The sequence below is a fragment of the Hemitrygon akajei genome, chromosome 8, assembly GCF_048418815.1.
Source record: "Hemitrygon akajei chromosome 8, sHemAka1.3, whole genome shotgun sequence".
NCBI lineage: Eukaryota > Metazoa > Chordata > Chondrichthyes > Myliobatiformes > Dasyatidae > Hemitrygon > Hemitrygon akajei.
Genome location: NC_133131.1, coordinates 27824741 through 28056786, shown reverse-complemented (window position 1 = coordinate 28056786; position 232046 = coordinate 27824741). Strand labels below are relative to the sequence as shown.

Sequence of the window (232046 nt, the reverse complement as noted above, 5' to 3'; positions counted from 1 at the left end):
GCCCCCCGCTTTGCACCGCATCCGGTGATGATCTTCATCCCATCCCACACCTCCTTCATGCTTTTTTTCTGCAGCTTTTGTTCTAGCTTCCTCCTATACTGCTCCTTTGCCCCCCTTATCTGTACTCTGAGTTCCTTCTGAACTCTTTTAAGCTCCAACCGATCACCATCTTTAAAGGCCCTCTTCTTCTGGTTTAGGAGGCCTTTGATGTGACTAGTGATCCAGGGCTTATTATTGGGATAGCAGCGAACAGTTCTAACAGGGACAACTGCATCCACACAAAAGTTAATATAGTCCGTTGTGCATTCAGTGACCTCCTCAACGCCCCCACAGAGCCCCCCTTGCAGTACATCCCAGTTAGTAGTACCGAAGCAGTCTCTCAGGGCCAGAACACAAAGACTATTTATAAAAGTCAACAGTGAACTTGTATCTACTGTGACGTTTTCTTCACATTGTTGACTTAGCAAAACTTTAATTTTATCACTCCACGAAATATTGTCTCCCAGATACTGCTTTCTTATCTTGTTAACTTTGATTCACGCAAAATGAAGTGTCAGGCTACTCTATTGCAGAATCTTGCACAGTGTAGCCAGTTCATCAAAGACATTACTTAAGACCTGTAAAGCTACTTTGTATGTGATGTTTATCAATTTCTTGTGACAGTTTTTAGCCACAGGGTCATTTGACTGATCTTCTTCAAAGTATATGATCAGTGTCACATAATTTTTTTATCATTGCCTGCAATGCAAAGTGTCTAGATGACCACCTGACTTCATTAAGTGGTCTGAAAGCAACAGCTTCATTTTCAGAGGCCTCTGTAATTTATTTAAATTCACATCTTTTAACTCTAATGACGGGTTCTGTTGCCTGAGCTTTTGTACACCATCCAAATGCGATTTACTTGCTAAATGACACTTCAAAAGGTCAAGTTTCCAAATATCATCCCACTTCTTTCCACTAGAAAATTCTCCAGCAACTTTTGCATCACGACAATATAAACAGGTAACTCCAGTTTCTGAATCATATGTAAATACTTCTCATAGCTGAACGTTCATGACCTCATGAGCTTTTGGTGTAGCAGTTTCTACTATTTTGATAAGCCATTCAACTTTAAACAAATTTGCAGTTCTTTTGCGCTTCAGGCCCTTCGCTTCTTTTGAATTCGACATAGTGAATCAATAATTTTTCTTCAATGAAAAGTTAGTAAGTTATCTACAGGATTTGAAACAGATCTTTGTAAACTTTATGATATGAACACTGTCCACCAAAGATGGCTGCCGCCGTGATGCAGCTGTACAAACTGGAACAGGAAAGGTGAAGTGACGTAAATTAATGACGTGCATTGTGGTATTTGAAAAACTGGCTAACTAGTTAACAGAAACATTTAGCTAAAAGATTATTTTCAATAAGTATCATCAGTAATTACTACATTATTTTAGGTAACTAACCTTTTGTGTGCACATTAATTTCCTTTGTACACTGGTTGAAAAACGTGTGCGCACGTGCACACGCGCACAGCTTAGAGGGAACATAGGTGGCAAGACCAAGTATGAAAGAAGCGCATAATATTGAACACATCTTTAAAAGAGTTTGGAGCTCTGTAGCACCAGTTGGTTCCCTTAAATACCACACCTTCTCTTGCACCAACATCAAACCAAATTTATCCATTTTCAGTAAGTCCCAATACTCATGAACTGTATTTATTTCACTATAAACAAATGTGTGACGTTACAGTCTTGAATACTTCCAATAGTTTCAAATCCATAAACTTACATGGGTATTGCTAATGTGGAATGCTAGTTTAACGGTGAGACAGATAGGTGGGGAGCTGTATGGATCGGGCCCGGTGAGGAGTAAGCCTCAAACAATGGTGTCACGTGTTTGCAGCTGCTCAGGAGAGTCACTGCTGAATGTGGTGTAGCGCGGTGTAAAGGCTGGTGTTAGTGCTGCTCTCCAGTGTTCACTCAGCAGAAGATAAGCTGTATTATGTTTAACTGCAGACAGCTGCAACATTCATGGACTTAGGGACTTGTACTATATATGTTGTTGTTTGTTGCTTGTATGTTTACTGCTAACTTATATGTGCTATGTGTGTCTTGTGTTGTATATGACTGTTGCACTGGAATGGCGCTGTTTGGGTATTCATATATGGTTGAATGATAATTAAACTTGACCTTTTACTTTATCTCACTCCACCCACCCTCAGAGTTATTTTGCCAAACACCAGTTAGAATATTTTCAGGAAATGAGTCCACGTGGCAACTTTGTATTGGCAGAAAGCCAGCTTAGTATTTTCAGTGTCAGAAAACACTGGCTGCTTTGATGGATATTTAACTGGAAGTTGTTATGTTTGTAAATCCAGTAACTAATCAAAAGGAAAAGACAGGAGCCAGGGATGCTCGTGTACTTGGTTTCTTCTTCAGTGAGGCACACACGTGATGTGGTGGTGCAATGACATACGCCATTCACGTGCTTCTTGTATAGAATCTACAATGAAGTATGTAAACAAACAAAGAACGCTTAATCAAACTATATATTTACAATATTACTTAAATATTAAATATATGATACTCCTCCCTACTTGGCTATAAACTCCAGCTCAATATAGAATGCACGTCCACTCACATATGTAACGTATCGCTCTCTAGTCATCTTATATACTGTATATACAGTATCCAATATAATGCAACTACTATATAGACATCTACAGTATAGTAAATTTTAAATTGTCTCATTCAGGCCTGAAGATTTAATTGCTGTGAAGAATTTTGTACTCTTGTGGGATAACGTCTTTCCTGACAAAGGCAGGTGGGGGTGGGGTCACTCTGCTTGGCAGGTGAGGCTTGTGGCTGTGAAACAATCTCAGGTTCTGGGGGCCTCCTCCGTGGTGGTTGTAGGAGTTGTGATCTCTGGACACCTTTCTTCTCTAACAGTTGACTCTGCTCTCCTCAAATGGTCGATCTGTTGTCTCTAGATGGCATCAGATGCAACCTCCAATGTGTAGGAGAGTGGTCCAATTCTGTTCTTAATCTTTCCCACTTTAGATCACCTCTGTAGTCTCTCGTCTGGACTGCAAGCCTAGGAGTGAAACATTGAACCTCCTTGTTTGAGGAGTCGTGAATTTGTCTCAGCTGTTTGTCCTGCCTACCCCTGAGTTTGAGTTTGAGGAGATCCAAGCTTAAGTGTAAGGGACAACCCAGGACCAACATAGCTGGTGAATTGTTGGTTGTGAAGTGTGCTGTATTGCAATATGCAAGGAGGAAAATGGTGAGCTTCTAATTCAGTGTCAGTGTAGTGTGTTCTGCTGGCATTGCTCACAGATGGTTCTTTAGACTCTGGACAAACCTTTTGTAGCTGGGCAGTAATATGTCTTAATCCGTTCATTTCAGGAGTAACTGAAACTGTTCCTCAACAAGCTGTGTTCCATTGTCACTGACTATGTGTTCTGGAACACCAGTCCTTGAGAAGAGACTTCTCAACACATCAGCAGTGTGCAAAGCTGTAGTAGAGGCTAGACTTCTGGCCTTCTGGCCACTTTATAGCTGCATCCACTGCTACCAAGAAATTTGTGCCCATGTAGGCCATTTTCAGTAACGGAGAGGCGCTTCTGTTGGCATCTTTGGGACTTATTGGCATCTGAAATGGTGTACAGCTGGCTGCTCAATGTGATGATCTATCTCAGGCTAATGTTTCAAGCCAATGCTTTCACTTTGACCTTACCTGAATGACTGGCATCTAGCTCCTCCAACACTTGAGCTCTCAGCTTGAACGGCAAAAAAACTCTCAATTGCCATATAAGGGACCCACAGCAAGGGCAAGTTCCTCCTGGCGCTGGTAAAATTGGTGGAACTGGAATTTCTGCTGCACATTTCAGCCAATTTGATGTGATACACAGTAATTGCTGGAGGAACTCAGCAGGCCAAGCAGCATTTATGGAAAAGAGTAAACAGTTGAAGTTTCAGGTCGAGACTCTTCATAAGCCATTTTGAGTTGCCATGTAGAACTGAGACAGTGTGGGATTTTTTTCTGGTTTCCCTTTGGATCATCTCTGCCATAACAGATTTTTGATTTGCTTTAGGGAAAGCACATCAAGAAGAGTGTCCTTTTGTAATCTTTTCAGGCATTTCCTTTTCCAACGGTGAACAGAACAACCCGTCAGCATTTCCATGATTAGTCGTCCTCTTGAATTCAAACTTATAATTGTGTCCTCCAAGAAACAAAGCCCATCTCTGCATTCATGCTGCTGCTGTTGGTGGAACACTTATCTGTGGATTGAAATTGGACACCAATGATTGACGATCAGTAATGAGGGTAAACTCTCTCCCACGCAAGTACACGCTCCGTTTATGTTTCCTACTTCGTTGCATTTTTTTTGCAAGAATTGCCTTTATACCTGCATTTGTCTGGCGTGTGTGAGCCCCTTCCGCAACGGTAACACAATTTGTTTGGCCAGGCAGGTATCTGTTTAGCCATTCCAATTTTGTTTCTGCTCACTTTTATTCCTGGCTGCAACTCAATTGCAACTCGGGCTGCTGTAACCACTGATACAGGAATTTCAACTGCTCTTTTAAATCTGACTTGTGAGTCAGTTAGTAGCCATTTTTGAATGTTTTCTTGTAAGATTCCACAAACTAAGTTATCTCTCAGTGCCTCATTAAGCACCGTGCCTCATTAATGGTCTGACCATTTTTTCAATTCAGTCATGTAAACCGAAGTAGACTCCCCTTCTTTTTCATTCTGCTTATGAAACCTAAAGCATTCTGCAATCAACAATGTTTCTGGTTTTAAAAGCTACTTAATTTGATCAGAATATAGCATCCACTTATCTGTTGTGGATTCAAATACATCTATCTTTCCAATGTAGCCAGCCATTTCTGCTTTTTATTTATTATCTTCCAGTATTCACTGTTTATGAACCTGCAAATTTTGTCCATCTTCTGCCTTTCCTTTTAAAAATTCAAATGTTTTTCTCAAGACGTACAAAAAAGCTGGATGAACTCAGCAGGTCGGGCAGCGTCTGTTGAAAGAAGCAGTCAATGTTTCAGGTCGAGACCCTTCGTCAGGATTAAAGGAGGAGGGGGCAGGGGCCCTATAAAGAAGGTGGGTGGAGGGTGGAAAACCAGTCAGAGGAAAGATCAAGGGGTGGGGGAGGGGATAGGTCAAACGTCTTTCTCTCTCCCTGCACTTCAACAGATACACAAGTAGTCGTCTTGGGTTCATTTCAAAACTCCCTTGACTCTATTGTTATGTTTGGTCTGAACAACAAATGAAGTTCTTAATCATGTTAGCATTTCAAAACTTCCTCGACTCCATTGTTATGTTTCTGTAAACTCCAGAAACTAATCAAAAGAAAAACACAGGAGACTGAGGTACTCAAACCACCCAATTTGCACCAAGAATTATTCCGCAGTCAAAGTACCTTAAATCACATTTCTTCCCCATTCTGATGTTTGGTCTGAACAACAACTGAACTTCTTGATCATGTCAGCATTACACATTGGGTTATTGCTCATTAGGTATTTGCACCAGTTCCATTCAACACAATCATTCCTCAGCACCTGATTGGAAAGCTGAGCCTGCTGGGCCTGAACACCTCCCTCTGCCACTGGATCCTAGACTTCCTGACTGGGAGACCTCAGTCAGTCCAGATTGGGAGCAGCATCTCCAACACCATCACACCGAGCATGGGGGCCCCCCAGGGCTGTGTGCTCAGTCCACTGCTGTTCACTCTGCTGACCCACGACTGTGCAGCAATACACAGCTCGAACCACATCATCAAATTCACCGATGACATGACCGTGGTGGGTCTCATCAGCCAGAACGACAAGTCAGCTTACAGAGAGGAGGTACAGCAGCTAACAGACTGGTGCAGAGCTAACAACCTGTCTCTGAATGTGAATAAAAGAGATGGTTGTTGACTTCAGGAGAGCACGGAGTGACCACTCTCTGCTGAACATTGATGGCTCCTCTGTTGAGATTTCTTGGTGTTCACCTGGTGGAGAATCTCACCTGGTCTCTCAACACCAGCTCCATAGCAAAGAAAACCCAGCAGCGTCTCTACTTTTTGCGAAGGCTGAGGAAAGTCCATCTCCCACCCCCCCATCCTCATCACATTCTAGAGGATGTATCGAGAGCATCCTGAGCAGCTGCATCACTGCCTGGTTTGGGAATTGCACCGTTTCGGATCGCAAGACCCTACACCAGATAGTGAGGTCAGCTGAGAAGATCATCGGGGTCTCTCTTCCCACTATTACAGACATTTACACCACACACTGCACTCGCAAAGCTAACAGTATTGTGAAGGACCCCACGCACCCCTCACACAAACTTTTCTCCCTCCTGCCATCTGGCAAAAGGTACCGAAGCATTTGGGCTCTCACAACCAGACTGTGCAATAGTTTCTTCTCCCAAGCCATCAGACTCCTGAATACTCAAGAGTCTAGACTGTCATCTACATAATTTATTATTATATTGTAATTTGTCCTCTACTGTGCCTATTGTCTTATTAATTATTATACTGCCCTGCACTGTATGTAGTCCTGTGCAGGTCTGTAGTCCAGTGCAGTTTTTATGTTGTTTTACGTAGTCTAGTGTAGCCTTGAGCTGTCTCACATAGTCTTGTGTAGTTTTGTGTTGTTTCATGTAGCACCAGGGTCCTGGAGAAACTCTGTTTCATTTTTACTGTGTACTGTACCAGCAGTTTATGGTTGACATGACAATACTGTAAACTTGACTTGACTAAAGACAGATGTAAAGGTGTACCTAATAACCACTGAGCTTATCTGGTCATATCCAACTATATCAAAATTTTCAGTCTAGAAATGTCAGTTACCATATCCCATAATCTCTCAAATGCAACGACTTCCTTTGGCATTTGATGTTTCAGTACCAAATTTGTAATCTTTGAGGTAATTGTGACAGTACCATGTCAGATGAGTCTTCGAAATATTGAGGAAAATAGGATGAATGCATGCAGGCTTATTCCCTTCGGGCTGGGTTACGACTAGAGCTAGAGATTGTAAGTTTAGAATGAAAAGTAAAATAGTTAAGGGGAACCTGAGGAAGAACTTCTTCACTCAAAGGGTGGTGTGAATGTGGATTGAGCTGTCAACAGAAGAGACAGATGAGGGTTCAATTGCAACATTTGACGGGTCTGGATACATCCGAGTGCAGGTGGATGGGTCTAGGCAGCTTAGATTGGCACAACCTTGATGGGACAAAGGACCTGTTTCTGTGCTGCAGTGCTCTCTGGCTCTATATGGGAGTACACTCAATTGTATGGGACATCTACTATGTTGTTGGATTGAAATAAGTTAGCAAGCATTTCTAAGCATCTAAGCCCATTCCACCAAAGTGAAGTTTTATTTTGAGCATGGAATACTGCATTTTCTATATTGGAATATGTTCCTCAAAACCAATAGCAATCATTCAAAGTAAAAATTAAACTTCAATTTTGTAATATTTATCAAATTACCCAATGTAAATTGTGCTATTTCAACTATCACATCTCAAATTCATTTTATACAGTACATGCTATTACTTAGTTTTGACAGATTCTCCCTTTATCTTTCCTTTTTAAAATTTCAAACTTAAAAAGTCTCATTTTAGCAAATTATCTACTCCAACCACTTAAGCAGTATAGTATGTTGGGTAATTGCGCATGCATTGTGCAGCATTACATGACTCACAGACCAGCAGAATGGAAGCATTACTGTTTATTTGTCAACTGTCTAAGCACAGTACAAAATTTTACCAGTCGTTCATGTGATAGTGCTTCAACATAAAAACTATACCAATCTTAAAGCAATATTGACACTTCACACTAATTTACGTCACAAATCTGTGATATAATCCTCGACTATCAACATACTTTTCTCTCATCAAAACTTTCACAAGTATTAAATTTTCAAGAAGTATAGAGAAAGTAATTACAGGTAACCCCTGCCTTAGGAGGGAATTGCATTCCTTGAAACCGGTCCACATTGTGATTTTCAGTAATGAGAAACTGCATCATTCACACATGCGTCAAGAATTGTCAAGTGGGGAAAATTATTTTTTTGAAAACATTCTTTCACAAATCCAAAGAAAGGATTTTATTTTATATCTCAAACTTTTGGATCATAATTTGTGAATTCTCAAAGGGCAGATTTCCATAACCAGCATGGCCATTATGAATGGTTATGGCAGTGTGACAGTCTTGGAAGTTTACTGAACCCAATTTAAAAATACATAGCAATCTCACATTTCCATTTTATTATCTTATAAGAAATTGCATAAGTTTATGTTCAATGTTACACATGCTTAATCATTTATTTACTTAGAGATGTCTGTGACAATCATTAAATGACTTGAACACTTTGAAGTGGCTGGAGCAAGTTTAATTTTTAATAACCAAAACTAAATAGATAAGGTAAGGGCTCAGTTTATTGGAAACTTAAATTAAAAAGGGTAACAAGATTAAAAGGCATTGCACCCGTGTTGAAATACAAAATTAAATGTCATCACCAGAAAAGTTACCTGTATTTTTCTCTCTACATACGCTATCTGATTTACTTTGCATTTCATGTTTGTATTGTAAGATTTCCAGCAGCTGCAATTGTATGATTTCAGGGTGTAAGCTAGTCTTCCAGAGAGGCACCAAATTTGGGCCTTAGATATATTACAAGTTCAGCCTTCAAAGACATACAGGATGAGTAAATTGTAAGATTGAGCAATCTGGTCATTCCCCGCCCCCCCATAGGGTCATGCAAGAATCTTGTTTTAAAACTGAATAAACTGTACTCAGTTCTTCCCTGAAGAGATTACTTTGCACACCATTCATTTTAAAATCATAACCTTCACAGCAGTAATGCTGATGGAGCAAGTATACAGTCGGTACTTGCAGTAAAGGTAATCTTGAAGGAGTTTATTATATTGATGAAGTAAATCTGGCAGTAATATCTTACAAGATAAAATGCAATCGAGAGAGTTATCTTAACCATAGATCATGTGATTGTTGGGAATAAATTGGATTAAAATAAAATATATCCTTTTTTAAATGAAACAAGCTTAATTAACTCACAACACCAATTCTGTGGGAACAGCGATCACAGCAGAATTTTGTATTCCCTCCTGGCTTGATAAAATAATAGAACCAGATAAACTGGCAAGGAATATGAGTAAAGAGAAAGTACTGGATAAGCTGTGGAGACTGACAAATAACTTGGATTCAGTAGTCTCTGTTATGGTGATGGTGATAATCTTCCAGTGTCTCCTGGATTCTGAAACAGTTACAGCAAACAAGAGAAAGTCTACAGATGCTGGAAATCCAGTTACAACAAATTGGAACCAGTAAATGCAGCACAACTATTCAATAGGTTGAAAGAAAATAAATTTTGTATTGTGGATACAAGTTGTTGAGAAGTGCTGGAATCTACTAACATCAATGTGGTTAACAATGGAAAATCATGAAGTCAGCAGAGTTCATGTAGTTTTTGAAAGGAAAATTATGTTGGTGGTGGGGATGGTAAGTGTTATGATTTTTGAGGTTATGTAATGTACTTAATGCCAAAAAATGGAGGGAAAACCAATGATTGCAGTATATCTAGGTTTTAAAAGGCAATAAAGTACCACATTAAAGGTTATTAAATGAAGTTTCATAGAAAGGAGGTAATATTTTAATGTATGAATGAAGGACATGAAAGACTATGATTAAACTATTCATCAGCTTGATTATTAATGATGAGCCATTGCCATATGAAGCACCTTGGTGACAAAATATGACAAAATATTCCAGAATTTCTGGGCAACAATAAGCTGTCCAAGTTCACTACCTCCCTGTCAACAAAGTCCACACTTAAGCATGAGCAATGTCTTGTAAGATTCGCCTGATCTTTATGCTGATCCTCAACTAAAAATGGTGTTAAATGTAAATCAGAACACAGATTAAATGTTGAACAAAGGAGGAAATTAATCCTTTCATAACAAACATAATTAAGCACATCTGGCTTCTGAATCATGTATCTAGTCTAGTGCAAAGATTGCATCTTGTAATTAAGTTGTATGAATATTTAATAAAATCTTTCAGTTTACCATTATGGATCCCACTTTCTACAGAAGTGGATGCATTTTTTTTTAAAGAATTACACATTACAGACATCATTGCATTAAACAATTGAAGGGATCAGTTCTTTACAAAATGAATTATAAATGCAGGATCTATAGATTTGCCATTTAGCAATGTAATAATTCAGCAAAACCTGTTTTACACCATTCTCAGTCACAGCCTCTTGCTTTATCAATAGTTAGGTTACACATTTATTCAACTCAGACATTCCAGCCACTGTATTTATTGTCTCTTTTAATAGTTACAGATGAACAGATTCACTCCATATACAATTACAAGTACAGTTTTTACAGCTTGTATTACAGTACATCACTGCCATATTTACAAAGCTCTTATGTACATTAAAAATTTCCAATTAATTCAGTGCAATGTCAATATTTTTTTACAAGAATTTACAAGATGTAATGTAGTTACTCAGATAATTTAATAAATTCTTCAGTTATTAATGATTTAATTTAATAAAAAAGAATATTTTTCAACCATTATATCTATAATAGACTTGTAAGAACACACAATACAGCAGTAGATTGCACTACTTGCCCTTATTTCAGGATTGTGACTGAGAGGATGGTTTAAAATACTCATTTCTCACACAATCAATCACTCAGGCATTTTAAATTCATGTATAACATAAAAAGAGGAACAATTGTGGAAACACAAATTAACACAAGATTGCTCATTTGTTCTTAACTATGTGCACCAATATGTTTACCAGAAATTTTAATACACTGAACTGTTTAATGTTAAGTGCACAAACTCTGCTGTGTAGATAAAGCAAGGTGTGATTTATTAGAATATCAAGCAATGAAATGGAGACTTTAACCATCAGTTTTGAAATAAGTTTGAAAACTGTGCAACACTGACTACGATGACAAAAATAAAGAGATAAATATTACATTACATTGTGTTTGCCAATGTTCCTCTTCCATTGAGCTTAATTAGTAGTCTCTATACAATTACACATATATTTAAGATCAAAGTAGCTATAGGATGTTGAAGTATATCAATAAAAATCACATTGGGTGGGAATTGCAATAACCTCTAAAGGCAAAACACTGTTCAATCATAGTACCTAACTCTAGAAATCAAATGCTGTTCCAGTTTCAAAGATAGCAAAATCGGTCAGCAAATCATCTGTTTCTGTGAACTAGGATTTGTTTGTGCCAAAAAAAACTTCTGCTTTAAAAAGCATTGATGTATACGGAGGCTTTGCAGCTCAAGTAATGACATCAAGTTAAAAGTCCACACAGGCATTAAAATAATATAAAATAACAATGTATTATATCCAAAATAATTGTAATGCAATGCAGGTTTAAACAAAACCAATGGTATTTAGCAATGCTGAAAATGCAGTGATATTTAAATGCAATACTATTGAACCTTCAAAATAAGGTTTCTTAAACTAAAGAAAAATAATATACAACTTAAAGGTAGTTAAGCATATATATTCACAATAAATATGAATTGTTAACAGGACAAAATATCTAGACCAGTGTAGCAACATGTGATCTACAAAACGTCTTTCTTGTTTTAAGGGTCACACAAATCAAAAGGAAGAGTGTGAAAAATTCAAGAAACAAATTAAACTTAGTATTACCTTTTTAAATTGTTTAAGTTGATGCTGTGTGATTCTTTGTTAGTTTTATGAAGAGTTCAATTGATCATGGCACTTGTTTTTTTTTAAAAGTTGAAATATGCATTCTCCAGAATTTTAATTATTAGCTTTCCTACCATTATATAACCATTAAAATACAAGCTGAAAGTTGTCAGGATGGCCGAGTGGTCTAAGGCGCCAGACTCAAGGAATGAAAGTCCTTCCGACAAAATACAAGCTGAAGTAGTTTAAAAAGGTAATAAATGTAACTATGTTTCATGAACTATTCACTCAAAGTTAAGGGAAAAGGTAGTCCACACAGTTATAACTCTGTTAGAATTAAAATGCTGTACCCCAAGTTTTAGTGCATTTAAATTTCTTTCTGGCATGCTACCATTCTGGTCTTGTCAACACAATGCATGAAACCCAAACAGTTTAAAGGAGGTAGCAGATCACATTGGCTACTGATGCAAGTTGCAAACAGCAACTAGTGAGAGAGAGAAAAAAAAAATCACAATTACCATCCGTTTTCAACAACTTTTACATGTTATTTTTGTGCTTCATGATCACAGAAGAATTTGCAGAAGCAGCATGTTTTCAGCAGAAAACCTGTCCAACCCTGAAATTCTAAACTTGGAGTGTTTTGTTACCAGTCTTTCAGCAAACATGTGGCATCTGGCTAATGGAAGAACACATTCATTGCAGAATACAGTATTTTTTATAGTCAGATTCAAAATCTTCATCCATACTACTAGTGTCTGCCATTTTCTTGCCTTCTGTCTTTGGCAGGAACTGTGCATAGTCCACACCTTGTTGTTCATAGAAAAGGATATAGGCAGAGTCAGTATCAATTTCATCAGGATGTACTTCCTGCAAGAAAAAAAAAGGGTCCTTTAATGGTATGTACAGCAGTGAAAGAAAGACGAAGTTAGACAAAATGAGGCACAAGATAGAAAAATATCCACTAAGTTGAGTCACTAATTAACCAAGGTTGTGGTCTCTGGAAGTGTAGGAAGGTGGAAATTAGATAATAGTCTGCAAAATGGCCTCACAACTGCCATTGTAATTAGGAAACAAAATGTATGTTTGAAAAAGAATGCATTCTAATGATAATAAAACTGGGGACAGCTCGACTGGTTCCCATTCGTTCCTGCATGTCAGTCCCTTGAAGGACAACTACCGTTAATTGAATAATGATATCACAAACCCTTGGATCCATGAATCACATCAAACCTCACTATGCACTTTTAATTTCCAAAAGGTACATTTAGATTTATTTTACTCATTAGTACTGCTGTCAAAACTAGCAACTATTGCCATTTCTTGAGACAATCTTCCATCCTTGGACTCACTTTACACCGCACGCTGTCGGAGCGGTGCTGCCAGGATAATCAAGGAAGTGACCCACCCAGCCAACACACTTTTTGTCCTTCTTCCCGCCGGGAAAAAGTTCAGGAGCTTGAAGATTCGTACAGCCAGATTGGGAACAGCTTCTTTCCAACTGTGATAAGACTGCTGAACAGATCCAGACCCGGATCTGGGCCGTACCTTCCAAATATCCGGACCTGACTTGCACTACCTTACGTTCCCTTTTCTATTTTCTAATTATGATTTATAATTTAAATTTTTATTATATTTACTTCTATTTGTACTCCGGGGAGCACGAAGGGCAAAATCAAATATCACTTTGATGATTGTACGCTCTAGTATCAATTGTTTGGTGACAATAAAGTAATTGAGGTGAGCTAATATACTTCACTGTTTTAAGCTTTAGCATTTAATTAAGCAATACAGAAACAATTCTCCTTCGTAAACTTACCTTGCAGCTACTATCATTGTAACAGTACCACTTTTCATTGGGGTTTTTGGCATACGTGACATAATGGCCTCCTCCCAAGATTCCTGAATGGCACTAATAAATAACAGTAAAGTATGTATTATTTTTGTTAGACAGAATTTAGATTATATAAATAAATATACTGTCCTAATTAATTATACACGTCACAAATACCATCTTGCAAAAAAACAACACTTGAAATATTTGGAAAAAGAAATGAATAAAACGAAGGCTATTTTGATACAGATACTTTTAGCCTGCTGCATCTCCATTCAGGCTTCTGGAATTTTGTGCAAAGGAATGTTCACTTTACTACACTGAAGGTAACACCAAAGAACTGAAATCACTGTAAGACCACAAGACAGAAGAAGAATTAGGCCATTCAGCCATCGAATCTGCTCTGCCATTCCATCATGGCAAAATTTAGATTCCCTCTCAACGCCATTATACTGTTTCCTCTCCATAACCCTTGACACCATGACTGCCCAAGAACCCATCAACCTCTGCTTTAAATATACTCAATGTCCTGGGTTCCTCAGGCATCAGTGGCAATTAATTCTACAGATTCACCCTTCTGGCTAAAAAAAAAAATTTCTTCAGATCCCTGGTCTAAATGGACATCCTGCTAAATGGCTGTGCCCTCTGATCCTATTCTAATCACATCTATTATATTTAGGCCTTTCAATATTTAATAGGTTTCAATGAGATCCACCCTCATTCTTCTAAACTCCAGTAAGTATAGGCCCAGAGTCAAACGCTCCTCATAGGTTAACCCTTTCATTCTCATGAACCTCCACTGGACCCTCTCTGATACAGCACATCTTTTCATAAATAAGCCATACTCATACACTTCTCTACACTATGTTCTATCTGTCACTTCTTTGCCATGAAGCTATCAACACCATCATCCAAATCATTGACATATAACTGAAAAGAAGTGGTCCCAATACCCCTGTGGAACACCATTAGTCACTAGCAGCCAACTAGAATAGGCCCCCTTTATTCCAACTCTTTCCCTCCTGCCAATCGGCCAATCTTCTAGTTATCATCTTTCTTGTACTACCATGGGCTCTTATTTTGTTCTGCAGCCCCATGTGTGGCACCTTGTCTGAGGCCTTCTGAAAATCCAAGTAAACATCCACTGACTCTTTGTCTGTCCTGCCTGTTAGTTCTTCAAAGAATCCAACAGATTAACAAGGATGAAATTCATTGAAAATTACCACGGCACAAGGTACCAATTATTCAGTGAAATAATTTTTTCAACTCCTCTCCAATCATTCTACGAGTTAAATCTATTCCTCCATTTAAAGACCTTTGATAAAGGAAACTAGCCTTTATAGTTATGTTTTTGAATTTCAATTTTAAACTTCTGGGAGTCTATGATACAAAAACACAGTCTGGAAATGCTCCTCATAATTCTAAATTTTTAACGCTAACAGCATCCATGCAAATCTCCTCTATTCCCTGATGAGAATTGTACAAAGTACTCTAGCTGTGGCATAAATGTTTAATACGGTTAAATCATGACAACCTTGCTCTTATCAATTACATAACTAATAAAAAGAAAATATCTCATCTCCCTACACCTGACCCAATTCTCTGAATGAACCATCACTTTCTCCCATCTTTAGCAGTGAATACCAGTTGAGGATTGTTGCAGAATCTTTTGATACTCTGGTCTGTTGTGCAGTCAGCCAATCCCCCTCTCCATACAAAAGTTTAAATTGTGGGTGATCATTTTCTGGAATGTCCTCTCCATATAACTGTCAGTTATCCAGTTCAGTTAGAGACTCCTTGTCACTACCTCTCATGGCTGTGTTCTATGTTCTAAGTCAGGGGTCACCAACCTTTTTTGCACCATGGACTGGTTTAATATTGACAATATTCTTGCAGACCAGCCGACGGTGGGGGGGGGGAAGGGGGGTGATCATGACCGGAATATTGGTGATAAGTCAACTATGCGTCACTTATAAGTGGCTAATACACTCAATTTCGTTTCTAAAAGGGTTTATCTGACAAATTTAATATTAAACACACAGCGCATATTTTCTTTGCATGAACACATAAAATCATTGCACCAGTGAGAGGACAAGGTAAGGGCCGGAGGTCCCTGTACCAGGGCCGGAGGTCCCTGTACCGGGGCCGCGGCTGTTGCAGTCCGGAGAGACAGACTGTCAAAAGTTTGGCTTGAGGGAGGACTTTCAGTAGATCACTGCGAAGTAGCTGCTCTGCTACTTACAAAACCCTGAGCCCGAATTAGGTCGTCTGCGGATATTTTAGCATCGGGTTCCCCACAAACATTCGGTGTGCTAAACAGGTTTAGAGGCGGCACCCATCTGCCTGTGCTCCAGGCCAGCAGCATTGGGCTGCATGAGGCGGCCGGTTACCCGAGGCCAACCAATAATCCTTGGTGCAAGGGTATCACTGCATTTAGGTGACTGATGACCTTGCGTGCATTCAAGTTCAATGGTGGGCATGACAGGGAATGAGGAAAGGTGCAGTTGACTCATATCGCCAAATCATATCGTTTCGTCGCGGCCCAGTGGTTAGGGACCACTGTTTTAAGTCACCCTCTCACCTTTGCTCACCAAATTCTCTTTCCTTATACTCAGAGGAAGCTGCACTTTGTTAAAATGTACGAAGTTTGAAAGGGTTTTGTACATTCGTATCCATTTAGCATAATTATCCAAAACACACTTAAGCTTGATTGAAATATGCCACATGGTTTTAAGACAGATGGTAACCATAGGCAAATCTGCTCTCTTCAGAAATTACTAAAACAGTGCAGCAGGGAAATGGTGAAAATGCTCACGAAGCCTCAGATAAAATGTCCTGAGTTATATACTGAAGGCATTTTCCTACAGTGACAAGGATAATATAATATTGATCACAAGCTATCTATAGGAACTGGAGTAGAGTAGAATCACTTTCCAATGAAAGTTGAACACTAATGTAGTACCTGAGATTTGACTGCCTGGATTGACAATACAGAAGAATGAAAATGAACTTTTGAAGCTTTTTAATTGCTGTGGAATTGATCAACAGGATGTGTTTGCTGTTGCTTAATTAAATTGAGGTTAAGTTTACTTGCAATGCAATTAAAATTTATAAGTTGTGAGTAAAAAAAAGTTGAAGCTAACTTTAAAATCCAATGCATTGCTTTTGAAAGGTATTGCGCCATGATTGACAGCCCTTGTATATTCATTGAAAATTATTTTATCATTTTGGAGAATGCTTCCTTATGTTATCTGACTAACATAATCTCTTAACCCAGATAACTGGGTGGACTATAAACTGTCATTCTTTTCTACTATGCAGAAGCCATCTGTTTCCTAGTGCATTGAAAGAGGAAATGCTGAACATCAGTTTTAAAAAAGGTAGCTTGAAGTCAGTCAAGTTTATTTTTATATTAGTGGTTTCTTCAGAAAGTGCATTTCATTAGCTCTATAGAAATTGAGGTGTGCCAGCATTCAACTTGATAGATTGATTAGTATCAATCAATGATATCAGTTTCAAAGTTCAGAACTTCGCAGATTCACAAGGAAATGGTTTAGATAAAATAAAAATAAAAAAGAAGCAAAGTTCACCATTTATAAATCTCACATTTATGTACTATATATTTCAATATTTGTGTAACAATGAGAAAACTTATTTGCTTTACTCCATGCAATAGATATAAAATTGCAGCACTTACTGAAATTGCATACAAGTTATATAGAGGGTTCGAAAGGTTTGGATCTCTTTGGTCATCTGAAGTTATATCTTCATTTGTGCGGTTTTCACACTCTCCATTACTAATACAACTCCCAAATCCATTCTGCTGTTTCTCGTGACACACTCCATTGACTAAAATCAATTCTGTATTCTGCGTTTTCACAACTTCCGGAATTATTCCCTCATTGCTCCCCTCAGAGCTCTTTGTCTTATCAGTGTCATCTACTAGTTGGTCCAAGTGGGCATTTCTAACATTCTTTATCTCCAATATTTGATCCACATTACAGTTACTCTCTTTGCTGTCATCCAGGTTTTCTTTACTGTTTGAAAGTTTGTTCTTCCCAAGTTGTGATAAACGTAGTAGTCCTCTGCTTTTTCCTTGTTTGGGACTGTTTGTAGGGCTGTTGTTTTTGCTTGATGAATTATTCTTATTTTTTCTTCTTGAAGGTGGAGATGCTGAAGTTGAAGACAAAAATTAAAGGTAAGCACTTGCATTGCAACAGAAAGTTTGTTCAGTTCAGCACCTGTGACTTGGAAAATAAATGCACCTCACTTTAATTGCAAGGCTAAATGAAGTTTTCTTTTAAACAGCTATTGATTTTTGTAGCAATTCTCAATTTTATTTATATCTAATTAATAGATGCTTAATTGAGAAACATGCAATTACAAACTAAATGGAACTTTAAATAATAAGCATTAATATAATAAAATCAAACAATATAGTAAATTATATCAAGCATCAAATACCTTTCACATTTAAAATGCCCAAGTTTACACCAGATTGTACTCCAAGACTGTCACCAGTTTCTGATCCCTGGGTATTCCTCAAATCTGATTTCCTCAGCTCCATTTGTGCAGTCTGCTGTTCAGTCTGCATTAAATCACGAGGTACCAAAAAAGCACCAGGGTCAAAACCTTCTCTGGGGAACTTAACAATCTTCTGTGATTTAATCCAGCGGCCATTAACAAACTGGAATCTTTTCAAGTGAATTATCTGTTAAGAAAATGCATTACACAGTTAGCACATAAAATGTTTTATTGGTGAATTATTTTGGACCAAATAACTTAAGATTTTTTAATATTATTTATCACATTAAATACAATAAAATTACCCATTTGCATTTACTGTCAAAACTTATTAATAATCATCTTAGGTAAACAATTTTTTTTGTCTCTCAGAACTCCCTTATTTTCTTGCATGTATCAGTCAGCAAAACAATAGTAAACTTCCATTACAGAAATCAAAGAATTTGAACAAAATAAGATTAGGAATAGTCAGCATGGCTTTGTCAAAGGTAGGTCGTGCCTTACATGCCTGATTGAATTTTTTGAGTATGTCACTAAACACAATGATGAAGGTAGAGCAGTAGATGTAGTGTATATGGATTTCAGCAAGGCATTTGACAATATACTCCACTGGAAGGCTTATTGAGAAAGTAAGGAGGCATGGGATCCAAGGGGAGCTTGCTTTGTGGATCCAGAATTGGTTTGGCCCAGAAGGCAAAGAGTGGTTGTAGATGAGTCATATTCTGCATGGAGGTCGATGACCAGTGGTGTGCCTCAAGGATCTGTTCTGGGACCCTTTCTCTTCGTGATTTTTATAAATGACCTTGATGAGGAAGTGAAGGGATGGGTTAGTAAATTTGCTGATGACACAAAGGTTTGGGGTGTTGTGGATAGTGTGGAGGGCTGTCAGAGGTTACAGCAGGTCATCGATAGGATGCAAAACTGGGTTGAGAAGTGGCAGATGGATTTCATTTTGGTAGGTCAAATACAATGGCAGAATATAGTATTAATGGTAAGACTCTCGGCAGTGTGGATGATCAGAGGGATCTTGGGGTCCGAATCCATAGGACACTTAAAGCAGCTGTGCAGGTTGATTCTGTGGTTAAGAAGGCATACGGTGCATAGGCCTTCATCAACTGTGGGATTGAGTTTAAGAGTGGAGAGGTAATGTTACAGCTTTATAGGACCCTGGTCAGAACCCACTTGGAGGACTATGCTCAGTTTTGGTCACCTTACTACAGGAAGATGTGGAAACTATAAGGGTGCAGAGGAGATTTACAAGGATGTTGCCTGGATTGGGGAGCATGCTTTATGAGAACAGGTTGAGTGAACTTGGACTTTTCTCCTTGGAGCAATGGAGGATGAGAGGTGACCTGATAGAGGTGTATAAGATGAGGAGAGACATTGATCTTGTGGATAGTCAGAGGCTTTTTCCCAGGGCTGAAATGGCTAACACGAGAGGGCACAGTTTTAAGCTGCTTGGAAGTAGGTACAGAGGAGATGTCAGGGGCAAGCTTTTTTTTTTAAAAAAAGCAGAGGATGGTGAGTGTGTGGACTGGGCTGCCAGCGACAGTGGTAGAGGTGGATATGTCAGGGTCTTCTAAGAGACTCCTGCGTAGGTACATGGAGCTTATAAAAATAGAGGGCAATGGGCAACCCTAGGTAATTTCTAAAGTAAAAAGGGCCTGTATTGTGCTGTAGGTTTTCTTCTAAAATTACTTTTACTTTTTAAATAAGGAGCAGTGAATGTTATTTAAGTCTGCGTGTGCTTGATAAAATTAAGAGCCTTTATTCTCAGTACCAATATTGGTGGAAGCCTCCAGAGATCAAGCTTCTTTGTTGCCAGGCGATGAGTTTTGCATTTGGAGCAATAATACAGCTCATCCTCCCCCAATTCCTCCTCACTGGTGAAACCCCGGAGGCAGCTGTCCAAATTAATAGGCTCTGCTTGTGCTCGTCGACTCTGCTCAACACTTTCATGTTCCTCACATATCTGACAATTTAAAACAATTAAAAATCATGATAAATCTTAGTCTTTACACAACATCGTTGCATAGTTGCCAGTTAGAAGTTTGTGTTAGCATATGCATTTACTGTGTGCTGTTGTCAGACTACTGGAATGGCAAAAAAAAATGAAATAACAACAAATTCTACAACTTGTTACACTGCTATGGAATGAATAAAATATTTACCCTCTCTTGTGATGTCTGATATCGAAGATGTAAAGCGGTCGGATCCCAGTCAATGGCTATGTAAGCATTCCCAACACAAGCTCTTTCATTGGAACATTCGATCTTGCACCCCCTGCAGAATCTGCAACAGCCAAAGTACAAGCATAGTTTAGACGAAGAAATATACTACTTATACTACTGGTTTAAAAAAAATCATGCACGTTAGGATAAGAATTTTAATACTTTCTGCATTTTCTATATTTTGAACAATAAAATACTTGATACTTTTTAAAATAAAGGTAGATTTGTTTTCATTTTCAGTATTTTATCTCTTGCATACAATGCCAGAGTGATGGCTGCCTGTAAGCAATTCAGTCTTGTTTTAAAGAGAACTTCGGTACACTGGTGCGCATCAGATTTCTGCTGCAGTTAGCATGGATCTTGCTAATGAGACAATGACCACATAAAACTGATAATTTAGCAACTGAGCAGCAAGGTTGATCTTATGAACCATATTCTCTGCTTTCACCACAATCATTTTACCAGTTATCATAAATTCCTGATAATTTTGCAAAAATTTTAAATTGTTTTAATTCTTACCTGTACCAGGAACACCATGAGCAAGAATTTCCATCTTTATGAACAACTCGAAGAGTGAATGGATACTGATAGCCCATACTGTCATCACTAGAAGAGAAATATAATGTTAATCTTTAAAGAAGCAAATGAAGCTTTATGAAGTAAATTGATTTAAAAATAATTGAAGCATAATCTTGAAAATCAATGGATAACAATTTCAAAAACCAATTTCTGCTCCTATGTCTTACTTATAGCTTAGCCAATTCTCTGGTTAGAAATATTGTCATTAACTTCAGAATATATGGCTATCAACTCAGACATTCCAAATCTTGGACTGCAATAAATAATTAGAGCTGTTCTGCCAACATTAAATGGGGACAAGAAGAATATATGCAGACCAAGACAGCAGGAAAATTTATAATTATAACACTGTTCTTTCAGTTTAGATTATACTTTCATGTATTTGAAGTTGACTTGAATGGACACCCTTTGATTCCTAAGTAAGAGTTTCCTTAACTTTGACAATGAGGAGTTTAATTGGATTGACAATCCAGTTTACTGCTAAACTGCAGAGATCTTGCCTAATATTGCAATGCTGCATATCTCTATGAAAATCAATGTAAATGGCAACAAAATTAGTAGAGGTTCAATTCTATCACCTTGATGCGTTAACTACCAATAATCCTCCCTCTTTTCAAGCCATTACAAAAGGCATTTGCATTGAATGGCAAGTCAATAGGTACCAGGCAAAATTCTGAATCTGGGAATTCCAAAGATTTCTCTTTTTTTTGGGATGAAGGTGAACAATGAGATGCAATCAATCTGATCAGAACACTGAGCTTAGGCCACAAAATGCCAAGTTTATTGTGGAAAAACAACTTAAAAAGTCAAGAATGATAGGAAACAGCTGGTCTGCTTGCTGGTTCTTAGAAACATGGTATTGATAAACAGATACCATAATGATAATATACATGCTTGTGCATGTGAGCATACAGAATTGTGCTGATTGTTGTATGAATAATATACATTACGTAAAAATGTGCCAAATCAAATTATTATAAACCTACAGTATCAAATGCAGACCAATTACAAGGGGATGAAGGTACTTAAATGTGTATTTAAAGGCACAGGTATACCTTTCTGAATTTATTAAAGAACATCCTTTTTCACAAATTTCATCGGAGATAGAAAGCGCATCGTGAAATAAAAATGAAATCAACTAATAAGAGATAGCGAAGATTCAACAAAAATAAAACTGTAAGATATAGGAGCAGAATCAGGCTATGTGATCCATTGGGTCAGCTCCACCACTTTATCACGGCTGATCCAATTTTTCTCTCAGCCCCAATCTCATACCTTTATCCCTTAATGTCTTGACCAATTAAGAATCTATTAACCTCTGCTTAAATTTAATATCTAAAAATCATGAACATAACATGCATTCCTCAGATTTTAACATAAATCCCCAAGATTTTAAAAACATTACTTCATTGCTGAATAATAACTTAATGTGTTGGTTATGGTGTAATTTTATTTATATGGTTACCCTGTAAGTCTGGCATTTTTAATGAAAATACTGAGCTAAGTAAGTGCTCCGTGAAATGGAAGAAATTGCCAGCACTTCAGGAGTTTGCATGAGTGGTTTAAAAAAAAACTGAATTCCTAGCATTGTGTAGTTATGTTCCTCCAAAAAGTCTTGTGTCTTCTCTTAAAAACCCCAGATTTTAGACTAGATGCAACATTTACTTTATGTGAAAAACCCATCATTTAATCCCCTGAAGAATGTCAGAAGAAATATCATTAGAAAAGTTTTTACTGTAGTTCATGTACACTATGTTGGAACTTAAATCAACTAGTAAAAAAAAGTACACTGAGGAGTAAAAATAAATATTACTTGCACTGACCAGTCTTGAGCATGGTTGCTTGCATCTTGCGGTGGCAAAGGACTGGCAAGCCGTGACACCTGTATCCATACAGAATCATAGAGGTCTTTCTTGCGTGTATGTATGGTGCAGGGTACAATAAGTGGCATACCAAACAAGCTGGGGCGATTTTTCTGGGAGGACAGAAAATACAGTTCTGTCCGCATCTGTATAAAAGATAAATAATAGAATGAGCCAGATTGTACACAAGATGTGCTGTTACAATGATATGTCATTGGGTATTAGGATATAGAAATGTACCTCTGATGATCAAGCAAAAGCAAAGAAAGGGAAAAAAAATAATCAATATTGCTAAATTTTTAGAGGGATGAAAACTAGAATCATACTGAACAATTCCCAGGTCCTCATTGGACAATCACAGTTTGACAAAGATAGATTCTGACTGATTCCTTTCTTCTAAATTCTGGGAATCAACTTCTCTCAGGAGGAATGCCATCAGAAGTTGTAGTAACTTCAGCATTTGGTGTTCCAATAGATAATTTATAGATGTTACAGGTCAACTATATCATTTTAATGATGAAATAAGACGATGATTGAATGAAAGTTGAGGTTAAGTGGTAGATTTAAATACCAAACTTACAAGAACCCAGCTTGAAAAGTCAGATCTCTAAAATTCACAAAAGATAGAATAACTCTTCAGTGCAGTAAGTAAACTGCTGAAAACTGAATGATTATTGGATTATTCTATATTCTTTATCACCCTCTGATATATAACATAGCTCTTATTCAAATGATGTTAAATGAGAAATCATGCTAAATCACTTCTTTAAATACACTGCAACACTTCAACAAGATTTACTGCATTGGTGAATAGATGAGCTTCATTTTACTATATTTGACAGTGCAGTTCATATTGATACACATGGAATACAGAATTGGTTTTGAGATTATAATACGGCTAATATTTATTTCAATTTTTAATGGTAATTTTGTTTTGAAGAAGTGCATTACCATTTTTCTGTGAACTGCAATGATGTATCCTATGAATGGATTATCATTAACCCCTGGCAAATGTCCATTAGGTAGTCCATTTGAGAGACTCTTCTCATTGTCAGCTGGCACCTCAGTACTAGGAATTCCATTCGGAATCAGATTTGGCTTCATTGGATTTGCATTTGAAGACTGGTTAAGCATCCCATTATTTAATGGCACCTGGGAGGAATCTTACAAATAGAAGAAAACAACACTTCAATAAATAATGCAAAATTATTTCAAAATATATTGCATTCAAATAGTTCCTTGTGTTATTTGTGCAACAGAGGGCAATCAAAACTGATTGTCTTACAAATTGTTCCAAATACTTTTCACTGCCTTCAGGAGTAACCAGCTTGACAAAATAATTATTGTGTATAGGAGAATAATCTTCAAATAGTTTGTGTGAAATTCTTAATTACCATTTTCACAGCAATATTGATCAACTTAATTAACAGGTTACTGGTTCAATTAGAACATACAAACAACAGTGAGAGGGGAACTTCATAGCACCACTTTAAGCCTATTAATATTACCAATCCATATTACCATAATACAGTTGCAAATTGACATCATTAGAAATTACACTAACTAATGCAAATGAATGAATTTTCCCATTTAATTAATAACAATGCTAATGCCTGCGACCTGTTAGTTCTTGTGGATTTGGGTCTGGTCAGGCATCTTTTATTTTTATTGGACATCATTGATTAATGAGGAAAATCTCACGACATCAGGTTAAATATGAGCATAGAAACTTTTTATTTCTGCATGCAAGCTGTCCTTTTCAACATCACTTGCAAGAGTACAAAACATAAATCAGATGGCTGATATTTTTCAGTATTTGCACTAATCCTAACAAATGTTTACTATCTACAATTTATCCATATTCACAACCATACTCATGCACATCTCAACGGACTATTACCTGTTTGTACAGGAGAAGTGGCTGAGGTTGGTGATCCTGGAACAGGGATCTCAAAAGCACAAAGGTAGCCATTTGCTGACAGGCGCACTTTCTGGTTATCCTGAGGAAAATTCTGATCAAAACAAAAATCATCATTTACTAGGTTGCAGCTTATTTTATATTTCTATTAATTAAAAGGATTGTAATTTTATTTTAGAAAAATCAGAAGCTGTGTATGTTCATCAAATATTACACCTGACCAATTTATGACTATTCTTCAGAATAGCTAGATTAAGTTTATGCCTTGAATTTCCCAAATTTTATTCTACATCAACTGAAGGCTTACATTCCATTAGCTGTTTGTTTTGAGAGGATTCCATTGAGAATTTAAATCTTAATTTCAACTCAATAAGCAGCAGAGTTTATGTAAGGAGCTGTTCAATGCACAGTTGTTTCTGAAACACAAAAAAGGATACTCACTTTTATATTGGAACCATGAACCTCTCCCAGCAAGATCTGCTCTGCTTTTAGTCCGCATAACTCACTTAATTGCTTTTTTAAACCAGTATATTTCTCATCCACATTCAATCGTAAACCATATCGGACTGGTGTTGAACCATCTAATTTGATAACTGAAAGAGAAAGTATCGACTTATCATACAAGCAAAACCTTCACCATTTTAGTTTTTAGCAACACAATCCAAGCATTACTAATCCTTTCCTTCAATAGAACTTTACTCAATCTTGAGGTCTGAAAAGAATCAAAATGTTCTTTATTAGAAGCTACGGAACATCTGAAGATATCTGTCCTTTAATGCTTTACTCAACATAAAACAGCAATTGTTTAGGTAACAATACAAAGTAATCATTGAGGATCAACCTAGTAAATAAATGGAAGTATCTTACAGAGTGTTCATCTTTTCAACATTTCTCTGTAACTTTCTGGTTTGCATCTGCATATCCACCAACCACTCATCCTTTGTTTCTTCCCTTACAACTTTAGTCAATCCTGAAACATGACACTGCTTCTCTTTCCTGCTGCCTCAATTCTCCAATCCCACTTCCACCGACTACTGTCTTAGGTTTGCTACACATCTCCAACAAAGCTGAAGGTTTCCATCCAGGTATGGTGTAACCTTTGGGATTCAATTCTGCATTCAGCAATTTCAGATACCTTTTTTTTTTCATACATCATAACTGTAATACAGTCAGCTTGTTTCCTCAAAATGCTGTCTGATCTGAGTATTTCCAGCAATCGCTCTGTTCTACCTTCACAAAAACAGTATGTTGTTTTCTTTCTTTTTCTAACTGCCCTCATTCATTTCCCTCTGCCTACTTTGCTTCAGACAGGTTAACTATGATTAACTAGAGAACACTGAAAACAATTGCATCACCCAGACAATCTTGATCACTATCCTATCATTCTTTTTGTTCTCTCTTCACTCATCCCCCTTTCTGCAGCTTAAAATGTACTTACTTTTACACTTTAGCAGCTGTGACGAAAGACAATAGATCTGAAACATGAATTCTCTCAACAGATGCTGCCTGTCTTAGTGAGGATCTCTAGCATTTCTTCTTTATATTCAAAATGATGCTTAATAAGGTGCTGTGTTTGGCATGACTTTTACCGCAGATGTCTTCAGACCATCTCTCAAAACGATTATGTGATGCAAAATGTCCTTCCTCTTTAGCTATTTATGTGCTTCAATTTCCAACATCAGACATTACTGCTTTACATTTCCATTTCACATGCTAAACACCTTTTAAAATTGGCAAATTGTCACCAAGGTCTTGTTACTAGGACAGCAAGCCCTTTACTGTTCACCTGTGCTATGCACTACATGCATTTTGAATTATACTTTATTAATTTATTTATGGTAATACTTTGACTTATGTTCTCTGTGTGATATATTTTTTTGTCAGTGCACCATGGAACATTATTTTGTTTGGTTGCAGATATGTACAGTCAGATGACAATAAATGTGGACTTCAACTTGTTTGTTTCTAATTATTTTGTACTAAGAAGCTACAGCAGCTTTACAAACACCACCTTGCAGGAAAACTGAGTAAACTGGTGAAACAAAGGTAATTATTTTATTAGCTTTTCAGTTTATAGGCATTGCTGGCAAGGCCTATATTGCTCATCCAAACTGGCCACCTCAATTCTTCAATCCCATTCTCATCACTGTCTTAGGCTTCGTATGTATCTCCAACAAAGAGGTTGTAACAACAAACCTGTTATTTCTAGGTGTAGAAAGCTATCCATTGGCAGAGGCAAAGACAAGAAATTGAATGGATCAAATCGAACACTGATGTGACCACACGTTTTGCATTTGACTTGTGATTTTAGCTGCCCATGAAAAAGGTCAACAACAATTGATTTATTTCTCCTCAAGTGATTTTCCCATGCCTGCAAGGGTAAGACAAGTGTGAGAGCAGAGTTTGCCATTAGCAACAAGATCATTAGGATCTCTTATAACTGTTAAAACATTCAGCTTTAAGGTATATACTGTGAATTAAAATGTTTTTCTCTTTAAAACAGAAGTTGGAAGAAACAAATTTACAAATAGTACAGTTAAAAATAAAGTACTTAAGAAGGATGCATTTACACTAATATACAATTCTTCAAGTTTCAAATGGCTGAAAACTGGAAAAGTTGTATTAATTAGCACGATAAGCAATTAAAATCCTGCCTGCTGATTATACACAGCAAGAAACATGGAATTATGATTCATATTTTCTAACATTTCTCACAATTAAATGCTCCACATGATTTTAAAACAGGATTCCAGTTGTTCTTACTGCAATTATTTCTGTGCAATAAACTGACATAATTTGTCAAATTATGAACATGGTCTAAATGCAACTCCAGTTTTCTCCCAGGTTCATCTGCCGATTAATGTCATGAAATTGGTATATTTCTGTATTTTCTCAAGGTACATTTTTTTCCTATTTTTTCTTGTCCAATTGATCAAAAGACAAATAAAAGATGCAAAATAAGACCCTTCCTGGTGATCAAAGGAGAGAAATAATAAAGTTCTGAAAATACAGAACAAACTGGCAATCTCCAGTTGTTAGGAATGTAAAATCCCAAAATCACTCCAAAGACCATTAAAAATCCAGAATATGCTTTGATTACAAAAATTTAGTATTTCAAATGTTTCAAAAAGAAACCTACTGACCTCTGCTGCAACCTCGAAATCTGGACGACCATCACTGTCCTTCAATTCTACGTAAGGCTTATCGTGAACTCTGTTGAGGTCTTCATGGAGACCATCCAACAAGAATGCTAGAAGCTCCTGAGAGTCCTGTTGCTGGAAACCATTAAATCTTGGAGCATATTTTGCTATTGTCCACTAAAATATACAAACAAATAAAATCCTTACGTTGATAAAAAGTAAACAAGTTTCTGCTGACAGTATTAATCCTTATTGTTCTCTCTTCTCTCCTACCCCTCCAAAAATTCCCTTTAGCATTAAAGCTTTATATTTAACCATCATTTTTCAGGTTTGCAAAAACAAAAGTCAAATCTGTAAATTAGATGACATTAATTCTAAAATTTTACCATTGCTACACATCCATCAGATTTCACATAATTAAGCCATAAAGAATTATGTAACAGAAATATTTAACACAGTACGAAACAGCAGCAAACACATCAAAAAACAATTATTCCAAATATGCCTCATTGATTCCATAAAAAAATTGCCAGTACCAACACCTCTGAATTCAATATGTATTGATTAAGTTACTAATACACGTAGGTTTTACTCCAATAAATATCTCATATTAATTTGGTGTCCTACCCTGAGTTTAAGTGGTGCTATATTTTTCTGAGTTCCACTCCACAACTCTTGGATAAGATCTCCATAACACTTGGCCATATGACCTTTCATTCCTAATGGATTAGCCCTGCATTAAATTACAAACACAAATTACTTACAACAAACCAAAGTTATCTAATGTTAGTGTCATGCAAAATTACACTGTAGACATTCAACTAAAAGTCAGGTGTCACTGGTTATTTCGGAGGCAATTACTCACTTTTGGTTGTAGTAACATTATCAATGTTGGGGACTCTCAAGAAGGCATTTTAAAAGGCTAATGTAATAATCCAAACAGACATATCACACAAAATTAATTTCAGAATACTGTTACACCTCACACTTCCCTTAACATGAGTATGTTGACATGTTACATTTTTTTTAAAAAAAGGAGCATGATTTGCACATTTGAGTTGTGCCATTCATTTAAAAATATGGATATAATGCAACAAATACAAGACAAGTGCTTTAGCCAAGCCCTTCTGTTGCATTATTACATCCAGTGAATCCCAGTTAAATGGGACATATTGGAACCAATACATTTTAGTTAATTAAGGCGGCTGCCCCAATTTGCCGTAGTTTCATGGAGATAGTTGAAAAGGCATAAAAAAGATAATATTAAATCTGACATATAAACTACAATTATATGTTTCCTTATGCCCAAAAACATTTCATTTTGAAAACAGCTGTTTGAAAATTGCATTCATTACTAGAAAGAATTAAAACTTGAGCATCATATGCATCCTAATTATCTTGCCACAATTTTATCATTTTAATTTTTGGGAATTCAATACAAAAGTGCAATCGCATTGTACATGCTTGATATTATAAACTCAAAAATACAAGAAAGCAATATAGTTGTATTGATTACAGCTTGGAGATATGCTGCATGCAGCAAATAGCGATAAACACAGTATAAGTTTATCATTTTAGTGTATAAGTAACAAGTTTTTCACTGCTTTCACTAATTCTGAGGGGAAAATTAGGTAGATCTTTTATCAGACCTGATGTACTTGTTCAAGTATTTTAATAAATGCAACTTAACCATTTAACTTAGCCCATCTTGTGGATTGAAAAGTTAATTCTGGAGCAGACCTTTTATCACCCTGGTTGTCTGCCTAACATGCCTAGCATTTTCTTTATTTTCTGTTTCTTCCAGCATGATCCGAGACAGATCCCATGCTGGAAATGAGTAGAGTCCAAGCAGTGCAAGATATCTGGTACAAGCAACCAGCTGCACTAACAAGAATGGCACTGACAGGCACTGAGTCTCTACACTACATCCACCTGCCCAGTTTTTAAGCTTGCCCCATGAAGTTTATATTCTCTGCGATTTGTTTTCTCTTCCCCATTCTGACAGTCTTCAATCTGAAATGCTAACACCTTCTCTTTGCACATACTGTACACTACCTCACCTTTGTGTTTCCTCCACTTTCTTCTTTTATTTCAGATGTTCCAAAATCTGCACTTTTAAAATTCTATTTATTTTATGTGGCATGACATATAATCAAATTAAGCAAAATGTAATTGTGCCTTTTAACTGAAGCGTGACCATGGAAACTTTGGAAATGTATTGTTTTGATTGCCTCCTCTGGAATAATGAAGACAAAGAAAATTTTAGACCATATAGTTAATTAACTGCACTGGAATAATGAGGGTACCTCAAATGCCAATCAAAAGGGGGGGAAGAAATGAGTAGGAGTGATGTCAAAGAAAATAACAATTATATAATAATTTGAAAAGTGGGTTTTAGTAATTGTTGATAAGCAGAAGGAAAATCGAATAGCTGCCATTCTGACTTGAACAAATGAGTCCTTAAGAATTTCAAACTTAATAAGTAATGTTATTAAGCATATGTGGACAATGTTAAAGAACATTGAATTGAATTGAAATATCAAAAGTCAACAAAATGGTTGATTGTTGTTATAATAGATTTAAGATGTGTGCTCATGAATTAATATTATTTTGAATTAATGGTACAAAACCAAATAAAAATAACGTTTAAATTAAATCCTTTAGTATTATTTTCAGCAATTAATCAGCTCTTAACAAACACATATTTGACAGCTCTTCTCCTAAGAGTTAGAAAGATTGTTAGTGCTGAAAATACTAATGAGAATATTTATATTTAGGCAAACTCAAACCAAAACTACCATGCAATAAAATAGTTGTTGATAGTTGTTCTTAATAAGCTGGTAAGGAAGGCGGGCTCTTTCGTGGGCAAAGTACTGGAGAGTTTAACATCGGTAGCTGAGCGAAGGGCGCTGAGTAGGCTACGGTCAATTATGGAAAACTCTGAACATCCTCTACATAGCACCATCCAGAGACAGAGAAGCAGTTTCAGCGACAGGTTACTATCGATGCAATGCTCCTCAGACAGGATGATGAGGTCAATACTCCCCAATGCCATTAGGCTTTACAATTCAACCGCCAGGACTTAAGAACTTTTTAAAAGCTATTATAATGCTTTTTGAGATAGTGATTTAGATGCATATCATATTTTTTACTGAGTTAAGTATTGTATGTAATTAGTTTTGCTACAACAAGTATATGGGACATTGGAAAAAAAGTTGAATTTCCCCATGGGGATGAATAAAGTATCTATCTATCTATCTATCTAGATAGTAGTTATACGATTAAAAAAAATCATGCAATCAATCATGAGTTTGGCAGGACCACAATATCAAAATTGCTGAATAGTATGAAGTAATTCAGTACAAATTATACCTCACATCATGGCTAAACCATAATCACTAAGCCACTCTAAATAATACTAACAAGTATTTACTTATGCTATACATGAATTGCTATCAATACCATTCTTAATAAAATTAAATTTAGGAAATCTGTTGAAAATTACTTTTAATTGAGGATTTGCAAATTAAGACTTCATAATATTAATTCAATAAAATCAAACTGTTTACAACATATCAGATCAGCTTAAATTTGATAATGAAATGCAAAGGAATAAATCAAATCTGTTGCAAAATCTTCCACAATTTTGAAATGATTTTTGATTATTAGCAGTTTCACTTTTAAACTAATGATACAGAAACAGTTTCTGTATTGTTGTATTAATCAAGAGTAGGGTTCAAATTAATTTTGAAATTGCAATGAACACAAGGAAACGAGTCTCATTTATATCAGTGAATTGAATTGAAATTCTTACCTGTTGAGTTCGTAAAGATGTCTTCCTGAGATGAAGTACCGAGTAAGTGGCTGTGTGTTACTGACACATTGGATGCTGGAATTCATAAAACACGTGTTTCCCAGGTTACTTAACCCTGTGGCACCTTTTTCAGTTGGAACTAGAACAAAAACATTAGTGAACCTAATTATGATGTACTTTATGAAGCTGGTAGCAACAAAAACAGGCATGGAAATTAGCAAATTAAAGATTGATTGTAAATAAACAATGGTACATTTAATGTTTGTCACTCAAGGTACTGTTAATTAATTCAGAGATGGTTAATACATGCCCTGACTTCTTCATCACCAAGTCTGGGTACATCCCAACTTCTCTAACAGTTCAACAGAAGTAGCAGTACAAAGGACGCATCCATTTTGAGTAACAATGGAAGATGCAGTTGATTATACACACTGGATGCACAGTGGGATGGAGACATCAACCTCTAAGAAGGGCTCTAATACTGACTGAGCCAGCTAATATCGGAATGAAAAACTATCAAGATTCAACTGCAGCTGTTTGGACTGAAAACCTACGTGAAGGGAAAATGCCACTTGGCCTTGTCAATCTACCCATCAGTCTATAAAGGGGGCGCAATCAACACATTGCACATGTGGACAAACCGTACTGCCTTTAACCTGAGCATTCCTTTTAAATGAGATACATTCCGGTCAGATACACTGTTCAAAAGTGGAATCATCATCATTAGGCATTGAGCAACAGGGCAGATTTATCATACATAATTCAATGCTTTGCAGTTGAACCCTATGTGGTGAACAATTAAACAGCTAACTAGAGAAGCATGTTCTATTAACAGCCCCATCCTCAGTGAAGGTAGAGCCCAGCATTGCATCTGCTTGATAATGTGGAGAATTGCCCAGGGATGTCCCATCCACAAAAATCAAGATAAATCCAGTCCAGTGAATAATGACCACTTATTCAAACATTAATAAAGTGTTGGATGGTGTCTTAGCCACCACGAACCTGCTTGCTAATTCTCAAATTGGCTTTCACCCAAAACTATCAGCTCCTTATCCAATTACAAACTTGATACAAGCAGACAAGAGGAGAGTGAGAACCCTGACATTAAGGCAGCATTTGATGGATTATAACAGTCAGAAGGGCCTAGTAAAACTGAAATCATAAAGAATCAAGGGGAAAACGCGTCTGAATGATTGTGCCAGTTGATGACCAATTAATTAAACTCTATGAATTTGTGACATCAACTCCGTAGGAGTGTCCCAGACCTGACCATCTTCAGTTTCTTTACCATCATCATTAGTCCATTATTAAATTCCAAGTAGAGATGTTTGCTGATGCCTACAATTCTCAGTTCCATCCATAAGTAATGAAGAAACCCATATCCATACAAACTTGATCAACATTCCAACGTGGATTAATTAAACGGCAGACAACGTTACCACACAAATGTCAGACATAATCACCTCCAACAAAATAGTGTTGAAGTTCTTTCATATAGGAGTATCACCTCTGAGGTACTCTCCTTATCAACATATTTTTAGTTGTTTTTGGGGTGACAGGGAAGAGTAAGGGCTCAGGTACAGTGCACTAGTGATCACTGAACAAATCATATAAATGTTGTACTTCTTGGGCAAGTTCAAGTCTAGGTATTATGTGAAGAACACCTTCTGAGCATCTACAACATCTCAGCAATATGACAGATTATTTGCCACTTGCCTGGCAGCTACAATGACACTCAAACAGGTTGACACCAGCATTGACAAGGAGTTCAATTTGACTGGCACTCTAGCTACCATTCTGAACATTCACTTACTTCAACAGCTGCACATTTATTACCATGCCAAGCCTTGTTTCTAATTTGTCAAACTCTATCACTTCCAGCATCTGGAAGGGAAAGGGCAGTGGGTATATAGAAATGTTACTGTCTGCAGTTTGAATCATACATCATTTTCAATTGGATATATCACAATTATTTTTATCATCAAATGTTTAAAATATTAAACATCTTGCACAAAAGGACTGGGATAGTACATTTACCACAGAACAATAGTAGTTCAAGATTGCTCCCTTCAGAGACATTTAAAGATTGCATTAAATGCTAACCTTGCCAATTTTAAGAATAGATTTCTATAACAACATCTTACATCAATGTAGCTATTCTCTATCAGCAGCCTAACAAGGACCATTCCAGTCAAATACTGAATATTTGATAGGGTAGTGGATGGCAAGGTGGGATTAATTTGTTAGCTTGTTTGTAAAAAGATGCATAAGTGATTAGATGAAGAAATGCAAAAATGTAAACACAAAAATAGAATTTAATTCATGGGGTGTAATACTTCACTGCACTGGGCAAGATTCCCAATAAAAATTTCAAGGAATCCAAAACATTACAAGTTAACCAAAGGAATCCTTCTGAATTCATTTCCTTGAGATATTTGAGAATTATGGGTCTTTCATATATATTAAGAAAATGGAATGCTTTTGTCAATCAGATGTTAGGGAATAAGCTTCACATATGATGAACAAGGGTTGTACATATTTCACAATCCAACTGAATAGGACATTTCCTCATCTATATGAACCCATTCTCACTGAACTGCACCTTTCTACATTTTAGAATAAATATTAGTGAAGGAGAAAAGTATAATTGTGGGGCCAACAGCAACAGTAAGTTTTATAGAAATCTAGGTATCCATATTTACAATATTTTAATCAAATATGTACCAAATATAACAATCTTCACATACAAGCAAGAAAAGATTAATGAGACATGCACAAACATCTTAAAGTAGTTTTTAAAGTGCATAATCCCATTCATCTTGTTCACATATCTGAAGTAACTGATGTGAAAAATCTTTGCTTGCATTTTAAAAGCTTTCAATTATGTCTAAAATAAATTATACAAGCTGCAAATTTGTTCATTAATGTTCCAGCAATTTCAATACACTGCTAAAATCAACTCCAGTTTGCACAATGACCCCACAATGTGGAATAAAAATTCACCTATACTTAAGAGCTAAAGTTCTATGTTTGTACCTACCCTTGTGTCTGTCCATTTTGCTACTGTTTGCAATGAATGACATCTCCTCCGGCCAACTCATATCTTTGTTGCGAACTATTATAAGAAATGCAGGATATCAGGCTGATAGTATTGTAACAAAGTTTGTACTTAGGTAACTGGAAAGTCACTAATGACAAAGTATTCTGAATTTAAGTTTTGCAATTCATTTCTAATCTCTCCTCTAAAGTCTAACCATGCATATAAAAAGAGAGGATTAACTCAATTCATGTTCCTTACTTTTTGATGTTTTACTGCTGCTGGGAAGAAGGAAGGAGAATTTAAAAATCTAGAATAACGGATCCTCTCAATTCTTTTATACTTGATGTGGGAAAGTACCTGGCCATCACTTAATGCAACTGCACAGTAACAAATCTGAGATCAGGAATGTATTGTTCTGGGAAAAATAGGCTTGAAGAGACACCCGCTTACCTACCACAACTTAGTTAACTGAAATTTAAGCCTGCTGCAGGCAGTTATTTTCAAAGCTTGATGTACACAAGGTTTTTATTGAAAATGTAAAAACAATTTAAATTTTCTTTGCTAAAATCACCAAATAATGGTGATTTAATTTGAAAACAAATTAGAAATAATTATATAAGCCTCAAATATTGCAACACTCTTCAGAATGTTTTAAATTCTGAACTCTGTCATATGAACTGTAACATAAAAATATTAGTCGTTTTAATATGTTAATTCTATCCAAACAATACAGATGTGACCATGTACTCAGCAACTTGGAAATAAATGATGTACTCTTCACTAATAAGCTATGGATAATAAATACTGCCTCATCAGTTTCGCCCATACCCAGAGAACAAATTCAAGCACATTTACAGTAATTGGGTTAATTATTCTTTTGAAAAAATATCAACAAATTAAAGGAAGTGATTTAGTATAGCCCTCAGCTATTTGGGTAACAGAATATTTTTGACTGTGAAAGAATGACCTGGTAATGAAACAGTATTTCCAACATATTAAAATGTATAACTGCAGACTGCCACTGATGATTAGATAGATTATAGATCACAAGTTTGGAAATATAATGTGGCTGAAGTTTCAAAGAAAAACTTGGTTTTTTGTTTTAAGGCAAAAATGCTAAAACCAGATTTCTGAGATGTACAGTGCAGTTGTTGTTTTTGATTTTGCAACTGTGGTTCCCAAACTTTCAATCACTGGGATGTTTACCTTATTTTATCTCAAGTCTTTTTAAAGTTATCTGACAAAGATGGTCTGCTAGAATTGGATAATAATTCCATTATTAAATCATACAAGAGTAGGATAGCTCAACGTGGATTAGATGTGTCTTCATGTTTATATACCAGGATCTTTCCAAATTACTGACTAGATGCGTTTTGTGACTTGGATCCAAGGGAGTTGAGTTTTATGTGAACCACAAAATTATTTTGACAGCTTCAACTGCACACTAACTTAAATTAAACATGAAAGATATGATTGCGTGACTGTGATTCAAAATGTATGTTCAACTAAGAAAACATGGGGGTAATTAAAAAAAAGATTGTGAACTCCATACAAAGGTGGTATAAAAAGAAAGCATTCAAATAACAACTCAATTTATTTCAGCCAATGTGTGGCCTATTTATGCAGGCATTTTGTTTCAGTGCATTGTTTAAATAAAAGATGAAAGGAGATCATAGACTAGTGAATGAAAAATAACTTTTGAACGTGTTGCTCTACTGCATGATTTATTCAACAGAGATAACAGGTTTAGCTTCTTTACGTTTTAGAGGACCTTGTTATATCATACCACATTTAAAAATAAAACAACTCCAGAAAGTCTCCCACAGTATCTCCTTTTTTACTTGGGGGGGTGTGAGGGGACCATTACTATTAAAAAAGAACAAATCTGTGGTTGGTATAGCACCATAGCAGAAGGACTTTATCTTACTCCACCACTCTAAGCAACAATCTCAACAGTGAGTGTGTAATGGAATGTAGTGTTTACAATCATCCTGATACTTTATTTGTGGACATGAATTGTGACACTAAACACGCAAGTACCAACTCATTTCTGACCCTTGTTGCAATATAATGTTACTTCATCCTATTAAGCATTTTATTCAGCTGGATTATTAAAACACAGTTACTCAAAAAATATTGAGCTTAGAATTTTATCAAGTCTTTTGTACGTATTCTGTTAAAGTTTCAGTGAGTAATTGATCTACCAAAGCAAACAAAACATGAAATACTACTTTAAATATCAATAACTAATGGTATTTTATAGAAATTATGCAAACATTTTAAAAATCATGGTAACTGGAAAACAAATGAGACTGGAGATCCATTTGTGAATTACTGTTTAACTCAATCCAATTAAGAATATATTTGGATTCTGAATTAACAATTATTTGATTTAATTTAAAAAATCTTTGTGTTGTTCTTGAAAAAGATTGCTTTTACCTTCAATCACCAAGTGTTGCTCATCTAGAATTTTTAAGTCTTCCAAAGTGTGATCCTCATCATCCAGTAGTGCAAGGTAGTTCTACAAAATAAAATTGTTCTGTAACATGATCATTCCAAAACAATGTAATCCTAAGGACCTAACATAACAAATATTAATTTACCTCACTGTTGTACAGCCACAATCGCATATCTTCCTCTTTTATTCGAAGCCGCCGGGATAAGTATTCGTGTATATCTTTTATTGTTTGCATTCGGCTAAAGCAGCCCGTGTATGCTAGTACTCGTTTCATTGGTGATGATGGCGAAGGTACATTTCCTAAATGCACAACAAGAATTTTAACGTGAAAGCATTCAAGGCATGATAAACCGATAATTTAACATGTTAATACCAGCCCAGCCTGTGCTAGAGAATTCTTTTGGTACTAATGGCAAGACATGGTAGACAAAAACATTTTTCCTGCACACATTTTGCCCTTCTCGGCTTTATTCCTTCTTCAGGTTTGAAAAGGATAAAAGCTCATTTAACTTCTAACAGCAAAAATCTGATTCAGGAAGGAAACATTGCAAAGCTTTCTCCTGCCTATACTTATTATGCTATTTTGCTTTTATTCTTTCAAAGTATTTTCAGTTATCAATCTTATACAAGTCACTGTCATTTGTTGCTGTTCATCAATAACCATATAACAATTACAGCACGGAAACAGGCCATCTCGGCCCTTCTAGTCTGTACCGAACGCTTACTCTCACCTAGTCCCACTGGCCCGCACTCAGCCCATAGCCCTCCATTCCTTTCCTGTCCATATACCTATCCAATTTTACTTTAAGTGACAATACCGAACCTGCCTCTACCACTTCTACTGGAAGCTCGCTCCACACAGCTACCACTCTCTGAATAAAGAAATTCCCCCTCGTGTTACCCTTAAACTTTTGCCCCCTAACTCTCAACTCATGTCCTCTTGTTTGAATCTCCCCTACTCTCAATGGAAAAAGCCTATCCACGTCAACTCTATTTATCCCCCTCATAATTTTAAGTACCTCTATCAAGTCCCCCCTCAACCTTCTACTCTCCAAAGAGTAAAGACCTAACTTGCTCAACCTTTCCCTGTAACTTAGGTGCTGAAACCCAGTGTTATGATACCAGCCCCCTCCTTTGTGAGAATTGCAAGAGCCCTAGAAAAGGGGGGTCAATGACCCAAAAGAGAGAGAGAGAGACAGGCTGAATGGACACAGGAAATGGAAAGACATTCCACTGGGACAAAAGCTGGTGACTGTGGCATTGTTCTCAGGAGACACCTGGGAACTGCAGACGTGCCAACTCGCAGGGACATTGTAAAGCCCTCGGGCAAAGTGGGCTGGTTGAGAGAGAGAGGTTGCATCACCTGCAACCTGATTGACACCTGAGATCCCGTGAGGCAGTATAAAGAAGGGTCTGAAAGAGGACGACCCTCAGACGCACCAAGGAGACACCAAGAAGCACGATAACGCTTCCCGTGGGAACGGGAAGCCATTTTGAAATAAGCCACGTGCGTTAAATTCCGAATGCGGGGTTTGTGGCTGGAACCAACGGAAGATCGCTTTTAACTAACAACGGGGAAGATCGCTCCCCTGATTCCACGGATGTTTCGGGCAAGTTTTTCCGTTTATCTCTCTCTCTCTCTCCAACACGTGAAACCAAAAGGGAAAAGCCTGCAGACTTCAGAGTGACTCTTTATATTTCCAATTGGACTCAGTATTATATACCCTAGACAACGAAAGAGCTTATTTCTGAGTGATTATTAATGTACCTGCGTTTTAGATTGAGTATTGACGCATGTTATCTGAATGTTTGTATTAACCTTAATTTTTGTGCCCCTTTATTAATAAAACTTTTGAAAATAGTAGCATCCGACTCAGCTGATCCATCTATCTTTGCTGGTAAGTTACCTGGTTACGGGGTTTTCGTAACACCAGGTAACATTCTAGTAAATCTTCTCTGTACTCTCTCTATTTTGTTGACATCTTTTCTATATTGTCCACAATACTCCAAATTTGGCCTTACCAATGCCTTGTACAATTTTAAACATTACATCCCAAGTCCTATACTCAATGCAAATTAATAGTTTATGATTCCTCATTTCCAAGCAATGAAAATTATAAAACCACCTATTTACATGTTCATAATTATATGTCTACTATATTGATTCCTTTCCATATAAAGACTGAGTAGAGGAATGATTTAATATAACAATTTCAATTCAATCAGAAAGCAACTGATTCAGTTATACTAAGATTCTGATTGCCTTGTAAAATCAACACTTTTACAAATTAGCTAATAAAAGTTTATATTACAAGAAATTACTTTCTCCACAAGGCAAATTTTACTAAAAAAGCTATTTAGGTATAGAATTTTATTACTGTACAGGTGTCCCCCGTTTTTCGAATGTTCGCTTTACGACACCTTGCTGTTACAAAAGACCTACATTAGTTACCTGTTTTTGCTAACAGAAGGTGTTTTTGCTGTTACGAAAAAGGCAGTGTGTGAAAAAAGGCAGCATGCTCGCCGAGCAGCCAAGCTCCTCCCCTGGAACTGCATTCTAGCCGGCACTGCTTAAACACAGATGTGAGCATCTGTGCTTCATGTCGATTTATTTTGTGTATCCGTTAGCAAGATGAGTTCTAAGGTATTGGAAAAGCCTAAAAGAGCGCGTAAGGGTGTTACACGTAGCGTAAAACTAGACATAATAAAGTGTTTTGATTGTGGTGAACGAAGTAAGAATATAGAGAGTTTGGCTAAGGGTTTGTGGAAGTTGATGAAGATGATGTTGAAGAGGTTTTGGCATCCCATGACCAAGAACTGACAGATGAAGAGCTGATGAAGAGGAAAGGATAACAATTGAAACCGAACGCAGTAGTGAACAGTAAGTGAAGTCGTCCAGGAACTGAACGTGAAGCAATTGCGTGAGATTTTCGCTGAGATTGATAACACTGCAATGACTGCAGAAAAGTATGACTTTAATTTTGAAAGGGTACGTAGGTTTATGGCATATTTGCAGGATGGTTTGAGTGCTTACAAAGAACCTTGACAACATTTCAGTTGCATCTGAAGCATCTGAGAGCAGGCAGACATAGAAGATGACCTGCCTGCCCTGATGGAAACTGACGACAATGAGATGACACCCCAGTGTCCCACCACCCCAACCTCCGATGACTCAGTCTAACACACCATCATCAGTGTGCTCACTGACTTCCTGATTCCGGTAAGTGAAACTACACTGTACATATATTATTTCTACTTTATATAGGCTGTGTATTTTTATGTGTTATTTGGTATGATTTGGCAGCTTCATAGCCTAACGGTTACTGGAAAGAGTGCTTCTGCCGAGATCGCATGTGCCGAGTGTTTTTGCTGCGAGCGCTTGCGTGAAATTTTTGCTACGGTTGTCAGTGCTGCAATGATTGCAGAAAAGTATTCCTGCTTTATATAGACTGTGTATTTATCAGATCATTCCTGCTTTTACTATATATTACTATTATTTTAGGTTTTATGTGTTATTTGGCATGATTTGGTAGGTTATTTTTTGGGTCTGCGAACGCTCACAAATTTTTCCCTTATAAATAAATGGTAATTGCTTCTTGACTTTACGACATTCCGGTTTACGAACCATTTCATGGGAACGCTCTACCTTTGGATAGCGGGGGAAGCCTGTACTTTAAAGTGTGATATTTGGACATTTCTCTAGACCTGAAAGAATTATTCAATTTTTAAATTTGAAAACAAAGCCAAATCAGTGCCTTTTAAACCCATTGCTCCTCTTCAGTATTCCTGAGGAATTAAGGTCAAACATGACTAAACAGCAAAATGGACCAGTAAATTATTGTGTTCTATCTTACAATACTTGTTCTTTATGTGGAAAGGGTCAAATCTCAATAGGATTATCACAGCACAGCACTAACAGAACACTCTTCCTCTAAGTACAGGCAAAACTACACATCCCTTAAAAAAATCAGACAAAATAATTATAGAATAGAATGACAAAGGCCAGTGTATGATGAAATTGTGCAGTAATAAAAAGAATAAATTAAATTTGTTAAATGTGCATGATTATCCATTTTTCATCAACTAATTAAATTTTCAAAATTAAAATTGCTTGAAAATTAACTCCTTGCAAAAGAACACAGTAAAGAATAACCATTTAATTTGCAAAGATTTGATAGCTAAATTACATCTTTAGGAAATTTATGAGCACATAAACTACCAAAAAAATATTGCAGAGGCTATTGCAATTAAAGCTATTGTATAAAGAAAAAAACATTTAAATCATAAATTAAAAAGGTATAGATGTAAGATTCCAGCAAGAAAGTGGATCAGTAAATTTAAGAACAATTTTATAAAAACATTGCAGGGTAAGAATCAGAAAGTTATCATTTGAGGTTTTTCCAAATGCTGCTCAGGGAAAGAAATTAGACATAAAATATTATATTTCATTCAAGAGGAAATGGAAGAAATATAAATAAATTCCAGGTTCTGCATGTTATCTCTCTGCATAATCAACCTAATTTTGGTAATTACCTGGTCGAATTTTATTTGGCACTAAAGTTATTCAGTGTATTAAATTGGATTACTGTGGCCAAAACATAAGTATTGCTAGACTATCATTTTCATGGTCTTCAATTAGTGAAGGAAATTGAAAGGATGACAGGAAAACTAAGAGTTTACAATTTCTACTATATTTTCCTGAAACAGCAGATCAAAATGGTCACAAGGTTTAAAAAAAATCTCAATGATAACTTTCAATGATAACTACTAACTTGATTTGTAAATGAAACAGGTGGATTTGGCACAAAGCAACTAGAAAACTAACAACTCCCATTCTTGCTGCAGTCTTACAATACCTCCACGATGAGGAAATGCTCTCAGGCTCATCATACCCATATTGACCCAGATGTTAGACTGTTGAGTACGTGTGGCTGGTTGTTGTCGCAAGAAAAGAAGGTAACGAGGAAACAACTCGAGCTCTGCTTGATTTGTTGTTGTATTTTTAATTACCTATAAGTAAAAAAAAAACAAAAATCCACAACTTCAGTTCTAATTGCAAGGTTCATGCTGCTTCACTGCTGCAAACAACAAATTTCACAATGTATGCTAGTGACGTTAATCCCGGTTCTGATTCTGCAACAGTGCTGCTATCATATGACATTGCTTAGACCATATATTGTAACATGATTTTCTATAATTTTACAAGATTTTAAATAATAAATGTCTGAGGAAATAAATTGGTGAAACTACATATAATTTGCTTCATAGAAAAACAGAGCAAAAAATGTGCACATTCTGAACTGCATACCAAATTATTCAAATCTTTGCAGACATCTTCAACAATGAACAAAATAGAGAGCAAAAATCTTGATAATTCGTTTATCACGATACAGTGTGGAATAGGCCCTTCTGGCCCTTTCAGCCAGCCACCCAGCAACCCCTAATTTAACCAGGATAATCAAATTCTACATTTTGAAATTGTATTAATTTTAAACATTCATATTTATTAAGTTTGTGCAGTATCCCAATATGGCTACCTTTTCCATATACGATTTCTCATCTCTTGTCTCACGGGAAATGACATGAGACAATGAATGAGATTAAAGTTAAAAATCATTCCTTGATTGGCTTAACCATTTTGTATAAAGATAGGGATTTAGAACAAACTTGCTTACTTTAGACCTCTCTAATCATTACCTCAGAAAAAGAAAAATATAAATCTAGGCATGCCATGTTGCATCATTACAAAACACTGGTTAGACTGGACTTGGGAGCATTGCCTGAAGTTCTGAACACCACAATACAGGAAGGACATGATTGAGTTAGTGCACAGAGGAGATTCAGGGGAATTTTACTTGAATTGGAGAATTTAGTTATGTTTTTCCCCAAATTCTACATGTACCACCTGACTTGCTGAATATTCTAGCACTTTGTTTTTATTTTAGGTTAATCCTTTGACAAGATTCAACTTTAAAAAGCACTGTATACAAGGTAAAGATAACTTACAGGTCTAGGTAGTGATAGGTTTGCCCCATACCAATGATACAATGCCCTCCACACAGGTTCTGGGACAACTTCATAGTCTTTTCCTTGAACCAAAGCTGGATTCCGTTTCAAGCGTCCACCCTCTAGTGTTAACGTAGGAGCCTTTAAAAATAAATAACTATTTTTATAACATGTTATAAAACATATATGAATCTTGTGGAAGATCTATGCTTCTAACAGTCCTTGCATCACTTTTCCTGGGTTATCTTTCAAGTGTTTGTGCATTTAACAAAGGAATTGCAGGAATAATGTACAAATCAGATCTTAGAAGTCTGCAAGTAATAATGGCACACAGAAAATGTACTAACTAGATTCTAAAACCAAATCAGGGTTACTTTCTATTTGGGTATTTGGAATTCTGGAATATTATTGAAGGTGACTGCTGGAAGTTATCAAACTCTGTGATGAAAAGCATATGGGATCAGAGACTCAAGTTGGACTATACACTTGTATAAAGTCTTGTAGCTTATTAAGAGGAAGGAAGTTTATGGTGGGAAAGAAAAAAATCGTGTTCAAAATTCCTGTAAGTTATTTGGAGGTAATTTCTCCTCACCTAGTATTGGAGGACCGACATGAAGCATGAATAATCACAAGTATTGCAAGGACTGTAACAGGCAGCACAGGAACGTATTTAGTGATGTGATGCTGAGTCACCTCATGCTCTGTCATCATGTATTCTGAACCTGACGGGGTAGTTCCACCCCAAGTCATCATATTGATGAGTAACAGTGTTAAAGCAGTTTGGATCCTTTGGGAACATATTACAGATGAAAGTATTGGAGCCATGACAGGCGGTTTGTTTCTATCATATGGATGGGAATGGATCCCAGAGAGAGCAGCTCAACTTAGGTATACAGCATTGGATAAGATGTGGTCATAAATTGTAGAGTAGGATGTGATGAAGATATTCATGAATTCCAGTTAAAATTGGGTTTAAATGTATTTTAAACTTCCCAAGTAACACATTTGATTTTAAAGGATTACTTAAACTCATTTTCATTATTTTCAAAAAGCTCTCCCCTCAAAAATCAGACAGACATTCGCAAAATGCTGGTGGAAGTCAGCAGACCAGGCACCATCGATGCTGCCTGGCCTGCTGAGTTCCTCCAACATTTTGCGTGTTGCTTGGATTTTCAGCTTCTGCAGATGTTCTCGTTTGCCCTGAAAATCAGATTCCAGTTTCAAAGTTTTGCTGGTCACAGACAATTCAAAGGTAATAAAAAGAGCAATGGATTATACTATTTCTGCAGAGTAATACACTGCACATATATCCAAATATTTCCTATTATAAAAGTATGATCCTACACAATAGATAAATGAAAATGTTGAGTAGCTTTTAACACACTTAAACATCCTATAAATAGAACATATCAGCTGTTTCTTCAATATTTAGATTCATTATATTTTGCACTGTACCCAGTGTTGAAAAACAATCAATAATAACTTTACATATATTCTTTCACTAATTAGTCACTAAAATTTCAATATAAGTTTTCAGAATGCAGAATTTGTAGCATGTTTATCACAGGAAACTTAATCATTTTCCATCTTTGAAAACTTTATATCCATACCTTTACAGATCCTTGCATTACAAGTGATAAGTTATCAATAGCTCCTGGCTTCTGTGGACCGAGTTGTCCTAAAATGTTCCCATTGGCACCCAGGAAGCATTGACCATTGTTGTCCAAACTGTTGTACTGTCTGGGAAAGCAAGCATCAGTGCCAGCTGGACTAGACTGATACAAGCCTGAAAAAAACCCAGAAAATATTCTTAAATTATCTTCATATAATAGTCAGGGTTTCTTGATAACTGTTAAAAACCTCAAATATAGTAGGAACAGCCTAATTAAATTGGATGGTTGGCGAATGAACTCCGAGAACTTGAGGCAGTTCACAGCATATGCTACTTGCCATAGGCCTGCAAGTATTTATTTCTTTTGATAAAGGCAAATGTGTCCTCTATATCATGCAGATTTGGTTTTATTGTTTGTACCTAGTGTTTCTCTCATTTGATATACTTGTATGCTGATAGAAGCTTTGATTAAATCCCATTCTTATTAAAGTTAAAAGACCAGAAAAGGTAAAAGCAGTTTACTTAAGGTTTACTGAATTACCCAATGAATGCATTGTGAGCAAAGAGTTTAAAAAAAAGCTGCTCTGAATATAACCTTATTTCAAACGTAAGTGAAAGATAAATGTCATATTTTCACCAGGATTATCCTGCAATCATGGCTCTTCAAGAGTTAGTGAATACATTTAGTTCATAAATATAAATACACACACACACAAACACACTGATTTGATATCAAATCTATTGAGAGCTAGTGTAAAATCACTCCATTTCGCAGCTGTCCTAATTTCACAAATAACTATCTTTCCTATTTTGAAAGCAATAATTTCCACTTATCATTTACCTGTAAACTCTCAAAATATGGTATTTGCTACTTCTTTTACTCCACTTTTCCCAGCAGACTTTCAAATCCTCTACCATGTTCAGTTGGGTCTAAGTAACCCTATCATCATGTGGACCCGATTAGGTTCATGAAAGCAATATTATCACTTGCTGTATTACTAGAATAGCGCTTGAATGCTTAATACGGTATTCAATATTTATGAAATGCATCTTAAATTAGTAATTTTTCAGTTGCTCAGTTTAAGAAACTTGATATAATCTTTTGACTTTACTATGATATGTGCAAGAAACAAGCTAAATGTTAAGCTTTCAACTATTATGCACAAACTTAAACTAAAGTTACCAGTGCCAGTGCTCTCAGATGCTTCAGATGCAATTGAAATGTTGTCAAAATATTTTTCATCTGGAGAAGTAAAGGAATTCTGTGTTCCAGGTTTGTCCTCACCCTGATCCACAACGTGCAATTGGTTTTGGCTTTTAACTAAATTCATTATTGAAGAGGGTTCTATTATGACAGGTCTTGTTTCCTAAAATAAAAGCAGGAAAAAAACATGAGAATTGAAAGGTGACAACCACATTTAACAACATCTCAAACCAACCTTTGCACAATCACCATGAACTCCAAGTTTCTTTTGACTCGTGCAGATTTTGCAACTAACAAGGATGCCAAAGGATTTTCAATTTCAATTCCTCTTTTAAAATAAGCTGCTTGAATTTCAAGGAGAACTTAAGGTGATTAGCCTAAAAAAAAGTATCTTGATAATCAGTTCCTATGAATAGAAACAGAAAATGCTGGTTCTGACAAAGTGTCTTTGAATCAAAACATTAACTGTTTCTCTTTACACGAGAAAATCTGCAGATGCTGGAAATTCATGCAACACACACAAAATGCTGGTGGATTTGGCCTGCTGCGTTCCACCAGCATTTTGTGTGTGTGTGTTACAACTGTTTCTCTTTCCATAGATGAAGCCCGACTTGTGAAATATATTCTACCCCCCCCCCCCCCCACAATAATAATAACCAGCATCTGTTGTTTTTTTCCAAAATCAAAATACGATAACTGCTGGAAATCTAAAATAATTTATACAGGTGTTTCAGTATTTAGAATATCTGGGCACAAACCTAGATTTTGTTCTCAACTTGGAACGCAAACAGCTTGCCATTGTACAAAACAAGCTCTGTTATTCTTGTAATGAAATCAGAAGTATTTTCTTTTACTCTTCCAGTGTACCAGCAATTACTTAAAAATGACAAAAGATTCTATAACTTGGTAGTTTAAATTGCTTATTAAATTATAAATCACAATGAATTTGATGAACAAAATAGTAACTAAAAGACGTTAAAAGAGAATGTCATGAATTTTTGAAGGGAGCATTAGAATCAATATTAGAGACAAACAGGTTGCAGATTAGAAAGCAATTTCTGAATCAATCACTCTTGGTGATTATACTGTTGTAACCGAGCATGACTAACTCTATGCATTATATAGTCACCTTTGACTGAATACAATTTTCCTTGACATTTCCTTGCTTTTACGAGGAGAAATTGCTTTAGTTTCTATTTCCTTTCCTCTTTAAACAATTTGTTTTCTGAATAAATTATACAATAGGCTGCTATGAATCATATGCCTTAATCGACTCCAACTCATTGGATGTCATACTGATGTCAATACAGATTGATTTTTGAGGTATATAGTGTCCTTAGTCTATTTGTTTTGCCAGAGGTTTTAAACCATTTTCAGATAATTGAAACGAACATCTCATAAATCAAGAAAATGTACTTGAAACAATTATTTGGTATATTTTATCAAAAATCTTAAGTACTTTCTCAATCCACCATTTGAGCTGAACACTTTAGGGACAAAACAACAAACTGCACAATATTCTATCCACCAAACCCTTACCCACTCACTTAACCTATCTATATTTCACTGCAGACTCTCTATTCTCTGCACAATTTGCCTTTCTATTCAAGTTAGTACCATCAGCAAATAAATATACTACCAGTCCCCTCTTCTAAATCATTATAGTTGTGGGCCCAGCATAGACCACTGCGACACTCCGACTGTCAACCAGAAAAACACTTATTTATCCACCTCTGCCTTGTATTGGTTAACCAATTCCTAATCTCTGTTAATATATTACCAACTCCATGCAACCTTACCTTATGGATAAATCTTATATGCGGCAACCTTAATGAATGCCTTCTGGAAATCCAAATATACAACATCCACCTGTTCTTCACTATCCATTACGCTTGTTATATCCTCAAAGAACTCCAATAATTTCATTAAAAAAGGACCTGCCCTTCCTGAATCCATGCTGTGCCTGTCTAATGGAGCCATTTGTTTTGCTATTACTTTCTTAATGATAACTTCAAGCATTTTCCCCCCGAACATAGATCATTTGCCTTTTACCTGTGTCCATTTTATTTTAAAACAGTGATGTGACATTTGCTGTCTTTCAATCCAACAGGAATTGCCCAGAGTCCAGAGAATTTTTGTAAATTATCACAAATGTCTCTACTATAACTTCTGCCTTTTCTTTTAGTTTCCGGGATAAATTGCATCAGAGCCAGGGGCTTGTCTAAATTGAGGTCCCCTAGTTTGCTTAGCACTATTTCTTTAGTGAGAGTGATTGCATCAATGTCCTTGCCTTCCATTATAGCTCTCTTTGGCATGTTATAGATATATCCTCCATTGTGATGACCAACACAAAATAATCATTCAATGCCTTAGGGATTTCTGCAGTACCCAATTTTGATACACCCCCACCCCCCCTTATCAACATCCAAGGGGCCAGTGTTCACTTTAGCCATTTATTGTTGCTTTATATATTTATAAATAAACATATTCATAATATATATGGTTGTCATAGTAGCATAGCAATTAGCGCAATGCTATTACAGCTTGGGGTGTTCTGGAGTTCAATTCCAGCGCTGTTCTGTAAAGAAAAATTCAATTATACTGTGATCACTCTTTCCAAGAGGATCCTTTACTGCAAGATTGTTAATTTACATGTGTCACTGCACAGGACCAGATCCAAGACAGCATTTTTCTTTGTAAAGCCCTGTCTCAAGACTGCGTCGACCAAATTGATTTGCCCAATCTATGTTCAGGTTAAAGTCCCCCATGACACCTGTCATCCTAGTCTTGCATTACAACCACATTACAATGTACTTCAAAAAGGAATATTTTGGTGTAAGTATCTTTTTTGTGGCCCTTTAGGTTAAATATAAATTTATTACTAATCTGATAAATTGTGATTGAATGGATCATTCCAACCAATTAAAACATTTGGACATTAACTACATTATGGGAAGAAAAGAACATGAAGACAAGAGACTGTAGATGCTGAAATATGGAGCAAAAAAAAAACTACTGGAGGAACTCAGAGGATTAAGCAATATATGTGGAGACAGAAGAATGTTGGCATTTAAAGTCAGAGTCCTGCATCAGGACAGAGTATAGAAGGAAGTAAGGGGGGAGAAAATGGACAAGTAGAGCCAGGTGAGGATAGGTGAGAACAGTAAGCTAAGGGAGCAGAAACCTACATGGAATGGCTCATGACAAACATGAATATAGCTTTTGACAATGTAACGGAATGGTTTCATTACAGCAAAAATGAGAGGATTTTTCAAATGTTTATTACAGTACCTTAGCTTGTAAAATGGGATAATTGAAATACTTTATCTCCAATAGATGAAGCAACAAGAAAAATAATCTGTGGTCAAATTGTAATGACAGTTCCATTAAATTTATCTGTAGGATACTTGTTGATCCCTGATGCTAATTTGGATAATGGAATACGAGTTTTAGAAGCCACAGCAAATATTAAAAGAGCAGACTGGTTAAAATACACGACTTCCACACTGATCAGTTAGAGATACTGAAATTCCAATTCCATATTGATATTACAAGAAAAAGGCTCCATAATTTTTTTCCAATCCTGATTAATGGTCTCAGCCTGAAACATTGACTATTTACTCTTTTCCATAGATGTTGCCTGGCCTGCTGAGTCCTTCCAACATTTTGTGTGTGCTGCTTGGATTTCCGGCATCTGCAGATTTTCTTTCCCATAAAATTTTATTTTGTTTCAATTGAAACTTAGTGAACAAATTTAAATAAAGGCAAAAAAATACTATTACATGCTTTTAAACATGCTAGCTTCCATAAAATAAGTATATTGCACCAGATAGTCCCTGGCTATGAGCAATCATCTCGATTTCACACTCTTTTCTTATTAGCTTGAGCAAAATTATTAACAGTAATGATAATTAGTTTGAAATACAGAGAAGACCACAGCTGGTATCAAACATTACAAGTCTGAATTTACATGTATTTGCTAAGGAAACTGTAACTAAGGAACATGGCAACAGGATAGTCATAGTTAACATCACTAACTTTTTCTGACATTCACTGACAGCGCTGCTAACAGATGTGTGACATCACCCTGCCTCTACATTTAAAAAAATATTTCTTTGGTTACAAAAATATGTTGGCCAAAGGTTTAACATTTAACAACTGACTTTTTGTAACTTGTAATTGTTATGTCTTGCACTTACTGCTGCCATAAAACAGCAAATTTCATGACATATATCAATGATAATAAACCCAATTCTGATGTGAAGAACTTTCGAACACAGCTCAAATATAAAAGTTTTCATTTTTCTGTTTATATTTAGATATAAACTTACATTCTTGAGGAGACATCAGAATGAAAACTGGAAAAGCCTTTTATATAACTAAAAACTATTCATTATTAAAGAAAAAATATTTAAAAGGTTGTGCAATGCTGTAGAATTTAAAACTAGACTTAGATGGTGCATCAGTCCTTTTCCTAGTAAAATGGGGGAAAAAAAACTTCACCTTTTTGCTGGTTCTCCTCACAGCTAATCAATCGATGCTGTTGTTTTAGGGACAGGATTCTTATAGAATTGGTGTCCAATATTTTATTTACCTGCTATGATGACATGGTTTCCCAGTTAGCCAAAGTGCCTTAAGATCCTGTTTAGTTAAGGTTGCTGACTATCAGGTATTTGAAAATATCCATCAATGAAAGCATCATACACAAGTAGCTTCTTGCATGGACCACACTAGTGATCTCCAGTCATGAATATGGCTTAAGGCATATATGTCAAACTCAAGGCCCGCGGGCCAAATCCGGCCCGCGGTGGAATTATCTTTGGCCCGCGAGATAATATCTAATTACTATTAAAGCTGGCCCCAGTAATCGAAGCGCCTATGGCGTATGATATGGCTAATGCTGAGTTTATTCAGGTACCAGGTTTTCAGGGTTTTTAGTGTTTATTCGGCAGTCTTCTTCATAAGAAACGGAATTTGTAAAGTGAAACACTTTGTAGTTATAGCAGAGACTGAGACACATGAGAGCAGGCTGAAAAAACGGAGGCAACGAAAGCTGCGTTCGCACGCGTCCGACTGATCCGGCCCGCATGAAGCTGCATTTTGCTCAATCCGGCCTGTGACCTAAAATGAGTTTAACACCCCTGGCTTAAGGTAACTGTTCATAGGCTCTCCTTTAGAAGTACAAATAGGACTGCAAATTAATTCCTTGGATTCATTAAGAATGAATAGTTGTTTATAAGTTTAAAAACTCCATATAAAAATGATTTAAAAAATATACTGCTTTGCACATAACAAAACAGTGTATCTGTGTTCACAACTTTGCACTACCGAAAAACATTACAGCTTGCTAATTACTCACGTATTTCACATATTCCTTCCACTGCTGCCACCACTGCACTGAAATCAAAAACCAATTATGTCCAGGTTGTAGACCATGTCTGTTTTCTCTTTCCAACCAACCACTAAAAAAAATAAATTCGGATAAATTAGCAAAAAGGATACGAATATAAGCAGGGATTTCTAAAACTAAACAGGACAAAATTACTCTTGATACTATTTCAACGATACCTTTAAAGGTGGCCCAAGATCAACTCCTTTAAGTAATAATACACAACATAATTTCAAGAATAGGTTTACTAATTAATGTGTTAATCTCATCACAAAGTTGCAATAAACAAATCTGGATTGGCCTGAGGAAAATAGAGTCGATGCCTCCGGCCAGACTCTTCTTCAGGACTGGGCCCGAAACATCAACTGTTAATTCATTTCCATAGATGCTGCCTGGCCTGCTGAGTTCCTCCAGCATTTTGTGTGTTTTGCTCTGGATTTTCAGCATCTGCAAAATCTCTTGTGTTTAAGACCTGTAGTTTATGTTCAGTATTTATTAATAACTTGGCCAATGGGATTTAAAAAAAATTCTTTCTTACTTCTCTTGTGATATTTGTATATCTGTGCACTCATAATGCTACTGTGATACTGTAATTTCCTTTGGGATCAATATAATATCTATCTAATTAAATTGAAGGAGATTGAGATGTACCAGGTAAATTAGACAAAATCGTCATTAATAAAAACAAAATACATCCAAAAGAAATATAACAAAGTTACTGAAACTTTGAAATTAAACAGAAAATATTGGAAAGATTGAGCACTTCAGATTACACATTCATCATTGGTCCCAGCAGATGGTAGGCCAAGAAGGGAAAAGTACATGTTGTAGACTGTACTTTTATGTTTATGCATAAAATTGAAACATGACATGCCACAGATAATCTGAAATGAGTTCAACTGTTCATAATATTTCCCATACCCAACAATCACTAAGTATATTGATAAGTTTAGAAATAAAAACACTCAATTTACTGAAATGTTACTTTCTTACCTCAAATAAAAATCTTAACTTGGATAAAGTATTAAGCTGACCTGTCTAGCTACTGATATTTTATTGGAATACACAACCTGATACATTGTTGGCTCCTGTCTGGCTTGGGTCAGGCAATCAGCTCCTAATGCAATGCTCACTTAGGTTTTACAGTCAATTGTGAGAAGTCTGGAGTTTTGATTCACTCACATGACGCACAACATAACTAAATTGGAGCTAATCCAGATGAAAACTATTGAGAACATTTGCTAAAAGAATAAAACTATTCATTAGTTTAGTATTTATAGATATTTGGAATGGGTTATTGGCTGCAGTCAATCATAACTGCAGGATTTGTATGTGTCCAGGACAAAGAAACACACAGGATAAATCACTGCAGACACTACCCACCCTGCAAACCGTCTTTTCTAAAAGCTTATTTCCAGAAAGCACTAGATGGCTCTTAAAACAAAAACTTCACACCATCTAAAAAGTCTCTTCCCCCAGGCAGTTAATCTGTTCAGCCGCTCTCGTTAGCCTCCTTCCCCCAACTCCACTGTACTGTAGATACTTATAAACCACTTTTTATAATGCTGCTTATATTGTAAATACATGCTGGTATTTATGTAATTATGCACATTTTATTCTACATTTGTATTTCTAACTTTAATTTTATATAATACTTTATTCTTTATAATTGCTGAATGTTGTTTTTGTTGCGCCAATATACCTCAGCAATTTCTTAATACATGTACCATAAATGAAAATGGCAAAGAAAGTTGATCCTTAATTTTTACGTTGGAGAAATAGAGACTTGCATTCAAGTGATCTAGTCTGCGATTTAACAAATTTTGAGATGTACAATAGATATGAATTCAAATTTTATACGAGTTCCCAAGAGTGGAACCAACTGAAAACTGCTGGGTGGTTCTTCTCATACAGACTAATTTTATACTGGAATGCGTTGCCAGCTGCTTTGGTGGTTGCTGACTATCTGGATATGATCAAGAGGGAGGTAGACCTAATTTTAACTGAAGCAGAGATCATACCACATAGAAAGCATGTGACTGTCCAGATAACAGAAACTTCATGCAATCACAAGAATATCAGGGAGAAAAATGCCATAAAAAATTCCCACTTTTTTGGCTCTGCATTTTTTGTCCTGCCTTGAAGTTTAGAGTCTTCTAAAAGTAAATGGGATGTGTTTAGTTAAGATGTTCCATGCAACAGTTTAGATGCTCCATAGAAAACAACTTACTTCCAGTGAATAACCTCCTACTATATGACAGCAATTCGCATTTTTATTAAGTTCAAAAAACAAACAGATGTTACAAGAGAAAGCACCTGATAATTTGTCCTTCTTCTTCTGGTGTTGCTGGTCTTAGACCAAGAACTATGTGACATATCTGTAGATGGAAGCAAAAAAAAAATCAGAATTATAATGAGACAGCTTATTTTCTTTGGGAGATAAATTCCCAGATGACTCTACAGAATAAGCATTAGCATACTGAGAAGTACAGATCAGCCCCAGTTGAAGGCAGGGTTCCATTTCTGAGAACTATTCACAATTGATCTCTCATACACTCATTCATACGTATAGGTGATAGACCAAGTTAGGCATTCATTACCTGAGAGGAAACCTATTTAGAGGAACAGTAAGGTTTTTAAGTGCTTTTCCAGAAATCCTTGATGTCAGAACAAGTAAACATAGTTCAGGTGGCTGATGTGATACTTGCTCTTACCTGACCAAAGCATATTAAAGAAACAGGTGCAACGAGCTGGAATTAATTGTCATATTATTTAAGCCACAACTAGAGTACTGTAAACAATTTATGTCACCCCATTACATGAATAATGTGATAGGGCTGAGTGAATGCAAAACAAATTTTTGAGGGAATAGCAGATTGAGGGTGTAGAATTTTACATCAATCAAGATAATTTATTTTCTAAGTAACATTATTTAATTGCTTTTGAACATGTTCGCTATTTCAATTGTTTTTGGAAAATAAAATCCAATGGGCAAAAAAAACCTCAACAATTTCTCATTACTATACTCATGGGAAAATTATCAATTAAATTATTTTGCACCATCCATATATCCACACCATGGTAGATATACCAAATTGATAAGATTGTCAGAACACAATTTCTAGCATTGAGTCTGAGCTTTGTCCAACACACAAGCGAATGTTACATTATATTGCGAGTCTTCCTTAAAAGAAATTTACTTTTCAATGCTTTTGTTTAAATAAAATGAAGCAGTGTGAGACACTATGCATGCACTAATCATGGACTATCTATCATATGCAGTTTCTGTAACAGTTAGTTAGTACAAGGATATTAGTTTACAAAAATCCACATTTTTCCCAAACATCTACTAACATTTTTAAAGAGGAGGTTTAATTAAGCACAAAATTTAATAAGAGAGGTGACCATTGATTATTCTGAACATTGCGTATCTAAACAGTTTTGCCCAATGGAAAGGAAAAAGTGCTAATTAATCACCGGCATCATTGTGACAATGCTGATAGCACAAGTCCAATAATATAGATAAAAATTCCTTTCACATAATTCATTTCCTGGGCTTATTCACAGAATAAATATCTACCAGTATTTAAATGGGAAACTGCAGCTTCTATCACTGGAGCTTGAAATTCTAACATGAAGTTATGTTAGTCATTATAATATGGCTCTCAGATAACATTTAAAGAGGCAATGTTGACTAACCAAAAGGACATATATTTTTTTTGTATACATTGTTCAGGAGAAAGCTAATACAAGTTAATGATGTAAGGAGACAACATACTGCAACCAACACTCACACTCTGCTTCTCATTACTATTTTTCCAATAAAAATGATAAAAAGGCTCAGGCACTGTGTGAACAAGATTATTGAACAACTATACTGAACAACTGGCCTTCAATTTATTTTTTCCCCTATTTGATCATTAGTTTAGTTTTCCACCAAGCTCAACGTGGTCAGTGGTTAACTTAATCGGGAAATACTGGACTAAATATTCTCTGGATTTAAAAGGATTCTTCATCTCTGGAAGATATTGTTCATCAGAAGGTAGGTGGGTGAGAAGTGGGGTACTTGTGGTGCATCAGGTGTAGACAATCCTTCAGTGCACCATCCATGGGGTCATTCATTACATGTCAATGTACTGTACATGTCAGAACATCATAAACAGACAGTCTGACATCTAACCTCTCAAGCCTAGACGGTGTACCTGCCCGAGTATTGAAGACCTGTTACTAATCACTGGCTGGAGTATTTACGAACATCTTCACCCTCTCACTTCAGCAGTCTGAGGTGCTACCTGCTCAAGCAGGCATTAAAAAATGTCATACCGTGCACAAGAAGAATATGGTAATCTGCCTCAATGACCATCATCCAGTAGCACTTACATCCACTGTGATGAAATGCTTCGAGATACTGGACATAAAGCACATCAGTGCCTGCCTGAGAAGTAACCTAGATCCTCTGCAATTTGCCTACCATTACATCAGGTCAACAGCAGATGCCAATCCTTTGGCTCTTCACTCATCTCTGGAACACCTGAACAATGAAGATGTATACATCAGGATACTCCTCCATGACTACAGATCAGTATTCAACACATCATTTCCTAGAAACTCAATACTGAGCGCCAAGACCTGGGTCTCCTTACACCCCATGCATCTGGATCCTCGATTCTAGGAATGAAAAAGGCCACAGAAAGTGGTGGATACAACCCAGTCCATCAGACCACTGAATACATTTACATGGAGCAATGCTACAAGAAAGCAGCATCATCATCAAAGACCCCCGACCATCTACACCACACCCTCTTCTCACAACTAACATTAGGTAGGAGGTACAGAAGTCTTGGGACCCACATTACCAGGTTCTGGAACAGCTATAACCCTCCAACCATCAGGTTCCTGAACTGGCATGAATAACTTCATTCACCACTATTCTGAACTGATTCCATGATCTACAGACTCACTTTCAAGGATTCTTTGCAATTTATGGTCTTAGTATTATTTTAATTTCCACAGTTTGTCTTTCTACACATTGATGATGTATAGTTTTACATAAAATTCTACTTTATTTCTTTTTTGCCTGTAAGTGCTTGCAAGTAAAGTAATCTCAAGGAAGGTAGTACAAGTTGAGTACACCTTATCTGAAATGCTTGGAGCCATTACTGATTCAGATTTTGGAATATATAATGGGATAGCCTGGGATTTCTGACTCTGAATTTATTTGCTACCAGTAAACAATTTTTGTCTTGCACTTGTTTATCACACATGTACTTAACAGTAAAAATATGACATACAAATCATAACATGAAAATACAATGTGCAGGGTAACAAAAGCCGCACAGAGACATTGGGAGAATACCTGAATCAGCTGTTAAGCAACAACAAACAATGGTAGGCTTTCAGACTCCCACCTACAATGTTGTGTTTTGATCAAAAGGCTACAGTACACCGTATATGCATTTTACTTTTTTAAAAAGTTTCATGTAAAGTATAAAACAATCAGCACTCTAGACTTGTACTGGTACTAGATCTTCATCAGTGACAATCTATACAAACTCAATGAATTTCTCTGCTTCTTTGTAATCAGTAGGCATTTTATCTTAAACATTTTTTAAAATCTTTAAAAATTTAATGCCTTGCCTTTTCTTAACTTTATGCAACCAGCCCGCTGAATATTCACAATTACCTTCAATTCGTTGTTATAGATATTTGCTTGTTTCATGATTAGCATATTAAGCAGCATATATTTCTCCGACGCTATTAAATCCATTCCTTCAATACCTGATCAAGATATTCATTTTTCGCTTTATGCAGTATTTTCTATTGTTCATTACCTTCTGTTCATTCCATGTGTGAGGTCATTTCTCAGAACTATGTGATGCGCAGAGACCTGCACATCTCCTGGAAACTTCCCAGTGCCAAATATTTTGGATTTTGGAGGTTTTTAGATTTTGGAAATTTGGAAAGGAGTGCTCAACCTGTATATGATACCATACATGTATTTTGATAATAAATTTACTTTGAACTTTGAGCCCACTCTGCCATTCAGTAGAACTGTAAGTGATCTGACATTCCTTAGTGGTTAGCATCAGGTACAGATCTCAAAATACATTTTAATCCAAGCCAATGAAGCTTTTTCTACACTTCTAGTATCAGTTAAGAACAGAGCAAATGTCTCAGGATAGGAAGAAAATATGGCATACACATTCTTCATGACTTCCTGCAGAGATAGATTGTACACACTGAAGACTGAGCTTCATCATTTAGTTCAGTACAACAATGGATTAGGCAGTGACCATCTAGAACAGGAGGAAGAAACAACTCAAACACACCTGAAAAGATAAACAAGGCAGTGGATAACATTTACACTAACCTGAAACAGGAGATTAAGAAATTCACTGGCCAGAGCACTTTTTACACCCCATATCTGGTAGTCTTCAAGTGTTAAGTGTCCCATCTGTCATGGAAATAGACCAAAGAAAGATAATCACAGATTAAAGTTACTAGGGATATACAGTATGTGTAGACAAAAATTAAAAACAAAGAAATCTTGATCACATTAAGTCTCAACTTTTTGTAATAAGCACATTTTGTTCTTTGAAAGGAACTCATTTTAACAACATTGGATTTTTGTAGGGGTTAATTATAATGAAGTTTCAATTCTTTTGTGTTACTCAACAGAAAAAGAAATGAAAAATAGGAAGAATATTGTTACAAAGCTACGGTGATGTTACCTTTTTAAACCAGTTTGCTATAATTTACATGTGCACCCATGAACATCACTGGATTTTATTCCATCCTTCTCTTAGCTCATCTGCTGTTGAAACACTTGCCTATACCTTTGTTACTTGAGAGGAAACTTTCTCACTCAGAGGGTCGTAAGAATGTGGAATGAGCAGCTAGAACCAGTGGTACATGTGAGCTCAATATCAACATTTAAGAATTTTGGATAGGAACAAGGATGGTAGAGTATGGAGGGGTATGGTCCCAGTGCAAGTTCATGGGAGCAGGCAGTTTAAATGGTTCTGCGTGGGCTAGACAGCTGAAGGACCTGTTTCTGTGCTGTACTTTTCTACGACTCTGTGTAGTCTTTCCAATGCATGCCTGGCTTGTCCATCTTATTCTTCAGAGCTGATGTCATTCTACATTTGGCTTGGTCCTAAGTCCTGGTCACATATCACTCCATGCTTAGTGGCCTAAGCTGATTTTAAAATTCTCATGTTTGCAAATTTATCCATAACTTACTGTTCTGTTTCCCTACAGTATCCTCCATCCCAATAATCTTCCAAAATATCCACATTTCTTCAATTCTGGAATTTAATTATTTCAGCCAAGACTTTAGAACTCTCTCCCTAAAACTAGGAAGGAAGTTTGAAGTTCCTTAGTGTCAACATCTCCCTAAAATTAGGATGGAAAGTTTGAAGTTCCTGAGTGTCAATATCTCTGAGGATCTATCCTGGGCCCGACATATTGATGCAATTGCAAAGGTGGTATAGCGGTGGCTATATTTCATTGGGAGCCTCTCCAGCATCAAAGACATTTTCTAAATCTAATGCTTCAAACAGGCTGTATCTGTCATTAAGGAGTCTAATGAGAAGTATATATATTTTTTTCCTTATTGCAATTTATAGCTTTTTAAAAAACATGTATTGCTGCCGCAAACACAACAAGTTTCACACCCCATGCTGGTAATATAAATACTGATTCTGACTCCCAATCTATAACAAACAAATGCACATTTTGCATTTGGATGAATGTATTTTGGACCAGTTGTAAGGTACTTCTGTTTGACAGCTCCAACAGTAGAGGCACATTATTATTCAACAACAAAAACCAGTAAACATGACCTAAAAGATTACCGTTCTTATGAACTTGATTGAATAAGTAAAATTGTATATAGTATAACTTAAATACAAAATCTATGATCTAGAAGAGTATACCTTGGTGGTATCATGTTTCTTTAAGATGTGATTTACAACGTCAGCAGTTCCCATATGAAGTTCCTGAAAAAAGTGGAAAAGAAATTGGTTAACACCAAGTTAGAAATAAAAAGCTTTAATGTATGTGCCAAATATAGGAATTTAAAAAAAGTATACAAGTTGTGCTCAAATTAAAAGGTGCAAGGATGAAACCACACCTGGGGTATTGTATACTTTTTAATCTCCTTATTTGAAGGAAAACTGTCAATGAATTGGAAGTAATCTAACTGATGGAAAGAGAATCAAGGGTCACTGTTTAAAAATAAGGAGTCTTCTTCTGAAGGTGAAATAGGTGTGAGGTGAAATATTTTAGCTCAAATGGTTTTGAGTACTTGGACCTTTCTTCCGCAAAAGGGCAGGGATTTTCTTTAATATTTTTAAAGGTAGAGGGAGATATGCTTATTAAACAAGAGCTTGAAAGGTTTTTTCAGGTGGATAGAAATGTCACATTGAAGATTAGCAAGGATCTTATTGAACAATAGAGTATTCTTGGGGAGCTAAATGACCTATCCTCTTAGAAGTATGTACGTTTGTGCCCACGTCATGTACCTTGATACTGCAAAGTCGAGGTTTGCCAGCATTAAAGGTAGAATAATATGGAAATCATCTGGTAAAGACCCAGTTCTTTTCCATGGGAAAAGATGAAGATTTTAAATTAATCACTTTGTTTTGCTTTTAATTAGTCGCGCTCATTTGTCCTTGGAATTTTTAAGTCCCTACAGTTTAAATAGTGCTCGTCTCATTCAACAAACAAGACCACCAGCAAAAAAAAAAGAGAATCAGACCATTACTATTACTTCTGTCTTAAGAGGGAAGACAATAGAAATACTTTGTGTGTAATTACAGTATCAATTGGTACACATACTTCCCTGGTTATTATTGGAACTTAAGGAACAGACTGTGAATGCTGTTTAAAATTATGGGAAGAAATACCCATAATTATGGCAAGAAATTCACAATGGATGCCTTAAACAGAATTCACATAATTGTGGGGATGAACCTTTTGAGAACGATCCCTAACTTTGTTGCTTTTGAATGAGAAGTGAAATAGGTAACTAAAATCATTCTATTTTCAGTACCCATGTTAAAATTTAAGCTGATTTCATTTAAAGACAATTTAAAAATCAATGAAAACATTACTTTTGTATGACTCAAAAGATTCTGCAGCTGCTGGAAACTTGAAAACACACATAGAACGCCTTTTGCATGATGCTATTCATGTTTTTGTGGCCAAGAAAACCTAGTTTATGAAGAACATCTGAAAGAAGCTTTGACTGTAATACAGAAAAGAATACATCTTTGCGCTTTTAGCAATTTAGCCCTTCTAGATTGCTCCTGTAACAAGCTCAATTGAGATGAGCAGCCAGCAATTACAATGGGAGATTGCAGGATCTGGACCAAATGGCATCACAGGTAGTGACGGTTCATAGCAATGATCAGACTCACTGGGCCAGTCAGAGTACAGCTTTGAGACACACATCTCAGTGATGAGCAGCAAAATACCTCACTCCATTCTGTGCAACACAAGTCCTCAAGAAAATCTTTCCACACCAGACTGTGGACTATTCTCATCCTGTAATCCAGGAAGCAGCCATTTGGTCCACCAGGTGAATGTCAATTCTCAGTGTCCCATCAGTTCCATTCTCCCTTTACTTATTTCCCTACAATTTAATCCAGTTAATATTATCTCTTAGTTAGATCAGTCAATTAATCAACATCCTTAGAATACAGAATAAAAGCAAAGAGTATTTATCTTCACGGAGAATGTGAAAATGACAGCAGCCAAGTTCAGGATTGTACCATGGAGCTGGAGTATTGAGGTAGCTGCCCCACAGATTCATACCAGGTTACCAATACAGTAGCACACAGCCCAAGTGTTTGTCTTTTTCTTAATATATAGTGCAGAGCATCTGTTAGTGCTAAGACCAGAATTCCAAGAGGGCTATAACAATTTGGCAAAGTAACACTAAGGAAGGCATCAGGGCATGGCACACAAATTAACAAAGAAAAAAAGATTCATCTAAAGGCAAACGGAAAATAAAAAGATGTTTTATTTTGGAAAGAATACATGCAAATGGATTTCTTTTCTGTCATGTAAATATATAAATTTAGTAAAAGTTTACAGCTTTCAGTTTTAATTAAGGAAACAGTGCAAATCAATACCATTACTCACAGGAATACTGTCAGTGCGGTTATCTTTCCAGACTTCCAGAAGTGCAACTATCATTGCTTCTAATTCAGTGCGAGACAAAACTCCATCTCGGTCAGTGTCAAATACCTTGAAACAAACTAATAAAACAAAGCACGATTCAAATTATTTTAATAAAAAACTAAAATAAAGAACAGGAAATTATATTTAAAGATTTATGTTTGAAAAACTTCAGTATTTAAAAAAAAACCTGATTAATGAAAATAACAATGTAAGTCATTGCCCTCAAGGAAACAGGAGGTTAGAAGGTTGTAGGATTGTTATTTTTAGTGAGTTCATCCAATGTTGTTTGTCTTTGAAGATATTACTGCTCTGAGAATATCATTTACAAGTTTATTTTACAGAAAAATTACTACATTGTTTACACAGAGTTCAAATTAAAGCATTTCAGCTATGGGCTAAAAAGAGGATAAACAATATCTTTCTAGGTATTATGCACACAAAAAAATCACATTAATTCTCTTCCAAAAGCACAAAATCTCTTTTAAATTACTATACTTTGTAAATGCCTCCATATTCAAAGCAGTTTCAAGCTAGAATTATGGGGTAGATTGGGATTCCATTTTGGAACCTGATTAAAATCTAGGACAGTCTTTGAACATTATCTGCAATTGAAATTTCTTTTTCTTTTTCAATCTTTTTATTTTCTGCAATTGAAATTTGTATTTTCTAGAGTACGGTCAATAGTTGGGTTAATTTTGAAGTGATTGACAGTGAATCCTGATTTTTTTTATTGGATTCAAGAAACTGGGAGCATTTAAACCTCATATGAACACGTTTACAAATTATGTGATCTTTTATAAAGAGGAAATACAGTATGTTTTGCTAAACATGCCAATCTGACACAATATTAACAATACTAATACTAATCTGACACACTTTATCCTTCCAAAAAATGCAGGACATTTAACACATAAAAATTTTCTTCAAGACATTATATAATAGTTTAATCAAGCCAAACTTACATTTTTGCCGTTCAGCAAGAGGTCCTCTACAGCAAGCAGAAAGCCCACAAGAAATTTCTTTGAAGTCTATATGATTATCACGATTTTCGTCAAAAGCACTGAATAAACCTGCAATGCAAATGGGCAATATAAATCACAAATGGATATTTGCTGTAATAACACCTTGCATAGCACACACTCTCATATTTTTCTTGTAGGAATAAGCTTTTATCAACATGCACTGTATCATCTGATCATCCATGGTAATTCACACATTCAACTCACATTGTTGATAACAGTGGATTCACTGGGACACATTGGAACCAGTACAAGTAAGTGGCTGCTCCAATTAGCAGAAATTCCACGGAAAGGTTTAAAAAGATAAATGAACAAAATCAGTGTAAGCACCAACTGCAGAGATAATGGACCACCTTCATACAATTCTTTCGACGATTACAACCTCCATATCTTGATTTTCACTGTAACATTCAAGATAGTTGTTGCTGCCTTTAAATTTTTTGTAGTTCCTAACTTGTAGAAATAGTGAAATAGTTTCATTTTCCTGGCCATTTTGACACCTCCAAGCCTGAATGCTTGAAACTATAGTGAGCAAAACAGCTCTGAATACTGCTTATTTCTTGTCAACTACCAGTGACAAAAATCACTGGATTTTGAACACAAACACACACAAATGATGCGATTTAAAAACTGTTTGCTATAAGCAGGGTAATGCCTAACAGCTACATAAGTGTATGCAACTGATGCTAGTTAGAACCTGTTCAGCAACAGTCTCCTACCCCAATTAAGTGACAGTTTCCCAAATAAATGAAAGGAATCCTGGCCATTGCTTCAATTAATTTCTGTTCTTTAAGGGTTGTCCCAAATAAGTGGCTGCCCTAATTAACTGATGGCCCAATTAACCAGAATCCATTGTACTTCCTTATCAAGTACAGGCAGTACCTATATAACACAAATGTTCTGTTCCCAAGAACAGTCTGTAAGCTGATTCCTCAGTAATCCAGAAGAATTTAGGGGCCACAACACCAGTGGCCTGGGTTCAATTTTGCTGCTGTAAGGGATTTTGTATGTTCTCCTGTTGACTGCGTGTTTCCTCTGGATGCTTCAGTTTCCTCCCACATTCCAAAGTGTACGGGTTGGTAGGTTAATTGGTCACATAGGTGTAATTGGACAGCATGGGTAGGGCTTGTTACCGTGCTTCATCTCCAAATAAAAAAAATCATTTGCCTTCTATAGCTACTCACATCATTTCACTTGTTTTAATTTTTTCATTTCATTGAATATTTACCTTAACACATCCCATAATTTATACTGATGGAATATATAATATATCCAGTCATTAATGAATGCTATAGAACATTATTATTAATATATTAAAATGTTTTAACAATGTATTGGAGAATTGGTGTAAAAGATAGATTTCCATCAAATCAGGTCATTCATAGTCCAAGGATTGCCTGTATCAAGTAAAACAAGATCAATATGGTCTTGCATTGGTTCCAGAGTTTAATCTAATTCACTTTAGATCTTGTGAGACAGTGAGCAATTTCAGGATGCCTCAGCACTAGTTGTGTTTGTAGGGAGTATTATGAGCAAATATTTGATGACTAATTACAAAAGTGGATCAGCAGCTACTTAGGTTGTGAGTAACAATTCTGACATTCTTACTACCTCTTTCAAAATAAAATATATATGCTTTTTCCTCGAATCAAGGCAAACAGTGTTTGTGGTCAATTAGTACAATTTCAGCAATGTGAATATCTTGTAGCTATTACAACCCCACACTGCATTTATGTAACTTTATAAATTATCCTAACAGGCATTTTAGAGGAACTTCAAACAAAATCTGAAACTACAGAAGGAAATTTCAGCCCAATAACCAACCTGAAGTAGATTCTAAGTAATGTTAGAAGATGCATGTTGGGGGTGGGGGGAAATTTCAAAATCTAAGGGTCCAAGGAGATGGTGCTGAAGCTGAAACAATTGAAGTGATGCAAGGCCAGATGCATTAGATAGTTGTCAAAATAGAACAGATTACATATATAGGGAAGAGCAGAGCCAAGGAGGGGAGATAGCCTCAAGATTCGGGGAAGTAGGTTTTGGAAATAGATGAAGAGGAACTGCTTTTCCCAGAGTGGTGAATCTGTGGAATTCTCTGCCCAATGAAGCAGTGAAGGCTACCTCAGTAAATATATTTAATACATGGTTGGATAGATTTTTGCATAGTAGGGGAATTAAGCATTATGGGGAAAAGGCAGATAGGTGGAGATGAGTCCATGGCCAGATCAATCATTATCTTACTGAATGGCAGAGCAGGCTCAACGGGCAGATTGTCTCCTAATGCTCCTCTTTCTTATGTTTGGAAAAGCAACGAGAATTTTTAAATCAAGTTAACTGGAGATGACCTAATTGGATGCAGTGGCAATAAGCACCAGGATAATGGGCTTAACAAATGTACAATAACATTACCAAAGCATCCACAACGAGGTTACAGACATGGAAGTAAGTAGTCCATGTGAGCTAATAAGTTGAGTGGCAAGTCATAAATGTAGAAGCTCCAGAGGAAATACTATGAGGTAGCTTAATCAAACTTAAATGGCAGCGATTTTCACCTGAGCAGACATCAATTTACCCTAAGCCCCATACTCGCTGAGTGACCTTTCCATTTTCACTGGTCTTTGGGTTTGAACTTCATAACCGAATGTCTGTTCTTTCAACATACTATAGCTCTACCCAAAGATAGCCAAATCTACCGTATTTGTTCTGTTCTCTGTCAAATAATTACCTTTCAACCTACATTGTCACGATATACTCACAGATTTTCTTTATGTCATTTCCCTTGGAGCCTTGTCCTGCACCAAAAGGCGGGTATTTTACACAAGAGAAACTACTTCAGTTGATGTAATTAATTTGCTGCAAAAAGCTTTGAGACAGCTACTATGAAAATGCCATATAAATTCAAGCACTTTCTTCTTTCCTGGCAATATCAGAGGGGGCAAACATATCAGTTTTTTTCCCCCACTGGATAGCTGGGAGGGTAATGTGATAGCTAGACTATTATAACTGAAATTAATTCTAATTCCCCTCTCCCTCAGTGAACAAATTCTATCTTGATGGGCCTAAACTTGTCTTATTCTTTCACCTTTTCTTAGAATTCAGTACTTCTATGGTCTGAAGACTAACTCCATCTTTTCCAGTGGGGATCAAATTGCAGTCTCCCAAACCCTGAAAGATGATCTTTATCCCAATCATCACTGCACCACTTTGTGATCTAAAGAGTAAACCTACACTTCTGAAAAATCATTATTTTCCTACTTTGAACTGTCCTAAGTACCTTCTGCCATTACATTTTATTTTCCCCAGCATCACAGGTTTCTTCATTGTCATTTGTTGTCCAGTTTCCTGTACACTTACCTTCAGCCACTCTTTTCTATTCTTTTCTCCCCCGCACACCTTGCCCCACCTGTCCCATCATTCTTTATCAAATATTCAGGTAGTGATAATAAACTAATAACTCACTATAATGAATGAATAATCAATTACAACTGTCAATTCAAATACATGCATATCTAATACCACAGTATCCAAATAGACAATAAAACTTAATTCACAGATTTAGGCTGGAGATTTCAAATGTTGATGTTTAATTTATATTTTCTCTCAGCTTCCATTACCTTCACTTAAAGATGGATGAACAGGTGGAGAAACTAAAGGAACAAATGTTTCCAAGTCAAAACGTCCTGTTCTTGACTGAGCCTTAAGCAGCCAGTACCGTTTCTCAAGATCAATTATATCAGATTCTTCCACTGTGAATTGAAACAAATACATTAGCAGATAAGATACTGCGATATTCTGATGAAAGACCATCAACTTACGTCAGTTTTGATTTGCCTCTTTTGCGGTGTTTGTTTTTTTAAACCTGGAAGTTATACTGTCAGATTTTTTTTTACTAATTGTTACAAAACTGTATATTATGAAACTGTCATCAAATACATCCTCAAAAATGTCAGCAGAAAACTTTATGAAAAGATCTGCACCATAGTTTATGCAACTTTATTTGCTCAATTCATCTGGCATTTCTTAAACTTATATAGGAATTAATGGTTAAAAATGTAGAAAGTATTTTTGTACAAATTTACTAAACTCATGAGAAATTAACATTTATTCTGAGTTTAACATGAAAGAAATGTGCCTAAATGATTCCAAGAGTGGAAAAAAAATGGTTACCGGACCAATAGAAATGTAGATGGATTAAGGTATTTTTGGCTGACCTTTAGAAGCCAAAGGCAATTATAGGGGATATTCTCCCATTGGGGGGTGCCAATGGTGGGGCAGATGAAATCAGAGCAAAGGAAATAAAGAAACTGTAGGTGCGGTGAGGAAGCATAGGTGCAGCACATAGGAACAAATTAGAGATGTATGGAACTCGACAACTATGAACAGTTTGCAGCATTGGGTAAGTGGATAGGAACAGACATCAAAGCCAATGAGGAGATATGCGGGCACGATGGGATAACACAGTAGACATTTTTGATTTTGAATAATTTTGTGGCGCACAGAAAGCAAGGGTTTCCGAGAATTGCAATGAAATCAGTGTCATGTGGAAGGTCAAAGACGTGTATGTGGGTTTCTCTAGCAGTATACATATGGCAGAGGTGGATGAAATAAGCAGATAGAATGCAATATTATAGATTCAGCTTGGAGCTTAAAATTTCGACCTTGTTTAGTATGGTTTAGCCAGAAATGTGACTGAGTTAAGAAATAGAAAATGATGGTGGTTCAGAATGAATTTGAAAACAGTTGTTTTAGCCAAAAGAATACCAACTCATCTTTGATCAGATCTTATAGTGGTCGCGTGGGGTTGAGGTTGATGGTGGAAAAATTAGTATGGCATACTTGGAAATGGATTTAATGACTGGGGAAGCAAATAAAGGCAGAAGAGGATTGAACTTTGGGGAACTCTCAGGTATTGTGAAATCAGAAGATGAACTAAAATAGGCAGGAATAATGAAGACAATTGTACTGAAATTGACAAAAAAATGATGTTCGTTCTGCCCAAAGACAAAACAAAATCTGAAGGCAGGCTAATAAGAATACAGGATAATGCATAATGGTCAAAGACACAGGATGCTATTTTGGCTAGAATTGCTTTTGTACCCTAACAAAGATTTATAGAGATTTAAGGGAATGTCAAGCATGGATTTGAAAAGGCAAAATTATCAAATTTTACCCGAATAGCTCCCAGCTTCCAAAATCCAAGAACAACAGTATACAACTGGCATTTGTGGTGTCAAAAGCAAGAAATTTGCAATCACTGCAAGAGAAATGATGATTGCCAGGAAAATGCAATGAAAGCTTTAAATCACAGTAAGGAATCAAAAATTCATGAGTTTGAACATGAAACAAGGCCAACACTCTTACCATGATCACCCTGCAGGGTGGTGTGGTCTGACAGAGAGGGAAAACCCCAACATAGCTGGAAGATTGCCACTAAAGAATGATTTGAAAAAGGGATGTAAAATGGTGACAAAAGACTGAAGTAAATGGAAGTGGATGTCTAGATACCTCAGTGACCAGTATTGTCTAAGACCAACTTAAATCATTTGAACACTTCGAAAGAAAATTTAATGCCAATTTCTATTGGACTTGAGCTATCATGGAGATTAATGGATTTCAAATATAGGCTATGCTGACTTCAACTGTACAGTACACTAAACAAACACACCAATATGAATTTATAACAAAATGAATTTGGCAGTTAGTTAATAGCTCTAATATCATTATACTCTACAGAAGTACTATAAATAAGAGTAATAACTTGCATGCTAGTAGAATAAAATCTTAAAAATCAATCATAATGCAAATGATTTGATGGATTTTTGATTTATGTATTTTATTATCACTACAAATATTAATTAATATTAACTTATGCACATTAGGTTAAAAATTTTAAATATCTAGATTATAAACATGAAAATCTGCAGATGCTGGCAATTCAAAGCAACACACACAAAAATGCTAGAGGAGCTCACAGATCAGGCAGCATCTATGGAGAAGAGGAAGCAGTCGACATTTCTGGCTAAGACTGTCAGGAGGATCTTTCACTCAATTACACCTTGTGAAAGGTAATAATTCAGATTCAATAGTGCCTAAGTCTTTGTGTAAGCAAGGTCATTGGTCAGTGCAGTAATCAGCCTTCAGTGCATTCACATCTGCACATCTAAAATGCCCTTCTGACTTTTAGTCTCAGAGTGGTTTATTAATATTGACAAACACAGTTGAAGCCAATCAACTAATAGTAAGTTGAATTTTGAATTTTTTTTTTAAAGTACTGGAAGCATAGCTCAATGTAGTAACATGTGATGTTGTTACCAACTGACAGAAGGTGACTAATCTATTTGGAACAAGTGTAAAAGAAGGAGATTAATGAGAAAAGGAAAGAGAAAGAAAATGAATAAAAGCTCAGCAGGCCAGGTCACATCTGTCAAGAGGGATACAAGTTGAGTTTTTAAAAAAAATCAACACCACTGTTTCATTTGGTTCCTGATGGTTTCCACATCACAGACATTTCATTTGTGCTCTCCAGCCATGTCTCTTCTATGCAGCTTATAAAATTGGTTATTTTTTTCCCCCACTTTCTTATAACTGGAATTGAAATTTAACTTCTCTCTTCAAAGATGATAACTGTACTGCAGGGTATTTTTTCCTTTGTGTGAAAATTAATAGGAATTACAATAGAAATACAATGGCTTTACCATTATGGTTCATGCAATGGAAATACAGTGGATTCCAGTTAATTGGGACACATTGGTACCAGTAAATTTTGGCCTGATTAAGCAGCCAAAATAGCTGGTTTCATGGAAATAATTAAAAATATATAATTAAAGGCCAACTACAGTTTAACCGAGTACATATTATGTATATAAATGAAATCCAGAATAATTTCAAACACTACCAATACTATAAAAATGTGTTTTAGTTCCTAATACTTATTTTTGGAGGAATTCATCCAGAGTGCGCTCTGCATTATTTTAATTGATGGTTAATGAAGGAAATCAGTGCAGACACCTAGTGCAGATAATGGACTGCCTTTATACAGTGTTTTTGACAACTGCATTCTTTATATCTTCATTTTTATTTTAACATTCAAGATGATTGTTGATTCCTTCAAATTCTTCATAGCTCCTAAATTGAAGTAGTGAAATTATTTCATTATTGCTTCCTACTGTTCCTGGCTCCAAGCCTAAAAGCTTGAAACCACAGGGAGTAAAACAGTTCTGAATTGTCTTACTGCTTATTTCTTGCCAACTATCAGTGACAAAAATCGCTGCTTTTTGGCCACAAGCACGTGCAACTGAGGCTATTTAAAAACTCTTTGCTCAAAGCATAGTGTAGTGTCTAACAGCCACACAAGTGCATATGATTGACACTAGATAGATACTGTTCAGCAACGGTCTCCTACCCCAATCAAGTGGCATAATGTCTCAAATAAATGAGGGAATCCTTGTAATTTTAATCGACTAGCTGTTGTTCTTTAGGAGTTGTCCCAAATAAGTGGCTGCCTTGATTAACTCATGGCCCAATTGACTGGAATCCACTGTATATCAGCCATGTAGATTTTGGACTCCAGATTTTGTTTAATATCATATACGACTTGCAGAAGTGGAATGATACAGAGTAAAGTGTGACTTTGGGGAGAAGGGAAATCACTATGACCTATGTATTCTATGATACTGTGCGAAATATGCTGAAAAAAAATTGAAATACATTTCTCTGTTTTGAGTCAGACAGCTATAGCATGATTGAGATTTTTTATTCTAAAATGTTTTAAAATGTAGCAAATTCTATTCTTCTCTTATGAGCAAATCTATAATGTTCCTTTGTACCAATAAATTCTGGCAATGCATGTCCCAGAACTTGTCATCTCACATAATTTGCTGCCATCTTGGAAATTCCCCAGACAGATATGTCATGTAGAAGTGTGGGTGGGGGAAAAGACAACAACTTGGGCTGAAATAACCCAGCCATTTTTATAGCTAGTTATGAAGCACATTGGGAAGCTTCATGAAATGCATCACTTTCAAAAAAAAAAATCACATGTGGCTCAAACAGCACACAAGAAGGTTGTGGACTTTGCCCAGAAGGTCAGTAATGCAATCAAAACAAACTACATCACAATCAGCGTTTCAGGACTGACATGCAACAATCCAAGGCAGACGGTGAGAGTGACCATGTACCACTGAAAATGCAAGCTGAAGGTTAAGCTTAGATGCTTAAAGAAGTCTAAGGATAATACCAAATTAGTCCTGGCTTGCTTGAAAGATCCAGACATGCAGGATGAAATACAATGTAGGAGTGAAGAACAGATTTGAAGCTCTTTCCACCAACCTAGTTTATCGCATAGCAAACTTAAAAGGGACACGCTATTGATACAAATCTGCACAATTAGTTATTCCTTTCTAGTGATAACCTACTGTAGTCCCTTTAGCTTTGACACCATTTTTGTCAAGCTCTTCAATCCATTTTGAGTTACACCAGAAAATGCTGGAAATATCCAGCACCAGGGATAGCAACTGTGATGCGATCTTTCATTTGAAAAAAAGAGAAATTAAAATCAACAAGCTCTAATCTACAAGCATGGAGATAAGGAAAGGTGGCAGGGAAATAGAAAGATATTAAATTTTAAGGATACACATACATACAAAAATGTTTTTCAGTAAATGCCACATGACAGCAGATTTGACTTATTCAGAAAGATATGAAAATGTTTGACATTTAAACATAATTCCATCACCAGCAACTTAAAGAAACAAAAAATAATGCAGAAGTGAATTTCCAAAATTCCCAAACTAAAACCTCAGTATTTTGTACAAAAGTACCTTAGTTTTCCACTTAAAATTTCAGTTTAAGAAAATGCCTATCTTGACATTTAGATTTAGTGCAGACCAGCACACCAAAGCAAGTGATAAACAATTTAAACTCTCCTTTTGAAACTGAATTTCAAAACAGGAATTCAGATTATTTCACCCGTAAGCCTATAACATACACTACACAAAAGCAAACAGGAATATTGTTCCAACAGTCATTCAGATTATAGTCCTTTTAAACTAAACATGATGCAATCTTCAAATAATAATGCACTTTATTTCACCAAAATGGTATTTCAAAAGCTAAAGTGAGTTTTCACTTATAATTTTCATTTTGTTTTTAATTTGAAACAATAGAATGCACTTAGTCTGAAATATGCTACTGGCAAAAACATAAATCATTCATGCTCCCATTTCTCCTGCAGGGAAAAAATAATTATTTCTAATCATTGCAATATAGAATTGATACTGCAATTGCTATACTCAACAATTTATATTTACATGGTATGCTTAAGAGAAGAAAAATGTCTTACAGGAATGCTATCAACCTAAAATTTCCTTAAGTGGATAGTGGAGTAGCTGACCAAAGATCTAGGCAATGTGATAGCTCCCAAAGAACATCTTGAAGGACATAAGTGGCATTTGAATTAATTTCAGAGCTTGGGGCTTCAAATTAAGGAGGAATAGTTATTAATTGTGAAATGATTAAATTCAGGGATAGTAAAGTCAGAATTGGGTAAGGGCAGATACGAGTCAATAGTTAATTTAAATTGCTATAGGGTACTTGATCCTTCAGCCTGAATGACCATTCAATGTGATCATTGTAAATTCTTCTTTCCGAACACATCTTCTGTACTATGTCATATCCTTTGTTTCCTTAAACATCCTAAAAGTTATTAATTGTTTTGATTGCAAAGACAAACTCTCCAGAGTACTAAACCATGTTGACAAGGAGGCGTACAGGAGTAAGACAGGTAAGAGTGCTGTTGAAACAACAACTTTGCACTCAACATCAGTAAGAACAAGAAACTGAATGTGCACTTCAGGAAGGAGAAGTCGAGGAACACACACCAGCACTCATCGAGGGATCAGCAGTGGAAAGGGTGAGCAAGTTTCTAGTTCCCAGGTGTCAACATCTCTGAAGATCAATCCTGGGCCCAACATATTCATGCAATTACACAGATGGCATGTCAGTGGCTATAGTTCATTAGGAGTTTGAGTAGATTTGGTGTGCCATCAAAGACTACTAAATTTCTATAGATGTACTGTTTATTGCATTCTGACTGGCTGCATCACCACCTGGCATGGAGTGGCCATTGTATAGAATTGGAAAAGATTGCAGAGGGTTGAAAACACAGCCAGCTCCATCACGGGCACTAGCGTTCCCAGCAGAGAGGACATTTTCAAAAGTCGATGCCTGAAAGCAGTGGCATCCATTATTAAGGACACCCATTGCCCAGGACATGCTGTCTTCTTATAACTGCCAGAGAGAAGGTACAGGAGCTTGAAGAGACACAGTCATTGTTTTAGGAACAGCTGCTTCCCCTCTGCCATCAGATTTCTGAATAGACTATGTACCAAACTATGAACACTACCTCATTATTTTTGTACTACTTATATATAAAAATTAAATATTTCTTGTTGTAATTTGTCATTTATGTATTGCACTGTACTGCTCACACAAAACAACAAATTTCAGGACATATGTCAGTGATATTAAACATGATTTTGAGAATTCTAGCACGTAAACCACATTCAGTTTTTCATCTTCCTTGAACCTGACAGTGGGGGGAACCACTGACCTGAAAGAAACCCTTGCCTGTCTCTCCACTGGTCAAGTGAAAATATGATTGAAAATTAAAGAAAATTACTCCATACCACAATCACTTTTCAAATTATAATTACAAATATACAAACTTAAATGAGTATATGTTTTTTTTAAAAAACAACTTAATCTGACTTTGAAAATCAAGTAGCAATTAACAATCTTTAGCCATGTTGTCACCATGGAATTGTTACTGTATGATCATTCCCTGGCCAAATTCCTCTTTTTCAAATTGCAGAATGTAAAACTATAGCTGGTACAAAAGGACATACTGTGAGAAACTCAAAATAAATAATAAAGGTATTAAAATCATGGCAAACATTAATGAACTGAGAATAAAGTACACAAAACATGAACTTAAGAATTGATCCGTATATATCACTGCACAAGTCAAATTAAAACAGGTGAATAAAACATCATGTCTCTTGAACACCAACTTCAACTTTAGTTCCTCTAAAAGCACAGTAAACTGTAGAATATCAAAAACACAACGCCTAATTTTGTGGCAGAGGGAACAAAACTACATAACTCTTAACTTCCGAATAAAGAATTCATGGCCTGGCTTTGCATTTAGTTGTCTATTAGTCAAAAAACAAATAAAATGAAATCCAATGAGAGTAGGATTAAAAATAATAGATTTCAAATATATTTACTACAATAAAATTTGAGCTGCTACGGCCTGACACCAACTTCAGGAAGTGGAAGTTGTACGTCAACGGTGGGCAAATGATTGAAGAGGATTTGGAGAAGCAAGGTCAGCTCAACATTGTGCTGTACTGATTTACGTTCTAAATGTAAAGGGAAATAAGTTGATTTTCTGACCACTGATGTGGTGACATCATCAGTACCATTTTGTCTTTATATAGCACTTTCAGTTGCCTTGAGTCAGGGCCACACAAAAATTCCAGTTTGGCCTGCTCTTAGATCTAATAGTCCTATCTACATGTCCAAATTTGAAACAACAAAAAATGAAATACACAAATTACATTATTTTAAATCTAATTTCCATTGCGCTTTTTCTTTTCTTTGGTGGAGCTATGCATTTCCCGATCTCCCATGGCTCCTTCCCTAACATTCACAATATTGACATTACATGACCTCCACCATTTCTCTACTAAGCCCACTTAGTCATTGTAGAATACTTAGTGCTCTGATCTAGTTTGCTTCTGTGGTTAACATTGACAATTAAACCAGTAACACTCAAGATTTATTCTTTTGGGTTTGCTAATTTCCAAAGACTTTTACATTCCACAATGTTTACCCCTCTCCCCCCAAAGCACATGACCTTTTCCTTGTGCAGATACTTTGTTTAGCTCTGCTAACAGATCTCTAAGCATAATTTTTTTTTTTACGAGCTGCAACAAGACTTCATCTATAGGAACATTTTCAACATCTCTAATTTGGAACTCCCCTTCACGCTTATGATGAACTCAAACTTTTTATAAAACTATCAAAATGCAAATATCAGAAATGGGCCCTTATGGCTTATGACATCCATGTCAATAGCTATGCCTGTCTATGCTAATCCAATTTGCCTGTGGTTTTAATTGTGTTTCCACTGCAGCCATATCCCTGCCTTCCTCCACTTCTCTAAGTTGTATTCAGAGCCATGTAATAGGCTGAGAAATCATTGTGTACAATACAGAAATGAATGCAAGTTGCTCCAAGCATTAACATTATCTTACATACTTCTGTATCTGTTTCAACTCCATTCAGCAAAGTAATCAGGCACATAAATAGCAAGTGCCATCTGTCTAAGACTGAGAAAAACATAAGTTTCTAAAGTCACACAATAAAATTATCAATTGTTCAATATTATTATTCATACACTTTATTCAAAAACTATTGGCTTTCATACATTGAAATTTCACATTCATTAATATGATATTTTAACTCAGGTTATATTGCAACCTGAAGTAAATTTCATACAAACATCTTGGACATAGTAGTTCTTGCCTGTCCAAATAATTATTCACCCACCTGCAGGCACTATTCTTTCAGGCAGGCAGCAGTACAGACAGACCATAATCCAATCCGCACGAGCAAACCTTGCCCAAGATTTATTCCCATACTCAAATAAAAGAGGATTTCAAAACTAGCTCAACAAGTCAGCATATTAAAGAGGACAATATATACAGTATTCAAATTATATATATTAAACCATTATCAGTTCTAGAGCAAATTGAAGCATTCCATCATGAGACTCAGAGGTTATGTGGAGTAAATCTACCTGCTCAGAGTACAGCTAAGATTTAAGAGGATAATCAGACAGGCTGATGATTACACAGCAATTTCTCTAATTGGCATGTAACATCAAAATCTGCTCCATCAATGTTAAGGAACAAGGAGGCTGTTAATCAGTCTTATACAACATAACAAAAAGAGAAAATTCTGTAAACATTTGGTAGATGAGGCAATAACTTTGAAAAGAATGCTTAATGTCAATGACCTTTTCATCAAAAGTCAAAAATGTCAGTGGCAATAAATTTCAAGTACAGAGCTTAGAGAAGCAAGGTGGGGATTTAAAAAAAACCATGAAGGATGACCTACCATACAGCGGAAGACTTCTCCGGTGTACTTTTAATAACATTTCCTTTTTATTCAGTTTTCTGGCACAGACTATTTGCACATACTGTCTCCTCTAACAAGTTACTTTGACTATATGACAATGTTACTGTTTCATGCCTTAAATTGAGCATCTTTACAAACTACCTCAAAAATTACAAATACTAGTAACACAGTTGAAATGTGGGAGGAACTCAGCAGGTCAGGCAGCCCATCAGATTAGAGGCTAAACAGTTGACGTTTTGGGCAGAGACCCTCCTTTGGAAAGGAAGGGGAGGATGACCGATTAAAAAAAGTGGAGGGCGGGAAAGGATGCTAACTAGGTGATAGGTGAAGCCAGGTGGGGCGGAAAGGTAAAAGGCTGGAGAGGAAGGAATCTGATAGGAGAGGAGAGTGAACCATAGGAGAAAGGGGAGGAGGAGGGAACTCCGGGGAGGTGACATGCAAGTAAGAAGATGTAAGGGGCTAAAGTGGAGAGTCGAAGGAGAGGGAGAGAATTTTTTTCAATAACTGGAATGAGAAATTGATATTCATGCCTTTAGGTTCGAGACTACCCAGATGGAAGATAAAGTGCTGCTTCTCCACCCTAAGGGTGGCCTCATCATAGCACAAGAGGAGGCCATGTACTGACATGTCAGAATCGGAATGTCAACTTGTCCACCTTAAGTTTCGCTTTGGCAGATGGAGCGGAGTTGCTTATCGAAACGGTTCCCCAATTTATGACAGGTCTCACCAAGGCAGGTCACATCAGGAGCACTAGCCACAAAAGACAATCCCAGCAGATTCACATATGAAATGTTGCTTCACCTGGAAGGACCATTTGGGGCTCTGAATGGAGATGAGGGAGGAGGTGAATGGGCAGGTTTTGGCTGTTTGCAGGGAGGAAGATTATGTGGAGGGGTAACTGGACAAGAGAATCACAGAAGGAACGATCCTATGGAAAGTGGAGGGGGAGGAGAAAGGTAAAGATATAGTTTGGTGGTAACATACTGTTGGATAAGGAGGAAGTTGCGGAAAATGATGTGTTGGATGTAGAGGCTCACGGGATGGTAGGTGAGGACAAGTGGAACTCTGTCACTGTACAAATACTAGGTCCTGCTCATCAATTAAAAAAACCATATCCAAAAACGGCTTGATTTTCCCTGCTAAGATAAGCATGTTTAGGCAACTAAGACTGAGGGAGTCTCTTGAGGAATACAGGATATAGGAGATAATTTAAAGTAAAGTAGGAGGACATAAAGCAGCTACGAAATCTTCTTGGCAAGCTAGGTTAAGGAGAATACCAAGACATTCATGATAAGGCGGGTAGCCAAGGAAACGGGGAAATTTGTGAATGAAGCCAGGCGATGTCCTAAATGAGTATTTCTCACCTACACTTATCAATAAGAACATGGAAACTAGTGAGTACAGAGGGGCGTATGTGGATCATCTGAAGCAAGTCAGTATTTAGAAGGAAATAGTGTTAGATGTTATGGGATACAAAAAGGTTGATATTTCCAGGACATTATAAGATCTATCCCAGATTACTAAGAGAAGCAAGGGAGGAGATAGCTGTGGTATGAACAGTTTTTATTTTAAAATCCGCTCTCTCCCCTCAATGTGCCCCCCAGTCTTCACTGATTACAAGTGTGGTGCCAGATAAGTAGAAGATCATTAGTGCTGTTTCTTTATTAAAGAAGGGCTGCAGGGATAAGTTACCTTGTAAGGCTGCAGAGAAAATACTGGACTAGAATTAAGAAATAGCAAATCATTCAATTTTACTTAAGGAATAATCAGGGTTGGATAGTAAATAACAACTTTGTAGGAAACATTGAGTTCTTTAAGAATAACATAAATCTTATTAAGTCTAAATGCCAGGTCTGAGAGCTGTCATACTGCAAAGTTTGTCAACCTTCCCAGTTGCTTGGAGAAGCTCCATGGTATCACATTACTAGTAGCTGTATCTATTTTGTATGTCTTCAGTCACAGATAGTCAAATTCCACGCTGGCCATACCAACTAGCTATACATAGATCAAATTGGGTGGATAACTTGCTTATGATTTCAAGTTACAAAAGGCATAATCACTCATGCATCCATTTCTGCAGGAACAGAATAAGAATCTAAATTTAGCCACACACCTATTCAACTTGCATAGTGGCATTAAGACTCCAGATCAAAATGATCAGATCCATCACATCCTCATGAAATGACCAAAAAGAGTGAAAGGAATGTGCAAATAACCATGTTTATGACAGGAGGCCCTAAAAGAGAGTGAATGACTGAGGAGTTCTTGGTTTGCATTGAAAAATACATGTATCAATACATTGATAATTATATATATTAATGTAATTTTTAGATTTTTAGACTTGTTAATGTCCTAGATTTATGAATTTATAACCAAATTCATTATGGATTACAATTACAAAATGCCAATTGCTGGGTAGAGTACAATCCTTTGTAGAATAACTTATCTTGTTCTTCAGTGTTTGGTATATCTGTGTCCCTTAGTTGTGTGCATTGACTAATTAAGCACATCACATTAACTGAGGTAACTGCAACTAAAAGCGGATTAATACCAGCTATGCTTCTCAGGTAAAGCAATTCTCACTTATCTGAAGGATTAAGTACAACCATAATTGGTGCACAAGTGTAACTGTATTGTCCCTAAGCTTAAGCACAGTAATATAATTCATAGTCTACAAACTGTAATTCAAGCTAATGAAATGTTAGTTCAGAAATAGGTTTTAAAAAATATTTTGAGTCTTCTAAATAAGAGCACTACGAATAAGTTTGTAAAATTACAAGTTAGACCATTGTTAGGATACAATATGCAGTAAATTAGATTCATTAGGACACAATGAGAAAGCTATATATCTCACAGGGGGGTACTATTAATAGTTTCATTCCAACTCGAAGGTCTTTAATAGTGAACATATCAAACAATTCATTTGATATAAAGTCCAATTGCTCTCTGTGACAAATAATACGACACAAGTCTTTAAATAGTAAGTATTAATGGAACACAATGTTTTGTTACTTGGAAAGGTGAATCTAAAAATCTTTGTTACAAAGGAAGAGGTTTATCACTCTTCATATTGATAAATGATAAAGTGGCTGTTTCTCCATAAATATCTTCAGAAAAGCAGCACAACGATGTATGAATATAAACACATGTAAGGATGTTGTTTATTATGAAGATCAGGAATAAATGGACACTCTCCTGATAAACTATCATTCTTTAAATTTATAAAATTATATCACTCTTCTTTCAAATTTCCAACTTTCACATTGTTTTGTATTTATTCTACTACTTTAAAAAAAAAGATGCATGCAGAATATTGCAGTGCAAAGTTCAAGATTCTCAAACAGAAAGTGTTTGTATTTTAAAAAATGCCTTTAAATTAAAGTCTTATATTGGTCCAAAATAACCAAGTGAACAGAATTATTTGGGAGACACCAAGGACAGTACAGATATTATTTAAATATTTCTGATTCCTGGCACTTCATATTAAATATGTTCTCACCTTCAAGGCAAAGCATTCAAAATCCTAACCTTTGTGAATCTACTTTGCTGCCTTCAAAACTCTTAAAACATGCACCTTGGGGTGACATCATTCTTCTACTTTCTTCAAGTATGCATTACAGTGCGAGTATAGTCTGTCCTTGTTCTACCTACAAAAATAGACTTCCTCATGTCTGTGATGAATTTCACTTGCCACATTTTGTCATATACTGCATTATTACCAATCTGTTTGTGGCCATGAGGTCAATTTCCATCACCTTCCTTATGCACTTCTAAGCATTAGATCTGCTACTGCTTTCCTCACTTTTAATCTCAAATTTGAGTCACATCCTCCTGAATCTCCAACATGAAGACTGCTTACTGTATAATGTACCCATAATCACAAGTGTTACATAACAAACATCAACAAATACTAACTTCAAAGTCTTCAAGCACAGAACAGCACCACACAGGAACATGCCAATGACGTGCCAAATTATTTGAAACAACCTTTTGAATATCTGATGAAATAATTTCCCTATAATTTAATCTCTTTCAAATCACATTTTCTTTAAAATACAATTTGTTGATGCATCATATGTGAAATTTTGCACAGCTATTGTATGTGTATCAATGCTTCATACCTCTTTTAAGGTTCTAATATACTTTTAAACATTTCAATGTATTTTTAATCTATTTAAATCAAAATCACTAATGTATGCCCAAAAGTTAGGAGATTTCAAAATATTCCAACAAGATTTCCGTCTCAAGATTAAATTAGAATCTTATGTGACTACCAAGCTTCCAGATTCTGTGTAGATGAAAAGACTAATTTTGTATAAAACAAACTTTCTTTGAGCAAATCAGATTATTAGTTATCCAATGTCACAAAATATAAATAGAGATGTAAAATCTTCCAAAAAACAGTTAAGATACTTATGTTTTATATTGAAATAATGATATTCAAATAATGTTGAAGAGATCACAAATGGGAAGCGAAAGTATTCAGGAGAAGTAGTGGGCAGTGCATCCACTTCTGATGTAATTGTAAGGGAAAGTTTACTGTTTTTTTCCATCAGTTAAGTTAATCCTGAGACACATTTACATTTGTGTCATGGGCAAATAGTAACACCCATTTCAATCATCTGCTTGTTGAGGTAAAAAGCAGAGAGAGAGAAAAAAAAGACTTAAAATAAAGCAAAAGCAAGCATGGATAAATAGATTCTTCACCAAAAACACGGGGACTGCCTGCAAAATTTAATAAGATTTCATCCAGCTGCACCTCAAACGCTAGTAGTAAATAACTAGGTTGTCAACAAATTTAATATCACTGATTCCAACTCAGTTTTAGAGAAAAAATACTTACAATGTGTGACTCCAGCCAGAGTTTGATAAAAGGTTGGGGTATCACTATCATCAGTAAGAGTGATACATACTCCCCCCGAAAGCAGCCAGCGAGCAAACGTGAATGCGTCCTTATTCTGAAGGAGCCAATTCTTGAATTTCTCATAATTTACCTTTTCTCCCTGAAATAAAATGAAAATATTAAATTGGAATTGTTTTCACACCAAGATCAACATATTCATACAGAGAACTGAAATTCAGAATTTAATCATAATTAAAATTAACACAAGTAACCCGAGTTATCACAGGGTCTGTGTTGAGTTTGTGAATATGGATAGCATTAATTCAATAGCAAAATAGTGGATCATCTGTATTTCAGTTTCAGAGACTGAAATATACACTGTCTCAACATTAAGCAAATACCAAATGTTTGAAGAAGTTTTAAAAATGTTTCTAAATGTTATTTTATATATCTGACATAATTTATGATCTCCACATTTGAGAGAGCACCTTCAGCAGCATGGTGAGAAAAAATTAGAAAAATAGAGTGGATACGGATATATATATATGCACACACACACACACACACTTAAAGGGTATTTGCCTATATACATACATATATACAAAAAAATGAGTAACAAATTCTGTATTTAAATGAAATAGAGAACGAATCAGAACACTACTAATACTACCACAGTATTATAAAACTGTTTAAGTTCCTAACCTATTGATAGAGGAATTCATGTGCATGGCATTCTTTTGACCGCAAATGAACAAAATCAGCACAGACACCCTGAGCAGATCATGGACTGCCTTCATATAATGCTGTCGACAATTCCATCTCCAAAATCTTCATTTTCATTTTAACATTTAAGATGATTGACGATACCTTCAAATTCTTTATAGTTTCTTAACTTCTAGTGAAATGGTTACATTTTCACTTCCGGTTGTTTCTGGCATCTCCAAGCCTGACTGCTTGAAATCGTCATGAGCAGATCTCTAAATGATCTTACTGTTTATTTTTCACCAACAATCAGTGACGAAAGTAGCTTTTTTTTGTTTTTTAAATATAAATATAAACATACGCAACTGCTGCTATTTAAAAACTATTCACTCAAAGCACGCTGTTGTGTCTAACGGCCATACATGTGCACACAACTGGCACTAATTATAAATGCTCTGCAACAGTTAAATGCCATAGTGTCCCAAGTAAGAGAAACCCAGCTATTTTCACAATTAGTTTTTATTCTTTATGAGTTGTCCCAAATAAGCAACTACACTGATGGTCCAATTAACTGAAATCCACTGTATTTAAAAATATGTGGGTTGTATGCTGACAGGAGATCCAGTGCTATTAAAGCAGTCATTGTTTTGGAAACCATTAGGTAATCAGAAAAAGTGCTGATCATCACAGAAGATATTTTGAGAAGAATGACCTCAACTATAATATAAACTTAGGTAGTGCATTAAAAAGTATAACATAAAATCTGAAAGCAAAGCAACTTGGAAACCAATAACCTTATTTTCCTAATCTGTTGGAAGCAATGAACATATTCCAAGAGGAATTTACCCCTAATGAGAAGTAGCCTCCAGCCTGATCATATGAACATTGATTTCTCGAGCTTCCGTTAATGCACCCACCCCCCCTTCCCCTATTTCCCTCTCTCACCTTATCACCTCCCTCTGGTGCTCCTCCTCTCTTTTCTTTCTTCCACTGTCTTTTGTCCTCTCTTATCAGACACCCCCTTGTCCAGCCCTGTATCTCTTTCACCAGTTAACTTCCCAGTGTTTTTCTTCACCCCTCCCCCCCACCGCTGGTTTCACCTATCAGCTTGTGGTTCTTCCTCCCCTCTCCCCACTTTCTTACTCTGTCTCCATCCTTTTTTTCCCCAGTCCTGATGAAGGATCTTGGCGTTCACTGCACTGTTATCCATAGATGCTGCCTGGCCTACTGCATTCCTCCAGCATTTTGTTGCTTGGATTTCCAGCATCTTCAGATGTTGTCTTATTTGTGAAGTAGATTTGCTTTTGGATTTGTAAGTACAACCTGATACACCTTCAGCAGGCAGAGGAACTGCACACACTTGGTCTCCATTACCAAGTCCACAAAGAGTCCAACTTGAAAGAGCAGACAGAAAATTGTTGCCAAAGCTTAAATCAGCAAGTTTGGGAATCACTTTACCCATGGGTTTAAGATGAGTGGTGTGATGAAAAACTCATTATATTTTGAAACACTTGGGGAAAACTGCAATCAACATACGGACCTTTTAAATGTATTCAGCCCCAAACCCTATGTTCACATAAATGATTATTACAACGAGGAATTTTGCTCAATGTAAATGAAAATTTTTATTTCTAAATCACATGCTCTGTTCCCTCCACCCCCACACAATATAGCCAAAAAAAAACAGGGAAAACTGTAAAGCATGAATAACTAAAAATTCAAAAATTGAAATGTCAGCAGTTCAAAAGTATTCACTTCCCCCCCACTCCACCCTTTGCTCAGTACTTAGTTGAACAATCTCTCGCAGCTATTACAGCCAGTATTTTTTTAGGATAAGTCTCCTGTAGCTTTGCACAGCGTGATGGAGCAAGATTTGACCATTCCTCCTTGCACAATTGCTCAAACTGTGCCAGGTTAGTTGAGGAGTGGCAGTGGATAGCAATCTTGAGGTCTTGCCAGAGATGCTTAATATGGTTAAGGTCAGGACTCTGACTGGGCCACTCAAGAAGTGTTCTTTTGTTTTCGTCCTGATTTGCTGTGTTGAGAACCTACTACACTGTTGGACCTTACAAAGGGAGGGGTATTTATTTTTATGAATTCATAGAAAACCAGAGATCCTTCAATTTTCTACAACAACAAATTGGGTGAGTTGGTAAGGTGTATAACTGCATTGCAACTGAGGAAAGTTAGCCTAGTAATTACAAAAGGGGATGAATACTTCTTCATCCTCACAATTTTAGTTTTAAAATTTCAGTAAATTTGTGATTAGGTTTTGATTTTTTTTCTTTTAACTTGGCATGATGCACAATACTTTGTAGATTAGCTAAAGAAATCCCATTTCTATACATTTTAAATTTAGAAAATGAGTCAGTAAAATGTGAGGTGGGGGCTGAATACTTTTTCAAGGCACTGTACAGAAGTGATTGTATGAAAGCAGACCATTATCTGCACTAGGTGCAGGAGCATAAAATTACACTGCACACTAGGTGCACTGTACATAAAATTAATTAAATTTCAGAGAATGCTTTAGATCTCTATCGACAGCTTTCTGTGCCATTTATAAATTTCAGAGTAATTTGAAGTGAGAACAGTTCACAAATAGCCTAAGCTCATTATAATTCAATTAATTTCTGTGATTCCAATAGCTTAAAAACTTAAGAACTGTCAGCAGGTTCACAATGTGATGTTAAATAACCCAGATGTGTAACTCAAAATTTGCAGTTAAGATTCAGGATGTAATGATACAATAAAAAATACCTTTGTTACAACAATAAAAATAGGGTAACCAAAAAATCATGTTGCTAGCTGTGCTCAGATTCCTTTATAGAGAATATTTTAATAATAATTCCTTTAAAACATAGGAGTCTTCTTTTTAAGTCAAAACAGCACAATAATCACATTAAATGTTAATTTCACTTTACATCCATCTTGTCCATTAATAGTAATTAATTTTCAGCTGTTCTTAAATATCTCAGCCTCAACTGGAAATAATACATAGTTCTGTAAAAAAGAAAGAGCTTGCGCACAGGTTTAATAACAAAATCATTTTGATCCAAATTTCTAATTTTTCAATGTATAGCCAGCAAATTTTAAATTTTAACAACAGAGGAATTAATCCAGTGTACACTGCTGTGTTCTTTTGACTGACTGTAAATGAATAAAATTAGCTCATGCACCTAAGTGCCAGATAATAGTCTGCTTTCTTACAATCCTCTGAATGACTGAATCTGCCAATTCTTTATTTTTATTGTCATATTCAAGATGATTGTTGATACGTTCAAATTGTTTGTAGTTCCTAACTTAAGTAGTGAAATAATTTCATTTTTAGTCCTGGCCATCTCTCACAACTATCAGTGACAAAAATCACTGCTTTTTGAGCACAATCACACGCAACTAATGCTATTTAAAAACTATTCACTCTAAGTACAGTGTAGAGTTTAACAGCCACACAAGTGCATGTGACTGATTCTAGTTTAAAACTTCAAGTCTCCTGCTCCAGTTAAGGGCATTTTGTCCCAAATAAACTGCTGCCCTGATTAACTGATTGCCTTATTAACTGGAATCCACTGTATATGCTTACTACAATGTATTTGAAAAGTGTCTGCCTAGATTTACATCATGAATTCTACAACTATAAAATTACGAACATTAAAATAAGCTGGTTTTCTACTCCGGTTCTGGTGACAAGTGTACCGGGATACCCATTTCAACAATGTAATATGGTTTCCTAGCTTTCAAGTAATTTTATGTAAATTTAAGAATACACGCATCAGCATCAAAGGGATTGTGGCTCCAAAGTAAATTACTTTGTTAATTATTTTGGAAGATTTTTCACTTAATGATGACATTGAAAGAAAGACATGTTGGAAAACTCTTGAGCAAGCTGTAATTCAAGTAATTGGGAAAGACTCAGATCTCTAGATAAGTTAGGGATCTGTGTTTTACTGAAAAAAGACACTATGCTGCAGAAGTGGATGTAATCAATCCCAGTGAATGCTAGGTTGAAGATAAATTTTATCTTCATTAAAAGTACATCTAATAATTTTATTATCAGCCCATCTATATTCCTTTGAACACCAGATTGTTAACTGATTCATCAGAAACTGGAGAAGGAGATGAATGTATGCTTACCCTCTGGCTTCTTGAATGAAAAAAAAAACACCTAGTATTTAGGTTAAGCATATCTGGAGATAGTAGGAATTCAAGGAAACGCATTTTGAAGTAATTCAGGTGAGGTTGGAAGCTGCTCATAATCAAATATCTGATTCACACTGCACCCAACTGACGCCTTTCATCTTCAACTGCGTGGATTTCAATGAGTTCTACTAACTATGAATGGATTGTCGAAACATTCTGCAATTAATTTAAGTTGTCACATAGTGCTTTGCCTTGTGAAGTAAAGGTGACCATTCTTGCACAGTGAGTGCAAGGGTAAGGGTTGATAATTTTAAGATCAAAAGGAATTATAGAAGCATTTACAGCCCTTGGTAATGCTGAGATTTAATTTCTTTATGTTCATACTGATGACAACTGTAAATTTTCATTCAGGGATCAGATTATTTTCTATTATTGTTTCTTCTCTGACAACAAAAGAAACAAATTCTCCCAAACCCTCCTGAGGGAAATCCCAATTATGTACATAGAAAAGAAAGTAGCCAAAGATAAAGAAAGAAATAAATCACAAAAAAACATTACTTCACTTTCACTTTCCTCTTTCACTTGTAAAAGCATATTAGGTAATATAGTATGACATTCTGAAATTTTGCAATTTCTTTATAAACTGTTGTATCCAAGTTTCTTAGTTCTTTGGAGTACTTTAGAAAAACCTTGAAATCTTTGGAAAAAAAAATTCCTACCGCAGTCATTATAGTTATTAAATATTTGAGATGGAAGACTTTACCCTTAATCATTTACAAATGGTCTGCATATTCTGCTACCTAAAACGTGCAGACCAGCTACCAACTCACTCCTCTATTTCAAGCTATAGTTTTACCATTAAGAGATTGGCAATCAATTCATTTGATAATGCTGCTGGTATTGATCACCAGTCTCAATAACTAACAAACTTATTTGGACCCAATTTTATTTAAATTCTTAAATAACAAATGGCATACTTTGCAAATATGATTTCAGTCATATTAAATTAATAATCAACTCTGATAAACCTTCTTCTAGGTGCTTTCGTGGCCTCTGACATTCTAAAGATGTGCTGGTAGATTACCCGACTACTGCAGATTTCCCCTTGGTATCGGTGAATGACAAAATAATCAAAAGGGAACATTGGTGTACACGTGGAAGAGAAGTTGTTGCAGGTAAATAAGATGAGGATGAATGAGACAGGGACTGATGGAATTGAACTGCTGCAAGTTGATGTGAACTCCATGGGCTAGATGGCCTTCATGTCATATTAAGTACATTTAATTTGTCAAAATTTAAATTGTGTTATAAAATATTAAACCAATTTTTGCATTATAAACTTATGTTTTCATAGTTCCATATTAACTTAATTAAACCACATTACTTATCAATGTGATGTCTATTTGCTGGTTTCTTTCAGTAATGTGTTAGTTTCTTCTGGTAACATAATTGTAAAGAAAATCAATGTGCAATCATTATCCCAGGTACTTTACATACAATATTCTGTCTGGCTTGCAGAAGTTCCCACAAAGATTGGCACTGTGTTTGGCAAAATTATTGAAATAAAGCTCCGGTCTAAAATAAACCTCAAACTGAGGAAAATTAGTAAGAATTCTTTATGGTATAAAACTATTAAATAATATTACATACATCACTGAACAATCCAGTTAAAAATATCACACTAACATAATTTCAAAACCAGACACTTGCGCTATGATTTCAATGTAACCAAAATGCCTCAGAAAGCCTCACACCAACAGAATCAGATAAGAAACTCATGAATCCTACTTTAATCAAATGTTTAAAGCTACAATACAAATGATTGCCAATGAAAATATTCACGTTAATGACGTAAAGCTATTACTTACCAAATGTGCCACCATTCTTTAAATAATCCGTTTTTTTACTTATTCAAAGAGAGATTATTTTTTATAATATCCAGCACACAGTCTTTTCACCCATCAGGGCACATACATATTACAAATTTACTCTACACAACAGAGGTAGAATCGATTATGAATTGCATTCTTTAATACGTGCACTGTCAAGGAATTTCTCCCTCTAAATCAGTCTGCAGTGATTAAATACACATGTGTGCGCACTTGTTGGGGGAAACCCCAATAGGAATCACACAAATAACTATGAAAGAGGAACCTAAAACATCCAATGAATGTGATTACAGCTGGCAATGCTCAAAATTCCTATTACGTAATCAGTTATTTTGTCAATCTTTGCTCCTCCCCAAATGTGATCTTAAAGGCAAAAGAGTGGTCAGAAGTATTGAGAGGAAAGTTTTTTTTTTATTCACACTGACTGACATCATCACATACACTGGCCAATACTAGTTTGCATAAGTAGGAACTACTTTGACATATAGTAAAACTTTAAATTCCTTTTTTTTGACAAAGCACACTTCAATTTAAAGCCAAAGAAAAATGTTGATAGAGCAAAAAAAAAATTATATTTTACAATGCACCCCTAATGTACCAAAAAGTGACAAGGCCGGTTCATGTAAGAGTTCTCAATCAAAATATGGCATTGGGTACATTTTATATTTGGGTGGATGATCAAGAACTTTAACGAAAGTCTATTTTCTTGAAGAACAAAAATGCCACAGAGGTGGGGAAATTTCAGAAGAGTTGGCCAGTTGAGGGGACAGTTGCCAAATATAAAAGTTGAACTCAGTTCAGACCTTTAGAACTGTGGGGAAATGAGAATAAAAAGTAAATTATTTCTTCACTTGCTCTGTGTACAAAACTGGACTCCAGAATTAGACCTTTTTTTAAAAAACCTTATTGTACCTCAATGAAGTGTGCAATGATTTGATCTGTATAAACAGTATGCAAGCCAAACTTCTCACTGTATCTTGGTACATGTGACAATAACAACCCTGTATCAATAGTCTTTACTGAAAAATGTCATAAAAAGATCCATTTGAGTTTATTTTTGACAACAATGGTATAGTATTATGTAAGCACTATTTACTACTTCTAAACATAGAGATTCACAAACATAAGATACCTTCACTTCTTGGGCAGACTAGAAAGATTTTAATGTCAGTTTACCTCCATAAAAGTGCCACTACTCCCTCTCCTATTTATAGAAGTTCTGAAAATAAGCATTTATTGCAGGTAAGAAAATGTAAGCAGTTGTGAGGATACAATGGAGTACTGTGTGCAGTTTTGGGCTCCTTATTTAAGAAAGGATGTGCTGACATTGGAAAGGGTTCAGAGAAGATTCACTAGAATGATTCCAGAAACGAGAGGGTTAAGATATGAGGAACATTTGACTGCTCTTGGACTGTACTCCCTGGAGTTTAGAAGAATGAGGGGGGACCTCATAGAAACATTTCGAATGTTGAAAGGCATGGACAGAGTGGATATGGCAAAGTTGTTTCCCATGGTGGGAGAGTCTAGTACGAGAGGACATGACTTAAGGATTGAAGGGTGCCCATTCAGAACAGAGATGCAAAGAAATTTTTTTAGTCAGAGGGTGGTGAATCTGTGGAATTTGTTACCATGGGCAACAGTGGAGGTCAAGTCATTGGGTGTATTTAAGGCAGAGACTGATAGGTATCTGAGTAGCCAGGGTATCAAAGGTTATGGTGAGAAGGCGGGGGAGTGGGACTAAATGGGAGAATGGATCAGCTCATGATAAAATCGTGGCGCAGACTCGATGGGCCGAATGACTGACTTCAGCTCCTTTGTCTTATGGTCTAATTTAGTGGTTTTATATTAAAACCAGATGATTGGAGAATACCTTGAACATTGTCCCTTCAGCTTTACTATAACAGATGGAAAAGTCAAATTGAGATATGGGCAAATCATTTGTGAAAACAAATGTGCATTATTTATAAGGTTCATTGTGCAAGCAGAAACAAAGACCAGAAAAAGCAGGTGCAAAATACAGGTAAAGACAACTACCGTCAGATTTTACGTTTTTCACCTCTTGCTTACCCAAACTAATTGCTCACCCATTTGTTGTTCGTTTCCATGCTTCACATTCCTCCAACTGTCCTGCCCATTCTTCCTTGAGTGTAAGTCAGTTCATCTATTTAAAATCTTCCATATTACCGTAGATTCCGGATTTTAAGCCGCTACTTTTTTCCCACATTTTGAACAGCTTTGAACTTTGCGGCCTATAATCCAGAGCGGCTAATGCATGGTTTTTTTTCATGCCGCCTCGTAAACATTTTGCCTCATAACAGTAGACCAATAAAATTGATGAGTAGTTCACAGAGGTCCAATGAAATTGTACGATAAATCAAGCGCACTTTCACAATTAAATTATTGTAAATCAGTCATTTGTACTCACCCTCATCAACATGGAAAACACTCGAAGCATTGTGCTGCCTTATGGCAGTTACTTAGTTTATAATATTTTCGCTTAGTAATTCATTTTCTAGTTAAAGTTAGAAGAGTTTTAACTATATTTGTTTTCTGTACTACATCGCGGGATGCTATGACGTCACACCCGGTTTCGCGGTGTCTTGTGGGAAAATGCCGGTTTGCGATGAAACGGGACGGAGGGAGGGAGCGCATTACGCGAGCGGCTTTGGATCTGAGCGAACGCTGCTTTTAAGTTAAAGGTGATCAATAACTTTTCCTGGTAGGCTGCAATATATATATTTTTTTTACCAGTCGTTAGGAGATATTGGAATGTTGTTCAGTAAAGAAGTATACGCAACGTATATTTAAAAGTAGCCGAGTTACGGGCCCGGTTCGAAAAAAAGCATTTGCAATATGTATTTGTTTTTGTTACCATATGGATTTAATTAAAAGTTAAAAAAATCCTCACGTGTAATATCTTTCTGTGTAAATATCTCATATTACAACGTGGGACACCTGCGGCCGAAAATCCGGTGCGGCCTAAAATCCGGTGCGGCCTAAAATCCAGTGCGGCCTTTACAATTAAAAAATTGATTTTATTTCTAAAATTAGAGCCAGCGGCTTCTAATCAGGTGCGCTCTGTAGTCCGGAATCTACGGTAATTACTTGCAATTCTTTCTCCTTCATTGCACATCCTACTTCCCCATCTTCTTTCTTATAAGCAGCTCATTGCTCACATTTTTTTCATAAAAGGGTCACAGGTAAAATATTAATTTGCAACTCCTTTGTTTTGTTTCTAATTTGAATTTTTGGATCAATTCACATGCAAAGCTTTAAAATGCCTACCTCCATAAAGCACTTTTTGACTCCAAGCTGAACCTCTCCATCACAAGCTCGTAACATTGTTTCCATCTCCTCTCGTACAACATAGCTCCCAGATTCATTAGCAAAGAGGTTAAAAATATCTGTAACACAAATATACAAATTAAAATGCTGTTCATAAAACATCTTCATTTTTGATGGAAGTGGTGGTTTATGTCATCATTTTCTCCCCCATCTACTTCGGCACCTTAAATCCAGACAGTAAAAATATCGATCAGAGGTAGAATGCAACAATCTCAGTGGATGCTTTTTTTCCGAGCAGTTAAATTCAGCTGAAGTTTCCTTGTACTTTCCTAAATATGTATTAAAATACCATATCATATCTATGTAATTTTAATAGATGATTTTGGTTACTATTAGTATTAAGAACAAAGTGACACTTTTATAATAAACAGGCTTTTATCTCTGTTATTTCTATTGTTTCTTCACCTGGAGGAGTCTCACTAAGGCCGCAAATAAAAGTGAGATGTACAGTATATGCTAACTATTCAGTATTCCAAAACAAAAGCTTATTAGAAAAAGTTTTCAATATAAATGACAGGCACTATTCAAAGAACTTAGATTATATAACTTCCTCATCTATCTCTGCATGAAAACAAAGATAGAAATATTGCTTCACAATTTAAATGATGATATTAATGACACTTCTGGAACATCACTGAGATCAATCCCAGATGATTTTGTGGAATTGTACAGCATGGAAGTAGTCCCTTAAGCTGAATTTATCATACAGACCAAAATGCCTACCTTAGCTAGTTGCATCTGCCTATCTTGAGGCCATATCCTTCTAAAGCTTTTTAAACTATGTGTCTGTCCAAACATCTTTTAAATGTGGTAATCTTTACAGACAGACATACTTTATTGATCCTGAGGGAAATTGGGTTTCGTTACAGCTGCACCAACCAAGAATGGTGTAGAAATATAGTAATATAAAACAATAAATAATTAAATAATAATAAGTTAATCATGCCAAGTGGAAATAAGTCCAGGACCAGCATATTGGCTCAGGGTGTCTGACACTCTGAGGGAGGAGTTGTAAAGTTTACAACCTCTGTGGTAATTTCCTCTGACAGATTTTTCCTTATATGCACCATCCCTGAATGGAAAACTTGTCCCTCAGGTTCCCTTTACACATTTCCCCTCCACCTTTTGACTGGGATAAAGAATGTGACCACTTATCTTAACTGTACCCCTTCTACATATTGCTCCTCTAATTTAAATCTGTCTTTTCCTACTTGACAATACAGTAAACAAATTATTTGCTCTAATAGTCTTAATAACAGGGTGTTCCATATTTCAGCAAAATGAAGAAATTTTATTTTATTACTTGTGAACATCCCTTTCCTCACAAGCTCCTTACACCAATTACCTAAGGAATACAACTTTTTAGCTCCGTCTAAATTTAAAGCAACAATACAATATCCTTCCTTGGTTTATTAGGAGAGGAATTAATGTATTTTGTTCTGAAATAAACACTGTTCTATGCACCAGAAAGTTAATGTAAGAAAAGAATTAATGGAAAGAGATTTAATAATATTGGGCAATTTTAACTATCTGAAAAACATTGAAATAAATAGAAAAGATCTTAACCTTAAGAGTGTTCAAGACATTTAATGGAGGGAGGATTTGGACTAGTAAATGAAAGCAGATTGCTTCTATTGACAATGGATTGATGATCTGAGCACTAGGTTCAGGGAGACAGGCAAAAGGAAATCAAGTAATTTTGATTCATAAGATTAGGATTTGGATTTGGTTACTACAATGATATAGTACAGATAAATCTGTTTTACTGGTGTTCAGATAATGGATATTCACCCTTGTTTAATTCACAAGTTACTACCCAAAAATCGGAATAAAATTTGTCCACATGAATGTGAAAAAAACTAAATAAATCACTAATTCTTTGACCTGTTTTTAGCTGCATGCACAGGTGATACACCTTTAAATAATGGAAATTCACAATACAGACCATTTTCCAGGAATGCAATTCCCTGTAATGTTGATGCATGTACTAGTCTTGAAATGCAGTATACCTAACACTGTCCTGACGAAGGGTCTTGGCCCAAAACGTCGACAGTACTTCTCCTTATAGATGCTGCCTGGCCTGCTGTGTTCCACCAGCATTTTGTGTGTGTTGTTTACCTAACATTAGTGTTTATTTATATATATTAAATACCTCTTTGAAAAGATAAAGAGAGGAGTCATACTCTTTGTGAAGTGTCGGCACAGACTCACAGAAATGAATGGCTTTCTCCTGCACTCCACTGTCATATAAACCTATAGTACTTGACGATCATTGAAGAGGAATAACTAAAATGTATCCATGGCTTTAAGAACCTGCAATTTTAACAACCACAGAAATCAGGCTAACTGGCCTATAATTTCCTGCCTTTTGCTTCTCTTCCTTCTTACAGACAGGAGTGACACGAGTGATTTTTCAGCCCCCTGGAACCATTCCTGATTCTAGTAATTCTTGAAAGATCATTACCAATGCTTCCACAATCTCTTCAGTTACCTCTTTCAGAGCCCTGGGTTTAGTCCATCCCGGTCCAGGTGACTTATGCACTTTCAGACCTATCAGCTTCCCGAGCACCATCTTCTTAGTAATGACAACCACAATCACTCTTCCCTCTGATTTTCTAGCACTCTTCTGGTAGTTCAATGCCCACTCTCACCTCTTTTACTCTTTATATATCTGAAAATACTTTTGGTAGCTTTTTTTAATATTATTACTAGCTTAGCATCCCTTATCCCACTATTGACTTTTTAGTTTGTCTTTATAAGCTTTCCAATCCCTTAGCTTCCTCTAAGCTAGATCCTGAACCACTGGGATTTCCAAATTGTTGAACCGTAGACTTTTAATGTACATCTATAATCTCAAGATGTAATGAAGAATAATTTTTGATAGAGGCATTATAAGTAAAATTAAAATAGCAGACAATCAATAATGGGAATAACAATATTAAAATAGAGCAAGCAAATTAAAAGGCAAAAGACAAGCAAATATCAAAATTAAATGGTTATTGCTTAATAATGAAACAAGTACATTTAGAAATGGCCATTCAGGGGTTAGGAAGGGAAATTGTAGGTTTACGAAAAGGTTAACAGTACTCAAAATGATTGATCTTATCCTGATGACAAGCACAACTGGCTGTTACAAGTCAAAAATGTCAGATTATCTGGTTTTAACTTAATCTTGTAACCTTCCAAAAACAATTCCAAAATTTTGCCATGTGATAGTGCATTCAGAATCAAAAGTGAAAAGGGCCAAATTGGGTAATTGGTGGAAGACGCAGAAATACAGAGATCTCATTGTGTAGTATTTTGGGCACAAAACCATATGAAGGATATTGCCTTTGCTATCTGTCACCTGAGACACACTGCAGCTTATTAACTTTCTAAATCAAGGAAGTAACTTAGAAAGTGGTTTGAAAAACAGCAAGGCTACAAATAAATTATTATTCAATAAGTGAATATCACCATTGGCAACAATAATTCAGCAAGCTCTTGAGACTGGCACAACTATGAAAGCACAACTAATCATAATGGCCTAACTTTTAACAGAGATTGTATAACAATAGCTTGCACTTCTTGACACTTAAAAAAACTAAGATTTGAAAGTATGTAGAAAAAAAGATTTCCTCTGGTGGTAGGAATTTAAAACAAGGAAGCACAATTGTAGAATTAGAACTGAACCATTTAAGAATAAAATCAAAAACATTTTTGTACTCGAGTGTGGTAGAAATCTTGATATCTTTGTGAGGATGGCCATGACAAATAGAATTTTAATAGACAAGGATATCCAAAAACATAAATAACTACATGGACTTGTGATTCAGATCGCCTAGGATAAAACCAAATGGCAAAACATACTCAAGAGATCACACTGGAATGACGCTTAAAACCAGTTAATACAGCGGCAGTTGTGGGTAAACCTTGAAATTGATTTCTTAAGAAAATTACTCATCATAAGGAGATGGACAAATTACAGGATTGTTATTTGAAGAAACAAAGTGAGGAGAAAAGGAAGTATGGTGAGCAAAATATCTGGATTTTTACATACTCTTTGAGAGGTTGGTCATGGCCAGAATGAACTCCTGCCTCAGCAAGAACCAGGATTCACTGCAATTTGCCTATCACCACAATAGGTTTATGGGAGATGCATTCTCAATGGCTCTTCATATGGCCTTAGATCACTTGGGCAATACAAACACCTAGTCAGGATGCTTTACATTGACTGTAGCTCAGAATTTAACACCATAATTCCCCGAGTCCTGATCAATAACCTACAGAACCTGGGCCTCTCTACCTCCCACTGCAATTGGATGCTCCACTTTCTAACCAGAAGACCACAATCTGTGCAGATTGATAATAATATCACTCCTCGCTGATGGTCAACACTGGCGCACCGCAAGGATGTGTCCTTAGCCTACTGCTCTACTCTCTCTATCCATGCCTGTACAACCACTGCTGGTAGAATCTCCGATGGTGTACAGGAGCGAGATATACCAGCTACTTGAGTTGTATTGCAGCAACAACCTTGCACTCAATGTCAGTAAGACCAAAGAGCAGCTTGTGGACTTCAGAAAGGGGAGGATGCAGAAACATGAACCAATCCTCAAAGGGATCAGAAGTGGGGATAGTGACCAATTTCAAGTTCCTAGGTGTCAAGATCTCTGAGGATCTAACCTGATCCCAACATAATCAATACAGTCACAAAGAAACAAGACAGTGACTATATTTCATTAAGAGTTTGAGGAGAATTTGTTTGTCACCTACAACACTTGAAAACCTCTACAGATGCACTGTGGAGAGCATTCTGACAGGCTGCATCACTGTCTGGTATTGGGAGCACAGGATTGAAAGTTACAGAAAGTTTTAAAATAAGTCAGCTCCATCTTGGGTACTAGCCTCTGTAGCATCCAAGACATCTTCAATAAGCGATGTAATCTGTTCTCATTGTTACCATCAGGGAAGAGATACAGACGCCTGAAGACACACACTCAGTGATTCAAAAACAGCTTCTTCCCCTCTGCCATATGATTCTTAAATGGACATTAAACCCATGAATACTACTTCACTTTGTTTATTATTTCTGTTTTTGTACTATATATTAATTTAACTATTTAATACATATATACTTACTATAATTGCTTTACTTATTTTTTTTCTTTTATCATGTATTGTACTGTATGGCTGCTGCTAAGTTAACAAATTACACGACATGCTGGTGATATTAAATCTGATTTTGAATACAAAGGTTAATAGATAAGATGTCAGGAGATCTCTTCAAAAAATCAAGGGGCAATGGAGACAAGAAAATTGATAAAAGTAAACATACTTAGCAATCAAGAAAAATAAACATATTATATTCAGAATATTAAAAAAATCAAAGCAGTTCAAACCATGCTCCCAGATTTTTATTCTTTCAAAACTACCGAAAGATAGACATGTTAGCAGAATAGGTAGGCAAATATTTTAAATGGAAAGCATGCTTTAAGCAAAAACAAAATCTGTATTTCTTACCATGAAACAGTGACTAAGCTTCAAATCACAATGCACAAAATGAAAATGGTGAATGCCACAAATGTTTCAGATGTCAAATAGCACCCCAGATAGTGACAAATCAACAGCCTCAATTTTAATGAAATGAAACCCCCCCCCCCGTCTGCACTCCCCAGACATGTTCCTATTGGCTATAATTTACCAGGTCTGAATCTGATTGGCAGATCTTGCTGGCCAATACCATTTTGGAAGTGAGTATCAAGCCTCAGAGCCTCAAATAACTCTAAAGAATGATGTTGACAGGTCAGGACAAGCCCTGTTCATATACCTCTTTTAACTGCAGGTATATTCATGCCTCAGCTTTATTATTCATCAAAGCTGCCTATTTTTTTTTAAAAACACATACAAAAACAAAGTGAAAAGCATCAAAATAAACTAACTTAAAATAAAGTCTAAAAGTGAAAGACAAAAGCATTACATCAATTAATAAACAACTTATTTCATTCTTTTGTTATTTTTCTCGCAGCAGTTCACCATTCAAAAAAATGATGCCAGGGCTACCTTAATCCATGATTCAAATTAATATTCCCTGGTGTTATGTTTTGGGGGATTCTAGCAAGGTCTAGATCACCTGCTGACTCAATGGATCCTAGCAGCAGACCACAGCTGACAAACTGCTGGTGGAGCCAGCAAGATTAGGATTTCTCCATTTATCCAAATGTCCTGAAACTTCCATGCAGTTGCATATAGGTTAACATTATAGATTTCTTGAAGAACTCTGGCAACACCTCTAAAATTGTAAGCTAGTCTTAACATTTTTATTCAATAACCATTCACCAGCATTGAGAAAGATCACTATTGCATACATTTTAAAATGCAGTGAATGAAAGACAATAAGGAGAGAAAAAGGAAGGTCTCTCATGCAAAACAGTTGAGACTGCATTTCAGAAAGGGATGAAGGAACAACACAATGAGACAGGGAACAAAGTGGAAAATTCTTGATTTCAGTCTTATTCAGGTTCCCTCCCTTACCTCCTTTTCCAGCATGCTGAATATTTATCATTGTTGCTTCTTTCTCATGAGTTCCAAGGAGAAAATTTCATTACATTTGCTGTGAGCTACCAGCCTGCTATCATTTGGTCTGTCTCCAGTTTCTTTATCTCCTCTTCAGGACTGTGGCACTGATTCTGACAAAGCCACCTTTTATGTTAGAGCTTTTAAGGGGTCTTCCACTATAGGGGACAGTGTACTCAAGAATACAAGCTCAGCTTTCCACAAATTGCTCCCTCGCTTTCTAACTCTCGCAAGGATTTGCTTGATCTTCACCATCCATTGCTTCAGATACTACACTCGTCGGGTCATTGCTCACAATCTCCGGCACTTTCAGCATGATGCCACTATCCAATGCACCCACCCCATCCCCCTCAGAATTCCTGTGGAATTGCTTCCATTAGATTGTTTTGATTTAACTACTCCTGTTCCTGTGGCATCTGTCTATCCGTACAACTAAATGAAGTGCATTACCTGCACTTACTTCTCTTTTTCCATATGTAAGCCCTCAACATTTCAAGTAATTTAATTGTACTTTTTTTTGAATTACATATACAATGTTTTTGGTGCTCCTTTAATAATGGTCTCCTTTGCACCAGAAATCAATGCAAATGGGATGATTGCAGTGCAGAAGAAACCTCATTCAAACATGATCAATCCTTTGTTAATTCTCTGGCTCACTTTCTTTCTACATCCCGTTCTCTGGCTCTTCTAACAAAACTCAACAGGAATTCAAGGAACAATGCTACAGCTTCTGACAAGGCTTGCTGCAGCCTTACAGATGGAATGCAATAAATTCAGAGTCAGCATTTCTATTTATGCTTAACTCACAGCTGATTGGTTGCTTGATTATTGTTCCACTAGCACTTTTTCACAGCCATGCCTTTTGACGTTTAGATTTCCCAACCCTTGCTCTTAATCTCAACTCTCCCACTTTTACCCATACTTTAAAAAAAATTAAGTTTTATCTCCAACTTTTTGTTTTAGTTCTAATGAAAAGGTATGGATTTGAAAGCCTTCCCTCACTTTTCCATAGTAGCTACGTTAGTTTTGAAGTGTTTCTAGCATGTTCTGGATTTACTTAACAAAAAACCCTTTTCGGCATTCAAGATTGAGAGAAGGTACTATATGAATAGAAGCTCTCCTGTATTTTCAAGGTAAAAGCATTAGAAGATTTAGATGTACAGTTAGACATAAGGGTTCAAATATACAATCCTCTGAAAATACAAGCAAAAATATATTTGAATATTAAAAACAAGAAGAGTCCAACAAAATTTCATATTTGGGTGAGAACTTAATTATAGGAAGCTTTTATTCCTAGGACAAGTTCCACTGAAATAGGGAATTAGCAAAAAGTTTTAATGAAGTTTTTATTTAAATGATAAATGCTTTTATAATGAGTGAATCGGGAATTTTTTTCACTTACCTGTGAAGTCAATGACAAGAGGTGATGAACTAAAAATACCACAAAGGCAATAAGCAAATGGATAGACGATACTTTTATTTAAATGGGATAAAACACCTCACTGTAGGTTAATTACACCAAAGATCACTGCATGCATCATTGAATGACATATGGAGCTAAAAATGATAAAAATATTTAATTGAAAAACACATACAAAAGGAATCCAGAGGCAAAAGGCCCTTTCTGGACATGATGAACCAACTGGCCTCCTACAATGCATTTCCACGATAAAAATGAGTTCTAATACTTCAATTGTGTGAATCACGCAAAAAGTAACAAATAGAGTAATGTGCTTCATTGGATATTTAACTGAATTAAAAGTTTTCTTTCACTGGGAAAGAATTGGATATCTTTTTGCTCTACCTACACAAAGTACTGAAATTTTATAGACGTACTTTCTCCCACTGAATATGGGAAACCAAACTACACAAAACTTATTAATTCTACAAGCATTAGAAATGCAATTCCAAGTACTAAAAGTTCATCATTAATACATGTAGATTTCCAAACATTAGTACTGTAAAGATTTTTTTTTAAAAAACATTCTTGAATTCCATAAAATTAAAGTGATAGGAGTAGAAGGGATAGGAGCAGAAACAGAAATTGATCAAGAGGTTAGCTGGAGGAGGGAAGTGTATAAAATGATTTCTCACAGATTGGTACCTGGCCCACTGAAATGATTAATATACTTTATTTATTTGCAGACAAGACAAACTTGCAGGCACAGAAAACGGATAGAATGATACCAAAATACTTCAAAAATGATACAGGCTGACTGGTGGAATGGAAGATGACATTTCTTATTTCATATAGCAAAATGTTGTGTTGCATCCAGACAGGAATTCTTACATTCTAACACAAGAGATAATGAAAAAAAAGGGGGTAAATGTCATTGAAAGTGGCAGGGCAGGATGGTAGTGTTTGGTAAACACATCTGGATTTTACACAGGCATAAAATATTGATGAACCTTTATAAGATAGTGTTTTAACCACAACAAATATTATTGAGTTCTGGGCACAACTCTGTAGGAAAGATGTAAAGAACATAAAAAATAGGAGCAGGAGAAGGCCATTTGGCCCATAGAGCCTGCATCGTCATTCATTAAGATCATGGCTGATCTGACCACGGACTCATCTCCACCTACATGCCTTTCCCCTATAACTCTTAATTTCCCCTACTATGAAAAAATCTATCCAACCTTGTCTTAAATATATTTACGGAGGTAGCTTTCATTAGCGCAGAGAATTCCACAGATTTACCACTCTCTGGGAAAAGCAGTTCCTCATCTCAGTCCTTAATTTACTCCCCCGAATCTTGAGGCTTTGTTCCCTAGTTCTAGTCTCACCTACAAGTGGAAACAACTTTCCTGCCACTATCTTATCTATCCTTTCATAATTTTATGTATCTACAAGATCAGCTCTCATCCTTCTGAATTCCAGTGAGTACAGCTGCAGGCAACTCAATCTCTCCTCAATTTAGGCCCCTCATCTCTGGAATCAAGCTCTGGAGAAGGTACAGAAGAGATTTATTAGGAAATTTGCAGGGCAAAAGTACAAAAGCCACCAGTTTTCCTTGGAACAGGGGTGGTTAGGAAGTGAAATGAGAAAGAGTTAAAACCATGAAAGATGAAGATAAAGTTTAAAGGTTAGCTTTAGTTGTCACTTGTATCTTGAAACATACTGTGAAAAGCGCCACTTGCATAGGGGATGTGCTGGGGGCAGCCCACAAGTATCACCATGCTTCTGGCATAAACATTGCACGCTCACAAACTACTAACCTTAACCCGTAGGTCTTTGGGAATGCAGGAGGGAACTGAAGTACCCCGAGGAAACTCTTGCGGTCATGGAGAGAACACACAAACTCCATACAGGCAGTGGTGGGAACTGAACCCCAGTCTTACAATGGGTACTCTGTAAAACTAATTGCTAAGCTGCTGTGACCACCCCCCCCCCCACCACCACCCATAATCTAAACATCACCAATGGAAAGTAAATACTCCATCGGTAAAGGAATCAATAACCAGAATAACAATTGTCAGAGAATTGCACAGTATGGAATCAGGCCTGTCAGACCAACAGGTCCACAGCTGATCAAAACAACACTCATTTTAGATAATCCCATTTGCCTATAATTGGTATATTCCCCTCAGACCTTTCCTATCCATGTACCTTTTAATCGTACCTGCATTTTCTCTGGCAGTTCGTTCCATATATGGATCACACTCCAGGTGAAAAAGTTGCCCCTCGGGTTCCTTCTCTTCCCTCTCACCCTAAGTCTATGTCCTCTATTTCTTGCTTTCTCAAAGACTATACATTCATCCTATTTATGGCCCTCATGATTTCATACACTTCAACAAGATCAAACGTCATTTTCCTACCCTCCAATGAAAAAAGGTCCCTGCTTATCAATCTCTCTCCATGGCGCAGTTCCTCAACATCCCAGCAACATCTTTGTGGATCACTTTTGCATTTTTTCCAGCTTCCAGTAGAAAGAAGATGATTGCCAAAAGAACTAAAGGTGACGTTGGGATCTGGAATGTATTGTTGGGATAAAGTAGGAAAGGGGTATTTGATCAGGAAAATAGGGAACCTGAAGAAGTATTTGATTAGAAAACTAATATGGCTGGATGGTAGGACAGTGGGATTACTCATGTTGCTCTTGCCTTTGGCCAACAAGGAAACAATGGTATAAATGGCTTCCTTATGTTCTGTATCCTTCCCATGACTCACAGTAAAATACCCAGAAGCAAGTGGTGTGTTAACAGCAACAAAACCATGTACTAGCAAAGTTAGAGTTAGCTATGAAAGCACAAGGTATGTGCAATATAAAATGAATAATATTGATGGGTGTTTATCACTGTGAAAGATGTGCTGTATAATCTATTTACTTATATTCTATTTCTCTATTTTCCTGGGGGTGCCTATAAGAAAATGAATCTCAAGGCTCTATACGGAATGCATACTTTGATAATAAATTTACTTTGAACTAAACAAATCCAAAACTACTCAGTAGTTAAGCTTAAAAAAACTCAATTCCCGCTTTATGCTTAAAATTTAGCAACTGTTCAATAAAAAATTCTAAAAGAACTCATCCGCGCTAGTAATAGTTGTCAAAACATTGTTTACCAGTATTTAGTAATACTTACACTTTGCCTTTTCTTCATCTCTTCCTCTTGTCAGGAGGACCAGCCCCACTATTAGATTATTAAAATGAAGACCTTTTGATGTTCCACCAAAAGAATGATAAATAACCTACAGAAATAGAAGCAAAAATCAAGAAATGGTGAATTACAGTCGAATTATTGTTTGAGGAATTTAGTCATTATGTATACATTTTACAACAATTTGATCTGCAGTATTATTTGCTAGTTGCATGATTTAATGAAATATTAATTATTTTCCATTAAAAGTATTTTACAAACATTTTAACCATAGGCTTCAGTATTCATAGATGTAAATTACTGTCCACCCCATGAGTGACCTGCATTCACAGATGGGATAATTATTTTTGAAACAGCACACTTTTCATATGTGTGCATTAGTTATGTGTTTGGGCAGCAATACAATGTTATAAAATGTTATAAGAATGCTGTTAAACAACAGCAAGCATATGATGTAATTCCACCAAAGCAAGCGTTTTGGCTGATTGGTATTACTGCAATGCAATACTGTGCAAACAGAACTGTCAAATGGTGTATGCTTGAATGCAGTAGCAAAGTTCAGCATTTACATGAGACAAAAAACCTCATGATGCAATACCCAGGATGAGACTACAGCTCCATATATCTTATTACAGTTACCGGAAGAGCTCAAATAGACTGCAAAGAATAATGGACAACCGAGTTCTGTTGGAAAAGGTTGCCAAATTATTTTGGATAAAGAAAAAAATGTGACAGGTAATTTCTTGTTTTGGAGAAAGCTATTAGTAAATTAGTACTGGAATCTTTAATTTTACACTTGGCTAATCTACATTTGCTATTAGATTCCCTGGATAAATATTAACCAGCTTTCTTTGCCTTCAACTTGAGAAATATGCCCGAGCTGAACTGCCCATGATTAAAACTTCCTCCTCCCAAGGTGAGAAATATGCTGATGATTGGGCCAGTTTCCACTCTATGTGAAAATCCTCAGCTTACAATGTTCAAAGTTACTTAAAGGGACATTTGTTAACGTAGTTAAATCCTGGATGCAATAGACCTCATCAACATCTATGCTTGGGCTGTTAAGTGACAAGCAATATTCTTGCTACAAAAGCAATTATAAATGATTAGCTTCACCAGAACAGGAATGCAAACAATAGAACTATTTTGATAATCACCACTTATCAAAATTGCAAACAGACCAAATTCCATAGCAAGAACTATTGTTTATTAATGGCAGATTTCCAAAATGTCTCCAATGTCAAATTCTGGAGTTGAAGGTGTCAAGGAAGGGAAGAGAAGAGTTTGATATGGATCATGTGAACAACACAGTAGGGTGGAAATTAGCAGGAATGTAAAATTAACATGGTCTATATCTGATCCTTTTCTTTTATTAAGAATGTCTCTACTTCCATCTCAGAGGACAGTTTTGCTATCAATGTCCGTTGTAACCCGACTAATTAATAAAGCTATGTTAATTATACCAAATCCTACCTGCACCTTGTTCATTCTCCAGATTCTTTGCCTCCATCAAACTTGTCTTGGTGCAAGACTTTCTACACCAGTGCCTTTTAAATGTCTTCATTTCTTTCGTAATAATGGCTTTTAAATTTGGGAAGGCATGGCAGCATAGTGGTTATCATGTTTCTTTAAAGTACTAGTGACTCAGGGTTCAATTCCTGCTGCTGCCTATAAGGAATTGGTATGTTCTCCCTATGACTGCATGAGATTCCTCTGGGTGTTCCCGTTTCCTCCCACAGTCCAAAGACGTACCATTTGGTAGGTTAATTGGTCATTGTGAACTGTTCCATGATTAGGCTAGGTTTAAATCAAGGGTTGCTGGGTGGAATGGCTTGAAGAGTCAGAAGGGCCTATTTTGCACTGTATCTCAGAAAATAAATTTATCATAGTTGACAAGGCTCTCAAATGTGTTTTCCTGTCTCCTAATTTATTGCTCTCAATCACTACTTATTTCAGTCAAAACAAGGATAAGGTTCCTGCTTCTTTCCCTTCTATCTCACTACTCTTTACATTCAACAGATCATCCTTCATAATTTCTGCAAACTCCAACAGACTCTCACCACCAGACACTTCTGTCTATCCCTTCCAATTATACCAAAAAGGGGTGCTCCCTCTTCAAAATTCTTTCGTTTCTTCCATCTCCAACAACCTCTCCCTTCTTGTGGCAGTCGTGGGAAACGTAACATTTGTCCTTTTGCTTCTTTCCTTCCCTTTACAACAACTTATCTGCAGCTCTCCACAAACACAGATTGGGTGACAGATTTGTAAAACACCTCTGTTCAGATGGCAAGGATTGACTCCAAGTTTCCAGTCTTGTGTCTCTTTAATTCCCTGTTCCACTCTTACACTGGTGCCCACATTAAGAGTGGAACAGCATCTCATCTTCTGTTGAAGCACATTGCAGCCTTCAAGACTTGATATTGAATTTAATAATTCTAAATAAACCTCTTTTCCCCTTGACATTGATCTTTCTGTGTAAACTTGTTTCATTTTACTCTACCAAGGCCTTTTAAAAATATTGTAATTATTAACTTGACAACTTTAATTTGCAGTCCAAAAAAAATAATGGTTGGAGAAATTCAGTGGGAGAAGCAGCATCTGTTGGGTAAAAGAAATGTGGATCTTTCAGGGTCAAAACCCTGCATCAAGACTGGAGAAGAGAGAGAAGGTAGCTGCTATTAAAAGAGGGGGAGGGGTGAAACGTGGTCCAGTTAGTGATAGGCGGACTGAGGAGAGATGAAGATGATTCAATTATCTGCAGTCTCTTCAGACTCAACATTTAGTTGCAAATTTTCCTTGTTCTCTCCATCTCTCCCTCTCCAACTCATCATCTTATACTTCAGCTCTGATGAGAGGTCCTTGACTCTACCTGCTTCTATTTCTCTGCCATTGATGCTATTCTACTAGTACTTATAGTATATTACTTTAATTTCAAATTTCAAGCATCAGTAGTATTTTGCTACCATAAAGATTTATATGTATTGCACAAGCAAAGTGCCCTTTTCCCACTGTGGAGCTTCAATGAAAAAGAATGAATTTCAAAACATAAGGATAAAAAGTGCAAAGACAACCCAGTACTTTCACGTTACGTTCCCCATTGCAATCATAAACACAGTCAGTGTAAAAAGTGGAAGAAAAATTACCATAATGTACATGGCATTCAGAGCTGGTCATATGACACCTAATTATTAATGAGCCAATATTAATTCTTCATGAAATATACATATCATTTTCCTACCAAGACTAGATACATATTTTTAAAAAATTTCCACTGTTAATCATGCGACATTGCTTTTATAATATTCTGTTAGCCACTTCATGGACTGCTTTTGTAAGCCTGCATGTGAAACCAAGGAACATCTCTCAAAGATGTGCCACAACCATTGATCAATTAGTGTTGGGCTGAGTATGAGAATTCACTAAGCATCCCATCTTCTCTCAGACAGAGGCATTATTCTGTAAACTTATAATCAGTCTAGGAATCAGATGTTTGACAGACACTTAAAACATATGTAGATTTAACTTATTAAAATACAAATCAATGAAAAGAGAAAAATACTACATCAGTTATACTACTGAGGGTAGAGTGGCTGATTGAGAGATACAAGTACAGAAAGGATAGATAGTAAGAAATCTATACGTTTATAAAGGAAGGGGCAGAAGGCTTAGAGAGGATCTGAAGAAGAATTTCCTTTTCATCCTGAAGGTGGCTGAAATCTAGAAATGCACTGTCTGAGAGGGTGGAGGTGGCAGAATCTCTCACAACAACAAGTATTTAGATGAGCACTTGAATCATAAAGGCATCAAAGATTATGGCCCAGGTGTTGGAAAATGGGGCTAGTATGACTTGTACTCAACAGGCCTGCTTCTGTATTCCACAAGTCTAAACTTCTTCCCACAGAATCAGACACCCTATTCAAATGAATGGTACCACCAGTCAAGACCACTCTTCAACAGTTTAAAGTAAAGGGTTGGATGTGGTGTCTTTGGAATCACCTTCAGTACATCACTGATCACTGGGATCAATGGTGAGTCTATCAATGGAGCAGATGATCATCCCATCACCAGTCTATTTCAGATTTCTCATTTTCATGAGATCGCCAGCAATTTCCAGTCAGTATGATTCAAGCCTTTCATTAGAAGACATCACTAAAAGGCCAGCATAAAGTTAATTAACCCTTGCAGCTTTCCCAATATAAACAGCTCAAGCGATGCAGCCCAAATAATATTCACCTGGGGAAAAAAGTTGCATTTAAAAGAAAATTGTGGAATGCAAAAGCAAAAAAAAAGCAAATGGTTACTTCTTTTGCAAATCCTAGATTAAAAATTATTTCTACTGTTATTAATTTGCTTTTGTGTGCTTTCCCTTCAAACAATTCACATTTCCCCCACCTACACCAAAGAACCACATCTTCCTGTTTTTACACCCACGAGTTACTCCCCCCTGCTCCTCTGGGCGAGTCTCGTCTTCCAAAATGACTCCCACACCTGTCTGGACTTCTACCCATCAACTTCCACTTTCTTCATCTGCCTCAATTTCTCCCAAATCTTCCTAACATCTGGTTCTGACCCATATACTTACTTTAAGAGTTCTCTTTTTTTAAAAAAAAATCACTTTCTTTCTTACTCCTGTTGGGTCAATTTTAATACTCTCATTCCAATCACTCATGGCAAACTTTGCAAAATCCGAATTAGCTTTAAGAATAGTCCATCCAAGAAATGTTTGACCAAAATGGCATAGGATAAACATTAAATGTGATTACACAAGTTTCACCAATATGCACTATTACGAAAATATAACCCTACTGTTGATATATGGTAGTAGACTCCCTCCCAATAATAAAATGCAGTTACCTCTTTCAAGTACAATGACAATATTAGCAAGCCTCATTTGGAACGACACCAAAACTATCCCAATTACGGTCAATAGAACCTTACAATTTAGATTTGTTTACACTTGTTAAGTTTGCTCCCAAGATCTCCATTATCAGTGAGAAAATGGCATTTATTTGCATATCCATTTGCTAGGATGCTGCAAGAACGCTTAACTAGCTTCTCTCTTATGCCAACAAGTGATCATTGTATTTAACTCTTTTCCAGTTTAAAACTGCTGTCCTCTTCAGTAGCAATAAAGAAAGCATTATGCATTTACTGATCTACAGTGAAAATGTAACTATATTTGAGCACCTGAAAGGAGGAGAGAGAAGAAAATTGAAAATAGATTATAAAGTAGTATCATATTGCTCAAAGAATCTGATTTTGAAAGATGTCTGGAATTATCTTACAGAGAACTTCACTAATACTTTAGATTGGAATATGTGAGGAGAGGAACCATTGTTATAATCAAGTCAGAAAATAAATTGTAGAACTCTTGCATGCATGAATGCTGAAAGTAAAGTCAGTAATGTCTTCCTCCTCCAAAGTTTGCACAAAAATACCATATCTGTTGCTGAAAATTTTAAATTTAATAACCATTCCAATTCCAGTGAGAACCTCAGAAAATCCCATCTCATACAATTTCGACTGAATGTTTAATCTGTCACAATTACTGCATAAAAACCTCTTTGGCTGTGCAAGCCCTAAATTATGAATTATAGATTTTTTCACTCATCTCAAAATTGATCAATTTTTAATTTTAATGAATTATGCTTACGGATAAGAAATCTTGTCGGTATGTCAGTCTTTACTTTGCCTTCTATTACATGTCTGCTTTTAGAACATTATGCTCATTTATTATTTGAAAATGTTTCAATCAGTTTCTCAGCTTGCCTGAAGGAATATCATCAGGCACGCATGTCATAATGAAATTGATATTTACAAGAATGAAATCCACACCATAATACTGAGAAATATCTAATAATCTAGCTTCCAGAGACAGTATAGTGCTTAGGCAATACATTGCAATAGATGTAGCTAGGATTACAATTTTACTAAATTGATTTATTGATGAATTGCCAACTCTTCTGATCTCTCAACCAACTCATATGCTCATACAGCCTTCTTCTCTTCCATGACAGTTTTCCCTTTCTAACCTTACCTGTATTTCTCCAGTTAAGAATGTAAGACCACAAGACATAGGAGCAGAATTAGGCCATTTGGACCATCGAGACTGCTCCACCATTTCATCAAAGCAGATCCATTTTCCCTCTCAACCCCATTATCCTTCCTTCTCCCCGTAACCTTTCACACCCTTACTAATCAAAAACATATCAATCTCTGCCTTAAATACACCCAATAACCTCGCATCCACAGCCGCCTGTAGTAACAAATTCCACAGATTCACTACCCTTTGGCTAAAGAAATTCCTCATCTCCTTTCCAAATGGACATCCCTCTATTCTGAGGACATGCCCTCCGGTCCTAGATTCCCCACTATAGGAAACATCCTCTCCACATATCTTGGCCTTTCAACATTTGATAAGTTTCAATGAGATCCTCCCTCACTCTTCTAAATTCCAGTCAGTACAGGCCCAGAACAATTAAATGCTCCTCATATGATAACCCTTTCATTCATGATTCATGAGAATCATCCTCATGAACTCCAATGTCAACACATCCTTTTTTAAGATAAGGGGCCCAAAACCGCTCACAATACTCCACGTGAGGCCTCACCAGTGTCTTATAAATCTTCAGCATTACATCTTCTCTCTTGTATTCTAATACTCTCAAAATTAAGGCTAACATTGCACTTGCCTTCCCCACTACAGACTCAACCTGCAAATTAACTTTAAGCAATCCTGCATGAGGACTGCCAGGTCCCTTTACAGCTCAGATCTCTGAATTTTCTTCCCATTTAGAAAATATTCTATGCTTTTATTCCTTCTACCAAAGTGCATGACCATAGACCTCATGACACTCTATTCCTTTGTCCATTCTCCCAATATGTCCAAGTCCTTCTGCAGCCTCCCTGCTGCCTCAACACTACCTGCCCCTCCACCTATCTTTGTATTGTCTGCAAACATAGCCACAAAGCCATCAATTCTGTCATCCAAATCATTAACGTAAAAAGAAGCAGTCCCACCACCAACTGCTGTGGAACACCAACAGTCAATGGCAGCCCATCAGAAGAGGCTCCCTTCATGCCCATTCTTTGTCTACTGACAATCAGCCAATCTTCCAATAATGCTAGTATATTTCCTGTAATACCAAGGAGTTTTATCTTGTTAAGCAGCACATGGCACCTTGTCAAAGGCTTTTTGAGAATCCAAGTACACATCCACAGATTCTCCTGTGTCTACCCTACCTGTTATATACTCAAAGAATTCCAACAGATTTGTCAGGCAAGATTTTCCCTTAAAGAAACCATGCTGAATTTGGCCTATTTATCATGCGCCTCCAAGTACTGAGATCTTATTCTTAACAATCGACTCCAACATCTTTCCAATCACTGAAGTCAAGCTAACCGGCTTATAATTTTCTTTAAACACAAACACAGTATACTGCCGATGCTGTGGTCAAATCAACACATACAAACAAGCTGGATGAACTCAGCAGATTGGCAGCATTCATTGAAATGAGCAGTCAACGTTTCAGGCCGAAACCCTTCGTCAGGACTGAAGGAGGAGAGGGCAGGGGCCCCATAAAAAAGGTGGGGGGAGGGTGGAAAACCAATCAGAGGAAGATCAGGGGGTGGGGGAGGGGAAGCAGGGAGGGGATAGGCAGGAGAAGGAATGTAAAGGGAAAGTACTAAGGGTAGCAGAAGAAGGCAGAACCCTGAGAGAGGTGTTACGCAGCTAGAAGAGGAGACAGAGTGAAAGTGGGATGGGGGAAGAGAGAGGGAGGGAACTACTGGAAGTTGGAGAATTCGATGTTCATACCAAGGCGCTGGAGACTACCCAGACGGTATATGAGGTGTTGCTCCTCCAACCCGAGTTTGGCTTCATCATGGCAGTAGAGGAGGCCATGTATGGACATATCCGAATAGGAATGTGAAGCAGAGTTGAAGTGGGTGGCAACCGGGAGATCCTGTCTGTTGTTGTGGACGGAGCGGAGGTGCTCGACGAAGTGGTACCCCAATCTGTGTAGGATCTTGCCGATATAGAGGAGGCCACACTGGGAGCGACGGATGCAATAGATTACCCCAACAGACTCACAAGTGAAGTGTTGCCTCACCTGGAAGGACAGTTTGGGGCCTTCCTTATAGTTTTCTTTCTTCAGCTTCCCTCCCTTCTTGTGGAATGGAGTGACATTTACAATTCTCCACAACTCCAGAACCATTCTAGAATCTCAGGAATTTTTAAAGATCATTACTAATGCCTGCACAATCTCTTCAGCTGCTGCTTTCAGAACCCGGAGGTGGTAGCCTATCTCATCCAGGTGACTTATCTACTTCAGACATTTCAGCTTCCCAAATACCTTTCCCTTAGTAATAGCAACTGCACACACATCTGCCTTCAACACTCTTGAACTTCTGTCATGCTGCTAGTGTTTTCCACAGCTCTCATCTCTACCCTCACCTCTCTTTTACTCTTTATATATATATAAAAACATCTTCTGCTATCTTTTGTGATATTATTGACTAGCTAACCTTCATGTTTCATCTTTTCTCTCCTTATGGCTTTTTAGTTGTCTTTTGTTGGTTTTTAAAAGCTCTCAACCCTCTAACTTCCCAATGATTTTTGCTTTATTATATACCTTCTCTTTTGCTTTTATGTTATCTTTGACTTCCTTTGTCAGACACGGTTGGGCCATCCTGCCTTTAGAATACTTCCTCTTTGAGATGTATCTACCCTACACCTTCCAAATTGCTCACAGAAACTTCAGTCATTGCCATTCTGTCATCAACCCTGCTAGTGTCCCGTTCCAATCAACTCTGGCTAGCTCCTCTCTCATGCCTCTGTAATTCCCTTTTCTCCACTGTAATACTGATACATCTGACTTTAACTTCTCCCACTCAAATTGCAGGGTGAATTCTATTATATCATCACTGCCTTCTTAGGATCCTTTATCTCAAAGTCCCAGATCAAATCCAGTTCATTACACAATACCTAACCTAGAATAGCCTTTGCCCAAGCAGGCTCAATCACAAGCTGCTTTAAAAAGCCATCTCTTAGGCATTCTACAAACACCCTCTCTTGGGATCCAGCACCAATCTGATTTTCCCAATCTACCTGCATATTGAAATCCCCCATGACTAATACAACATGGCCTTTTTTAGATGCCTTTTCTATCTTCTGTTGTAATTTGTAGCCCACCTCCTGGCTACCGTTCAAAGTCCTGTACATAACTCCCATCGGTGCATTATTAATCTTTGCAGTTTCTCAAGTTTACCCACAAGGATTCTGCATCTTCCAATGCTGTATGACCTCTTTCTAAGGATTTGATTTCATTTTTACCAATAAAGCCAGCCCATCACCTCTGCCTTCTTGCCTGTCCTTTTGATACAATATGTATTCTTGGATGCTGAGCTTCCACCTATAATCTTCTAATATTAGTTCCCCAATATTCACTTTAATACTGTGGCAGATATTTTTAAATGTTACCAATTCTGCTCTGTTTACTCTCAAGTTGTATTTTATCAATACATACAGCATAGAGATAATGACTGCCAAATGATTCAAATATCCCACAGACATCTACTTGGTTACAGTAATAAACCTCACCTTAAGTGATCTAGCTGTTAAGTATTGGCAGAAATTGAATTCCACTGCCCTAAAAGAAAAGAAGCTAATTGGATTATAAATTTTCTGATGTTCTGGACTTAATCTGTTTATTTTATGCACTGGACTTCCTTCAATCTCTACAATTAAGCTCATCAATACCAACAGATAAGATATGCAAATGCATATTAGATATGCATTTATTAACACAAAATATATCAATGTTTCCATGTAGCATATCTGGTGTCCAGTCTGTGGATTTGGGGATTAGCAGAGCTTTATATTATATAATATAAAGCTCTGCCTAATCCATAGATTTTCTAGAAGGTTACGAATAGAGAGGAGAAAAATTACGTATTAGTAACTGAATCGACCATTGTTTCAAATCTTTGTAAACCAAATGCCCATCCCACATTTTGAATAATTTTCATCTACTTCATAATTACATTAAAATAGAACAACTGAAAATAGTTAGCAATTCAGAGAATAACTACTATAGAAACACAATAATAGCTGGAAATTCAGCTCTTTGGCTCTTCCTCAAAATCCCAAACATCGATCGCTGTTTTCCTAAGATACTCTAAGTCTTGATAAGCATTTAGTCTTTTCAAAAGTTGTCATTTGCAATACATTTTTACCTAAGCAATTTTCTATTCAAAATGATTTAAAAAAAATCACTGGTGGGACTTCATTAAAGAATTGCAAGGATTTCAGAAATGTAACACATTCACGCTATGTAGAAATCTGCATTCAAATGAAGCCATATCTTGTATAATTTGTGTGATTTTTTTATTCTAGCTCTGGAATCAGCATTTCAATCACGCCTTTGTGCCACCCAATTATTCCAATACTCAGGCCAACTACTTCTAACTCACAAAGAACTGTTCTTCCAACTCTGGCTTTTTAAACATATTTTTCAATTCCTTGCTCTATCACTGGAAATGAAGTCTTTGCTTATCCAGATGTTAAGCTCTAGAACTTCCTCTGCCTATCCCTGATCGTCTTCGGTTTAGTATTAATTTATTTCCAGTTGAGTTTATTTAAGCCACTAGAATCTTTTCCCAAATTAAAAGCACTAACTAAATGGAGGATACTATTTTAGTACAACCAACACACACAGAATGCTGGAGAAACTCAGCAGATCAGGCAACATCTATGGAAGAGTACAGACGATGTTTGGGGCCGAGACCCTTCATCAGGACTGGAAAAAAGATGAGAAAGTGGGGGAGAGGAGGAAGAACCACAAGGCAATAGGTGAAACTGGGGGGGGGGGGGGGTAGTGAATAAAGAGCTGGGAAGTTGATTGGCGAAAGAGACTGGAGAAGGAGAAATCTGATAGGAGAGGACAGAAGGCTATGGAAGAAACAAAAGGGGGAGGAGCACCAGAGGGAGGTGATAGGAAGATAAGGCGAGAGAAGGAAATTGGAATGGGGAATGGTGAAGGGAGGGGGCATGACCGGAAGTTCAAGAAACCAATGTTCATGCCTGTTCCCTAAAATCTGACATCCGAAGCACTTCTGGCCCCAAGCATTTCAGATAAGGGGTACTCAACTCAGGCACCTGAGTGGTCCAGCACAGTTGCCCTTACCCTTCACAAACATCTGGAGACTAACAATCAAGATGAGTGAGCTAACTCACAAACTAAGCAACAGCATAACTGAATTATATCCCCAGTTAATGTTATTTTCCGCTGACAGCACAGATTCCACCCTCCCCCTCCGAGGTGAAGACACACTGATATCAAGTCAAGTCACTTTTATTGTCATTTTGACCATAACTGCTGGTACAGTACATAGTAAAAATGACGTTTTTCAGGACCATGGTGTTACATGACACAGTATAAAAACTAAACCGAACTACGTAAAAAAAAACACAGGGAAAGCCACACTAGACTACAGACCTACACAGGGCTGCATAAAGTGCACAAAAACAGTGCAGGCATTACAATAAATAATAAACAGGACAATAGGGCAAGGTGTCAGTCCAGGCTTCGGGTATTGAGGAGTCTGATAGCTTGGGGGAAGAAACTGTTATATAGCCTGGTTGAGAGAGTCCAAATGCTTTGGAGCCTTTTCCCAGACAGCAGGAGGGAGAAGAGATTGTATAAGGGGTCCTTCATAATGCTGTTTCCTTTACAGATGCAGCGTGTAATGTAAATGTCCGTGATGGCGGGAAGAGAGACGCCGATGATCTTCTCAGCTGACCTCACTATCCGCTGCAGGGTCTTGCGATCCGAGATGATGCAATTTCTAAACCAGGCACTGATGCAGCTGCTCAGGATGCTCTCAATACAACCCCTGTAGAATGTGATGAGAATGGGGGGGTGGGAGATGGACTTTCCTCAGCCTTCGCAGAAAGTAGAGACGCTGCTGGGCTTTCTTTGCTATGGAGCTGGTGTTGAGGGACCAGGTGAGATTCTTTGTCAGGTGAACACCAAGAAACTTGGTGCTCTTAACGATCTCTACCGAGGAGCCATTGATGTTCAGTGGGGAGTGGTCGCTCCATGCCCTCCTGAAGTCAACAACCATCTCCTTTGTTTACATTAAGAGACAGGTTGTTGGCTCTGCACCAGTCTGTTAGCTGCTGCACCTCCTCTCTGTAAGCTGACTCGTTCTTGTTGACGAGATCCAGCACGGTCGTGTCATCGGTGAACTTGATGATGTGGTTTGAGCTGTGTGTTGCAGTACAGTCGTGGGTCAGCAGAGTGAACAGCAGTGGTCTGAGCACGCAGCCCTGGGGAGCCCCCACGCTCAGTGTGATGGTGTTGGAGATGCTGCTCCCGATCCGGACTGATTGAGGTCTCCCAGTCAGGAAGTCCAGGATTCAGCTGCAGAGGGAGGTGTTCAGACCCAGTAGGCTCAGCTTGCCAATCAGTTTCTGAGGGACGATTGTGTTGAATGCTGAATTGAAGTCTATGAACAGCATCCAAACATCAGAATCAGAATCAGAATCAGACTTTAATCGCCAAGTACCTATGCACATACAAGGAATTTACTTCCGGCAGATGTTGTCTCTCTGCTCATAACAATAATAATGATAAATATAAATGAAAATATAGATTATACATACAGGTAGTGCAATCCATGTAATAGTTAGCCGACAGTTAACCGGCAGTTAACTGTTCAGCAAAGTGACCGCAGTAGGGAAAAAACTTCTCCAGTGCCTATTAGTCTTAGTCTGGAGGGATCTGAAGCGCCTACCAGACGGAAGCAGATCAAACAGTCCGTGCGCAGGATGGGAGGAGTCCTTTATGATGTTCCCCGCCCTCTTCTTCAACCTGGAAGAGTACAGGTCCACAATAGAGGGCAGGGAGGCTCCAATGATGCGCTCGGCAGTCCTCACTGTGTGCTGTAGTCTGGTTCTATCCTGCTTGGTGGCGGCTCCAAACCACACAATGATAGACACATGTGTGTCTTTTTTGTCCAAGTGGGTTAGGGCCAGGTGGAGGGTGGTGGAAATGGCATCATCTGTTGAGCGGTTGGGACGGTACACAAACTGCAGGGGGTCCAGTGGGGGGGGGGGGGGCAGCAGGGTCTTGATATGCCTTGTGACAAGCCTCTCGAAAACTATATAGTGGATTGGGGGAGAGGGGACTGTGGTTCTGGGAGTGCTCAGCATTCATTTCAGATTTCTAAGGCTACGTCCACACTACACTGGATAAATCCATAACCGAAGCTTTTTCTCTTTATTTTTACCCTCCGTCCACACGAAAACAGCGTTTTTGTCCCCCGAAAACGTAGATTTTCTAAAACAACCTCCAGAGTGTGTAATTTTGAAAACGCTGGATTGGCTGGAGCAGTGTGGACGGGGTAACCGGAGAAATCTAAAAATGCTGTCATGACATTCCAGAACAGACGGCAGCGCGCCATTTCATTGTTTTCTTGAACGCAACCTAACAATTTCAGAACAGGCAGTAACAAGACCGAAGCCAGAAGAGTTAGAAATGTACTCACCAAATACTTTGACCCATAACTTCCTGAATAAATAAGTATACTCACTTTGCCCTGTTTTCCATCCTTGCTCATATGAAGGTGATTTACCTATTTATGCAAGTACTGCTCTGACAATAGATGTGTAACAGCCTAATGTAACATTGTATGGAAATACAAAATAATACTGATGCAGACATGTTTTATAAATTTAACAAGGGGCTTTATTAATGCAACAGAGTCTGTCAGTTTTTCAATGTTAGTCATCAACCGCGTCATACTGTCTGTGAACTCCCTGTCGGTTGTCTCCATATGCTCCAGTATTTGTTTTTTTTTTTAAGTTTTAAGTCCTCCTGCGCGAGAGCCAACAGCTGTCCATCGTTTAAGTTTTCCTAGTCTGTAACTGAACAAATGTGCACCAAGTCTTTCACGGCAAGATTCAACACCAAACATATCACTTGTTTTCAGTAGATGTGTCCTGCGCATGTGCTGTAGGAGGAGATTTGCTGAAATATCTGTTTTAATGTGGACAGATATTTTTTTTAAAAACGCTTAGTGTGGACGCCTATCATTTTTATGCGAAACCGGCATTTTCAAAATTATCCGTTCTAGTGTGGACGTAGCCCCCGTTTCTGAGGATCATTAACCATTCTCCCCAGTTAACATATCAGCATTCCATGACGATCAATAAAGGTTCCACCACAAAATAACCAGAACTCAAAACGTACTGAGGAGAAACTCAAATGCCCATTGCCATGTGCATGAATGACCTTGTTGGTCTTTTCCTTTAGGATATTGCTGCAAAACTAGTTCCTTACCACCTGGACAAGACTCAGAAGAATTAACTTGGCCTCCTCCCCACCCTGCACTAAAAGCTGTTAAAGATGCATGACCTCACCAGCTGGAGAAACCCTGTGAAGATATAGTTCCATTTTCGCTAGCTATGTAAACACCACCATTATGCTGAATTAAGACAAATTTACAACGGGCCTAGCATCTTACAAAGAACATCTATGATGTACTGAGTACCATCAGCAGTAGAATATTTCAATAAAATTTGTAATCTCAGAGTGGACCTTCCTCAAACCACTAGACTAATGCCAGATCAGTGTATAGATTAGAGCATGCCCAGAAGAACATAAATCACACTTAAATTTACCAACATGGTAAAAGTAACACTACAAAAGGGAGATAAACACACAACCTCTATCAGATCAAAGCTCCCCAATCATGTCAAATCTAAACAAAAAACATGGTGGACAACTAATAGATGCAGGAGGATTCAATGACATCACTGCTAGCACAGACAAAGCCCTGTACCTGATCGCCAAGAACAAGATTAAAGGTCCTTCACCCAAAAACATCAAATATCGTATCCATCACAGTTTCAAACTGTCCTCACTGTCACAGAAGCTGGTGTTCAGCAAATGCAATTCACTCTAAATCAGGGGTTCCCAACCTTTTTTTATGCTATGCTCTAAATAAAAGAACTACTCAGACCACAGAATACCACCAAGGCCAAAGGATCAAACACTACCTGGCCCTGGGTTGTTTGCAATGTAGTTATGGCTTTGGTCTCTACAAGACATTCTAAAATGTTACCCTGAGATATACATGATGTCTATATTAGACAGAGTACAGTATTACAATCCAGTTAATAACACAAACCAATCAATCAATACTCAACTGTCAACAATCATCTCATCTAAGTTTGAGTTTTCCCTATTCTATATGCTTCCACAACTCATCATAGCATTAAATCAAAACAGATCCAAGTGCTAAATTTCAGCAGAGATGTAAATGTATGTGGTTGACACTCCTTGCCTGAGTGTGGCAAGAAAGAGCCCTCAAAGATTGGTCAACCATTTCACAAAACCATGTTGATTCTGCCTGAACATTTTGTGCCCAACAGTACGATCTTTAATAAATTGCTACATTTTCACAATGATAAACTTTAAACCAACTGGTCTATAGATTCTTACTTTCCATTTCCTTCCCTTTTTAAATAAAGGGGATCATGTTTTCTTTTTTCCAATCAAGGGGACCTTCCCTGAAAATAGGAAATTTTGGAAAATCAGAACCACTGCATCAAATAGCTCACCAAATACTTGTTTTCAGATCTCAGACAAGGTCACAGCCTCAACAGTTTACTTAAATTTCCTTAACTTATAATGACAAGTTTTCTTGGTCATTATAATTCCTTCCAATTCCATTCCTTCTAATTTCTAACTTACAGCGATGCCTGGGATGTTACCTTCATTCTAATCGAACTTGCACTAAACATTCTGATATTCTAGAAGACTGATGCAAAAATTAGTGTTCAATGACCTGCCATCTGCAATCTCACATAATGTGGTTGTCCAAAATTTAGTTGTTCTTCAAAACTGCCTTGGCCTAACCCCTACAATTTTGCATGTGTCAATAACAAACACAGCAGAGTTTGAAAAAAAACTAACTTTTCTTCGTTGCTCTCCAGAAAACTGGGCTGTAGTGGGTGGTGGTTGTGGTCAGGATGGTGGGGACGATATAGAAGGAAAGTCAAAGTATTTCAAAGTAATCTTAAGTAAACTAATTCCTCTGTTTCCTGTATTCTATTGCTCTTTTCATGAAATATGGCGCAAGCATTTTCTCGTTCACAAAACATCTTTTTCCAAACCATTTAATCTGCCAAATAATTAAGTTTATCATTAAATGTAATATATTCAAAAGCAGTTTATGAAAATGCTAATGATTTTCTTTGAAAGAGCATGAAGGCTTAAATGTGCACAGCATGCTCTCAAACTCAGTAGGGTGCAGTGCAGCTTTGAGGCATTATCCAAACATTGGGCATGGACTACCAAGTGGAAATAAGTCACACAAATTTTCAAAAATATTAAATAGTTTTCAAACAGCAAAAACAATTTCACATTTTAATCCAAATAATAGAAAAAAAGGCAAAAAAAGAGATGAAAATGCTAAAGAAGTGTCCCAAGGTGTCCTGTCGAGCCATTTAATTCCTTTTGATCTGTGTGGGTTGGTTTCCTGTAAACTTCAGTATCTAGATGTCTACACAGATGACTATCTATAGTTTGACTTTCCTCACCCATTAGAACACAAGTTGGGGTTATCAAAACACAGTAACACCGCACCGATTATGTGCCCATCAACATCATAGCTAAAGGTAAGTACAAATACTTGAGAGAAGTCTTGAATGCTTGTGGCTCCCCTGACTGGGCCTTCATCATTTTTAGCAACAAAGCCCAGCAGGGACATCAGCCCAACAGACAAAGGTAAGGAGCAAACCAGATGGAAAAACAGTCATCCCATGCGCAGCTGGTGTTTCAGAGAAACTCAGAAGGATTTTCAACAATACCAAATCCCAACCTACAAACGCACTCAGACAGAAACTCATCCACCTTCAAGATCCTACACTTAACATAAACAGAGCAATATTGTATATGCTATTCAATACAATGAAAACTGCACAGATCTGTATATCGGAGAGACAAAACAACCACTTCACAAACAAATGGCCCAACATAGGAGGGCTAATATCACAGGTCAAAACTCAGCTGTATATCTACATCTAAAGGACAAGAGGCATTCCTTTGATGATAACAAAGTGCACACTTTGGACAGGGAGGACAGGTGGTTTGAAGGAGGGGTTAAAGAAGCCATCTTTGTCAAACTGTAAAACCTACCCCTGAAGAGAGGGTTTTGGGTATGACACCACCTAACAGCTACATACAATGCAGTCCCAACACCTCTACCCCTGCAGCTCCACAACAGTTCACACCTCCATTCATGTAACAATATGACTAATGACCCTCATGTGATTACTACATCTTTAAACAATTCCAGTCTTAAACTGGAAAACTCCCCCCCCCCCCGCCCCCCCCGTGGATCAGAACAGAAGAAGCCTCTCAGATGAGTAGTAAAACGTCTTGTAGACGACACATGCCCAGTTGCCTTGATTTACCACTGCTTGAAATTGAAACATACAATGAAATGCGTTCTTTGTGTCAACAACCAACACAATCCAAATGTTGTCATGCTTCCAGCCGCCAACACTTTATACCTATAATTTACTAACCCTAATCTTTGCATCTTTGGAAAGTGGGAGTGAACAGGAGCATCTGAAAGAAACCAACACTGTTGCAGGGCGAACATACAAACTCCTTACAGACAGCAGCAGAAAGTGAACCTAGATTACTGGTCCTGTAAACTGTTACCTTGACCACTATGCTACTGTGCCGCCCTTTAAAAGCTCTTGTAAAAATGGTGTATAATTGATGTTTTTCTTGTGAATGTTGTGTATCTGATACTACGTGCCTATGATACTGCTACAGATTTTTCATTGCACCTGTGCATACATGCACTTGTGTACTTTATATGACAAAAAACTCAACTTTGACTTTGAAGATGCTTCTTCAAACAAGCCTTTGACAGTTTTCAGTCATCTTCTCTATTATATGGAAAATAACTTACCTTTACAAAATCAAAATTCACAAAACATGTTTAAAGGATACATGTTTAGAACAGATTACTGAAAAAGAACAAACAACTTGCAACTGAATGTGGCTACATATACCATCCAAAGAACCTATACAACATACACTAGAAAGTTAGCCTGAATTGCTCATGATACAGCTCACATGACCATTCCCAAAGAAGCACAAATTCTCCATCAATACAAAAGATGGGGAAATCTAATGAAAGGAATCTTTATCCTACCCTGAAATAATTAGCTTCCTGCTGGATTCTATCACCATCAGTTTCCAAATGGATGTCACAAAAGCTAATTTACGTATTTTTAAAAAAATATTTAAGTAAACACTACAATGAATCAAAGGTGCCAAAGACTCAAACCAGTAAAGTGTCATCAGGTTTATTCATTATTAGTATGCTTTCAAAGATGCAGAATAATGAATATTGTGTTGTACCATAATGCAGCTTTGCTTTTCAATTTATGAAATATCAGCAAAAATACATTATGAAATTGCAAATAACTTGTAAACTAAATTTCTGGATAATGAAGATTCTAAATTTTGCTCTACTTTGATTAATGCCCTTTGAACCTCCTTTATCATTCAATGAAAGTATTCCAAATCTCAGCCACTATGTTATTGAAAGGCAGAGCAGGCACAAAGAGGTGAATGCATTCCTAATCCTGCTCTTATTTCTCACGTTCTCAAGTCTACTATTCTATCATATCACAATGTACTCAGATTTCCTTAGTTTCAAAACTTATTGATCCCACCTCGAGTCAGATTCTGAATGATATAGCACAGAAATGGACTACTCAGCCCACTATGTCCATGCCCACCATCATTACCAATTCCATTTACAAGCACATGGTCCATGGACTTCTATGCCTCAGCAATCTAAGTGCTCCTTACATTGAGTTTCTGCCTCCAATGGCCCCTCAAATAATGAAGATTCCAACCATCCTCTTAATGAAAATTTTAAAAATCCTGCTCAGACCCTCCACAAACCATCTACCCTTAACATAAATTTACCATATACTCTTTGTACTGGTACATCTTACCATCTAGCTCATTAGTACTCCTCTTTAGCCTTCTCAACTTCAAAGGAATCAAACACAGCCTGTCTAGTCTCTCCTCAGTACTGAAACAGACTATCAGGATCCGGAGTTTGGTGATGAATTTGCTTGTAATCATAGTATTGAAGGAAAACTGTAGTCAATAAATAGTGTGACATACATAGGTTTCTTTACTGTCTCCATGCTCTGGAGATGAGAGCTGGGCTAGAGAGATGCCCTCTGCTGTAGACCTGTTTTGGACATAGACAAATTGCAGTGGGTCCAGGTTGTCTGAAAAGCTAGAGTTGATGAGTGTCATAAGCACTTCAGGACAATAGATGTAAGACACTGGGTACTAGTCATAAGGCACAATCTCTTGTTTTTCTTGGGTAACAAGATGATAATGGTATTCTTAAAATAGAAAGAAACCACAGCTGAAAATAGGGAGAGGCTTAAAATGTTTGCAACTATCCCTGCTAGCTGATTAGCACAGGATCCAAGGAGACAGCCAGGAACACCATCAGGACCTGATGTGTTCCGCGGATTCACCCTCTAGAAAACTGACCTTTCACAAGCGTCTAATCCCTCCACCATCGACGAACAGTCGCAGCAGAGTGTACTACCTGCAAGATGCACTGCAACAACACACCAAAGTTCCTAAAGCAGCATTTTCCAGACCAACAATCACTACCATCTAGAAGGATGAGAACAGCGGAAACCTGGGAACACCACTACTTGGAACTCCCCCTCCAAGTCAGTCACCATCTTGACGTGGAAACATATCGCTGCTCCTTCATTGTCGCTGGGTCACAATCATGGAATTCCCTCCCTAATGGCACTGTAGGTGTACCTACACCTCAGGGACTGCAGTAGTTCAAGAAGGCTGCTTATCACCACCTTCTCAAGAGTAATCAGGGACAGGCAATAAATGCTTGCTTAGCTGGCGACACCCACGTGCCATAAATGAATTTTAAAAAATGTTCACAACAGTGACTAGATTCAGGTGCACTGGAGACCATCACTGGTGAGCTTTCTTGGCTACGAGACCAATGTGGTTGGACCAGTACAGGCTATTGGTGATGTTCATACCTAAGGACTTGAAACTTGCAAAATAGAATGTGTTAAGCTCACAGGGAAGGGACTCAACCTCACAATCTACCTCATTACGATTTTGCCCTTCATACGAAGGGGAAATCATGCTTGACTAATCTGGAATTTTTTGAGGATGTAACTATGAAAATGGACAAGGGAGAGCCAGTGGATGTAGTGTACCTGGACTTTCAGACAGCCTTTGATAAGGTCCCACACAGGAGATTAGTGGGCAAAATTAGAGCACATGGTATTGGGGGTAGGGTACTAACATGGATAGAAAATTGGTTGGCAGACAGGAAACAAAGAGTAGGGATTAACTGGTCCTTTTCAGAATGGCAGGCAGTGACTAGAGGGGTACCGCAAGGCTCGGTGCTGGGACCGCAGCTATTTAGAATATACATTAATGATTTAGATGAAGGGATTAAAAGTAACATTAGCGAATTTGCAGATGACTCAAAGCTGGGTGGCAGTGTGAAATATGAGGGTATTAGGAGAACGCAGGGTGAGTTGGACAGATTGGGTGACTGGGCAGATGCAGTTTAATGTGGATAAATGTGAAGCTATCCACTTTGGTGGCAAGAACAGGAAGGCAGATTACTATCTGAATGGTGTCAAGTTAGGAAAAGGGGAAGTACAATGAGATCTAGGTGTTCTTGTACATCAGTCACTGAAAGTAAGCATGCAGGTACAGCAGACAATGAAGAAAGCTAATGGCATGTTGGCCATCATAACAAGGGGAGTTGAGTATAGGAGCAAAGAGGTCCTTCTGCAGTTGTACAGGGCCCTAGTGAGATCACACCTGAAGTATTGTGTTCCATTTTGGTCTCCAAATTTGAGGAAGGACATTCTTGCTATTGAGAGAGTGCAGCGTAGGTTCACGAGATTAATTCCTGGGATGGTGGGACTGTCATATGTTGAAAGATTGGAGCGACTGGGCTTGTATACACTGGAATTTAGAAGGATGAGAGGGGATCTGATTGAAACATATAAGATTATTAAGGGATTGGACACGCTAGAGGCAGGAAACATGCTCCCGATGTTGGGGGGGGGTCCAGAACCAGAGGCCACAGTTTAAGAATAAGGGGTAGACCATTTAGCACAGAGTTGAGGGAAAAACTTTTTCCTCCAGAGAGTTGTGGATCTATGAAATGCTCTGCCTCAGAAGGCAGTGGAGGCCAATTCTCTGGATGCTTTCAAGAAAGAGTCAGATAGAGCTCTTAAAGATAGCGGAGTCAAGGGATATGGGGAGAAGGCAGGAACGGGGTACCGAATGTGGATGATCAGCCATGATCACATTGAATGGCGGTGCTGGCTCAAAGGGCAGAATGGCCTACTCCTGCACCTATTGTCTATTGCTTATGTACAATGCATTTTTTTGATAGCTTTTACACTTCCATCTGCATTGTTATGGCTTTACAATATTCCACTTTGATGCACTGTGTAATGATTTGATCTGGTATGAACAGTATGCAAGACAAGCTTCCCACTCAGTCTTGGTAAATATGATAGTGTAATAATGAACCATAACCAACTTCCTAATGAATCTTTTCTGTAGTCACATTCTTCCTATGAAGCAATGGCCAGAAATGCACATAATACTTCAGCTATGTCCATATGAATGGTCCCTGAATTGTACCTATAACCTGTGCCACAGTTAATGAAGGCAAGTGCCCTGTATGCCTCTTTCACGATCTTATCTACCTGTTACTGCCATCTTCAGGAATCCTTGTACTGTACAACAAGGTCCTCGTTTGAGGACTCCATCATTCACTGTATATGTTAGATCCTTATCAATAATCCAAAGTGCATCATGTAGTCAGCCAGACCAACTCCTTTAGGATTACTCATCAACATATTGCTTCAGCTCAAAATTATCCTGCTTACTTTCAAAACCCATCAATTTTATGTCAACTTTGATCTTATTGATCATAATCACCTTTATATTTACATTTATATCTAAAGAAACAAGCAGCAAAATCCCAGTACTGATCTTTGCAGTATAATAGTCACAGACTTGCAATCACAAAAGTCATCAAGTCAACTTTTTTTATTTGGAGATACAGCATGGTAACAGACCATTCCAGCACAATGACCCTGCAACACCCAATTACAGCTACATGACCAATTAACCTACTGACCCATATGTTTTTGTAATGTGGGAGGAAACAGGAGCACTTGAAAGAAACTTGCAGCCACAAGAAGAACGCAGAAACTCCCTACGTACAGCGGATCATCGGGGCTGTAATAATATTATGCTAATTCTTTAATTCAATTTGCCAACATGCTTTGAATTTCATAGGCTCTAACCTTTTGGACCCATGTAGAACCTTGTCAAATGCCTTACTGAAATTCACATAGACAATATTAACTGCAACAAATCACCTCTTCAAAAATATTCTAATCAAATTGGCCAGTAAGGATCTGACCATAACAAGGCCATGCTGGCTATCTCCAATAAATTCTCATCTTTCCAAAATATGGATTAATTCTCTCCCTCAGAATTTTTATCCTTGAACTCTCCTTTCACTGCCATTCGGTGGCCTATATTACTTATCACTTCAGGTTTTCTTAAAAAGGTACATATGCTCCACTTCTGTCATCTGGCATCCACCCATGGCCAGCAAAGATTTACAATCTCTGTCGGAGTCATAGCAACTTTCTCCCTAGCCTTGCATAGCAGCTGGGATACTTCTCATTAGGTTCTGTGAATGTACCCATCTTCAAGCATTCTAAGACATCAAATAGCCTCCCTTTTTCCTAAAAATTGTCGCATATTGTTAAGCGTCAAAGCCCGTTTCCCTGAGTTCTCGAATTACAATACAGAGGAGATGTATTGCTCCTTTTGTCGCTAAATAAGTCATGTCCTTTTTCTGGTACCCATAATTTACTTTCAAAACTCTTGGGGTATTTCTCAGTCTTCTGTTGGCAGTAAAATTTCGTGCCCACTCATTGCAATCCTAACTTAAAGTACCCTCCCTCATATACTCTTGATAGGTCACCCCCTACTTCAGTTCTCTGTAGATGCTGTATGGTTTGTTGTCAAAATCAGAACCCTTGATTTTTTTTGATATTCCTTGAATACATATTCCATAATTGAAAGTTAGCAAATCTCCAAATAGAGATTTTCCAAAGGCTTATAAACATTTACATTAAAAAATATTTGTGATAACAGCTAACATGAGAGGGCACAGTTTTAAGGTGTTTGGAAGTAAGTACAGAGGAGACATCAGGAGCAAGTACTTTTTTTTCTTATTTACTCAGTGTGAATGTGTGGAATGGGCTGCCGGCAACAGTGGTGGAGGTGGATACAATAGGATCTTTTAAGAGACTCTTGGATCGGTACATGGAGCTTAGAAAAATAGAGGGCTAGATAGATAGATAGATAGATAGATAGATACTTTATTCATCCCCATGGGGAAATTCAACTTTTTTTCCAATGTCCCATACACTTGTTGTAGCAAAACTAATTACATACAATACTTAACTCAGTAAAAAATATGATATGCATCTAAATCACTATCTCAAAAAGCATTAATAATAGCTTTTAAAAAGTTCTTAAGTCCTGGCGGTAGAATTGTAAAGCCTAATGGCATTGGGGAGTATTGACCTCTTCATCCTGTCTGAGGAGCATTGCATCAATAGTAACCTGTCGCTGAAACTGCTTCTCTGTCTCTGGATGGTGCTATGTAGAGGATGTTCAGAGTTATCCATAATTGACCGTAGCCTACTCAGCGCCCTTCGCTCAGCTACCGATGTTAAACTCTCCAGTACTTTGCCCACGACAGAGCCCGCCTTCCTTACCAGCTTATTAAGACGTGAGGCGTCCCTCTTCTTAATGCTTCCTCCCCAACACGCCACCACAAAGAAGAGGGCGCTCTCCACAACTGACCTATAGAACATCTTCAGCATCTCACTACAGACATTGAATGACGCCAACCTTCTTAGGAAGTACAGTCGACTCTGTGCCTTCCTGCACAAGGCATCTGTGTTGGCAGTCCAGTCTAGCTTCTTGTCTAACTGTACTCCCAGATACTTGTAGGTCTTAACCTGCTCCACACATTCTCCATTAATGATCACTGGCTCCATATGAGGCCTAGATCTCCTAAAGTCCACCACCATATCCTTGGTCTTGGTGATATTGAGACGCAGGTAGTTTGAGTTGCACCATATCACAAAGTCCTGTATCAGTTTCCTATACTCCTCCTCCTGTCCATTCCTGACACACCCCACTATGGCCGTGTCATCAGCGAACTTCTGCACATGGCAGGACTCCGAGTTATATTGGAAGTCTGATGTGTACAGGGTGAACAGGACCGGAGAGAGTACGTTTCCCTGCGGCGCTCCTGTGCTGCTGACCACCGTGTCAGACCTACAGTCTCCCAACCGCACATACTGAGGTCTATCTGTCAAGTAGTCCACTATCCAATCCACCATGTGAGAGTCTACTCCCATCTCCGTTAGTTTGTGCCTTAAGATCTTGGGCTGGATGGTGTTAAAGGCACTAGAGAAGTCAAGGAATGTAATCCTCACAGCACAACTGACCCCCTATGGGTAACCCTATGTAATTTCTAAAGTAAGTACATGTTCGGCACAGCATTTTGGGCCGAAAGGCCTGTATCGTGCTGTAGGTTTTCTGGTTTTAACAGCTCTCAACAGCCTTATTGCAGGGTAGAAGAGCCTAAACATAGAGAGCATAGATTTAAGATTTAAGGTAAGGTAGGAAAGATTTAAAGAAGACATGAGGGGCAACTTCTTCCACAGAGGGTGGTGGGTACATGGAACGAAGTACCAGAGAAAGTGGTAACGGCAGATTCAGTGACAACACTTAGAAGACACTTGAATGGGGACATAGATGAGAAAGGCATATACAATTAGCTCAGGTAGGCAACTTGGTCAGCATGGATGAGTTGTTTTGAAGAGCCACCTTATATACTGTACAACTCTACCAGTCCATCTCCTATATTGCTCAGCTTGCAAAAGAATTATTTTAATAGCTACCCTGGTAACAACCTCCATTACACAAGCTCCACTGCATGTGAGCCAACCTTACTCCCTGCATAGGACATCCAATCACTTGAGGAGTTAACCTAGCAAATCTGTATTGCATTGACTCCAAGAATATCTTTCCAAATAAGGAACATAAAATACAGTTCTGCAAATCAAGACCCACCAATCCCTATAATACACTAGTAAAGCTTCTTTCCTTTTGTACCCCATCCTACTACAATACGGCCAGCATACCAATTCATTGCCGAATCTACAAATAATGCTCATGGGTGTGATGTAACATCTGCTGTTTTCTACACACAGGACTAAGTCTAGTACAATATGAAAATAAATGTAGAATGAAATATCTCAGGGCCATTATATTGAAGCACTGTGGGCCTTCAGCAATGTAACAGCTGCAGAAGACAACCATATCTATTTACCTCCTGCTAATGCCCTTCAAGTGCATTTCAAATGATGATTTCAAGAAAACCACAATACATTCTAGTTGTCTTGATTGTACATTAACCTTAAGTGGCATAAGAAACCAAAAAAAGAAGAGAATTTGGAATCTATCAAGGTATAATTTGAAGCTAATCAGTTAAGCAAACATGCTATTGAACTATTAAATCACTCATTAAAGTATTAAACACTATCATTCTGCCATTTAATTTGACATGAACAGTAAAGATTCATGCTAAGTGGTTTTTAAAGTTAAATAAATTCACTTTTCCTTCACTGTCCATTGGCAGCAATTAAGTCTTGCAGAATTGCTAAGATAGCTTTAAAATTAATTTAGTATACAAAACATTACAATTATGGTTTGAAGACCCTACTGGAGTTCCATCCCTGAGAAAATACAGTGCTGTGCAAAAGTCTGAGGCACCCTATATATTTTATATAAATTTTGTTTTAGATGAAAAAGAATCTAGTGCTTTCCCAGCATATATGATGAATATACACTTCTCGGGCTTCCAGCCTGGTACAAGTATCGATACTAGCCATCTTCATCAGGTATGATGCTTGGGCATATCTAGTCCAGTGGTATCTATACCCCCATAGGCCATCCCTCCTAATTGGCTAGTCCTCATCCTGTCAGGTTTCTGCTCTCCTACCTTGGTTACAATCAAATTTCAATTCTTAGAGTGAGGCCTTCACTTTGTTAAAATTCTTTTCCCCTAGTTTTATTTCAATGGCTTCCTTTACAAGGTGGTCCCAAAACCCATTGGAAATTTTTGAATATCGTTAAAATAATCAACAAATTTTTCAAACAAAAACCTAATTACTTTGTAGGTATATAGCCCAGTGTATGATTAAACAAAGATAACATAAAGGTGCTAATAATCAATGACATAATGAGCTGAAGCTGATTAATTGAAACAGAAACTGGCATGGAAGGAAGCAACCTGGGTGAAGGACAATCAAACTAAAAAGTGATGGAGTGGCAGATGTGACAGCTTAACCTTCAAATCACAAATTTTTACACCATGGCAAAAGTGAGCATAACAGTAAGACAGGGTAGCCATCCTACATCAGCAGGATCTCTCCCAAGCAGAAATTTTGCAGTAGACAGGAGTTTTAAGATGTACTGTCCAAGCTGCTCTGAAGATGCACAAAGAAATGGGCAAGATTAAGGACCAGAAATGCAGTAGTCAGATATGGTGCAGCAGACAAGAGATAGATCAAACTGATGTCCCTTCTAAATTAGAAATCCAGCACTGCTTCAGCTCTGAATGCATAGAAACCACTGGAACCCAAGTACACCCCTCTACAGTCCACAGAAGTCTTCCTTTCATGGAATAGCTGCTGCCAAAAAAGCATTCCTCCAAAGTGGAAACAAAGCCAAGAGACTCACCTATGCACAAAAACACAAAGAATGGGCGCTGAACTAGAAAGTCATTCTGAGGAACATTATTAGCCATGTATCTCCAAGCAGTATGCCGGCCAGTAATGTAGTGGCATCAGCATGGACTTCAAGGTGAATAGTTCCAAGTTTAAATCCATCCAGTTTCTTGCACCCTTTCCATCTGTGATGGGTTGAGTGTCAAGCTAGCAACTCAGCCTCATAAAAAGATTCGAAGTACATTTATTATCAACAAATGTATAACTTATACATCCTTGAGATTTGCTTACTTAACAGGCAGTCGCAAAGCAAGGAACCCAAAATAACCCAATTTTTAAAAATACTAAATAAAAAGACCAACTCCCAGAGTCCACAGAAACAGAGAATAAAACAAAACAAATCATGGAAACAACAGAAGTGAGCAACAATAGCATTCCAAACCAAATTGAGTCCTTGGATCCAAATCCCCAGAGCAGTTCAGAGCAGGCCAAATCATTGCAAAATTTGGAGACACGAAGAACGGCGGCCAGGGCCGGTCTCATAGCCTTAGCATTAGAGAGAGGAGCCCCCAGCCTATTTGGGCCAAAGTGTTTCAATTCTCCAAACCCTGCACTAGGAACTGGGTCCCACCTCGTGAATCACTCTGGGCGTGGATTTCGCTGCCAAAGAAGCTGTTCTCAACCTTTCCAAATCAACATGGCACCTAGAGCGATCCTACCTTAACAAACACTAAGTATACTGCAGATGCTGTGGTCAAATCAACACATACAAACAAGCTGGATGAACTCAGCAGGTCAAGCAGCATCCGTTGACTGCTCATTTCAATGGATGCTGCCTGACCTGCTGAGTTCATCCAGCTTGTTTGTATGTGGCAATCCTACCTTGCCTGACGCCCTACCTTCCAGTCTATCTGGGCCGGTGCTCAGACTGTTGAAAGAACGTATTACGCCTCACAATAGGACCTGTGCCTCATTCCGGGTCTAGAATATTCCACCCAGCAATTCACTTCAAACCTTGATTTCATTTCCAAAGAAGCTGTTCTTGACATCTCCATATTGGCTTGGTGCTTAGAACGATGCACCTTCGCACCCAGGTTAGTTGGACGGTCATTGGAATGCCTCCATCCCAACTTCTGCTCTTTGAAGTGACCATTCCAACTAGCACAACTCCAACTCCAGGTGTGTTTATTTTGCAGTGCACATCTAGCAAATTCACTTTGCCTCCTCTTGCCTCTTCATTGTTTGAAGTGATAGTATACCATAACTTTGTTTAAAAAAGTTTTATTCATCATGTTTAAAGTCGAATTTCTTTGCTGTCAAACCACAAGTAAGCTGTGGAACAGCTTAACCCAAATACAATCAAATGCTATGGAAACAACAAAAATGCTACCCAACGCGCCACAAGCGTGAAAAGGAAAAACAACAACTACTATTATCCCATTGACCACTATCTACTGTCTTCTAGTGATAACTCAATTCTAAATCCAAACACCCAAGTCACCATTAATCCCAAACATTTTAACATTCTGGATTAGTCTCACCATGAGGGGGGGGATCTTATCAAATGCCTTCTTAAAACCCATGCAGGCAACATCCCCTGCTCTATCCTCATCAATCAAGTTGGTCACTTGCTCAAAAAACATCATCAAGTTAATAACACATGACCTGCCCTATGCAAAGCCATGGGACGTCCTTTTTCAAATGCTCATAAATCCTATCGTTTCTACCACTGATGTGAGACCCACTGGACTACAATCTCCAAATTTGAAATTTCATTTTGTACGTTTACTTTCCCAAATACCTTCAAGTAAAATATACCCATGACAAATTCATATAGAAAAAGGAAACAAAATACACCTAAATATGCCATGCAATGTCCTATCATATAATCATTTCCTGCTCTCTCTATACTCACTCATACTTCAAGCATGAAATATGAAAATTTCCCAAGATACCAGCCATATTATAATTTCATTGGGCTTTACAAAAGTTGCACCAGCTACATTCACAATGAGCAACTTTGATTTTGCTGAGGAGCACAATCAGTTCTTTGTTAGCTATTCTTATCATTTCAGTGAACCACATTGATATCCAAGCTTATGAATTAAGCAGCTTCGTATTAAGACAAAAAGGTCACATAAAAATATGAAAACAGAAATAAAACTGTATGAACTTTGACACTATAACTACATTTTTAAAAAGCAAGTTGCTTCTTATTGAAAAACATAAGGTAAATTGCTGTGACCACCCTATATTATCAGAAAGCTGACAAGATTATATTTATACAAGGTATTTAGCACATATCTTTCAGTACAAGGAGCTGTCCACAACTAAACACCACATTTGGCACCAAGATCCAGGATTGTATGCCTAGAAAATTATTGAGGCCTTCAGAGAAGATCTCCTGGGAAAAGCTGCAAATTAAGGGGTTGTCTCACCAACAAGGGGTTTCCCAACCTGGGGTTCATGGATCTCTGGGTTAATTGTAGGGGTTCACAGCATTAAAAAAAACATACGGAACCCCTAGGCTAGGCACATGTTTAAAAACCCTTTGAGCATTTGATGAAAAAATATTTACAAAGGAAAACGATATCTTGCTGAAGTAACAAATGGTGATACATGTCTTATATGAAAACTAGTAACATAAATATGTTAGTAGTTACAAAAATTGTATACATAAGATTTGCTAATGCAGTTCAAATAATATGCTTGAAAAAAAGTAGACAGAACAGCTTCATTTTATGAATTGCTTGGGTTTAAGTAATAGAGAACATTGGAGAGAGAGAACTTGGTATTTTTATGTCAAACCAATAAGGTCATTTGTCTTATCTTTCAAACCCATGCATGTAATGAAACCATGTCAACCTTGAGAATATGTATAGAACAGTTGTTACATAGTACATACCGACAGTTCAGGTCCCCAGATAAAATCCTCCCAAGACAATACTCCTGATACCAAAAAAATAAATAGAAAGCTGTATATCATATACACTTGTAAAGTACACCTGATTCCACAAGCATTGGCACGCACACCAAAGACCCTGGGGATTCTAAAAAGAAATGCTCACCAGAAATAACCCTGTGCCAGCGTCCAACACAAGCAAAATGACAGGAATTACAGGAAATGAACACAAGTCACACATGCATCAGCTGTAGGTACATACATGGCTGAATCATAGATAAAGACGTAGAGGGCCAAATCATAGATAAAGTCATGCTTGCTAATGCCTTACCCATTGGGGTATAATGTACTAAAATCAGCCACTTTTAACCTCAAGCTACTGAATAATTTTAATAAATTTTCTGTTTGGTTTACAGCCTTTATTACTGTCCTACTATCTGTTTCCAAAGCGATTCATCATGTATGAAAGATATCCACCAGCTATTTACAGGGTGAAGATTTTATTTCTGTACAATGTTCACCACTATATCAGACAATTCAAAATACTGAAAATGAAAGCTGTACAGATGTCCATGACTAAAAATATCACCATTCATAGGTGACAACCACAAGTAATGAATAGCTGGGTATTTCATCATTCACCATCCAACAATTCACTGAGTCGTTTGAAACTTTTAAATTGCAGGAAATGATCCAAATGTAACAATAAATAAGAGTACTCGAACTATAGGATGAATTAACACTTGAACCATCTCCAAAAGTAGTGCCATATTTTACTCAAATTCTTTTAAATGACAACATTGGACTAAGTACTAGACACATGCATTGCACACATTCCTCTTCACTATTGCATTAAAGCATCCTTTTTCCTTTTCAATTATTAGCCTTTTACTCTACTAGTTTTTTGTAACTCAAATCTTATAAAATACCTTATCAGTAAAACCAAAATAGAGCTTCCAACATTCCCATTTCCTAGTAAGAATAGTTAAAGAGAGCCACTATCTGCAAAACATTCAAAAAACTCCAGTCATGAAATTACATGCAATAAAATTAAAACAATTAGCATTTACATAGAACCTTTGATGCAGAGAAATGTTCCTTTGGTACTTCCTAGGAGCATTGTCAAACAAAATTTAACACATCATTTAAAGAAATACCAATAAAATAATAAAGACTTTCTTAAAAAGATGCTTAAATGAGCAAAAATGGGAGAGAGGTAGAAAGGTGGATTAGAGAAAGGAACATCAGAGATTAGTGTCTAGTTTGCTGAAGATCAACCAACTAAAAATCAACAATTAAAACTGAGAACAGACAAGAGGCCACAACTGAAGTATTGTAGAATTTGAAAAGGCATTATGTAGGGAGAAATGAGGCGACCAAATAGTGAAGGAAATGTCTTGGAGACATAGAAAGCAACATAGGTAAGCAAGGAGACACAAAAGAATATAGTTATTGAAATCAGAAGCATCAGAGGAAAGGGTGAATACTTTGGAGGACGAAGAAATGCAGAGTGCAGCTCACTTTAAAATTGAAGTTTGGTGCCATATCTGAAGTCAAGGCTCGAAGCTGATGCAGGGTCCTGACATTCCTGTCTAGATGCAGGGACTTGACCCAAAATGTTGACACATTCCTTTTCCCTCCACAAATGCTGCTTGATCCATTAAGCTCTTCTAGCAATTTATTTTTTGTTCTAGGTAAGCAAAGACAATAGGGCAACTTATTTAAGTTCCAGCATTTGGAATCTATACTCATATATCTAATTGAGTGGTATCGCAGCAACAACCTTGCACTCAGTATCAGTAAGACGAAAGCTGATTGTGGACTTCAGGAAGGGTAAGATGAAGGAACACATACCAATCCTCATAGAGGGATCAGAAGTGGAGGGAGTGAGCAGTTTCAAGTTCCTGGGTGTCAAATTCTCTGAGGACCTAACCTGGTCCCAACATATCACTGCAGCTATAAAGAAGGCAAGACAGCAACTATACTTCATTAGGAGTTTGAAGAGATTTGATATGTCAATGAAAACACTAAAAATCTTGTATAGATGTACCATGGAGAGCATTCTGACAGGCTGCATCAATGTTTGGTATGGGGAGGAGGCTACTGCGCAGGACTGAAAGAAGCTGCAGAGGCTCCATCTTGGGTACTAGCCTATGAAGTACCCAAGACATCTTCAAGGAGCGGTCTTTCAGAAAGGCAGCACCCATTATTACGGACCCCAGCACCCAGGGCATGCCCTTTTCTCACTGTTACCATCAGGTAGGAGGTACAGAAGCTTGAAGGCATACACTCAGCAATTCAGGAACAGCTTCTTCCCCTCTGCCATCTGATTCCTAAATGGACATTGAACCTGTTTACACTACCTCTTTTTAATATGTTATTTGTTTTGCACTATTTTAATCTATTCAATATATGTATAGTGTAATTGATTTATTATATTTTTTCTTTTTCTATATTATGTATTACATTGAACTGTTGCTGCCAAGTTAGCAAATTTCATGACACATGCCGCTGATAATAAACCCGATTCTGATTCTATTGACTTTGATAGAATAGAATGACAGAGTATTTTGTTTAATGATGCAAAACTGAGGCGTTGACATTCAAAGACATCCTTGGACAAAATTCATTTTAAGTTTGCATGCAGATTCAGCAAGCAATTATGAATGTAAAGAATATATTAGCTCTTATGGCAGGAGGAGTCGACTATAAGTATACAGCTGACTTTCCGTAACCAGAGCCCCAGTGAGACTACTTCTGGCATACTATACACACGAAGAGTCTTTCTACCTGGGAGAAGCTGTACATGCATTCCTGGAATAGTGGGTTTGTCATATAAGGAGAGATAAAGCAGACTAGGCTCAGACTTGTTGAATTAGATTGTATATTGTCATTTTCTTTGGAATTCTGGAATTAATGGAAATAATTTAATATCTAGGATTGGCACTACAATACCTAAAAATAAACAATGCATTTTGTATAATTCAATTTCTCTAACTTTTGAGAAGCTTGTTTTGTACCTTGATTCAAGTGCCAAGAAAATAAAGCTAAATACAAAGCTTTCATGACCTCCCAAAATTTTCAATATCTACAACTACAAAGAAAAAACAACTAACATATCTAGAACATATTACAGGATGTGGTAAGCTGATTAGCGCTTCAAAGTTGAAGACTAAACATCTGAAAATAAGAAAGGGACCACTGAGATTAGAAGAATATAAGAATTCATAGCTGGGAAAAAATCTTCATCTCAAATTTGACAGTGTATTTTTTTTTCGCATTTTAGTTCATAAGCCTTCTTAGCTCTGGAAACATCATTTTCAAAGTAGATACTAAATTAACTTAATTCAGGAATAGCACAACAGACACCAGGTTAAAAGAAGAGAAATAGGAGGGCAAGGGTGTGGTTAAAATAGGTATTTCTGAAAAGCCATTGTTGGATTTCAGATTTTCAAGATGTCCCTCAGCATTTCAGAGTTACGTACTCATTTCTGAATTCATCCAATCTGTATGCAAAATTAATCCCATGAAAAGAAAGAGGAAATATCCATAATATAGTTGAGGGTTAAAATGAAATTGGCCAAGCAAACAGACAAGTTGCTCTCTTTGGCTTAAATAGTGTCCATTTATTCCACCCGCTGGAAAATACTACGGGCATTCTTGTTCCCACCCCCCACCCCCCATCCCCATCCAATGCAACCCTGGATTCCAACAGGTTACTGCTGTTAATCCAGATACCCAAGATAAAATATTACACTGAATTTGTAAAGCTCATGTGAGAAATCCCACCTATCAATATATAGTATATATGATATCGATTTGTTGCCCAATCTTGAGGTAGAAATTCAAACCCATTAATGGCAAGTGAGAAAGAATGGTAAAACTGGACTATATTTAGCATAATAATTTACCAACCCTGATAATACGAATTCAAAATATTAGAAACCTGTCCCCACCTTTCTCCTCCTCCTCACAAAAATCTAACATGTTTCATCAGGTAGTTTTCAGGCAACAGTGACTTTCCAGTATCTTACAGTTCTTGTACATATAGCTTTAACTGAATCCAGCACCCTTTTTTTTATACCAACAGGTACTTAAAGAAAAAAAAACTGCTCAAAGAACTCAGTGGATCAAGCAGAACAGGGAAAAGGGAGGTCAACCTTATGTGTCAAGACCGGGCATCAGGATTGAAAGTGTAGTGAGAAGATAGTTTATAGAAATGAGAGGAATAGGTGAGATAGACACTGGAAGGTAATAGATGAAAAAAAATAGGCAGGTGGAGCAGAGAAAGGCTGCAAAGTGATGGATGGAATAGATAAAGAAGTTGCTGATGGGCAGTTGGAACCAGGTTGGAAAGGGGATAGTAAAGGTGGACCAAGTGAGAAGAAATCCAGGTGGATAATTATGTGAGTAATGGGCTGATGGTACTTGAATACTGTGATGTGTCAAGGTAACAAGTTCATCTGAACTATCTCTGACACTTCTTTTCCTTTTCTAGATCTCTGCCTCCAGTGTAGGTGATAAATCATCCACTGGTATCTACTACAATCACATAGACTCACACATTCCCTCAACGAAACCTCCTCTCACTTCATCTCCTACAAGTGTGCCATTCCTTCTGTCTCAGCTGCATCTGCTTCCACTCCAGAACTTCTGAAATGTCCCCCTCTAAAAAAAAACCTCCCCTCTGTTACAGTTGGAGTCCTCACATGCATTTCCTCCATTTTTCTGCACATCTGCTCTCAACACCCACTCCCCCACCCACAAGAGAGATAGAGTTCTTCCGGGCACCACATACAACAAGCTGGAGGAATTCAGCAGGTCAGGCAGCATCAGTGGAAATGAAATCAACGTTTCGGGCCAAGACTTTGTTAGGACAGAAGCTGGGCTTCTGGGCTTTGCCTTTTACCCCAGAAGCCTTATTCTCCAGCACATCATCCTTCTTCAGTTCAGCAAGATCCAGCCACATCTTGCCCTCCCCAATTCTGCTTTCTACAGGGACCGTTCTCCCCATGACTCACTGATCTGTTCATCCCTTCCTACCCACCTTCTTGTCCACTGATGCTTTCCCTTGCAACTGTAGGATGTTGATACCCACTTCTACACCCCTTAATCTACTCCTTCAGGGGATGCAGAGATTCATCTGCACCTCCTTCTACCTGATCTATTGCATTCAGTACTCACAATGTGTCCTCCTTTACATAGAAACATAAAACCTACAGCACAATACAGGCCCTTCGGCCCACAAAGCTGTACCGAACATGTCTCTACCTTAGAACTTACTAGGCTTACCCATAGCCCTCTATTTTTCTAAGCTCCATGCACCTATCCAAAATCTCTTAAAAGACCCTATTGTATCCACATCCACCACAGTTGCCAGCAGGCCATTCCATGCACTCATCGCTCTTTGAGTAAAAAACTTACCCTTGACATCTCCTCTGTACCTACTCCCTAGCACCTTAAACCTGTGTCCTCTTGTGGAAACCATTTCAGCCCTGGGAAAAAGCTGCTGACTATCCACACGATCAATGCCTCACATCATCTTATATACCTCTATCAGGTCACCTCTCATCCCCCATCGCTCCAAGGAGAAAAGGCCAAGTTCACTCAACCTATTCTCATGAGGCATGCTCCCCAATCCAGGGAACATCCTTGTAAATCTCCTCTGAACCCTTTCTATGGCTTCTACATCCTTCCTGTAGTGAGGCGACCAGAACTGAGCACAGTACTCCAAGTGGAGTCTGGTCAGCATCCTATATAGCTGCAACATTACCTCTTGGCTCCTAAATTCAATTCCACGATTGATGAAGGCCAATGCACTGTATGTCTTCTTAACCACAGAGTCCACCTGCACAGCAGCTTTTAGTGTGCTATGGACTTGGACCCCAAGATCCCTTTGATTCTCCACACTGCCAAGAGTCTTACCATTACACTTTATTCTGCCACCATATTTGACCTAACAAACTGAACCACCACATTTATCTGGGTGAACTCCATCTGCCACTTCTCAGTCCAGTTTTGCATCCTATCAATGTCCCACTGTAACCTCTGACAGACCTCCACACTATCCACACCTCCAACCTTTGTGACATCAGCAAACTTACTAACCCATCCCTCCACTTCCTCATCCAGCTCATTTATAAAAATCACAAAGAGTAAGGGTCCCAGAACAGATCCCTGAATTAGTCTACTGGTGACCAATCTCCATGCAGAATATGACCCGTCTACAACCACTCTTTGCCTTCTGTAGGCAAGCCAGTTCTGGATCCACAAAGCAATGTCCCCTTGGATCCCATGCCTCCTTACTTTCTTAATAAGCCTTGCATGGGGTACCTTAACAAATGCCTTGCTGAAATCCATACACACTACATCTACTGCTCTTCCTTCATCAATGTGTTTAGTCGCATCCTCAAAAAATTCAATCAGGCTCAAAAGGCATGACCTGCCCTTGACAAAGCCCTGCTGACTATTCCTAATCATATTATACCTCTCCAAATGTTCATAAATCCTGCCTCTCAGGATCTTCTCCATCAACTTACCAACCACTGAGGTCAGAATCACTGGTCTATAATTTCCTGGGCTATCTCTACTCCCTTTCTTGAATAAAGGAACAACATCTGCAACCCTCCAATCCTCCGGTACCTCTCCCATCTCCATTGATGATGCAAAGATCATTGCCAGAGGCTCAGCAATCTCGTCCCTCGTCTCCCACAGTAGCCTGGGGTACATCTCATCCGGTCCCAGCGACTTATCCAACTTGATGCTTTCCAAAAGCTCCAGCACATCCTCTTTCTTAATATCTACATGCTCAAGCTTTTCAGTCTGCTGTAAGTCATCACTACAATCACCAAACACGAGGAAATCTGCAGATGCTGGAAATTCAAACAACACACACAAAATGCTGGTAGAACACAGCAGGCCAGGCAGCATCTATAAGGAGAAGCACTGTCGACATTTCGGGCCAAGACCCTTTGTCAGGACTAACTGAAAGGAGAGATACTAAGAGATTTGAAAGTAGCGGGGGGAGAGGGAAATGCGAAATGATAGGAGAAGACCAGAGGGGGTGGGATGAAGCTAAGAGCTGGAAAGGTGATTGGCGAAAGTGATACAGAACTGGAGAAAGGAAAGGATCATGGGACGGGAGGCCTCGGGAGAAAGAAGGGGGGAGGAGGGGAGCACCAGAGGGAGATGGAGAACAGGCAGGGTGATGGGCAGAGAGAAAGAGAGAGAAAAAAACAAACAACTAAATATTGTCAGGGATGGGGTAAGAAGGGGAGGAGGGGCATTAACAGAAGTTAGAGAAGTCAATGTTCATGCCATCAGGTTGGAGGCTACCCAGCCGGTATATAAGGTGTTGTTCCTCCAACCTGAGTGTGGATTCATTATCAGGTTGGAGGAACAACACCATCTCCTTCTGGTGCTCCCCCCCCCCCCCTTTCTTTCTTCCGAGGCCTCCCGTCCCATGATCCTTTCCCTTCTCCAGCTCTGTATCACTTTTGCCAATCACCTTTCCAGCTCTTAGCTTCATCCCACCCCCTCCGGTCTTCTCCTATCATTTCGCATTTCCCCCTCCCCCCACTACTTTCAAATCTCTTAGTATCTCTCCTTTCAGTTAGCCCTGACGAAGGGTCTTGGCCCGAAACGTCAACGGTGTTTCTCCTATAGCCTGGCCTGCTGTGTTCCACCAGCATTTTGTGTGTGTTACTACAATCACCAAGATTCTTTTCTATAGTGAATACTGAAGTAAAAAATTCATTAAGTACCTCTGCTATTTCCTCTGGTTCCAAACACACTTCCCCATTGTCACACTTGATAGGTCCTATTCTTTCACATCTTATCCTCTTGCTCTTCACATACTTGTAGAATGCCTTGGGGTTTTCCTTAATCCTGCCCACCAAGGCCCTCTCATGGTCCCTTCTGGCTCTCCTAATTTCTTTCTTAAGCTCCTTCCTAGTGGCCCTTACAATCTTCTAAATCTCTAACATTACCTAGCTCTCTGAAATTTTTGTAAGCTTTTCTTTTCTTCTTGACTAGATTTATTACAGCCTTTGTACACCACGGTTCCTGTACTCTACCTTAACTTCCCTGTCTCAATGGAACATACCTATGCAGAACTCCAAATATCCCCTGAACATTTGCCACATTTCTTCTGTACTTTTCCCTGAGAACATCTGTTTTCAATTTAAGCTTCCAATTTCCTGCCTGATAGCCTCATAATACCCCTTACACCATTTAAACGCTTTTCTAACTTGTCCATTCCTATCTCTCTCCAATGCTATTGTAAAGGAGATAGAATTATGATCACTATCTCCAAAATGCTCTCCCACTGAGAGATCCGACACCTGACCAGGTTCATTTCCCAATACCAAATCAAGTACAGCTCTCCTCTTGTAGGTTTATCTATTGTGTCAAGAAACCTTCCTGAACACACCTAACAACTCCACCCCATCTAAACCCCCTTGATCTAGGGAGATGCAAATCAATATTTGGGAAATTAAAATCTCCCATCACAACAACTCTGTTATTATTACACCTTTCCAGAATCTGTTTCCCTATCTGCTCCTCGATATCACTGTTACTATTGGGTGGCCTATAAAAAACACCCAGTAAAATTATTGACCCCTTCCTGTTCCTAACCTCCACCCACAAAGACTCTGTAGACAATCCCTCCATGGCGTCCCCCTATTGACAAGACTAAGGAGAAGTGAATGTTTTGCTGAACAAATGCACTCTGCGCACCATCACCATTTTGAACTTCTGAGTTACATATCATTTTAACTCCCTTTCCCATTTCCAAAATACTGTCTGTCTGTTTTTAGCATTCTCCTCTCCTATGGTTAGGCTAAACATACACTATAAGTATCACTGCCATCTATTAATACACACATTTCATTCAACATGCACAAGCTTTATGTTTTCTTTCAGCAACTTTCTTACTTCAGTCAGTTTAAATACAGCTACTTTTTATTTTAAAAAAAGTCCAACTAACATTGGACAACATTCATATGTAGTGTTTGCAGAAAATTTAACATTTTACAGTAGTAACAGTGTGAAGAAAATACCATGAAGGGCATTTGAGATTTCTTGAATTAAAGGATGTTAAATAACAAAATAGCAGTAGGCTATCACATGATGATGTCCTTCCCCCACCCCCCCAACACAAGAGATTCTGAACATGCTGGAAATTAAGAACAATGCACACAAAATGCTGGAGGAACTCAGCAGCTCAGACAGCATCTATGGAAATGTCAACCGTTTTACTTATTTCCATAGATGCTGCCTGACCTGCCGAGTTCCTCCAGTATTTTGTGTGTATTGTCCTTTCTTTCTCCTATTTGCACAATCTATCCTACCCAACCCTAATAAACAATAGGCCATTTAACTATAGTTATGAGATTGTTTTCCATGACGGCATTTCCCAATGTTTCCTTTAGAAAGAAGGCACTTAGTGAAAAAGGAAATAAAAATGTGTTCGCTTCACTCCTTATTAGCCAATCGGTATTTAAGGTGCTGCTAAAAATAGTGCAAGTATTGATCACTAAAAGCAGAACATTTACCCCTGAACACAAGTACCCTCCTGTCACATAACTTCACTATCAGAGAAATTCCCTTTTGTTCCACTATCACCCTTCCCTACTTACAGTGCTATCTAAACTAATTTATTCTTGTCTTTCTTGGGTCTGATGTAGAGTCCTTCATCTGAAACGTTAATACTTACTTTTTCCACAGATGCAGCGTGACCTGTTTAGTGGGTTTCTCCCTCAGCATTCTGTTTCATCTTGGCTCAGATTTGATTTTAAAATCCTACTCATAGAAGTCCGGCTTGCTAGCAGGACCTACAATCTTGTTATTAACAACATATTACACAGACCAAGAAGCTTACTGTGTTGTTAACTGCTACCATTAACCCATCTCAACTCACTTCATCATAGAAATGGCTTTTGTTCTATACATTCCTACCCATCTCAACTCTCCTTTTCCAGTTCTGAACAGACTGCAGACCCAAAATGTTGGCCTTTTATCTTTCTAGATGCTGCCTGACCTGCAGAACTTTGCCAGCATTTGTTGCTTATAGTTCACAGTTCCAGTATCTGCAGCTTTTTATTTTCAAATACTACTTCTTTTAATATCCATGTGGTAACAAAATTAAGACACATGATTTCCTCTCAAATTTACAGACAGCTTAGCAGGATATATTGTTTCTGAAGTTGTACAACTTAATTTACCAAATTTACAGTATCATACAGCAGGATATTTCTTTCTTCTTACATGTATTTTGAAACAATTGGCAAATATGATTCAACAGTAACTAATTGACTAAGTATAAAATTTTCTAGATAACCTTGGTGTAGTACAAAGATATAACATCCACAAAGGTTTCCCAAATAACCAAGCAAATTAAGATGATAAAAGATACCTCACTAAAAAAATGTTAAACAACAGCAATTAGTATTTTACTATAATATATTAATAGATAATTTGACTTTCATTTCTTGGATGTGAACTATGTAGTGATTTTTTTTTTAAAAACCTGTTTTATTTGTATTAAAAAACTGCTCGAATTTTACTATGCACTTTACAAAACTAGAAATAAAGAGGAGATCATTCAATTAATTACTTTGTTTATTAAAGGGCAAGACAAACATCGGGGAAAAAATCCTTTTAAAGTAATTCCACATTAATGAAACCTCGCTTCCTACTTGCAAAATAGTTGTCTTAAACTGCAATGAAAAGTCAGAACATATTGTCAGTCAAGATATTTTTGCTTCAGGATCACATCCTTGGTATTTGCAAATTCTCATTCCATATCCCTGGACAATGCTTTCACTTCCCAGAAGATCTGAATAAATTTGTTATATATTCAGGGGTCAAGGGCTTTATGTCATTATGTGATCTTCCTTAATATGGAAAAAAAATGAAAGAATAGCTCTGTATTAAGGGTCATATTGTTTAAATACAACATAACTGTGTTAAACAGGAAGAAACTATAAACAATAGCCAAGAAGTATTGAAATGATGTTAGTAATTTTATGCTCAGCTATCTGCTTGAGTAGAAAGAACACAATATATGCAGTACTTATGCCTGTGGCCATAAACAATAAGGCTCATAAAATTATTATGAAGCAATCTCTTTTTTTTTCATTTTATGGAACTACTTTTGGCTAAGTAGCTCTCAAATAGCAAAGCAAATTATTCAACTTGGACCAGATAGGTCAAATTGTAATTTCTATAATGGTAAAAATTAACACATTTAAATGACATCTACTGTACTTTGCTTCTGTACAAAGTTAAATATATGCTCAGCTTTAAAGGAACAAACAATTCATTTTGTTTTCTAATTAATCAGTGAAACTATTTTCTTTTGAATTGAATGGCTTACCTTCTTCACTCTGGAGACCAAGCTCAATCAAAACAACAAAGTTTTCAAGTCTTCAACCAAAATAAATTAGGGAATGAATTTTTGTTACCTCAGCTGCTTTTAATCTCATGGGATCATGAAAAATGCTGAAACCATGATATATCTGAAGAAAAATCCTCTAGTTATGTCCCACTAATTGAGAGAACCAATTAATTTGCACTTGGAATCACTCTAAGAAGCCACAAGATGAGCGAAGTGAAGGCAGGTATTTTTTTAAAACAGGATTTGTCCCATTGTTGAACTAGCATTAGTTTAAATCAATTATCACAAACTACCATATTGCTTTCTACATTATATGCTGAAATTTACATTAATTAAAAGTTAAGATTCCCATCCCAATGTAATCCATGTACTTTTTAAACATTCAAATAATGTTAAACCTGTTTTAATGGTTTTACCACAATACCAAAGTCCTTGCTTTTCAAATTGTTGACTTAACTGCATTCTCATTACACTATTTCATTCAAGCTATGCATTAATATTTAAATCAGCTTCAAAAATCTTTGAAAACTTACCTCTGCGACTTTGGGTGGAACTCCATCTCCAAGTACTTCCCTGACAAAGGCTTGTTGGTTCATATAATACGAAAGGCCACTCGTTCTCTTGAAAGCATCTTTCAATCTTTTTAATTCTACATCCGTAACTGTTTTGAAAAAGAAATATCAGTTAATATACATACAGTATAAAGCTGTATAACTAGCAGTTAACATTTTTCACATTTATATTTAATTACAGAGAGGAGCAAAATATTCTGTATTCTTTGTGCAGGAAGTAGTGCGACTTGGCAATACATTTCAGTGCTATTTTCACTAAGAGTTTCCAACTATTAAAAGGGGGAATTAAATCATGGTTTAAAGACAAAATATTGCCTACAAGGCCTACAGTGAATAAAAAGCAAACTCGTTTATAATCATCATTATATGCCATGTCATATGATGCGGGTAACCACAGTCTTCCATTTGTCTTTAATCTGATCATTGCCTGTGGGGAAGATCCCCTTCACACTGTTGTTCTTATTCTTTTCTCTATCCATGACCATGATTGTTCTTGGCAAATTTTTCTACACAAGTGGTTTGTAATTTCCTGCTTCTGGACAGTGTCTTTACAAGATGAGTGCCCCCAGCCATCATCAATATTCTTGAGAGATTGTCTGTCGTGTGTCAGTGGTCGACTTGTGATATGCACCAGCTGCTCATACGACTATCCACCACCTGCTCCCATGGATTCACGTGACCCTGATCAGGGGCCAAAGCAGGTGCTACGCCTTGCCCAAGGGTGACCTGCAGGCTAATGGAGAGAAGGAGTGCCTTACACCTCCTTTGGTAGAGACATATCTCCATCCCATCATCCGACATGGCAAGGACAGTGTAGAAATTAACCTTTACCAGACTCTTTCACCTGGATTCATCACTAATTTTGTCAGTCAGTCTCTCCTAACTTCCACCATATCACTGTTTATGATACACTTTTTAAACCAACTTATTTTGGACAGCTTCAACTCCTGAAACTTTGATTAGAAATGACTACTTATTATGGGTAGATTAACTGCACCAGAAATACATGGAGAAGAGAATTTCTGTCAGACGATTCGAGATGAATTTAGCACAAACTAAACATTTGTTGTAATGCAAATTCACTAAATTCTAGAACTTCGAATGATTCAATAATAAAAGAACACCAAAGCTAGAAACTAAAAATAGACTAACTTTGGATCAGCAAAGTATAATAACTAAAACCATCAAATTAGTAGACATTGCAAAAAAGCCTACCTACAAACTCAAATATTTTCATATATTTCTTCTGTACACGCAAATGCAATGTAATGCCAGGAGTAGTCTACTTTCAGCACTTCTCCAGACCCTCTTCCAATTCACTGTAATATCACTGATTGGTATGGAGACACCAATGTACAAGATCAGAAAAGCTGCAAAGGGTTATAAACTCAACCAGCTCCATTAGGGCCTTCCCACCAATGAGGACTCCTTCAAAAGGCAGTGGCTCAAGAAGGCAGCTTCCGTCATGAAGGGCCCTCACCATTCAGGACATGCCCTCTTCTCAATACTACTGTCAATGAGGTGGTGCAGGAGCCTGAAGACTCATACTCAATGTTTTAATTTCAGTTTCTTCCCCTCTCCCAACAGATTTCTGAATGATCCATGAACACTCCCTCACAATTTTGCTCTACTTATTAATTATATATTATAGTAATTTATGCATTTCATTGTACTGCTGCCGCAGAACAAAACTTAATGACGTCAGTGACAACATATCTGATTTTGATTCTGAATTCACAAATATTCATGTCCTTTCTCCTGGTATTTTCTCATTCAACTGCAGGAAATGCAAGAGCTGCTACTTTGCATCCTCCATTCCCACCATCCATGTTCCCGAAAGCTCTTTCCAGATTAGTTATATTCTTTTAACTCGGTGCTCTGCTCACAATGTGGTAATCTCTGTGAGGGAAACTAAACACAATTAAGGTGACTGTTTTGTGGAATGTCTCCATTTAGGCAACAAACTGCCAGTTGCCTGTCAATTTCATTCTCCATTCTTCCCCCTTCTCTGACCACTCTACCTTCATTCAGCTCCCTACACCTCTTTAAGTGAAGCTCTAGGCACAGTGTCTCATCTGACTTTATACATTACAGCTGTCTGAGCTCAGTACTGAATTAAATAGTTTTTACACTTCATTTTTCCAGCATTCAATTCCATTTCCTGATCATTTCAGATGTTACTTGCCTTCTGGCATGTTTACTAGCCTCTACTAGACTCTTTCACCTGGATTCATCACTAATTTTGTCATTTAGTCTCTCCTAATTTGCATCATATAACTGTCCTGCCTGTTTGCTTTGCAGCTTCCCTTTTTAAAGCAACTTAAATTTTCGAATGCTTCATCAGAAATGGGAGTAATTAATTGTTCCAATTTCTATGATTTTTATGATGCCAGTAAGTTTCCCTTACAAATTTTCAGGAGTTCAAAATACAAAGCTTCCCATCAGACCAGTTGAACAATAGCAATACTCATTCAGTCAGCCAACTGTGGATATAATGATTTAAGATGAGAGGGGAGAATTTAATAGGAACCTGAGCAGTAATGCTTTTCACCCAGAGGTTGGTCATTAATGGAATAAGCTGCCTGAGAAAGTGGTTGAGGCAGGTCCAATAACATTAACAATATTTTTACTAGGCATTTGGACAGGTCATGGACAGGAAAGGTTTATAGGCATATGGGCAAATGTGACTAGCTTAGCTGGGAAGTTTGGTTAGTATGGAGAAATGAACAGAAGGGCCCATTCCCATGCTGTATGACAATGAAATTTTCATACCGAACTGTGGGAAAACTGCTAGAATAGATGTTCTCCTTTTTGTTTGAAGGAAATATTTTGACTAAACAAATTGCATTTGCTTAAAATGGTCAGGTCCAAAACTGTCTCCAAATTTTTGGCTGTGCACATTATGTATAACAAAACTCTTAAAAAGATTACATCAATTCAAATTTCACATAAATCAGCCTCAATACAGTAGTTAAAACCTATCACACAATCTATTCATCTTCATTCTCCATTGCATCTTTAGATTTGTCAAGTCTGAGACTCAGTTCCACTTAAACCAATCAGTATATGTGGCATCATTAGGAACAGCATGTATTTACCAGCAAAACTTCCACCAAAAAGGCTTATTTCAATTCTTTGATATGCCTTCAGTTGTCAAAGCCTTCAGGGCCTCAGAAGCTTAAGATACTTATGAATGGTGGAGCAATTTAATTCTGAATGATCAAGAGGCTACAACTTGAACAATACTCATTTTTCAAAACAGGTTTAGAGCTTTATGAGAACACCGAGATGATATATGAATGAATTTGAAGACAAAAATAAGAACATTAAAAATTAAAGTTTTAACACGAGTCATTCTAGGTCAGCAAATACTTGTTGATGAACAGTCCTGGACCTGAAATGTTAGCTGTTTCTCTTTCCACAGATGCCGCCTGATTTGCTGAGAGATTTCAGCATTTTGTTTTCTTTTGATGTGTCAGGGCCTTTTAGATGTTACTCCTAATCGTACCTCAAATCACTAGAATTTATTTTTTAATGTGTTAACAAACATCAGCTTAATAAATTTTTCAGTGTAGCCCAAAAAATTTTAAAGTAAGTGCAAGAAACAGAGCATTTAAAGAAAATTGGATTAGGGGCTTGAGGCATTTGAAAGAAGTGTGGGAACCTGCCCTCAGTGAATTTATGAAGAATACAGAAAAAAAATACATCACATGCTTTGCCAGATGCACATTCAACCAATGAGATGATCAAAATTTCACCGAGTATCATAATCTTTCACAACTTTATATCCCATTAAATGTGACATATCAAGCAGGACAATAGATATTTAAAAGTCGAGACTGCATACAATGAAATACAGTAGATATACAGTAAGGAGGAATGAGTAGTTTTGAGTGTCATACGTAACATGCATGAAGTTCATGATGATCAATTGTTAGCTTTTGTTGTTAGCAGCCAAAATGGGTTCAAAGCAGATAATAAATTATGGAATAGAATGCACTTCAATACTTTATGCACAACAGTTTCAGTTACTTTCATTATAAATATGAAATTGAAAATGAGTGACAAATAATCCACATCTCAGTTATTGTACAAGATTAGCTTTGAATGTCAACAAATTACAATAGATTTTACACAAATATTGATACCATTATTTAATAATTCAAAAGGTATAACTCCACATACAATGCTTCACTGACAGATATACAGCAATTTTGAAGCATCTTCCGTAAATGAAAACTGTTTTGCCCTGCACAGCCAGAATTACACTTTACAATCATCTGATCAAGATTCAAACCATCAGGATGTTTCATAATACTTGAGTGCCAATCCACAATATCAAACTGTGTTACAACTTAGAAATCAGATTACCAATATCATGGCAAAAATATGATGTAGAACTACAAATATGATCTAGAATTTAAATTAACAAAATTGAACAAAAATGTCAACTGCCACAGGATCATATCTATCAGTTGCTAAACCAGTTAAAAATGTAACTTTAAAATATGTATCCACTTCATTATTAAAATCTTCAGATTTTGATCATTCAAGGAAAACAGATCAATCACACTTTAAGAAAAGGCTTGAGTACTACCACAATAAATTTGCCAGTTTAAAATTAATGGTTTGTAGATATAATCCACTAAAAGTTTTCCATAAATTCTCTGGTTCTACTTGATCATCACACCCTTCCAGTGAAAATTAATCTTAACTGTCATCATACTGTCAAGCCCAGAATTTCCTGTCAGCAATGAGTCACCAGCCCTTAATCCTGACCTAGAGCCTGGTTGAAGGTTGTGTCAAAATAACATGAATACTACAGAAACAATCAAAAACAATTTTAAAATGTTTAATCAGTAATAACCAAATAAAACATATGGAAAAATACTGAATTCAACATAATTGATGCTCATTCCTTTCTCAATTCCTGCTAAAACATTGTTTACATTTACATCATTATATTGTAATTTGCCCTTTACTGTGCCTATTGTCATTAATTATTGTACTGTCTTGCACTGTTTTGTGCACTTTATGTAGTCCTGTGTAGGTCTGTAGTCTAATGTAGTTTTGTGTTGTTTCATGTAGCACCATGGCCCTGGAGGAACGTTGTTTCATTTTTACTGTGTACTGTACCAGCAGTTATGGTTGAAATGACAATAAAAGCGACTTGATGAAAAAATTAGTAAGTATCCTAACACGTGTCAAGTACTAACAGGACAAGGCACATGGACACAATGGCTGTGGAACTGACACGATTGGTCATATTCTGCTTGTGGGTTGGTGACCAGTGGTGTGCCACAGGGATCTGTTCTGGGACCTCTACTCTGTGATTTTTATAAATGAGCTGGATGAGGAAGTGGAGGGATGGGTTAGTAAATTTGCTGATGACACAAAGGTTGGGGGTGTTGTGGATAGTGTGGGGGGCTGTCAGAGGTTACAACAGGACACTGATAGAATGCAAAACTAGGCTGAGAAGTGGCAGATGGAGTTCAACCCAGATAAAAGTAAAGTGGTTCATTCTGGGAGGTCAAATATGATGGCAGAATAAAGTGTAATGGTAAGACTCTTGGCAGTGTGGAGAATCAAAGGGATCTTGGGGTCTGAGTCTATAGCACACTAAAAGCTGCAGTGCAGGTGGACTCTGGTTAAGAAGGCGTACAGTGCATTGGGCTTCATCAATCGTGGAATTGAATTTAGGAGCCAAGAGGTAATGCTGCAGCTATATAGGACCCTGGTCAGACCCCACTTGGAGTACTGTGCTCAGTTCTGGTCACCTCACTACAGGAATAATGTGGAAACCATAGAAAGGGTGCAGAGGAGATTTACAAGGATGTTGCCTGGATTGGGGAGCATGCCTTATGAGAACAGGTTGAGTGAACTCAGCCTTTTTTCCTTAGAGCGACAGAGGATGAGAGGTGACCTGATAGAGGTGTATAAAGATGATGAGAGGCATTGTTCCTGTGGATAGTCAGAGGCATTTTCCCCCAGGGCTGAAATGGCTAGGACAAGAGGGCACAGTTTTAAGGTGCTTGGAAGTAGGTACAGAGGAGATATCAGGGGTAGGTTTTTTTAAAATGCAGAGAATGGTGAGTGCATGGAATGGGCTGCTGGTGACAGTGGTGGAGGTGGATACATAGGGTCTTTTAAGAGCCTCAAGGATAGATACATGGAGCTTAGAAAAATAGAGGGCTATGGGTACGCCTAGGTAATTTCTAAGGCAAGGACATGTTCGGCACAGCTTTGTGGTCAAAGGGCCTGTATTGTGCTGTAGGTTTTCTATGTTTCTATATCTGCACTACAATGCTGCACACCAAGATAAGTCCAACATCACAGTGGAGACAAGCGATTGTCTAAAAGTAACTGGTTTGATTGGGCTTTTCATATGAGAACCTGAACTTGGTTGGACCTGCACGGAAATTCTAGCACTTCCCTACAAAATTCATCTCATTATTTCATTGATCCATGTCCGAATTTATTCCAACTGCAGAACTTCAACTTTTGGACTGGAAAGAACAAACTGCAAAACTAAAATTAAATGTGTTACTCTGTAGACATACATCACACAATATCCTCTCTCATTTGTTTTGCATTATCTACAAATATTTTGAATAATGTGTTTTGAAGGAAAATATATGTCATAGGTTAAACCTGCTATGCTCTGAGGCAGCTTCTCCAGCCATCTGAAAATAAAATGCAAAAGCCTTTCACTTGAAAAAAACAATTGCGAATGGATAAAGAAATGCAATATCAAAGTAAAATACTCCAGATGCTAGAAGCATAAAAGTAAAAGAGAAAACATAAAATAGTGTTCATGTTCATGCATGCTTATTCAAATGCAAGTCAAATCCCGGCAAAGAATCAATTGAAAATCAGTTTAAAAGTAAAACTTCAAGTAGATTAAGTAAATTTTAAAAAAAATATTATCTCATTCGATTGCCAATATAAACTCAAAAGGCTCACAAATACCATTAGAACTTTGATCAAATATTGGATCTTCGTTGTTTATTTTGTTCTAAGATTAAAATTATTGTCTACAGCAGACAAATAATGCTTTTTCTAAATCAATTTTAGTAACTCAGTGAAAAAATACAAGAAACAGCATAGACCAATAGGGATCTGTTCAAATCCTAGAATTTAGTTAACACCCAAAAGTTCAAAGTAAGTTTACTGAAGTACATATATGTCACCATATACAACCTGAGATTAATTTTCTTGCAGTATATCCAAAAAAACAAAATCAATGAAAGACTGTACCCAACAGGACGAGGAAAAACCAATGTACAAAAGACAATAAACTGTGTAAATATAAAAGAAATAACAATAAATAAGTGAGCAATAAATATTGAGAACATGAGATGGAGAGTCCTTGAAAGTCAGTCTACAGGTAGTGGGAACGGTTCAGTGATGGGGCAAGTGAAATCGAGTGAAGATTTCTTCTCTGGTTTAAGAGCCTGGTGGTTGAGAGGTAATAACTGTTCCTGATCCTGGTGGTGTGACTCCTGAGGCTCCTGTACCTTCTTCTTAATGGTAGCAGCAAGAAGAGAGCATGGCCTGGATGGTGGCAGTACGTTACTTAATAGTAAATTATAGGCTGCAGATTAAAGTGAGGCTAGTTCAGAAGCAGTATATTTAGAAGTTCTGTAAACTGCTTGCAGTATGTTGCTGTGGTTCACCAGCACTTAGCAGCAACATTTCATGTATAGCAGTTTACAAATTATTGGTCATATCAGGCTACAGTTGCAGTTCCCAGCCTGTCATATGGGCAACATGCACACACGTATTTCCCATATATTCGTGTTAAAGTTAAAAACACCAGGAAGTCATATGGGTGATAGTGCAGTGATTGGGCAACATGTAACCTGTGGGTTCAAGGTTTGGAGCCACTGACTGAGAGAAACCAAGGCAACAGGTAGGAGACAAAGAACATAAACGTGTTTCTACTTCTCACTGGTAGGCTTTCCTTATACTGAAATGGGACAGCATAGGTCAATGGTAGAATAATTCTTGATGGTATCAGCATTTCAGCCCTGAAATCAAATGCCAAAATTCAGCATGTCTTACACCAGCATGAAATGTGTTTATGAAAGAAAGGGACCAAAGGAGACAAGTTAGAAAATGGGAATGAGCCATCTTATAGTCAACACTTGCATTTTGTTCCTTAGAATTCAGTACTGTACTCTGGATGAGCCATATTATAAACTGCAGAAAAGACATGAAATCAAAAACACATCTATTCTTTCAGATTTACTTAAAAATTTTAAAAGCTCTATTCAATGCTCAGTGGATTTCTTCTTGTTTTTAATGTCTTAACCAACATCAACTACTTTACTGTCACTCCAGGCTTCACACCAAACAGAAGAACACAAACTGGCTCTACTTACAGAAAGTATAGTCTGACTGTGTGATCTGCATGTATGACATGAAAGCTGTATGAAGGATTATATAAAATAAATTTTTTATTTTCTGTATTTACCCAGTTTGGTTTATTAGTACCTCTTTCTCCATTTAGTATGAAAGTCGAGGGACCACTTAAGAATTTAAGACACATAATCCAATGGAATTGTAAAAAGAATTACACAATTAATGGCCAATCTCACAGCATGTCAAACCTTCACTGCATTTCAAAGCAATTCATTGTGTGAATCACGGTAATAAGAATAAATATTGCTGGTAAATAGTGAGATTACTTTTTAATATCCATGATGGTCCAAAAACCTGTACTACATTGACATTTACTACTGCCATTCTTCTGAATTTTTTTAACCTGACAAATCTAAGCACAGAGCAATGCCCTATAAAAGAGAAAACAGTAAAAACACAAAGCTCAGTACACTTCAATCATAAAAATATTTAATTATACAAGAAATCATTAGGAAGCTACAGTGATCTGTATTTTCAGACGCTTTGGGATTTATTTCCTCGGGTAAATATAACACATCTCATTTTTGAATATTTGGGTTACTTGCATCACCCAGATAAAACAGGAGAACATGTGGTTTCTCTTCCAATTACCTGGAATGTATATTCATAAATATTAGGGAATTTCAACAGGGTAGATACCTACCAATCAAAGGCAGCCCAATTAAAAGTGCTTGCCAATAAATTGTCAATGATATTTTATATGAAGGGGAATGATTAACGGAAAATATAATCAAAATAGAGAACATGCAAAAGGCAGCTGTTTAGCATATAATCCAATCCTAACGTTGTAGCTTCCGTACACATTGAATATCTTTAAATTTACAAAGATAGAACAAAAGTTCAAAGTTTCCTCCGTTTCTATTCATCTTATAATTTTATGATCTTCACAAATAAGAGTTCGTTTGTGCGGCAGAGAATAGGATCAAAAGCAGTTCCAGGATCAATCTCGTTCTGCAGGAATTTCACACGTAATTACAAAGCTATCTTCTATAATCCGATCAGTTATTAACAATTCATTAAAAACGCTCGATTTTTAAAATATGTTGTATTTGGTACGTTTACAATCCTAAATTCCTTTACACCAATTGTAAAATGAGTTAATAATTCACCTGAGATTATAACTATGATACCTCCCAATAGTGGGCAAAAGAATTAGAAACTCGTTATCTCATTTCTGACAAAGCATTAAGGAGTTGCGGAAGCAGTTAAGTGGATGAGAACAGAGCCCATCGGAAAGTGACAGTTCGCTGCAGAACTCAATGGTGTCCACAAATCTGCGTCACTCCTGGCTACGGTGCCCCTCTGTCGTTAATATTTCGTCGCAAACACGTCATTAAGAGGTTAAACCCTGGCTGCTTTAATCGTGTTACGATTAATGCTCGGATATTAGAGACAGGTAGGCAAACCATTCCATAGGGTATTGGCAATTGGTTTTAAAGGCCGAAGTAATGTTCTCTACTGGAGAATACAATAGTTAAAATCGCAATAATATTTTAAATTTACAAGACGATTTGTCCAAGATACATAGATGATCTCGAAATTAATTCCTTGACAGCCAAGTGGTGAGAAAGAAATTAGTAAATTCAGTTTATTTAGACCCCACTATTGTTACTTTACAAAAAAAAATGAAAACATAAAATGTTCATATAAAGAAGAAACTAAACCCCCGATGAACAGTGGCACAGACCCGCCCTTTAATACCGGGTTTATATGCAGTCGAATAGAAAATTGATTTTTTTTTAAAAAATACACCTGTGACAAGACGGAATATTCCTGTTTCTTTCTAGAAGAGGGTAATTCTGACACTTCAAAATCTGGATTTTAAAAAGACAGCAAATCAGCATCGTGTTGAAAAAGTCCCCCCGCCCCGAAAGGACGGAGTTTCCCTGTTTTCACGAACGCGTGTAACATCCCTGTCATTCCTCTCATGGTGGTGTAATGTCACCTCGATCCCGCTTCACACTTCAGGGGAACCCAGATATTCAACACAGGTTTACATTTTAGATGTTCCCTTTTTAACAGTAAACACAAATTTGAAAATACTCACCTCGTTTCACCGCTTCATCATAAGAAAGAAATCCTATCCTTGATTCCTTGGCACCCATATTCCCGTCATTTCACTCGTTGTTCTGTCACTACGGCTCTCTTCTCCCCTTCACTTGATCCTCCTCTCCTTCAGCTCGCACTTTTCCCCCTCAATCGAAACCCGGCCTCAGGTTTGTCCACAACCTCCATAACTGAGTCACGTGACAGCGCGCGGCATCACGTGGGTGCGAAAACAACGGCGTAGCCGCCAAGCAGGGTGGGCGCATGCGCACCCTCGCGTTCTTCCTCCACCCCCCCCCCCCCCCCCCCGTCCCCCTTCGGCCATGTTGTGAGCGGTGACGCTTTTTGATGTCCCTGTAGGAGTTGGTTAGTTGATACCAGAGCCATAACTTTAAACAGCTTCTCTTAACTCAGCGTTATTTTAATTAAAGGGCAAGTAGTTGGGGACGTAAAAGAGGATCAAAGGCGGCAGGAGATATTTTCTTTTTGTTCAGAGAGCTGTTGTGATTTGATGTTTACTTCCTGAAAGGGTGGCTGTAGTAAATCCAAAAGGGACAAATAATGAAGGTTTAAAAGGGCAAAGAGCGGAGGAGTGGATTGATTGCATCTACAGTTAAGAACCCACGGGTGGACATTCGGTAGCTTTCTCTGCATTTGTCAAATCATGATAAAAGTTTATCTTAATGAGATAGGTGGCATTCTATTATATTGATAAGGGAATTTAAAAATTAATTAGTGTATTGTAGTGCAGGAGGGAATTTTTTTTTAGGTATTTGATTTCCTGACTCATACTGTGTTCAGTATCAGAACATTGGCTGCAATTGGCCTTGGAGCATATTTAACCAAAACATTTACAATTTTTTTAGGATCAGAATCATGTTTAGTATCACCGGCATATTTCATGAATTTTTTTATGACAGCAGTACATTGGAATACATATTAATAAGAACTATAAATTATAAGTAACATAAAAAATAAATAAGTAGTGCAAAAACAGGGGAAATACTGAGGAATCTCAGCCCGATATACCGACTGTACTCTTCTATAGATACTGCCTGGCTTGCTGAGTTCCTCCGGCATTTTCTGTGTGTTGCTTGGGTTTCCAGCATCTGCAGATTTTCTCTTGTTTGTGTCTGAGAAAGTGCTTATGGGTTCATTGTTCATTCAGAAATTTGATGGCAGAGGGGAAGAAACTGTTCCTGAAATGATAAATGTGTGACTTCAGGCTCCTGTACCATCTCCTTGACGATAGCAATGAGAAGAGTTGATGGATGATGGAGGGCCTTAATTATGGATGCCACCTTTTTGAGGCACTGCCTCTTGAAGGTGCCCTGGATGCTGGGAAGGCTAGTGCTCATAATGGACATTACATTTTGAGATTTCATACTCATTGTCTCCAATAGTGTAGATTTTACTTTATGTAAAATTGCATCTTTTGAGTTCTGGACTCAAAGCTGTTTCAGTGAACTCTGAGCAAAGTGTTTGCATTAAATCATTAAAAACTGATTATTAAAAATAAAAGTATTGCCCTTGTATTGTTAAATGTGATCTTAATTATTAAGCTGATCAATGAAAATTATGAAGCAGCAAATTTACATGGAAATCAAAAAAAATGTAATCTGACATTTTTGACATGTCCTGCAAAGTTGATTTTCTCTAAAGTAGCCCTGATATGTCAAGATATTTAGTTTCAAAGAATATTTGGGGGAGTAGATTTGGGACGGAGATGAGGAGGAACTGCTTTTTCCAGAGGGTGGTAAATCTGTGGAATTCTCTGTCCAATGAAACAGTGGAGACTACTTCAGTAAATGTATTTAAGACAAGGTTAGGTAGATTTTTGCATAGTCAGGAATTAAGGATTATGGGGTTAAGGCAGATAGGTGGAGATGAGTCCATGGCCAGATGGGCCATGATCTTATTGAATGGTGGAGCAGGCTCGACAGGCCAGGTGGCCTACTCCTGCTCCTATTTCTTATGTTCTTATATTGTTTAATACTGTTTGTTCAGTGGAAGCATTTATCTGTTTAGAAGGTCATATAGTCAGGTTTAAAAATACTGCAATGTAATTCTGAAGTTGCTCTTGGAGCATTTTTCATTACATTGTAGTTAAACCAAGGCCCTTTTTGTTATTATGGATGGGTATAAATGATTTCAAGGTCTTAGTCAGAACAGCAGAGAGAGTTTCTCCCTGTGTGTTCTGGCCAAAATTTGTCCTTCAGTAAAGACCTATGTTAGATCACTTCTCAGTCTTCTCAAAAGAAGAGACGCTGTCTACTTGTCCTTCCTTGATATGTGCACCTTTGCATTTCAGGTTATCATCCTTGTCAGTCTTCTCTCTGTTCTCCGCATTGCTTCCGAATCCTGTACATAATGTACCAACTAGAATGGTGCATAATACTTCCGATGTGGGTTAATGAAGATTCTATATAGGACCAGCATAACTTCAATTCTATTCCTCTGAAAAGTAAGTCATACTGCTTAGTTTACATTTGTTATGGTCTAGCTGACTTTTTGCACTATGTTTTATGAATGTTGTTTTGCGTCCTATCTTGACCAGCACATTTCAAGTAATAATTGACTTAACTATATATTTTACAGAAATGTACTATTATGCATTTATCTGTGTTGAACTTCATATACCAATTACTTGTCCATTCTGTAAATTTCTTTATGTCTTTCTGTAACTTGTATTTATAGAACATAGAACAGTGCAGCACAGAACAGTATTAACTACCACGTGGTACCGAACTTGAGACCAATTTACACTAAATTTCCTTCTATGTATCATCCATATATCATTCCCTTCATATTCATATGTCTACCTAAAAGCTTCTTAAACTCCACCAAACTGCTGCTTCCACTACTGCCCTTGGTAAACCATTCCTGACACCTACCACTCTCTTCATAAGATCTTGTCCCTTATAAACTTTTCCTATTTAGCCTTAAAAATATTTCCTCTAACGTTTGACATTTCTTCCTGGGGAAAAGTTTCTAAATGTCTATCCTGTTTTTCAGTACAGGCCCTCTCGGAACTATGGCACCCGTACATACAAATGAACTCCCATAAATATTATTAAATTCAAACAAGAACCAATCATGGGAGGAGAGCCTGTTTACATATAACCACTGTACAATAACCAGACACCATTGTCTCCTAAGAACACAGTCTGCCAATTTCACCACAGTAGGTCACTTAAGAGAGTTACTTTGGAAATTGACAAGCAATCACTTCCACTGAAGCTACATTTAACAATATAAAATCCACTATATACTTCAAGTCCATCAAAACCATCCATTACCCATGTGGCATCCTAATTCAGTACATCTGAAATTTGGTAGGGGGAGATGATAAATATTCATGTTCATTGGCCCTGCTCAATGCCATTTAGGAAAATGCTGTAGAGTTATGGCTACTGTATCAAGTAGTGTTATGTATTTTCTGACTTATTGCAAAATCAGCTTGTTCACATCTGTAAAAATGGAAATTATAACTCTGGGATGGTCTTTATTGATTATCCTCCTTTCTCGCAAGTTGACATCATCGACAAATTTAGAAATAACATTAAAGTGTGTTTGAACTCTATGTGGGACACATACAACTCTAACAAACACGAGAAAATCTGCATATGCTGGAAATCCAAAGCAATACACAAAAAAATGCTGGAGGAACTCAGCAGGTCAGGCAGCATCTATGGAAAAGAGTAAACAGTCAACGTTTCAGACTGAGAGCCTTCTTCAGGACCTGATAAAAGGTCTCGGTCTGTAACATTGACCTGCTGAGTTCTTCCAGCATTTTGTGTGTGCATCTCTGACAAGACCAAAGTTTAATGCCCATCCCAAGGGTGGACTGCTTTTTAAAAATATTATAGCAATGATGCTCCAAATATGCCATTGCATAGAAAGTTCCAGGATTTTTCTGCATGTATGACAAAAGAATAAACACATTTTCAAATCATGATGTGTCTTTTGAAGCAGAATTTGAGGTTTCCATTGCATATATTTTCTTTCTCCTTCCTGTTTGAATTTGTGGGTTTTGGGAATTATTCATAGTTTGAGGATTCTAGATTGAGACAATGTATCAAACGAACGGTTCAATATAACTTAACATCTTGTTCTGGGGAGTAATATACTTAGGAATTCCAAGGCCAGTGTGTCGACTCAATTTGTTTGCTTACTCTAAATATGTTTGTTTCACAATCACAACTTGGTCTGATTGGAGACATTCCAGCATGGACCACCAATTTATTTACACAACATGGCTAAACATTGATGTATTATGATATTTTTCAAATTGAAATATTCAAAGAAAATATATTGATTTTAAGATTAACCTAAGTATTAACTTCATTTTAACAAATTATTAACAATTCATTGTCACAGAATATTAAAAGTGTGTAGAATATATGTAAAATGGGGGGAAATGTTTTTTTAAAAATAACACTAGAATTTGAGGAGATGATGCAAAGATTCGGCATGACATCTAAAACTTTGGTAAACTTCTATAGATTTGTAGTGGAGAGCATCACAGCCAGGTATGAAAACACCAATGCCCTTGAATGGAAAAGTAGTGGATACAGCCCAGTACATCACAGATAAAGCCCTCCCCTCCATTGAGCACATCTACACGAAGCACTGTCACAGGAAAACAGGGATACTCACAACCCATGTTATGCTCTTTGCTTGCTGATCACATCAGGAAGAAGGTACTGGAGCCTCTGACTCATACTAGCAGGTTCAGGAATTATTACACCTCAACCATCAGGCTTTTGAAACAGTGGAGATAACTTCATTCAACTTCACTTGCTGAACTGTTCCCACAACCTATGGACTCACTTTCAAGAACTCTTCATCTCATGTTCTTGATATTTCTTGCTTATTATTAATGTTATTCTTCCTTTTTGTATTTACACGGTTTGTTGTTTTTTGCACATTGGTTATTTTCCACCCTGTTGGGTGTAGTCTTTCACTGATTTTCTTGCATTTCTTGTATTTACTCTGATTGCCCTCAAGAAAGTGAATGTCAAGGTTGTATATGGTGACATAGGTGTACTTTGATAATATTTTTACTTTGAACTTTAGTAGATTAGATTCAAAATTGGCTTGTCCATAGAAGACAATGTAATGGTAGAGGAATGCTATTCTGCTCTGTAACCAATGGGATTCCCCAAGGATCAGTGCTGTTATTTTTTGGACAAAAATATAGGTGGGCTGATTAGTAAGTTTGCAGATGCAAATCCATGGTTGCCTTAAAGTGGCAACACCGCACCAGAAAGAGTGGTAAAGAGTGTGTACAATATTCTTGCTTTTAGTTGATCAGGATGTTGAATACAAACATCAAAAAGTGATATTGCAACCGTACAAAACTGGTTAGGCCACATTTGGAGTATTATGCAGTTCTGATTACTGCATTATTGAAATGATATGGAGGGAATACAAATGAAGTTCAATAGGATGATACCTGATTTAGATTATTAAGACCAGAAGAAATAGGAGCAGAATTAGGCCAATTGAGCCATCGAGACTACTCCACCATTTCATCATGGCTGATTAAATTTTTCTCTCAGCCCCAATCTCCTACCTTCTCCTCGTATCCCTTCATGCCCTGACCAATCAAGTATCTATCAATGTCTGCCATAAATATACATACAGACTTGGCCTCCACAGCTGCCTGTGGTAAAGAATTCCACAGATTCACCATTCTGACTAAAGAAATTCCTCCTCATCTCCATTCTAAAAGGATGCTCATCTATCCTGAGGCTGTGTCCTCTAGCCTTACACTCTCCCACCATAGGAAACATCCTCTCCACATCCATTCTATCAAGGCCTTTCACTATTTGATAGGTTTCAATTAGGTCACCCCTCATTCTTCTGAGTTCTAGTGAATATGTCCAGAGTCATCAAACGCTCTTCCTAGAATCATTTTCTTGAACCTGCTTTGAACCCTCTCCATATTCAGCACATCTTTTCTAAGATAAGGGGACCAAAGCTGCTCACAATACTCCAAGTGAGGCCTCACCTGTGCTTTATAAAGTCTCAACATGACATCCTTGCTTTTATTTTTTAGTCCTCTTGTGATGAATGCTAATATTGCATTTGCATTCCTCATCACAGACTCAACCTTCAAATTAACCTTAAGGGAATCCTGCACAAGGACTCCCACGTCCCTTTGCACCTCACATTTTTGTACTTTCTCTCCATTTAGAAAATAGTCAACCCTTTCATTTCTTCTACCAAAGTTAATGATCATCCACTTCCTGACACTGTATTCCACCTGCCTCTTTGTTGCCCATTCTCCTAATCTAAGTCTTTCTGTAGCTTCTCTACTACCTCTTCACTACCTGCCCCTTCACCTATCTTCATATTATCTGCAAACTTTGCAACAAAGCCTTCAATTCCATCATGCAAATCATTGACATACAACGTAAAAAGAAGCAGTCTCAACACAGACCCCTATGGACACCACTAGTCACTGGCAGCCAACCAGAAAAGGTTCCCTTGATTCCCACTCTTTGCCTCTTGCCAATCAGCCACTGCTTTATCCATGCTAGAGTCTTTCTGATAATACCATGGGCTTGTAGCTTGTTCAGCAGCCTGTTGTGTGGCAACTTATCAAAGGGCTTCTGAAAATCCAAATACACAACATCAACCGTTTCTCCGTTGTTTATCTTGCTTGTTATTTCTTCAAAGAATTCTAACAGATTTATCAGGCAGGATGTTCCCTTGAGGAAACCATGCTAACTACGGCCTATTTTATCATGTGCCTCCAAGTACCCTGAGACCTCAATCTCAATAATCGACTCCAACATCTTCCCAACCACTGAGGTCAGACTAACTGGCCTATAATTTTCTTTCTCCTGTCTCTCTCCCTTCTTGAAGAGTAGAGTGATATTTGCAATCTTCCATTCTTCTGGAACCATTCCAGGATCTACAGATTCTTGAAAAATTATTACTAATGCCTCCACAATCTCTTCAGTCACCTCTTTCAGAACCATGGGGTGTACAGACCTTTCAGTTTCCCAAGAACCTTCCCTCTAGTAATAATACCTTAACAGATTTCATGCCCACTGATATCTGGAACTTATACCATATTGCTAGTGTCTTCCACAGAGAAGACTAATGCAAAATACTTTTTCAGTTCATTTGCTATTTCCTTGTCTTCCATTACTACCCCCAGCATCGTTTTCCACTGGTCTGATATCCACTCTCACCTCTTTTACACTTTATGCATCGGAAGAAACTATTGGTATCCTCTTTAATATTATTGGCTAGCTTACTTTTCATATTCCATCTTAACCTTATTAATAACTTTTTTAGTTGCCTTCTGTTGTTTTTAAAAAGCTTCCTAATCTTATATGTTCCCACTAATTTTTGCTGTATTATATGCCCTCTCTTTGGCTTTTCTGTTGGTTTTGACTTTTCTTGTCAGCCACGGTTGTGTCATTACTTGTCCCAAAGGATTCTTCTACCTTAAGCTCTCTAATCAATTCCAGTTCATTGAATAACATTCAATCCAGAATAGCTGATCCCCTTGCGGTCTCAATGACAAGCTGCTCCAAAAAGCCAAATAGGCATTCTAGAAATCCCCCTTCTTGGAATCCAGCACCAACCTGATTTTCCCAGCCTGCATATTGAAATCCCTCATGACTATTGTAAAATTGCCCCTTTGGCATGCATTTTCTAACTCCTGTTGTACTTTGTAGACCACATCCTTACTATTGGTGGACTTTAGGAGATCTAGGCCTCATATGGAGCCAGTGATCATTAATGGAGAATGTGTGGAGCAGGTTAAGACCTACAAATATCTGGGAGTACAGTTAGACGAGAAGCTAGACTGGACTGCCAACACAGATGCCTTGTGCAGGAAGGCACAGAGTCGACTGTACTTCCTTAGAAAGTTGGCGTCATTCAATGTCTGTAGTGAGATGCTGAAGATGTTCTATAGGTCAGTTGTGGAGAGCGCCCTCTTCTTTGTGGTGGCGTGTTGGGGAGGAAGCATTAAGAAGAGGGACGCCTCACGTCTTAATAAGCTGGTAAGGAAGGCGGGCTCTGTCGTGGGCAAAGTACTGGAGAGTTTAACATCGGTAGCTGAGCGAAGGGCGCTGAGTAGGCTATGGTCAATTATGGAAAACTCTGAACATCCTCTACATAGCACCATCCAGAGACAGAGAAGCAGTTTCAGCGACAGGTTACTATCGATGCAATGCTCCTCAGACAGGATGAAGAGGTCAATACTCCCCAATGCCATTAGGCTTTACAATTCAACCGCCAGGACTTAAGAACCTTTTAAAAGCTATTATTAATGCTTTTTGAGATAGTGATTTAGATGCATATCATATTTTTTACTGAGTTAAGTATTGTATGTAATTAGTTTTGCTACAACAAGTGTATGGGACATTGGAAAAAAAGTTGAATTTCCCCATGGGGATGAATAAAGTATCTATCTATCTATCTATCTATCTATTGTTTGGGGGTCTATATACAACTCCGATCAGGGTCTCTTTACCCTTGCAGTTCTTTAGCTCTATCCACAGTGATTCGACACCTTCCAACCCTATGTCACATCTTTCTACAGATTTGATTTCATTTCTTACCAATAGAGCAACACCAACCCCTCTGCCTTCCTGCCTGTTCTTTCGATGTAATGTGTACCCTTAGACACTAAGCTCCCAGCTATAATCTTCTTTCATCATGATTCAGTAATACCTACAACATCATACATGTCAATCTGTAGCTGCTACAAGTTTGTCTACCTTATTCTGCATACTGCGCAAACACAAATGTGACACCTTCAGTTCTGTATTAGCCTTTTTCGATTTTGTCCTTTTACGTTGCAACTCATCCTGCAATTTTGTCCCTATCATCAGCCTCTTCTCACTACACATTCCTTCTGTTTGTAAACTAACTACCTCATCTTCAGCACTATTATTTCTGTTCCCATTCCCCTGCCAAATTAGTTTAAACCCACCCAAACAACTCTGGTCAACCACAGGGGTACTCTGTACTAGCTGTACATTTCCCCTCCTTCTTCTGACAGTCACCCAGTCTCCTGCAATCTAAGGGAACTATTCCCTGCAGCTTCTGTCTATGACCTCTTCATTCTCCTGTATGAGTTGAAGGACAATGAACTGCAGCTCCGGTTCCTTAATGCATTCTCTCAGGATAATGGATGATGGATGCTGTTTTCTTGTAGATATGTCTAATGGTGTGGAGGGCTTTTTCTGTGATGAACTGGACTGTGTCCTCCACTTTGTGTAGGCTTTTCTGTTCTTGATCACTGGTGTTTCCATACCAGGCCACGTTACCACCAGTCAGGATCCTCTTCACTGTGCATCTATAGAAGTTTGTCAAAGTTTTAGATGACATACCGAATTTACGCAAACTTCTAAGAAAGTAGAGGTGCTACTATGCTTTCTTACAATAGCAGCCTACATGCTGGTCCTGGAACAGATCCTCTGATACGATAATGCCCAGGAATTTAAAGTAATTAATCCTTTCCATTTTCAATCTCCTAATGAGAATTGGCTCATGGACCCCCATAGTCAATGACCATCTGTTTGGTTTTGCTGACATTGAGTGAGAGGTTGTTGTTGTGACACCACTCAACCAGACATTGTAAATCCCTCCTTTTTGCCAATTTATCACCACCTTTGATTCGCCAATAACATCAATGTCATCAGCAAACTTAAAAATGGCATTGGAGCTGTGCTTAGCCTCACTGTCATAAGTATAAAGTGAGTAGAGGAGCAGGCTAAGCTCATTGTTTATTCTTGAACAAAAAGAAAGGTTGAAAACATTGCTAGGAATTCACAATATTTTGTGAAGCTCATTTATTATATAGAAACATAGAAAACCTAGAGCACAATACAGGCCCTTCGGCCCACAAAGCTGTGCCGAACATGTCCTTACCTTAGAGATTACCTAGGGTTATCCATAGCCCTCTATTTTTCTAAGCTCCACATACCTATCCAGGAGTCTCTTAAAAAACCCTATCGTATCTGCCTCCACCACCGTCGCCAGCAACCCATTCCACGTACTCACCACTCTCTGCGTAAAAGCACTCAACCTTGACATCTCCTCTGTACCTACTTCCAAGCACCTTAAAACTGTGCCCTCCCATGCTAGCCATCTCAGCCCTGGGAAATAGCCCCTGACTATCCACATGATTAATGCCTCTCATCATCTTATACACTTCTATCATGTCACCTGTCATCCTCTGTTGCTCCAAGGAGAAAAGGCTGAGTTCATTCAACCTATTTTCATGAGGCATGACCTCCAATTCAGCAAACATCCTTGTAAATCTCCTCTACACCCTTTCTATGGTTTCCACATTCTTCCTGTAGTGAGGTGACCAGAAATGAGCACAGTACTCCAAGTGGGGTCTAACCAGGGTCCTATACAGCTGCAACATTACTTCTCAGCTCCTAAAACTCAATCCCACAATTGATGAAGGCCACTGCACTGTATGCCTTCTTAGCCACAAAGTCAACCTGCACAGCAGCTTTGAATGTCCTATGGACTCGGACCCCAAGATCCCCAAGATTATGTTTTCTAGCTGCTAGCACCTCTGTATAGGAACCAGTAGTTTCTTGTTATGTTCTTTCGAAAGGATTCTTTGCACAATTCATGAATGTATTGTGTTATTAAAGCAGCTTCTGACAGTTGTAATACAATTTGTACCAGTTCAATTATACCAGCACTGCAGTGCAACTAACATATCAAGAGTAATAGTCATTGATAAGTCCACACTAGAACAGAAGTGCTCTTGAAAATCAAGTCTTGTGCGTGTCACATTAATTCAAAAGATAATGTGTTTTGCTGTTTAGGTTCAACTCATTGTAAAATAAATCAGTCACTGAAAGAATGTAACCACAAGGGATTCTGCAGATGCTGGAAATTTTGAGCAACACACAAATAGGTGGAGGAATTCAGCAGGTCAGGAAGCATCTATGGAGGGAAATAAACAGTCAATGGCCTGAAACAGCAATTGTTTATTCCGCATCATTGATGCTGTATGACTTGCTGAGTTCCCCCACATTTTCTATGTGTTGCTGAAAAAATGTTTACAGTTTTATGTCTTCTGAAATATCACGCTGTTTTTCATGCATTAAATCATTAAAGGGAGAGGGATTGTTAAATTTTTTGTTGCACTTGATTCTCCCAGTAATTAAACATACATGCTAATAACAGAATGCAAGGCTTAGGTGCCATATTAGCGTAGTAGTTAGCGATGCTGTTATAGCTCTGTGTGTCGGAGTTCAGAGTTTAATCCGGGAGTCCTCTGTAAGGAGTACATATGTGCTGTCTGTGGAGTGTATGGGTTTCTTCCCACACTTCAAATGCCTACTGGTTAGTAGGATAATTGGTCATTGTACATTGTCCTGTAATTAGGTTAGGGTTAAATCAGGGGTCATCAGGGGTTACTGGGCACAACGGCCAGAAGGGCCTATTCTGTGCTGTATTTCTATACAGAGTGTAAGTTTTTTTTAAACTTTGCAATGCAGAATGTGATGACTTAGAAACAAAGCATGGTATTGGATAGCACATACGCGTTACATTCCAAGGACTAGTTGGAATTTACTGTGTTTCAAAAGAAACAAGCATGTTTTGGCACCCAGTACCATGCACTCTATCTGTTACAATCATCAGTACAGTACATCTACTTAGAGCAGGGGATTCCTACCTTTTTTTATGCCATGGAGCCTCACCATTAACTGAAGGGTCCGTGGCCACTGTGTGTATCTCAACTTTGATAATAAACTTACATTGAAGTTTAAACTGACATGTTACGCAAGCCAGGGCAGTACAATATGGAGAACAAGCTTTTTCCAAGCAGTAGGCCACCCCCCTCTCCATGCAGCTGATGAATCCAAAGGAATGGCAAAGACCAATACAGTTTGGCACCAGTGACATCGCAGGAGTTGCCAGACAATATTGAACTTAATGTAGGATTGCCTTAGGAACTATAGCTCTGGATTTTTTCTTAAGGTTTACTCCTGAAGCCTTCTGCTGTGAGTGTGTGTAGCCACAAGGCTGCAGAGGTTTGAGATCATAATTTGATGAGCTGCCAACCATGGATGATGAGCCCCATCTGCATGAAGCAACTGGTTTTAATGCGCCAGTAACCCACCTGTCTTTGCCCCTTCTCTTGTCGGTAGAAAAGATTCTGCTGGGCTTAGTAGTTAAACTATATGTGAAGGCTGGGAGCTGGACTTGGTTGTCAGAAGCTATTTGAGATGGATTCCATTTGGACCATTTAATAGGTTCTGGCAATAACAACCTCAAGGGATCTTAAAACATTAGGATAGATAAATACCCAGGGTTGGATGGAATATACCTCAGGTACTGTGGGAGGTGAGGGAAGAGATTTTTGTGCCTTTGACAATGATCACTACACCCCCATTGGCTACAGGAGTAGCACTTGAAGATTTGAGGCTCACAAAATGTTATTCCTTTGTTCAAAAAAGGTAATAGAGATAATCCTGGGGGTTATAGACCAGTGTGGCTTATGTCAGCAGTGGAAAAACTATTGGAGAGGATTCTTAGAGATAGGAGTTAGAATCATTTGGAGAACCATAGTCTCAGTAGGGATAATCACTATGACTTTGTGAAGGACAGGTTGTGCCTCATGTGCTTCAATGAATTATTTCAAGAAATGACAAAACAAATTGATATAAATTAGCGATGGATGTGGTGTATATAGATTTTAGTTAAGTATTTGACAAGGTTCCCAATCGTAAGCTCATTCAGAAAGTCAGGAGACATGGATCCAAGGATACTTGGCTGCATGCATTCAGAATTGGCTTGCCAATTGTTAGTAAATGGAGTGTATTCTGCCTGGATCCGTTCTCAGAGCACCGCTCTTTGTGATTTTTATAAATGACTTGGATGAGGAAGTGGAAGGGTGGATTAGTAAGTTTGCAGATGACACAAAGGTTGGCGGTGTTGTAGATATCGTAGAAGGTTGTAGGTTGCAGCGGGATATTAACAAGATGCAAAACTGTGATCAGATAGAGATTGATCTGGAAAACAGTGAAATGTTACACCTTGGAAGGTCAAACTTGAAGGCAGAATACAAGATTAATGGCAGGATTCTTAGCAGTGTGGTGGAACAGAGGGATATTGAGGTCCAAGTTAATGGATCCCTTCAAAGTAGCCACAGAAATTGATAGGGTGGTTAAGAAAGTGTATAGTGTGATGGCCTTCATTAGTTATGGATTGAGTTTAAGAGCCGCAAGGTAATTTTGCAGCTCTATAAAACTCTGGTTAGACCATGCTTGGAGTAGTGTGTTCAGTTCTAGCTGTCTCATTATCAGAAGGATGTGGAAACTTTAAAGAGGGTGTAGAGGAGATTTACCAGGAAGATGCAAATACTAAAGATCATGTCTTATGAGGAAAGGATCAGTAAGCTAGGGCTTTTTGGAGTAAAGGAAGGTGAGAGGTGACTTGATAGAAATGTATAAGATGATGAGAAGCACAGATAGAGTGGACATTCAGAGACTTTTTCCAAGGGTGGCAATAGCTAATATGAGAAGAAATGTTTTATGATTATTGGAGGAAAGTATAGAGAGATATTCAAAGTAGGTTTTTTTGCACAGAGAGTGATGGGTGTGTGGATCTCGCTGCATGGAGTGATGGTAGAAGCAGATACATGAGGGACATTTAAGAGACTCGCAGATAAGCACATGGATGAAAGAAAAATGGAGGGCAATGTGGGACAGGAGGGTTAGATTGACCTTGGAGCAGGTTAAAAGGTTGGCCTGTACTGTGCTGTATTGTTCTGTGGTCTAACATTTTAAAATTTCTATCTTGTATAGATAAATTCCTCAAAATATTTGTATTTTGTATCTTACAACTAACAAACAGGAATATTCTATACAATACTGAGAAATATCTTCTGAAATTTAACTAATATTACGTGTTTGTTAAAAATATGTTCCTCTGGTTTCATATGAATTTCGTACAATGAATACGCCAACTATATTTGCCAGTCAGGTTACTTTATTTAATTTTTACCAATCAAGTAGCTATTGAAAATGAAACATGGAAAACAGTTGTACATCAGCAGCACTATACATTGTCTCTCCTTCCAGAGTAAATGTTGCCTGAAGAAATAGTTACTGTGCAGTAATCTATTTCAAAGGCAGTCATGGATCAAAATAGGAACAGTTGAAAAGACTACAAATACATAGATGGAGGAGGAAATAGGAGCAGCAGAGTTGCTGTGGTGGAATTAGGCACAAATTTCACAATTTCAGTTGTGCCTTTTTAGGCAAGGATGGTATCTCAGGCTGAATCATAATCTTTAATGGAATATGGGCCATGCATGATGAAATAATTCAAAGTAAGATCTGGGACTATCTTTGCCTTTGAAAAAGGAAACAGATGGACAAAGGTCAAAGCAAATAAATCAGAACAAAGTAAGAACAAAATCAGAAGTCAGGCAAAACTGAATTAAGTTCACTGGCTAAAAACCTGTAGAGAGTGACTTGTCTCAGTCCTTACTCTTAACTATTGTTCATGAGCAGTTAAGCAGTCTTCATGAGTGAATTTTGTTGTTCTGGTACCCTGTTATCAGACAGATTGATTTAAGTGTGATACCATGCATTTATACTGTTGTTCCACACAGGCAAGTTCTTCATTTATTCCATATTTAAGATAAAGCAGCAAATAAATTAATCCATAAATAATAGTAACTTAAAATCCTTTCAATTATATTAGAGCTGAAATAGTTATTTATTGGCAGTATATCCAGTCAGCATCATTATGTAAAATTAAAAGCTTTAAAATCATTTGTGTACTAACTGTGGCATGTACATTGAAACATTGCCTGAACCAGACAGGCTGATGGATTTCTATTTACAGTCGATTTTCTTTTCTCAACTTTTGAGCTTTGCACAGATGAGAACACATTATCCAAAAATCAGAGTTTTAATTACACAACAGATTCTGCAGATGATGGAAATCTTGAGCAGTATACACAAAATGCTGGAGGAACTTAACAAGTCAGGCAGAATCTATGGAGGGGAGTGAACAGCTGACATTTTGGGCTGAAAACTTTAAGGTGGTTTTATGAAGTGTCTGGTTATTCTGACAAAATGCAGCTGTGGAATGCTACTTTCAACTGGAACTGTTACATTAACATTGTTTGTGTAAAGGTGAGTCAGTAAAACCTGCTTCTGATTTGATGAATATTTATTTGTGCACATTTAAGTTTTATATCCATTTGGTTGACACCATATGTGTTCAATTTTCAAAGTTTTTAAGAAGGAGCAATTGAAAGATAGAAATAAAATACTTTTATTCCCTAAAATACATACATCTCGGTGAGATGTAGAGGTTGTGTGTAAAGATAAATAAAATGATTTTACCACTTTGACAAAGAAATTACTTGGCTGCTTCTTTATGTTTGGAGATATGGACAAATTTCAGTGATGCAAATTCTCGGCAGGTATTGAACAAGGAATTGAGCAATGATTGCATCATTGTTAATGTTGCTGCATATAGAAAGGAGTTGGGTACAGGGGAATTAGAATTTGATCATTTACCTATAGCAGTTGGAGAGGAATTTGACAGATTCTTTTGGGTAAGTGACCTGATACTTCGGTTTTTAGAGGGTAGAGACAGTGGTAATGTTCATGGTGCACATAAATTATGTGATTATAGTATTGGCATGACTTACTGTGACTTGGGGTCCTTTTTCTGTCTTGTTACTTTGTCTGCTCATATTTATCTCTTTTTTTCTTTAGATCTTCCTAAGGACTAGTTGGACCTTACTGTGATTCAAAAAAAAGCCAACATATTTTTGCACCCAGTATCATGTACTCTATCTTTTTGAATCAACAAAACAAATACATCTATTTAGAGCAGGGGTTAGAACATAGAACTTAGAAATTTACAGCACATTACAGGTTCTTTGGCCCACAATGTTGTGCCAACCATGTAACCTACTCTAGAGACTGCCTAGAATTTCCCTAGTGCATAGCCCTCTATTTTTCTAAGCTTCATGTACCTGTCTAAGAAGCTCTTAAAAAACTCTATTGTATCCACCTCTACCACCTTCGCTAGCAGTGCATTCCACGCACTCACTGCTCTCTGTGTGAGAAACTTACCCCTGACATCCTCTCGGTACCTATTTCCAAGCACCTTAGAACTCTGCCCCTTCATGTTAGCCATTTCATAGAAAACCTACAGCACAATACACACCCTTTGGCCCACAATGCTGTGCCAAATATGTACTTACTTAGAAATTACCTAAGGTTACCATAGCCCTCTATTTTTCTGAAGGTTCTCAACCTTTTTTATGCCATGGAGCCTTACCATTAACTGAGGGGTCTGTGGACCTCAGGTTGGAACCCCTGACTTAAGAGGGATTTGAATAGACGTCTTTAGAATGGTGTTTTGGGTGAAGATTGATTATTGGAGGTGGCGAGGAGCAGGATCCTGCTATCTTGAGGATAGCCCATCTTCTTTATTGGGTGAAAGTTCAGGCCATAAATCTTGTGATCCTATATGCTGTGGGGGATAGATATTACTTATAGTCTCTAGAAAGTGGATACAGAGAAATTAGTAATTTGCATCTGTGTTATTCAACTCAACAGCTTCTTGAATTGTAGCCATGTGAAATATAAATGTTGATAAACTTTTGCCTTTGGAGCTACCTTCCCTCAACACAAAATGGATAAAAATACTTCAGATAGAAGTTTTTTTGTCAAGATAAGTGGTAACATTTCCACAAGACCTACACCTACTAAGTAGTTGAACTGTATCAGTATTGTCTGTTGTGTATTCATTGGGCCACATACCTTCATCAATTCCATTCTGTTCTCTGATCAAAAATATACCATATATGCTTAATATCAAAGTTTTCTGATAAGTGAAATGAAATAAGTCCACATGTGGAAGGGTTTATTAGTTTTTGGTATTTAGAGATTTGGATACATTATTGAATATAAATTGTTTAAATATACAATTCCTCACAAGGGTGTATACAAATACAATTCCCCACAGATCTCCTACCTGGCACTTATCCCTGCAAGTGTAAGTGCTACACCTGTCCCTACACCTCCTCTCTTACCACCATTCAGTGCCCCAAATAGTCCTTCCAGGTGAGGCAACACTTCACTTGTGAGTCTGTTGGGGGTTATCTGTTGCATCTGGTGCTCCCGGTGCGGCCTCCTCTACGTCAGTGAGACCCGACACAGATTGGGGATTGCTTCATCGAGCACCTCCGTTCCATCCACCACAACAGACAGGATCTCCCGGTTGCCACCCACTTCAACTCTGCTTCACATTCCCATTCAGATATGTCCATACCCGGCCCCCTCTACTGCCATGATGAGGCCAAACTCAGGTTGGAGGAGCAACACCTCATATAACGTCTGGGTAGTCTCCAGCCCCTTGGCATGGACATTGAATTCTCCAACGCAGTAATTCCCTCCTCCTCCCTTCCCCCATCCCAGTTTCACTCTGCCTGCTCCTCCAGCTGCCTATCACCTCTCTCATGATTCTGCCTTCTTCTACTACCCATAGTGCTTTCCCTTTACATTCCTTCTTCACCTTTCCTGCCTATCCCCTCCCCCACCCCTTGATTTTTCCTCTTACTGGTTTTTCACCTGGCACCTACCAGTCTTCTCCGACCCACCCTCCCCCCACCTTTATAGGGCCCCTGCCCCCTCCCTTTTCAGTCCTGATGAAGGGTCTCAGCCCAAAATGTTGACTGCCGTTTCCACAAATGCTGCCCGACCTGCTGAGTTCCTCCAGCGTGTTGTACGTGTTGCTCATATACCAATAAAGTAGCCATTGAGTGTATGTTCATGGATTTCTGCTGCTGAAGCTCATCCACTTCAAGCTTCAATATATTCTGTGTTTATCGATGCTCTTCTGCACACTACAGAAAGTGGTTATTTGAGTTACTGTCACCTTTCTGTCAGCTTGAACCAGTCTGGCCGGTCTCTCTGCACACTATTGTCTGTGAACTCTTGAGACTTTTGCATGTGAAAATCCCAAGAGATCAACAGTTGCTGAGATACTCAAACCACCCCATCTGGCACCAACATTAATTCCATGGTGAAAGTCATTTAGATCACATTTCTTCCCCTTTCTGATACTGGTCTGAACAACAACTGAACCTCTTCACCATGTCTGCATGCATTTATGCATTGAGTTGCTGCGACGTGGTTGCCTGATTAAATATTTGTATCAATAAGCAGGCGTACCTAGCTGACTGCATCTCAACTTTGATAATAAATTTACATTGAATTTTAAACTACCTTTAAAGGAGAAAGAGCAATTTAAATTGCTACTCTTTCAGGATGAAAGTACCAATATGATCATCGCCATATACTAGACTCAGTAATAATTTTAATTTACAGGAAAGACAGGCTGATGATAGGGCAAAATTGCAGTCGTTGGGATGAGTCGAAGTGTAACATGGAGACAAACACAAAAAGGATAATGCATACAGGACGGAAAGTGTTATATTTGAATAAATGCAGTGTACATAAGGTAGATGATCTTGTAGCACAATTAGAGATTGACAGGTATGATGTTTGTGGGCATCACTAAGTGGTGGCTCACAGAAGATCATAGAAGAGCATAGATGGGAGCTTAACATCCAAGGATACACTAAAAGGACAAGAAGGTAGGCAGAGGGGTGGGGTGACTCCATTGGTAACAATGAAATCAAATCCTTAGAAAGAGGTGACATAGGATTGAATTGGAAGATGTAGAATCTTTGTGGGTAGAGTTAAGAATTTGTAAAGCTGAAAAGACCTAGTAGGATGTACAGGCCACCAAATAGTAGCCAGGATGTGGGATATAAAAACAAAGGGAGATACAATAGTAATGGGAGGATTTCAATATGCCGGTAGATTGGGAAAAATCAGGTTCGTGCTGGATTCTAAGACAGATTTTGTAGAATACCTATGAGATGGCTTTTTAGACCAGCTTCTGGTCAAGCCCATGAGGCAAAAGGCAATTTGGGTGCTGTTTAATGAACCAGATTTGATTATGGAGCTTAAGGTTAAGGAACTTTTTGGAGGCCATGATCATAATATGATACAATTCTCTGTGCAGTTTAAGAGGGAGAAGATAAAGTTAGATGTGTCAATCATACATCAGAGAAAAGGGAATTACAGAGGCATGAGTGAGGAGCTGGCCAAAGTTGTGGAAAGTAGACATTAGCAGAGATGATGGCAGAACAACAATGGCTGGAGTTTGTGGGAGCTATTCAGATGGTGCAGGACAGATACATCCCAAAGAAGATAGCAAAGAGAGGGCATTTATATATAGCAAAAATTAGTTGGAAGTTAGAGGATTGGGAAGCTTTTAATAACCAACACAAGGCAACTAAAAGCCACAAGGAGAGAAAAGATGAAATATGAATTTAATCTAGCCAATAATATAAAAGAGGATACCAGAAGGTTTTTTTCTGTATATAAAGAGTAAAAGAGGCCAATTAGCCTGACTTCAGTGGTTGGGAAGATGTTGGAGCCCATTATTAAGGATGAGGTTTCTGGGTACTTGGAGTTACATGATAAAATAGGCCAAAGTCAGCATGATTTCCTTAAGCGGAAATCTTGCCTGACAAATTTGTTGGAATTATTTGAGGAAATAACAGGCAAAATAGATAAAGGTGAGTCAGTGGATTTTGTTTACTTGGATTTTCAGAGGGCCTTTGACAAGGTGCTGAACATGATACTGCTTAACAAGATAAGTGCCCGTGGTATTATTTGAAAAATACCAGCATGGATAGGAGATAGGCTGATTGGCAGGAGGCAAAGAGTGGGAATAATAGGTGACTTTTCTGGTTGGCTACCAATGACTAGGAGAGTTCCATAGGGGTCAGTGTTGGGACCACTTCACGTTATATGATAATGATTTGGATGACAGAATTGATGCTGTTGTGGATGATATGATTAGGTATGGAGGGGTAGGTAGTGTTGAGGAAGCAGAGAGTCTGCAGAAGGACTTAGATTGGGAGAATGGGCAAAGAAGTGGCAGATAGAATATAGTGTAGAGAAGTGTATGGTCATTCACTTTGGTAGAAGGAAGAAAAGTGTTGAATTTTTTCTAAACGGAGGAAGTTCAAAAGTCAGAGGTGCAAAAGGACTTGGGAATACTTGTGCAGGATTCTCTAAAGGCTACCTTGCAGGTTGAATTGATGGTAAGGAAGGCAAATGCAATGTTAGCATTCATTTTGAGAGGACTAAAATATAGAGCAAGGATGTGATGCTGAGACTTTATAAGACATTGGTCAGATCACACGGAGTACTGTGAGCAGTTTTGGGTCTTTTATCTAAGAAAAGATCTGCTGGCATTTGAGAGGGTCCAAGGAGGTCCGTGATAATGATTCCAGGAATGAAGGGGTTAACATGTGAGGAGTATTTGGTAGCTCTGGGCCTTTACTTGCTGGAGTTCAGAAAAAAAAAAAGTGGGGATCTCATTGAAACATATCGAATATTGAAAGGTCTGGAAAGAGTGGATGTGGAGAGGATGTTTCCTATTGTGGGTGAGACTAGGACCAGAGGGGACAGCCTCAGAATAGAGTGACGTACATTTAGCACAGAAATGAGGAGGAATTTCTTCAGCCAGATGGTAGTGCATTTGTGGAATTCATTGCCACAGACAGTTGTGGAGGCCAGGTCATTGGGTGTATTTAAAACGGAGGTTGCTAGGTTCTTGATTAATCAGGGTGTCAAATGTTACAGGGAGAAAGCATGAAAATAGGGTTGAGAGGGATAATAAATCAGCTATGATGGAATGGCAGAGTGGACTTGATGGACTGAGTGGCCTAATTCTGCTCCTATGCTTTATGGTCTAGTGTTAACTAGATTTTGTGCTGTTTAAGGCACTGCTTTGACCAAAATTTAATATTTAATATAGCAATTAGATGAATCCTTCACTCATAATTCCCTTTGCATTTGACTAGATTCTAGAATGCAAATTTTTATAGTCCTCGAATTAATAACAAGTAATTTTTGGAAGTAAGTCCCTTAAGCTGAAGTCTGAAGTGAATGTCAGCAGAGATATTTTAAATCAAGTGAATTATTCAATCATCTGAATCACTTGGTTTTGTTACATTATCTTGGATTTTCTCTAGAACAAATCAGTTTCAATATATTGTATGAAGGTGAATTCATTTGCATTGGCAGTATCAAATTGTGTTCTTTTGCAATATATTTGAGCAAAAGAAACTTATTCTCACATGATTGAAAGTAGAGGATGACAGACTTTATGACCTACCAGAAACTGGAACTTGTAAGAGAGCAATGCTCCAATTTCTTTCTATTTGTGATTTTGCATTAAAGAATCTGATGTTGAGTTTGCAATAATGTTGGTAGAATATAGAATGGTTACAAGCCTCAGGTTTAGATGGAGATTTATAAATAGCTGTGTAACTCTTCAAGACTGTAGAAAATTAAATCAACTGAAACAAAGAAAGGAATAGCAGTGCAGAATCCTAGAACTAGGCATCCAAAGTATCATGCTGCCCTTGGGAAAATGCTTCCATTTTTTTTCTGTATGTCAGCAGATTGTGTATTTGTGTTCAAATTCAATTTGAGGACTAGAACGTATATGTGGACTATCACTTCAGTGCAATTCTGAATGTTACATGTTTTGAAATCCTCCGTTTCAGTAAAATGGAAGACGTCCTTATTCTACCCATTTAGCTGAGCATAAAGGATCTTATAACATTTTATGAGGAACAGGAGTAGTGCCATTGGATGACCACTTTATCCCTTGATCTCTATCACAATTTACCTGCTAATAAAGCACATCGTATTTTGTGGTATTGTGGTCTATGCAAATTAGCTGCTGTTTTGCTTCATTATACAATTCATAAGGAGACATAAGAGATTGCAGATGCTGGAATCTGGAGCAGCAAACAATTGCTGGAAGACCAGTGGCTTAAGCAGCATTTGTGGGAGGAAAGGAATTGTCAAAGTTTCAGGCCAAAACCCTGCATTGAGACTGAGAGTGGAAAGATAGATGGCCAGTGTACAGGGGAAATTGAGTGCTGAGATAGCAGTCTGAGGTCATTGGAGGATGGGTGTGATATGACAGCCAATTTGTGCCAAGAAAGGGAGGGAAGCAGGGGTGCAGTTGCAGAGAGTGGCAAGTGAATGATAAATGGAAGTAAACAAAAAGAGAGAGGAAAATAATAGGAGACAGATGGAGCAAGTTTGGACAAGGGGAGTGTGAAGAATGGAAACAGCTGCTGGAGGGAGATAAGCATGGACACAAATGGCTGGCAGTGCTTGATTCTAAGTAAAGGAAGTGAATATAGAAACCATTAGGGAAGAGGTGAATGGCAAACACGAGAGATTCTGCAGAATCTTGAACAACACGCACAAAATGCTGGAAGAAACCAGCAAATCAGGTGGGATGTATGGTTGGGAATTAACAGTTGACACAGGTGAGGGAGAAGATGGGTGGATGGGAGATGGGGGATAAAATAAGAAGCAGGGAGGGGATGTGGAAGAGGTAAAGGGCTGAAGAATGACTATTAATAGGAGAGGATGGTAGACTATGAAACAAAAAGAAGGAGGAGGTGAACCAAAGGGAGCTGATGGGCTGGTGAAGAGAAAAGAGATAACCAGAGTGGGAAGTTAGAGAAATTGATGTTCTTACCATCAGGTAGGAAGCTACCCAGACAGAATATGAGGTTGTGTTCCTCCAAACTGAGTTTGGCCTTATGGCGGTAGAAAGGGTCATGGACAGACATGTTAGAATGGAAATGGGAAGTTGAAGTGGGTTGCCACTGGGAAATCCTGCCTTTTGCAGCAGATAGAACCAAGGTGCTGGACAAAGTGGTACCCCAATGAATGAATGGCAGTTAGAATCAAAGCAAGTTGTTTCTTCCATTTCCTCAGTCTTTCATTTGGGAGTACTAATGTTCTTACCTAACAACAATGGAAACTGGGTAAGTTTAGGAAAGCACAATTTCAACATATGAGTCTTTCTGATTTTAATTAGCTTTTTTTTAGTAGTTCTCTTATTTATTCTGTATTATTGTATAAACAACACAATTGGACAGAAAAATTATTTGGCAATAGTCAAACACATTCCTCTCAGATTTTTATGTTGGTTTTGTAACAACTATAGTCAGTATGATGATCATCATAATTTGGAAGTTTGTATTTAGATAGGATCTTACAGTGTGGAAACAGCCCCTTCAGTTCAATTTGCCCATGCTGACTGTGTTGCCCAGCACACTAGAGCCATCTGCCCACATATGGCCCAGAGCCCTCTAAACCTCGCCTAACCACAAGACATAGGAACAGAATTAGGCCATGAAACTGATTTATTATCCCTCTCAATCCCATTCTCCTGCCTTCTCCCCGTAACCTTTTCTTCCCTTACTAAGCAAAAACATCAACCTCCACTTTAAGTATACCCAATGACTTGATTTTGACAGGAAAGTTAAGTTGGGGGAACACAGCTCAGTCCTCACTGGGGGATCAGCAGTGGAAAGGATGAGCAGTTTCAAGTTCCTGGGTGTCAACATCTCTGAAGATCTATCCTAGGCCCAGCATACTATGCAATTACAATCAAGGCATGACAGCAGCTATATTTCATTAGGAGTTTGATGAGAATTTGTATGTCACCAAAGACACTTGGAAATTTCTACAGATGTAAAATGAAGAGCTTTCTAACTGGCTGCATGTCCATCTGATTTAGAGGGGCCACTGCACAGGAACAGGAAAAAGCTGTCGAAAGTTGTAAACTCAGCCAACTCCATAATGGCCACCAGCCTTCCCAGCATCAAGGACACCTTCAAAATTTAATTCCTCATAAAGGCAGCATTTATCGTTGAGGACCCTCATCACCCAGGACATGTTATCTTTTCAATTCTACCATCAAGGAAGAGATACAGGAGCCTGAAGACACACACTCAGCTTTTCAGAACACCTTCTTTCCCTCCACCATCAGATTTCTGAATGGACGATGAAACCATGAAGGCTACCTGACTTTTTCCCTCTCTTTTTGCACTACTTGGTTAAATTTATATACATACTGTGTATATACAGGTATATATCTTTATTGTAATTTATACTTTTTATTATTATGTGTGGTAATGTACTGCTGCTTCAAAAGAACAAATTTCACGTCATATGCCAGTGATATTAAACCTAAATCTGATTCTGAAGGCATGACACAGTAGTTGCAAATTTATGAAATCATAGTCTGAATTAACTATACATTAATTGAACCAAGCCTATTAAGTTGATTATGTGAATGGACTTTATTTTATGGCTGGAATCATTCATTGGGTCTTTGGAGTGATCCAAAAGTTTCCATAACAACGTAACCGGTTTAACTAGGAATAAAGCCATTTATTATCAAACAAGATTTTGTTTATATGTTAGTGCATGGCAAGCAGGCATAGATATGTTATCACACCAGCCAGACTGTTATAAACTTTTTTCACTGCTCTAATCCACAATGTTCATATAGAAGACTGTTTCCAATTATCTTTAATCCTAAGATGTAGTATTTAATTTTGAAATGTTACATTAAGTAATAAAAATTAAAATTGGCATATTTGTAGCAGTGTAGAGTAGTGGTTCTCAACTGTGGTACAAATATCCATTTGTAAATGTTAATGACTTCGTAAATATTTCAAATGGAAAATATAAGATTTTTGGTTTAAAGTACTGACCACATGGCTACATGGTATCAGCATAAAAGTTTAGTCAGGAATCAAGAGCAAGAGGAAAATGTTAATAGCATTGTCTTCTGTGGATCACTTACTTGCAAGGATTCTCATAAATCCTCCAATTAAATACCCAACAATACTGAGTTACCATGTAACACTCATTTTGCCTAGTGGCATGATCTCGGGGGTGATAACCCTCTGCCCGGACAAACTTCAGAACTCTCATTTGGGTGGATGCTGCATGATGTGTCCCCTGTGTCAAATCAGTACCCCAAAATAACAAACAATACACAATATGCGGTTAAACAAGTAAGATTTTATAACTCTTACTTTGACTATGAGACTAGTAGAGAACAAAATATAAAATAAAAGATGCCAAGAATCTTATTAAACAGTTTGTGCACAATTCGTTGGAGCTCACAGTTTCCCTTTTGCTGATCCTCCTTCGATCGTCGTTGACCTCTGTGCTCCTGCTCAGAGGGCCAGGCAGCCCACCAACTCCTCAAGTCGCGTCTCCTCTCTTCATTCCCCTTGCACCTTCAGGTCAAAGCACGTGAAAACCAACAACTTTCACACAGACAAGAAAGAATAACATTTCTCCCATTGGTTAAAGTCCCATTATCATTAGTCATAACCCAAACATTGCAGCTACAGAGAAACCATTACATCAGTAGGTAACATTACAGAGAAGCCATTACAACCATATTTGTAGAATATTGAATGAAGTAATGCTATATTTACATAGGAGACACAAGAAGCTGCAGATGCTAAAATCTGGAGCAAAAAAAAACTACTGGAGGATCTCAACAGGCCCGCCAGCATCTATAGACAGGAGTGGACTTGCAGCATTTCAACTCCATTTGAAGGATCTCAATCCTAAATGTGAACTCTCCACATTTCGCTTAACAAATGCTGTCAGACTGACTGAGTTCCTCTTTATTTACAAAACTATGCGTAATTTTCCAGTTAAGGCAATTCATGATCACAGTTTTAATAGCACCTTTAAACAATAATAGAATCTCAAGTACAGTGGATGATGCTTTTCCTTTAAATGTGAATGGACCAAAGAAAAATGTTTTATAACCCAGTCAGATAGTTAAAATTTTTCAGGAAGGTTATCCAACAATGATAGTGGGAGAAAAATGAGAATAGGTTTGAGGACTAATTTTTGGGGGATCTGCATTGAGAGGTGGAGTGAAGTCAACAAGTAAGGCAGCAAAGAATGAATGGGAGGTATTCTTTTGAAAATCACATTATTTTGATCCATTAACATATTTGATTAATGTCTTTTAAAATGAATTTACCAACAAATTGATTAGCAACTGTTAACAACCCTGATGTATGGCACTTATTTTCTGTATTGCACAATTAATGAATGTTTTTTGTTATTGAAACAACTTCTAACAATTGAAATGCAATTTGTACCAGTTCAATCACACCAGCACTGCAGATGCAGCAATCATATCAAGACTAACAATAGTAAGTCCACACTAAAACAGAAGTGCTCTGTAAAATCAACTCTTGTGCGAGTCACATTAATTCAAAAGATAATGTGCTTTGCTCTATAGATTCATCTAATTGAAAAGTAAATCAGTGGCTGTAAGAGTGTAACCACAAGGGCTTCTGCAATTGCTGGAAATCTTGGGCAACACATACAAAATGCTGGAGGAACCCAGCAAGTCTGGCAGCATCAATGGAGGGAAATACAGTAAAAAGCTTGAAACATCAATTGTTTACTCCTCTCCATAGATGCTGCTGACTTGCTGAGTTCCTCCATATTTTGTGTGTGTTACTGAAAAAATATGTTTGCAGTTTAATGTCTTCTTGAAATATCACACACTCTTTTCCGTGTTAAATTATTAAAGGGAGAGTGATTATTTAATGCTTTTTTTCACTTGACTCTCCCAATAACTAAACACACATGTTAATAACAGAATGCAAGGCTTGGGTGCCATGGTAGTGTAGTGGTTATTGTGGTTTGGGGCATCAGAGTTCAATCCCAGTGTCCTCTATTAGGAGTCTGTACATCCACCCCATGGAATGTGTGGGTTTTCTGCAGATGCTCCGGTTTCCTCCCACAGTCCAAAGATGTACTGGTGAGTAGGTTAACTGGTCATTGTAAATTGTCCTATGATTAGGTTAGGGTTAAATTGGGGGTCGCTGGGTGGCACAGCTCTGAGGGCCAGGCGAGGTATTCTGCATTGTATCTCTAAAGGAATAAATTGCTTTTGCCAGAGTGCAATTTTTTTTAACTCTTTGGAATTCAGAATGTGATGAGTTAGGAACAAAGCATGGTACTAGATAGCACAGACACATTGACATCTTTTTGTTATGATGTCTCCAAAGCGTTGCATCAGATCACTCTCTAAATAGAATGAGCTCCCGGGTGAGGCGGTGGAGGCAAACGTTTGGACTGGGTACAGACAGGAAGGAGTAGAGCGATGTGGGCCAAACATGGGCAAATGGAAATAGAATAGAAATACATATTTGTTGCCATCAACAAGAATTGAGTTGAATTTGAATTTATTTAAATTTCACATCCATCCCACAACATGTGGGAGTAAAAATCTTTGTGTTATGACTCCATCGCAATTTATGTCTAATGGCTCGTAGAATGAAGCTGTCCCATAGCCTGTTGGTCCTGGCTTTAATGCTGTGGTATCGTTTGCCAGGTGGAAGCAACTGAAACAGTTTATGGTTGGGGTGACTGGTGTCCCCAATGATCTTCCAGGCCTTCTTTATGCACCTGCTACTGTAAATGTCCTCAATGGAGGGAAGTTCATGTCACAGATACGCTGGGCTGTCCACATCACTTTCAGCAGTGCCCGGTTATCAAGGTTGGTGCAGTTCCCATACCAGGCAGTGATACAACCAGTCAGGATGTTCTCATTGGTGCCCCTGTAGAAGGTCTTGAGGATTTGGGAGCTTGTGCTGAACTTCTTCAGCTGCCTGAGGTGGAAGAGATGCTGTTGTGTTTTTTTGTCACACAGCCGGTATGTAGAGTCCAGGTGAGATCTTCAGTGATACGAATACTGAGGAACTTGAAACCACTCACCCTCTCAACTGCAGTCCCATTGATGTTGAACAGGACGAGCCTATCTCCATTCCTCCTGTAATCTGCGATCAGTTCTTTTGTTTTTTGGACATTGAGGAAAAGGTTGTTATCTAGGCACCACTGTGTCAGGGTGTTCACCTCTCCACTGTAGGTTATCTTGTCACCGCTAGAAGTAAGGCCAATCAGTGTAATGTCACCTGCGAATTTGATCAGCTGATTGAAGCTGTGTGTGGCAGCATAGTTTAGGTGTGAAGGAAGTAAAGGAGAGTAAAGGAGGGGACTCAGGACACAACCCTGGGGGGCACCTGTGTTGAGGATCAGAGGGACAGAGGTGAGGAAACCCATCCTTACCACCTGTTGGAGATCCAATAGAAAGTTTAGGATCCAGCTGCTCAAAGTGGGGTGCAGGCCAAGGTCCCTGAGTTTCCTGTCAAGTGCGGAGGGAATTATGGTGTTGAATGCTGGACTGTAGTCCAGAAACAGCATTCTAAAGTATGCATCCCTCTTCTCCAGGTGAGTGAGGACAGTGTGTAGTGCTGTGGTTATGGTGTCATCGGTAGACTGGTTCCATTGGTAGGCAAATTGTAGGGGTCCAGTGCAGGTGGTAGCATACTACAGATGTAATCTTTAACCAGCCTCTCAAAGCATTTGCTTATAATTGAGGTGTGTGCAATAGGGCGCCAATTGTTCAAGCATGCTACCTTGGTTTTTTTAGGTACAGGGACAATGATGGATAATTTGAAACAAGAGGGCACTACACACTGGGAGAGGGAGAATTTAAAAATGTCCGTAAACACACCAACCAACTGTTCCACACACACTTTGGAGACCCGCTCTGGGATGCTGTCTGTCCCCGTTGCCTTGTGGCTGTTGACACAGAATGTTCTATGTACCTCAGCCTTGGAGATAACCAAGGTACAGGACTTGTTGGCGGCTCTCCTCGGGGTTTCAGTCTTATCAACCTCGAATTGAAGGTAGAAACATTTAACTCGTCCGGGAGCAAGGTGGCAATGTTGGTTATATTGCTGCGTTTCCTCTTGAAGTCCACGGTGGTGTCCAGTCCTTCCCATACACTGCGCGTGTCATTGTTGCAGAGTTGTGACTGGATTTTGTCCCTGTGTTGCTGTTTTGCCACCTTGATAGCTCTATGTAAATCATAGTGGCATTTCTTGAGCTCCTGTTGGTCTCCGGAGGCAAATGTTTTTATCACTTGCACTGAGAGCAAGGCATAAAGATGGTTGTAAAGGCCTGTTTCGCTGCTGTATGTTGCAATGATTCTACAGTCTTTCATGTAACAAACCTAACATTCCAGTAGAACTTTTGGTGCATTCCTTCTATTGCAAATTAATAATGATTACGTCCTCAAGAGGTTAAAGAAATTTGGCATGTCCCTATTGGCCCTTACCAATTTTTACCAATGTGGCATAGAAAACATTCTATCTGGAGGCATCATGGTTTGGTATGACAACTTGCTCTGCCTGTGACTGCAGAGAGTTGTTGGTACAGTCCAGCACATTATGGCTACTGTCCATACTTAACACTGTCTAACAATCAGAGACCCCACTCATCCTGGACATTCGTTCTTCTCCCCTCTTCCATTGGGCATGGCCCACCAAGCTCTGCTCTGCTGTTAGAAAGCTATTGAATATTCCCTAGTACGATAAATTCTGAGCAGTGGGTAATTTCTAAAAAGTGAATTAGATTTCTAAATATTGGGTGTGATCAATTTATCTTAATTTTATTACCAATTAGTTTTTTTTGCAAGCATATTTTGATTACAAATATTATTAGCATATATAATATTCAAGTTGTGACATAATTCAAGTTGTCACTCTGGTTCCATTGCATTGGACTTCACAAAAGGTAGAGTTTATATGTTGCTTACTCCTTCATTAAAACAAACGATGGTTGAATAACCTGGAAAGGTAACATCTAAAGATAGATTCAATTTTGCAGACTGCTTTCACAATAAGTTAACTCTACAGTGATAAGATGCAGAATCAGGATCCTCCATCCAAACTGAGGGACTCAATCTCATCTATACCATGACAGTAAATGATGATGTTCGGTGTGCAGATTTGATTACATCATTTCTTAGCCAACTTGTGATTAGTCACAAAGCCCATCTACGCTTTTAGTTTTACAAACAGAAATATGACCTGTGAGGGAAATAATATTTCTGTCCAAGAAGTTCATATTTTATCAGGGTAATTTAATAATTTGAATTTATCTTATGTGAATATTAAAACAAAACAGAAATATTGGTAAGACTAATTAGAAGAGTAGCATATTGTCATAAAGGTGAAACTTCTTAACAGACAAATGAGATTTGGTCAATAATTGTATGTTTTACTAATTATTACCACCTCTTGAGAATATTTTTAGTGCTACAAATTTTGCTAACTAAAGGCAATAATGTAAATTGTAACCTATTGCACAATGTTTATTTTAAAATACAACTTCTAATCAGGACCAATAGCATTTTCGGAGGTTCAATTGTTAATGTAATAAAGTGGTGAACTCTGGATGCATATTTGATATGTTTCCAAATGAGGTAATTTTGATTAGTTAAATTGAATAAGGTGCAATAATTTAGATTTCATAAAGTGATGATTATTTGTAGTGTACATGGTCTTAAAATATTTTTGTCCCAAGTACTTCACTGATAAAGTAAGGTGGCAAATCTAAGCATGAAGATATATCACTGTTCCTCTCCAGTTCAATCAACTTCTTTGAAGGGGTTACAGGAAGACAAGTAGAGTTAAAGAATTGATAGCAGAATCACCTTTAGATTATGAGAACTAAGATAGGAATGAAATGTTTTCAGTTCAATGCCTCAAATGGATTCTGTCAGTAACCTGGTGCCAACAAGGCGGTGTGTTCCTCATGATAAGAGCTCATTGACTCTCATAAACTGCTTTGTTCTCAAAGAGGTAAACATTCAAAAGTATTCTGTATTTGGCAGACAATTGTGTACCATTTTTTCAGTAACTTAAGTCAATGAATGGAAGCATTTTTGAGAAATGATTAATTCAGACATTTTCACACTGAAGGAGAGTGGGATGTGGTGTGAAGGGCCTGAAACTAATGATAGTTAGTAATATTTATACTGAAAATACACAGGATTAATATTTAATGAAAATTACTGAAATACATTGTTCCTAAGTGGTGTCAATGTGGCAAGATAATACTCCCATAATGCTATTTCCATAAGGTATTTGCTAACATGTCAGAGAACAAAAGGTTAAGGTTAGTCTTTCTTACTTGTAGAACAAACTTACACTGTAAATGCATGGCATAGATTTGCTATAATTTTTTTTTTCTAGCTATTGTACTGCATTATTCATGGCCTCATTTGATCCATCCAGGTTGGCTTCATTAAAGGGCATGTAGTTTGCTGATATTACAAAAAAGCTTATAAAGTACACAGTACTTACAACTGCACATAACACGAGCTGCTTTTCAAATAATATAAAGCAATATAAATAATAATTGTTTCAGACATTATGTTGAAGCTAGAGTTTAATATTGGTTATAATTCGGGTAGATGGAGCTCATCAGCCTGGGAAGGCAGTCCATCTAAGAGAGGGAAAACTCTGATTTCAAACCTCCGCTGCCTTGCAGCCATACCCACTCATGGGAAAGGCTTCGGGAGTAAACCCTGAGGACAAATCCAGAGCTGGAGTCCCTAAGGCAGTCCAACATTGCCTTTAACCTCATTCTGGCAACTCCTGCAACATCACTGGTGCCAAGCTGTATCGGTCCTTGCCTTTCCCTTGGACAACATGGGCAACTGCCGGTCTTCTGTACAACCTTGCCCAGGCCTGCGCCCTTTCCAGGCACAGATCCATGGTCTTGCAAGACTAACGGATACCACACAAAGACAATGCTGGCTTTGTCATTTAGTGAGAATTACTAAAATAGAATTGCCCCCAAAAAATTCAGTAGACATGTACATGTAACTGAGCTAAGTCAGCCAATGATTGAAGAGGAATACATGCAGTCTGCTCATAAATGATCAAAATTGTTACTGCAAGGACTGGAGTGGAAGAGAAAGTCAACCTGTATAGATTTTCATGGACTACTTTTTTTCACCCACTTTGTTCGCTGTACTTTCATTTAAGCAATTGCAGGTAAAGTAACATTTTCAAACCTTCTCAGTCATTTAAACTGAGCAAATGAATAAGGAAATGGAAGTGGGAGAAAGTATAGCAACAGTCAGGATAGCAGACTGGGTGAATGAAAGAAAATGATGGGTGAAGATGAAGAAGAATAATGCAAATAAAGTTTTTCGTAAGATGCAACATGTCTCTCTGGGTCCAAACAAAGTTACAATTATTCATTCTTTATTTCTTTTTTACAATTGCAAGTCACTGTTGGTTATTAAGAACACCAAGTACAGCAGGAGTGCCCCACCAGCAAGTTGCTGGATAGCATTGGAGCTGGACGTTGCACTCTATTTTGCAGTCTGCTACAGCCACCCAGTCAGCTACAGGCAGTGTGTGATCCAACAAATGGTGGAAATGATTGGTTTGGGTATTTTTCTTGTGATCACAAGTCCCTGTTGGATATTGGTAATGTATAATACTCTGAGTCTGACTTACTGTTCACAGGTGTGGCCGACAGCTAGGGAGCTGCATTGCATCTGCTATTGCACAGACAAGGCCCTTGAGGTCGCCTGTTCCATCACCAATGAAGGACATGATGGAGCTAGATGTGTGGCACTGGATTCCATACTGGGTTGGGGACGAGCATGTCCCATTGGTGCTGCCCTCCAGTGTCACTCCTGGGAAATGAGCTGGATTGTTTTTGTGTGCTGCTCCAGTCTGCTAATTAAATTTGTGGACGATAGTACGTTGATTGGCATTATCTCAAATAATAACGAGGTAGCCTACAGAGAAGAAACCATCACCCTGGCACAGCGGTATCAAGAAAACAACCTCTCCCTCAATGTCACGAAAACAAAAGAGCTGGTTGTGGACTACAGGAGGAATGGAGACAGTCTCATGCCCATTAACATCAATGAATCTGGGGTTGAGAGGGTGAACAGCTTTAGGTTCCTTGGTATACACATCACCGAGGACCACACTTGGTCTGTACATACCGGCTGTGTGGAGAAAAAAGCACAACAGCACCTCTTTCATCTCAGATGATTGAAGAAATTCGGCATGAGTCCCCAAATCCTGAGGACTTTTTACAGGGGTACAATTGAGAGCATCCTGACTGGTATGGGAACTGTATTTCCCTCAATTGCAGGACTCTGCAGAGAGTGGTGCGGATAGCCCTGAACGTGAAATTCCCACTATTCAGGACATTTATAACAATAGGTGCGTAAAAATGGCCTGAAGGATGACTGGGGACCTGAGTCACCTCAACCATAAACTGTTCCAGCTGCTACCATCTGGGAAATTGTACCGCAGCATTAAAGCCAAGAGCAACAGGCTCCGGAACAACTTCTTCCACCAGGCCATCAGACTGATTAATTCATGCTGAGACAAATGTATTTCTAAGCTATATTGGCTGTTCTGTTGTATATCTTACCGTAATAATATTTTACTTATTACAAATTACTATAACTTGCACATTGCACATTCAGATGGAGACACAATGTAATGATGTTTACTCCTCATGTACTCCTCATGTATGTGAAGTATGTAAGAAATAAAGTTAATTCAATTCAATTCAAAATGAAGAACTGCTGTGGCTTGTTCTTGCAGAAACATGGCTTCAAGACAACATTCATGTACCATCAATCTACAGGCCATGACACTCAGGGACTTGGGCTATATTATTATTATTATTAGTAACTTTTTTTCTGTTATTATAATTACATGTGCTATATATGCTATATATATGTGTGTGTGTGTGTACATATATATATATCTATACACACTATTTTTTTGGTTGTATTCCTGTGTGTAGTTGAATGACATTTAAACTTGAACAATACAAGTGGTGAGTTGACATGAGAAAATTAAGGAAGTAGCAATCTAACTCAAGAGAAATTGGATAAAAATTATAATACGACTGTATGTGCAAACGTTCAAAAGGAGAGAATAGGCTGCTAGTGATAGGTAAAAGCTGTGGATGAACTAGGAGACTCATTGTCTCCTGAGGGCTAGATCTATGGCATTCAAGACTAGTGATCCAGAAATATACAAGAAGTCCAAGTTCAACTTATGGAAGGCTATTTTAAGGGTGAAGAAACAGTTCTGATTAAGGTTAGAGACAGAATTGGATGCATGTCACCTCTGGCAAGATTTGTAGACCATTACAAAGCAAAACCTAACATCATGAATGGCTGTGATGCTTCTCTCCCAGATGAGCTCAACTTTTGTGCATGCTTTGAAAGGGAGAGTAAAGCTACACCCATGTAAATCCGTGCAGCATCTGGTGACCCTGTGATGTCTGTCTTGGAGGCCAATGTCAGAACATCTTTCAAAGGGTGAACCCTCACAAAGCATCGGGCCCTGATAGTGTACCTGGTGGGGCTCCGAAAACCTGTGCTGACCAACCAGCGGGAGTGGTCAACAACATCATCAATTTCTCACTGCTGTAGGCATAGCTTCCTACCTGCTTCAAAAGGGCGACAATCATACCAGTGCCTAAGAAGAGCAGGGTGAGCTGTCTCAGTATCCATCGTCCAATTGTACTCACACCTACTGTGATGAAATCCTTTGAGAGGTTGGTTATGGCTAGAATCAACTCATGCCTAAGCAAGGACCTGCAGCTGCTACAATTTGCCTGTTGTCACAATAGGTCCACAGCAGATGCGATCTCACTGGCTCTGCACTCAGCTGTCGATCACCTATACAATAGCAATACCTACGTGAGGCTACTGTTTATTGACTACAGCTCAGCATTCAACACAATCATAGCCTCAATTCTAATCAACGTGCTCTAAAACCTGGGCCTTTGTACCTCCCTCTGCAACTGAATCTTTGACTTCCTCACCAGGAGACCACAGTTTGTGTGGATCAGAAATAACTTCTCCTTGCTGACAATCAATACTATCACACCTCAAGGATGCATGTTTAGCTCACCGCTCTACTCTCTCTACACCCACAATTGTATGGCTAGACACAGCTCAAACAGCATCTATAAATTTCCTGATGACATAACTATTGTTGGCAGAATTTCAGATGGTGATGAGAAGGTGTACAGGAACGAGATAATCAGCTATTGAGTGGTGTTGTAGCAACAGCCTTGCACCCATCATCAGTCAGACCAAGGAATTGATTGTGGACTTCAGGAAGGGGAAGTTGAGGAAACACAAACCAGAACTCATTGAAAAAGCAGTAGTGGAAAGAGTGAACAGTTTCAAGGTCCTGGGTATCTACATCTCTGAGGATCTGTTCTGAGCCCAACATATTGATGTAATTACAAAGAAGGCATGACTGTGGTTATATTTCATTAGGAATTTGAGGAGAATTAGAAGTTACCAAAGTCACTTGCAATTTTCTCCTCTTCCTTTCCAGTCCTATTGAAGGGTTTCAGCCCGAAATGTCAACTATATACTCTTTTGCATAGATGCTGCCTGGCCTGCTGAGTTCCTCCAGCATTTTGTGTTTGTTAATTTTATACAGGTATACTGTGGAGATCATTCTAACTGGTTGTATCACTTCTAGTGTGGAGGGGCCACTGCAGATAGTTGTAAACTCAACCAGCTCCATCATGGGCACTAGCCTCCTCAGCATCCAGAATCTTCAGAAGTCAATGCCTCAAAAAGGCAGCATCCATCCTTAAGGACCCCCATCACCCACAACATGCCATCTTGCCATTGCTACCATGAAGGAGGAGGTACAGGAGTCTGAAGCTACGCACTCAACATTTCAGGAACAGCTACTTCCCCTCAGCCATCAGATTTCTCTCTTTTTGCACCACTTATTTAATTTAATTTTTTATATAGTGTCTACTCTGTGTAATTTTTAGCTTTCTATTATGTTGTATTGCAGTGTACTGCTGTCACAAAACAACAAGTTTCATAACATATCCCTGCGACATAAATCCTGATTCTGATTTTTATTCTGATTTTGATTGTTTCAGTCCCTATTTGAACTGAAAACCACCAACATGATGAGGATTGTGCTCCGCCCTTCAATTTGCCATATTGTCATACGTTCATGTTTTGTAAAATAAAGCATGTACAGTCAACAAAGTAGAAAACAATGAAGGTGAGAAAGACAGAAGCAAAATAAAAGAAGGATTAAGTAGTTAGATGAATCATTGCATTGGTAATCCCCTGTAATATAAAAAAGGTCTTCCATTGAGCTATTTTTCAATGTCTGTTATGTGCATTAGGTTACTCAGATATTTGACTATGATACTGTAACTATTTCCAACCAGTAAACAAGCACAGGAGGCCATAAAAACTACAAAAAAACAATTTGAAAGTTAATTTTGCCATAAAATTACTGGACTAAAAACCAGGTGAAAATTGCTTGTAGTATTCAGCTGAACTATGAAACTCGAATCACTTCTTCGATATGTCAAGATATCTGTGCTTGGTATTTTGTAGGAGCATTATCAATGAAAATCTGATATTGAGCCACATAAATAAAAGTTAGGACTGGTGATCAAAAGTTTAATCAAAGCGGCAGTTTTAGAGATATAGAAACATAGAAAACCTATAGTACAATACAGGCCCTTTGGCCCACAAAGCTGAGCTGATCATGTCCTTACCTTAGAACTACCATAGCTTAGCCATAGCTCTCTATTTTTCTTAGTTCCATGTATCCATCCAGGAGTCTTTTAAAAGACCCTATCGTTTCCATCTCTACCACCGCCGCCAGCAGCCCATTCCACGCGCTCACCACTCTCTGCATAAAAATCTTACCCCTGACATCTCCTCTGTACCTACTTCCAAGCACCTTAAAACTATGCCCTCTCATGCTAGCCATTTCGTCCTGGGAAAAAGCCTCTGACTATCTACACGATCAATGCCTCTCATTATCTTGTACACCTCTATCAGATGTCCTCTCATCCTCCATCGCTCCAAGGAGAAAAGGCCAAGTTCACTCAACCTATTCTCATAAGGCATACTCCCCAATCCAGGCAACATCCTTTTAAATCTTTCTAGGGTTTCCAGTGAGGCGACCAGAATTGAGCACAGTATTTCAAGTGGGGTCTGACCAGCGTCCTATATAGCTGCAACATTACCTCTCTGCTCAAACTCAATCCCGCGATTGATGAAGGCCAATGCATCGTATGCCTTCTTAATCACAGAGTCAACCTGTGCATCAGCTTTGAGTATCCTATGGACTCAGACCCCAAGATCCATCTCATCCTCCACACTGCCAAGAGTCTTGCCATTAATGCTATTCTACCATCATATTTGACCTACCAAAATGAACCACCTCACACTTATCTGGGTTGAACTCCCTTTGCCACTTCTCAGCCCAGTTTTGCATCCTACCAATGTCCCGTTGTAACCTCTGACAGCCCTCCACACTATCCACAACACCTCTAACCTTTGTGTCATCAGCAAATTTACTAACCCATCCCTCCACTTCCTCATCCAGGTCATTTATAAAAATCACAAAGAGCAGGGGTCCCAGAACAGATCCCTGAGGCACACCACTGGTCACTGGCCTCCATACGGAATATGACCTGTCTACAACCACTCTTTGCTATCTCTGGGCAAGCCAGTTCTGGATCCACAAAGCAATGTCTCCTTGGATCCCATGCCTCCTTACTTTCTCAATAAAGGAGCATTGTTTGGAATAAAATGAATTAAAAACATAGAGATGTTTGGTATGTTAAATAGGAATTCTAAAGAGTCCAACACCAAGGCTTTGAATTTTGCAGGGAAGTGAATCATTGGTCCTTGTAGATTTGGAGAATTGCCAAGTTCAGGCTTTCAACAACCATGTTATTTTGTCAGTAATTTGTAAATCTTTCGGTGTTAAATTTTGAAGTTGCAAGCTGCAGAGTCTTACTTTTTAAAACAAATCTTCTTTTCTCTAGCTTTGACAAGCTAAACCACTAGATGTCAGATTATATTAAAGCAAGTCATAAGATGTCAGGTCAAGCAATATTTTGTGTATTGATGTAAAATAAATCAAATTGCTAGTCATTTTAAACAAGGATTTGGATCAAAACATTACCTAATCTTGTATTATCAGACATTACTGAACCTGCTGAGCACCTGCAACATTTGGAAATTTTAATATTACCTTTTTGAAGAATAATACAATATCTTAAGGCATAAAAAAGCAACTGTCTATATCATTCTCTGACCATTGTTGGAATACTTGAATTGTGGCCCATTGTATATTACTTGCACTAATACATTTTTCTAATAGTATTGCTAAGGATGCATGCCTCTTTCACCATTCCAAAGTGCAGGAGCATAAAAGACGGAATGACCACATTTAAGAACAGCTTTCACCCCTCTGCTATCAGACTTCTGAACCAGTCACTTTCACATTCCCTTCCTGGTGGTGCTGTCATGTTCTTGGACTCCTAATTCCACCTCTCTTGATTATTCATTTTACGAGATGCTCTAACGCCCCAGCGTACAGATAGCTGGTGCGACCCCTTTAGAGGTTCAGGATGGTCCTGCTAACTGTTAATCACATTTTGGGCACCAAAAATCAAGTATTTAAGAATCCTCTGAACTGTTGTTTAGTGCTCAACCATAAGCCTACTGGTGATATTGTCTAGCATTGTTTTGTGCTCAGTTCTTGATCCAATTTGATACCAGGTCTCGAACCTTGCTTCAGATACTACAGCTTTTGGGTTCAAACCATCTTTATCAAGGCCTCTCACCACAGTACTACTGAGCCAACATGGAACCAGTGGGGTATCAGAGCCTTTTGACAGTTGTGGCCAGCCACAGTGAGAACATTTCAAGACAAAACCTGGAGATACATGACCCCCCAGGTCACCGTGTGCCAGCTATTGTAGGAAGGAAGCCAAAGTTGCTCGCTCTGCAGAGCAAGAACTTCTTCCAACACTGGAGAGATTCGATGGTGACCTGGGTTCTTGCTGTGGCTTTCTCATCCAATGCCCATTAGTATTAGAACTCCAGCCGTCCTGGTTCCCTTTGAAGCATGGGAAAGTGGTCTTCATTATCTGTTTTCTGACTGAAAGAGCCCTGGCCTGGGCCACCATGCTTTGGGAACATAGGTCAGAGATTTTCTTGGATTCCGAGGAATTTATGACCACCATGAGGAAGGTGTTTTGTCACCCCATTGGACCCAGCCAAGCCTCTGACTGCCTGATGAAGGTTTGATGGGGGGGCGGGGTGGGCGTGATCAGCGGCTGACTACGCGATTGAATTACAGATCTTGGCCCAGGAGAATGGTTGGAAAGGGGAGGCCTTGGCCACACTATACCATCACAGACTCTGAAGATGAACTGAAGGATTCCTTCAATATGGGAGAGCCAGCAGAGAACTTAGAGGTTCTGACCAACCTGTCCATCTGTTTCGATAATCATCTGGAGAGCGCAAGTAGGACCACTTAAGGAGGTTGAAGAAAGGTAGTCCAAGCCCAGTCCCTACGCATGGCAGTTCCACCGCTCCAATCTTGGACCATGACTGGCCTATTGCCCACTCAAGATCTAGTTGAACCCGTGCAGGTCGGTGGCACTGGATTCTCTGTCAATGAGAGGTCCTGGTGTTGGAGTCAAGGTTGCTGCCTGCTTTTACTGCGGGGAAGGTCACCTGCAGGCTGAACATCCGAAGCTGCAGCCACCTGGAGAACTGCTAAGACCATCTAGTGTCAGTAGGACAGTGACACTAGGAGCCACTATGCCAATCCCATGGATTCTGGTTTCATGCTGAAGGTGGAGTTTACCTGGCGTAAGAACTTGAGGCAGGTGAAGGCTTTTGTGGACTCTGGGGAAGCGAGTAATTTTATGGATTTAGGAACTGCCTGTAGGTTTGACATATCGCTGTGAGAGCTGAGCCAGTCCATGCTTGCACCTGTCTTGATGGCTGTCTGCTAGGATCCAGCCAGATCCAGCAACAGTCAGTGGTTTAGCAGAGGAGGATAGGGAGTTATGTGGAAGATATTAGTTTCTATATTATTGACTCTCTACTCATACCCCTGATTCTCACATACCCTTGGCTGTGCTAGCATTACCCATCCTGAACTGGAAGGCGGGAAGAATTATTGCTTGGTCCAGCCATTGTATAAGGGTTTTACTGCAGCATGGTGTTTCAATACCCAGACTCTCCCATGATCAATGACCAGTAAGGGGACAGCCTTCAGTGGGAGGGAACCTGAGACCTAGAGACCTAGTCCTGCTCTCAAGAGCGGAAAGGCTGGTTTCAGCCAATGGGACTGTGTGATTCCCAATACTGTCTAGTCGGGATCTCACAGGAACTAGAGAGAGGGAATTTCTAGTTCTGGAGAGGCCCAAGGAAATGCCCGAACAGTCTGGGAATCTTGCAGCTAAGCTTAACAAACTAGCTGCCAAGTCTCAAGGGAGGGAAAGACCCCTTTACACTGACCCTTGAAGCCTATTCCTCAGGGGAGGGAGGGTGGGAGTAATCCCTCACTGCTTTTGCCTGAGGATACAGACAGGGATTAGGACTCTGATTTGGCAACTGTTTCTATGAGTGAATTTTGTGAGATTAGGGAGGGGACTCTGAAGTCTGTCGAATAACCCCTGCCACCTAAGAAGCTTCAGGAGTAGTCTTCGAAGGAAGGACTAGAGGATATAGCAAAATGCAAATCAGTCAAAATCCCTTCTGTCCACAGAGACTTGGAGGAGGTCTTCAGCAAGGGAAAGGCACTGGTCCTACGACTGTGCTATAGACCTGCCGCCCAGAACTTGTCCCTAGTGGGGTTGATTATACATGCTCTCAGGCCCAGAGAGAAGCGCAATGGAGGTTCTTGGTGTGGGCTTCTTTCGGTCCTCCACTTCACAAGCCAGTGAAGGCTTCTTCTTCATACAAAAGAAAGATGGGGGCCTGCAGCTGTGCATTGATTCTAGGGGATTAAACTGCATAATGACCAAGAATTGCTGCCCCCCCCCCCCCACTCATGAATACAGCCTTTGGGAAGCTCCAAGTGGTGAGGGTATTTACAAAACTAGTCCTACAAAGTGCATACAATCTGGTCCATATTAGGAAAGCCGATGAGTAGAATGCTGCATTCAATACACTGATAGGGCACGAGTACCTGGTTATGCCCTTTGGACGTGCGAACACTCTAGATGTTTCCTGGCCTTTATACATGATGTGCTCCGGGATACTCTCCATAAGTATGTCTTCATGTACTTGGATGATATCCTTATCTTCTTGAAATCCATGGAGGAGCAAGTCGCTCATGTCAGGGACATTTTAAAGCGGTTTCAAGACCATGGATTTTATGCTGAGTTTCACGTGATAGCTTTTCATTTTGGGTTTCATCATCTCAATGGCAATCTTAAGATGGACCCCATTAAGACCTAGGCAGTCAGAGACTGGTAATGACCATCCAGTATCAAACAAGTCCAGTGATTCCTGGGGTTTGCAAACTTCTACTGGAAGTTCATCAAGAACTCCTGCTTCATGGCAGCTCTGCTGACAGCACTAACTAAGAAATCCATGGGCCCTTTTATCTGGATGACTGAGGTGGAGGCTGCTTTTGTAGAGCGTAAACAGTGGTTCACAACAGCTCCCATCTTGATTTCTCCTAACCTGGCCTTTCCCTTTATCATGGAGGTGGACACCTTAGATATCAGAGTGGGTGCCATCTTGTCTGAATGACCACCTTCAGATGGTAAACTGCACCCATGTGCATTCTTCTCCAGGTGACTATACCTGGCAGAGAGGAACTATGACATTGGGAATCAGGAGCTTCTTGCAATTATGTTAGCTTTGGAGGAATGGTGTCACTGGCTAGAAGGGGCCAAGAACTCTTTTATCATTTGGACCGACCACAAGAACCTGGCTTATATTCAGGAAGCCAAGAGGCTGAATCCAGGCAGGCTAGATGGAGTTTGTTCCTTAACTGTTTTGAATTCATCCTGACCTATCAACCATGATCGAAGAACCAGAAACCAGATGCCCTTTCCCGTCAGTTTGACAGACCAAGACAAGAGGAGCAGCCTACCACCATTTTTCCCCATGTCAGGGTGGTAGCACCAATTTTTTGGGGAATCAACGCTTTTGTTCACAAGGTCCAACTGCAAGGGGAGATTCCTAAGAATGGTCCTCTGGATCGGCTCTTCATCCCAAGTTCTGTCCAGTCCTAAGTACTCCACTGGTGGCATTCGTTGAGAATGACTGCATACCCAGGAATTGCCAGGACCCTCGAGTTTATCAAGATGAGGTATTGGTGGCCCAGAATGATGAAAGAGGTTCAGCACCTGTAACAAAGAGCCCCGTACCTAACCGCAGGGGCTCCTCCACCCTCTACCTGTTTCAAAAAGACCTTGGGCACACATCTCCATGGACTATGTCATTGGTCCCCCACCATTCAAAAGGAAGTTGGCTATCATGGTAATTGTTGATCAGTTTTCGAAAGCCTGCAAGTTCATTGCCTTGGAGAAGCTACTATCTGTGGTGCAGATGGCCAAAATTGTCCTGGACCAGGTCTTCAGGATCCACTGATTCCCAGTGAACGTTGTCTCAGATCGTGGTCGACAATTCATTTCACATTTCTGTAGACTGACAGGGGCAACAGCGAGCCTTTCCTTTGGGTTTCACCCACAGTCCAACAGCCAGACAGAGCAGACTAATCAAGATTTAGAACGTACCTAAGATGCCTGACCTCAGAAAGATCTTTTGAGTGGTGTGACCATTTGACATGGGCAGAAGTTGCCCACAACATCTTACAGCATTTGAAGCATGGGATGTCACCATTTGAGTGCCAGTTTGCTTATCCTCCACCTCTCTTTCTGGAACTAGAGGCCAAGGTTGGAGTCCCTGCAGTAAAGATCTCATCCAACATTGCAAGCAAAAATGGATTAAGGCAAGAGAGATTTTGCTGTACTCTACTAGCAAAGGGGAGACCAAGGTGAACCAAAAGAGAAGACAGGAAGCTGCTTTACAGTCCTGGCAACAGGTCTGGTTGTCCACTTATGATTTTCTCTCTGAGTGGAATCTAGAAAGTTGGCTCCCATGTTCATTGTACCCTTCAAAATCCTGAGCAAAGTAAACCCAGTGGCTTACATCTTGCAGCTCCCGAAGACCCTAAAGATCAATCTTACCTTCCACATCTTTAAATTAAAACTGTCTGCACCACTCCTTTAGCCCCACCACCATCAGCCCTGCCACCACCCAGGTTTATCGAAGGGGAATGGGTGAGAAGACTTCTGGACTCAATTAATCTTTGAGGTGTTTAGCAATACCTCATGGACTGGGAAGGATTTGGACCCGAGGAGAGGTGCTGGGTGCCTGAAAGAGACAACTTGGATCCACCTCTCATCCACGATTACCATCACCATCTCTCCGAGAAGCCCAGGCTGGTAGGAGTCGGCTGTAGTGGAGGGGATCCTGTTATGAGATGCTCCCAACTGCGCCAGATTCCAGGATTTAGACATTCTAACTCCTTGGAGTATGGGGAGCTGGCACAGCCCCTTTAAGGGTTTAGGATGGTCCCGCTATTTGGTAATCATGTTTTGGGTGTCAAGAATAGAGTATGTAAGGTACCCCGAAATGTGGTTTGGTGCTCAGTTGCAAGCCTACTAGTGATATCGTCTAGCGTTTGTCTTGTGCTCAGTTCTCGATTCAGTTTGATACCGCCTCTTGAACCTTGCTTTGGATACCCCAGCTTTTTTATATTTTTCTCTTTCCTGTGTAGTCCATTTATTTTTATCTGCCCGTTGCACTCTTTGTATGTGTCTTACTTTGTTGTATTTTCTGCACGTTTCACCTTTAAACTTGCTTAGTCTGGTGTATTTGAGCCCTTGCCACAATGGTAACACAATTTATTTGGTCAGGCATGTTTTTGTTTAGACGTTGGATTTTTGTCCACACTCACTTTCATTCCTGATTGCAACTTAATTGCATCTTTGCTGTTTCCGTTGATGCAGTGAATTCAACTACTTTTTAAAATCTGAGTTGTGATTCAGTTAGGAGCCATTTTGAATGATTTCTTGTAAGATTCCACAAAGTAAACGATCTCTTGTTACAACATTAAGCCAATCACTGAACTGAGAATGCTCGGACAATTTCTTCAATTCAGCCACGTCTACTGCAGTGGACTCCCTTTCGCTTTGATTCTGCTTATGAAACAGAAAGTGTTCTGCAATCAATGGTTTTGGTTCGAAATGTTTCTGCATTATTGCTTCACAATATCAACAAAGCTCATTTCAGCTGGTTACGATGCAGCAGTTAAACTTCAAAGCAAACTGTACACTTCCCCACCCATTGAACTCAGCAACACTGGCACTCGTTTTTCATTGGCTATTTCATTAGCATAAAAACACTGCTCAATTCCTTCAGTATACATCATCCAGTTATCTGATGTGCCATTGAATGTGTCTATCTTTCCGATGTAGCCAGCCATTTCTGTTTATTTAAAATTTATTATTATTGTCACCTGGTATTCACTGTTTATGGACATGTGGCCATACTCATTGCTTATTAATTCTGTCTGTTTTTTGCCTTTTTTAAAAACTCAAATGTCTCTATCCCCTTTCAAAGAAAAATGTGCTGATAGCTAATAGCTAGTCATCTTGGGTTCATTTTAAAAGTTCCTTATCACCACTGTTATGTTTTGTAACTCAAGAAATTAATTGAAAGAAAAACACAGGAGCTGGTATATTTGCCTACTTAATTTTCCTTTACCTTTCTTTTAGTGAGGCTCACATATATGATGTGGAGGCGTAATTGCAGTTTTTATCTGCAATTTGAGAAGGATAAGGGCAGATCAGAGGTGTCAGTGTTGCAGTTGAACAAAGGAGACTATGGAGCCATGAGGGAGGAGCTGGCCAAAGTTAAATGGACGGATATCCTAGCAGAAAAGACAGCGGAACAGCAATGGCAGGTATTCTTGGGAATAATGCACAAGGTGCAAAATCAGTTCATCCCGCGGAGAAGGAAGGATTCAAAGGGGGGAAAGGGGCCACAGTGGTTGACAAAGGAAGTCAGAGATTGCATAGCATTAAAAAAAAAGAAGTATGACAGAGCTAAGGTGAGTGGGAAGACAGATGATTGGGAAATTTTTAAGGAACAACAGAACTTAACTAAAAAGGCAATACGGAGAGACAAAATGAGGTCCGAACGCAAGCTAGCCAGGAATATAAAGGAGGATAGCAAAAGCTTTTTTAGGTATGTGAAGAGAAAGAAGATAGTTAAGAACAATGCTGGGCCCTTGAAGAATAAATTGGGTGAAATTGTTATGGGAACAGAGAAATGGCAGAAGAATTTAACAAGTACTTTAGATCTGTTTTCACTAAGGAAGACACAAGCAATCTCCCAGATGTATGGATGGGCCAAGGACATAGGGTAACAGAGGAAATGAAACAGATTGACATTAGGAAGGAAATGGTGATGAGTAGACTGATGGGACTGAAGGCTAACAAATCCCCAGGTCCAGATGGTCTGCATCCTAGGGTACTAAAGGAGGTGGCTCTGGAAATTGCGGATGCATTGGTAATCATTTTCCAATGTTCCTTAGATTCAGGATCAGTCCCTGAGGATTGGAGAATGGCTAATGTTATCCCACTTTTTAAGAAAGGAGGGAGGGAGAAAACAGAGAACTATTGTCCTGTCAGCCTAACATCAGTAGTGGGGAAGATGCTAGAGTCCATTATTAAAGATGAAATAGTGGCATATCTAGATAGCAGTGATAGGATTGGGCCGAGCCAGCATGGATTTACCAAGGGCAAATCATGCTTGACTAATCTATTGGAGTTTTTCGAGGATGTAACCAGGAAGTTAGACAAGGGAGATCCAGTGGATGTAGTGTACCTCGATTTTCAGAAGGCATTTGATAAGGTCCCACATAGGAGATTGGTGGGTAAAATCAGAGCTCATGGCATTGGGGAGAAGATATTGACATGGATAGAAAACTGGTTGGCAGATAGAAAGCAAAGGGTAGCGGTGAATGGGTGTTTCTCGGAATGGGAGCTGGTGACTAGTGCACAGGGCTCGGTATTGGGACCACAGCTGTTTACGATTTACATCAACGATTTAGATGGAGGCATTGAGAATAACATCAGCAAGTTTGCTGATGATACTAAGCTGGGTGGCAGTGTGACAAGTGTTGAGGATGTTAGGAGAATTCAGGGTGACTTTGATAGGCTGGGTGAGTGGGCAGATACTTGGCAGATGATGTTTAATGTGAATAAGTGTGAGGTTATCCACTTTGGGAGTAAGAACAGGAAGGCAGATTATTATCTGAACGGTGTAGAATTAGGTAAGGGAGAAATACAAAGAGATGTAGGAGTCCTTGTTCATCAGTCACTGAAGGTGAATGAGCAAGTGCAGCAGGCAGTGAAGAAGACTAATGGAATGTTGGCCTTTATTACAAAGGGAATTGAGTACAAGAGCAAGGAAATCCTTTTGCATTTGTACAGGGCCCTGGTGAGACCACACCTGGAGTATTGTGTACAGTTTTGGTCTCCAGGGTTAAGGAAGGACATCCTGGCTGTAGAGGAAGTGCAGCGTAGATTCACAAGGTTAATTCCTGGGATGTCCGGACTGTCTTACGCAGAGAGGTTAGAGAGACTGGGCTTGTAAACGCTGGTATTAAGGAGATTGAGAGGGGATCTGATTGCACCATATAAGATTATTAAGGGATTGGACAAGATAGAGGCAAGAAATATGTTCCAGATGCTGAGAGAGTCCAGTACCAGAGGGCATGGTTTAAGAATAAGGGGTAGGTCATTTAGGACAGAGTTAAGGAAAAACTTCTTCTCCCAGAGAGTTGTGGGGGTCTGGAATGCATTGCCTCGGAAGGCAGTGGAGGCCAATTCTCTGGATGCTTTCAAGAAGGAGCTAGATAGGTATCTTATGGATAGGGGAATCAAGGGATATGGGGACAAGGCAGGAACCGGGTATTGATAGTAGATGATCAGCCATGATCTCAGGATGGCAGTGCAGGCTCGAAGGGCCGAATGGTCTACTTCTGCACCTATTGTCTATTGTAATGACGTATGCCATTTGCATACTCTAACATATAATCCATAATGAATTATGTGAACAAGGAAAGAAAGCTTAATCAAACAATATATTTACAATATTACTCAAATACTACTGAAATATTAAATATACTACAAGGAATACATTAGATTCTGACAAATAACACACACAGAATACTGGAGGAACTCAGCAGGCCAGACAGCATCTATGGAGAAGAGTACAGTCAACATTTTGGGTCAAGACCCTTTGACAGGACTGGAGAGAAAAAGCTGAGGAGTAGATTTAAAAGGTGGGGAGAGGGAAGAGTGAAACACACGGTAATAAATGAAACCTAAAGGGGGAGGAATGAAGTAAAGAGCTGGGAGTTGATTGGTGAAAGAGATATAGGACTGGAGAAGGGGCCGTCTGATAAAAGAGAACAGAAGGCCATACAAAAAATAAAGTGGGGAGCACCAGAGCACCAAAGGGAGGTGATGGGAGGCAAGAAGATAAGGAGAAAGAGGGAAAAGGGGAGGGGGAATGGTGAAGGAGGGGTGTGTTGGCATTACTGGAAGTTTGAGAAATCGATGTTCATGCCATCAGGTTGGAGGCTACCCAGACAGAATATAAGGAGTTGATCCTCCAACCTAAGTGTGGTCTCGTCACGACAGTGCAGGATGCCATGGATAGACATATCAGAATGGGAATGGGAAGTGGAATTACAATCGGTGGCTACTGGAGATCCTGCTTTTTCTGGTGGATGGAGTGTAGGTGCTCAGCAAAGCGATCTCCCAATCTATTTGGATCTCACCAATATTCAGGAAGCCTAAACCGGAAGCACTGGACACAATATATGACACCAACAGCCTCACAGGTGAAGTGTCACCTGACTTGGGAGGACTGTTTGGGGCCCTGAATGGTAGTGAGGGAGGAGGTGTAGCATTTGTTCCACTTGCAAGTGTAAGTGCCAGGAGAGAGATCAGTGGGGCGGAACGAATGGACAAGGGAATCGTGCAGGGAGAGATCCCTGCGGAAAGCAGAAAGTGGGGGCGGGCAGGGAAAGATGTGCTTGGTGGTGGGATCCCATTGGAGATGACATGAACATCGATTTCTTAAACTTCCAGTAATGCCCCCCCTTCATGATTCCTCATCCCCTTTTCCATCTCTCACTTTATCTCCTTGCCCCCATTACCTCCCTCTGCTGCTCTTCCCCCCTTTTCTTTCTTCCATAGCCTTCACCTCTCCCGAGGCTGCCCACAAGGCAGTGGGGCTATCTACCCATTGTTGGGGATCTGGTTCATGAGCACCAGGGCATGTCCACATGTCGATGGGCCTGTGTGCTACATATGCAGGGGCCAGACCTCCTCCCCATCCTCTGTAGTTCAGCCTAAGTCCGAAAGGAAATCAGTTTCCATGTGCCGCCATCGAGGAAACACTGGACACCAAGTTAACATCGAGCCAACAATATCTATTTCGTTGTTGAAACCCGTGGACCAGAATATTGATGCAACCTTTGAGGTTTATCACCTGCATAACATCAAGCGGTTTTTAATTTTGGTAAACACAAGAGTTTCTTCAGATTCATAGAAATCTTGAGCAACACAGATAAAATGCTGGAGAAACTCTGCAAGTCAGTTGACATTTTGGGTCATGTCCTAGTGAATGGTCTCAGCCCAAAACATCAACTGTTTATCCTCTCCATAGATTCTGCCTGACCTGCTGAGTTTCTTCAGCATTTTGTGTGTGTTACACATGCCATTTCAGTGTTGAGTGGCAATAATAAAACCATCACACAAGAAATCTGGGAGAGCACAATAATGAGGTAGTCATAGATCATACAGATGCTTCTTGGGATGTTGTAACCCATGCAACAATGAATATTCCCATCAGTGTCTCAAATTCCCAGCTCAGATACTCCCAACGCTGCTACTGCCATCTAAACACCAGTGACTATATGGCCTCTCTTCTCCGCTGTAGGTCACAACCACACTTACAATGATAAACAAATCAGCATCAGGAGTGAACAATTTGACCCTTCCCAGTAACTCTTCACAAATCAGAAATCTACCTCACAGAAGATTCTCTTCTAATATGACTTGAGAAAGAGATTTCAAAAGACTGACAACACACACAAAATGCTGGTGGAACGCAGCAGGCCAGGCAGCATCTTTTAGAAGAAGCACAATCAACGTTTTGGGCCGAGACCCTTCGTCAGGACTAACTGACGAAGGGTCTGGGCCTGAAATGTCGACTGTGCTTCTTCCTATAGATGCTGCCTGGCCTGCTGCGTTCCACCAGCATTTTGTGTGTGTTGCTTGAATTTCCAACATCTGCAGATTTCCTTGTGTTTGCGTTTTCAAAAGACTGACAATCACTTGAGATATAAAATAAACTTGCCTCATTTATCTTAAGTGAATTAACCCTTATTTTTAGTCAATGACCTCTGATTCCAGATTCACCTATTAGAGGTAACATCCTCTCCACATTCACCCTGTCAAGAGCTTTCAGCATGTATATGAAGCTTATATATTTTACATGGAGAACATATAAAGTAAAATCTAATTGTTAATGAAGTGTTATTTCGGATACAGGGAACAGTTTATTTGAGAGTTTAGGTTTATTGGACTGAAATTCTTGACCTCTGGAACACAAAACTTTTACATTGAAGCAAAGGAAATGTCTTTTCAATTTATGAAGGTATGTTTTCCAGAAATGCAACTTGCTTGTAAATCAAGGAGTTATTGAAGTAGGCGTTGAAAGCCCCATTCTGAATCTATGCACTGTGGTATTTAACATGCTGGACTATTGATTCACCTGAACAGGGACCAGCAGGTTTCCCTACCTTTGTTTAACACTATGCCGTTAGAAATCCAGGGCCATTTCCTCTTGTGTTTGTACCTCAGAAGAACAAGATGTCTCCAAAGAATGTGATGGCTGAAAGTAATGATTCCATGAGCAGGTTATAACTTAGTCAGTTTGTGGATCAGTTTGCCTGATTGATACTCACCCCCAAATATTCAAAAGAGTATTTTGAAGGGGTTGACTTTATGTACCTTTGCTGTGTCTTAAACTGGTACTGAGAAACCTTCAACATTGCTGGGTGGTCCATTCATTTCTATTCTTACGTTTCGGTATAAACTGAGTGGTTTATGGGGCTATTTCAGACTCCATTGAGAAGTCAGCCATTTGGATAGGGAACAGGAACCACTAGTCAAACTGCAGTGAAGCAGTGAGGTTTTATATGATGATGACTATAACCCAGATTATTTAATTAACCAATTTTTATTTCACAATTGCAGTGTTAGCATTTGAACTCACAAGATGTAGGAGTCCAAGTGAACAGATGATTAAATCAGCATTATAAGCACCACCATATCCTTTGGCCCATTGAGGCGGAGGTAGACAGGTGCAGTTAATGCAGGAATTTGTGGGGAAGTGGGAGTGATGGTTTACACAATTTTGGCCACCTGTAGCTTTATTTATTTTTAACCAACCAGGAAGGAGCTTGCTGTTAATTATTCCTCAGCAATTTCACATCCCGATTGCAAATATTTTACCTCCACAATTAATGGTTGGAGCTGATGAATATATAAACTTGAAAGCAAAATCTTGAAGCAAATCTTAACATGGTAACTGTGGAGATGGCACCTCCGGGCGGTAACAGTCAAAGCCAGAGGGCGTTGTTCACCTCTCCCTCCTCCCTCTCCGTTGGGCAAACAGAACCAGGACATACCATACCGCTATGCAAATGCTCCTTGGGTTGGGTTTTCCGGGGCGGGCCCGGTCATCTCTCAGGCAACGTGCTGCATATGCATTTGCTTTCCCACCATTCTGGTTGAGTGTGCGATCTACAAATACATTTCAGTTTAGCAGCGAATTGCTGAATATTAGATAAGATGCTGTTTAATAAATGGTCAGGTGATTGAGAGCACTAGGATCTAGAACAATAAATATCAGCTTTTCCTTTCCTACAGCGCCCCTCTTACAAGATGCGTTGGAGAGTTTTCTTTTATGTACCAAACCTTATCGGTAAGTGGATATTTTTTTAGATTTATTACATTTTTTTAAAGCACGGAAATTATGTGTGGCGAGTTCTGAACTGCATTCGCAACATAGGATTGATGCGTTTTTCCTGAGCGGAAGGGGAGATTATAGGGTTGAATATTCCTCCTGTTACGTAAACTGATTTGCCGTCTGCACTTTAATAGATTTATCGCTGCGTCTGTGTTTTGAGAATAGGGGTGTGTGTGTGCGCGCGTGTGTTACAAAACTTAACTGTCATGTTGGAAAAAGGCATTCGAATAACTTTATATTTATCCCATTCTTGGAAAATAGTGGTTTAAATTGATTCCGCTTTTTCTTCAGAAATTGGCAACGGAAGATGTAGAAATTGAATGAGGAGAAAATTAAATAATTCAGATACTTTTGAATGTGACATTTTCATGTCGAGCAACGTACTTGGTAAAGTAAGAATAAAGCATGTACTAGATTCTCCAATACGTTGTCGAACATCTTCGGAATAGCTTAGTCACTGTTAGTCAACACTGTATGAGCAAGAAAAACCTGCTCATAGTATTCTTTGCCGTAAGATCTATAGACTGGAAACGTAGCTTGCACTGTAATTATAACCTGTCAGTAATATCCCCTAGATCAATTTTCCTTTAAGTTATTTAATGAGTATGATCAGCCACAACTCCGGAGCGGTGAACGAAGATGGGGGAAATTAATCAATTAAGATTAACAGTTGAAAATGGTGTTCCGCGTTTTCCAAGGCGAGTGTTTTTCCCATCGATTTATTGAGGAAGTTAAGGTAAAATTTGATACAAGCAAGAAATCTGTGCGGAAACAATGGAGTTGCTGCATCAGATGGCCTTTAACAGAACAGAGAGAAGTTAGGTTTAAAGTCGGCTTTAAGTGGGAGGGCAGAAAGTCAGATAAGGAGAAGTAGAAAATCTGCCTACAATTCTCAGAAGAGAATAATGTTTGAAATGTTACTTAGAATTTATAATAACAAACTGAGGTTTGTGTTTCCAGTTTTGTACTTTTATTAACGAGTATTTTTGGGGAACAGGATTTTCTTGCTTACCTAGTTGTGATAATAACTAAAGATGTTCAATAATGTATTTTCCATTAGGGAATTGAATGTATGTTTTATTTCTATTTGCCTCTTATTGTTGATACAAAAATCATCTCACATTCTTAAATTTGCATTTTAATTAATATTCTGATCTAACTTTTAAATGGTGTGCCCAGGCCCAACATTGGAACTGGATTGAAGCCACTATTCTGTAGGAGTGGGGGGGGGGGGGGGGGCAAGGCCAAAATAAGGGAATTCTTTAGAAAACTGCATGATTGAAAAATTTTTAAACTTATGGAGTTCTGAATGCTGAAATGTACTTTGCAATGAAACACAATGCCTCACATTTTGTCTGTGGAACTTCATTTGGAGGCTGAGGACAGAAATGTGACAGGAAGAATTAAAGTATGTAATAAGAACTGGAAGAGTAGGCTCATGTTTGGGAACTGATTGAAAGTGTTCTGTATAGCAGTCACCCAATTTGCATTTTTACCCCATTGTAGAGACAATTGCATCATAAGCAGCAAAATAAAATTTCATTTGAATATTGAACTTTTGAAGTTTGAAGTGCCTTAATAAATTAGAAGTAATCCATGTAAAACATAATCTCAGCTAGTATCAGGGCCTGATTCTTTGTATGGTGAATGTCGAAGGCTAGGTGTGGCATCTTTTACAATTGTTGTGGGAGGGGGAAGGGAACAAATGTGAATGGTGCTGGAAGAACAAGTGGTTCCTTTAGAATGCTAGTTGGGGAAAGGGGGGATGTATCTGGTGGTGATCTCACTGATCCGACTGTAATGTGGTATGTTGCTAGGTGATCCTAAACTCCACTCCACAGCACTTTGATGATTGGGTATTTGTTGATTGCCCAATGTTCAATTCTGTTGGTACACCCCAGCATATAAAAGCATGCCTGTTTACAAGAAGACTGAGGTAACATAAATTGGAAATAACGGTAGCAATGCTGAAGTGCCATCTTCAAAACCACCTGCCCTAGACATTCATTGGCATACCAATCACTAATCCTTCTTGGCTTTCTCTGTGGCTGGAGACCACCACCTTCAGTGATACAGTAGGCATGATCTTTGCCATGACACAGATCTCGATATACTTGTGTATGGAATGATCCATCTGCATGGCATGCAAGCAAAACCTTGCAGTGTATTTTGGTACACGCAACAACAGCAAACTGATTACCAATCCAAAGAAAGTACAGGGTGCAGCACCAACTGCTAAATGTGGCCTTAATCAACCATGCCAATGTTTTTGACTGCATCAACAGAGTGGACTATGATTTGTGGAGCCTCAGTAGTTTTCACATGCCTGTGTTGTTACGTACCCCGTAACTGGGTGTCTTGCCAGCAAAGACACCTGTTGTATCTGTTGGAGTCTGGTACTATTTTCAAAACAGTGTTTATTAGTAAAATATACAAATAAATATCAACATTGCAAATATACAGATAAACACGTTAGCAATAACTAAACCTAAAAGTGTGGGTATAATAATAATCAATAATAAACAAGCTCTATCATTGTCTAGGGGATAAAGAATTATTATGGGAAAGTATAAAGTTCAGTTCAGTTCATGCAAGCTGAGGTAGTTGTTGATTCTTTTGTTGTAATTGTTGGAGAGAGAGAGAGAGAGAGCGAGCAAACAGTGACAGCTATTGTCTTGCAAACCTTCCTTTACGATCTTGATCCGTCGATGTGTTGTTGTGGCCATTCAGGTATGACTCCTCTGTCCTTTAGCTAGACCGTTCTTCTATGGTGGACTCGTCACCCAGGCAAGGGTGGAGACACACACAAGCCCCCACCGGCCTCGCTGTAAACACTGTGAGTTAAAATTGACCGATCCTTTGTTCAGTCTCCGATGCCTCCACACTTTCTCTTGGGTTCCAATCCTTAAACAGTGCTCACTAGTGTGTCTCTTGGTGCGTCTCCTGGTATGTCTGAGGGGTGTCTCCCCAGACCTCCCTTTTATCCCTACTCACGGGGCCTCAGGTGTCAATCAGTTTTGAATGGCTTAGCCCATCAAACCAGCCCACTCCGGCTGTCCACTGAGGAATTTTAATAAACAGAATAGTACCAAGTAAACAGCCCTCTCCGGAGCCATGAGTCTTACAGGAGTCATAATATGGTCTCTCTCTCCCCCGGTCTTATCTCTCCCTTGTCTGAAGCAAATGTTCCAGTCCCAGTATGTTTTTGTTCCATCTCTTTCTCTCTCATTAGCAGCCTGGCAACAGTAACGGTTTGTAATTCTCCCAGGGGAGGGGGACATGGGCAACTCTGTACCCTTCTGCCCATCAGAGCTGTTCGTCCTTTGTAACAGTGTATTTCAGAGAATATGCAACTTACAAGAGATACATTGGGAACTAGGACACTCCTGCTAAAATCTTCTAAATGCATTGGTAAGATTGGCAAAGCAATGAATTGTCATCAAGATTGTGTTTGACCGACTTTTGTGAGCTACATCTTGCATTTGGCTGTCACCGGACTCTCAGAAGATGAATTCCACTTGGAAGTCTGTCATGGCACAGACTTCTTGATCTCCGGAAAGATTAACATTAACAGCTCAAAAGTGGAAAAGGAGCATTTGGGACCGGAGCACATAAATGTCATTGGCAAACAGAGGAAGTAGGAAACAACATGGCTAACTACCCTATCTAGCTCTGCTGCCAAGTCCCACCTGCCTCCCTGTGAGAGAATCCATAGCACCTCGAGCTATGGGGCACTGAAATGAAATAAAATCACCCTTCTCTTCAAGGGATTGCATAGGAGGACAATTCTTGATGAAGGTTAATGAGGTAAGTGGTAAATGTTCCATGGATTATATTGGTCAGCAAAGTCAATGATGATGTAAACCATGGCAGTTGGATCCAAAATTAAATCAGAAGAACTGGTCAGGCAGTGTCTGTGAGGAGAAACAATTAATGTTTCAGATTTCCAGTATCTGCAGTATTTCTTATGTAGATCCAAAATATAGTTGTACAGGAGGTGAGGTGCATTGGTGGAGGAATAATTTTTGTGACCAGAAAGTTGCTGTTTCAAAAGAATTTGGAACAGTGCTTCAGGTCTTTTTGCTTTTTGCAGTATGTGATGTATTTGCAGGCTGGGATTTGTGATGCTGATGGCACCAAACTTGGCAGTGTAGTTGTTAGGCTGTGGAAAGACTGGTCCCAGTGGGTAGAAGTGACAGATGGAATATAATCCAATTTATATTGGAATTCAGAAGAATGGCGGGGGGGGGGGGGGGGGTGGTTCTCATTGAAGCCTATTGAATGTTGAAAGGCCACGATAGAGTGGAGGTGGAGAAGATGTTTCCTACAGTGGGAGAGTGTAGGACTAGAGGGCACAATCACAGAATAGAGGGACATCCATTTAGAATACAGATAAGGAATTTCTTTAGCCTGAGGGTGGTGGATCTTTGGATCCAGGGTGTGAAAGGTTATGGGGAAAAGGCTGGAGAATGGGGTTGAGGGGAAATAGATCTGCAGTGATCAAATGGTAGAGCAGACTCAATGGCCCAACTGGCCTAATTCTGCTTCTATGTCTTGTAGTCTAATATTGTCAGGACTGGCTATACTTATTTGAGAACTTAACAAAAATGGAGTTGCTTCCTGATGAAGTGAAACCATATAAAGTATCAATGAACACACTGCTAGGATGGGTTCTTGAGTGGTCAACTGTAATGTGAGAATGGGACTGAGGTAGCAAATGGATTGATCTGTTCACTAATTAACATCTCCCAAGCTATCAATGTTAGAGTTGATTTCTCCTCTGCTCTAACCAATAAATTCTGCTTTCCTCCCATGTCTGTATGGTTTTAAATATACAGCAATTTTTCATGAGTTCATGGACATTTTGTAACTGTTTATTCACTGTACAATTGGAGTAATCAAAGCATGAAGAACACGCACACTATGTTCTCATTGTTTTGATATCAGTGTGCACTGTCTCTGTACTAATAGGTTCTGGCTGTGTTCATAGGAAACATATTACAAGAAACTTTTTTAAAAAACCAATTGTATCTGTAGTCTTTAATTTCAAATGTATGTCCTTGTTTTCTAACCAGTGACAGAAATTGAGGTTGAAACTTGGCCCGCTGTATTTCAGAGAACAATATCTGCATGGCCTTAGATGTTCTAAATTTGCAAAGCTATTCAAAACTACAGAGCGTACAAATCATATGAAACATAGTACAATAGGCTTGTAAACTGAAACACTGTGTGAACTTAATAACCTATTGTTTATCCATCATTTATGACCATAGGTTGCCTTCAAGAGAAAACTCATGGTGACATGTGATTATCTGGTGAGGGGAAAAGAAAATTGGAAGGCTTCTGCAGAAGGAGCCAGGTTTGGTCAAACAGAGAACTAACACAGATGGCTGACTGATTTCAGCCATGGATGATTCTGTAACTTGGTCAGACTTTAAAGGGAAGATGGTGAAAAGTGTGTTTCAACGCAAACTTAAGTAAATGTTCAGGAAATATATATTTTGATGTTTCGTGTTATGAAAAGTTAAAATCTACAGTATGTGGGTTGGGGCAGTGAGAAGTTTGTTATGTCGACATAGTCTGCTTTAACTAAATCTGAGTGATTCTGTTTTTAGGTTACATGAGATTAGCCCTGCTGCTGGTTAGCTGGTGGTCCTTCAATCACCCTGTATGGTTTATTTCCTGTTATGTGACATCTATAATTCTTGATGGTAAGTGTTCATCTTTAAAAGACTATCTGTTGGAAGAAGGGGGAAAAAAAATCTAGAATAAAATTGCTTTAATATCTGAGGTTTCCTTGGTTGGGCATCGGATTTCACAGATGTTGTGAGTTCTCTTAATTTTAAGTTGCAACATGTTAGTTTCATGTTAGTAATACCCAAGCTTCCTTTTTATTAATAATAAAGATAACACTTCCCTTTAGCTCGTGGTGGTTCAATTTTAAGTACTTAAAATGCTTGTGGATTTTATATCCAAAGTAATTTTTTTTTAGAAGATTTCACTGTAATTGGGTCTTGAGGAAGAATTTGTTATCAAGTCTTATTGCTAAAGTTACCAACTATTAATCTTGTCAACATTTTATAGTATTGGCAGATATAATTTGTATGCTTGGGAACATGTCCATTACTTTGTTTGTTTCGTCACAAAAGAGAACGTGTTACTTAGTTTCTTGTCTTAGACTTTTTGATCAGAGGTCCACACTGAACTGAAGCAAACTTAACAGTGCCTACTGGCAAGCAATATTAAGTTACATTTTGCTGAGCTCAGAGTACTGCAAACATTGTAACGTTTTTGCTTGTTGGGAGATTTAATTTTTGCGCATGTGTTCTTAATGCTTTTGAATTGTGTACATGGATTTTCATTATTTGAATATGTCAAATACTTAATTGATATTTTCACCGAGTTTATTCAAGATGAAGATTTTATAATCTGTAATTCTATTTAATGTTGCTGCACAGTACATAGGCGTTATTGCAACATGTACAGTGCCAGCAATCATTGATCGGGGTTCAATTCCTGCTATTGTCTGTAAGGAGTTTGTACATTTTCCCCATGACCATGTGACTTTCCTCCCAGATTCCAAAGAAATATGATCAGGATTAGTGAGTAGTGGGCATGTTATGTTGGCACAGGAAGCATGTTGACACTTGCTACTCCCAGTACATTTGTGTTGGTTGTTGTTGTAAATGATGCATTTTACTGTATATTTTGATGTACATGTGTCAAATAAAGCTAATCCTTTACTATCACATTTGAGATATTCGTTATTTTCATATTCTGTTCTCCTAAGAAAGGGCATTTAAGCTTCAATTCAGATTTCTAATCTTTTTTTTTCCCAGTCCTGATTACGGGTCTTGGCCCAAAACATCAACTGTTTACTCTTTGCATAGCTGCTGCATGGCCTTCTGAGTTCCTCCAGTATTTTGTACATATTACTTTGATTTCCAACATCTGCAGATTTTCTAATTGTGATTTGAGCTTTCCTGATGGTTCAGTTTGAGTTAATGCATTACATTTTTTTTGCCTTTTGTGTTATGGAACTGAAAGTCGTTGTTCCTTTTTTAAAATTTCTTACTCATTATTTTTATTCAAAAATGGGATGTTCAAATTTGCACACAATATTCTAAATAGTACTTCAACCTTTTGATTCTGTAAACTGTAATACTATGATCTAGCAGAACTTATACAAATCTTAGACTTTATATTTTCACCCTTCCCAGATGCAAGTACAGCACCTGCTTATGAATTCTGGTGAAAGAAAAGAACAAACCAATATGGCTCTGTGACTCAATATGCCACCAATTGTAATGTAGCATGTTAGTGGATGAATATCTTACTGTTTATCTTGAGATTGATAATACATGAAAATTTAATGCACACAATTCAGAAGTGGATATTTTCTTTTGCAGTAGTTTTGTGGCTACCTTGAGGCTTGGCTTATCATTTCTTGCTGAAGACCAAAATTATACACCAGTAAACCTATTGGTTAACAGTGATTTAGGATGAATGTGGGACCTATTGATTATTTATAAAGGTACATTGATATATTATAGATAAAAGCTAAAGTTAGTGTAAGTCTGACACTTAACTCTGAAAAGTCAGCTGACAGCTTGTACATTGTTGAAATGAGATGATCACCTGAAAAGCAAAGGAAACTTTAAAACCACCTGGAATTTGACTTAATGCTGTTCTTGGACTTCTTATCCGTTATGCAGGATGTTACATCTTAGAATTTATTATTAAACACAAGGATTAATGTACTGATGATTCACAAATTTCAGCAAAAGTTTTATCATTCCTTCTGTGGGAAGTTCTCTTTTATTCCAATGAAAATGCTTTTTGCTTTGGCCTGGAGCTTTTTGACCTAGGTTGTCTTGACATGAGGCTCAGGATCTGTTTTCTCCAAGATGTCTTTTTTTTAAGTGAAAACAATTCTTTATCTCTGTAACTGATGGTATTGGGGGAAAAAAACAGATTCTTTCTTGGTGTTCTGACTGATTTTAAGAAGACTGAAGTTGACTTGATGCAACTTGCTGGTCCTTTGACAGCCGGGGACTTCCTGTCAGACATCTTGGTAAATTAGTTTATTATTGTCACAGATACAGTGAAAGACTTTGTTTTGCATGCCAACCATTACAGATCATTTCATGATAGTACGTTGAGATAGAAGGGAAAATGATATTACAATGCAGAATACAGTTATAGAGAGAGTGCAAGATCATAATGAGTTAAGTTAGGCCAAGAGTCCATGTTATTGTGCTAACATGGACAATTCAATAACCTTATAACAGCAGGGTATAAGCTGTTTGTACAGAAGATTAATATTTACTCTGTGCTAAACAGTGTTTTTTATTACTAATTAATTTAGGGTGGTTATTGACAAGGATTTAAACTCGTATTGACTACTGTATTCAATAGGTGGCAAAAAAAGGAAGAAACTACAGAGTGCAGCTAAGAAAATTCAGAAATCGGGTGATTTAACGGTAGCATATGTTTATAAATAGCTTTCATGATGAGCACTGTAATACTGAAATCTTGTAGCACATAAGCTTTCCACACCAATGGGGGTATAATGGTATGTACAAAATTGTGATCTTATTAAACACTTAAATTGTACTTGTGCTCTTCTATGTATTTACATGAGATATAAAGTTTCCACGATTTTACAGAATGTTCCAAACATTGCAGGGTTTGATGGATTTGCAGCACGTCGGTTAAATCAGGTATCTGAATTTGGAGCGTGGTTTGATGTGGTTATCGACAACATTGGGCGTAGCATGTTGTGGAGCTTGCTGTATGATGTAAGTGCACAAATAATTTTAGCTGTTATAATGACTGTGTATAGCACATTATAATTGACTTTTCCTCCAATATGGTTGCATAGAATGAGGAAATACACAAGTAAAGGAAGAATTTATTGCTGTAGCTTTATTGTGATTATTTATTGGGTTGAAAGCTATAATAATGAGGTGTGATTTGAGATATTAGGATGCCTTCCATTGCAAGAAAGAAAACCAAGAGGCTATTTAATAGCAATAATAAAATTACCACCATGGATAAGTTTCTTCACTTCTTCAGCAAGTCTTTTGTGCAACATTACATCCCAACTCTGAGTGAAGAGGGGTTGTAGAGTGGGTTGTTAAGGTTAGTGAATGCCTCATTCAGAATAGTTGGTAATTTTTACTTGGAAGGAAAAAGTATGCAAACATGTAGAAAAAGTGCAAGTGTTAAACTAGGAGATCACAAGTTTCTGAAGTTGTATGAATGCTTTAAATTTGAAATTGGGAACTGCTGGAGATAGGTCAGATGCATCCTTGAAGATGCACTTGATGTTCAGTTTGATTATCCATCAATTTCAGATGCAGGAAAGAGCCATCACGAAAACAGGAAAAATAACCTCATTATAAGCTTGTATTGTTTGAATGAAAAAAAAATTGCAGACCAATTCCTTGTTTTATTTTTTTTCCAGTGGGGACATTTTATAAGTAGCCTTGAATGGTTGGTTTTCGTTTGTACACATGGCTCCATGGGAGGTGACTGGAAGAAGAAATTTCAAAATAGTCCTTGGTTTGTTCGGAAAACAATGTCAAATGGTAGGTTAATTACTTTATTAAGAACCTTTAACAATAGAAATTAACATTAAATTTAACATTAGAAATGTACTGGTGGAAAATTTCACCTTAAATTTGGCTGTCAATTACCATAGACATTTGATTAAGAATGTTTCAATTCGGAATTTTAGGCATGGTCAGTGTAATGAGACAGGGTCTCTTTCGGTGTCAGTGTGGAAAAAACTTGTTACTGGAAACCCAGGTGAAAGGGACTGTAAGCATTTGAATCTTTTAAAACAAATATACCACTTAGTGTACAAGACCATAAGATATAGGAGCAGAATTAGGCCACTTGGTCCATTGAGTCTGCTCTGCCATTTCACCAATTTTCTAGCGGCCCCATTCTCCTGCCTCGTCACTGTATCCCTTCTTGCTCTGATCAATCAAGAATCTATTAACCTCCTGTCTTAAATATACATAAGGACTTGGCCTCCACAGCTGCCTGTGGCGTGGCAACAAATTCCACAGATTCACCACCCTCAGGCTAAAGAGATTCCTCCTCATTTCCATTCTAAAGGGACGCCACTATATTCTGAGGCTGTGTCCTCTGGTTTTGGACTCTCCCATCATCGGGAGAGTGTTTTGTATAATTCACCATCTGATTAGATGCTTGTTTCTGTATAAAACTCTTCACCAGAGTCAAATCATTTAACCTGCAGACAGTTTTATCTCATGCTTGGGAGAGTATGGTGTGAGTCCTCACTGATGTCTCAGAACTGAGGGTTCGTTGTTGAAACTAAGCTTGTATATCTGTCCACAGATGCTATATAAAGGGCACTGAGGAAGTACATGGAATGTTTAAACTGTATCAGTTGTCTGTGACTGGATTACTTTTATCAGGCCTTCTGCTCTCTCCTGAAAGCTCTTGCTTGAATTGAGAATCCTTTTATTTTCAAACAAAACACATTTTCTCATGGGATTCCTTTCATCACAGGAATATATTGTTAAAATAAGGTAGTTTAAAAGTATTCTCAGTCTTGGTGTATATGAGTTATAAATTATACTGTGAGTGTTGCCCTCTAAGTAAATGCTGGAAACCTGTAAGGAGAAAGTATTTTATTTCATACTGATGAGCTTTTATCAGAGTTAAATAGGTGAGAAAGTGTGCTGGAACACAAATACAGAACATGGCAGTTGCTGGAAATTTTTGCACATCTGTAGCATCTATGGAGTAAACAAAACTAAGTAAATGTTTCACGTGGATGGTCGTGTATATCTAACTGGCTAGTTGTGCCATAAATGGGAAAAACTAGTTACTTGAAATTACTGAATCAGTATCAAGGACTGCAATATGTCTAGATAGGGTATGAGGTTCCATTTCTCATTCATTTATTACCAGAGATACAGCATGGAATAGGCCCTTATGGGCTTTGAGCCATGCCACCAGTAACCTAACGATTTAACCCTAACTTAATCACTGGACATGTTACAACAACCAAGTAACCTATTAGTCAGTATGTCTTTGGACTGTGGAAAGAAACCGAACTAAGCTGTAATAGTGTCATGCTAACTGCTATGCTGCTCATGTTCATATCAAATCATTAGAGAAATACAAGAGGTCAGTGACACAGCCAGTGTGGGAGTGGGCTGGAGATTTAAAGTGATGGGGAACTTAAAGTACATGGTTATCCAGAATCATGCGTGCATAACACCTCTGCTGAGTCGCCCAATATGGTTCTCAAAAGGAGAGATGACATTAAGTGTATTGAATTAAACTGTAAGTTAATTGCTGCTTCACAGGGAAGGACTCATTAAGTGCCTGGATGGTGAGGGAAGGAGGGACAGGGAACAGAACTTCCAGCATTTTGTACTAATATAGTTCCTCTAGATACCTGCCATTCTTGATCTTTAGATGACCACAAGGACATACCCAGACAGATAACTATATAATTTCCATCTTTTTTACCATCTGCAGCTATTATAGCTAAGAACTTGAGTGCATAGTCATAGCTTTCCCATACAACTGAGCCACAGTTTTGAGTTTCCTTAATTCAGCAATGGTAACTGAAGTCTCTATTCATGATGTTTTATTGAGCTCTGAGATGCATAATTTGATTTTATTTAACATACAATCAGTGGCCACTGCTCATTAATACAAATATTTAATCAGCCAATCATGTGACAACAACTCAATGCATAAAAGCTGGAGACATGGTCAAGAGGTTCACGCATTGTTCAGACCAAACATCAGAATAAGGAAGAAATGTAATCTAACTGACTCTGACTGAGGAATGATTGTTGATGCCAGACAGGGTGGTTTGGGAACCTCACTATCTACTGATATCCTAGGATGTTTACACACAACAGTCTCAAGAATTTACAGAGAAAATCAAAACAAAAAAACCAGTGAGTGGCAGTTCTGTGGGCAAAAACGTCTTGTTAATGAGGCAATTCAGAGGAAAATGGCAAGAACTGGTTCAAGCTGACAGGAAGGTGCCAGTAACTCACACAACCATGTGTTACAACAGTGGTGTGTAGAAGAGCATCCCTGAATATAAAACAAACCTTGAAATGGATGGGCTACAGTTCCTCTCCTGTGCCTAATTCAGTGGCCACTTTATTCATGTAAAATGTAGTTCACCCGTAGTTCCTCCATTTGTCAGGCAGCTGTTGGAGATAGTTTGGATATTTTGTGGAGCATTCAGATACATAAGATCAATATTTGTGGAAGAAAAATACTTTGGAAATCTATTTTGAAATGTGCATAGGCTAACGAATTGTGAAGAATATATCACAATTGTCACTTTGCATTACTTGGGCATTAGTTTGTAAATGGAGCATCTTGCTATTCATTCTCTTGAGTTTATACTTAATTGTTCATTAGACTAACAAAGGAACTTCAATCTAAAAATTAATAATCCAAGGATTCTAAGAACAGGGAAAGCACTTGGGACTTCGTATTACCTGCTGATCAGTGTGAGTTCATTTTCATTTATTGAACCATATTGGAGGAAAAGTAAATTTCATTTCCCTTCATTCTATTCAAATCTAATCTTTAACCCACACTTTATTTTTTCTCTCTTATATGGAAACCAATATTCTAATTTACCCCTTGCCCCAACATTCCGTACTTTTTTTTGTCTCGTTTAATCCATACCACTCATTTGGTTTTTTTACATGGGTCCAGCATATAAGTGCAATTATGAAGAAAGCATGGTAACACCTTTACTTCCTTAGGAGTTTGCAAAGATTTGGCACATTTAAAACTGACAAACCTTTATAGATATATAATTGACTAGCTGCCTGGTATGGAAACACCAATGCCCTTGAATGGAAAATCCAACAAAAATAGATGTGGCCCAGTCTGTTGGGTCACAAAAAAGCAACATCCATCATCAGGGGCCCCCACCTCCCCAGACATGCTCTCTTCTAGCTGCTGCCATCAGGAAGAAGGTACAGGAGCATCTGGACTCGCACCATCAAGTTCAGAAACAGTTATTGCCCCTCAACCATCAGGCTCTTGAACCAGAGGGGATAACTTCACTCGCCCCATCACTGAACTGTTCCCACAACCAATGGACTCACTTTCCAGGACTCGTCTCATGTTCTCTTTTTATTGTTTATTTATTATCATTCTTTCTTTCTTTCTCTTTCTGTTTGCGGTCTTTTGTACACTGGTTGTCTGCCCAGTTGGTGCAGTCTTTCATTGATTCTATTGTGTTTATTGGATTTATTGAGTACAGCTGCAAGAAAATGAATCTCAGGGTGACATATATGTACATTGAAATTAAAGCTCAATGGCTTTGCTTTGGCATTTACGTTGCACTCTGATAATTTGAGTGATGCTTTTTTTCAAAGCTACAGGGAAGTGGCAAACTTGCTGACCGTATTGTAAGATTCATTGCCTCAAATGCTAGCCTAAATAAAATGAAGTGCATTTATACCTGTTCTGAAAGTTTTAATGGCGAATGGTATCAGTTTAAAGTGCAGCATGAGTCAAGTTAAAGACAAAATTCCTCATTGTTTCCACATCAACTACTATTTATTAAAACCAAAAGGCTGTAATAAGCTACATTTTCATGGCATTTATATCCCATTTGTGTCTGATAATGAACTTGAAATAATTACAAATTAATGTTCTATTAACAGAAGTGATACCTGTAGATCAATGCCATTACTCTACAATGGAAGCATAGCCAATTGGTTTTCTTAACCTACTTTTGCAGCTAAATCTTTAATGGAATGGGAAAGAGCAAAATTTAACCCTATTACAATGATAGACTTCTGACTTTTGGTGGAACTGGAGATAATATTTCATGTGTAACAAGTTAAATGAATATTAAAATAGTGATTAATTTCACATACAGAATCTATGAATTCATGCAGGCTGTACAATTTCATGAGCAGAATTTTGCATTTTATAGTTTTGATTTTCAAAATTTGGGTCAACACATTTATAGTCTTAAAAGGATAAACTGTTCATTAGATGTGGAATCAAATTTTTATCCATGGGCCTTTCTCCATTTAAATTAAACCAAGAGTACATAATGGTGAATTATTTTGTTTTCTTAAATTTCAGTCCATCTGCTCATAGACTTTCATCATTGCTAAACACAAGATCCTTTGATATACCACTTTTTTAAAATCAATTTTGTTTCTTCTGTCAAACTAGTGTACAAGAAGAAAAAAAGACAGTTTGTGGTCAAGTTTTTGTACCCTAAGATAGCATTGGTGATGTTGTACAATAGTTTTACCACTCAGTTAACTGGTTTCTGTGTAGAACTGGGTGTAGGTAGAAAGTGGAAGTGGGTAAGTTCTTTTGTCCCTTGATACCACATTTACTTTTTTGTTGCAGTACTTAAATAAGCTGTTTCCTCTTTAGACTTGGGTTTCAGTAAAAAGCAAACCTGTGTTTAAGTTCTGTTATATCTCTGCTGTTCTAAAGCAGCATGTACAAATAAGGAAACATTTCTTGCTTCCATCTATTTGCACATTTGATGTAGGATAGCTGGGGTTGCTTGTTAGACCCTGTTATGTCAAAATTGGCTTTCCTGGGCTAAAACTCAGCCCTGGGAAATCCATACATTCCATACTATTTTGCTTATAAACAGGATGTGTTCCCAGGGGGTATTAATAAAATCATTGATTAAAAAGGATCAATGAGGCATTGTACGTAAGATCTGTTACTAATTTTACTGCTGCGGTAGGAAACTGTCACGATTCCAGCGACAAATCAGCCCAAGTCTTGATTTGGAGAGATTGCTTGTGAGGTCAAGTGTTAAGTGCACTGGAGTGAGTGATGTGATGCTCTGTGCTGATATCCTTTTGGGATTGAAAACTTGCACTATTACTAAAGACAGGGATGGAGGTTGTTCCCAGAGAAATTTATGGCTGTGTAGACAAAGAAATGGGGAGTCAGGCTCCAGGCAGTCTGTTAAAACATGATGCAACTGGTACGAGGAGCCCACAATCATTGTGCGGGCCAAGATTCAGCTCTAATCTGTCTAATTGCCATGTGGCCGCACCACTTGTCCAAGTTTATCAAACTCCAGCTATGACAGGGACTATTTCTATTCAAAGCCTTCACTGTCATTCCCCAGCAATGAAAGCAGTTGAGTACAAGAAATTGGACCAGGTTCCCAGTTAGTGAAGACTGAACTGATGTTTTTTTTCTTAAAATTGGGCGATGAACCTTTGAAGGTATGGTAATAAATCAGTAGGTACCAATATGGTCCATACCTGCTACAACGGGTGTCTGTTCCCTTTTTATGAGCATCTCACAGAGGACAAAGAGCCTACAGAGACAAATGTTGCTTGGGTCTGCAGAGAACCTTGCTCTCATGGGAGGAGTGACTGCAGAACTGCATCATAATCTAAGGAAGGGGAGTAGAAATCTAGACTGTTTTTAAGACCCTAAGATATAGGAGCAGAATTAGTCTACTTGGACTATCAAATCTGCTCCACTATTTCATCATGGCTGATCCAATTTTCTTCTCAGTCCCAATCTCCTGCCTTCTTTCCATATCCTTTCATGCCCTGACCAATCAAGAATCTTATCAACTTATGCCTTAAATATACATGAAGACTTGGCCTCTAGACATTGCCTGTGGCAATGAATTCCATAGATTCACTGCTCTGACTAGAGAAATTCCTCCTCATCTCGGTTCTAAAAGGACACCCATCTATTTTTACGCTGTGGTCTTAGACTCTCACGCCATAGGAAACGCCCTCTCCACATCCACTCTATCAAGGCCTTTCACCCATTTGGTAGGTTTCAAAGAAGTTGCCCCTCTTTCTTATGAATTCTAGTGAATACAGACCCATCAGATGCTGTACACATGACAAGCTATTCAGTTCTGGAATCATTTTCATGAACCTCCTTTGAACCCTCTCCTGATACAGCACATCCCTTCTAAGATAATGGGCCCAAACCTGCTCACTATGCTCCAGGTGAGGCTTTACCAGTGTTTTATGAAGTTTCAACATGACACCCTTGTTTTTATATTCGTCCTCTTGAAATTAATACTAACATTACATTTGCCTTCCTCACCACACTCAACCTGCAAACTAATCTATAGGGAATCCAAGTTCCTTTACATCTCGGTTTTTGTATTTTCTCTCGATTCATTTCTTCTACCAGATTACATGACCATACACTTAACTTTGTATTCTATCTGCCATTTCTTTGTCCATTCTCCTAATCTAGGTGTCTTCTGTAGCCTCTCTACTTCCTCAAAACTACTTGTCTCTCCACATATCTTCATATCGTCTGCAAACTTTGCAACAAAACCATCATACAAATCATTGACATATAATGTAAAAAGTATCAGTCCGAACACAGACCCCTGTGGAATTCCACTAGTCACCAGCAGCCAATCAGAAAAGGTTCTCTTTTATTCCCATTCTTTGCCCCCTGCCATTCAACCACTGCTTTATCCATGCTAGAATCTTTTCTGTAATACCATGGGCTCATAGCTTGTTAAACAGTTTCATGTGTGGCACCTTGTCAAAGGCCTTCTGAAAATCCAAGTACACAACATAAACTGATTCCCAAGAACCTTCTCTTTATCTTCACACACTTCATGATATCGGACATATGGAACTTCCACCATGCTGCTTGTGTCTTCTACAGCGAATACTGACAGAAAATACTTACTCAGTTCATCTGCTATTTTGTTGTCCCCCATTACTACCTCTCCAGCATCGTTTTCCAGCAATTCAATATCCACTGTCACCTCTCTTTTACACTTTATATATCTGAAGGAATGTCTGGTATCCCCTTTGATTATACCTTCATCACTAGTTTGGTCTTTTAATATATTCAAATGAAATTTCAAGTACTTTAAACAGCTAAGAGCTATGGTTTGGCCACAGGAAAATAGATAGATAGATAGATAGATACTTTATTCATCCCCATGGGGAAATTCAACTTTTTTCCAATGTCCCATACACTTGTTGTAGCAAAACTAATTACATACAATACTTAACTCAGTAAAGAATATGATATGCATCTAAATCACTATCTCAAAAAGCATTAATAATAGCTTTTAAAAAGTTCTTAAGTCCTGGCGGTAGAATTGTAAAGCCTAATGGCATTGGGGAGTATTGACCTCTTCATCCTGTCTGAGGAGCATTGCATCGATAGTAACCTGTCACTGAAACTGCTTCTCTGTCTCTGGATGGTGCTATGTAGAGGATGTTCAGAGTTATCCATAATTGACCGTAGCCTACTCAGCGCCCTTCGCTCAGCTACCGATGTTAAACTCTCCAGTACTTTGCCCACGACAGAGCCCGCCTTCCTTACCAGCTTATTAAGACGTGAGGCATCCCTCTTCTTAATGCTTCCTCCCCAACACGCCGCCACAAAGAAGAGGGCGCTCTCCACAACTGACCTATAGAACATCTTCAGCATCTCACTACAGACATTGAATGACGCCAACCTTCTAAGGAAGTACAGTCGACTCTGTGCCTTTCTGCACAAGGCATCTGTGTTGGCAGTCCAGTCTAGCTTCTCGTCTAACTGTACTCCCAGATACTTGTAGGTCTTAACCTGCTCCACACATTCTCCATTAATGATCACTGGCTCCATATGAGGCCTAGATCTCCTAACCATGTGAATAATGAAGCTGCAGCTGGAATATTGTGTTTAGTTTTGGTTACCCTACAAAAGGAAAGACGTTAAACTGGAGAGAGCACAGAAAATATTTGTTACAATGCTAAACGCAAAATTATGGAGGAACTCGTCAGGACAGGCAGCATTTATGGAAATGAATAAATGGTTGGTGTTGCAAGCTGAAGTCCTTCATCAGGACTGGAAAGGAAGGGGGAAAATGCCAGAATAAGAATCAGGAGGGAGGGGAAAGACAAGCTAGAAGGTTATAGGTGAAGCTATGTAGGTGGGTGAGTGGTGATGAAGTACAAAGCTGGGATGTAATAGGTGGAAAAGGTAAAGGGCTGGAGAAGAAAGAATCGGAGGAGAGTGGATCATAAGAGAAGAGGAAGGGCAGCAGGGGGAGGTGATAGGCAGGTGAAGTAAGAAGCCAGAGTGGGAAATTGAAGGAGGGAAAGGGAGAGGGATAAAATGTCTGGACATTGGAGAAATTGGTGTTCATACCATCCATTTGGAGACTACCTAGATGAAAAATGAGCTGTTGGTCCTTCAACCCGAGTGGTCTCATCGTGGCAGAAGAGGATGCCACGGACCGATGTGTCAGAATGGATGGGGATTGGAATTAAAGTGGTTGGCCACTCCCGTTTTTTTGTGGATGGAGTGGAGATTCTCAACAAAATAGTCCTCCGATCTACATTCAGTCTCACTAACGTTGAGGCTGCATTCAGAGCATCAAACACAGTAGATGATCACAGTAGATTTGTAGGGGAAGTGTTGCCTCACCCAGAAGGACTGCTTGGGGTCCTGAATGGAGGTGAGGAGTTGGTTAACGGGCAGGTGTAGTACTTCTGCCACTTGCAGGATTCAGTGCCAGGAGGGTGATTAATGGAGAGAGATGAATGGACAAGGGGATCCTGGAGGGAGCAATTCCTGCAGAAAGCAGAGATTTGGAGCGGGGGTGGAGAGAAGATAAAGATGTTTGGATGTAGGATCCTGTTGAATATAGCGGAAACTGCAGAGTATGTTGGGCGAGGCCAAGAGAAACTATTCCTGTTAAGGCTGCAGGAAGATGGGGTGAGCATGGATGTTTGGGAAATGGAGGAGGCAGTTGAGAGCAGCATCAATGGTGCTGGAAGGAAAACAGGAGGACATCTCTAATGTCATGGAAAGGAAAGCCTCATACTGGGAACAAATGCTGCAGAGACAAAGGGACTGAGAAAAGTGAATGTCATTTTTATAGGATACGGGATGAGAAGAGGAACAATCAGAGGTGTGGGTATCAGTAGGTTTATAAAATTATCCGTAGACTATTTGTCTCCAGAGATGGGAGGCAGATTGAGAAAGGTATCAGAAATAGACCAAGTGAATTTAAGGGCAAAGTGAAAGTTTGAGACAAGGTTAATGAAATTTACTGTAGATAAAATGGCTGCATGAAGCTGCATCAATGCAGTCATCAATGTAATGCAGAAACAGTTGGGGAGGGGGGCATTACCAGGGAAAACTTGGAAACAGAAAACCTACAGCACAATACAGGCCCTTCGCCCCACAATGCTGTGCCAAACATGTACGTACTTTAGTAATTACCTAAAGTTACCCATAGCCCTCTTTTACTGAGCTCCATGTACCTATCCAGCAGTTTCTTAAAATACCCTATCGTATCTGCCTCCACCACCACTGGCAGCCCATTCCACACACTCACCACTCTGCATTTTTTAAATAAAAAAACAACTTACCCCTGACATCTCCTCTGTACTTGTTTCCAAGCACCTTAAAAATGTGCCCTCTTGTGTTAGCCATTTAAGCCCTGGGCAAAAGCCTCTGACTATCCACACAATCAATACCTCTCATCATCTTATACACCCCTATCAGGTCACCTTTCATCCTCTGTTGCTCCAAGGAGAAAAGGCAGAGTTCACTCAACCTATTCTCATAAGGCATGCTCCCCAATCCAGGCAACATCTTTGTAAATCTCTTTTTATATTTCCACATCCTTCCTGTAGTCAGGTGACCAGAACTGAGCACAGTTCTCTAAGTGGAATATGGTCTGTTCCATCTAGTCAACAACAAGCAGGCGTAGCTGGCCCATGGCTACACTTTTTGTGTCTGAAGAAATTGTTGAGTGTGGTGGTGGAGGGGAACCGGCCTGCCACAGTGCATCAGCACCCTATTTGTGATAATTTGTCAGGATTTGAGGGATTGAGTTATAGGCTGTGGTTGGACAGGCTGGGACTTTATTCCTTAGATCATAGGAGACTAATCTTATGAAATCACGAGGGGCACAGATAGTGCGAATATACTGTCTTTTTCCCAAGGTTAGGGAATCAACAAGTAGAGGGCAGAGATTTGAGGTGAGAGAGTAAAGATTTAATAGGAACTTGAGCGGCAGCCTTCTCAAGGACAGTATGAATTTGGAATAAGTTGCCGGAGGAAGTGATTGAATCATGTACACTAACAATTTTTAAAAGATAGTTGGAGAGGTACAGGGATTGTAATGTTTTAGGTTATGGGACTGATGTTGGCAATTGGGACCAACTTGGAAGGGCCATTTTTGGTGTTGTAAGACTGACACATGGTGGTTAAATCTACCAGATTTTAAGAGATGAAATACTTCTACATTTTTGCAGTAGAAAACAAATGCAGCATTCATATCCGGAATGACCTTTTCATCATTGTTGGGCATGATACAAGTTTTTAGACAAGGCATTTCAGTACACATTCATGGAAGGATTTCTCCATTTCATGCCACTCCCAGTCCTGCTGGCCTTTGGAACTGTTGAGTAAGGAAAGAAGAATTACCCCTCTGTTCATGAGAGAAAAGACTGGAGTGACACCAACAGTAATTTCCACAGTTTCAGACAGCTAAAGAGCAGCATTGCTGAGGAACTCTGAATAAATTCAGACAAAAATCTAAGTGAAGTTGACTTCAGGACAAGCCTTAAAAATATGGTTACAATGATTGAACAGAATTAAACTAATTGGTATAAAGTAACCACACGTAACTTTATAAAAATGAGTTTATACTGAACCAACAACTGATTTTTGTCAGGTTGCAGTGTGTAAATTTTAGTATTCTTTGTGACTTCCAGTTCAGAGTATTCATGCTTCCATCGCACAGCACACTATATTCCAAGATACAGTATTCACTTTCAGTACCTGATACAAAGTGGTACTAATGGTGGAATGCAGTTTGCTTAGTAAGTCTGAGATTTTCACATGTGCACAGGAATCCCAAAATGCAAGTTCTTAAGCCAAGAAATGATGGCTGGAACCCAAATTGCAGCTGGTAAAGGCTATGTTACCAAGTTTAAATAAACACATAGATCAGAAATAGGCCACTTATTTCTTCTCTATTTGTGAATATAGCACCACTCTTACAGATTTGAGGGGAGGGGGTTCAAGGGAAGGAGGGGAAGCGGCAGTGAATTTGAATTTTTTTTAAGATATCTATTACATAGGAGGATGCTGCTTGACCTTCTGTCAATGCTGGCCAAAGAGAGATTTAAAGTTAATTTAACTCCCTCTAGGGCCATAGTTATTCCCCCTACACACCCACTTATCCAATAAAGTATTGTCTACTTTAAGGCACCATTATCTAGCCATCCTACTACCTTCTGGGATTTCTGAACATGCACCCCCATAAATTTCTTAACCTTTTTTTCTTAAAGCATGTAATACTAGGATATTTGCTACTTGTTTAAATTATCTAATGCTTTGATATCTTCTGTAGCCTAGGCCCAACTTCTAACAAACCATACTATCAACTTGAGTATCATTCATCCCCTCTGGTTCTACTTGACTAAATGACTGGTGCTCTATGACTCTGACTAATGTAATCCTTTTGCAAGAAGTTTTGTACAGCCCTTAGCCCACCGCAAACACCACTAAAATTCTTAGCAACCATTTCACTTGGTTTCCTAAAACTAGGTCAGCTTTTAATCCAACTTGTTGCTTTCCTTTGGATCTTGAGCTTCTACTTTATTGACCCATCTGCCAATATTGTGAAATGCCTTGCTAAAATCATGTATACCATTTAGAATACTCTATACCCAGCACTCTTCACCACCTCAAATAATTTTTTAGACTAATGTAACATGACATTTGTTAAACAAAACCATTCTAATTCATAAACACTGAAGATACTTCAGATGCTGGAAATCCAGAATAATACATACAAACTGCTGGAGGAACTCAGCAGGTCAGGCACCATCTATGGAAAGGAACATACAGTTCATGCTTCAGGTTGAATCTTGATGAAGGGTCTGTTTATTCTTCTCTATAGATGCTGCCTGGCCTGCTGAGTTCCTCTACCATTTTGTGTGTTACCGTGCTGATTCTCCTTGATTCACCTGTGCCTTTATAAATGCTAAGGTTATTAAAATTGTTTCCAACAGCTTAACTATTGTTGAGTTTAAACTAGCTTATAGTTGCTCTATATCTATTGCTTTCTCCCTTAGTAAACAACAGACCCACATCAAAAACCATCCTGTCCATCAGCCCCCTACTTGTAGACATAGGTTAAGTTAGTTCCTCCTTTTTTTTCCAGTTTACAAACATTATAGACATTTTAACAGCCCTGCCAGGTTTTATATACAGACACTGGATCCTTTAATAAAATTTTAAAAATTTATTCCTACACTTAACATTCTCCTTCCAACATGACAAGATGTATTCATTCAGTTACCCTTTTGTATTTGCTAAAGCTGCCATGTTGGGTTCCCAGTAGACACATTCTTTCCTCATATACTTTTAGAACATCTTGGAATTTTCCATGATTTTGCCCATTAATTTTTATCCTCTGCTTTCCACTTTCAAAATTTCATCTCTACACTAGGCTTACTGATGCATTGTGCTCACTATATCAGTCTCGAGCTTTTATTAGTTGCTTTTCTTTATCCTTTGTCAAAAGTGTACTGCTGCCAAATAGGAGCTTCAGTTCTTTTGGTTAAAGATTCAAGACAACAGACACCACCTATTATTTGATATTAATTTGCTTAGCATAGTTTTTAAAACAATAAAAAGATGTTTTAAACAAAAGTGAAAATGACAGATGTAAGAGTTTATTTTATACATTTTCATAGTTTTAAGAAAGCAAAGGCACAAAGAACTTAAAATTCAGCAAATGAGGAACTTTAACAGGTAACATGAATGTTTTAAAAAAATGGCAGTGGAAAAATTAGTTTCTAGGTGCTGATTGTTTCCATTTTTGATCATTTGGAATTATCTCAGTAATTTTTCCCAGAGCTGCCAGATCGAAGAATTTGCTGTAGATTTAGTGAAGAAACATGTGCAATATTCTATTTCTGAAAGAGAAGAAAGAAAGTAATTGCAGACTTGTCAGCACACCAAGAATTGTGGGGATGTACCACCTAAAATACTGCACACATACAAGGTTAAACTAAGGACAGACAGCTCAAGTTGAGAGTTCATGTAACACTAAGGCATCATCTTCTCAGCATTTGAAATATAAAAGAAATAGGATGAAATAGAGAGACTGCTCTCCAAAAATAGTTTAGCCACTCAGACTGTTTATCCAAACTGCTTTGCTACCAACTCCTCATCCAGTCCTTCAATATCCTATCCCATTTTCCTTCCTTGATAAAGCCTTAAGCTGGTTTGACTTTGATTGGAATTAACCAAATTTTTAGCAGCTAAAGCATTATTCTGGTTTCTCAATGCAAAGTTAAATAGACTTGCATTGGATCTTTTGCAGATTAAAGAAATCAAGTGAGATAAATCAGATGTATTGTTGAAATCCATTCAGAAATTATCTTTATAGCCAAGTTTTAATAATACCATTGTAAAATGTGCAATATTCTATCTACAGGTTTTAAGAGCTTACTGGGAGCATTTGCTATCAGTGGATTACATGTTCTTCCAGTTTGGTTGTACGGGTACCACAAACAAGTTTTAACAAATAATTTTATGCTGCCTCTTAAACTTCAGTGGTTTGCAACATCATTTCTGATCTCTGGAAGATTTCTTTGTATGGCTGTAGAGGTAAGAAAAATAAATGTTATTTTAAATTAAAAAGGTCATTTGTAGAGCAGTTAACTAAAAGATTTGCTTTCATTCCAGTTATGGTGTATCTGGATTCATATTCTGTTCCTTGTAACAAAAGAAACCAAAGGGAAGGATTGATGAAACATTCACCGATGTCAGATTTACTCAGGAATATGACCTTATAGAATTCAGGTTGGACACTGCAATACAATTATGTATAATTCAAGATACTCCACTGAACTTATCTGTATTGCAATTCATTTTTGTGGGGATGGATGAGGGAGAGAAAGAACTGTTAACTCTTGAACATTTTATATTAAAGCATTTTCAGATGACAAACCAACATGTCAATATAGTAGAAGTTTTTTCCTATACTTTTCAATTAAAACTTCCAAAGGATATTAAATGATACATAATTCTAGGTTTACTACACATTTCTATTGAAGTAGAATTAATGAATTTTAGCAAAACAGTGAATATCCACTTTTGAAATCACAAGGTGCTAATTTTATTTATGCTGCCACTTTCACATTGATAAGTTTACATGTCCAATGGTATGAAAGTCAAAAAATACTCTAATTCAAACTGCAAAGGTAACTATTACCAAATTACAAATCATTAGATCAGTGGATGCAATAAAGATTGCCATGCATTACATTTTTCAATTCAAAACTGGTGATTAGGCAAGGCTACAAAAAGACTGAATCAGCTTCACAGATTCCATGAAGGTCATGTACTTACAGTTCAAGGATGAAAATATTGTTTAAGTATCTTGTAAAATTTCCACCCTTGCTAATCATTTGGTCTTAAAATAAAAGCCTTCCTAGAGCAGTGCTTGCCCTTGAGCCCAGAGTAGGGGAGTTGTGAGATCCATAAATGACTATACATTTGGTAATTCTCAATTGATAACTGTGGTGTTTCCTTCATTTGGTTCTTTGTATCCAGCTAAAAATCAAATGACTGTAGCTGAGGGCTATACAAGAACATTAGAAAATAGGTGCAGGAGCATCTGGCACCAGCCCTGCTATTCAATATGTCAAACATAGCTGATCTACCTTTGGTCTCATCTCTTTTGTACCAGTTCCTTGAACACTCTCAAGAATATAGATCTAATCTAACTGCTTGTGATTTGGCCATTACATTTAATGAGAAATAACTTTAATCAGTATCCTTTGCCATGGATAGTCTTTGCTAGAATGAACAGGATATTGCAATGCACAAGTAGAGTAACACAAGCACCGATCTAAGAGAAATATCCCAGGTTCCATTGTTTGCTTTAGTGCTGTCAGTTGAGGTAGTTGACTGAGCAGTTCACTACCTCACAGGAGTATCAATGGATGAACCCAGGTGCCTTTAAAAATGTCCTCCAACTGTACTAACTGATGTACCCATTTCAAATAGCAGATTGCAATTGACAGAGTGCAATAAATAACATTGAAAATTTATTCTCCTACAATTATATAGTTTGCTTACGAGCTCCCATTTGCTGGAAAATTTGTGACTATTAGCACCCAAACACTAATTGAAATACAGTAGTGGAGCTTCTTTCAGTATCAGATATTATTTGAATTACAATTTTTCACAGTATGCATTGCTTAAAACAATATCCCAAATTAAAGAGAACCCATTTTGGATTATGTAGCAAAACTTGAGCAATTACTCAGCTAGAGTTTACCACACCCTACCACCAAATTTGTACAAAAATAGTCACAATTAACATTCTTAATATCAAAACTATTTGGTGCAATCTTGAAAGCCAGAAGTAAAAAGTCTACATTATTCAAAAAAAATCTTTAGAGGAATAGAGAATTAACTTACATGGGATTGTTCTTGACTTCTACACTCGAGGTAATTAAAAGATTTCTCATTGTTTGATTTGATCTGAGTTATTAATACATTGTTACTGTACTTGTTACATACCTTGTTAATGACAAACTAAATTATCAATTTCAATCGATCTCTTCACTTTAGTGATTCACCTTGAAGCAGTATAATGCCAGCTCTGTTCATTTTTCTCTTAATGGCTAGAACTAAAAATCCCCTTGTATTCACATTTTAAAAAAACACAAAGTAGCACATTTTTGAGGCTTTGTTATGCAGTGCTAGAAGTAGGCAACAAAGGATTGTAACTTGTTCCAGAACAAGTTACAATCTGAAAATAAGAGATGGGGAAGAGATTCTAATATTAATAAATTCTTAATGTTTTATTTTTGGTTATATATTTGGGGATACAACATATCTGTATATACTCCAATGCGGCATACAATCTCCATCCAAGAATTGAAGCAAAATGTTGGTTATGATCATAATACCAAATTAAATATTAAAACAGTACAACATAAACAACGTGCAGTGTCTATGTTACATACTCACCTCAAATCTTGGAGGATGTGTTCTTGAATATTCGAAGATCATGAATTTGCATCACCAGGTTCTTAATTCAAATAAATGTACTTAAAGACTAAGTGTTGATTGACTAGGACCACTTGTTAAAAGCTGGGTTCCAAGTGAGCCAAACTAAGAGAGACCATCTGTCAACAATTGTACTGAATGTCAATCAAACTCACTGGCACAATGATTGCTCCAAGCAATTTTTCAGGACTAAAAGACACCAAGAATGGGATCAACTACACAATAATACACCTTGCTGTAATTCAGTTTTTATTTTCACAATGGTCCTATTCATTCATTGTTTTGGCTTAGTTACAGTCATAGTTACAGTAGCTTAGTGGGCCCAATGCAGAAGCTATGATTGAAAACACAAGTCTTAATAATTCATCTCTTAACTTTTAACAACCGACTGCCATAAACTTAAAGCAGGAACTAACTGTTTGGTTCATGACCAGGAAAAGCATGGTTAGGGCTTGGGCCAATTAAGTCACCAGAAGTTAAAATTATTTGCAACTGGTTCAATGCTCTTAAAGTAGTAGCTCCAGTTTGCATTAAATTTAAGGTATATATATTTGGTGAAAAAGTCTCTAAACAATTAAAATTATGTGGCCTTGGTGAAAATAAGAAATAGTGGAAGCAGTGAATTTAAGCAAGCATGCATGCATGCCTCATTTCAATTTTAGACGTATGGACAGTTCTACTTAACACATTAAGTGTAGAAGACATCTAGGAAGTACAATTTAAACATGTAGCAAAGCTAAAGTCTTACAAAATTCATGACTGAAGTGTCAAGACAAAGATTTCCTAGCTATTCAGTAACATATGTTACCAGTGCTTTTATTTGATGAATCAGCACACACATTTAACTTACCATCAAGGTAGTTCATGGTGTTTTAAATTCTAAAAAGATTTTCATTGAAAACTTAAGGTTGCGAATATAGTGATGTACTAAACCAGCTGATGTTTTGTACAAAAGTAAGTGTGTTATGTCTGGTGTAACGAAGTACACCTTTTTTTGTCAATTCCAACAAATAAAACTTAAAAAGTAATACATCTAGAACTGTCTGATTGTTTAAGACAATTCTATATCCA

General features: G+C 38.1%; 2 protein-coding genes across 6 annotated transcripts; one reads left to right on the top strand and one right to left on the bottom strand.

Annotated features, from left to right (window-relative positions):
- Nucleotides 1-11875: 11875 nt before the first annotated feature.
- On the bottom strand, nt 11876-154303 carry usp32 (ubiquitin specific peptidase 32). 2 transcript variants are annotated; one of them, XM_073053493.1, is made up of 34 exons: nt 154108-154303; nt 143598-143725; nt 101779-101884; nt 90577-90695; nt 80564-80723; nt 66132-66263; nt 62461-62568; nt 61460-61575; nt 59248-59310; nt 57681-57764; nt 53627-53688; nt 51281-51383; nt 45901-46084; nt 44716-44891; nt 43106-43246; nt 41956-42109; nt 37245-37399; nt 37081-37162; nt 34642-34716; nt 31602-31740; nt 28415-28520; nt 27791-27964; nt 26844-27018; nt 25089-25240; nt 24630-24741; nt 23681-23892; nt 22691-22875; nt 20808-20894; nt 20229-20349; nt 19838-20029; nt 17998-18244; nt 17231-17706; nt 13519-13611; nt 11876-12569 (listed from the first exon to the last, which is right to left on the bottom strand). In XM_073053493.1, the coding sequence occupies exons 1-34, from the start codon at nt 154163-154165 to the stop codon at nt 12396-12398; spliced, it is 4851 nt and encodes a 1616-aa protein (XP_072909594.1). In that variant the 5' UTR covers nt 154166-154303; the 3' UTR covers nt 11876-12395. The 2 variants fall into 2 exon arrangements, with proteins under 2 accessions (XP_072909594.1, XP_072909595.1); XM_073053494.1 differs by having other exon boundaries at nt 41992-42109.
- Nucleotides 153399-228906, top strand: LOC140731747 (uncharacterized). Of its 4 annotated transcripts, none has more exons than XM_073053499.1 (9): nt 153399-153456; nt 156418-156570; nt 198563-198750; nt 204803-204857; nt 210518-210613; nt 213591-213703; nt 214372-214495; nt 228388-228560; nt 228639-228906. In XM_073053499.1, coding segments are annotated over exons 2-9 (813 nt in total). In that variant the 5' UTR covers nt 153399-153456; nt 156418-156569; the 3' UTR covers nt 228702-228906. The 4 variants fall into 4 exon arrangements, with proteins under 4 accessions (XP_072909600.1, XP_072909598.1, XP_072909601.1 ...); XM_073053497.1 differs by lacking the exon at nt 153399-153456 and adding an exon at nt 154413-154472; XM_073053498.1 differs by lacking the exon at nt 153399-153456 and adding an exon at nt 154534-154744.
- Nucleotides 228907-232046: the final 3140 nt, after the last annotated feature.

Excerpts from the sequence above, each read along its gene's own strand:
- usp32 (XM_073053493.1), bottom strand. The coding sequence starts at position 154,165 with ATGGGTGCCAAGGAATCAAGGATAGGATTTCTTTCTTATGATGAAGCG. Across the intron at positions 90,696-101,778 it reads AGATGAAGAAAAGGCAAAGT|ATATTTTTAACCTCTTTGCT; the intron begins GTAAGTATTACT and ends TTTGTGTTACAG. Across the intron at positions 44,892-45,900 it reads ATCTGAGAGCACTGGCACTG|GCTTGTATCAGTCTAGTCCA; the intron begins GTAACTTTAGTT and ends GGTTTTTTTCAG.
- LOC140731747 (XM_073053499.1), top strand. Across the intron at positions 198,751-204,802 it reads CAGCGGAACAGCAATGGCAG|CGCCCCTCTTACAAGATGCG; the intron begins GTATTCTTGGGA and ends CCTTTCCTACAG. Across the intron at positions 210,614-213,590 it reads GACATCTATAATTCTTGATG|GGTTTGATGGATTTGCAGCA; the intron begins GTAAGTGTTCAT and ends CAAACATTGCAG.